Genomic DNA, 216,935 nt, shown 5'->3' on the forward strand with positions numbered 1-216,935 from the left:
CCTAAGCAGTTGGGGATGATTCAGATTCATCTCAATAAGAGACAGAGAGAGTTAGAAAAGGAGAGAGAAGTAGAAAGAGAATAGGAAAAGAGACAGTAGAGATGACAAATAGGGAGAACTCTTTGGGGAGGTTCTGCTCTAAAGAGATTCAGAAAGATGGAGCATGAAGGAAAGGTGGAATCAAGATAAGGCTGTTTTTATAAAGTTGGGTGATATTCTGGAATATTTGTGCCATGTTTTGGAAAAGAGGAAGCATATGAAGATGTAGGGGAAGCGGACACAAATGCAGAAGTGATGTGTTTGAGAAGGTGAGAGATGGGAGGATCCAGCGTATGAGCGGAGGCCTTTGAGCAACCATCCTGGTTTCTTTAAACATCCCAAGTTAAGATAGTTCACCTAAAATGTTCACTGTAGTGCACTTAAAATGTTTACTGCAGTTATATTCAGTTGTCAAACATCATTGCTGTTCCTTTTTCTTTTTTCTTTTTTTTTTTTTTTGATTACACAGATTACACACCATGGGTGATTTTATAACAACATATCCTTCTCCCAGCATGCAAAGAAAGCAAAGTTTGTTAACTAATGAAAGATGATGGATTTGGGTCAAGGAATTGTGACAAAGGTTTTAGAAACTGATAACTCCAATAGCTTTTCTCAAAAGACAAGCACAGCAATAAGGGGAAATGTAAAAGAACTTCTCTGTCCAAATCAGGTTCAAGAGCAGAATTAAGGTTACAGGAGAACAAGTGCTAATCATCCTTTGCTCATTTTGAACAGATTAAAGCTCCAGCTCTTCCATAAATGCTGAACATATTCTTAACTGCCTGTTATTTCTGCAAGCCTCACTGGTTTAGAATTAATATCAATACTCCATTCTCACCACACACAAAACTCTCTCTCTCTCTCTCTCTCTCTCTCTCTCTCTCTCTCTCTCTCTCTCACACACACACACACACACACACACACACACACACACACAGCCTGTGCTCAACATCAACAAATACCCACAGCTTGAGATTAATAGTCAGGAATTAGGAGGGCAGGAACCTTCGATAAAAGCCACATGTAAAGGCCAAAGTGGATTTTTAATATTGGGGACAACAAGCATTAACTAATTTTTCCTACTGGAGTGCACTGTCCTTTAGTCTCTATTTTTGCTCCTAATTGTTCCTGCAGGTAGTAGGTTAACACATAACGTACTTAGAGAAGGAAGCAATTGAATATGGCATAGATACTGAAAGAAAGGGCTCAATAAAAGAGCAGCATGTGCTCTAATCTGGCCTTTTACAACATCCACTATCAAAGAGCTTTGGGGGTTTAAGGGGATTAGACACCATAACCCATCTGTCAGGTCATTATGTAAGGAAACACTCCTGCTGTTTTCAAGGGAAGATGCCCTACTGTATATTATTATCATTAAGCATTTAGAGTACTGTAGACTCGCAAAGCTCTTTCAAGGCATTTTTATTTGTTGCTTCTTCCAAAATGCTGTCAACTCTAAGTCTTATTTACAAAGAAGAAACTGAGGTACCAGATGATGATGGCAAACATCTCAGTCACCCAGGGAATAGGAGGAGCAATGAGGGGAGCCTGGATCCTTGAGAAAAGGGAGTAACCTACTACATCCTTCCACCTAAAACTACGCCAGAGGTTTTGGGGGTTTTGTTTGCTTTTTTTAAGGCCAATATTAATTCTCTCATGTTTTCCTGCAATGTTATACATTATTCCATAACAAATACTTATGGGTTATTTTCTGTAGACACAAGACATATCTTAACAGTTGTACCTCATGATTGACACCATTCCATATGGGAGGAGAAGCAGGATGCATTCAAGCATAAGCACGTGTAAAGATGGAGTGATATATCGTGGTTATCATTTACAAAACTGGAGATCCCAAATCTAAAGCATAATGAGGCAAAAATGAAATACTACATGTCCATTCATCCATGTTGCTTATAATTTGCTAGAAATAATTTAGCATTCTAGTAAACCCTAAGCAAGCAACTTAGCATACAGGGGAAAAAATAAAGATGCTTGCTGGAAAATAGCAAAGCTATCCAATATGCGCTCCCTGGAGAGCTCTAACACATCACAATAACATGGATGCAGTTACCTGATAACATTTATTTTTCTGAGATTTTCCCTCCTATTTAGAACAGAATTATGGGACTCATTTTTGTGAATTGTAACATGAAAGGATGATAGTTTTCCCCGAAAGAGAATTAATCCCCACTTAAAATAAAGGCATGAATAGCATTGATATATTTAGACCTTAAAGTCAGAAGATATATTCCTCAATTGTGCACAATTATACAAATGTACTGATCAAACTTGAAGACTTCATTAAAAGACTACATTTTACATCTTTTAAAGTTGTTGTACCTCCCCCAGTAACAAGGAAAAAAAAACTCATACTATTCTTTAATCATGAGTTGATAAATACTGATATTTGCTTATTTATTACCTGCTGAGGACCTACTATATGCCAGACATAATTCCTTTCCTAAGGGGTCTACAGCCTGATAGAAGAGATAAGATATATCCATTATAACTTTATTACAAGGTAGAAGGCAATGGTCCCATAAGTAAATTATAGGTAAATTATTCTGGAGTTTGAGGAAAAGTCCAGCGCTGGACAGGATTACCATCTCATCCACTGGGGGAGGCAGGGCAGGGTCATGTGAGGAAGGAGGAGAGATACGGGAAAGCTTTACATGACCGATTTCAGTTGAGGTGGTTGGTACTGCAAGGATGTGTAAGGAATTGAACAAGTGGAAAAGGAGGAGACAGATCATTCCAGGAGAAGGTAGTGGCACATGTATAGGGGCAAAAAAGATACTTGTAGGAGAGTACTAATGGTAGTTGGCTGTAATTCATAGTTACTACTACAGCCTAAATGATTACGCTGGATCATAGCTCCATGTAAAAGAAAACAGAAGAGGAGGCAAAGCCAGACCAATTAGTGCTATGGTTCCAAAGTTTGGTTTAATCACCCACAGGCCATTTGGAAACTCAGCCAATAGCTAGGTGAAGCCTTGGCTGCTTTCGATTGCATCATTCAATTGTCTCCTTAATTCCTACCCACTCCCACAGTCCTACTTCAGACCCTGGTTACCTGTCACCTGGAGTATAATAGCATGCTGTCTCACTCCTCATTATTGCTAGAATCATGTTTTTAAAACGTATGTATGCTCCTCACCAGCCTACTTCAAAACTATGTAGGGCTCCACACTGCCTTTAAAAATTTTTTGTAATGTTTATTTATTTTTGAGACAGAGAGAGAGCACAAGTGGGGGAGGGGCAGAGAAAGAGGGATACACAGAATCCGAAGCAAACTCCAGGCTCTGAGCCGTCAGCGCAGAATCTGACGCGGGGCTCGAACTCTGTCAACTGCAAGATCTCAACCTGAGCCGAAGTCAGACGCTCAACCCTCAACCGACTGAGCCACCCAGGCACCCCTCCACACTGCCTTTTAAAGAAGACATGGCACACTAGGTTAGTCAAAAGCTGGTCCAGCCTACCTTTCCTGCTTTATCTGCTTCCAGCACAAATGTGTGTGCATAACACACACACTCCCAATGTCACTAAAGCTCATTCAGCCTCTGTTGGCACGCTCTGTGCTCCCCTTCCTTTCCAGAAAAAAACCCAACAACATTTAGCATTTTGATTCTGGAATTTATTCTAAAGAAATCATCTAAAATATTAAAATGTCTCTTTTCAGCCTCATCTCTTGTCATTTCCCACCTTGCCCCCACCTCCCGGTGCAGGGAACTACTTGCAGTCCTCATCGACTCTCTGCCTTTGTTAGTGGCCTCCCTCTACTTGGTACCTTCTTGCTGGCTGACTTACCCCCACCCTTGCTTTCACTTCTTCGTATCTTATTCTTTTTTGTTGTTGTTTATTTATTTTGAGAGAGAGAGAGAACAAACAGGGGAGGGTCAGAGAAAGACAGAGAGAGAGAATCCCAAGCAGGCTCTGCACTGTCAGCACAGAGCCCGACGCAACACTCAATCTCACAGACCGTGAGATCATGACCTGAGCTGAAATCAAGAGTCAACCTCTTAACTGACTGAGCCACCCAGGTGGTCCTGTATTTTAGTCTTAAAGGACCGATTCAAACGTCCCCCTTGACAAACCGTCTCCATGCTAAGCAGCTAGCTATTCACTTCACCAGACTTCATAAAACTTTGACCATATCTCCACAAGCACACTCAATTACACTGCATTAGAATGGCATCCAACCCATCTAAACCCATCTAAATCCATCTAAACCCATCTAAACCACGAGCGCCCAGAAAACAAGAAGCAAGCGTTGTGCAGCTGTGAGCTTTATCACTTGCACTGAGCCCACCAACATTTGTAAATAAATTAATAAATGGCTCAGTGAGAATCATTTTTGCAGGGAGATGTGTTTGGAGGGCTGTTGCCGAGATAGATTTGTAGTTAGTCCTCCCGTACCCATGGAGGATACATGAAACGACAGATAGTACCAATATATATACTGTGTTTTCTCCTACATATACATATCTATGATAAAGTTAAACTGACAAATTATGCACAGTAAGAGATTAACAGCAAAGACAAATAATAAAATAGAACAATTATAACAATATACTGTAATAAAAGTTATGTGAATGTGGTCTCTGTCTCTCAAAACATCGTATTACACGTACTCACCCTTCTTGTGATGATGTGAGAAGATAAAATGCTTATGTGATGAGAAGTGAGGTGAATGACATAAGCATTATAGTGACGTAGTGGTCGGGTACTATTGACCTTCAGGTGATTCTTCAGAAAGAGGATCATCTGCTTCAAAACCTTGGGTAACTGAAACCAGAAAACGCAAAACCACAGGTAAGGGAGGGCTGCCAGGTAGGTTGGTTGCCTGTTAAACATAAGTGGTAAAGCAAAGAGGAGCGTCAAAGGCGAAGTCAAGCTTAGGTGATGGTGAAGATGATCTTGTCAAAGCAAATCAGAAAACATGGGATGAGAAAGAGGTTAAAAGGAAAATGTTGACAAATGCGGCCCGGGACTTGAGGAGGAGGAGAAAGAGAGTTCTGGGTTCCAGGCCCAGACGCACAGACACACGGACCAGCTCATCCATCCGTCTCCATGGGCTGGGAAATTAGAACCTTTCCATGCTCTGCCTATGACTCTCTGTCTTTTAGCTCTCGTGCTATTGAGATGCAGTGTGGGTTGCTATTAGTCACTGTAGAACTACATAAGGATCAATAGATGTGTAACCAGTTTATTGAAAAGGGCTGAACGTAATGAGTACAAACAGGAAGCAGCTGTATTTTCCTCCTACCACTGCCTTTCAATATGTCAGATTCCCCTTTCCCATACCTTAATGACATCGCAGGCAGTTCCCGAGCTTTTTGGTCATTTTCAGCAACAACAACAAAAATTGGCCTCGTGACGGTAATTATGACTCACTTCAAGGTAGTAGAAGGCTCTGTTAAATTTAAGACTTTCATCTCACACCTCATTCAAAGCTGCTCCCCTCCGCCAACAGACTCAGGCCCAACCTGACGCCAGGCTCCTGTAAAGGAGAAGCTGGGCATGGTCTCTTTTCGTCTCCGTCACCTACCTATTTGTGGCTTTGCTAGAGTTGGAGCAAAACAAGGAATGTCTAGAGAAAGGGACAAAACATTTTCACCTAGGTGGTGCTGATTATAGCTCTGTGTTGACTATTCCTGACTATTTATATACCATCTGGATGTTCACATTATCTTTCTTTCAGAGTCCATTTGTGGCTACTACAAGCCCCTACCGCACTAATGTGGGCCCTCTTCCCCTAACTTTTTACCACCCCACACACACACAAGTCCCCTCAAAGCAGCAGAGCCTGGTACTCTGTGCCTTGCACTACAGAAAATACATATTTGTATGACACCAGATGAATGGGAGCAGAGGCTTCCCTGAATGCTGTCCCCTCTCCCTGCACAGGTGGCTGCATAAGCCCCACAAAATCCTGGTGAACCCATCACTCAATAATGAATAGCCTTCTTTGTCTCTGGGAGATCAGCCTCGTTGTAACAGGAATGAAAAGAGAAAAGAAGCAGTTGATGCTCAGTTTTTAAATTTTAAAGTACATTTGTGAAACCGACAGCAGAGACAAAAGTGTGAAGGCTAAAGTTTTTCCTTGCAAGAACCAGGCTATTTTGCAAAAAAGGAACTATATACTTTTTTTTTTAACTCAGAAAGCATGGTTTGGGGAATTGGGCAAGGAATAAAAAGGCAAAGCACTGAAGAAGCTCAGGACATAAAGTTATGCCATAAACACTAATTAGAAAGACCAAAAGAGAGCCTGGTTACGGCACTCCAGAGGAGATAAGGATTCAGAGGGCCGGAAGAGGAGAATGTGACCAGCAGGAGACACCAGTGAGGCCCAGGATGGGGGCCTGAGCCTGGAGGAAAAACACAGTGCACCCAGAAACTGCCCAGCCTTTTCTAGATCTAAAGCCATATTTTACCAGCATCAGAGAGGCATAGAGAAGCGTGTTATTGCCTATGTCTATTCTAAGAGCATCCAACGGACCACTGCACATCACTTATGCTGAGAAATTCCATCAGCAGGTCTTTCCATTACCATCTGGGAACTTACTATGCACTGCAGTCTATTTATCACCTGGTGATCTTGCCTATATGTTCAGCCCCACACTGAATCATCCTTTGTGCCTAATCCACCCCCTCCCCCTGACCCTTCAGCAGCTCAGGACGCTTGAGAGTCCCAACACAGTGTCCCAGAGTCTTCAAGTGATAGTATCCCAGTAAAAGGAGACGCCACCAGCCCTCAACTTCTTCATATGGATTATGTTGAGCGATTACTTTCACCCAATGCCCCTAGCAGCATCCCATGCCAAAACTCCAAAGCTGTATATTGTTTCTCTCAGGATTAGGTCTAAACACACCTTAAAACAATAAATCACAGTTTACCTAGTAGAAAAGCATAACAACAACAAAAATAAAACCTGCCAATTTGGAAAAAGCAGAATAAGGCAAGATACTCACGTACTACAAGTTATTCACATCAGCTATTACAACCCCTTTCACCAGCTGAACAAGTGGGCAAATGGGCTTCCCTGGGGAGCCAGGCTTCAAGCCAATTTCTCCCTTGGTTTCATATATTAAGAACAGTGTAGCAAGAATACTTCAATTCTTTTCTAGAAGGTATGTCAAATATGTTTCTTGCCTTATCAAAAGAAAACCAAGAAGAAGGAAAATATGTAGAAGTGGTATGGCTACGAGGAATTCTGAAGTCAAGCCCACACAGGTATTTAGACACACTATATACTGAATTTGGTAATACTCCATGTTCAAAATTAAATACCTAAAATTTACCAGGTCCTAGAAAACACTGATAGTGCATTCCACATTTCTCTGGATATTCGCAAGCATGTATGACATTCAGTCTCAGAGAAATTTTCCATAAGGTCTTTTGAAATGAATTGGTACTGACCATTTCAGAACCTATCAATGCTGACCTCAACAATTCCAAGTCAGAACCCCTATCTTCCAATGCTTTCCATATTAACAGGCTGAAGCATAGGTGGAAAACCTTCAACATTCAGTTAATTTCTTATAGTCCCTGGAGAAGTCACTACAGTTATACAATCTATTCATGCCTGTAGTTGCAAGGTGCTTTGTAGGCTATAAGATAAGACGGTACTCAATTACATTGCTTTCTGTTTTTTCAACAATTTAACAAACATTTACAAAACCCTATTTTGGTGTGCTAGAAGCTGAGAATACAAAGATAAATGGGAAACAAGCCTTGCCTTTAGGAAGTTCATAATCTCTTTTATTTGGTGTATTTATATGGTGTTCTCTTCTTTTTTCTATGCAATTTATCCAAATAAAGAGAGCATGCATGTGAAACTTTGCATTCATACTTACATCGTTTTGTTTGAGGAGAAACCTTATTCTCTCTCTCTTTGTCTCTTCCATATGATGTCTGAGGCCTATTTCTTTTTCTGATCCTCTCCCTCTCCACCTCAGACGTCTTCGTATTTATTCTCTCTTCCTGAATGAGTTAAGTGAAGGTGCATCTTATTTTTTAGACTTGTTACATTTTTGTGATCTTAAATTTCAATTTTTATACTTAACTTTTCTTTATTATTTATGTAGCCTTTATATGATTTTCACCCTCTACATGTCAGTAGAACTTGACAGAAAAATACACTCCCTATCTTCTGAACTTACAGATTTGAGGTTTGTGTGTGTGTGTGTGTGTGTGTGTGTGTGTGTGTGTGTATGCATATGTTTAGATTTTATCCCCAACTGGCCCGTATGAAATACAATGATAATAATAAAAACCCATAAATAATAGAGGGATGATTACATTCATTTCTCATTTCTACTTATTGTCTGATAGCAAAAGTCCTAGTCTATGAGTTTCATTAGGCTTGACCCGATTTCTTTTATCTGCATAATATGTGAGCCAGGATAAAGCGATTCAATTTGAGAGCAATAAGAAATACCCTTAAAAAGAAATCAGGAAATGGATGGATTACGAACAAAAAGAAAAATTCTGTAATACCTGGAAAATAGCATATGAACAAACCTGGCTCAATCACCGTTTTATCTACTTCATGCCCCTGTATAATTAACTCTCCCGCACAAAATGAAATCCAAGTTTTACAAGTATATTTGTCACACCCTAGTTTATGAAACCCCAACATTCTAAAATCGGGTTATTCACTTCATTCATTCTTATTTTGGGACTCTTTTTTCTTCTATTTTTTTAAATGTTTGTATTTATTTTTGAGAGAGAGAGAGAGAGCGCGCGCTCGTGAGCGCGGACGGGCGCGCTCGAGCTTGCGCCTGAGAGGGGGAGGGGCAGAGAGACGGAGACAGAGAATCCAAAGCAGGTTCTGCTCTGTGAACACAAAGCCTTGAGGGGGGAAAGGGGGAGGCTTGATCTCACAAATGGTAGATCTTGACCTTGACCTTTGACCTGAACCGAAGTCCAAAGTTCAAATGACTGAGTCACCCAGGCGCCCCTGGGTACTCTTTATTATTAAGTCTTAGCTTTAGCTCAAACCACTGAGTGGATATACCATAACTCGTTTCTCCTGGAAATTTTACCTCCAATCTGCTCGTGAACTCCGGCTTTGGACTGAGGCAGCTCCCCGTTTCTCTTGAGGCCGCACACAAGTCTGAATTCGCTCTGTGGGGACCTTCCATTCTTTGTTCTGAGAGCTGCCTTCTCTCTGGATCGTGTGATGAGAAGTTTTAAGGCTCTTTTGTCCCCTGTCTGCGTTTGGAGTTTAAACTGAAAGTGGATTTGTGCGCTCACACGGCTACCTCCAGCCCTGTGAGCTCCCTTCGCTGCTCTCTCCTTCTCCCCACCCTGGGCGGCGCTGACTTCCGGCTGAACTCACACAGCGTGAGGAGTACATACTCAGTGCACACAATCTGATGGGTGTTTAGAGATACAAAATGCAAAGAGAGGAACCTCGTTTTAATTAATGAGCACACAATTTAATAGGAGGAAAAGTATGTGAATAATCGCAAAAAAAAATCTTTTTTCATGCAACTTTAGAAAGACCTATCAGCCATAACATAAAGGACTGAGGCAGTTATTCAGGAGGGTGTTAGAGGCAGGTAGAGATCTCAACAGGTTTCAGGTAAAGGGAATAAGCATTTTACAAAAGGAAAAGCAAGGAAGTAAACAACAGCTTCTTCCAAGAATTGCATGAAACGAACGTTATGGATTAAAAAAAGAGGCTCAGAGAGGTTATGTAAAAGGCTTAAGATGGCAGAGAATTAATACCCAGGTCTGTCTGGCTCCAGAGTCCATGCTCTCCATACTATTGCCTTAGAACGGAATGCAATTCGCTGTCCACATTACACACCTATGGCAACATGAGATGCCTTCTCAAGGCTGTGCCTGTGCCTGTGTTTCCCAGAGTATGTTCCACCTAATTTCAACAGGCTCCCTTCCCCATCGCTCAGTTGAAACTGTTCTTGTGATGGTCACAAACAGCCCCATGTTTGTTGACCATTCCACTTCTCTCCTCACCTTCCTCCACATCGATGGAGCTTTCTCATCTCCTTGAAATAATCCCTCCTCTGGGCTCCTATGAACCATTATATTCCTGGTTTTCCTCAGACTCCAGTGGCTGCTCTTTTTCAGTCTCCCTTCTTATCTCCTTGGCCACCTCATATGGAAGAGTACACAGGCACGGTGGTCTGTCTTTCTACTCTCCTAACTTCTTTTCCCAAGTGAGCCCATTCCAAAACCAGCGTTTTTTGTTTTTTGTTTTAACGTTTATTTATTTTTGAGAAACAGAGTAAGACAAAGCATGAACGGGGGAGGGGCAGAGAGAGAGGGAGACACAGAATCTGAAGCAGGCTCCAGGCTCTGAGCTGTCAGCACAGAGCCCAACGCGGGGCTCAAACTCACGGACCGCGAGATCATGACCTGAGCCGAAGTCGGCCGCTCAACTGACTGAGCCACCCAGGCGCCCCAACACCAATGTTTTAAGTATCTCCAACCCTGTGTGCCAAAATGACAGAGGAGTGACTAAAAGTGTAGACTCTGGGTCAGCCAGGCTTCCTGGGTTCTGATCCCAGCTACACTGACTAAAAGCTAAGCTGGCGACCTTGAGCTAACTGCTTTACCTTCCTATACCTCACTTCTCCCTGAAAACGGAGATGATAATGGTAGCTGTTTTTATATTCAACCATCTTATCCCTACTTCCACTTTGCATATCACATTTAACATGTCCCAGACTGAATTCTATATTCCCTAGCCCTCACAGAACTGTTCCTCCTCATGTCAATAAATGGCACCATCATACACTCAGATGTTCAAATTAAAAAAAAAAAAAATCTAAAAATATCCAGGGGCATCTAGATGGCTCCGTTGGTTAAGCGTCTGATTTCAGCTCAGGTCATGATTTCACAGTGAGTTCAAGCCCCGCATCAGGCTGTGTGCTGACAGCTCCGAGCCTGGATGCTGCTTCAGATTGTGTGTCTCCCTCTCACTCTCTGTCCGTCCCCCAGTTGTGCTCTCTCTCTCTCCTCTCTCAAAAATAAATAAACTTAAAAAAATTTTTTTAAATCTTAAAACATCCAGTTTCTTTGCCTTTACTAACTCCCAACATGAGCGGGTTTCCTCTGCTCTATGTTCCAAATATATTCCAAAATGTTCCAGTTTTCTTCACCTCTTTCCCACCCTAATCAAAACTACCATCACTTCTTAGTTCATCAACGTTAGTAGCCTTTCAACTGACCTTCTTCTATTCACTCTTGTCACACTACAATCTATTTTCCATATAGGAGTGTGAATTATCGTTCTTTTTTTTTTTTAACGTTTATTTATTTTTGAGACAGAGAGAGACAGAGCATGAAGAGAGAGAGGGAGGCACAGAATCAGAAGTAGGCTCCAGGCTCTGAGCCATCAGCCCAGAGCCCTACGTGGGGCTCGAAGTCATGGACCGTGAGATTGTGACCTGAGCTGAAGATGGCCGCTTAACCGACTGAGCCACCCAGGTGCCCCTGAATGATCTTTCTTAAAAAAGGCATAGCAGCGTATCACTCCTCTGCTTAAAACTTCCAATGGCTTCCCACTGAACTTAAAATCAGAGTCCACACCATGGCCTAGATGGCCCTGTGTGAATAGCCCCTTCCTCTCCATCTTCATCTGTACCACCCTCCTTGACTCATTACAGGCCAGCCACTGGCCTTTCTCTGTTCCTTCAACACACCATCTTGTACCATTCCAGGACCTTTCAATGGAATGTTCTTTCATTGGCAGAGATATTTTACCATTGGGATGTCTCGTTCTTACAAGACTGCCGGGAACATAGTATGTGATCAGTATATACCTGTTTGATGGCTTGATTGATTGAGCCTTTTTTCAAGTCTGTAAGTCAAGATTTCATTCATCTAATCTATTAGGTGAATTGTTCTTTAGATGAAATCTATCATTAAATTCTTTAGGGGAGCATTCTATGTAAAGGAACTGTGAAGTGAAATTTTTTTTGAAGTGAATTTTTTTTAATGTCTAGAACAATTCCTAAATTATAATTATAAAATTACGACTTTGTCAGTTACAGTTATTTTGGTTATCAAATATATATGTATATTGATATATACATGTATTCACTGACTATATATATTTGATATATCAGGATGCTTTAATCTAGGGATCTAGGGATCTTGAAAAGGATCCAGGGATGCTTTAAAAAAAAGTAGGTGGCTCATTGAATATATAAAATTCATTATATTCTGAGGTAACTATGTCAAGTATAGAATTAGACCCAGGGTCTTAGATATAATTACTGTTTTTTCAAAACTAAATATTGAAAGGACAAGAGCAGTATCAGACCTCAAGGGTACAAAGACACAAGGCAACGCCTCCTTGTGGCATTAATATTCCTAACTTATGCCCGTCAATATTCCTGAGAGCAAGCTACAGAAACTAGGCAAATATTTACATGGAATTTTTTAAATCCACAAGCTTCTTCCTATAAAGACTTCTAAAAATAAACCTCTTAAAAATAAATGCCTCAGATGTATTTTAATTTTTAAAAATTTTCTGAATTTAAAATCACATGAAAATAACTTTCCGAAAAGCACAGAATTAATACATTTATTTGTAGCCATGACCTTGTTTTTTTTTCTTTTTCTGCCCTCACCCTGGTAAATGACCCCCCAGAGGTTGACAAGTATCTAAAGATCCATAAAACATGAATGTAATAAGTATAATAAATCATTTGTCACTGGCATTTTTAAGATTTGGCCTTATCGAGTTTTAACTGATATGTTTTGCAGGTACTCCTGCTGTTATATGGAAGCAATATAAGTTAGATATTTAGTTATTGCAATCTAAAGACACTGTGTTTTACTGAAGTATGAAAACCTTGAGAGGAAATAGTGTCCTTAAAATACTTAAGGTAAAACTTTAAGCCACAGAATCTAGCAAAAATTTTAAAGTTAATCACAATTAATGATTTGAAAGTACACACTTTATTGGTGAAATCTTCACACTTTCGGTTTTTTTTATTCAGAGTTGCAAGTACACTTAATAGTACTAACATTTTCCTAAAGAAAATCTCCAGACATACCAGTTCTCTTAAAGTTAGATATGACGCAGCTTGATCATGTTGAAACAATATAAAAATTAAAAATCCACCACTTACACAATCTAAAACTCTCCCAGTTTTACTTAACTTCATTATACCCGTTGGAGAGAATAGATCCTGTCGAAAACCACTTCTGACAGGAAAAACAATGCGATATTCAGAAACTCATAAACATGGATAAGTGAAATCATAAAGAAGAAACATGTCGTGCATAGAAAATACCTGGAGATAAAAATATGATCCTTTACAGAATGCATCATCAACTGCCACACTCCTAACTAATCACTGCACTTGGTCTGTCAAGTTCAGAGGCAGGTAAAGTAATAGGTTCCTAAATAAAGCATGGACACGATGCCACCACTTATGGCCGTGGAAATGTATTTTTGTAAAGTGTGCTTATGTTGCTCTCTCTTGGTGAAAAAGTAGTACTGTTCAAATTGAGTGTCACTGATGTTTTAAACTTTCTTAAAGGTTTTCTTCTTAAGGGGAACAGTCTTGTTTTGATACAGCATTTTCAGTGCCATTTGCACAAATTAAAGTGCTAATTGCTAACCTTAGAACAGTTAGAACCGCTTTAAATAATTCTGAGTTTCTAAATTGACATGAATTAAAAGCCAGTTAGAGCACACACTCAAACGTTTTCATTTATGGACTCACAGGAAATTTCATTTCATAATAAACAAAAGTAGCAAAGGGAATGGATAGGAGGATACTAACTATGAAAGAAACTCAGCACTGAAACCTAATTGACTGGAAGAAGGTAAATATAATTGCAGTCTTGTAAGTGCTCTACCGATTTAACATGTTTGCAGTAACAAACCATAATCCATTTGAAAAGAAAATTTAGTGGAGAGACATAAGTAGTAGCAGAAGGTACAAATGTTTAAAAAACAGAAAAGAAAAAAAAAACTTGGGTGATCACCAATTTTCAAATCAGAACCAGTGATTTAGTGGAGCCGATTGGTACCAGCTTGCAAGAGCTAACTGTGTTCACAACTTCCGAATTGCATGTTTAGTGACATAGCTTTGATAGTTGAAATCTGTCATGGCGGGAGTGTTTACACTGCAGAAATTGGCAAACACTATAAAATAGGGTTTTGTTTCTGTGTGTGTGTGTGTGTGTGTGTGTGTGTGTGTTTGGGGGAGCTTGTAATCAAACAGTTACCAGCATACTACTAGAAATGCCAAAATGTGAAAAAGCATGCCAAAAAAAAAAAAAATAAACAACCTTTCCCTTTGATCAATGATAATTGATACATAATTAGCAACTTTTCTGCATTGCAATGAATGAGAAGACTGAAAAAGGATCTCTCAGAAGAAATCATTACATGTTAACCATTGTATAAGTGAAGATACTACCAAATTTAGTGTAGTATCTGAAACAAAAGGGCATCTTTCCCCCTCTCTTTAAATCACTTATAAATCCAATGATTTATGGCATTTTGTTGTCAGAATAGAAACTATTTACCATGACTATTTCTTCATGTTCTCTCCTCCAAAACAAGATTCTTTTCACAGACGCACTTCCATCATATGTTTTTTCAAGTTTATTTATTTTGAGAGAGAGAGAGAGAGAACACACAAGAGCAGGGGAGGGGCAGAGAGAGAGGGAGAGAGAGTATCCCACTCCGTGGAAGCCAAGCCCCAAGTGGGCGGGCCTCTATCCCATGAACTGTGAGATCTTGACCAGCCTAAATCAGGAGTCAGATGCTTAAAAGACTGAGCCACCTAAGTGCCCCACCAATCATATTTTTAACCAGTTCCCTACAGCAGTCAAATAGAGCTGGGTAAACTTTGGGAATTTTTAATTTCTCAAAATACCACACTCAAGTGTTCTGCACACTTTTGTTATTTTTAATATGAGACTGAATAAAGAGGATGTTCAATGGCATAAATTAAGGCATATACAATGTAAGCCAAAGTTTGTTTGACAAAGACTTGAAAATGATGTTCCATAAGCCAAGCCCTTTTTGTGTGCTCCTTGGGGTACACTCACCTTTGGGAGGCAAGACTCAAGATTCCTCAGTCTTCCTTTCCCTTAAAAGACTTACTCGTACATTTAAAGAAATAAACTCAGGAAACCACTGTTTGCTGTTTAAACTTCACAGCAGAGCATCCTTTGTACAAGACAAGAAAACGCAGCTTCTAAAGTATCACAGTGTTCTGCAGCTCACGTACGTCAAAGGCACTGAAATGAACTCTTCATTCACGGTCCAGCAGCTCGTGTTTGCATTAGGTCCAGTTCACTGTGTGGGAAGATTCTCAAGGGAAGGTTTGATTGATTATTAGGCCAGTTTTGCCTTCCCCTTGGACCCACTTGAAGATGTTATACCTCAAGGTGACTATTTTATTGAAAATAATATAATATTAATTAATTAATGATTACATATAAATAATGGCAAGAGACTAATTGAGGGATGGTTCAGTTAAATGGTTCCAACAATGTCACTAACAGTGACAGCACAGCTGAGCAATTGATAAATAGCACCAGACATCGAGGGCAGATATAGTGCCTTTTAAATTAATCTTTCCATGTATTTCTTCATGATGAAAACCAGTAACAAAAGTGTATTTTAGAGACAAAAAAGATGTTAGAGAAAATATAATCGTTAAAGCAGCAAGACTTGTCTCTTTATCATTAAGCCCTCGGAATGGAAATATATCTAGTGATGTAAGATTGTTTCTAATATTATTGACAGAAGGACAGGAAGATCATCGTGTCAGTAACATAGAAAGAAAGAGCTATCACTGCGGAGAACAATCAATGGGAGTGCAATTTTCAATGTTACAAATCATTAAGTTGAAGATATATGAGAATCAGTTTTAAATGCAACATATAATCAGAATCTATTGTGAAACCATACAATAAAGATAACTTTTTAAAAACTGCACCAAATCACTAAGGTATTTATTTAATAAAATAAAAACCTGACTTCTGGTATAGTTATTCTGAAGGTTCCCTATCATAAAAAATGAACATAAGACTTCATCTCACTGATGTCTTCAGAAATGCACAAATCAATCTTCATAACCACCCTATTTCTACTATCATTATTATCCCCATTTTACAGATTAGGAAAATGAGAAAGAGGGTATTAAGGGACTTACTAAAGAGCAGACTGGTAGGAAGTGAGGGGGCTGAGATTCAAAGGCTGGCGGTTCACTTCCTGAATCCTGCCTCTTAGCTACCACGGTGCATACTTCTCATCATTTGGATTAAAGACAAAATTGTAGAGTGTCCAGAATCCTTTCTGAAGAGAAAGTTTATCTTGAGCTGCTTTCGCCTCCTGAGAGTCTACAACATTAAACATCGATTCTGCTTTCTGCATTACTCATTACCCCTGCTGCTGTAAGGGCCATTCCATGTGGGAACCAGAGCTAGGTCCTCACGTTACCTAGAGGTGTTCCGTGCTAACAGCAATAGAACATTTTAGGCAATTCCTTACAAATAATTACCTTTTGTTGTAATTATTTGTTTAGGTGACTTTTTCCTGTACTAGAATTTGAGCTCATGGAAAGTGAGGGCGTTATCTTATTAATAATAATTTGTTTCTCTGGTATTTAGCATGGTCCCTGACACAGAGCTGATACTCAATACGTGTTTGTCAAAATGAAATTACCTGCCATAGCCAAGGTAAGCAGCCTTGAAGGAAACAACCTTTAGCCTGCATATTAAACACACAATCATTTTTTAGACCAAATAAGATTTTTTTTCACAACAACGAAAACATGTTTAGACAATTCCTTGATTGTTCTCCTTCATTCCTCACACAAAATAGATCAAAAAGTCTGAGGCATTATTCCTCAGAAACCCCTCTTAAATCTGGATCATCTCCACCCCACTGAAGTTTAGTCCCTTGTCCTAACAGGGCCCTGCAGTCACAGTGTCCTACTCCCCTGCTTCCAAGGCCTGTGTTCCTCCCTCTCCACAAGGCCAACATAGGCAACACCATAACATGCAGATCCCATCTCCTCATTACTTGATATAAAAAATGTCCATTCAGCAACATGCAGAAGGTTGAAACTAGACCACTTTCTCACACCATTCACAAAAATAAACTCAAAATGGATAAAGGACCTGAATGTGAGACAGGAAACCATCAAAACCTTAGAGGAGAAAGCAGGAAAAGACCTCTCTGACCTCAGCCGTAGCAATCTCTTACTCGACGCATCCCCAAAGGCAAGGGAATTAAAAGCAAAAGTGAATTACTGGGACCTTATGAAGATAAAAAGCTTCTGCACAGCAAAGGAAACAACCAACAAAACTAAAAGGCAACCAACGGAATGGGAAAAGATATTTGCAAATGACATATCGGACAAAGGGCTAGTATCCAAAATCTATAAAGAGCTCACCAAACTCCACACCCAAAAAACAAATAACCCAGTGAAGAAATGGGCAGAAAACATGAATAGACACTTCTCTAAAGAAGACATCCGGATGGCCAACAGGCACATGAAAAGATGTTCAGCGTCGCTCCTTATCAGGGAAATACAAATCAAAACCACACTCAGGTATCACCTCACGCCAGTCAGAGTGGCCAAAATGAACAAATCAGGAGACTATAGATGCTGGAGAGGATGTGGAGAAACGGGAACCCTCTTGCACTGTTGGTGGGAATGCAAATTGGTGCAGCCACTCTGGAAAGCAGTGTGGAGGTTCCTCAGAAAATTAAAAATAGACCTACCCTATGACCCAGCACTGGCACTGCTAGGAATTTATCTAAGAGATACAGGAGTACTGATGCATAGGGCCACTTGTACCCCAATGTTCATAGCAGCACTCTCAACAATAGCCAAATTATGGAAAGAGCCTAAATGTCCATCAACTGATGAATGGATAAAGAAATTGTGGTTTATATACACAATGGAATACTACGTGGCAATGAGAAAAACATGAAATATGGCCTTTTGTAGCAACGTGGCTGGAACTGGAGAGTGTGATGCTAAGTGAAATAAGCCATACAGAGAAAGACAGATACCATATGGTTTCACTCTTATGTGGATCCTGAGAAACTTAACAGGAACCCATGGGGGAGGGGAAGGAAAAAAAAAAAAAGAGGTTAGAGTGGGAGAGAGCCAAAGCATAAGAGACTGTTAAAAACTGAGAACAAACTGAGGGTTGATGGGGGGTGGGAGGGAGAAGAGGGTGGGTGATGGGTATTGAGGAGGGCACCTTTTGGGATGAGCACTGGGTGTTGTATGGAAACCAATTTGTCAATAAATTTCATATATAAAAAAAAAATAAAAATAAATAAATAAATTAATTAAATTGTATAAAAGTAAAACAAAACAAAACAAAACAAAATAAAAAATAAAAAAAAATTAAAAATGTCCATTGATTCCATTGTATAAAGGGTAAAACCCAAACTCTGAAGAGTGGCATCTAAGGCTTTCGTGATTTGGCCCCAACCTACCTCTCTTCTTCCATCAACACCCCAACATCACACTAAGCTTCTCTGTTGCCTCAGTCAGTCAGGCCGTCTCACCTCTGACATCCCCCTGTGTCTGGAGTCCTTCTTTTTTTTTTTTGGCTCTGTATGTTGAAATCCTGCTCACATATCAAGGCCAACCCAACTCAACCCAACTCAATTGCTCCCTTGTGACACTGACACCAGTTCTCCCACACAGCATACTCATTACTTCTGCTGTACTCCCACATACCCTCTCGTGTCTCCATTGTACTACGTGTCTTCATTAGTATTATATAATAGTGATTATGTATCTCCCCACCAAGAATATGAGTTCTTTTTATCTCAGAGCACAGTTCAGTGGTGTTTGGCAGATAGGAGGCCTAGTTTTGTTTGTGGTGCTCATCAGGCCCTGTTGAACAAAACCAGGAATAGCCAATAAAAATCTTTCATTTATTGTTTTTTCTCTACACCTTGTTTCAGAAGAGGCATGTGTGTGGTAATTCTATAATGTTTATAATTACCATTTCCTAAGAACAAATATGACTAATTCTTTACTGATTGGTCAATTCGCCCTTCAATTCAGTATTTACTCAGAGATCTCAATGGTTAGAGAAACCTTTTGGGAAATGAACAAGTACACTGCCCCTTGCCTGAAACTGGCATACTATAAAAGAAAGAACAAAGCAGAGAGCAAGGCTGGAAAATGTGCAGTGGGAGACCCTGAAGGATGCCCCAGATGCCAGATTGGCTTTAGGAGCCCCTAGTCCTAAAATATATCAACAGAATTGTGTTTCATGTGGAAATAAAAATAACAACAAACATTTATTGGGAGGTCCGTGCCAGGCTCAGAACTCTACATAGAACATTCCAATAATTCCCCACAAAACTTCAGAGAAAGCCCTACTCTACCATGAAGAAACTGAGGCCCAGAATCATTGAAACCCAGGTCGTCTGGCGTCTGAGGTCACTCTTTTACTCAGCATCTTACTTAATTGGGAATAACAAAATCTAAGGGTGTTGGTTTTGTTTTGTCTAAAATTCTTCGCTGTGTAAATACCTTACTTTGTGATTTTGAAAGTGAATTTAGTGGGTCCGCAAAAGGTTTGTATTGAATGAACGAAGAGGATTACCACCCAGTAACAAGTTTCCTTAGTCCCATTCTTGGAGAACCTGAAGCCCAATGATAGCCCTCCGGATTTAGAATCATAGAGTCTTCAGATCATCAGTGAGACATTTTTTTTATATACAATGAGGAATTTACAGTAGTTTGCTACCGACACTAGTGCTTCCTATTTTCCTCACAACGAGACTCTCATGTAGACAAAGTTGCTATTATTTTTAGGAAATGAACTCTCTCCCACCCAGGAAGTTCACAGCAAAACCAGGGTTGAAACTTATGTCATCTGCTTCCTATTCAGTGTGTTTCCTATTATGTAGGAAAAGTAAATTTAAAACGTAGATGAGAAATAATAAACTACGGAAGACAGTAAAGACTCCAGTCTTTGTAAGGTGCTTAATTTCATTTTCCCAAAGCCCCGGGATTACTTGGCAAGGTGTTATGGTGCTATGGAGTCTTTCAGAAATCTGTAACCCCCATTTAATAATTATGCACCTAGGTCAGATCTGCAAACTGCTGTGGAAATTTTTAGCAAATGCAGGGCGAAGCAAGGTCTAGAAGTGGCCTCTCATGGTTTTTCCAGGGCATATAGTCTCAAGAGGTTCCAAGAAGCCACAGAACTTTACAGAGAAGTGGTGACCATTTATTTGCTATCCAGAGAAATAGGACACTAGGACTGTAAGCCAAATTGCTAAAAAAAAATATTAATCCAAAGTACAAATAATAATGCAGAAGTGAGATCTGCCTTTACTCTTCCCATACATGTATGATAAGAATTCAATGTTTTAGTTAAAACAACCAAAGTAGGCAATGATTACCATTCTTCAAGTGAGGGCACCATGGCAATGCATCACGTGGGAAACGTGGAACGGAATGAGATGAAATGGAGAAACGTAGACATGGTCAGAAAAAACAAATTCCAAAGCAAATTATAAGTAATCTTTGGCTGAGAAACCTGAGGCTAAAATATAAAATCAAGCTAATTTCTGAGGAATCTACTTATTCTTTGTTTGTACTAAATGTTTTATGACAAGTCTATTGCTTCAGTTTGGGAAGAATCAAAAAAATGTAGAACATTTACTGAATAAATACCAATTTGAGCTAAAATGATATTAGGTTTTGATGATCTACCTATTTTTAGCCTAAGGACTAAATGATTTTCTGACTTCACATTTTCATCATTTTAATGAAAATGAAGTTATATGCTGAAATGGTATTTTCTTAGATTGTATTAAGGTTTATATATTCTAGATTTTTCACATATGCTGTGCTATACATTTTTCCCCTAAATCAAATATATTACACACATGTAGATATATTTTTACTCCTAACAGAATACTGCAGGCTTGAAAATGAATTTTATTATGTTCCTTGACCTTTTTAAAGTTATTTATTCTAATGCTAGCAACAGTCTGTCTATAATATAACAGAGCTTGGCTAAATTTATATCGCTTTGAATCATCCTTGCAAGTTTTTGTCATAACAGTGTCAATTTAGTACTTAAAAGGTTTATGTCTACTTGCACCTGTTCTTAGGACAAGATTTGGAATTTGCTTTTTCTTACTGTATGTTTTTATTACTATATCAAATACTGAAGACCCGCTTGCTGTAAAGATATGAAAATGGCATCATTTCCTTACAACAGTCAAGACACTACTTTCTAAGTCAAAATTTCAACATTTTTGATAACTACGTAAGACAGTTCAGTTTAGATCAGTCTTAGTACCACTCAATATACAACTCTGTAGACACACGGAATAGTCATAGATTTACTACATTTTTAGGAGGGAGATTAATTTGGCAATATTTCACATGGGACCAAACAGAACTGAATGTGATGAAAATTCTTAAGGCTTCCAAAGTGTCTAACATACTGCTTAAAGAAAACCTAGATATGGGGAAAATTTGGTTCAATAAATCTTGCCTCTCATAAATAATCCAACAAACTTTTAGTCAATTCCAGCTTTGAGGGAAATTTGTTGTAAACCAAGAGGCCTTTTTTGTTTGCATAAGAAGATGCTTTCAAATGGCAAGTGCTTCTAGATAGACTGTGTGTTACGTACAAAGCTCTTATCTGCTGATGGGTGACAAGAGAACCTCATTAGAGACAAACGTTTATCATGTTAGACCCAAGAAATCATTAATATCTTTTTCTAAAAGCTCGGACCTCATTCTGACTACATTCTTAAGCATTTTATATCACTTTGCATATCACAATTGTGTTGCAAATGTCTAATACAGCTCAGGTTTACCATTAAGGTAATTTACCTGTGACCATCATTCTTGGATCAAGCCATCCCTGTTGAAACCCTGCTTCAAAGATTCCTCCGGAAATGACCAATTCTTTCTCAACTGACAGGTTCAAGTAAATTCCTGCACTAGATTTATCAGTGTTCATAATTATACCACCAGTGCATATTTGATAAATGATTAAGTAAATACCTTGATTACTTTATTAATAAATGAATGGTTTAGTTTTTTGTTTTCCAAAGTTTGGTCAACAGAGGATTAGTCCTGGGAAATGAATTTCAGTGAAAGGTACCATAGTAAAATTAGTTTGGAAACTGATGTATGTTCTAATCTCTTGCTGAAAACTCTCAACATATCTTAAGATACTAAGGACTCAGGTCCTGAAAGTAGAGAAACACAACCCAAATTTTACACCCAATGTTTTACAAACCTACAGGATCATGATGATAGGCATTGTTGTCACCATATTCTATACATACATGAATAATCATGAAGGGATAACGCTCTCCAAATTAAAGATCTATTATCTTCCTCTCTGCAAAATAGCTGTGTTATTTTAGTCTTACGGCACTGTATGAAGTTTTCTACACTTGAAATTATTTCAGGATTTATTTTATAATTTAAAAAGATGTCTAGTCATTTAATTGAATTTATACATATATCTTACAAATTATTTGATAAAATAAGGAGATACCAAACTACCCACACTAGCCTCATCTTTACCTGTCACTGAAAAAAAAGTCAAAAAATTAACTTTTAAGGCATTCATGGAATACTTTAACATTATGAAAATAATTTAAAATTTTTAAAACCATTTTTAAGCCAATATTTATACCATGTTATCGTCAATTCCAAAAACGAAGGCATTCATGCATTCAAGTTCCTATCACGTGACAGGATTTTTAACCGAAGTGCTTCCTTTCTTTAAAGGAAAAATATTCTAAACTTCTTTCTGTATAATCACGTTAAAGAACAATGGTATGAATGGCGATGAGACTAGGATATGCTTCTCACTGAGGCTTAGTATGATGTTTTAATGATGACAAAATGATAAAGTCTTAAGAAAAATAAACTTCATAACTAAGATGCTAATATAATTCTATTCAGATTAGTAATACTTTGTTATAAGGAATGATACTAGAGACATATGAAAATATTTCTAAATTTTAGAAAGGTTTGCCTTTCAACTAACTAGGAAAAGAACTGACACCAATTTTGTTTACTCGACCTGACTTTAATAGAAGGTAAAGTTATCCCCATAGTGCTATTGCTGTCTACACAGCAGAAGAAAATTACTGTGAAAATATATTTCATCACCTGAAAGCTTAATTGACCAGTCTCCTCCACTACTAAAAACACAGTGTGTATGTGTAAAACAGAAATAACCATTTGATGACATGTTGTAGCTTTCTTATGTTAAACATTTTTTATTATAGTAATTGAAATAACTTCACCATACAGATATCACATGCTAAAGCATGACAATGCAATAGTAATTGCACATTGTGTTGACATTTCAAGCATATTTTCTGTAACAACATTTGCATTCATACACAGGTAGTAAAGCACATGGGGGATAATTTGAGTCATGATTCATGGTAGCAAAATGTATTGCTTTCAAGCTATTCTTGAAACCCAGAATCTTCAGCAAATCTATTAATATTTGATATTGTAGCGTGTACAGTATTAATTGGATGAACCAACCAGTTCAGGACCAAGAACTGCCATTGTTAGCCTTTGAAAGAAAAATAAGAGCATTATCTGATTACTTTTGTAAAGTAAGCCTTCTTACTTATTTAAAAAATATTAGTCTGTTGAATAATGATTTTACCAACAGTTTTCAAGTTAGTAGGGATGGATAAAATAAAAGTTTTATGTAGCCCTTCTTAGATAATACAGCCCAGTTAATACAAAATGTGTTACCCGAATCATTTTCCTTCAATATACCATACACCCATTTATGACATGGCGAGAAATCACCAAAAAAGGGCAACGATCTCAAAGAGTGCAATAAGTTTTAATATACTACTTTTTGGTTGCAAGGTTATTCTTTGTATCCATACATCTTGGTTCAAATGGTCTAGACAATCCATGCTTTCTAGGTGTAGAAACTCGGTTCTTAAAAATAGCAGATGAATAGAACTTGATCTAAACACATTTTATCTAAGTTTTACTGTTGCTGAGGCAAAAATACACCACCATAAAATACAAGGAAAACCAATATTTAAAAGGCAGCAGATATCTTTTCTTGACCTTCTCCACGCAAAGGTCAAAACTTCAAAAGGAGCTTAAAGTGAAGAAGACGAGGAGAAGCAAAGAAAAAAGGAAGAAATAAAAAGCAGTGTAAGAAATAAAATTTTCATCATGAATATATTTCTAATTTTTTAATTTATTTGTAAGTACTATTAACCCAAAATATTTAGATAACTAATTCAGAACTTGAAAACATAAATTTCTCAATTTAAAGAGCAAAGCCAATTTTCAAAAATTAAGTCACAGCAACACAACTATTTGAAGTTACACTTTTTATTGCTTAGCCCTTAAAACTAGGTAAGCTAAGATTTGAAATGTAAATTAGCATTACAGAAAAGAAAAGGAAGGTATTTTCTGTCACTCTTCTCGAGGTATTTGCTATTATTTTTAAAGAATACCCTTTTAAAAATGAATCAGTGCTTTATAGAAACCTAGAAATAATAGAGTTTATGCAACTATCAATTTTTGTTACACTGAAAAGGTCAAATAATGTGTATGTTTAGATTTAAAAAGAATTTTACATAATGGCTTTGACATGCTAAAGACAAAAGCACTTGGATTAATTTATATTACAATGTGAAATTTCAAGTTAGATAACTTCCAACTTGAAATTCTATAATCATATGCTTTCCAAATTAAAAAGAGAATTAGAATGAAATCCTTGATGTTTACAAGCCACTATCATCTAGTTGTTTGTAAATACTACATGAAAAGAAAATTGAGTGTTTTTTTGTTTGTTTCTGTCTGAGTTTGGCTCATTTTAGTTTTAGGGAGGAGAAATTAGTAGGCAATTTTTGTGTAGTTAGACCTAATTTAGACATATGGAAAAAATATGTATAAGTCTTTGCATCTGGCAGAGGTTATTTCCATATTTGATCCTGTTATAGCTTCATTTTCATACACACAAGGTAAATGAAATGCTAGTAAAATAAAATTTGTTGCTAATAAAAATAAATAAAAATATGAATCACAATAGTTGGATTACATAAAGCAAATGCTAATTAATTACAATGCTTGATAATTAAAGTGAAAACAAATCTGTAATCTCATACCATATTCATAGATGATGATTTAAAATAAAGATTGCTTTTTATATAATTCTGGAAATCATTGCAATCGTATACGGTTCTGGAAAGCATTCTGATCTTAGATTAACAGAATGAGTAGAGATATGTTTTCTCTAACAGAATGAAAATACACTTTCAACTTAAGTAACCCAAATTCCCTATTAAAAACTCCTGTGAATATTGAATAACTTCTGGAGTTTTTCAAATAAAGTTATTTTCTCTCCTGGAAAAGAGAGAGAGAGAGAATCAGACCCGTACTATCACTTATATTAATATGTTTTAACCCTATGAATAAAAAATTTATAATAAAAACTAAGGAATATTTTATACCTCTAAAACATTTCCGTGGCCGCTAGAGACTTTCATGGTTTACTAGTGTATCTTCTCTTCTTAGTTTCTCATTAGGGAATAAGCACTATAGCAACCATAGTCCACAGCATACCAGGTAGCATATATAAATAATGAGCACATGGCTTTTATTCACAACTTTATCACATCAAACTAGATCAGTATAAATATGCAAATGTGAGCAATAAAATTCTGGTGTTCAAAAAAAGCCAGCTCTAAGTAGCTAGAGAAGTGAAATTTGTTCATTGGGTAGTTTCACACATTTTAACTTATTTTTGGTTTTTAAATTGTGTGTGTGTGTGTGTGTGTGTGTGTGTGTGTGTGTGTTTTCTAGGGGGAGAGGGTTCATCCCCATGTTAAACATTCTTCTTTTTTGTTTTAAATAAAAATTTTCGTCTTCTATCACTGAGGACAGAAGTTCCAAAGCACCCACTCTAGCATAAGAAATAACCATTTTGATTTAAATTAATGCAAGTGAGTGACCAACAAACTGGGTTGATATCATATACCAGACACTTGAAATTATGTCTCATTCATGGAGAAATCATGAATTTAAATGAAAGGTCATTTAAAAAAATACTTCATGAAAAGACCCACTTGCTGATCACTCTTAAAATGATTTTGTAATATCCCAATTTTTACATTATTAATTCTAAGAAATCTGCAATGAATTTAGTAATTCACAAAGTGGAGTCACAAATACTCAGAGTTAAAATGTAACTTCCTTTATCCTGACATCCTCATCCTCTTTTTCCACAAAGATAATAATAAATTCTTCTTTGGGATGCATCTAGCAAGGAAAAGTATCTATTGGACTATGGATGTTAGGTAGTCATAAAGAATCAAGTAGCGATAATTTAAGGAAAAACCTATTTTAGCCTATCACAGCCTCAGAATATGGCTCTAAAAGCAAAATGTATCTAACTTACAACTTCAGGTTGCTAATTATCCAATTTGTAAATTAAAACCGGACAGTTTGCCTCTCTTAAGTTCTCCTGCTTTGGGGCCATTTCTTGATTTACTGAAAACAGTTTCTAGGATAGTAAAAGGTAAAACTTTCCTACATTTTGCCAATAACTAGCATCTGTGAGAAAATAAGACCGTTGGGAGAAGTTTAAACAAACTTCTAAAAGATGAATATCACAATTTCTAAGGACTTCCATGTCAATGATACTGCTGTGTTGATATTTTTATGGAAAACTGAATGCTCATCCGTCGTTTTTGAAACTGTAAGCAAGAAAAGGAAGTAAACTGCTAAGAAATTCATGCAGAATAACTTTACACATGAAGAAAACTTCATACTCTATTTTGATTTTTGAAAATTCTCAAGGGTACATCCATGACTAATAATATTTAGTAATTCAAATCTTCCATTTGCAATAATTTAGATTATTTTCTATGGTACAATGTGAAACTCTTTATTAGACTTTGCAATGTTAGTTGGTCTCAACATTGAGAGACTTTTAAGTGTGACACATTACCCTATAACTCCAAAATGAGTTTGAAATGTCAACTCTTCTACTTCTGAAGAACAGAAGAAATTGTATTTAACCATATGTACCCATTGGAGATATACTTTCCAAATAAAAGTGAGTGATATGAGATACAAAAATCAGATGGAAAGATTTTGTTATTACCATCATTTTCTGTTCCTTTATGTGACTCCCAATGAAACATGAAAAATGAAAGCTAGTTTATGTTTTGTTTACTTTAACCCACTGGATTGTCTTCCATTTTAGATCATTATATGATCTCACTAGATCCTAACTGAAAATGTACATCATCACCAGTAGCTAAATTTTCATATGGAGAAATAAAAATGTGGGGAATTTCAGGTTGGAATTTTTATAGTAGTTTGCAGTGTGCTGTAGTAATGATAAACCCGTCTTATATTTAATCCTATCATCAAGCAACACCAGGCTTCTAGCTTTGTTTCTCATTTTAAATGGCTACTATATATAAGAGAATTAATAAGGTATTATACTATTAATGCTTTTTCAAGTCAAAAGATGTGTTGTCTAGAAAATAATTTAACACTGAAATGGGATCTTCAAGATCAATTCTGTTTTATATATTCTGCAGCAAAAATAACATTTCTAGTAGGAACGTATTAATTATAAACCTAGCAAATTCTAGACATTCACATATTTGTGTAAACAATTTTAGCATGGTTTATTACATTTCCAGAAAGGTTAAGTCTTATATCCAGTTTTCTGCTAATTCTTCTTTCATATATTATAATAAATATATATGTATTATTTGAGTGCACATGTGTATATATTTTCACACATATATGTCATATATACATAAAACAGCACTTAATGGTCACTTTCTTTGCATGTTTAAATTGGAGGGAAAAAATGAATTGCTATTATGCATAATCCATGGTGATCTTCCTTTCTGTTTCACAAATGGCCATATCGGGACGTAAACAAAACATTGGAGCGAGTCATTCCAGGTGAACTGTATTTCAAGGTGTAGGTTGGTGTTCTCATGAAGAATTGTGTACTTCCTGGTAACAAATACCTATAAATGACAGTTAAAAAGTTATACTTTCACAAACAAGTTAATATGAACGTGTCTCACTAAAATGTTCTTGGTTAATACTTTATATATCCTACATGAAAAACAATACTATAACAACAATGCATTCAACATAAAAAATGCCCTCTCCCAGACTGAGGTGGGGAGGTGGGAAGGTGCTCATAAAAGCCTTACCTAAAGAGCTGCCTATAGATGCAATATATGACGATCTCAGTGTCCTAAGACATCCCATATAGGGCCATTATACTCACATGCTAGGAAACTATTTGCATGGCTCATGTTAATTTGGAATTCATTGTTAATCTCTATAAATAATGTGTGAAACCAGTCAAATATTTCTTAAAAGTATGTGATATGAGAATTTGGCTAGCCACATTACTAATAATTGTTTGTCTCAAGGATGTTGGAACCACTAGTTATAATTTAAAAACATTTCATCAATATATTAGGACTAAGGTAATCTAAGAGAAAAATTAAAGATTAAAATTCATAACTATAAAATTTATATTCCTAGACCACATAGTTCTTACAGTAACAGAACACCAAAAACAATCATGATTACAGGTTACATGCAATCCTTGCAGCCAAACGTATTTGAAAATACGTGAATTATCCAGATTTTAGAACAATATAGTGTATATACTATATATGATATAATATCTCCATGGGGGCTTGGGACAGCATCCTGAAATCAAATCATTAATATTTCTGTATTTAAATGTATGCATACTTACAATAAACAGGATGAAAACAATAAATAACTTCATGTCAATTCAGGTCAGGTCAGATTTGCCAATAAAAAGGTTACTCTTCCTTTTTAGTTTTCAGAGATTTGAGAATAAGGAATTGTAAACAAGAATGTGCACCTGTATAATTTGTTTCTCTCTGGAAAAACTTTGATTAGCATTAGGCCACTCCAATCTATATATCTAGAGAAAAATGGAAATCCACAAGGAAATCCACATGAGCAAATGCACATAAACATAGCTATTAAAAGTATAAGTCTTGGTAATGATGAGAAGGACATGGTATAAAGTCAGGACAAAGACATCTATGAGGAATTTCCAAAACTATAGTCAGCAATAGAAGGAGGTTTGAAATTTTTGAAAAAATAAACAATGGTAGAGCATCAACTCATTTATTTTTTTCACTTGACTTTAGAACAGCAACGGTATCACACTTCCAGAGATACACAAAGAAACTGACAGCCAAGAGTACAATTAGCTACCTATTCTACATTAAATAATGTTGATAATTACTATACCTCTATGTCAACAGAAAATTACACTTATAGTTGTATTATATGAATTTTATAGAAGAATATGAATTCATTATGATCAAGTTGCATACAGCATTCAAATTAAAATGGAAGAATTCTCTATAATATTCATAAACATCACTTTATCATGAATTATCTAATAATATCCTCTAAATCTATTACCTAGTACCACAAACTATAAATAATTGCTCAAATCATTAAGTTAATAGAGCAGTAAAATAATACAACAAACCAAATTAAATCAAAATTGCACAATGGGTGATGAATAATGAAACAATTGATTTCTCACATCACAGATTATATAAATTATTTTCTTAATATCACTTGGGTAATTTATATGGATTAATTACTATGTCAAGAGCTAGTGGAATCATGATGATTAATCTGATGTCTTCTGTCATGAAAAGACTCCCTTCCTATCTAAGGCAGAGGTGCAAAAGAAAATAAGGTGTTTGACCAAAACCCACTACTTTGTATTGGTTGAGAGTTATTCTTCTACTGAAAATGCATCCTGATTATATTGATAATTTTCAGAGTAAACAATAACTTCTACCAACTTCCTTTTGAAGAATTTCTGAGCAATAGTTACTACTGACATTACAATAACATCCACATATCTGTTTGAGTTAAAGATCTCCATTCCGCAGATGAAAAAAAATAAAATAAAATAAGAACACGAAGTCCAGGGGTAGCTATACTATTTTATTTAACCTATGTAACATTTAGTGTTTTCTGTGTGCTCACCACTATTCCAATTGCTTTGCAAATATTAACTCATTTACTTCTCAGAACAATTCTATACAGTAGATATTATTGTATGCTTCATTTTACACATGAATACACTAAAACATATGGGGGTCAAATGTCTTGCACACAGTTAGACAGCCAGTAAATGGCAGAGCTCAGATTCAAATCCATGTGCACCAACTCCAGAATCAGTGCTCCTAGCTACTGTATTATATGACTATTTTTCTGTGTGAATCTCAATTTTAAAACCAATGGATACAATGATTATACTCAGTTTTTCAAAACTATGAAGTGTAAAATAACCTAGAAAGTAGAAAAAAATTATACATCCACAAACCTAAACTTTTTAATAGAGGCAGAAAAAGCTAAAATGAAAATTTTCTGAGGAAAAAAGTTCAGTATGAACTAAAAAAAGCATATGAAATTGCATTGAAAGAAACACTTTGTTTCCCTAAAGCAAGTGCTGTGGGATATTTTAAAGCATAACAGGGAAACACAATGGATTATATGCCTTAAAATCTCCATTAATATCTCTTGGGAGATTCCACACTAGCTGAACATCAAAGATTATTTTTGAAATGTTCTTTGCAATCATATTAAATAATACAATTTGATCATTTTTAGCAAGAAGAAGATCTCTGGGAAGTACATTTATACCCTATATATATCTATCTAAAGATTTTGTGTTAAAGCACCAAAAAAATGTGAAAAGTTTAGTTCTACCTTTACTCTAGCTTACTCTTGATGTACAAAAATGGCTAATTTGTAGATACCAAGGAAAAATACCTCACACTTATACCCTCACTTCTCATCTCTGAGGCTAGGTGTGCACAACCTCACATATCCATCACATAGACATAAAACATGTATTTGTCTAATTTCTACTTGACGTAGAATTGGTTGGCCTGTCAATGCCAACTTATTGCTGACCACGGAGGATCTCTGGAATGTGAGCATTACAAGACTGGTAGGGAATTAGCCTTGAAAACTTAAGCTACACCCACCTTCCAAGATTGTCCTAAAGTAAGATCAGGGCCCCTCAGACCCCAAAATAAACTCAGCTTCTAGTTTGGGGAACAAAGGTAAATGAAGCTCATCATAATATTTTTCTTGTGTTTAATTTTTTTTCTATTGTGGTAAAAGATATATAACATGGAACTTACTAGTTTTATCATTTTTAAGTGTACAAATCAGTGCATTAAATACATTCACAATGGTTGTGTAACCATCACCGCGATATAGTTCCAAATGTTTTCATCCCAAACAGAAACTCCTTGCCCTTAAACACGAAATCCCCATTTCCTCCTCCTCCCATTCCGTGGTAACCTCTATTCTACTGTCTCTATGAATTTGTCTAGATATTTTCTAGATACCTTATCTAAGTGAAATCATACTATACTTGTCCTTTTGTGTCTGCTTATTTAATTAGCATGCTTTCAAGGTTTGTCCATGTTGTAGCATGAGTCACAATTTTATTCTTTTATATAGACTATTTGAATAATATTCCACTGTATGTATATATCACATGGTGTTATCCATTCATCTGTTGGTGGACACCTAAGTTGTTTCCACCTTTTGGCTATTGTGAATAATGTTGCTGTAAATATTGCTGTACAAGCATCTGTTTGCGTACTTGTTTTCAATTCTTTTGGGTTTATACCGAGGAGTGAAATTGCTGGGTCATACAGCAATTCTATATTTAACTTTTTGGTCAATTACCAAATTGTTTTCCATAGCAGCCACATCATTTCACATTCTGAGATAGCAATGCATGAGGGTTCCAACTTCTAAATATCCTCACCAACACTTATTATTTTGCATTTTGGGGATAACAGCCATCCTAATGAGTGTGGATTGTCCCATTGTTTTAATTTTGATTTGGGGTACGGGGTGGGGGAAGCTCTAGTCCCACTTCTGCCATTGCTAGCAATGTGGATTTAGATAAGCTATTTAACCTCCAAGAGCCTCAGTTTTCAGTTTTCTCTTCTGAAGAGTCCAATAGATTCTGCCATGCCTGTTTAATAGAGTATAGAGCCAAAGAAATAGTGCACAAAGGTGAAATATTATTTATGTGTTATGAAATCAGCCTCACTAGGCAAGGCTACCCCTGTTCTGAGATAGATGTTTAAGCTATCTTGGCCTAGGGCCATAATGGTACCATGTCTTTAACTCAATTGTATAGTACACATCTGAAAATGTATAAAACATAAACGTCTAGCTTAATGAATATTATAAAGTGATTACTTGTAAAATTGATACCCAGGTTAAATAACTGAATATTCCTAACATTCCAGAACCCTATACTATAGCACCCTCCCTCCTTTCCAGTATCTTCCCCATTTTTTTATAGACTGTTCTGATTTTTCTTAGAAGTTTGTAAGATTTTTCTAAAAATCTTACACAGGTTATGCAGGCTGCAAATACCTTCTTCCATTCAGTGGCTTGTTTTTTAACCCTCTTAGGATATATTCTAATGAACACATATTCTTAATTTTAATGTAGCAAAATCCATTTTTTCATTTATGATGTGCACTTTTGGTCCTATTTTTTATAATCTTTGCATACCTCAAAGTCATGAAAATATTTTACTATATTATCTGCGTAATCTTTGGTTTTGCCTTTCACATATGTATAGTCAATTCACTGGAAATGATTTTTGTACATGGTATCAGTAAGTTCAAGTTTCCTTTTTTTATTACTATTTAGAAACCTAATTGCCTCCACACTATTTTTTAAAACAAATTTCTTTTTTCCCATTTGTCATAAATCAAATGTACCTCCCTTTCTCATAAATCAAGTCTCTATATATGCCTGGGTCTACTTATGACTTTCTGAATGCTTCCGGCGGTCTATTTATCTATTTGGCAATATTACACTATTAAATTAAATTACTTTAACTTATTAAAAGTCTTAGTACACTACAGTTAATAAACCTTACCATTTTATTTTTCTATTTCAAGAGTGTCCTAACTATTCTTGGCCCTTTGCTTTTCTATATAAATGTTAGAATAAGCTTTGGTCAAATACTGTGCCCCCCCCAAAAAAATAATTTGTTGGAATTTATACTATGATTACACTGAATTTAGAGATGTTCAGATCTATGTGAGATGTGACATTTGATGATATTGATTCCAATGATGAACAAGGTATATCTTTCTAGAGTTTACATTTTCCTACCTAAAAGTCTTACACATTTTTGTTACATTTATTCCTAAGTATTAACTATTCTTTGATGCTACTGAAAATAATATCGTATCTAAAATTTCATATTTGAGCTGTTTATATAGAAAAAATACAATTGATTTTCTTGACCTTGATTTCATTAAAACTATTAAATTTACTTAATAATTTATCTGTAGATTTATTTTTTTATTTTTATTTTTTTTTTAAATTTTTCAACATTTATTTATTTTTGGGACAGAGAGAGACAGAGCATGAACGGGGGAGGGGCAGAGAGAGAGGGAGACACAGAATCGGAAACAGGCTCCAGGCTCTGAGCCATCAGCCCAGAGTCTGACGCGGGGCTCGAACTCACGGGCCGCGAGATCGTGACCTGGCTGAAGTCGGACGCTTAACCGACTGTGCCACCCAGGCGCCCCATCTGTAGATTTATTTAGATTTCTATGAAATAATCATATCCACTAGCATTGAGTTTTACTTTAGTGCCTTTTATTTCTTTTGCTTGCCTCATTGAACCAGCTAGGACCTCTAGTACAGTAATAAATAGAAGTGGTAATAACAGGCAATCTTGTCTTGTTCCTAATCTCATAAGGAAATCCTTCAACATTTCATCATTAGGCATGTTGGTTGTAGGTTTTTTGTAGTTATTCTTCATTAAATTAAAGAATTTCCTTTTTGTTTCTAGTTTGCATTTTTAAAAAAACATGTACCCTGAATTCTATCAAGTAATGTATATGTATCTTTTAAAATGATCTTTTATCCTATAAAAATTACATTGACCACTTTTTACTGTTATTGCACCCTTAAATTGAAGCAATAAACAGAAGTTGGTCATGATACATTATCCGATTTAAAGTTTCTGGGTTCTTTTTGCTAATATTTCATTTAAGACTTTTGCATCTACTTGGAATAAGATTGAGCTGTTACTATCCTTTGCCATAATGTCCTGGTTAGGTTTTAGTATCAAATGTATGGTGGCCTCATAAAACAAGTTGGAGAATGTTCCCTCCTTGTCTGTTCTCTAGATGGGCTTAATAGAATTGGATAGTGAAAACCTATGAATCTAGAGTTACCTTTGAGAGGGTTTTTAATTACTGATTCAATTTCTTCAATAGTCAAGACTATTTAATAATTTCTATATAAGACTTCCTAACAAGAAGTTGTGTCACTTTTGGTAATACATATGTCTTTTTCCAGGAATTTGTTAACCTAATCTCAATTACCAAATTTATTGGCATGAAATTGTTTCTGTTTTCTTACAAAATTTTCAATGTTTGTAGGATCTGTAGTAATGTCTCCATTTTTGTTCTTGATGTTAACTATTTCTGGCTCTTGTATTCTTGATCAGTCTCACAAGTTGTTCATCAATTTTACTAGTCTTTTCAAAAACACATTTTGGCCAAGTTAATCTTTATTGTTTGTTTCATTATTGTTAATTTCTGCTCTCCTTTCTCTGTATTCTTTGGGTTTATCTTAATGTCATTTTGTCATTTTTCAAAATGGTTACTGATATCATTAAATTTGTGCCTTCTTCTTGCCTAATGCCAATTTATATAAATTGTCTATAAATATGCCTATAATAATGATTTTTTATATACTGCAATTTTTATTATAGTATTTTTGTTATAAATCCATTCAAAATATTTTCTTATGACCATTAAGATCTTTGATCTTCTTTGATGCATCAGTTACTTAGAAGCATAATTTTTTTTATCTTTCCAAAGTATGGATATTCCAATTATAATCTTTGCTATTATTTTCTAGTTTAATGGCATGGGGTCTGAAAAAAAACTCTGTATGAGTTAAGTCTTGTGAAATTTGTTGAAATATGTTTTGTTATTCCACTATATGATTGATTTTTGTAAAAATTCCTGGTGTGCTTGGTATTTTATATTCTGAGATTATTAGATTCACTTCTGTATATGACAGTTAAGTCATATATATGACAGTTAAGTCTGTTATATTGTTAAGATGTTCTATATCTTTAATTTATATATATATATATAGATAGATAGATAGATCTCCATCTATGGTTGTAGATCTATTTTTCCTTGTAATTCTGTTAACTTCTGCTTTGCAAAACATCTGGATGACTGTTACTCCTAGGAATCTAGGAGTATCCCCATCTTTGGCAGACCTTGAACTGCTACTTTTTTCCCTTAGGCCCATGAGTCTATCAAAAGTACTACTCAGTACTGGGGCACCTGGATGGCTCAACTGGTTAAGTGTCTGACTTTGGCTCAGGTCATGATCTCACAGTTTGTGAGTTCGAGCCCTGCATCAAGCTCTCTGCTCTCAGCTCAGAGCCTGTTTCAGATCCTCGGTCCTCCCACCTCTCTGCCCTTCCCTCACTTTCTCTCTCTCTCTCTCTCTCTCAAAAATAAACATTAAAAAAAAAAAAAGTACTACTCAATACTAACAAGCACTCATTATGTACCCAATTAACTCTCCAATGTCTTCAAGCAAAGGTTATCGGTATTTTGTCTAGCTTTTCTAGTTCGTATTAAAAGGAAGATTTGTCCAAAAACCTAGTGCTCATTACTGAAGGCAGAAGTTTGAACTCAAAATGTTTTGAACTAAAAATGTTTTTAGCCATGAAACACCTTGTGAAATGAGCTTATATGGAAGCTCAGTATATGAAATATAGAAACACATTTTAATTCTAGTATCCTGGAGATAGAGAGAGAGAGAGAGAAAATATATACATATATATATATGTGCGTGTGTGTATATATATATACAATAGATATATATATGAAGAAAATAGAGATAACATATATATATGTTATCTCTATTATGTTATCTCTATTTTCTTCTCTTTTAATTTTATAGATAAATGAACTAAACTTATATCTCCTCATAAAGTATTTAGGTATACCCCATACATTATTTATATTAGGTATATATTAAATTATAAATATTAATTTATACTTTACTAGGTAACTTAATAAATGAAATTTATCTATGCATTAATAAGTATAAGTTAAGTGACTTCTACATATAAAGTAAAATGCTATAGGTTCTTAATTGACAAGGGAAAGAAGATACGGCTAGTTGTCACATGTTTTTAAATTAATGTGACACTGACTTGGGTTTTAATAGCTAGATATTAGGAGGACAGGTTCATTTCTCTTCCCTCCTTGTGGTTTCCAAGTAGAAGAATTTCCACCAAATTTCTGACCTTTTCCCAGAAGTGAGTTATCTGATTTTCAGGTTTAAAGTTTATTTATTTATTTTGAGAGAGAGAGAGAGAGGGAGGGGTTGAGAGAGGGAGAGACAGAGAATCCCAAGCAGGCTCTGCACTGTCAGCACAAAGCTCGATGTGGGGCTTAATCTCACAAATTGTGAGATCATGACCTGAGCTGAAATCAAGAGTTGGATGTCTAATTGACTGAGCCACCCAGGGGTCCCTGATTTTCAGGTTTAAAAGAAGGAACCAGGTATGCTTGGCTTGGCCCCCTTCTCTTGTTGGATTAGTCTATCTGCAGAAAGGGTGCATCCTTATTTGTTCTTTAGCCAACACCAACAGAACTAGACTTTATGGGGTAGTGTGGAAGGTTTGGGTTTATCCAGCTCTGCTTATGACTGGATCAGTACATTTAATTCTCAAAGTCAATTTTAGAGAACTCACTTGGATCAAATCTATACCATGCCCTTTAATGTAGCTTTACTCAGTAATGAAGCCACATTCTGATGATCACCTGTCTGATTCCTACGTTTCTCTCTCAAATGGTTCTGAACTTGGGCAGAAATAGAGGGTGTGTGTACTAATATCCATCCCCCAAAATGCTTATAATCACCATACTTGGGTTATAGTGAGCATTTATCAGAAGTCCGGAACTCAAGGTTCCAGAGTCAAGAATATCTCTTCTGACCACCAAAAGAGGGAGAAAATAAAAAGGCCTGAACCAACTGCAAGGTGTAACTTCTTCCTCCAGAATGACCTCATTCTATTTTTGGCTGTCTACAAAAGTTATAAGATCCCTCAACAGAAAATGGGTTACAAAATCTGTAATTGCAAGTGTGACATTAAAGATTTTGAAACCATGCTTCCTAGACTGGAACTTAAGATTTTTCTGATCGTCCTTCCAGAGTATCACTCTTTAAAATGAAGCCTCTTCATTTATATATTGTAATATTTCAATGATGACCATCATTCTTTCAAACCATATGAAAATACCAATGAAAGTAATGTAAGTTGTAGTTCAGTAATTTGCTTCAAACCATTAAACTGTAGAATATTGTTTTGATATTTACATATTTCAAATATTAATGGCTAGCTTTATCTTTACCATTGTTCTAATCAAGCAGCTTCTAAAGGTAATGCAACAGTCAGAATCCAATACAAAGATTAAAAATACATCTTTCAATACTTTTTGTTAAATATATTCCAAGCCATTCTGCTGTTGTAAGTCAGTTTATAGAAAGTTAGCTTTATTATATTCTCTGTGATTTTTATAATAAACAGATTAATTTCTAGGTATTTCAAAAAGAAAATCCAAGCTATGGTGGTTCTATTTTCCTCATTGCCTATTCAACTGTTAGTTGAATACTATCATCTTTTGACTATCATTTAGTTTTTCAAAGTCATGGTTTATTCTCTTTTCTTTCTTTCTTTCTTTCTTTCTTTCTTTCTTTCTTTCTTTTTAACGTTTTATTTATTTTTGAGACAGGGAGAGACAGAGCATGAACAGGGGAGGGTCAGAGAGAGGGAGACACAGAATCTGAAATGCGCTCCAGGTTCTGAGCTGTCAGCACAGAGCCCGACGCGGGGCTTGAACCACGGACCGCGAGATCATGACCTGAGCCGAAGTTGGCCGCTTAACTGACTGAGCCACCCAGGCGCCCCTGGTTTATTCTCTTCCATCTTGAGTAGTACTTCAATGTATATATACTAAAAATGAAGTCGCATATCCATCTTTAATTCTAATGGGAACTATGATTGTACAGAAAAATCCCAAAATGTACTTCTTTTTTACTCTGTGTATTTTTGCTGCTTAAAAACAACATTATTCTTTATGATTTGGAAAACTACCTATTTTAACTGGACAATATTTATTAAAATTCAGTTTTTAAATGGAACTTAACAAAATTCACCTCCCATAGATTTGTTTGGTGATGAAAGGAGTAGTGGAGGCATACTGAACAACAAAAATTAAACTAAAGGCATCTTCCCAACTTATCAGGCTGATGGATAAATCTGAAATATCCTTATTGGAGCAAAAAGTTAATTACCATTTTTTGGATGCTTTTACTTGGCTTTTGAAAGCAAAAGTATATAAACCAAATAATCTCATTTCCATGTAGGTTATTTCTGTCACCTTCAGGTTTGTGGCTGTTGTCCTTGTTTGGTCCTTCAAAGGCAAAGACTGTGCAGATTAAAAGTCTTTTGTAGATAATAGCGGGTATGAATTTTTGGTCTTTAGCTTTTTCTCTAGCTATATAAATGAAAAGAGACTTTCAATTGCAAACTGCATTGTGGCATTACTTTATATAAAACTCACAGGGTGTAGAAATGTAAACAAGTACCTGGAGTTACTCCAATCAGTACCAGGGCCTGACAGTGATCCTCTTGTGTCAGTTGCATACTTGTAAACCACTAGCAGGCACTGTTTACAAAGCTCAACCAGGCGCTGGCAACACTGGAGCTGCAAAGGAGTCACCACCTCCGGGCTTTTACTGAAAATACTCTCCCAAGAGGATCTGTGGGCATGGAAACAGACATGACCTCATGCGGCTGTTAAAAAAGGCAACCAGCTTTATCACTTACCTAGCAACAAACCAATAAGGAAAAGTAGAAGTGGCCTCAGAGAACATGTGAAGTGACTGCAGGTGGTTGAAAGGTATAAAATAAATATATATTTGAAAATTAATCTTTATATTAAAAAACACAACATAGAATTCATATGCTATCTGTCTCTAAAGACTTTACTGATACCAACTGTGGGTAGCTATCAGCATGGCTTCCCAACACCTCCTAAAAATTTCCATTACTCTATATTAAAGTATATGTAAAATATCGAGCTTATTTCTCAAAAGTTAGGTATTCTAAAACTTTAAGCTTTCTAAAGTCCTTGTTATCTTTACCTTTATATTAATAATAATCCCAAGATCTGAGGAGTTAAAATGGTGGAATAGTAAGGGGACCCTATACTTGTCTCTTCCCTTGAACATAGCTAGACCAACATCAAACCATTCTGAACACCTAGGAAGTAGATCTGAGGATTAACAGAACAATCTGCATAATTTGAGATACAGAGGAAGGCAGAGGCAGGTACTTGGTGCAGACAGGTGAACTGGGGGAGAGAAAAGGTGCGGTGCTGCAGAGCGGAGGGAGCTATTTTCATGGAGAGGAGAAAGACAGAGGTGGCTGCAGGGAGAGGGCAGCACTCTTATGTTTGCATAAGAAAACACTCCCCCTGAAAGCAGCTAGAGAGAAAGAGTGAAAACACACACAGGGGACTGCACAAGAAAATGGTTCCCCAAAACCCCTGGAGGTGGGGGGAAGGAGAGGGCTTCAATACCGCCAGTTTTTTTATTAAACAGCTGAGCACAGAGTCTGAAGGTTCAGAGATCAGACTCTGGTGTTGTCCGGGCCCCAGGAGCAGGCAACTGGCCTATCCCCTACGTCCCATAGGGAGAAATGGTTCCTCTGTTTGGAGTACATTTGGTAGAGGTGATACAACCTCTCTCTGGGTAAAAGACAAGGTGGGCACCATCAAGCTGCCACCGATATAGGAAGAAAGATGCCAGTTGAGGCCAGCAAATCCTGGAGCCAGCTGTGTGTTGTGATTTACCATAAACTCTGAGTACTGCACGGTGGCATGACCATTTCCTGGGATAAGCCAGCCACAAGGCAGTGGGATCCTCCCCCAGAAGATCACTGAGGGTCTGAACTGTAAAGGTCTCTGAAGTGTGGGGTTTTGAAACACAACTGTGCCTGAGATAAAACTCTGGAGAGAGGCACTGTTTGATAGGTGGACAGCTCAGACACAGACAGGGGTAAGGCAGGGAGCTGATGGAAGCAGTGGACCAGGAAGGGTGGCTGATCATGCATCTGTGAGGGTGCAAACTTCCCTCCCTGGAGACTAGAGAGTGGGGTGAAGCCATTTATCATTATTAGCCCACCAACACTGATCCACCCCAATGAGCTAAACAGTGCCTCCAAGTGGAGAATAGAGCCATTTACACAAAGGCCCCCTTGTGCCCTCCAGGCACATCTCCATTAGGACAAGTTGGCCTGAGAATCTGAGCAGCAGACCCCTCTCCCAGAAGCCCAGCACAAATCCTTTCCCTGAGTTTAGCCTACCATAGACTACTGCAAAGTTTCAGCTCTAGGGGAAACCTGATCTAGTTTCATTTGGTTTTTTTGTTAGTTGGCTCGTTTTGTTGTTGGTGCCTCTGTTTTTGTTGTGTTTTTCTTCTCTTTTGTTTCTTGGATGCAGAATGGACACTTTATTTATTTTTTTAATTTTTAACTTTTTTCTCTCTTCTTTTTTCTTTTCACTTTTTCCTATCAAGCTTCTCTTAACTAGCAGACCAAAATACACCTAGGATCTAGCTTCCTTTATTTGATTTTTAAAAATTTTTAAACTTTTATTCCATTCTATTATTATTGTTGTTGTTGTTTTCTTCCTCCAAAATGACAAGATGGAGAAAGTCACCTCAAAAGAAAGAACAGAAGGAAATGATGGCCAGGGATTTAATCAGTGCAGATATAAGTAAAATGTCTGAACTAGAATTTAAAACAATGATTATAAGGATACTAGCTGGGCTTGAAAAAAGCATTGAAGACACCAGAGAATCTCTTTCTGCAGAGACAAAAGAACTAAATTCTAGTCAGGCTGAAGTTAAAAATGTTATCACTGAGATGCCAACCCAGTGGAAGACATAAAAACGAGGATGGATAAGGCAGAGAAGCAAATAAGTGATAAAGAAGATAAAAATTATGGAAAATAATGAAGCTGAAAAGAAGAGGGAAACAAAGGCCAGGGATCACAAAGGCAGACTTAGGAAACTCAGCAATTTATTAAAACATAATAACATTTGTATCATAGGAGTCCCAGAAGATGAAGAGAAAGAAAAAGGGAAAGAAGGTTTATTTGAGCAAATTATAGCTGAAAACTTCCCTAATCTGGGAAAGGACACAGACATCAAAATCCAAGAAGCACAGAGAACTCCCATTAAACTGAAAAAAAGTTAGCCATCACCAAGCTATATAGTCAAATTCACAAAATAAACAGACAAGGAAAGAATCCTGAAAGCAGCAAGGGAAAAAAAGTCCTTAACCTACAAGTCCTTAACCTGAAAACAGATCAGGTTAACAGCAGATCTGTCCATAGAAACCTGGCAGGCCAGAAAGGAGTGGCAAGATATATCCAATGTGCCTAATGGAAAAAATATACACTCAAGAATACACTATCCAGCAAGGCTGTCATCCAAAACAGAAGGAGAGATAGAGTTTTCTAGACAAACAAAAACTAAAGGAGTTTGTGACCATTAAACCAGCCATACGAGAAATTTTAAGAGGGACTCTGAGGGGGAGTGAGGGGAAGACCAAAAGCACAGGGATTAGAAAGGACCAGAGAGCGTCACCAGGTAACACAATGGCACTCAATTCATATCTTTCAATTAACACTCTGAATATAAATGAACTAAATGCTCTAATCCAAACACATAAGGTATCAGAATGGATAAAAAATGAGATCCACTTATATGCTGCATACAAGAGCATTTTAGAGCTAAAGACACATGCAGATTGAAAGTGAGGGGATGAAGAACCATCTATCATGCTCCTGGATGTCCAAAGAAAGGCAAAATAGCCATACTTAATCAGACAAGCTCGATTTTAAAACAAAGACTGTAATAAGAAATGAAGAAGGGCATTATATCATAATGGCCCTATCCATCAAGGAGATCTGACAACTGTAAATATTTATGCCCCCGACTTGGAAGAACCAAATATATAAATCAGTTAATGATGAAAATAAGGAAAGTCATTGATAACAATACCATAATTATAAGAGACTTTAATACCCCACTTACAACAATGGACAGATCACCTCACCAAAGCAGAAAATCGACAAGGAAACAATGGCTTTGAATGACACAATGGACCAGATGGACTTACCAGATACATTCAGAACATTTCATCCTAAAGCAGCAGAATACACATTCTTCTCCAGTGCACATGAAACACTGTCCAGAATAGATCACATAGTGGGTCACAAATCAGACCTCAACAGGTACAAAAAGACGGAGATCATACCATGCATATTTTCAGATCACAATGCTATGAAACTTGAAATCAACCACAAGAAAAAATTTGGAAAGCCCTCAAATACATGGAAGTTAAAGAACATTCTATAAAGAATGAATGGGTTAACCAGGAAATTAAAGAATAAAATACACGGAAGCAAATGAAAATGAAGACATACAGTGCAAACATTTTGGGATATAGCAAAGGCAGTCCTAAGAGGAAAATACATTGCAATTGTGGCCATCTTAAGAAGCAAGAAAGGTCCCAAATACACAACCTAACCTTACACCTAAAGGAGCTAGAAAAAGAACAGCAAATAAAGCCTAAAGCCAGCAGAAGAAGGGAAATAATAAAGATTAGAGCAGAAATAAATGATATAGAAACAAACAAACAAAAACAGTAGAACAAATCAATGAAACTAAAAGCTAGTTTTTTAAAAGAATAAACAAAATTGATAACCCCCTAGTCAGACTTATCAAAAACTAAAGAAAGAGGAACCAAATAGATAAAATCATGAATGCAAGAGGAACCAATGCCACAGAAATACAAACAATTGTTAAGAGAATATTATGAAAAATTATATGTAAACAAACTGGGCAGTCTGGAAGAAATGGACAAATTCCTAGAAACACACTACCAAAACTGAAACAGGAAGAAACAGAAAATTTGAACAGGTCCATAACTGGCAAAGAATTTGAATCAGTAAATCAACAAGAGGGGAGCCTGGGTGGCTCAAGTCAGTTGAGCATCCGACTTTGGCTCAGGTCATGATCTCGCACTCCATGAGTTCAGGCCCCGCATCGGGCTCTGTGCTGACAACTCAGAGCCTGAAGCCTGCTTTGAATTCTGGGTCTCCCTCTCTCTATACCCCTCCCCCCACTCATGCTCGCTTGCTCTCTCTCTCTCTCTCTCTCTCTCAAAAATAAATAAACATTAAAAAAAAATTTTTTTTTTTTTTTTTTAAATCTCCCAATGAGAGTCCTGGGCCACATAGCTTCCCAGGGGAATTCTACCAGACATTTAATGAAGAGTAAATACATATTCTTCTCAAACTTTTCCAAAAAATAGAAATGGAAAGAAATCTTCCAAACTCATTCTACAAAGCTAGCATTATCTTGAATGCAAAATCAAAGACCCCACTAAAAAGGGGAATTACCGGCCAATATCCCTGAAGAACATGGATGCAAAAATTCCCAACAAAATATTAGCAAATCAAATTCAATAGTACATTAAAAGAATTATTCACCATGATCAAGGGGGATTTATTTATGGGCTGTATGACTGGTTCAATATTCACAAATCAGTCAACGTGATACACCACATTAATAAAAGAAATGATAAGAACCATACGATCCTGTCAATAGATGCAGAAAAAGCATTTGACAAAATACAGCATCCATTCTTGATAAAAACCCTCAATAAATTAGGGATAGATGGAACATAATTCAACATCATAAAGGCCATATACAAAAGAACCACCGCTAATATCATTGTCAATGGGGAAAAACTGAGAGTCTTTCCCCTATGGTCAGGAACAAGTATGTCCACTATCATCATTACTATTTAACACAGTACTGGCATCACACAACAAAAAGAAATAAAAGCATCCAAATAAGCAAGGAAGAAGTCAAACTTTCACTATTTGCAGACAACATAATACTCTATGCAGAAAACCTGAAAGTTCAACTGCAAAAAAAAGTGCTAGAACGAAAACAAGAATTCAGTAAAGTTGCAGGATATAAAATCAACGTGAATAAATCTGTTACATTTTTATACACCAATAACAAAGCAGCAGAAAAAGAAATCAAGGAATTGATCCCATTTGTAATTGCACCAAAAACAATAGATACCTAGGAATATATCTAACTAAAGAGATAAAAGATCTATACTCTGAAAACCACAGAACACACATAAAAGGAATTGAAGAAGCATTCTTCAAAAAAATGGAAAAGCATTCCATAGTCAAGGATTGGAAGAACAAATATTGTTAAAATGTCTATACTACCCAAAGCAATCTACCCATTAAAAAAAAAAATTTTTTTTTAGTGTTTATTTATCATTGGGAGACAGAGACAGACAGAGCATGAGCATGAAAGGGGCAGAGAGAGGGGGAGACACAGAATCAGAAGCAGGCTCCAGGCTCTGAGCTGTCAGCACAGAGCCCGACATGGAGCTCGAACCCATAAACCCCGAGATCATAACCTGAGCCTAAGTCAGATGCTTAACCGACTGAGCCACCCAGGCACCCATCAATCTACCCATTTAATGCAATCCCTATCAAAATACCACCAGCATTTTTCACTGAGTTGGAACAAACAGTCCTAAAATTTGTATGGAACCAGAAAAGACCCCAAATAACCAAATGTTGAAAACAACCAAAAAACAAAAAACTTGAGGAATCACAATTCCGAATTTCAAGCTATATTACAAAGCTGCAGTCATCAAGACAATATGGTACTGGTACAAAAACAGACACATAGATCAATGGAACAGAACAGAAACTATATGGTCAACTAATCTTTGACAAAGTTGGACAGAATACCCAATGGAAAAAAGACAGTCTTTTCAACAAATGGTGTCGGGAAAACTGGACGACAACATGCAGAAGAATGAAACTGTACCACTTTCTCACACCATACACAAAAATAAATTCAAAATGGAAGAAAGACCTAAATGTGAGTCAGGAAACCATCAAAGTCCTAGAGGAGAAAACAGGCAACGACCTCTTTGACCTCGGCTGCAGCAACTTCTTACTAGACAGGTTGCTGAAGGCAAGGGAAACAACAACAAACACGAACTACTTGAGTCTTCATCAAGGTAAAAAGCTTTTGCACAGTGAAAGAAACAATCAACAAAATTAAAAGACAGCCCAAAGAATGGGGGAAGATATTTGCAAACAAAATATCTGATAAAGGGTTAGTATCCAAAATCTATAAAGAACTTATCAAACTCAACACCCAAAAAACAAATAACCCAGTTAAGAAATGGGCAGAAGACATGAATAGACACTTTCTCAAAGAAGACATCCAGATGACTAACAGACACATGAAAAGATACTCAAGATCACTCATCATCAGGGAAACACAAATCAAAACCACGATGATATACCACCTCACATCTGTTAGAATGGCTAAAATTAACAACACAAGAAACTACAGGTGTGGGAAAGGATGCAGAGAAAGGGAAATCCTCTTGCAGTGCTGGTGGGAATGCAAACTTGTGCAGCCACTCTGGAGAGTAGTATGGAGATTCTTCAAGAAACTAAAAATAGAAGTACCCTAGGATCCAGCAATTGCACTATTAGGTACTTTCCCAGAGAATACAAAAATACATATTTAAAGGGGTACATGCACTCCAATGTTGATAGCAGCATTATCAACAATAGCCAAATGTCCATCAATTGATGAACTGAGGAATGGATAAACAAGATGTGATATATATATATACATACATATATGTATATGGAATATTACATACACATACATATATATAATGGAATATTACTCAGATATCAAAATGAAAGAAATCTTGCTATTGGCAATGACATGGATAGAGCTAGAATGTATTATGTTAAGTGAAATAAGTCAATCAGAGAAAGACAAATTTCATTCATATGTGGAACTTAAGAGACAAAACAGATGAACATATGAGAAGGGGAGGTGGGGAAGGGAAGAGAGGGAAACAAACCACAAGAGATTTTTAATGACAGAGAACAAACTATGTGTTGATGGGGGGAGGTGGGTGGGGCATGGGCCAGAAAGGTGATGGGTACTAAGGAGAGCACTTGTGATGAGCACTGGGTGTTGTATGTAAGTGATGAATCACTGAATTCTACTCCTGAAACCAATATTGCACTGTATGCTAACTAAAATTTATTTTTTTTAAAAAGGGGGAAAAAATAAAAGATGAAAAAATAGAAAAAAATAATGATCCCACAAAAGAATTTAAAATTTGCTGTGATTTCATTTGTGGTCTCTGTGCTAGGAACATGTAAATTAATCCTTTGACTATGACCACTCCTTTCAAAACCCTTTCAGATGTAATTATATATCCATGATATTTCTAGAGCTCAGTTTCTCTATTCTAGAAGTAATGTTATCTCAATGAATACTGCCTGACTGAAATCTTAAACATAGTGTTCTTCCTCCTTTCATGCACTCAACTTATACCAAAGCAGGTAGTAGTACACACTTCTTGGTAAACTTAATGTGTGTGTGTGTGTGTGTGTGTGTGTGTGTGTGTGTGTCTATGCACACGCAGGTACACAAATATATATAAATATACTTACAATTCTAAATTTACCATGATGATCCCAATCAGGAAACACTTCATCACCCACCCCCACCACCACAGAGAGAGAGACCCAGAGAGAGAGAGAGAAAGAGATTTATTTCCTTAGTGTAAATGAAACTCTTTTTAAGTCTCAAGGGGAAAGTTTTATTTGAGACTTGGTAATGGTTCAGGTCTCGTTTTACATAAACCAACTCGCTTAACCCTCAGAGAAAGAAAACAGTAGATTTTCAGAAAGAAAAAAATATTAAGGAAAATATTTTTCTGAAGAAATTTACTTCCCAGTGGGAAATTCAAAGACTCCATTTTCAATTTTCTGTGGATATTTGATATCTTTGGAATTTTTAAAAATGCTTTAAAAACTCAGAAAGGCATTTTTTTAGCAGAAAGGCTACTGTTTATTTTTTCGGGAGAAATGTGGTCCTAAAAAGATAGCATGTCATCAGTGAATGACAGGTTTTCTTAAAAGGAATGAGATTCAAATGAATAGACAGAAAGGAATAAATTTTCTTCCATATTCTGAGATGTTCAGGACTAAATATAATACTGTTTTTATTATTTTAAGAAAGTTATTGCATTCAAGAAGCAGTAATGTGCTAGCTAAATTAACTTTTAAAATAAGTTTTAATTTATTACTAAATATAAGAAAAACTAGATATAACACATACATGTTTGTATATACCCATATATACCTGTGTGTGTGTGTGTGTGTGTGCAATTGACTTAACCTAATTTGATCAAGAAAAATATTGGAGAATACCAATTAATTAGAGAATGTGTTTATAATTAATATGTCTTAATTTCAAAGTCCTACATGTTTAGGCCCAGATAAATAAAAATTTCATATAAATACAAATACATTCAGGAAAACATCCTGTGTTACGACTGTATGCTTAGGACTTTTCTCTCCACTGAAATTGAGTATTGCTACATCCTCTTCTCTTAATTTGGATATATTTTTATTTTGATCCTTTGGAGCCATTTGATTAGATCCACTATCAAGTTACAAACATCATGGCAATTTTTCTTTTCCTGATTTGGAGTATAGAGAGGTAAGAAAAGAACAAATAAAATGGAAGCAAGGTAAAAAGAGCTTTTTCTATAACACTCGAATTTGATGGAACAGTCTGAATATTATATAAGTTATATCACCAGCTCTGCTTCTCAATCTCTCATCCTTCCTTAAATATTTAGAATAAATATGTGGATCAAAGTCTTTTACCAATTTTTGTTGTGTATGTTCACCACTACAGGCCAAAGACCACATTCTACTCTATTAATTCATATTTAAGTGTCAGCGCACCAGTGTTCATAAAGAAAAAAAGAAAATGGATAGGAATTGCTTCATTTGGTACTAGGCTAACTTTCTCTGCACAAAGGAAACCTATCTTTCAAACTGAGTATGTTAGAACTATGTCCCCCACCTCCTATCCACTACACCTGGCATATAGAGGCATATAGAAATAAGAAGGTGAAAGGATGTAAAAATAACTTATAATACCAGTTCCGTTTTAAAGAACCCAAGGTCTTATCTGCCTTTTTTCTGTATCTAACTTCCGAAAAACAGAAGAGCCAAAATCCATAAATTGAAAAAGAAAAATTAACTGGTTAAAAATTTGTTTGGTACTCCCTAATGCTCAGAGATACATAACAGGAAACAACTTTAAACAACCATTTTTAGTAATATAACAATAAGATACAGAATAGTGAATACTTCTGGCAATAAAGGGGAGGTATTAATGAAATCCAGAGACTTGAAAAGCCTCTAATTATCCAGCAATCCAATAGTTTTCACCAACTTTCTCATCAAAATATTTAATAAAGTAGTTATCTAAAAAGTAAAACTGATTCATCTTTTTTCTCCTTCTCTAATAGAAGTCAGAATGGATGACTGAGTGGACCAAAGTTAAGTAGCAGAAAGGAGAAAGGAAAATAAAAACAAAACAAAACAAAACAAAAACTGGCCTATACCAACGGACTAAACAGCAACAATTGAGCTGAAAAGTACTAACAACAACACATCCAATTGAAAGTGATATGAGAACAGGAAGATTCATGTCATTTTTAGTCTATATGTTATGCATATATTTTTAAGTAGGCATATAATTCAGCCTGAAAGCAGACTGCTTAGAATACTCCTTATCATTTCTTCTTGCCTGAAGATTCTAAGAGAAAAAGCTTTTCCATGAAAAACTTCCACTAGAAAATGCCTTTGGCTAACAGGTCCAAACAGATTCTCTTTCTTTGGGGTATACAGATCATAGTTTTGAGTGGAGAAAAGGCTTTTCCAAACAATACATTTCTTCTCCCGTACCTCCCCCTGCCTCCTCTTTTTTGTTTTACCTGGAAAACTATTCTTCCTCTTCCTACAAGTCTCAGCTGAAATGTTACATCCTTTGGCTACCTTTCATGAGCTCTCAGACCTGAGTTTGAGCCCACAGCACCAAGACTTCCTCGATCCCAGCAAAACATGGCAGATAATTTTATTCATGAAAATTCTAAGAGCTATTCCCCTACAGAGAACACATTCAGAATGTGGGGCATCATGTGATAACAAGAGAAGGTTCCATGTAACAACAAGGGTCACTGAGCATGGACTTTAGCAGCCTGGAAAAGTAAGAAAGAGGGATAAGGGTGTTTTCTATTTGGTGCATCAGTAAAACTTCTGGGCCAACTCTAGGGAAACCTGCCACAAAGGTTCCTATGATATTCTTTGATGTGTCTGGATGTGGACAGGGAGTGGTTTATTTATTTTGCTTTGTTATTGGGGTGTTGATGGGCAGAGGAAAGAATCAAGGTGGCCCAGACTTATTTGAATTATATTTTTCCAAGATTTTACACCTAACTGTGAATGACAGTTGTGCTTTTATTAAAATCATTCTCTTAGAACTGAGTTTAGAGTAGATTTTTGCCTTGACTATTGGGCTGTTAGGCCAAACGTTAAAGGAGTATACATTGACTAAACATGACTCAAAGGATTACTAACACTACTCTGGGTCTAACCTGTGAATCAAACACAATGCTGTGTGACTTCATGAAATTGAGGAAGCCTAAGAAACCCATTCGTAAGGCTGCAAAATAAAACCCAGTGTTAAACTCACCTCTACAAACCGCCAAAATTTTAAAGAAATGGATGGAGTATGGAGATCAAATTGGGCTCACAGCTACTCCTGCTCTATTTGCCCAGATGTGGTGGGGCTGGGGATCTGACTAAGGCTATGGGACTTGCAATCAAGCAAGTCTGGCAACCACTGGGAATGCTGCTTTGAAGGGAATCAGTGAAACACACAGCTAAGAGCTTGGGCTCTTGTCTCAGACAACCTGGGTTTAAATCCATGCTCACCTAGTTACTATAAGAACCTGGATAAACTACATGCTCTCTCTATGCGTTAATTTCCTCATCTATACAATGAGAATAACAATAATAATTTACTCAAAACACTAAAGTGGCAACTATAAGACTATTTAATATGTAAAACAACGTCAGGCTTTTAGTAAGTCTTCAATAAATGCTGTTAACTCTCATCATCAGTACCAATAATAATAGATACCTCCAGAGAAATTTAAGGGGAGTATTGTGCAAAACACAAGAGAAAAACATTCTGAATCAATTAATATTTTACCAAACTAGTTCAGGGAAGAGGAGCCCTAGAGGCAAAGAAGAACCACTTGATGGGCATCTTTAGGGTCTGGAGTTGGAGATTATCTCATGAACTCAAAGCTACCAGCACTAGTTTCAGTAGCAGCCTGTCTGACTGTTTTCCCTGGTGAAAAATAGCTGGGATTCATATGTAGCATTCCAACCAATGGATCAACAAACAGAAAAAACAAACAAACAAAAACATTCCAACTGTGAGTCTAGATTGAGAGAACTTCTACAAAGAGGCAACAACTAACAGGCCATAGAGCATAGTTCAAATATTCCACTTAACTCTCTGAGGAAATAATTTATAGCCAAGATTACTCTCAGGTTTTACCCAAACCCAGAGCACCTTAGAAAGTCTTCCTGTTGTGAACGGCTACTGAGGAGATAGTAGTGAGAGTAAGTCTGCAAATGATATGAATGAATCAGTACTAGATGACCAGAATATTTAAATGGAGGACATTCAGACATCATTTCAGACTACAATAGGCTGTTATGATTTTACCAAAAAGGAAGTACAGGCTGGGTCTTTACACTGAATTTAAATAATGCAAAGGGAATTGGAGGGATAGGGTTGTGCAAAGCAGCCCGGTCAGACACTTAAGGACACCAAAAGCTCCGATGAAGAAAAGAAAACATTTTAAAGATATTTGAAAATAACGAGCTTGTTTTTCTGGCACAAGCTTTAAGTAGAAAAGTAATGACAAAGAGGACTAGAGAAATAAGAAAGAATCAGCATATTAGAGAGTGTTGTGTCTCTAGATAAAAACTCTAGACTTTAATGATAAATGAAGGAACTCACTACAGATTTTAGAAATGACCCCTGACAGTAGGATGGATATGGGAAACAAAAAACTGGAGGCAAAAATGTCTAGAAATCGACTAATCTTACCTAGCCTTTCTATAAATGGCTAGAATACTTTATGTCTCTTTTATAATCATTACTTTTTTATATCTCTTCTTTTGTCTACTAGAGGCAACAAAGCTTATTGGTTAAGACCATAAATTCTTGGGCCAGGTTCCTTGAGGCCAAATCCCAGTTGCACTAGGTCCTTAGCACCTATCTGTGCCTCAGTTTCCTTGTCTATAAAATGGTGATAAATCATAAAACCTGTTATGAGGATTAAATCACTCATTATACATAAAGTGTTTAGAACAATGCCTGGCATACAGTAAGTAGTATAGCTTTAGCTATTACCATTTTTAAGAGTCTTGCGGGGATCTGTCGGGAATTCAACTCTGTATCTCCAAAAGTATTCAACACGGTAATACGTACTTAACAATAGCTAAGAACAATGAAAAAGAAAGTAGCCCCATGGGAATGTGACAGAAAAACTAACAGGATTTAGTAAACAATTGAAGATGCAGAAGCCCCTAAAATATGAAACCTGCATAACAAAGGGATTAAGGGAAGGCCAGAAAGGTAGCCCTTTCTAATTGAAAAAGAGGTAGGGAATGTTTGATTTTAAATTATCTTAAGGCTAAAGAAACAATGAATCACAATAGCTTTGGCAGGACTGAAATTGTGGAGAGGGACGGTAGCCATATTTTGGAAGTCTGTTGTACGAAGGAAAGAGCAGAAGAACATTAAGAATATTGATTCGTAATTGAGATTTTTCATTAAGACTACTTTCTCTCCATTGAATTCAATTTAGTTAGGTGTTATGTTCATATTCGTTATCTCATCTAAATCAGTTCAACTGCTATAAACTACAGCTGAGTACAAAAAAATTATATGCAGTAAAAAATATCCATATTTTAAGAGATCATTATGGGAATTCAACCATTTTATTGGCCTTCCTCTAACCAAATAATAAAATGTTAAAAGTAACAATAATAAAAGATAATTTAGAACTTACCCTGAATCGCAGAAACAGTTCCACAGTCCTTGACCATGACTCCAGAGTAAGCGATTAAAAACCCTATTGAAAATCCGATATAAATTTACTTCCTCGACATCAGGTACCTTCCAGATGCGTGGAAGAATTGTACGGATACTTGTTTTTACTATGTCCAAAACCTAGTGGAAAAACCAAAGTTATTTCAAAATCTAAGTGTGTAAGTGTGTGTCTAAAATTCTAAGATGAATATATGTAATTCAAGCATAAATACACATACACACACACACACACACACACACACTAATTCATTAAACAACAGCACAGAGTAAAAATCCCATGCATTTATGTAAGTTTGGTGTATGCCACAGGTGGCAAATCAGACCATTGGAGTAAGAAGAGATTAAGTTTGAAGTTAAAATTTAAGTTAAATGCAAATTAAATCAATAAATGGAGATTGAAAAATAGTAAGCTTTACTTAAAAAATAAAGCTGAATCCTCATTCACTCGATTTAAAAAATCAGCTCTAGAGGGATTAGAGTCTTAAGTTTAAAAAATAAACCATTAAGAAAGAATTAAATCATGTCATCTGTAGCAACATGGCTGGAACTGGAAGGTATTATACCGAGTGAAATAAGTCAGTCAGAGAAGGACAGATATCATATGTTTTCACTCATTTGTGGATCTTGAGAAACTTAACAGAAGACCATGGGGGAAGGGAAGGGGAAAATATAGTTACAAACAGAGAGGGAGGGAGGCAAACCATAACAAACTCTTAAATACAGAGAACAACCTGAGGGTGGAAGGGGGTGGGAGACAGGAGGAAAATGGGTGATGGGCATTGAGGAGGGCACTTTTTGGGATGAGCACTAGGTGTTGTATGTAAGCGATGAACCAGGGAATCTATCCCAAAAAACAAGAGCATACTTTACACACTGTATGTTAGCCAATTTGACAATAAATTATATTAAATATTAAATAAAATAAAATACATTTAAAAAATAAAAATAAAAATAAAATAAAAATAAGCCACTAAATATCTTAGTGAAAAGCATTGGTGAATATCTTTTAGTCCTTAGGTTAAAAAAAGATTACTTTAACTCACAAAAAAGTGTGGGTCATAAAAGAATAATAGATTGATTATATTAAAATTAAGAACTTCTGGCCATCAAAAATACATTCAAGAAAACAAAGGATCAAGTTACAAACTGGGAAAATAGATTTAAAATATATACCTCCAACAAAAGATTAATATCAGAAATACATAATGCCTAACAAATTGTTAACATAAACACCACCAACTTAGAAAAAAATGCACCAAAATACATGGACTGGAATTTCACAAAAGAGGGAATAAATTTGCCCAATAAACATAAGAAACAAAAATTAAAACCATAAGATATCTCTTCATGTCCATTTAACTGACAAAAATTCAAAGTCTGACAATACCAAGTGCTGGAGAGACAGGGACGTGCAGGGTCTCTTAGACAGTTTTGGTGGGAGTAGCAATTGGTGCTGTCACTCAAAAATGGCTTGGCATTATCTCCTAAAGTTAAAAATTCATATACCCTATAACCCAGCTACGTTGGTCCTAAGAGAAATCCTCTCAGAGGTTAAAAACAAGAGGCATGTACAAGAATGTTCTAACAGCTGTTCACAATTGCAAGCAGCTGGGAACATCCTAATTGTCCTTCAATGGGAGACTGAACAAATAAACTGATACCCTCATTCCAGTGAACTATTATACAATAATCAAAATGAATGAAATACAACAACACGCAAAACACAAGCATCCTAGTAATATAATAGTACATTTTTAAAAATGCAAACCTGAGTTATAATATACAGTATGAAATCCCTTTAATAGAAGTAAAAACAACTAAATATTAAAAATACTTATGGGGAATAAAGATAGACAAATAAGAATTTATAAAGAAAGAAAGTAAAGAACTAATAAATCCTGAATTCAAGAAAATGGCTCCCTGAGATATGGGGAGGATGTCCAGGGGAATGGAGTGGAGTCATGTGATTGAATAACAGGTCACTGCCAGGAACAGAAGTTTTGTTTTAGATGTGGGGGTCACAAACAGGACAGTGACCTTACAAACACTAAATAAAAGCAGGTCATATACAGACCATTAATGAGAGAGTATCATGAAATAAGAACAATGATTAATCTAATTCTGGACAACTGAAATCCTAGAGGTTCTAAAAAAATTTGTAAACCCAAAAATTGACTTTGCCCAGTTCACATCTATTTAATAATTATACAATGCAGTATTTCCAATGAAAAGTCTTAAAAAAAAATAGGAAGCGCCAACAAATACAGTTATTCAAACAGTTATTCAAGACTTTTACTTTGTATTTTATTTATCTAATTGAAGGAACTGCCTGGAAGTATGTGAGTGAGTGGTGAGAAGAGAAAGAAGCTTGCAAACATCAAGGCTGAAGGAAGACAGATTTCCCTCAATTGGCACAAATGTAGAGAGAACTGGAGGCAGATAGAGGAAGAATTTAATTTGCCTCTCTTTAAAACAACCATATTTAAAGAAGTGACACTAGTTCTCTCTGAGAAGGCAAATGTAGAATAAATATCTGTTTAAAATCAATTTAGTAAAACACTTTCAAGACACTTTATTTAGAGAAGAAGGTCGACTCCAACTTCTCATGATGAATTGTGTGAGCCTCATGCCTTCCCTTCCTGTTCACCATGAAGTGGAAACAGTATTTGCAACTCCCACTGCAGGTTAAGGGTATGTCAGATGAAGGGGCAGCGAATAAGGAGAGAGAATGCAATCTGTAATAAAGTCGCCTGGGGAAAAAATTGTCCTGGAAAAGCTCGTTATTACAGATAACAAATGCTTACTAATTAAGAAGTATTTAAAAAATTTTTTAATATGAATTATTCACAATAATACTGATATGTGTATTGATTAATACCTTTTATTTTTTACAATTTTCATTTAAGCTATTAGTTTAACTCATATGTATATTTTTTAATGTTATTTATTTTTGAGAGAGCAAGCAGGGGAGGAGCAGAAAGAGGGAGACAGAGAATCTGAAGTGGACTCCACCCTGACAGCAGAGAGACCGTTGTGAGCTCGAACTCACGAACACGAGGTCACGACCGGAGCTGAAGTCAGACACTTAACCAACTGAGCCACCCAGGCACCCCAAACTCTCTATTTTTTAATGTAGAAAGCAGTACTCATGACTGATGTGATGGAAGAATCCACACTAGCAGTAAATGATAAATTTCAGTAAATTTTCCTTTCTACTTTCTATGTATTAGTGAGTAATAACAGGCCAAAAGTCATAACACAGGACAAATTTAAAAAGCAGCCATGCTAACGTTAATTTCATATTCTATTAATAAATAGCTATTCAACTTTAAAGCATTTGAGATTATAAGTTATTTGTTTTTTTCTTTTTGAATACATTTTATGGTAAAATGCACACAACGCATAAGAACCAAAGAGAAGAGCCTGCCTGCTCTATACTAAGCACTATACTAGGTGCATTATTTAGTGGAGACCCTCTTGGCCACTGCTCTGTACATGTTTTAGTCTTAGTTTAGAGGGAATTTTAAAACCATGATCATTTAATATCCTAGCCCACACATGACTGAAGGCAACTTCAGAAAGCGGCTAGGGAATTAGGGGTGGTGAATGCTTGTGCTCTACTCCTAATGTTTCCTCCAAAATGGAGAGATGAATACATTTGCTAGGCCTCTTGCACTACATCAAGTATCTCTGCCTGAATGATTTCCCAGAATCATGAGACTAGCATGGTCTAGGCAACCCAGGAACTTGCTCCTTCTTTTCCTGAGCAGCCCACTGGGAACATACATTCTACTTTGCTTCTCTTTGCCCTATTTTTATTTTATTTTATTTTACTTTTTTATTTTATTTTATTTTATTTTATTTTATTTTATTTTATCTTATTTTATCTTATTTTATTTTAATGTTTATTTACTTATTTTGGGAGAGAGATAAAGGGTGAGTGGGGGAGGGGCAGAGAGAGAGAGAAACAAAGAATCCCAACCAGGCTCTGCGAGGTCAGTGCAGAGCCTGATGCGGGGCTCAAACCCACGACCTGTGGGATCATGACCTGAGCTGAAATCAAGAATGGACTAACCTCCCAGGTGCCCCTGCCCTCAATTTTAAAGGAGGCAAGCTCTCTGCTCCTGGAGAAAGGAGGGGGTTAGAGAGACCTGTAATTTGGAGGGCACGAGGGCATGTAAACCGAGGGGACAAGTACCTGAATCCCTGCATCTTCCCTCTCAGCCTTCATATGCACTCTTTCCTCAGCTTGGAACAGTCTTCCTTATCTATTCACCTGTGAACCTACTCAGGGACAACTTTACCTGCCATTAAACTATGATCCCTTAATCCCCGGTTCCTCCTCTATTAATAACTACCTTCCTTTATTTTAATTTCCTGTTTCACTAATATAGACTGTTAATCCATATAAAGGGAGGCATTATGCCCATCTTGGTAAAAAACGTATCATGTCCTCAAGGCTGAAGATAGGTCTAGCACTCAATAGGTGTTTATCTTATTGAAACTGTTCCTTGCATCAAAGTGAAACCTATGCAGACACGGTAAAAATCAGAGCTCACACTTTTTGAGAGCTTCCTATAGACCTCACTGTGAACCAGGGACTGTTCTAAACACTTTTACATAGAACAATTCACGTAATCCTCAGAACAAAAACATAAGGTAGGTACAAATTGATCCACAATCCTTTTCCAAAAAATCATGAGGCTGGATTCCATAATCATAAATATTTCTATTTCTGCAGGAAAATATATGAATATTCAAACCAAGACATGAGACAAAAATAACACATACCTTCCTGTCAAGTCATTGTCATCAAACGAATTCAAGTAGGTTAGGTTTTGCTGCCTAACGGTTATGAAAATTTTTCATTTATTTTTTTGTTTATTTATTTTGAGAGGGGGTGCCCGTGGGGAAGGGGCAGAGAGAGGGAGAAAGAGAATCCCAAGTGGGCTCCTCTCAGTGTGGAGCCAGATGCGGGGTTCAGTCTCAACGATTGCAAGACCATGACCTGAGCCAGTATCAAAAGTTGGAGCCTAACTGACTGAGCCACCCAGGCACCCTGGATATTTTTTCGTTCTGAGAACACTTCTGGATCTCATTTTATGGATGAGAAAACTCTGGCATGGAGCAGGTAAATAACTTCGCCAAGATTACACAGCTAGTAAATGGACAGTTCTGTAGCCAGAGATTCTGGGGAAGCACTACCCAACACTGCCTCACAACTAATTTGATCTGCCCAGGTGTGAACAGCAAACTCTACAAGAGAATCAAATTGTTACTTCTTAGATTCAGATTTGCCTCTAATCAAGTGATACTTGGGAAAATGGGTTGGGTTACTGTACATAAAGAAGACTGCCCAGGCACGCCCTTTATCAGGGCCATGGTGAAGGGTCTAGTCTGCTTAAGAGGCTCACAGATGGCAAGACAGTGACTGCACCTTTAGCAAAACATCCACTGAATAATCTTAGGAAGGCAGAGGGCAGACAGGCAAGAAATCAGACTGGAAAGAAGTAAATTAGTGCCAGTTCTATCTGCAATGCTATTTTGGATATCTGGGTGCTTTGGTGTTAGAACAAAATGGTAGATGAATGATTTGTGAAACACGAAAACAAATGGTCAGCAAGTTGCCCTTTGTGTTTATCTGTGGACTCAAGTGAGGCTAAGTTATAGAATACAGGTATGCATTTCCTGACATTGTGACTTTTAAAAGCACCCCGATCTAACATTAAGCTCTCCAAGGGAAAAAATAAATAGGAGATTCAGTCAATGAAAACATTAATAAAATGAAAAGATTTGTCTTTTCCATATGAAATATAGCACATTGAAGGCATAGAGCACACAAGTTCATATTTTGCAAGAACATACAGATGTTGAATGACAAACTGCTCCATATGGCTGAACAGTTGGTTCTAAATTAAAATAATGGCATGAGGTGAGGGAGGTTTAGAAATAACATTAAAATCACTACACGCTGTACTAATGATGCATGCAGCAGCCATGGCTATGGGGGAAAGGCACTTTTGCTGATGCAACACGAACAGCTCCGTGCAGCATCTATGTCAGCTCAAATGAAAAAGAGATGGGAAATAATAACATCAAAATGCACAAAGAAGCAGCTACAGTAGGTATTAAAAAGAAATTGCTATGTGGAGAAGAAATACTTGATAAACAAGGATCTCAGAACCCCCAAATAAATGCAAATATGGTCTAACCTTAATATCACTACTTATTTCTCTTCATCCTCCAATCTGAGGTTTATGCCTAGGTATCACGTCAGAGAATAAGCTTCTCAGCAAATCTGGCATTCTTCACAGCCCGCCAGCACTGCAGTATTTTCATACTTCTCATATATTCCTTACAAATTATAGAAAGCAGCTGCATTCTTGGCAGAAAGCTGTATTATGCAAGTGTGGAGTTACCACAACATGATATTAAATAAGATTAGCTGTTTCCATTTTCACCTGGTGAGGATTCTGTTCAGTATTTAATTCCCTCATTCTTGACCTTTAACGCTTACATCCAATAAGGAAAATTTGAAATAAGGCACGTGAAAGAGTTTGTGTATGAGGATTCTAATCTTACAGTTTTATAACATTTTAATGAGCAACCAGCAAATGCTTTGATCCTGGAACAGAAAAAGTGAGATACACATTTCAACAACGGTCTATAAATAGAATTAAGAGCTTTAAATTATGCATTCCACACCGAATATAGTGCTTGGGACATGATAGTCCCTCAATTAATATTGTTGAATGCATGTTAGAATGAGCAAGTAACTAAATGAATGAATGAACAACTCTCAAAATCCCCAGTAGTGCCTAGCACAGTAATCGTACAAAATGGCAACCAATAAATGTTTATCAAATTAAATTGCATGACATGCAGCCTTTGTGGCAGCCATGGAGACGTGCCATTTGGGTCAAGTTGCTTCCAAGAGTGAGTTAGCCTCCCCATTCAGGATCCACTGCATCATTCAAGCTTATGCTCTCTGACTGTCCCCAACCAAATGGTTGGGCATGGCTGGGACACCTGAGAGGCGTCATTTCTGCCTAGCAGGCAGTGCTTGTTCTGCCTCCCCACCAGCGCTACAAGGCTTTCTGAGAACTTCACTAGTCTCAGGTTCTTCCTCCCAACCCTCTTGCCTTCCATTCACAGCTGTCAGACCTATACTGCAGTCTGAAGGCCCGTCCTATCTACTTGAACTCTCTTACCCTTTTATCTTTCTTGTGAGTTTTCTCTTATAAATCTCTTTCACTTCTAAATCTGTCTTATGTCTGCTCCCCAGGAGACTGAAAGGACACAGCCTTCCAATGATCACTATCATCCCAGCCCAAAGAAGCACAGAGCTGATTAATCCACATCTAGATGTAAATTAGTTAAGTGCATGACCTTATGAATAAGTAACGTTTTATAATATCTAAGTCTACGTTCAACAGCTGACCCACATTCTAGGTTTCTTTTTGTTTTCTTGGATGCAGTTTTTGGCTTTAAAAAGCAATAGGACAGGTTTCAAACAGATGGTCAAATAACTGGTTAATATATTACAACCCAACAGCCAATTTTTTATACCTCATTTCCACATACTCTACATAAAATAATTCTACATCTGAAGAACTGAACTCTTAGTAGTCTCGCTGTATCTGCAGTTCCACCTTCCACAGTTTCAGTTACCCGAGGCCAACCACTGTCCGGAAGCAAATGGATACTCCTTCGGACGTAGTCTCAGAAGGTCAATGGTAGCCTAACGTTGCGTCACAATAACTACGGCATTCACCTCACTTTATCTCATCATGTTGGCATTTTATCATCTCACGTCATCACAAGAAGAAGGGTGAGTACAGTATAATAATGATATTTTGAGAGAGAGAGAAACCATATTTATACAACTTTCATTATAACATATTGTTATAATTATTCTATTTCATTATTAGTTATTGCTGTTAATCCCCTATTGTGCCTAGTTTATAAATTCAACTTTACCAGTGGTATGTATATATGTATGAGAAACAACAGAATATCTACAGGATGCAGTACTATCCCCATTTTCAGGCATCCACTAGGGGACTCGGAATCCCCCGCGAATAAGGGGGAAGCGCTGTTAAATAAAACACATTGGAGAAACAGCCTGGTATGACGATCCTTAGTAGGAAAACAAAATCAGCCTGCATTTCATACCTCCTAAGGCAGAACACCCTCTCACATGATGTCTCATTTCTTCACAAAAACCCTCCAAATCTTAAGGTTAAAAATCTCAGAAATTCTGAAAAGTTACCTGCCCCAAGTAAAGGACAGAGGCAGTATTTAACTCAAATCCACATGACTACAAGTCCAGTACCTCTTTCCACTATCTAATATTGCCCCTTATCAACATATAAAGCTTAATTTTTTTTCAATGTACTTTTCAACTCATTATTATACTGGCTCTCTTGTTGCAAGAAAAAAAATATTTCAGTCATTCTCTTATCTCACTTTACCTCTTGATTTCATTTGAAACACAACAAGATTGGGAAGAGGTAGAGAAAAAGTATTTATATATTATAATATATACATATACATATATACAACTAGAGCAGACAAACATATTTAAGTTTGTCCCAATGATTATTTTATAATATATCTCTATACTTATCCTATCTGGGCTAAATTTTAAGTACTTCACTTCATTCATTCTAATGCTATTGATTAAATGAACAAAACATAAAAACAACAACAAAAAAAATCCCAATTAAAAACTCTGTGTTTATGTCTCTTAGAGCTCAAGACCTCCACCGTTGGCTGGCCTTATGATTTGCATTCATGGTATGTGTATTTGTTATGCTTATTTTGTGGGCACGGGTGAAAGAACAAATACATTTGGCAGAGTAAATTTTACAAAAAGGAGAAATTTTACAAAAATTCGTTTCCTTATTATCCCAATAATTCCTCATGGGTGACAGCTCCTCAGTGGCCCTGGCAGTGAGGGGGAGAGTGTCATCACATGACAAATGCTGCTGAGAGCTGCCTTCTGTTTCTTTTCCCAGGAGCACTTCACCTTTCATGATGTATCTGAGAAATTAGAGTTTGTTTTGGAAAAACAGTGTCTTAAAAAAAAGGGTTGAGGGAAGAGAAAGAAACGCAGCGATCATGACGTTACCACGAAAAATTGTTGCAAACAAGTTGTAGATGTGTAAATTCTGGCCTTTTCCTTTCCGTCATAGCCTAGGCCTACTGTTCCTGAGCCATCTTTCAGGGCCTCCTTGAAAGCAGGCAACGTGGCAGGATACACTTGCTCTAGCTAAGATCAGCCCTTTCTGTTCTCTGAGAGTCAATATTCAGCTACAGATTCTTCTGCCAAAAACACAAGTATTAAATTACCTTCTGCAGAACTTCTGTAACTGCCTGGGTAGTGTAAGCTATGGGACTGTAACACGTTGTGCATTGAAGATGGGACGTCTTACTACTTTTTACAAGCATAGAGGACACATAGTACTTTTGGTTTATGCCAGAATGGAAGAAGCCACCAAAGGGCTCAAAGAAAGGATACCTAGGTATGTAAGTTGTATTAAAAAATTCTGCCCCCTCACACTGGCGCTTCCACTCCTGTAACATGACAGTGTATGACAAGCATGGACATGTGGCTACACGTCTGGGAAATGACGGAAAGGGCTACACAAACACAACTCACTCCAAATATTCTTAGAGGACATCAGTACAGGAGAAGTAGATGTACTGGCAAAAGTACTTGCAAGTAAATTTACAAGCAATTGTTTAATTTTACTCAAAATTTATAAACCAAATTGAACATAACAATCCTAAAATGTGAAATAGTTTTCTTCCAGTTCACAAAAGTCATTACTATTCACACACATCCTCTGATCATCCTCTACAATGTTTATCAGACCTGCTCAAATCACACGTGAAAAAACAGAATGGCGTCCTCGTTTGTAGCTGCTGTTCAAATAAACACACATCGGGGCGCTTGGGTGGCTCAGTCGGTTGAGCATCCGACTTCGGCTCAGGTCATGATCTCGCGGTCCGTGGGTTCAAGCCCCGCATCGGGCTCTGTGCTGACAGCTCAGAGCCTGGAGCCTGTTTCGGATTCTGTGTCTCCCTCTCTCTCTGACCCTCCCCCGTTCATGCTCTGTCTCTCTCTGTCTCAAAAATAAATAAATGTTAAAAAATTTTTCAAATAAACACACATCACTAGTGAAGAAAGGAGGAGGCAGAGAGAAGTGAGCTTGCCATTGACAGAGTTCATAAAAGAACCTAGAATTGAATCAACTTACTAAGTGGTTACAGAAAGCTTCCTACAGGTAACTACAAAGTAAGACAAGCACCTGGCTTTTAGAGAAGTGGGGAAAAATTAATAGAAAAATCTCTCAAGGCAGATCATAAATACAACTGAGTACAAAGTGCCATGAAGATTTAGAATAGGGAAACATAACATGTGATTGTAGGGGAATCCAGACAGGCTTCACAGGAATGCCTGTGTCTCCCTGTCATTCTGCCACTTTTGAAAAGATTATTTTAACTTGAAAAAAGTATAGAAATCTACAAAAAAAGGTAAGAATGACAGCAAATGTCACCTCTTTCCTTCCTGTGGCTCAATAAGTCTACCCTCTAGAAATATATCTTCTCAACAATTTGGTACCTAGTTTTTAAAAAATTTTTATGCTAGATATATATATATTTAAAATAGTATACACACATAAGTCACTTAAAATGGGACAACACATATTATTGTACGACATGACACGTTTGTTTAATTTACTATCCTGATATCCTTTTGGATGGCATATAGAAGGGAACAAGTTGACAGAGGTGCTCCTTCTTCGAGATGCCCAAGGCGATCACGACCTTACCGGACACTCTTGCAAACCCTTTAATGGAATTTCTCAGCAGGAAGATAACTGAGAAAGTTCTTATCTAAGAACATATTAGAAGGCTACCCCTGATCTGTCTAGATCCACCCTGTCAACTACAGTAGCCACTAGACACATTTGGCTATTTGAATTTAAATTTAAATTAAAAGTTCAGTTCCTCAGTCACAATAGCCACATTCTAAGTGCTCACTCAATGGCCATACGTGTCTGTGACCACTCCTTTGGACATCACAAATATAGCATATATTACCATCTTTGCAGAAAGTTCTATCAGACAACATTCATAGTAAATCAATCTTTTTATTTCAGCTGACTGGAGAACAGAAGTTAGTCACAAAGACTACATGGGTGACTAACGGAGAAGAAAAGTGAAGGCCACCCACATTTGGAAGTCTCCCTCCGTACGCAGGTGAACCACACATAGTTGGCACTGATCACTCTGAAGCCAGAATGCCTCTGGACGTGTGAAAAGGGATGCCTGATAGCGGATGGACTCATGGCCTTCGGGTGACACCTTATTGATTGTATCCTTTCACTCATGATTAGTTACCATTGGCTGATTTTACTAATGTATGTTTGTTTTGTATGTTACTAGCCATAATCTGATGCTATTTCTCAGGTTAAGATCTATGATTCCAGAATAGTATTCAATTTAATGAAACTGAATAGTGTGGATGCACTATATTTAATCATAAATTTATTGATAAGATATTTAGGCTGCTTCAAACGTTTTGCTTTCACACATACCACTGCAATGAATGCTCACACATGTAAATCTTTCATATACACAGACAATTATTTTGTTGGATAGAATGCTGTAAGTGGTTTTGCTGCATCAAGGTTATGAACATTTGTAATTTTAATAGAGACTGCAAATCACCTGTCTATGGAGTTGTACCAATGTATCCTCCCTCTAATGATACAGTAGGCCCTTTATCCATACTATTTCCATCACTGGATATTATCTGTCTGATTAATTTTTGCTAATACGATGGCTAATACGATGCTTTTCCTTCATCATTAGTGAGGCCAAGGATCTATTTACATGTTAATTGGCTATTTGAAGATCCATAAATTGTCTTTTCATGGCCTTTTTATGTACTTTGCCATTTTATTTATTAATATTTATAGGATAGTTTGTCTTTTGATGGTTGATTTGTAGAAAGTTTTGGTTTATTGGTATTACTTTGTGTTTTATGTGTTACAAATATCTGTCTTCCTCCACACCCCTCCTCCCATGCCCCTCACAGCTTCTGCCTTTTAATTTGGTTTAAATTTTCATGTAATCAAATCTGTCAGTATTTTCCTTAAGATTTCTGGGTCTAAAGTCTTTCTTAAGAAGTGGTTCCCCCATTCTAAGGTTATAAACATATCCTTTTCCTTAAAACTTTTAATATTTTCCTTTTTTTACATATAAACTGCAGTCTATCTGCAATTTATTTTTGCATATGGTGAGAGATAAGACTCTGACTTAATTTTCTTACAAAGAGGTAGCCAATTGCTTCAGTATCATTTTGGGGGGGGGAAATGTCATTTCTTCAAGTCTTTAAAATGTCACATTTATCATGTATTATAAGTATATTGTATAAACACTTTATAAGTATTTATAAATAAGTATTTATTTATAGGTATCTTATAAATACTTTAATCTGCTTCTGGCCTATTTCATTTTAATTATCAACTTACCTACAGTTTTCCATCTTCTAGATTACAAAAAGTACATGGACTGTATACCTCTTCTGCTCAAAATTTTCAGTGGCTTCCCCTTACTTGGAATAAAATCCAAAGTCTTTAAACAGCCCATGAAGTTGTGATCTGACCCTTGCCCATATACCCAACTTTAGCGTTCACCACCCCTCACTCACTCTTGACCAACACAAGCCAATGATCCTATAAATAAGGGAATAAAATGGTCCTTCTATGCTTCAGGGACACCTCAAGCTAACATCCACCTCAGGCCCTCTGTATCTGCTCTTCCCTCTGCCTGATTGATACATTGTAACTGCAGTTATCTGCATAGTAGCATTTCATTAAGGTCTCTGCTCCCATGTTACCTTCTTTCTTTTTTTCACTCTGATTTATTTTTCTTCAGGTACTTACCCTACTTCAGGTACTTACCCAGTAGAATTGCCCTTCATTCTATTATACATTGTTTATTAGCAAACACCTGAACTAAAATATAAGCTCTATGAGACCACGGGGCTTGTTTTAAATTCACTTTTTTTATCCTCAGAACCTAGAACAGTGCCCGAAACACAGTAGGTGTGCAACAAATATTTGTGGAAGAAATGAGTAAACAAATGAAGATGTATATAGCTTGATTATGGATATGGATGAATGATCTTAATACATAATCCCAAAGGGCAAAACTATTTTTGGAATTACTCACTTTTCGTTGTTTTACAGAGTCCAATTTTATGAGCCAATATGAAGCCACTTTTGTTTTATGATACCTCCAGTTATCAATGATCTGTTTTGGGAGAGAAAGATTAAGAAACTTAATCTAAAATTTTCCTTAAAAGTAACAAAAGAGAAATAAATGGGGTGAAACCAATATTATTAATTTGTGAAACGGAAGCACTGTAATATTACTTGCAACAAAGAATGTTTACTTTCATAAAGACATGCCATCTGAATCCAAAGTTTTCTCTTTTTTGCTGTTAAAAGCACACAGTCTCTAATAAATGAAAGTCAAATGTCTTGAGGTACATAAGATTTGGGAAGAAGCCCAAAACACAGATTTTCCATTTTAATTTTAAGAGCTCTATTTACACAGCACCCATAGTAACAGAATATTGAACAACACATTAAAAGATAGCCCATATATAATCTATTATCCCTTTGTTTTGTTTATTGGGTTTTTATTGGTACAAAGCTTCAAAATTTCTGAATATATATTCCAGTAATATATACTGTAGCAAACAGATTAAAATATTTGCTGTGTATGGTGAACATATAGTAAACAGTCTAATGTCTTATAGAATTATTCGTTACATTTTATTTATACTCTCTATTTTTTGTTTTCTTGGTTTGTTGTTTGTTGTTTTGATAGTGCATGTGCACGGGGGAAGGGCAGAGGGAGAGGGAAAGACAGAATCTTAAGCAGACTCCATTCCCAGCATGGAGCTGGATGTGGGGCTCGATCGCACAGCTGCAAGATCATGACCTGAGCCAAAATCAAGAGTTGGATGTTTAAACAACTGAGCCACCCAGGTGTCCCTATAAGCCCATATATATTCTTTATAAAATAATCACATCAGCCACAAATATTAGTTCTACTCTCTATCTAATTTTTCTTCTACCTAATTCAAAAGGGTGGTATGTAGCTAATATCTCTAAGTAAAATTTATGTACAAAAACTTTGTTTTTACCCAGAACTTGATTGAATAAGATTAATATGTAAATAAAAACAAATGTACATAAAGCTTTATAATTAATGTTCACTTTTCCTCCTTTTTCCTCAATGTAACAAATATCTTTGTAAGCAAGATATCATTTTCACTTTTTAAAAGATATATATAACAATACAATGAATAATACTTGGGGGGTTTTGCTTATAACTATGTCATGATTACAAAATAGAAATTGCCACTATTAATTTTTTAGCTAATAAAGTTAAATTTTTATTATTATTTTGTTTGTTTCTAGACAGTTCCTTTAGATAGGTCTAAAGTAATGCTAAAACATGAAAAAGGCCAAGTGCATTGTTGTGGTTCTTATCCTACAACTGGCCACTAGATGGTGTCTTCTTCTCTGGAACAACAACAGCAACAACAGCAACAAAAAACCCAAAAAACAAAAACCCACCAAAACCAAAACCAAACCAAACAGAACAGGGAAACCAGAAAACAGCCTTCTGTTACTGGGGGATTATCTAAGCATGTCAATTTGAAATAGATGTTTAAATGAAATTAATCTGTGACTGAAGAAATGCTCTTTCACCAGAAATATCTAAAAGTTGGACATTCTTTCTAAAATAGAAGTAAGTAAAAGTCCTTGACTTTAATATGAATTTTAGGACTGTGTCATTTTAAAATGTTCCACTGGGTGGTGCAAATGTGTTTATAACAAGAAAAACCCCCAACATAAGCCATTTCAAAATCTGACCAAAACCAAAACCATTCAAGGAGCCACATTCAAATATTCTTGATATTTTATACTGAGGGCCCTACTTTTTTCATTACAATTCCTTCCATGTTAGATCCTTCTAAATCTTTACAGAAGGAGGCTTAACTTGGCATTTTTTTCATCATTACGAACAGTAATTATTTAACACTAATTATTCTCACTTATGAGGCAATTTCATCATTTTAATATTAAAACAGGACTATACGCTAAAAGATATTCTGCTTTATTGATATGGTGATCTCACTGCTCATAAATCATAAAAATTAAAATAACCCCTGTATTTTCTAAAGCTTGTGGAGGTTGAAAAGAACATTAAGTTTACCATGACATTCAGAATGATGCTATCAGGAAATAAATTTTAATATTTTAAGAAGAACAATAAAAAGGTGCAACCACCTTGGAATTTCATACGTTAAATACTCACATCTTCTATCAGAAGTAATGATTCTGCATCTGATTTTCCTGGAAACCGGATCTTCATGTCCTTGAGGACAAATAAGGTCTGACTTGTTAGATGGTCTTCTTGTTCCTTTGTTCTCGGTTGCCGCAAAGACTCACTCTTAAATTTGAAAGAATACAGATATTTGGAGGGGGTCTTATTTCATTGTGCCACTATAATCTGAAAGATATTTCTAGGTAAAAATGATGCACTTTTAATTAAAAAAAAATAACAAAAAGAAAATTTTTTTTTTACATTTATTCTTAGGATTAAATGGATATGATTTTCCAAGAATGTCTTTCACACTTCCACACAGTTGTAGTTTATTTAGCACAAAACACTAAAATAAAATGTAAGTGTTTAAAAAAGACTTCGTGGTCAGTTCCATTTGTTCCATATACCTTATGCAATTCTTGATTAGAAAAAATAATTATTGATAGTTACCAAATGAAATTCATCCATTTATATTTTCTAGACTTTTCTCTTTGGGAACATAATCCACATTAAATAAACAAATAAATTCCTGGCCTATGTGTAGGTGCCTTGAGATATCTATTTGAGCACCTACAACTACGCCTGGTTGCAAAATAAGTTCACTGACCTCCTTAACACTGAATCTCTGGGATTCGTGCTAAGGAGGGAATATGCTGTATGTTAACATGAAGAAAACATTACGAACTATGTTATACTTCAGTAGCCTAAGGATAAGTTATCAATTTTTTTTTTAACCTATTAATCAATCATCCCATTAAGGAAAATTTACTATCCAACAAATTCCCCCAAATTTACATATATACTGCAGAATACACTGCAAGGTGATACATTTACTCAGATGATTTTCAACAAAATTACCCTAGACCATCAGCAAATGGACATAAAACGTTATTCTCAGTGTCCATCCTCAAGTTCTATGATATAGTAGAGTCTGCTTTTGAAGAACTCATACTAAGTTATAGGCTAAGTTGGATGAATAACTCAAATCCCAGAAGACCATGAGTTGAATTATAGAAAGGATCTGAGGTTCAACCTGTCCTCCTCCCCACTGATCCCTTTACCACCTAAATCCTGAGTGTAGTGCTTCCTGTAATCTCGGAGTGAAATAGATGACTTACCATCTGAGAGTTAGTAGAGCTGGCTTCATTAGTGTGAGGCAGATGCCTCATGTAGGAGGAAGCACGGTTTAAGGAATGCGACCGAGACCCTGAAGCCGGCCGGGATGCTGATATCATTTGTTGAGCAGAAAATGGCCGGTTGTCTGCACTGGAAGGTGATTGAGAAGAGATGGACCGAGGGCAACTGACTGAACGCCTAATAGAGCCTATTATGATGGAGAAGAGGGATGATAGTACAGTAGCGAGTTAGAAGTTTCCCACTTCATTGGGTTCATTTAAACTACCAATTAGACCACATGGTAGCAGGATGGCCATAAATGTAAAAAACATAGACATCATCATGAGAATATGAGTTTGAAGTTAATTCTTCAATATAAACAGTAAATTTGGTGCAGAACCCCTGTCATGTATAAAGAATGGCAACCATGAGAACAATTCTTAAACAGTTCTGTTCTTGAAATGTGACATAAAAGAACCAGAAGGAAGGAAAACTAACATTTATGGAGCATCTTCTATAAGCCAGGCATCTTGCCTGGTGATACACTTTTATCTTAATCCTCACAGAAACCCTCTGAAGTAGGAATCTCCATCCCCTGGAGGTTCAGAGGAAGAACTTTCTCAAGGCCACATGATGAGAAAGTGGCAAAGCTCAGGTTTAAGTCCTGACCTACATAACATCAGTGTCCTCCCTCTTTCTAAAGCATTACGCCATCTACTATCTTTGGATTAGACTGACAATTTATTAGAATAATCTGTGTATAGGTTAAAAATAGAATACTTTATAGCAAGATTCATAGGGAGGGATGCAAAGGAGTCTAGAGAGTGGCCAGGATAAATGGATGTTATATTTCAGAAACTATGAAAAAAATAAATAAATAAAACAGAAGAAAAACATAAAGATTATCCTAATGGAGTTTAAGTATATAATTGGTTATTACAAGAGTGGGACTAGACAGATAGTCTTCTTATTCACAGGACAGGAAAAAAAATAGGTTTAAATTCCCATAGTAAAGATTTAAGTCAAGAAAAAAAATGTCTGGATCTAGAGGATTATCAGAACAAACTAGGGAAAACCATAGAATATCTTCCCCAATGCATATTGAGACCATTTATGAAAGAGAACCAACTGTTCCAGGTAAATTTTGATTCCTTGCACAGGGAAATAGAATATCACTCAATAGTATACATTTATATCCTTTTTAGTTCATATATTCTTTATACCCTCTGTTCTATATTTTCTCTCTGCTTGGGGAATATATCAGTCTTCACTAATTAAATAATTTAATAAAACTCACATGAAGGCAGGTTGAATACCCAAATAATTCTCTTCATTAGCTGTTGAAAAAAATTTAAACCTTTATAAAGTCAATGGACATAAACCTTATATTTAGGGATGTATTTCTAATGGATATTTTGAGTACACAATAAGCCTAAAACCATGTGGTTCTGGAAAGTACAAAAAATTATACTCATTACAGCTTATTACAAAAGGTGTTTAAAAAAAAACTTCCATTTTTTCTAACTATTAACTTTCTTCTGAACTTGAAAGTCGTATCTTTTTTTGGAAAGGACTATGCATCTAGAAAAGGGCTGTGTCGGGGCGCCTGGGTGGGGCAGTCGGTTAAGTGTCCGACTTCAGCCAGGTCACGATCTCGCGGTCCCTGAGTTCGAGCCCCGCGTCAGGCTCTGGGCTGATGGCTCACAGCCTGGAGCCTGTTTTCGATTCTGTGTCTCCCTCTCTCTCTGCCCCTCCCCCGTTCATGCTCTGTCTCTCTCTGTCCCAAAGATAAATAAACGTTGAAAAAAAAAAAAAAGAAAAAAAAAAAAAGAAAAGGGCTGTGTGGAAAACACACCACTGCTCAACCTTCTACCAAGAAAACACACAAAAGTGTGTGCTACTCCTACGCCTTGGTCCTGCTCTGTTTGAGGGCTTAAGGTGACAGTTTGGACCTGTATAACCTGATCACAGGTGCAGAAGGAAAAAAATCTTTTCTCCTGAATCACCACAGATTCCCATTTTTCCCCTGCACACACTGGAAATTCAGACAGAATGATTAAATCACTAGACATGCCAATAAGTAGATAAACAAAAAATGGTTATAACTTGCATACACAAATTATGTGAGAAAATATTTCATACCGTTTTTCATTTATGAACATCTTATATCAACCCAAAATATATCTCTGAAACTATAGCAAGTTTGAATTTCCTAAGTTAACAAATGTTACACATAACCTGGATTTTGTCCTCCGTCATTAGCATTACTTTGGAGAGAAGCCTCAAGGAGCGTTTGTGGCTATTCCCTAGTGTAATATTAAAGACAGAATATAAAACAAATTTAAACCTTTGAGGTAATTCCTAATGACTATAAAAATAAAATATAACTAGTAAAGAAAAAGATATGTAACTGAATTAAGCTATGTTTAAAATGTGAATTCACACTTAAAAACATTTTTAATACACTATTTTTCTGATCTCAATTTATTAGCCTGTTGGTCTGAGAACAAAGAACACTCTCAGAGCTATAGAAATCCTAGCAACATATTCTCTACGCTATCCTCTGTCGACTCATGCTCTTAGGAATGCACACCTTAAGCAACTGAAGAGGGCTTTAAAAAAAACTGTTATCTAGGCAGGACAATGTCAGCTTCCAAAAGAGAAACAGAGCCCTCCTTACCTATAGACATATTGAAAGTACTTAAGGCGTCTTTAAGAAAAAAAGGAAGTAATTGATAAAATAGCTTGCAAACTCTAGAACAAGTGCTCAATAAACATCTTAAATGAGTAATTAAATAAATGAAATGGAACATAATGCATTACGTTCCCTCCAAACACATAAACTCTCAAAGACAGGACATATATTAGCATGTATATTTATGGAATAATTCAGTAAAAGAAAGTAAAGGAAAAAGAAAAGAAAGACCATTAAAAATCTTCATGGTAATTTGGTAAAAGAATAATTAAACATTTTCATGTTTGTGCTGTATTCCTTATGTTATGTGCCAAAGTATGGAAGGCCAGGTTTAAAATCCACTCAATACCAGGGAAATAACATATTAAACAAACCATTGCTGGAGATCAACAGAAGCTCACAGTTGTGTTTACTGCATGATTGAACTGGTCCCTTTAGTAGAGCCCTGGGACAACAGAGAACAAGGGAGAGACAGCAGAGATGGGAGTTAAGAAAAGCCCTGCACTGGAGTATCCAATGAGCCTGGGAAAAGAACAATACCACACTGGACATTTGGGGATGAAAGAAGAATTGTGGACACCTCTGAAATCAAGGAAGGAATGAACGACAGAATGGAGGAGAGAGAAAATGTGAAAAGAAATAAAAGAAGAAAGAGAAAAGAGGAAACCAGAAAGAAGACAACACAGCAGCTGGTCGGCTACTCTCCTGAATACTTGCTGCAACCCAAAAGCCCTCACATAAGTGTTTAGCCCTGATGGAAATGAGGGAACAAAACTTTAACTATTTCACAATTCTGTGGGCTCACAGAATTGATGATCAAGTCAAATGCCTAGAGAGATACACATTTTTATAGGTGAGAATATAAACTAAAATGGGTGACCAGGAGGAAGGGAAAATGGAGAATGGAATGAGAGAACATCCTGTCTTAAAAGAGTATGAATTAAAAGAGAATTCTCTCTTAAAAGAGAATGAATTAGCAGATTAGCAGCCATGAGGCACGTTTTATAAAATCCATGCAAAAATCTAGCACTTAACAAAAACTATGAAATATAAGACAATGGACTGTAAGAGATCCTTGACTCAAACCTTTTGTTTTCTATCTACAGAGCCTGAAAGGGATTGTGGGTTGTGCCCAGGTCCGGTTAGGGAAGGAAGCGGGATAGAATCCAGGTCTCCTCACACACGACAAGGGTTCATTTGGCCCAAGGCCTTTTATTGAGTTCAGTAATTTCAGTTCCATAATTCTTCATAGAACAACTAAATTAGAAGAAATTAACTTACTGGATTGTTGAATTAACTTGTAGTGGTTGGACTGTTTCAGGTCATACGTAACTTGTTTTTCTCTTTTCTTATTTTGGTATTCTTCCTTTTCGTTGTCATCTGATTCCGAAGAGCTGCTGCTACTGTCATAACTGCTGTCACTGCTATAGTATTTCTGTCTTCTCATTACCTCAGAGCTCTCAGGCATGGAGGACAGAGGCTAAAATAGAGGGAAATGTGTTATTCTGTTAGAATTCAAAAAATTAACAAACTATTAGCATGATTAGCTACTATTTTTAATTTCCTGTTTATGCCTGCTGCTTTTCACAAAAGCCTGATAATCCCCCAAGTATGACTGCTACAGTGCTATTCACTAATTGTTCGTTTCTGCAAAATATTCCTTCTTAAATGATACAGTTCAGTCATAACGAGGAGAATGCTGTTTCTGCATGATTTGAATAAATGACCAGAGTATTCACACAGAATAACAAAATAAAAGAAAACATTTGATATGAAAATATAAAAATCAGAAACGTAATCATTCTGCATAACCACTTTTCTTCATTCCATACAAAGAGATTAGTTAATACTCATCAAAACACGAAGATGTACTTTTATTGTACCACTGATGTTCAGAGTCACTCAATAATTGTGTGTGTGAATGTATGTTGCTTCTGAGAGACAGAGAAAGAGAGAAGGAGAGAGGCAAGGGGAAGAGAGGCAAAAAAGGGTAAGAAAGCAGCAGCCAGTTAAACCACTATAAGTAACATAAATCACTGTAAGTCGAGTAAGGTCACATCATAAAACAGAGTCTATGAGCCTATCCACTCAGATAACGTATAACAAGAAGCAAGGTATTCCTCACATGTCTAATTTGCTGTGGATATTTTCACAAATAAAAATTTTTAGTTAATTACCTACTTTCCATATTGGTCATGAACAATTCCTATCTTTTCTCATTTCTAACTGTGACATATAGGTCTGGCCATAATGGAGTAACACTGTTTTCATTGCCCATGCTACATAAAAAAAATTAATATAATGTAAAAAGCAATATGGCATGAATTTTTGGAGGACAGGTGCCAAGAAGAAGGGAAAATCTGTAATGATTCAAAATGGTATTATGTTCCAAAATCTCCATTAGAATTACTGGTCTCCCAACCTCCCAATCAATATGTCTCCAATGATGCCAGCCGAAGGAATAAAAGGAAAGTGGGACAGCTTCACTTCAGAAAGAATGTGCACAACCAAGAACAAGACATTTTTCTGACTTAGTCATTTTAGGAGACTATTTATTATACAAACCATATGCCTCTTACTCCTGCTGGGAAAGGTGCCTGTAGTTGTATACTAGATTCTCGTTCTCTGTTAAACAAAAATGCTTTGATGTTAGCATACACCATAATGAAATCCTTGGTTACCGTGGGATTTCACTGAAATATCAAGGTATATCTTCTTGTGCATCAGTGTAGGATGAAAGATAAAGAGAGAAATAGCATTTCATGAAGTGCCTGGAATACACAGTGAGCCAAAGCATGATCCTCTTAAAGTTACTGCCTTTCCACAGGATGAAAAATAACAAAAGCAGGAAAGTAATTTCATACGCTAAGGTACCAACCTGTATTTCAAAGTATGCTTTCCTTTTGATAGTCTAATATTTACTGAGCACTGGCAATGTTCAAAGAGATATATATGCAAACACTGACTAGTACACAATCATCAAACATTCTGACAGTCCTGGGGAATATGGATTCTACAGGAAACATGTTTCTTCAGAAGTCTCACAGAACCAGAAGAAACACTGGCACGACCGGGCTTGCTAGTAATGCCCTCTTTCATGTAGGCAAACAGCTTTAAGGTTTCTTAAAGAGCTGACTACGTAATGAGTTATTTGATCCTATAAAGAATCACAAGGGGAAGCAGACAGCTGAACCTTTGTGTCATATGTGCACTTGGGACTTTCTGACCAACACACTGTTCAAGCAATAATTCATAAGAAGTCATAGCAGCATAAAGTTTGAACAGTGCCTTAATTACAAAATGGAATCTGTAAAGTGGCATTGACTTAGGACGCAAACCATACTACTTATTTTTATGTCCAATTTTATTATGAATTGGGTCAGACATAAAAATATATAAATAGCAGAAAGATTAGTAAAACAAATATTTATGTCCCTACCACTCAGCTGAAAAAAAAAAGAACAATGCTAATAGCTAATACTTTATGTGGTATTTATTATTTATATCGTTAATTAATATTTCTTAGTTTCTCAAATAAGGGAAAATTATTATTTCTCCTAGTACGCATTTCATTTAACCTGCACTATCTTCAATTATTCTTCTACTATAAACACACTGGAAATTAATGTGTAGCATGTGATATCATCCCTTTAAAAAAATTTTTTTAACGTTTTTTTTATTATTGAAAGACAGAGACAGTCAGAGTGTGAGCAAGGGAGGGGCAGAGGGAGACACAGAATCCGAAGCAGGCTCCAGGCTCTGAGCTGTCAGCACAGAGCCCGACGTCGGGCTCAAACTCACAAACCGCGAGATCATGACCTGAGCCCAAGTTGGAGGTTTAACCGACTGAGCCACCCAGGCATCCCTGTGATGTCATCCCTCTAAAAAGGAAAGCCTGCTTTGAAGTTTGGCTCAGCCCAGACCCTCAGTGTACATAAAGTTAAAAGTTATAAAAATGCTTTTACTTCAGACCGATTATGCAGCTTTCAACCACTTGGAAATATTACTGACATTAATAACTACAGAAACCAACCAATACATTTCATTTCAACAAATACAGTTAGTTTCCACCACTTGCCTAGAAATAAGAGGGGTTGAAAAAAATCCATCATATGAATTCTGCCCTCCAGGAGCTTATATTTTTATTTGAGTGAGAAGCCTTATTTGATGAGGCAAAGAAAAACATGACAGTAGAAGGCTGTCTCAGGGCCTTTGCATTTGTCGTTCTAACATAAATATTGTGTCCCCGAGTTGTCTCATAACTGGTTTGCTGAATTGCAATAATTGATACATAAAGTTTAAAAACTATTCACTTTTACAGATAGTCTAAAATATATCTGTTCCAAAGGCATTATCAACAACATCTTCCACAATTCTTCAGTATAAAGTACATATTTCAGAAGAATGGTGCCTAAGATCCAAGGTCTCTGCTGTCCACCAGATACATATTTTTCACCAGATTCATCTTGCACTGTTTTACTCCTCAGGAATCTTCCATTTGAGTCATTCCAAATTCTTTCTTTTCTTTCCAATACTCTATGCAGTGTTACACCTCCATGTCCTTGCCTTAAATATTTCCTCTACCCTGAACATCCTTCTCCTGCTCTTTTTTTTCTTAATGTTTATTTTATTTTTGAGAGAGAGAGCAAGAGAGATAGAGATAGCACGAGCAGGGGAGGGGCAGAGAGAGAGAGGGGGACAGAAGATCCAAAGCAGACTCTGTGCTCATAGCACAGAGCCTGACGTGGGGCTTGAACTCACGAACCGTGAAATCATGACCAGAGCCAGTCAGATGGTTAACCGACGGAGTGAGCCACCCAGGTGCCCCTCCTTCTCCTGCTTGTAAAAGATTAAAGCATTACTCATTTTTCAAGACTCAGTTTAATTGGCATTTCCTTTACAAGGCCATTCATAGTCTACCAATCCTTTGCTTCTCTACATTAGTGTCGCCCTTTCCTCTCCCTTTATTACACCACTTGCCACAATATACGTGGGTTTTGGTGCACCTATTTTTTCTTCCACCAGCCAATAAGGTTTTGGTGGACACATTCAACAAATTTAACTAATGGTTCTTGACAACCTTCTAAGTGCCAGACACTGTACTAGGTGCTAGAGGTATAAAAATGACAACACGCTTCCTACCCTCAAAGAACTTACAAATTCATACTAAAGCAAATATGCACACAACTGTCACAGCTGCTCTACAAAGTGTTACTTGTGGCACAGCAGAAGAAGCAGAAGAAGGAAGTCTAACTAGGGGAGTGAGGGAAGATTACACAGAGGCAGCAAGGGGTCAGCTAGATTAGAAGGGGATCTCTAATCAGTCGAGTAATGAATGATTTTTTTAAATAGGAAGGCATTCCAGAGGCATGAAAAAAGCATGAAAACATGACAGAGCATGCTGATGTGTGTAAGGACAGAGAGATAGCTTTGTATTGCAGAAATATAAACTAAAAACAAACAAAAAACATATTTTAAAAAAACAATAAAAAATGTTTCCAAGATTTTACAAACTCAATATTTTCCTACTCTACTAGCAAGGACTTTGACATATGAAAAAAAAAAATAGCATGTAGCTATCATCACTAAAGAGCAGATGAAGGTAAAGCAACCACCTGCTCATTTCTGCCTGCATGACAGCTTCCTGTTTATTCCTAGAAACCATACCTATTTTAATGAACACAATTTCAATGTTGCCGGGTCAACAATAAGTGGGGTTTCCCATGAGGATCTCCAGAGTCATGATTTGCCTTATCTATAATGCTACACATCTCTGATCATTGTAAGTCTAGGATATGAGAAAAACGTAATACAGAATATAGAATAAAGGTACTAGTTCTAAGTCCCTCTTGGCCCTAACTTATAGGGTTTTCACTAGCATTAGGGAAAGAATAAAAAAATGAGGGAAACTATTAAAAAAAAAATGAGGGAAACAAGAATGTAGAGGTACTGTACCTTTGGTCCTCGAGGCTTGACAGTTTTGCCCATCAGTTTTTCATCGTCAATTTCACATTGTTCCAGAAGATCTAAAATATCTTCCTCCTTAAAAACAAATTAAAATTGTGGTCACTAATGAACTCTAGAATTTTTCCAAGTTCATTAATCTCCATAAAATAGTGTACAACAAAGAGTCCTAGAACTATTAAATGAAGATTGCTCAGATCAAAGGAGAAATAAAGGGTCATGGAAAAAATCTCTTGAAGAAAACTTCACTAAAATCTGGCAATATAAAAAATACATACCTGAAATCTATAATGTATTAATATCATAAATAAATATATCCTTAGGTTCTAGTACACTACTAAAATCTTAGAGTACAATACTTCAATAAATTAGCCTATTGAACATTTTAAAATTTCTAAAAGTACACTCTAGTTTCCAAAGCACAATTTCTTCAATTATTTCTATTTAATTAGTGCAAAATAATATTACAACTTCAGGCAGAAAATTGATGATTGGCCTAATAATTTCATTTAGAACAATCTAATGTTAGTATTTGGTTAATGGGCACAATTTAACGAAAATTCTTTCAAAATTTTAACTATTTTAACTATTTAACTATTTTAACTATTGCTCAAGAGTATCTTTATGAAAGAGTATCTTTATCAAAAGTTTTCATTCTATGGGCATAGTATCTTCTCTTACACTCTTCTAGAGTCATTTTAAAGTCAAAGGGAAAAGTTATAAAACCATATACTGAAGTAGATGTTTGAGCAAACCGGAGAAATATGATATAATACCTACACTGAAAGAGGTATAATTTATGGTTTGAGTTATTTATTCAACATATAAATATATCATATCTTCACTTATGTATTATGACATATTTCAGTGTCCCTTAAAAAAAGGTTTTTGAAAATATAGAAATCTCATGGTACAATGGAAATTTGTAAAATAAGTTACTCTTCATCCCAATCCAATAAAGTTTAGCCATTAAAATACCAAAATACTTTTGTTATAATGTTTTGATTAAATAATAATCCTACAATGAATTCCAATGACAGCAACACAAGATAATGAAAAAGAAACTCAAAGAGTTCTATTTCTGCTTGAGAGAAAAAAGGTCATAATAGCTAATACTTTCATTATAGCAGCTAGAAAAAGACAGATAAATTAAACAATCACATTTTTTTTTTAATTTTTTTTTCAACGTTTATTTATTTTGGGGGCAGAGAGAGACAGAGCATGAACGGGGGAGGGGCAGAGAGAGAGGGAGTCACAAAATCGGAAACAGGCTCCAGGCTCCGAGCCATCAGCCCAGAGCCCGATGCGGGGCTCGAACTCACGGACCGCGAGATCGTGACCTGGCTGAAGTCGGACGCTTAACCGACTGCGCCACCCAGGCGCCCCAACAATCACATTTTTTTAAAGACATCAGAAAGCTGTGGTTTAAAAGGAATGTAAAAGAAACTGAATACCAGAGGGGGGAAAGTTCTTGTAGGTAAGCAGACATGAGTAGCCACTTTCTACTTTGGGATCATTTGTCTATTCTGCACACAGAAGGGCAGAGACCATGTCTACAATAGACAGAGAGATTCTAGTGGGATAAAGAGAATCCAACAGAGTTTTCGATGGTCATGTGGGCTAGTGTAACATCTAGAGGAGCCCCCACAGAGCTGGGTCTCTCTGACAGCAATTTTAGTGAATATGTAGTGGAGTAGGAGGATAGAGGTATGTAAAAGTCAGTGCTACTCCTCTGCAACCTTACAGATTTTAGATACTGATAGAGAATGAGGTCTATAACAATCAATAAGTGACGTCTATCCTTGACGCATTTGAAACAAGAAGCTAATAAAACTACTACAACCCAGCCTGGACCTAGTTCAACTTTTATTTACTTTACTTTACTTTACTTTACTTTACTTTACTTTACTTTACTTTACTTTACTTTACTTCATTTTATAGAAACAAATTTGGCATACAACATTGTGTAAAGACACATTTACATATTTAATATGAGCCTAGAGCCCAATTCACTCTGTGAGCCTAGAGCCCAATTCACTGTGTCTCCCCCTCACTGCCCCTCCCCAACTCACGTGCGCACTCTCTCCCTCCCTCTCCACTTCAAAAATAAACACTAAAAAAATTTTAAAAAAAATTATAAGACATTAAAAATAATAGTAAAAAGTGACACATGGACACATCAAAGTAAAAATGTTGAGTGAGGAAAAAAAAAAAAAAGCAGCTGGGGAAAAAAGACGTATTACATCCAGAAGGAAAACAAGAATAATGATGGTTGATTTCTGAATAGAAACAATAGAAACCAGAAGACATCTATAAAAGTGCTGAAAGAAAAAAAAGCCTGCCAAGATAGAATTCTATACCCAAACAACCATTTAAGAAAGAAGGCAAAATGAAAGACAATTTCAGACCAAAAAAAAAGGAGAAAATTAATCACCACCACACTTATGCTACACATGCGTCCATGTAGTTTTCTTTATATGAATTTTCCTTGTAATTTTCTCAATTTCCTGAAGCTCTGGATTAATGTATCCTATTGGTTTTGGAGAATTTTCCTCCATTATTTCTTCAGATATTTCTGCTTCATTATTTTGTATTTGTCTCTTTATGGGACTCTAATTACATGTATATTAGATCATTGGACAGCATTCCATCTATCTTTGAAACTCTGTTCTGTTTTTCCTTTTTTTATCTTTTTGTGTGCTTCAGTTTGGATAATTTCCAACTGATATATCTTTGCTCTGCCCAGTCTGCGATAAGCCTATCTGGTCGTTTCTTAATTTTTTATTGTATTTTTCAGCTCAGTATTTGATTGTATTTTGAAAAAATATTTTCAATTGTTTTTGAAATTTCATTTCTCTGTTGAAATTCTGCATCTTCCATTCATTTTATTCATTTTTAATCAATTTTATTTATATGTATATTTTCTTTAATATGTGTGTAGTATTTATTTTAAAATCCTTGTATGTTAATTTTAACATGGAGATCATTTATAGACCTGCTTTTTAAAGTGTTTTTTTCCTTTTTATTATGGGTCACTTTTTCCTGTTATTTTTAATGTCTTATAATTTTTTTAAATTTTTTTTAATGTCTATTTTTGAAGGGGAGAGAGAAAGAGCATGTGCACACCCACAAGTGGGGGAGGGGCAGTGAGAGAGGGAGACAGAGTCTGAATTGGGCTCTAGGCTCATATTAAATATGTAAATGTGTCTTTACACAATGCTGTATGCCAAATTTTCTTCTATTAAAAAAATAAAATAAAAGGAATATGAAGGAATATGAAGTACTAAAGTAAGTTTCTTCAAACTGAAGACAGATAACCCTTGTTAGAGGCATGGATCTGCATGAAAAAATGAAGAATACAAGAAAGGGTATAAATGTGAATAAATAGGAAAAGCTAGTTAGAAAACTATTAAAGACCACTAATTGCTTAGACAACACTAACAACAACGTATTTTTAGGTTTATAACATATGTAAAAGTAAAATATATGTTAACAGCACAAAGTCAGAGGGAGTCACTAAATGAAATGAAATTGTTATGGTCCTTAATTCAAGGTTGATTATTATAATGAAAGGATGTATGTTGTAATTTCTTTTATAAACATTATGCTAAAAATATAACAAAAAGCCAAAAGAGAAGACAAAATAACATAACAAAAAATAATTGATTTTTCCAAAAGAATAAAGGGAACATCCAAGGAATAATGAACAGATGGGATACAGAACAAAGGTAAGAGAGAAAACAAGCCCAACGATTCCAGTAAATGTGTGAAATGATCAAGACACAGATAGTGTCAGGCTGAATTTTAAAGCAAATATGACCCAACTACATGCTATTTACCAGAGACATCTTAAATATAAGAACACAGATGAGTTGATAAATAGATGGAAAAGATATGCCATTCCAACAGTAACCATAAGAAAGAAACTAGTGCAGCTACATTAGTCACAGAAAGTAAATTTTAAGACACAGAATATGACAAGAGAAAGATGAGCACTTTATAACAAAGAAATTTTTAAAAATGAATTAATTAGAGAAACACCTTCGTAACTTCAAAGTATATGAACCAAAAACTGACAAAACGAAATCCACAATCACAGTTGGAAGTTTTAACAATCTCTCAGTAACTGCTAGAACAAGTAGGCCCAAAAAATTAGGAAAGATATAGAATATCTGAACAACGCTAATAGCCAAGCTTACTTAAATGACATGTATAAAACTCTATCGCCAATACCTGTAGCAGCACATTATTTTCAAGTACACTTGGAACATTCACTAAAATAAGTAGTCTATGAGTTAAAGCAACTATCAATTCATTTTATAATATTGAAATCAGAATGTTTTCTTACACTAATGAAATCAACTAGAAATTTTTAACAAAAATAAAACTAGAAATGTTTAATGTATGAAAATTAAGCAACGAACTTCCAAATATATAATATATATTCCAAATATATAAATAATAAATATATAAATAAATAACCAAATTAAAACCAGAAATTAATTTGAGGTGGCTGTTAATAAAAATACAATACTAAAAAATTACTAGATATAAGGACAACATACAAAAATAATCATATGTTTACATCCTGGAAGCAAATTTAAAAATGAAAAAAATTGAAAACTGTATTATTGACAATAGTAGCAAAAACATCAAATACTTAAGAATAAATTTAATTAGGGGCAACTGGGTGACTCAGTTGGTTAAGCGTCTGACCCTTGATTTCAGCTCGGTCTTGATCTCAAGGTTTGTGACATCAAGCCCCATGTCAGGTTCTGCACTGACAGCATAGAGCCTGCTTTGGATTCTCTCTCTCCCTCTCTCTCTGCTCCTCCCTTGTTCACACACTCTTTCTCTCTCAAACTAAACATTTAAAAAAATATTTAGTTCAGCATGTGCAAAAATTATATACCAAAAGTTATAAGCACAGATGAGTAATTAAAGACTCAAGTAAATGGAGAAATATACCATGTTAATGGATCAGAAGACTCAGTGATGTTAATTCCCCAGTAATTATTTTATAGATTCCTCATAGTCCCAATTAAAATCCCAGCAACCACTTTGTAATATAAAAATTAATCAAAATCTAGAATCAAGTGGATTCTAAAATTTATATGGAAGCATAAAGGACCTAGAAAAGTCAAAAGCAACAGTACTACAGATAGTATGATATTTGTATAAGAAGAGGTTCACAAATCAATGGAATACGACAGGCAGAGTGGTGACATTTAAACTAGATTTTGAAGAATCCAAAGAATACAGGAATTAAGATTTGAAGCCTATTTATTATGTGCCAAGTACTTTATGCAGACTACTTTAATTAACCTCAATTTTATTTTAACAACTAACCTGTCAAGTATAGTTTTAACAATACTATATTAGTGATGAGGAAACTATTGATCAAATAGTTTAGTCTAAGGTTACAAAATTATTGCATGGGCAACTAGAATTTGAATGTAGGTCTATCTGGTTCCAAAATCCCTAGGCTTTCTAGCAGAAAAAGTGGGGCTGTGGAACAGAATAATGACAAGATGAAACAGACGCTGTGTCCACAGGAGAGACAAACAACAGTGCAGAACAGGTGAAGGAAAATGAACAAAGTCTCCCATGTCTTGATCAAGAAAAGCAAATGGGCCACAGAATATAATTCTAATGGTGGAAACATCTGCGTATGTCAAAAGAAACACTTTTAGAGGAAAAGAACATTGCAGTAGACATTATTCCTTATGCTTCTGTCTTTTAGGTGTAGCCAGATTGAAAGTGGCTTTATATCCTTCTGTCGCAGAATTTGAGTGAAAAGCCCATAGCAAAATCTATCTATAATAAACTTTATCATGACTTTTGAATCACTCAATATAACAGTGTATCCAAGCAATGGAGGTTATCACTGTAATGAAATGACAGTAATATAAAGTACTAACAGTTTTAATAGGTCCACATAAACTTACTTATCCAATGGGACATTAGCAAGCACAATGCAAGCAGTGGCTTGATTAGCACTTGCACACTGGGTTTATCCTCTTGAAATGTTTCCTTTTAGAACTCCAAGCTACCATATTATGGGATCTGGGTACCCTGCTGAGAGACCATGTAGAGAGAAAGAAACACCCAGCCAGCTCCCCAGATGTTCCACCTATCTTAACTGAGGCAGCAGACATAGGAGTGAAACCCTCTGCATTTCCAGCCCAGGTAAGCTTCCAGATAAAAGCAACTATATGATTCACTCCAAGTAAGCCAAAACAAAGAGCCACTCAACTGACACTAGCCAAGAGTACAGAATATGAGCAAATAAATGGTTTATTATGCTACAAAAGAAAACCGATAGACATTTTGGTAAACAGATTACTCTGTGTGTATGCGTGTGTGTGTTTCAATTACTTCCCATATGCCAGGTCTATGCAGTATATCAGGGAAAAATACTGTATAATGTTAGTTACAATCCAAATAACAAGAGCATCACAAACCACTAGGTTAATTAAATGGATTTTTTTTATTCAGTTATATATACACGCCTCTGTGAGAAGGCATGTTACAATAGATTGATATTACAATATAATATCAACATTCTCTGCTACATAATTTGTCCTGTTAGACGTCTAATTTATTAAATCACTTGGTTGGTTATGAAATGCTACCAACGGTTAAAATAGAAGGGAAATGCCTCTTAAAACTAAAATGTTTTTATATGTGGGACTAAGGTGGGTTGTTTTTAAAAACATATTGTTTGGCTTCATTCATTTTTCTCTTTATAAACATTCATTCCTTTACCTTCATCCTTTTCAAAGGATTATTCAGCTCTCGCTGGAATGAAGCTGCTCTTCCTGACAGGAAGGTCTGAAAGGCAACAGCCAACAAATTTTCATACTTTTCAAGCAGAGTTTTATCTTCAGGAGGATAAATTCGTCTACAATAAATCAGACAAACCAACTGGTTTAAAAGAAGCTATCGTAGTACAAGAGTTAAGGTCAGTTACATAGATACTCTTTGACCACTTACTCTGCCAGTCATTTTACTAGGTGCTAGAAATAACGATGAACGCAGGTATAAGAAATTCACAAATTGTCATTGTTTACCTACGCAAATTAAAGTTTATCTAGAGCACGGTCATTAAACAATGAAGCTCCCGAAGGCATAGCATAAGGGTTTTTGTGGGGAAGTGGTTGGATAAAAATTACAACTGGGCATATTGAAGGAATACAGATCTTCATGAGAGTGAGCAGGTAATGAGCAATAATCTGGAAGTTGTGCATGTATAGTGTGGCTACTGACATACAAGAATGCAGGCATTAATCCTGAGGTTCTCTTTTGGGGTGGTGGAATTTGCCTCTCTGACGGAGAGAACAGAGTAAAAGGTAGAATGAGAGGAATGTGTTGTCATTGTTGCTGTTGAGGATGTTAAGGCAGGAAAGAATGTTTTACTAAGAGTGTGAGAAGCTCTGTGGCCCCAAATCCTCCTAATTCTGTTAATGGTTGGGAGGTGGGGCAGTCTTTCCAGGGACACAAGGAATTTAAAAAGGGGGGGGGGGGGGATCCTCTTTTATCCTGTCAAAGGATATTGTGGAAGGGTTCCAGTTCAACACAGTCCACACTCCTCTGGATCGTCTCACACCTGCCTCCTTCAAACATTTTCACTATTTGCCTGGTTGCTGACACATCTAAGTTTAACCAAAGTAGAGCAATCACTCTGAACTGACAGAAAGAAAACTAGGAGACCTGAAACCTGACTTTCTCAAAATACTTCATTATAAGCAAATAAGGCCACAGGATAGTATCAGGTTTAAAAGACCTCATATAAACATCCAGGAAGCTAGCTAGCAAGAATGAAACAAACAGTGCTCAAAATAAGTCTAAAAGGTTAAAAAATGTAGAACAGTTGTTTTGACACTTTACTTCTCCCATCTATAAGAAAATGGAAACACAGTTACCTATAATTCCCCATATGTCGATTTTCATGTTCTTCTTTTAAGATCTGTTTTCGTACTTGAGCAAGTCTCTCTTTCTAAAAATGAAGAAATTTTACAAATAAAATCTGACCAATGAATTATGCAATTCAAATTGTGGGTATGTTGTTAAAATTTTCATACCAACTCTTCTTTCCGCCTCTCTAACTGATGTCTCTGCTGTTCCCAGTCTGAGGAACCTGGTAAGAGCCTTTTTATTGAATTTTGGCCATAAAGCCTTCTTTGAGCCTCAGCTTTTTGTTTGGCCAAGTTTCTCCTTTTATCACTGGTCCTAAAATATAAAACATAGGAATTCAAATAAGCCCTGATCTTATTCCTATGAGGAGAATTAGCAAAAGAAGAGACAACGTGGGAATATGAATCAATGTTTATTATATTCAGGGGCACCTGGGTAGCTCAGTCATTTGAGCATCCAACTCTTGATTTTGGCTCAGGTCATAATCCCAGGGTCATGGGATCAAGCCCTGCATCAGGTTCCATGCTGAGCATGGAGACTGCTTAAGATTCTCTTTCTCTACCCCTCTGTCCCTCTCCCCTGCTTGCATTCTCTGTCTCTCCAAAATTAAAAAAAAATATATATATATATATATTATATATACACACACACATATATATATATATATATATTCATATACATCATATTCATCTAATCATCCATTGAATAATGGTCTCCCTGTAGTTGAGGTTCTGTACTCCCAGGGTTTGTGATAGAATACTCTGAACAATCTACATTCTTCTGGATTTCCTTGAGATTAAAAGAATAGTCTCACAAAATGAACTTTGGGTGTATGTGGAACCATACTGTAAGTAAAACATTGTATTAAGAAGTGCACAGATTTGAAATACAAGTCTAACACATTTATATGTCCATGGAGCACTCCATCTGGATGGAAGAAAAGGCACATGTGCAATGTAAGCTTCAGTAGCACATGCTGTAAATGCTAAGAATTATACTAAATTCTCTTTGTGGAACAAGACAAAGAAAAATAAGGAAAATTAATTCCAACTCTCCTTTATTTTTAAGTCTAGAAATTTCTCACTGCTTGAACTGTATATATCTCACTTTTAAAAAGACCAAAACACCCATAGGTTATGTCCTAAATTGGTAACATCACTGACAATGACATACAAAAAACAAAAACAAAAACCATTAGGCCTACTTATACGATAACAGTAAATGTTAAAACCATGTATGGGCATACTACTTGTGTAAGCTAAATAAACAAAAATTTCACCTTCTACATCTCTTCTATTCATTTCTTTTAGGGTAATTGAAATATCAGTTAAATTTAGGCAAATCATTTTTTATCAAGCAAAAGAAGGGGCCATATGAAAATTTCTAAACAAATTTATGTATCAGTCTCTTCTTTCAATAATGCTTTCCATATAAAGCTACTTCTCATGCAGGCATCTGCTAACTGCTTGAAAACACTTAAAATAAATAAATTGCTTGGAAGCATCCCACAACTCATTTAGAATTCTTTAAATGACAGTGGGAATCAACTGAATTCATAAGATCCCTGGGCTCAAATAACCTCAGAGGTCCTTTAATCCAACACCCTAAACACTGTTTGAACACTTATGAAAGCAGACATGACTCACTACTTCATTAAGCACTTCAACTAAACTTCTAACAAATTTGTTGCATAATGAGCCAAAAGGTTTCCCACAAAATAGCAATTCCAATATTTGAGATCCATGATCATGTACACTGCAACCAGCTAATAATAACACTAATCATAATATTAGTGCAGCAATCCCACTTCTGAGTATATATCCAAAGGAGTTGAAATCAGGATGCAAAGAGATGTCTGCACTCGCACATTCACTGTAGCATGATTCACGATAACCAAGACACGGAAGCAACCCAAATGTTCATCAACAGATGAATGATGAAGATGATGTAGTATACACATACAATGGAATGTTACCCGGCCTTAAAAAACAAATAAATAAATAAACAAATAAATAAATAGGAAATCCTGCCTATGATTTTCAATGGCAAGGTTAACCCTGTCTTAATAACCATCTCATTTCTGTTTACCCAGGCAGCCTGATATAGTGGGAAGACTTCTGAACAGAAAGGTAGGAAATCCATGTGTTTGAGGGTTGTTGTTGTTGTTGTTGTTGTTGTTGTTTACTTCTTGAATGCTGAATGACCTCTGCTTTAGTTTCTTCTTGCAAGGTGAGGAAGATAATCTAGAGATTTTCCTCAGGTAGTCTCCAATTCAACCTTATACTCTATACTGAATAACTATACCAACACTGTAATTTAACCATATTTACTATAGACTCAGAGCATGATACAGGGAGAAGGAAAAGCAGTATGTAGAGGAGAGGAAATGATATTTAAAAAGAAAACACTAAATGGGTTTGAAGAAAGAATCAAGAAATTCAAAACACAAAATATGAAAAAGTTACAAGCCAACCCCATGTACAAGTGATTGTTCCAGGCCAAATGTGCTGGAAACCTTCCAAACAATGAAGGAAAGACTTTACCTGATGTTTAGCAGTTTCAATGCATTTAGCAGCACTCCCCTTTTTACATCATAGTCTATTTTCTGATCTGTTCCAAAGCTTGGAGCTCGATTAATCTGAAATTTACAAAGGGAACAATGAGAATGGCCAAATGTTGGTAGGTTGGTAAATATTCAATTCCTATTTTTTAAATTAATGCAAGATCTCCAACCAGTAGAAAAACTCTACAATAAATCTCAAAGCTCCACATACTAGATGGCCCAGTTACCACTGTCACACCTCCCTTCTCGCCACCCTAAGTCAAGGAACTGACTGCTCTCATGGCCCTCTTCCCCCTGCTGCCTTAGCTCAGGATCTTCAGTCAGCCTATGTGCCCTCCCCCTCCTCCCCGCCCTTTTTCAGCCCAACACCCCATGCTCTAGGTTTTAAGTTCAGGGAAGTTAAAAGTGACTCATTCTGACATGAGATTAGAAGACCAGTATTAACAATAATAATGATGATGTAACAAAAAAGATATGCATGCTACCAATATAGCAATACTCATGCATTTATTTAGCATACAGAAACTATCAGTACCCTCTTTTCACTACTTCAGATCTTCTGGATGAATTCGTCTACTGCTGTCTAAAAAATAAACTATTTTTTTTCTACCTGGATCAAACAATAATTTATCATTTTTCATTTCCAAAAACTGCATAACTCAGAAGATACCATTAAAGGTAGTTGCAGACTAATCTCTATGAGTTTCTCTAACTATATAAGGATTCTGGGCATAAGTGAGTTATTTGTGAGTGTTCTTTCCAACATCATTTCCAGGATTTCATTAAGATAAAAAATAAAGAGAGGCCAGGGTGGCTCAGTCAGTCAAGCGTCCGACTTTGGCTCAGGTCATGATCTCACAGCTCATGAGTTCAAGCTCCGTGTTGGGTTCTTTGCAGACAGCTCAGAACCTGGAGCCTGCTTCTGATTCTTTGTCTCCCTGTCTCTCTCTGCTCCTCTTCTGCTCATGCTCTTTCTCTCTCTCAAAAATAAATAAACATCTAAAAAAAAAAAAAGATGAAAAATAAAAAGTAACATAACAGTAACTATATGCACCCTGAAACCCATGATACAATATGCTACCACCCCAAGAGCTGGAGCTCCTGTCTTTGTCTTTGCTGCTATTGGGTTTGTTGTTGCTGTTGTTATAAAAATGTAACTGGAATAGCAAGTGTTTAAGAAAATTACTTAATTAACTCGGTTGGTTAGAATGCGCTGAGTTCTAAACTACAGCTCAGCTTTCATGACCACCACCTAACACCACAGACGATCTAAAAAAATATGCTACTAGTCCTGAAAGAGGATTGTCTTTTACAAATCCATTCCATTAGAGACAAAAAACTTGATAGTATGCATTTTACAACTCTGGCAATTGTAGGAAGTATAAGTATATAAAGAGAAGCTAAACAAAGAACAGAAAAATCACCTGTAATCCCACCACCTAGCATACTGTCATCTATTTGATAGTGTATTGCTCACCATTTGATAAAGTGTAAGTATCTGCCATGCATGCATATTTATAATTTTCACTTTACTTTCTAAATACATGCCTATACTAACAATACTATTTTATAGTCCAAGTTTTTCCCTTATCAATATATCATGAAAATCTTTCATGCCTTCATTTTGATGCATGGTATTCCATTTATAGAGATATGCCAAACTACATTATGCTTTTGCTGATTTCTGATTTAGAAGGTGACGGACATATTTCTGCCTATGTGATGTGGTCCCAAGGAGAAAGGAATAGCTTAGTAACTACAAGAACCTCCATTTATTCCAGGCAAATTTAAGAAAGGGAGTCTACCGGGGCACCTGGGTGGCTCAGTCGGTCAAGCATCTGACTTCGGCTCAGGTCATGATCTTGCAGTTCGTGGGTTTGTGCCCCATGTCAGGCTCTGTGCTGACAGCTCGGAGCCTGGAGTTTGCTTTGGATTCTAGGTCTCCCGCTCTCTCTGCCCTTCCCCCACTTGCGCTCGGTCTCTCTCTCTCAAAAATAAATAAAATATTTTTTAAAAAAAATTTTTTAAAGAAAGGAAGTTTATTAATCCACGACTTCAAAACTCTTTAAGTATTTCCTCTTACAAGTGCAAAGAAAGGGCAATGTATTTTATGTGAAAAAAACAAGTTAACTATTCCATACTGATTCAAATCTCTGGAATTTGTAATACAATTAATGATAGTTCAGCTGCTACCTGTAACAGGATTATAAAATAAACCAGACACTTATGAAACAATGATTAAGTGGTTCACTGAAATGTAATCTATCTCTATAGAATTCCTTGGGTGTTCCATTCCAAAACTGTCATCTGGAACTCTGCCAGACATACCCCTCCTGCAGGATGGTTGTGACCTCAGGTCCTCTCTTACCTATGTCAGAATCTTCCCTCTACTACCATAAAAAAGAAATTGGTCTACGGACAAATGTACTCACACAAGATCAAGTAATACATGAAAAGGTAGAAAAACTTTTTGCAATTAACATTTTGGATTTCTCAAAAGTTTTATGAGAAAGGTAAAGTAAAAACTAAAGACAGATGAAACTCTGAAAATTAGGGTTTCATCCAGTCAAAATTCTACTCTGTGATGTTGACAGCTTCTTTGGCTCTCATTCCTACCCCAATTCTAGAACAGACAAAACTCTGCAGATGTTAGGGTCTTAACGTTCAGCAACTCGTAAATGCACACAAAAATGAAAACTATTAGAAAGCAGACTAAATTGATAAATACTATTTATTAACCAACCAAATGATAGTTTTACTATCAAAACAAGCACAATAATTCCATGCACATAACAAAGTATACGTAACAGATTTTGTGCTCACAAATTAATGCTATTCCCTCTGCCCAGTAACTTCTCCTCATCCCACCCCCATCTCTCCCAACTTCCAGTCCCCACTGTACTTTCTACAGCCTTAAATACTCTGCTCAGGAGTTCCTCCTCTGCAAAGATTTTTTTTTAACTGTCAAATACACACTTGTACATAGAGAGATTAATTACTCTATTGTTTGTGCTGGTACCCTGTTCCCTACTTATACCTGTAAATATTACCATAAGACACATATCTGAGTCCCCAATAAACCAGGGCAAGTATTCTGTCTTCTTTTATCTCCACCCCCCTGACACAATGACTCGTTGAAATAATTCAAGGGTAATTAAAGTATTAGCAGTATATTCATACCCTGCCCAGTTTTCATACTTTTCCCTAACAATGTTTCTGTGCTTGAAAATTTCTGCAATTTTGTCACTATGAATCATTACCTGCAATTATTCCAGTTAACTAAAAGTTATCATATCCTCAGATGCACCTTCTATCTTATTCCACTTGATGGTGCCAAAAGGTTTTTAACAACATATGTTAGAACCACTACAATTGCAGCTGGGAGAAAACACAAAGAAGCAAGATCTAAATAAGATAACTTTAACTGTTTTAATACAATAAATGTTCATTATCCATAGTGATTGATTACTATAAAGTCTTTGTAATGGTTCTGACTGATCTGGAAATGATGAAGAAATGAACTGAAAATGAAAATATGCTAATGCAAACAGTGCTAGTTAGCTGTTGAGTATTGTGGAGTTTTTTTAATGGTTTTTCATCTGGACATGATAAAGGAGAGAACGAAGTATGAAGAAACACTAATGCCAACAATGGTGTTTTGAGACTTTGAAAAAATATAGAATTCAACCATTCAGTCAATTCTGCTTTACCAAGCTCATACAAAGCTCCAGTTAGACAAATGCTTTTAAAAACAGGTAACTAAATTATCTATAGTCATTACTCCCTACTATACTTTGAGTGTCACTTCATGCATGTGCCTTCACTTTTTCTCCACCCTGTCAAGGATAAAAGACAAGTAGCAGGAGCAGGGGGAAAATACAGTTAAGAACAAGGAAGAATAATTGCAGACAAAGTAAGAAACCTAGAGAAGAAAATGTCAGGCCTAGTAAGGCGCAGAGTCAAATGCTTTCATGTTCAAGTGATGAAGCACACAAAAAGATAGCAAAATCTTATTTCCAGGACCCAAGCAGGAGCAAAATTTGAACATCTGACATCTGTATTTGATTGGAAATATAACATGCTGGAACAGAGCAGATTGAACACACACACACACACACACACACACACACGCACACACCCATTAGCCCTCTAACTGGAAAAGTGCTCCTTCCTAAAAATATATTTTGAATGTCTTGATTATCTATCACTCATTCAATTTGCTTTTGCACGTTACAGGCAGAACTTCCACCTTCGAAATCATTAACAAAAAGAGAGATAATCAGCATAAAATGAAAGGTACTTGTTGATTATACCTTCTATAGCAATATGTTCCAAAATGTAACTAGTCTAGTAAACACTGTTTAGATATGTGCTATTTTCCTGATAAGGTTTCCTAAACACAGTGTTCTGTGCCCATGCACTCTATGACTCCAGATCAAGGGCCTGAGAGGAAACTGCTGAATGGGATAGAAAACTTGTAAGTTTTCTTCTGGATGTAGTATGAAGTATGACTGGAAGGAAAGGTACATAAATCTTAAGAAGAGACTATTTTTATTTCTCCTTTATATCATTTCATATTTTCCTAATATTAAGTGATTTTTTATAATGAGAGAAAAATAATGACGACTCCGACCATACCAGGGACTGGCAGCAAACCCAAAGGCGCACAGTTAACAGACTGGACATGGGGGGAGTCCCAGGCATATAATATGGCCTTCAGGGAGAAGCCATGCCAGCTGGGGTATGAGGTACTGAATACTGATTAATGAACCAATCAGAGTCTCTCTCTTCTTGGAGAGTTTGAATAGGAAACCAATGAAGACAAGGAGGCCATGGTCCTCAAGCCCAGGCACCCACACAGAGGAAAGACAACATCCAGAGGTCATGGAGTAATGAAGTAATGAAGGACATGAGACTGAGGAAATAGTGGAGAAAGTAGATAAATCAGTAGAAGCAGATCCACACATACATTCAAAATTCCTGGCCCAGAAATGCACTCAAATTAACTTGGGAAAAGTAATATCAAACACATACTGGTCCGTTCTTGGAACTGTTCTATTCTCTGAATTTTTGTTCTCTTCCTCCCACATGTTCCATTCAGGCCTCTTTCTGCTCGGTTAATGAGACAACTGTGCCAACTACTCATTTAAAAAACATTTGTTTTAATGCACAAGAACAGTAGTAACTTCTCTTTCTTCTTATAGAAATGCCTTACCTCCAGAAGCCATGGCTTTAGTTTTCTGTCCAACAAAATATCAAATCCCAGAACTTCAAAACAGACGCTTTCACTTCCTGGAGGCTGACCGGGTCTGCACATTCGATATGCATGCAGGACATGAGGTTCTGCTACAATCAAAGTTTTTACAACCAATTCCTACAAATAGAGTGATTAAAAAAAAAATGTGAAAATGCCTTACTTTTTTGTATCTTATTTACATATGTGGAAATAAGGCCTAAACTTACAGAGCAGCACACTGGCCAAGTTCACAAAGCTCTATGACACGTGGCCCCTGCCACTACTCTGATTCCATTTCATGCAACTCTTGTCCTACTCATTACACTCCAGCCACGCTTGCCTGCTTAGGGTCTCTGGCAGTAACTGCTCCCTCTTTCTGGAACACTCTTCCCAATATTCCCATGTCTGGCTCCTTGATATTCAGAAAGGCCTTCCCTGACCCTGGAGTCAAAAGTAGTCATGGCTATCCTTTACTGTACCATCTCACACAGCATAGAATCAGCTGATATTTTTCTTTTTTAATTACAGCCATGTCCTTGTGCCTACACTAGTGCCTGCCATTTAGTAGATGCTCAAAAATATTTGTGAACAATTAAGTAAAATGAAAGTGGATATGGGCCGCCTGGGTGGCTCAGTTAGTTAAGCATCCAACTCTTGATTTCAGCTCAGGTCATGATCTCATGGTCTTGAGTTGGAGCCCCATATTGGGCTCTGCACCGAGCATGGAGCCTGCTTAAGATTCTCTCCCTCTCTCCCTCTGCTCCTTCCCTACTCATGCTGTCTATCTCTCTCTCAAGAAAAACAAAAACAAAAATCAAGTTGACAAATGTGGTTTCTATCTGGTAAATAAATAAGGGTAGGAGCACATGCTAGACTTCTCAGAAACCATACGGGAGGGTTTAGGAGTGGCAGCGAAGAAAAGTTACAGCCAGGGTCAACTACTTCACAAACGACATTATGGAACCTCCACTGAGACAATGGCTGTAAGGATGGGACAGAATCTAGGAAAGGTGGGCTTCTTTGTGTGGTGATGATTTTGCAGTTCATAAGGTTTACTGGAGACAAGAGGACACACAATGCTACTAGAATGAGTTACTAATGCTAATAAAACAAAAGGTTGGTTTACTGAAGTTTAAGAACAAACTATGGATTGTGGAAAAGTGGTTTTGCTGTATTTTTGCCTTAGAATATATTGTCTTTTTAAGTCCCTCTCTACAGGCGTAGGCAATATAACATGGCAGTTAAGAACTTGGCTCTAACATCAGACTTTCTGGATTTATTCCTGGCTTTGCTCCTTGCTAGTGTACAACCTCAGTTATGTTGCTTAAGCTTTCTGAATCTCACTTTCCCAAAGGGAAAGGGGAAATAGTAATAATACCTACTGCAAAAGACTGAAGTAAGTGCAAAATGAGACTCAATGTAAAACTCTTGGCGTAGTGCCTAGAACAGAGTAAACCTTCACTAAGTGTTAACTACTACTATTGTTATAATTATTCTGCCGTTCCTCACTCCTCTTCGTATTTCAGGTCAGAAACAAACATTCCATTACCTGGTGGGAGCAATATTCATTATATTGGAGAAAAAATGGGAGACAGATTAATCTTGCTGTTATCCAGAATCCCAACCCAGATCATATTTGGGGTAAGTATCAGAGATGTTATAAGAGGTTACTCTCAGAAAAATTTTACTCAAAGTAAAAAATTGAACACCAAAAACACTGAAGTATATAAAGATAAAAGACAAAAAAATCACTTAATATAAATCTTTGGATGTATTAGTGAAGATACTGGAAAATAGGGGGAAAAAAAGTTAAAGCCTTGGCTAATAAATGTCTGCATGAAACAACTCAGATGGGGGGGGGGGGAGACTGAATATTAATTGACCCTGAAGAATTACAAATCTGTGCTTTTTATGCATAAAACACCACAATTTTAGGAATGCAAAGGTAAGACTACAGGTATATGTGAAAATCAAGAGTGATATAACGAAACACAAATCAAACTCCACTGATGTTTTTTGAGAATTTCCAACATACTGTCATTGCTCTGAAATATGATTTGTAGATCTGTATCTACAGTGTATAAAAAGAATTCAGAGACAACGGGGTTTATGAGTAACTTCCATGGCTTGATTTTCTATTGATTTCTTACTCATTCTTTTTTTTTTTTAATATTTTTTTGATGTTTATTTTTGAGACAGAGAGAGACACGCATGAACGAGGGAGAGGCAGAGAGAGAGGGAGACACAAAAACCCAAGCAGCTCCAGGCTCTGAGCTGTCAGCACAGAGCCCGATGTGGGCTTGAACTCACAGACCACGAGATCATGACCTGAGCCGAAGTCGGAAGCTCAACCAACTGAGCCACCCAGGAGCCCCGATTTCTCACTCATTCTTGACCAGCACAAAAGCACACATCTCCATGCTACACAGGAGGTACAGAACATCAGTTTTCATATACAGACAGTTACTTTTTAGAGAAATTGCCTCCCAAAAAAGAGGTCATTGAAAAAAAAAGTCCAAAGTTAAATTCATGAAATTTGTAAACTATGACACAAAGACAAAAACTTACTGATTGACTGCCTTCTCTATCTCCTTTTTTAAATAATATATTATTTCATTAACTCATCTTAAACAGATATCTTTAAATGCAATTCTTAATAAAGGTAAATATAATTAAAAGATATACACTTGATGGGCGCCTGGGTGGCTCAGTAGGTTAAGCGTCTGACTTTGGCTCAGGTCATGATCTCGCAGTTTGTGAGTTCAAGCCGCGCATCGGGCTCACAGCCCTGTGCTGACAGCCCAGAGCCTGGAGCCTGCTTCAGATTCTGTGTCTCCCTCTCTCTCTGCCCCTCCCCCACTCTCTCTCTCTCTCTCTCTCTCTCTCTCTCTCTCTCTCTCTCTTTCTCTCTCTCAAAAATAAAGATTAAAAAAAATTTTTTTTTAAGATATCTACTTGGAAAAGTTAGTAATTTACTAATATTAACTAATTGCTTATTTGTAGATTATTACACATTATAACTAATGTAAGCAAGAATGATGCAGAATTTACCCCTTTATAGAAGATATCACAAATGTGTCAGAGCTTAATAGGCACACACTGGCCATGTTCAAGTTATATATGAATGTTATATTTTAGGCTCTCACAGAAAGGTCCGTTTCCATACCCTCTTATTAATATTAGTCTCACTTCTATACCTTCTCCTAATTAATTATGTATGGGAAGTACCACTTAAAACCAATGGATATAAAGCTAATGACACTCGTTTTTCTCTCTGATTCTTTCTACACATTCCTCACCAAGGCAGTCCAAGAATTTCCACCTTTTCACACTCCCTTCTCCAAAGAAGTAAAACCCACATGGAAGTGACAAATTTGGTAAAAACAACAACAAAAAAGGAGCATCACAGGGCATATAAACCTTCTTGGTCTCGCTGAGCTATTCATCAAATGATCCATTCATTAAATTATCCAGGTATCAACATGTATGATCTTCCATTTGTTATTCGTGCAATAACAAATTTCACACCTCTGATGCATCTGACATAATAAACCATCTTTATTAAAATATTTTTTGAATTTCTGCAAAATTGGCCTTGATAGAATAAATAAGTAGATAAATAAACACAGAATTAATTGTCATCAAATTTCTTGTTTGGATGTATTTAGGCCACCAGGAAGATAGGATAGAAAGTTAACAAGTTGGTGGGCCTCCAACAAAATCCAGTTGATACACATTTTTGGTGGAGCCCCTACATTTTCAAAAGTTTTAAATGTGGTGTCAACATTTTAATAAATCAGGAGACTTAGAGCTTCTATTGTCAAATTAGAAGAATGAAACACACTGGGCCCACAATACCATGTGGCAACAAAAGGCTGGTGCTGAGTAGTGTCCACCCCCTTCAGACTTCTCATACACTTCAAGTTACCATAGTTCCCCACATACTCTATTTACTTCTATCCAGACCATTTCACTCCTTTTACTTATCTGACACCAAAGGACCTCTGGATTTACATTCTGTGATATAGAAAATAAGGTATAAAAAATCCAACCAACAAAACAAGAAAAGGATAAGTATAATGACGCTGATTTTTCTAATTATCTCAAGAGAACTAAATTCAACTAGCTATAAACTTTCATGTGCATTTTCCGTGATAGATTTATTTATCTGCTCCCAAAGAAAAGCTAAATCATATTGCATAATCCTATCATATTAAGTACTTTCAAGAGACACAGTCTTCTAACTTTGAATACCATTGTGATACTTCTGCTAGGATTATAAAGGAGCAGTTTCACCCAGGTTATCTTCTCAGATCTGCTTCTTTTCCCTCTTTACCCTTATTTTCAGGGTCATCCACTGCCATGGCTTTAATTATCAATTACGCTTCAAACATGCACTTTTAACTACCTGCTTAATCTTTCTACCTGAGAAAACATTTCAAGTACAATAAATCTCTAGACCTCATTATCATAGCCTCATGAACTTGTACAAACTTAGTTCAGGTGCCAATGCCTCTTGGGAGTCCTTCTCCTACCCCTTCCCACGGAAAGTTACTATATGTGGTCTTCCTCTACATTCCCACAGAATCCAACACATGCCTCTGTTGTACGTGCTATGGTATATTTTATTAACAATTTGTATGTGGGTCTTTCCTACAAAACTCTTACATTTCTTGAGGACTGAAGCTGTATCTTCTAACTCTTCAAATTATCAGTCAGAAACAAGGTTATGGGTTCAATAAATGTTTACTGAGTGACTGAAAGAATGAATGGAATGAATAAATGAATAGAACTCTTTTCCCTCACTTGCAAAACTAAGCTCTACATCTTTTCAAAATTAATTCCTCTCTACTCTACTTCAGATAAAGCCAACCCATGCTCCCTATAACTCCTCCTTAAAACTGCAGAGGAATCTCTGAATACTTCTCCCCGATTTTGGACATTCAGTTAACCTCAATGTTTACTTTGTTGTCACCTCTTCTACTCTGAGCTGGTTCACCTCAGGCCATTCTTTTCACTTAAACTACACCCTGGTGCCCTCCTTTACCTACTCTTAGTCTTTACTATAACCCGTCCCACACCCATCTTCAGATTTATCTTTTAAATTCAGGGTCTTTGGCCTTATTTCTCTTCTCCCTTAAAATCTGGAAAGATTGAATCCTTACTGCCGACCAAGTTAACCATTGGTTTTCAGACCTAAAATTTTGCCTCCACATATCTTTTCAGCCATAAATCCCCACAAAATTCCCACAAATACCATATGTGCTGACCTGGGCCACTTTTCCCTATTCCCCTACATCTATGCTTCTGCTTATACCTAGTACCCCTCTCTCCCATCCCTAGCAGTAGAAACACTGCTCATCAAGGTCTGTCATAATTCCTACCTCCTTCATGACAATACTTCATTTGTCCAACCTAATGTAATCTGTTCTTTATTTAAAATGCTGATGATCCTTTAAATTAATTTGAGGAAAGACACTTATAATTGTGAAATGGTATAATCTTACTGAAATATCACTCCAAAACTTAGCAACATCATGTTGATTTGCTTGTAGGAATTCTGTAAACCACTTGATGGAACGTTTGCTGCCTTTGTTTTCAGTCTCATCCCTTTCAAAACGCTCATTGTGCTTGTTCACAGAGTAGTTTGTTAGATGCATGTATAACTGCGTCTGTAACAAGTAAGAACCAAAGTTATCACCTATGAGACTCTAGAACTGTGAGGTTTCACAGAACATAAAGCATCCAAAGATGAAAGACATTTTTAAAATTTAAAACACACAAATTGACAATTTCACGATGACTTAGATAGGTTTCAAATGAAGTGAAACGGCAAATTTCCAATAAAAGGATTACAAATATAGTCATCTACAAAGTTACTTTATATATTATTCAAAATGTATCTACCATAAAAAGTATTGGCTTAGTTGGCTATGTGTCTGACTCTTGATCTCGGCTCAGGTCATGATCTCATGGTTCATCAGATTGAGCCCATATTGGGCTCTGCTCAGTGAAGAGCCTGCTTGGGATTCTCTCTCTCCCTCTCTGTCTGTCCCTTCCCCACTTGGACACTCTCTCTCTCAAAATAAATAAATAAGCATTTTTTAAAGTATTAAAATGATACGAATATACAAAGTAATTACATGAAAGCATGAAATTCTACATTGCTAAGCAGGAAAAATGCTATTTGTTTTCATATTTATTTTTAACATCTTTAGTCACTTACAGTTTTCACCCAAATTTGTTTGGGGAAGGGCATTTTCTGACAGAGCATTCTATATCTTTTAAAAGAAAAATAAAAAATGAAAGTTCAAGTAAGTAGCATAAACCAAAAGGCAGGACTACCAAACACAACCTCTGTCCTCCCACGCTGACTAGGAGGCCACTTGAACTCATTCTCAAGACAGAGTGCACTTATAGCCAGCAAACAGAGGCACCACACAATGCTGTACAGAGTCCAAATGATTAACAGTATAAACTTATAGTGCTCTTTATTGGAGCTGCCGTGCCTTGGTCTCTTTATAGTCTTACATTTGTTGATACTGTTATCCTCAAATAAACCGGAAAAGTAATCCAAAATTTAAAACCTCTCGTAACTGTCAACTAAGACACATCTAATGGTTCCCTACCAATCTATCATAGACATTCGTCAAATCTATAAATTCTGCCTTCATGATCCTATTCTCAGAAATTACTTTAAATAGCAGGGTGCTTCACAATGAACAAATACTTCATGTACGTGGTTATTATTTAGGCTTGTTAATAGCAAAGTATATTTGCATCATATTTTATTTCCATGGCAGTTACTTCCATCTACAGTATTCACATCTTCGATGCAAATGTGCAGAACTTATCATCTCAGCTACATGCTGTTTACTAACCCATGCGCCATTGCTAATTAAGAATTTATTTTTTCATCATTAAACAATACTTAAGGAGCGCCTACTTACTATCTGCAAGAACTTGTACTGGGCACTGAGGATACAAAGATGAACAAGACAGACACAGTCCCTGCCCTAATGAAACTTGGAAAAAGCTTTAAACTAAGTGATATTTGAAAGAAAGAGCATAAATCTTACACTTGTCTAATTTTAACTGCTTGATTTGAAGAAAAAGGAAATTAATCAAACTACAGCACTTCCTAGTTTCCAAAATAGAAACCACTTTTAGGGGCGCCTGGGTGGCGCAGTCGGTTAAGCGTCCGACTTCAGCCAGGTCACAATCTCGCAGTCCGTGAGTTCGAGCCCCGCGTCGGGCTCTGGGCTGATGGCTCAGAGCCTGGAGCCTGTTTCCGATTCTGTGTCTCCCTCTCTCTCTGCCCCTCCCCCGTTCATGCTCTGTCTCTCTCTGTCCCAAAAATAAATAAACGTTGAAAAAAAAATTAAAAAAAAAAAGAAATCACTTTTAAATTTAAAAAAATTGGAAAATAATTTTTGAGGGGGTTCTCTATTTGGCAAGAATTTTTTAAGATAAATAATATTAGCAGTCATAAAAACTCTAGCTATCCTAATGAAAAAAGTAAGAAATGGAACTTTGTATTTTTCTTAAAACAGTAGCTTTGTAAGTAGGATTAGAAGTTCCAATTTCACATCTACCTTGACAAAAATCCCCTCCTAAGCATTTTATTGCCAGTTGGACATTAGCCATGAGCAGTGAAAACAGCTATAAATCAAATAGCAACCTGCAAGGTATGAATAGGATATAAATATTCTCCACCCTATTTTTTAGCATATAGGCTCAATACAATGAATTGGGATACACAAAACTTTTTAAGAACCTGCCAACTGCTACATTGGTAGCAAAAAATAAATGTTTACTATATTTCAATGTTTGAAATTCTGTCTTATGATCTCCTTATATGTAGTTTACCAATATTTACTTCTTATAAACACACACAGCTCTTTATAAAATATATGCTCACTATTTTAAAAATTGGAAATAGGAAAAAGAAACCAACATGCAGCATTATGCCATCCAAAAACCACCAACGAGAGCATTTTGGTTTATTTTTTCCAGCATTTTTTCTTAAGCTTACCTTTTACATAACTGTGATCTCACTTTAGATAAAATTTTGTACTTCTCTCTTTTTTTTTTTTTTTTTTACTTTTTCATATCTTAATCTAGGAACTTGATCGTGAAGTCGAAAAAGGTGAACTTTTGAATTTTAAAGATATGTAAGGAACATTGACATTTATCTAGAAGATAATTCTTTGTACATGTGACCCAGAGCCACAGAGTACATGATTCAAAAGCACTTGGCAAAGTGAGATACATTTGCTGACTCATGGTCTTTCCTTATGATTTCCTAACTCAGCGTACTTAAGTAAATCATATACATATAATTTAAAATATTAGAATAAATCACTTTGTCACCTAAATGAGCTTCCATATATCACCCTTTCCTATGTCTTCCCTTACTCTTTTCTCTTAAAACATGACTACCTGCCTCACATGTATTATAACCCATTCTTCCCCACACCAATTATTTTAATTATAATCTAAGAGCTGACAAGTCTCAAATTAGGCCTATAGCTCAGTTCTCTTGTCTCAACTCCACACCTATACTATATATCCAAATGCTTATAGCATAGATCCATTTGGAGGCCCTTGCAGGCATGTTGAACCAAACACACCAGCTTGCAAGACCTTTAATAGCCCTATATTACCTATCATGGTGAATAACACCCCATCTACCCAACTGCCCATGCCAAAAATCTTGAGTTTTTATCCTTACTTTCTCTCTCCCCTTCCTTTGTTCTACAAATGCAACCTCGCAGTATATTATTACATCAATGCTATCCATGTTATCATAAATGTATCTTAGATCTCTGTTCTTATTCTTTGGCTAGCCCTACTACTGTTACTTCAAATAAGGCCATCTTTTCTCTCACGTGTGGTTAGTATAAACAACAGCTTTTTCCTTACCCTCACCTCCCCCATCCATCTACACCCCCATCTCACATTCCCCACACTACAGACCAGGTGAACTTTTGAAGACAAAAATCTCATTCCTCCTTTCCTTCTTTAAAATCTTTTAATGTTCCCTTTCTTCTTAGGTTAAATCCCCAAATCCTAGACATGGCCTAAAAAGCTCTGAAAGATCTGTGCTCTAGGACCTTCATACTCATTTCTGAACACCCACCCCTTCATAGTCTGTATAGAGCAGTACTGAACATGTCTGCTTTCTCCAGATATACCGTATCTCTGGGCCATTTTTCTCTCTGGAGTTCCATCCCACCCCGCCCCCAGCCTGGCTGACCCTTCATTGTTTGTATTTCACTTTACAAACTCCTTTTCTAACCTTTATCTCCAACTGGGTTAGATGCTCTTGCTATGCACTGCCATAGCACCCTCAGTTTCTTAGACCATTACACTTACCATTAGGTATTATAACTGCTTATTTTATTTTCTGCCTCCCCACTAGACTGTTGCTTTTGAGAGGTCAAGCACTGTATCTGTCTTGGTCACTGTTTTTCCAAAACCAGCACAATGCCTAGAACGCAGTAGAGTTCAAATATTACTTGGTGACTGGATATATTCACACTTTATGACCTTTAAAGAGACGATTCTTTCTTTTATCTTCCTTTCCAGTGGAAACAGTTCCCTTATTTGACAGTTCCTTTATTCTTCCTTTGCCAGGTTTACATTTCTCAGTTAATTGAACATAGCAACATTTATGATCAGTCATTATGTAATTTTTAAAATATGACCACTCTTAATGCAATTAATTCCGTGTATAACATTGGAAGAGAACAATAACCAGGCCTTTGATAAAATGGGAAACAATACTTAATTACTTGTAACTTTTACTATAATTAGCAGATCCAAAAACAGGGTAGAGGTTAACTGAACTTTTAAGTATAGATAATAAATTACAGTTTACTATAAATTAAAGTTTGTTATTTGCATGAAGAATTGTCATAACGAATTACAGCTTGACCTTCATAAATTATAAAGTTATATATGTTATATATGTTATGACAGCACAAAGGAAATCTTAATGGAAAAATAACTACAGGAAGTTCCATTTAATAGATTTTAAAATGCACCCAGAAACTGCCAATTTATGTCTCTACTTCACATTTGGTGAATGTAAATTTACCATCTTTTCATTTGTGCAAACAAAACTTAACAGCTCTACTTTCTGATAACTTTTGCTTCCTCTGTTTCATACACTTTCTCCCACATCCTACATGTTAAACTGTACCTTTTATGTAAAGCTTTCTCAAAGCTTTCTCCATGAGGAGCTAAACACAAACTATCCCTAAACTCAACCCCATGACACTTTGTCTGTACTTCTCAATGAGATATTATTTCTACATATATCTCTAAATAAGTCATTTCTATCCAAAGTATACACATATGTGCTTTGAAATCCATTTTTATATAGGGTCACTGTATACACATATGTATATGTCATTTCTACACAAGCCCATTACATACACGTGTGTGCTTTGAAATCTATCCTTATGCTCACAGCACCCAGAGGGAGTGCCTTCTCCTAATTAGCCTGCTGGAGGAGACATCATTTTTTCTAATTTTCACAAAGCTGTCTATAAATTAGAAGCAGTCTTGTTTATGCACACAATTCTTGAGTATAAAAACTGGGGAAAAGGGACTTGGATGGGGCGCCTGGGTGGCACAGTCGGTTAAGCGTCCGACTTCAGCCAAGTCACGATCTCGCGGTCCGTGAGTTCGAGCCCCGCGTCGGGCTCTGGGCTGATGGCTCAGACCCTGGAGCCTGTTTCCGATTCTGTGTCTCCCTCTCTCTCTGCCCCTCCCCCGTTCATGCTCTGTCTCTCTCTGTCCCAAAAATAAAAAAATAAAAAAAAAAAAGTACATGTTGAACAAATGAATAAAATCATCGATTCTAGCTGGTGTCACTTACCAAATTAGACTCATTAGGTGGGATGTATTTCTCTGTCCCCATTCGCACAAGTCCATCATGGTAGAGAAATATTTTCAGTGGATCACATGATGTTACCAGAATATAAATTCGTAAATCAAACTTGTAACCTTCCATTAGGAAAGGCTTTTCAATGTATTCTTGAACAATCAAATGATCCTGAGATGGAAGTTTGTCACCATTTCTTATCAAAGAAATCCTAAGTTAAAAAAAAAAAAGAATTAAAAGGATAATTTGATATGGTGTCAAGATGTTTAAAAAGCTACAGATAATACTAAAGAGAAAAATGGTAGAGTAGGGAATTCCAAAGTCTGTCCCCCTACAAAAGCAAAAACAGCCAAAAAATTGTCAGAATCAACTTTTTTTGGAACTCTGGAAACTGACCAAAAGCTTGTGACAACCAGGGAACACTTAAACAAAAAAACAGCTGAATCTATGTAAAACAGCTTTGTGGCATTTTAACTCACTCTGGTCCCATCCCTCAACCTCGGCTCAGCAGTGGCCTTGAAGAATAATTCATGTTCCTAGTACAAGTACTGGTTCTAGAGTGCAGAATTGACTTTATTCTTGTGGTAGTTTTTTGTTTGTTTTGCTTGTTTGTTTGTTTTTCACCTGTGTGGTCATTTCCTGAAGGAACTCAAAGGACTTGATTATATTTTGTCTAAACGGGAACTCTCCCAGTGTTGAGGCAGCTACATGGAGGTGGGGGGAGGGAGTGCATTATTGAAAACCTTTAAAGACAAATGCATTATAGTTCCTGCTGCCTATGGCAACCAATAAAGGTTGGGGAAACCAATATACTAACTAAAAAGATTGGGAAGAAAGAGTAAAGTATGAGAATCTTGGGGGAATAAAAGCTTTGAAAAACTCAGACATTGCTGAGAATTTAGAAGACCTGTGTATGCCCAGGGCTAAGTGCTTGCTCAGGAAAGACTTGAGAGACCCAAAGCTCTCTTGAGAGGTCCATCAGGTTCTGGTTGTTAATGAAGGAGCAGGAAATGAGAATAAGGCAGAGTTGTAGACTGTCTAGTTAAGTGTTGAAGACATGTCCCAATATACATACATACACACACACACACACACACACACACACACACACACCATCTGCAAAGATTGGGAGTGTTTGGCTTGGGGGAGGTTTTCTTGGGTTTTTGTTTCTTTGTTTTTTGGCTGCAAGTGTTTGAAGAAAGCTCTGTTCATTTACTAGGTGAGTACTGACCTAAAAGAACAGGAACTTCAATGTCAGACACAACAAAATATACAGACTTCACAAAATTATTTCAGAAAGATCAAATAAAGAACAACCATAATAAGCATCAAGAAAAGCCTTGTAAAGGAGGAAGAATTTGATCTCCAGAGTTGCTACATTATTAACATTCTAAATGTCCAGTTTTCAATAAAAAAATTTACAAGTCATGCAAAGAAAAAAGAAAGTATGGCTCATAGGCATGAAAATTACCAATTAATAGAAAGCCAGACATTGGGCTTACTAGACCATCAACTATTTAGATCAACTGTTTTAAATCAAATAGTTAAAGGAAACAATGTACAGAGAACTGAAGGAGATCATGAGAATGATATCTCACGAAATAGAGAATGTCCATAGAGATAGAAGTTATTTCAGGATCCAAACTGAAGTTCTGGAGTTAAAAAAAATTCATGGAACAAAAAATTCATTAGGGAGATTAAACAGAAGATTTAAGAAGTAAAAAAAAAAAAATCAGTGAATTTAAAGTTTAGGTCAATTGAGACTAACTAGTCTGAGAAACAGGAAAAAAAAAAAAGAATGAAAAAAATGAACAGAGCTTCAAAAGGGAATCCCAAAAGGAGAGGAGAGAAAAATATTTGATGAAAAATATTAACTTACACATCCAAAGACCTCAATGATCTCCAAGTAGGATAAAACTCAAAGACATCCACACTAGAATATATTATAATAAAACTGTCCAAAGCCAAGACAAAGAAAACCTTGAAAGTAGCAAGACGAAGCTACTTATCAAACCCTAGTGATCCTCAATAGATAAACAGTTGATTTTTCATCAGAAACAATGGAGACCAGAGGCAGTGAGATGACCTATTATTCAAAGTGTTGACAGAAAGGGGTGGGGGGTTGGGGGGGTTGGTGGAACTGCTAACCAACAATTCTTTATCTTGTAGAAATATTCAAAACTGAAGGAGAAATTAAGACATTTCCAGATAAAAACTGGTAAGAGTTTGCTACTAGTATATGTGGCCTATAAGAAATGCTAAAGTGAATCCTTCTGGCTGAAATGAAAGGACACAAGATAGTAACTCAAATCCACACAAAGAAATAAAAAACACCTGGTAAAGGTGACTACATAAGTAAATATAAAAGTCACTATTAATGTAGTTTAGGTTTGAAACTATTTTTTCCTTATATTATTTAAAATACAATTGCCTTAAACTATAATTATAAATCTATGTTGACGGGCACACAATATATGCAAATATAATTCATGACCAAAACAACATAAAGAAGAACAGAGCTATATAGAAGCAAAGCCAAGACTTGGCAGAATGTATTAAAAATAAATAAATAAATAAATAAAAATAAACAAACAAAAAAACATAGTCTAACCACACATTGTCTACAAGAGATTCACTTTAGATTCAAAGAGAATGAACAAATGGAAAAGATGTCCTATGCCAACAGTAACCAAAAGAGAGCTGGAGTAGTTATACTAGTATCAAACAAAATAGACTTTAAGACAAAAATTATTACAAGAGTCAAAGAAGGACAATATATAATTATAAAAAATACAACGTATCAATAAGACATAGTAATTATAAACATATATGCACCTAACAACAGAGCTCCAAAACATATATAGCAAAAACCAATAGAATTGAAAAAAGAAACAGTTCAACAATATCAGTTACAGTCTTCAATACTCTACTTTCAATAATGAATAGAACAACTAAACAGAAGACCAGCAAGGACACCACAGAGAGAGGTGTCCCTTACTATGTACAGCTACATTACATGAGATAAACTCTGGCAGCACAGAATGTATACAGTATGCTTTTTCAGCTATTTTTATACTGTCATCAAACCAAATTGTTACTTATTTATAATGTTTCGACATTAAATATTAGCACATATAAATATAAACATGATTAACATTAAAATTTAGAAAAATGTAAACATCTACTAAGCCCCGCCCAAAAAATTTTCCTTTGATACAAGCATTTAGCAAGCCAACTTTAAACAATTAATATATGGCACAAAAACAGACACATAGACCAATGGAATAGAATAGAAACCCCAGAACTAGACCCACAAACGTATGGCCAACTCATCTTTGACAAAGCAGGAAAGAACATCCAATGGAAAAAAGACAGCCTCTTTAACAAATGGTGCTGGGAGAACTGGACAGCAACATGCAGAAAGTTGAAACTAGACCACTTTCTCAAACCATTCACAAAAATAAACTCCAAATGGATAAAGGACCTAAATGTGAGACAGGAAACCATCAAAACCTTAGAGGAGAAAGCAGGAAAAGACCTCTCTGACCTCAGCCGTAGCAATCTCTTACTCGACACATCCCCAAAGGCAAGGGAATTAAAAGCAAAAGTGAATTACTGGGACCTTATGAAGATAAAAAGCTTCTGCACAGCAAAGGAAACAACCAACAAAACTAAAAGGCAACCAACAGAATGGGAAAAGATATTCGCAAATGACATATCGGACAAAGGGCTAGTATCCAAAATCTATAAAGAGCTCACCAAACTCCACACCCAAAAAACAAATAACCCAGTGAAGAAATGGGCAGAAAACATGAATAGACACTTCTCTAAAGAAGACATCCGGATGGCCAACAGGCACATGAAAAGATGTTCAGCGTCGCTCCTTATCAGGGAAATACAAATCAAAACCACACTCAGGTATCACCTCATGCCAGTCAGAGTGGCCAAAATGAACAAATCAGGAAACTATAGATGCTGGAGAGGATGTGGAGAAACGGGAACCCTCTTGCACTGTTGGTGGGAATGCAAATTGGTGCAGCCGCTCTGGAAAGCAGTGTGGAGGTTCCTCAGAAAATTAAAAATAGACCTACCCTATGACCCAGCAATAGCACTGCTAGGAATTTATCCAAGGGATACAGGAGTACTGATGCACAGGGGCACTTGTACCCCAATGTTTATAGCAGCACTCTCAACAATAGCCAAATTATGGAAAGAGCCTAAATGTCCATCAACTGATGAATGGATAAAGAAATTGTGGTTTATATACACAATGGAATACTACGTGGCAATGAGAAAAAATGAAATATGGCCTTTTGTAGCAACGTGGATGGAACTGGAGAGTGTGATGCTAAGTGAAATAAGCCATACAGAGAAAGACAGATACCATATGGTTTCACTCTTATGTGGATCCTGAGAAACTTAACAGGAACCCATGGGGGAGGGGAAGGAAAAAAAAAAAAAAAAAGAGGTTAAAGTGGGAGAGAGCCAAAGCATAAGAGACTGTTAAAAACTGAGAACAAACTGAGGGTTGATGGGGGGGTGGGAGGGAGGAGAGGGTGGGTGATGAGTACTGAGGAGGGCACCTTTTGGGATGAGCACTGGGTGTTGTATGGAAACCAATTTGTCAATAAATTTCATATATAAAAAAAATTAATATACAATTCCCACTAATACTACATAAGCCATGGTTAAAATAATTTCTGGTTAAATTATTAAATTATGATTAAAAATTACAAGGAAATTTGTTGAACAATAATTTACCTGGTAGTTACATTTCCAAACATCTTTTTTCACCACAGCATTTTAAAAATCAAACAACTGGGGCACTTGGGTGGCTCAGTCGTTAAGCGTCTGACTTTGGCTCAGGTCATGATCTCAAAGTTTGTGAGTTCAAGCCCCACATTGGGCTCTATGCTGGCAGCTCAGAGCCTGGAGCATGCTTCAGATTCTGTGTCTCCCTGTCTCTCTGCCCCTAGCCAGCTTGCTCTCTGTCTCTCTGTCTCTCTCTCAAAAATAAACATTAAAAAAAATTTTTTTAATCAAACAATTAAAATAACTCATGTGTTTTTATTAAAAGCAACCTCAGCCACATTTTCTTTGAAACAAACAAACAAACAAACAAACAAACATTGCAGTAAACTAACATTAGAAAGCAAAAGGAAAATTATTAAGTTGTAAAATCTATGCTCAGCTAACATGTCTAGTTCTTAAACATGTCTTAGCTTAAAATGTGATTTATTCAATTTCAATTCAATTACCATGGTACCTAAAGAAAAAAACTTATTTGTAAAGCAAAGAGGATACATATTTTGCTTTAAAATTTCTAGGTATTGAAAGAGTAAGTCCCTTGCCATTTCTTTCTTTGAGTCAATTTAGGTCTACCGCATCAACTGAATTTTACCCTCCAAGTTTACTCTTAAATTATTATAAATGCAAAATCTATGTTTAAGAAAAAATTAGAAGACATATTTTATTGTCTCCTATTAAAGTCTCACAACCTGTTGATTTAATTTTTATAATGAATTACTGAAGCCTGTGGGACAGAGTAAAATGGCTCGTTAAATATTTATATTTAGTCCCAAGAAAGCAATGAAGACCCATTTTATTATTTTTTTCATATTCAACCATGAATGAATGCTCACATTTATTCTTTTTCCCCAATTTTTCAAAAACTTGTATATGTTCTGGGTGATAAATACCTACCCATGACCCATTGCACCATTAGCTGGTTTTACTATAAAAGTTTTCTGCTTTCTCTTTTTCTTCAATTCTTTCATATAGTTCTGGAATTGTGTATATTCAGCAGGGAAGATCCATGTTCGAGGAACAAAGGTATAATCCAGAGGCCGGGACTTGATCATTCTGTAAATTAGAGATAATATGAAAAGTAATTTCCATTCAAACTTGTCTAAATTTTCTTTCTCTGTGCTACTGACATTTATTACAAGGATTTAAATTCCCTCCATTTCTTTTCATTTATTGATTCATTCAACACATGTCTGTAAAGCACCTACTATGTGCTAGGCATTATTCTAGACCCTGGAAGGATACATCAGTGAAAAAAAAATAGACAAGAACCTCTGTCTTATGTACTAATTTATATATTGGTAGATTATTTAAGTATATACTTTATGCTAGGAACTGGGGATATTAAGATAATTTAATATGGTCTTAACTCTAAAGAATTCACATATAGGCTATTAAATACAATGTGATAGATACAATAAAGACATACATGGCAAGGTACTATGTGGAAATAGTAATTAACTCTGCATCTGGGATGACAGGACAGGTACCAGGAAATGGTGTGCCATTCATATTGCTTCTTTAAAGATGATTTTGAGTCCTCAAGGAGTGGCTTTGATCATCTTTTACTCCAGTGTTTTTGAAGTTTAACTACCTTTCTGAGAAAACCATGTGAAGCCTAAGTATACTAGAAGTTTGTGTTTCTTTGTTCATATGAACTACATATGCCTATACATGTGGTTTTATGGCTGCAATGTATGTCCTGGTATTTTTATATTTGCTAAAAACCAGGCTGCCTATTTGAAACATAAGGATAAAACTAGGCATAAAATGTTTACTTTTGATTAATCTCAATTGTTAACTGTTTTGTACATATTGATTCCCACTAAAAATGAAGATATTTTAAAATATAATCAAAGAAAATCTGATTGCTTCAAGGAAGTTCTTTTTAATAAATGTACATAAGTCTTTTATAGATGAGATGATATTATCTTCAAATGAGATTAGTCAAAACTAAAATGGAAGCACCATATATGGTATGCACAGAGGTAGGGCCTAAATTCTAAAAGGAGGGTGTGGGATGCATGAGCCACTTGGCCTCCACAACTATAGGCTCCTATGGTTATATTTCAAGTGCTCTTTAAAAAGAACTCTGTGAAAAACTTATATTTCCATTATAATAAGGAAAGTAATTAACAACTCCATCTATCAAATCCAGAATAAGCCAACAAGCTAATTAATTTCAGTACAATATAGGCTAACATTGACTGGTTTGGAAAACACACACACACACACACACATATATCTAAAGGAAGCACAGTAACAGTGCTAATGTCCATGTTTTTGTTTCCAATACCTTTAAGTGTATTTATTATATTTTTAACAATGATATGAAATTAGATCAATTTAAAGTTTTCATTAAAATAATCTATTTTAAACTAATCATATAGTATTTATGAGTGATACCATTCTTTCACACATATATTTGGAAAAAATCCAAGCACACATATATTGAAGAGAAACACTTTATTCCATTTAGCAATCTAGCACAAATCATTTGATGTAAAAATGGATAGCTTCAAAAGAGACATGCAGTCTCTTTTGGAAATTTGGAATTTGGAAATACGGAATAATTTCTGCTCATAGCTGTCATGGATTTACTAAATGATATTAAACATGTAATTTAGTTAATTCTCAAATAGGTCATAACTTTCAATCTAATAGAAGATTATTTTTTCCTTAAGGAGAATTCCAAAGATTCTATAAAAATAAGAAATTGCCTATTTTTAATAGCCTACTAATGGGTCTACATTCAACTTCCTTGACTCTCCTGACCATACAGACTTCTGTTCTCTACAAAACAGAGAGAATGATCTTTTCGAAATGCAAATCTCATCATATTACCAATTTCATCTCCCCCTCCTCTCCTGTGGAATTTAGGATAAGGACTATAATCCTAAACATCACGCTTCAACTAATCTCTCCTGGTCCCCATCTATGTCTCTGTGCTCTAGCTACACTTGGCCTTATTTCAGTATCCTGACTATTCCTGCTTTCTTGCACAAACATGACCTTAGCCCATACTATTCTTCCTGCCCAGAAAGCTGTTATATACCATTTTACCAATAAACTCTTTGTCAGGATTCAGATTTAGGCTTCCACATCACTTCCTTGGGGAAAGTCTCCAATGCCTCCCTAAGCCAGAAGTCCTTCACTATGCACTGATTTACAACTGTGTACCTTTATTTCATAGCACTTATCACAGTTGCAACCCAATGTTGTAAAAGCCACAAGTCTGCTTTTGATCACCTCATGAGCCCAGAGGCCAGCACAGTGGCTCACATATAAAAATTATATTTAATAAGTATGTGTTAGATGAAAGTAAATGACTTCAGTGAAACACATGTCCCAAACTTTACAGAGGTAATTCCTGTTCCTCTGATGTCCGTTCTTCCTATAATCCCTATGTTACTAAAGTGTTGTACCTTCATGATCTCCTAAACCAGAAGGCTACCTACCAGTCATCTTGAACATTTCTCTACTCCCCTTGGATTCTCACATCACAGCAGCTTTCCAGTCCTGTCAATTCTATCTCTTGTGTATTTTCCAGATGTATTTTCTCTTCCCTATTACCACTATCTCTCCTTTAGTGTATTAGATGTTGACAATCACCTACTCCAGGGCTTTCTCCTCCTTTCTACATTCTTTGAGTCCATTATCTATAGTCCCACAAAGATTATCTAAAACATATCATTTCTCTGCTTAAATCCATTAAAAAAAGTCTCACTTCTCTCAGGATAAACAGAAATGTCTGCTGAGTAGTTAAATACATTAAAGAATCAATAATTAAATAATTGAACAAAATATAGTTACATGGCATTCGCAGCCTGGCCTTTGCATTTACCTCCAGCATCATCTCAGGCTAAGCCTCCTGACACCCTATAAAACCACAGAAACTGCTTAAAAGTTCCCCAAACACATCATGTTGGTTTAAGCCTCCATAAAGTTTCTACCACTGTTGTTTTTGCCTACAGACTCCTTGACTTCTTTTCAAAGAATAAACTCTTATATACTTTTCAATATCCATTTTGATTTTCATTTCTCCAGAAAGCCTTCCCTGCTCTCCTAGAAATGACCTCTGTCATCATCTTTGTCACCGCCATACACTGACTCTGCCCCTCATGTGGCACCATCAAACTGTATTATATGTATCACTCTTTCTCCCTTATTAAAATTTGAGTTCTAGGCAGAGACTAGGCTTTATTTGTCTTCTTTACCTCAAAGTTAGCAGTCTCTAGTCTACAGTAGATATGCAAAAAATATTTGTTGAGGGAATGGATGTATAAACTGTCACATGATACATATAAATATCTAATTACACACCAAGGTTACTAACCTTTCTCTGAGTTTTCTTTCTAAAAATGTTCTCGAATTATCACTTAACTTCCTTAAACTAAAAACAATGTGATCAATATAAATATACATCACATTAAAAATTCTGCAGTTCATTTGGTATAGCACTTGAGAACTTGTGAACAGTGTTTCCTATAAAAGCAGACTGTTACTCCAAACACTGGTCTCAGACAAATTTATGTATACCCCTGGGCAGGCACATACACATGTGTCTATATGTATGAATGCGTACAAATTCACCTACTACAGTGTCTTGCACATGTTAGATGCTCAACAACCAGTATATGAATACACACACACACACACACACACACACACACACACACACACACACAGTGTATTATGTTGCCAAACTGCAGTCAAAAGAAGCCTAAGATTCTGGAGACTAGGATTCTGCTCCAGGTTTGCTATTAACTATTTGTTTGACTTGTGGAAGATATTCATTTTTGTGACACTCAGTTACCTCCTCTGTAAAGTGAAGGAAGAACCAGGGAACTTCTAACCCCTGCTAACTCTACAGTTCTCTCTTCCATCAAAGTATCATTTCAAATCAATGTAACCTGGTGAAAGATACACTATAATATTGAAAATGCAAATTTCAAAAACTGTAAGAAATTCTCTATTATAAGTAAATGAAGATTACTTGGTCATATTTCTTGCTAAGAAATCCTTTCTACAGATCTCCCCCATTCCTGGAAAATGGTTGATCCTCTGGAAAATAAAAAGGTAAACATTAATGTTCTCATTGACTTAATGAATATATTCATTTATACTATAATAGAGTTACATCCATCTTCTGAGTTAAATATTTTTTTAAAGCTATTAACGTAAAACATTTAAAATCAAATGACCTACAAGGAATCTGTAGAATTCAAGAATCTACAATAAGCAAAGAATGAAATTGCAAATTTTTTCAGAAATCAGAAAAGGGTATTTACACAAGTATCAAAGTTACAATTTTCTGTGTCAAATAACTAGTAATTCTATGTCCAAATTATTTCTATTATCCTCAATTTTCTATATTCATACAGATAAGCATTATATAAATATTGGTGAAAATGGCCTTGTTTGTTCCCTATGGTCAATTTTGTATTTCCCACCACACTAACAAAGAACTATACAAAATGTCAGTTGTCTAAAGTTCTGTGTATTTGGCTTTTTAGTTTGATGTCTATTTTTTTTAATATGCTTGCATTACATTCTAAAAATCAAAGAATGAAGCCAGACTGCACAGAGCAGACATGGTAAGGTACTTCTAGTTCCTGATCTGTCTGTGCAAGCTACTCCACATCACCCATCTTTAAGCATAACACAAAGCAGCAGTGTAGGAAGACTTTTCTCCTATTCATTCTTCCTTAAAGATGGAAAGAGGTTATGAGGCACCTGGGTGGCTCAGTCGGTTAAGCGTCTGACTCTTGGCTTTGGCTCAGGTCATGATCTCATGGTACGTTAAAAGTTCGATTTGAAAGAATTCAGGCCTTATGTGATGAGTCAGTACAACCGGACAGCAACAAAACAGGTTGTTTGGGTAAGTTACAACTGAAATTTAATATGTCAACACATTAAGAACCAACCCTATCTAAGTAAAATTATAATGGAATTCATATAACTTTCCTGATAACCAATAATTGGTTATGATTAATTCCCCACCTGGTAATTTTGCAGCTCGGCAATCTTCTCCTGCTGAACTGCAGAATCACACCATATAAGGTTGCTTGTTTCATCCTCATCTGGAGTTTTCATAAATCCCATTTCATCTATTACTAAACGAACTGCAAGTAAACGGTTACGTTAAATGAAAATTAAAATACTTCTGAAGTATATTCGTTGTGGCAACATTTTCTGATATGCGCACATTTTATCTCACGGTATTTCACTTGCAAAATATCCATTAGTTATAGCATAACCTTGGTTTTAGTTACAACAATTTATCTAGGGCCAAATTATACTCACAGTAACTGAGAACTGTTTTTAGGTTGCACTCAAAATCCCTGGTTTCAGCCCTCCGAGATTTAGCGGATACACAACACTGCTAAAGAGTTCAGGGATTATTCATGGCACAGTGAAAACATACACACAGCTGAGACAACACCTCTACTAAGGAAAATGTACTTCAGGGCTTTTTTGTGACCTTGGGCTAGGTACAAAAGGGAAAAGGTAATAATAGTCCCTGATCATTAGACCTATCCTTTACTTTCCACCTCCTCAGTTCAAATTACTTTTAGCAGTTAAAACCAAGTCAGCTGTGTTGACCCAGGATATGAAATAATGAAGCAGAATTCACAGCAGAGATCTAGAAACTGGCCCTCCTATCTGCTCCTAACCCTTTAATCCTATTGAAAGAATTTATGCTCAGAGGAAAGCTTGTTTTTTAGTACAAACTATTTATATGCCCCTCTCTGACTTGGATATCACAATTAATATCCAACAAATTTCAAGTTCAGAATAAAGACAAGCACAGGTGCCTGGGTGGCTCAGTCGTTTGGGCTCAGGTCATGATCTCGCGGTTTGTGGGTTTGAGCCCCGCTTCAGGCTCTGTGCTGACAGCTCAGAGCCTGGAGCCTGCTTTAGATTCTGTGTCTCCCTCTCTCTGCCCTTCCCCCGCTCGTGTGCTGTCTCTGTCTCAAAAATAAATAAATATTTTTAAAAACTAAATAAAAATTCTGAGTCTTCATAGAATGGTGTAACTGTATAGACGCACTTCAACATTTTATTTTTAAATGTTTTTAAACATACTGGTACCCTTCGTAAAGGGAGAAATGGTAATTGGGGGTCAGTTGTCTGAATCTACCTGGCTCAGGCATAAAACTGATGAACAGACACCTGTTGGTCTCAAGTCCTAGAGACTCTGATTGCTTATTTGGCTGAAGAGAAGGAAAGGGCTTTTTATGCACTGGTTCTGAGAACCCAGACATAAAAGGAGGGAACAGTGATTGGTGGTGGGTGAAGTTGGGGCTGGGGGAGGAATGTGGAGCTGGAGCGGTAGTTTTCCATGAGAGGCTTGGGAACCTTTGGGGCTGTTCTGAAGGCCCAGGTAAAAATGTACAAAGCAAGAGTCTGGAAAAGGGCTGTTCTTCTCTGGTCTGCCCCAGACCACCATGCAGCGTTGGTGAGCTGAGGCCTCAGGACCTGCCGTGCCAAGTGGGGCTCCCAGGAAGGGCAAGGGCAATAGCCACACAGTCTGGGAGACTCCTTTAACTGACTCATAAGCAGAAAAAAATAATGAGGCCAGAGCATCAGCCCAAGAGTAGACCTGCTCCTGAGTATAGGAGAGACACTGTCTGGGGCTGCTCAGAAATCACTGAGAAGACCTTAAAGAGAGGATTGGAGCGGGTGGCAATTAGAGGGAGGAGGTATAATGAGCTACTCAAACGTGGTCATAAATGTATACATGGACCAGTGAGGCTGAGGACATTCAAGTTACATAGCCATAGTGGAAAAGATCTACTCTTTCCTTAGATTCACAAAATCAAATATGTAAGGTCAGTCATATATAAGTCTCTTTTATTATCAAGTTCAAAGCTTGGAGAGCTGACAAAGTCGAACTTCAAAATACAATGTCGGGAGTTAAAATGTCACTTTTTTCTCCAGTAAGTTTTATTTAATCAAATTTTTGTTTGAATTGAAATTTTAGAAATCAGTTGGAATCTTTCAAGGATATCATTCTCCACTACATGGAAAAGAAAACCCTTCAATGTGTCGGTTCAAAATAGAAAGTTGTTGACACCTAAAGCCTAATTCCATGCCTATAAGGCTGATGCGTTAGGAGCTCTCTTTTAAAAAGGAGGTGAAACAGTTGCCTCCATATTGAACTTCTACCAAGCCAAACACCCTACTGGAATAGAGATAACCATATGAACCACTTTCTCATGTTTCCCTTTGTATATCACATACCCGCTTCTCGGATCTTTTTTGTCCCCATTTAATAAAAATCACCAAAAATACATTCCTCACAATTTGTCCCATGATTTTTTTCCCTAGACCCATAGAGCTTTCAGAGGCTAAGCAGAAGTTATAAAAATAGGAATTCATGCAACTATCTAAATTTTAGATACAGAAGATACATTTGTTTCTCATTTTAAATTTCAATTCATACTTTACTTAGGCAGCATGATATAGTAAAAAGAAAACTGAATCTGGAATGAAATGAATTCAGGTTCAAGTTCCACTTTCGCCATCTGTATGAACTTGGGTAAGTTGCTAACTCTCACCGGGCTTGTTTCTTCAACTCTGCTATAAAGGACATATTAAGAAAATCATGTGAAATATCATAATGTATTAATTATAGAACTGTGGGAATGCACTTCACTATTCCACAATGTGTCTTCATAAGGAACTATAAGAAAAATTTCTCTCAAGACACAGGAACACAGAAGTCCTATATCCATTGAATAACCAGTATGATTTTATCTCCTGCTGTGCATTCTAGAGTGGATTGTGTTTTAATATTTGCTTCAGTTGAGGCTCCGAGTCAAATCCATCTCTAACTATAGAGGGTCTCAAGGAATGTATTTTGTATTCTTATCAGCCACAAGATTCATCCTATTTTCCTGTTTTTATTTTTCCATGCATATTTTCTTATGGCTATTAGCCACTTCAAATTCACTATTAGAGTGAGGGAAGACAGGGGGAAAGGGAGCAAGGGAGTAATGCAGCCTATATGCAGGGTTATTTGGAAGATTAAGTGAAATAATACACGTGGAAATGTTTGGCCAATAGTTATAAAAAATTACTATTAGAACTATAGCAAGGTTTTCTGCCTGAGGAAATAGGCAACACCAGGGCAAAAACACAGGTGTACTGACTAACGGCATAAGTGTATTTCCATTATATAAGTCAACTGTCAAGGAAGCAGTAATTAAATTGTAAGAAGTACGCTGTTGCATTCACTAGCTTAAATAAGGGAAAAGCAAGGTAGCATTTTCTCCTAGACACATGGTCCATTCTCTCTTTCCCTCCCCTATACTTAGCACTGTATTCTCTCAACAGTCTTCGATTCAAGGCCCTACAGGAATTTTGTTAAACACAAATGAGCAGGCTCAGCAAGGAGGTAGGAATCATTGCAAAGAATGCTAAGGCAACTTCAGCCCTGGGAAACTTCCTGGGAAAGTGACAGGGAAGTGCACTGAAACACTCTCCTATAGATCAAGGCTCCTTACGAACCCCGCCAGAACCGTAAAAGCAAGAGGGTAAGTTAACACCACCCATCAGTCACTTTAACAACAGTCGCCTTACTCTTGTTCCTAGAAAACATGCTGCAGATAAACCCTGAATCTTTCATATTTCACCCTCCCATGCTAACTTGCTTCAAGTCCCTTCCTCTGAGGACCACTTGTTGGAACAGAGTATCAGGGGACCTCAATTCCATTGAAGTATTCCACTGATTGCTCAAGAACTTTGGTGAATTACTGTAAATGAAATGAGATTCCTAAAGATTAATAAGGGTAAGAATAATTAACATCCTTAAAGTTCACATGATTTTCCTTAACTTTTAGTGCAAAATGGCTGAGAGGAAGATTATTTGAGTACTTACGGTATTTGTTAAGAGTTTTGTTTGCAATGCTGGACAAATGTATCTTAATTTAAAACGATGATTCTTCTTTTCTCTATACTACAGATACTGTTTACACATAAGAACTGCAATTTCATTAATAAAAAGCAACAGCATCATCAAAAGAATTTTTTAAAACACAGAGAGAAATATATTTTTTCTCCTTAAGCCAGGTTCTCATTTTTAATAAAAATCTCAAATTTTGTGTTTTTTTATTTTGTATCTAACATTTTAATTTGTTTCGTGTTGATTTGATACTTGATTTAAAAACTAAGTATTAATCAAAATCACATCTACTGAATACTATCCCATTAATAGCTAAAGCTTTTAGCAATGTTTACATTGATGTTCTTTCTGATTATTAACATGTTAAATGTCTCATAAAATAAAAAAATTTATAGAATACATTTAAAAATAAATTACAGGGCACCTGGGTGCTCAGTTGGTTAAGCATCTGACTCTAGATTTCGGCTCACATCATGATATCATGGTTGGTGGGTTTGAGCCCTGCATCAGTCTCTGAACTGCCAGCACAGAGCTTTCTTGGGATTCTCTCTCGCCCTCTCTCACCGCCCCTCCCCCCACTCATGCTCGCCCTCTCTCTCTCAAAATAAATAAATAAACATTAAAAAAAAAAATCAATTACACAAAAGATTATTATCTCCAGAATGTCTACATTGTTTTCAACATCAAACCAGTTTCCCCAACAATTATGATTCTGAGGAGACCTACCAATTTCAAACTTTGTCCCAGCAACATTTGCTGTAATGATTCCCTTCTTTTTCTTCTTTCTGACTTTCCTTTTCATTGTGCTTTGATAAGGCAATTCTGTATTCAGATCCAGGGGAGAGGGTCCCTGAATAACTTTAAAAGAAATGTAAACCAGCCAAATATCACTGAAATAACAAAAATTCCAGAGCAGAGAACACAAATGCCCCCCCACCAAAAAAAAAAAAAGTAAAATTATAAATTCTACTTAAAAGTCCTCAATTAATTTTTAATTCTTAAAAAAAAAAATTCAGTGATGATCTATAATATATCCACATTTTGTAGTGTGATTAAGTCAATCTGCTTACCTCTTTCTTGAGGCAGAGATGGCATTATTGTCTGTGCCTGTGACAGTGTGTGTTGCTGTACCAAGCTCTCAGGAAATCTGGAAGGCCTGCATGAGTCTAAGTAGGATACAGCTCCAAATCACTGAAAGTTCCTATCATATTATCTCGGTGGAATCCTCAGATTTCAGGACACCGAAGTTATGGGATGAGAAGGTACCTGTAGGGATTTTAAAACAAAGTCATTTTAGAAAACAACTCTGACGAAATTTTTCTATTGTCTTTAAAAGTCAAGTGAAGGTGAAAGTTACTGTACTCGGGGGCGCCTGGGTGGCGCAGTCGGTTAAGCGTCCGACTTCAGCCAGGTCACGATCTCGCGGTCTGTGAGTTCGAGCCCGGCGTCAGGCTCTGAGCTGATGGCTCAGAGCCTGGAGCCTGTTTCCGATTCTGTGTCTCCCTCTCTCTCTGCCCCTCCCCCGTTCATGCTCTGTCTCTCTCTGTCCCAAAAATAAATAAACGTTGAAAAAAAAAATTAAAAAAAAATAATAAAAAAAAAAGAAAGTTACTGTACTCAATCGACAAATGTTTGTTAATTTATAAAACCTTACGCAAAATGCCAAGTGATAGTTCCCTGTCCTAAAAAGTGTAGTCTAGAGGAGGAGGTTTTATTTAAGTTACATATCATATTTACACACAATAAATAGCATGCCATACACAAATAATGACGATAACCACACTCGCTATCATCTACTGAACACTGACTATCGTAGGCCACTTAAGCCATTTAATCTTGCAGCAAAACCATGAGGTGGAAGCTTTTATCCCTAGCTTACAGTTAAGTAAATTGATCTCAGAAAGGGCAAATCTTTACACAAAAGTGACAATGTGGAGATTAAAGTGAACAACTCTCTGGTGTCAAAGTCAGTGCCTTAACTAGGACCCCACACAACCTTCAACCCAACACCTGAAAGTTAGATGCAGCATCACTTTTAATATGACACAGCAAAGTGACTGCCAAGGCAGAGATCACATACAACGAAATACAGAGAAAAGCGATTCCTAGTGAAGGGGTGGCGGGGGTGAGGGGGGGCTTGTTGGTAGGGAGGGAGTTGATGACTTCATAAAGTAGACCACATTTGAATTGTGCCTTAAAAAATGAACACAATTTTGAAAGGCAGAAAATGAGAGGAGTCATCATTATGCTGATCTTATTTGGGCACACAGAGGAATGCAATAAACATTTTTTAATGAGCTCATTTGATTCGGCTACACCTCAGCATGGCCTATATTACAGTCCGCTTATTTTCACTGTGTACGTATGAACCTAGGTATTTATGCCCTGACTATACTATATTGCCCAGTCTATACTGTCAACTTTCTAATTTCTCCCTTCATGTTGTAAGAATCTTTAAGTTCTTGTAAGATGTCTCTAAGCACAATGAAAAACTATAAAGCCTATCATGATAAACAAAGGTATGGTATCGATACCTTTATCAGGAGGTTATCAGGTTTATCAGAAATTCAGCTATATAAAATGTGACTCTTAATACATCACCCTCAATAGTCATTATTAATAATAGGATTCATTATTAAAGAAAATTTAGAACTTAGTTTTTGGGTATCATTTTTACTAGAATAATTATCTAGAATAATTCAATATGAAAACTAGTTAACTATTACTTATTACAGAACAATTGTGGACAGGCAGTGCTAAGAATCTAAAATATCTTACCTAATTAACACACCTGGAATTGAGATACCATTTCTGCAATTTTCTAGACATGGAAATCAAGGCTAAATAAGTTAAATATATCAAGGTAACACAGTTTATAAATAGAAACCTGGGCTTTGAACCCAATTCTGACTGATTGTTCATACTGTTCACAGAGCCCCACTATTTTCAGACCCCGTGCTAATATGCTATATAGATGTAAAAAAAAAAAAAAAACCACAAAAACTTGGTAACCCAGTTGCAGTACAAACTGCCAGATATGGGTGTATTGTGGGAGATCACAATACTTCAAAATCAAACAGTGAAGTCACAGTAAACATCCTCAGCCTGACCTCAGCTCCCAATTCCAAGCTGGAAATAGACTAGATTACTTTTCAGAATAAAAGAAAGGAGTGGTCTAAAGTTCAGTGTGATTTCTTTCTGGAAGCTCTTTGATACCTCAGGGAGGTAACTATTTGGGTTTACAAGTCCTTGTCCAACATCTTGTTACTGGAGTAAACAAAGATTCTCTTATGGTAACAGAGTACGTATTACATCGAAAGTAGGTGACAAAGTCAAGAAGAGTTTGAGACAACATCTGCCAAACTACGTTGACAATAAGTTAGTAATTGTTATCAGCTCTAAAAACAGATTTGTTAATTTCTGACTTAAATAATGAGCCAAACAGCTTTGATTAGTATAGAGCTCAAAACAGGAACTGTTACCCCTTCACTCACCACACAGGAATTTAAAGGCCTTAAAGTTAGTCTATCTTTATATGCTTTACTTAGTTGCATTTATATTTTGGTGAATAACAGTAAGAGTGCTTTAACAAACTCAAGAACTTCATCCTACCATCTCAATTCTAATCATTTCATTGTATCCCTAGTGAAAGATGTGAGACGACAAGATTGATCACATCACTTAAATGAGCCATGGTTACCTACTTTCCAGAAGCACACAGCATGTTTCAGTTACCTCCGAAATACTTCAAGCCAAGGGTTTCTTAAGCTTGGCTGCAAAGTAGAATCACCTGAGAAACTTTTGAAACTCCTAGCGCCAAGGCCACACCCCAGACCCAAGTGGGGCCCAGGCATCAGCATTTTTTTAACTCTCCATATAATTGTGTCATGCAGCCAAATTTGACATTGTCTGCTGCGAGCACATAATGACACTGAAGCCAATAACAGTTAGTTATAACATACACAGACAAGAAAAAAGTAAAACAAAGAAGAAAACTTTGGAACCTGTATTTAAAAAGGCCAAATAGGTAAAAAAAAAAAAAAAGAAAGAAAAAGAAAGAGAAAAGAAAAGAAAAGAAAAGAAAAGAAAAGAAAAGAAAAGAAAGAAAGAAAGAAAAAATCACCCATTAAAATCTTCATCTCTAGTTGAAGTAAACAAATTGGGGAAAAAAAGAATTAGAAGATCAGCAGAAATTGATTTCTAAGACAAATAAGCAATTTTGTTCTGCAAAGAAGCCATTTCCAGAAGGACTCAGTTCTCAAAAATGTCAAGCAAATGGGCACCTTGAATGTAGAAGTTCAAGGGCTACCATGCAAAACAATAGATACGTAAGACTAAAACACAAAAAGCTGTAATTCCAATACATTTGTGTTGGAGTGCTCTTTCTTCCCAGTCCTTTCTGTTGAATTACAACCCATCACTTAAAGTCCAGATACAAATTTCCACTCTTTCCTTAGAGCTTCCTCTGATTATGTTTGAAGAAATTCATTACTCCCTCTTCTGGTCTATCACAGAGACCATTATTTGTACCCCTATCATATCACCAACCACAAACTAAGAAGGTAAGCTCTGTGAAGACAAGTGGTTCTGGTTTTCTTCTCTCTTCTTCAATCCTCCACTTCCAGAGCCTAGAATATTGCCTCACACAATGCCAAGAAAGTACTTGTTCATGATGCCACCTGGCAGGAACCAGAGGTGGTCATGGGGCTCTGAGAAACAAACACATATCATTTACAATATATTACTTTCACATTTTTTAAAAAAATTTTTTTTCAACGTTTTTTATTTATTTTTGGGACAGAGAGAGACAGAGCATGAACAGGGGAGGGGCAGAGAGAGAGGGAGACACAGAATCGGAAACAGGCTCCAGGCTCCGAGCCATCAGCCCAGAGCCTGACGCGGGGCTCGAACCCACGGACCGCGAGATCGTGACCTGGCTGAAGTCGGACGCTTAACCGACTCCACCACCCAGGCGCCCCACTTTCACATTTTTAAGTGAAAAAGGCAAAGTACCTAGAAGTTTACATCTGGGTAAAATAACAGAAGAGCATGTGGGAAATATGCATCGAGTGGTGGCAGCCTGTTGTGGTAGGTGCACAGCTAAAGGAGACACCCTTTCGTGTACACCCATTAGTATCCCGCGCTATTACCTTTTGAAAAAGTAAGATACATGTGATAAAAGTTTGTTTCATCATTACAATGTTAATAACAAACCCACCAAACTTTGCGTGTCATTTAGATCAAAATACAATATGATAGAAAGAGCACTGAACAAGAGGTCAGTTTTGATTCTTATCCTTTATTCTGCCACTTAACAGATACATGACTTAATTTCTTACTGTGCAAAAGGAAGAAATTGACTTTTTCCAGCCTTAGAGTCAAAAATACCAACCAATGAGGATAGCATTGGTTGGTATTTTTGATAATAAGATTGACACCAAACACCTTTTGTGGAAATTATGAGAGAAACTCCGATGTTCCCAACATCCCCAGGAATCTGTGCCCAGTGAATGCTATATAGAATGGGCTCTTCAAACATATTGGCAGAATTTTAATTACCATAGATTACTAAATTTTAGTAATCTTAACCAAAGGTCAGTGGGAACCAAAATTAGGGTTAAGATGAAAATATGTAAAATTATATTAAATAAAAATTTAATAAAAGCTGTTTTTATGATGAGAAGGAAGGAGAAAGAAACGAATATAAACCAGTACCTCCTGTGTACTAAGCATTTTTCACATAACTTCATGTGTATTTAGTCCACCTAATAAATGCCCTGGTATGTTTTATTCCCATTTTAAATATAGGAAAATTTAGATTTCATGGCTAAGTAACTTGCCCAAAGTCACACCTAATAGGTAACAATGAAGTGGCTTGTCTTTAAAGCCCATGACATTTCCCACTTTGTATGCTACCTTCAAAATTCAGTCTTTAAACATGACACATTGAAGATTTCACAAAGAAGCTTAATTCTGCTTGACTGGAGCTGTTTTAAAAGCTAGAGAATGAGAGTAAGAGAATCAAGCTGTGGTTTAAAATGTAGTTGAGATCACAAAGTTGCATCAGATTTAATCTGTCTTCTTAGAACCCCAAGGCAGCTATCCATATCCAGACTGTCTTCCTGTTTTTTTCCTTCATGAAGGTACTACAATTCAACAAATACTCTTGTGTAGCAGCCACTGTTCTTAGTGAACAAAATAGGTAAAAAAAAAGTTTTCTTTGTGGTGCTTACACTCTAGTTGGGGAGAGACTAACAATAACAGCAAACATATTGAATAAGTAAACGTCAGAAAATGCTAAGTACTGGGGAGGTGGGGAACACAACTGATTAGGAGACCAGGAACGTGGGGGGGAAGTAAGGAGAAGAGTTACAATTTCATTTTATTTTTATTTAACGAAGAGCCTTTTACTTTTATTTTTTATTTTTTAAAGTTGATTTATTTAGAGAGAGAGAGAGAGAGCACGAACAAGGGAGGGGCAGAGAGAGAGGGAGAGAGAGAATACCAAGCAGGCTCTGTACTGCCAGCGAAGAGCCTGATGCGGAGCTCAAACCCACAAACCATGAGATCATGACCCGAGCCGAAATCAAGAGTCAGATGCTTAACCGACTGAGCCACTCAGGTACCCCAAGAGTTGCAATTTGAAATTTGAATCCAGATGGATTGAATCCAAATGGAGTTGATAAAAATCTGATGGGTATGTGCACATATGTGCCTGTAAGCATATGAGGATATGAACATGTGCGAAGGGGAAGGAATGGAGAAGACATACCATTTCTGTGGTACTGAACAATGTCTAAGCCCTCCAATATGGTTCTTATTCCTAAATCCTGGTTTTCCTATGTATTTATTTTCTACATTGGTTTTAAAATTACTATTTTCACACTGACAAGGAGAACAAACATGTTTCACAATGTATATAACCAGTTTTATGTACTTTTGATAGGGTATCAATTTTCTGACAGAGAAGGAGAGAAGAGGGGCAGGGAGATCCCAACCCCTCTCTCCACCTTGTGTCCCCAGGACAGACATTAGATTTGCACACACTGCTGATGACCCTCTTGGGTTCTTGTCTCCTAGCATCATAGTTTTTGGCATGTAAGTTACTCCTGTCCCCCTTCCATACTTGCTATCCTACTAATAATATGACTTTTCAGATCTCAAAACAACAATCAGTATTAGGAGAGTCTACATTTTGCTGCAATAATAAATATCCCCCATATCTCAGGAGCTTAAAACAGCTAAGGTCTATCTCTTAATCATGCTACATATCAACCAAAGACTGGCAGGGCTGCTCTGCATTTCACAGTCACACAGGAAGCCAAGCTGTTAGAGCAGCCATCATCCTAAAACCAGTCACTGTACCAGAGGGAAAGAGTTTTGGAGGCTCTTATATAGGCAACTAATGACACACAAAATTTCTACTCACACGTCAATGGCCTGAATAAGTCACATGACCCCAGCCAACAAGAGTTAGGAAGTACAATCTTATCATATGACCAGTAACACTAATAACCATCACAAACTCCCTATTTGAACCTTGCTACCTCTCCCTGGGCACTATTTTCTACTTCTCCATAGCTCCACTTTATAGTATTCTCCTCTGCTGGAGAAAAAAAAAAAAAAAAAAGATAGCGAGACTCTGTACTGGGCCCAGTATACCCCTTAATTTTATACAATGGATAATTAAATTTGTCTATCCTTCACCTGCTCTGGACTGTAACAACACTGATGAGGAAGAGGAAGAACACAAGAAAAGGGAAGGGATCGGGTGATTTCAGTCATTTAATGTTAAGCATACTATGTGCCAGGCACTCGTCTAGGTTTTTACATCTAAAACTCTGATCTTCACAACCTAAAAGGTGCCGTTATTATTATCCCTATAGACAGCTGTTTGAAGAAAAGAGGTACTGGGGTGCCTGGGTGGCTCAGTCGGCTAAGCGTCCGACTGCAGCTCAGGTCATGATCTCACGGTTCCTGAGTTCGAGCCCCGCATCGGGCTCTGTGCTGACAGCTCAGAGCCTGGAGCCTGTTTCAGATTCTGTGTCTCCCTCTCTCTCTGACCCTCCCCCGTTCATGCTCTGTGTCTCTGTGTCTCAAAAGTAAATAAACGTTAAAAAAAATTAAAAAAAAAAAAAAAGAAAAGAGGTACGATGAACAATGATATTGAAACACAAGGTATAAGAACATTTTTAAATGATAATTCTGCAAATTTGCCTCAAAATAATCCCCTCCGGATTTCTAAACTGTAACTATCTCATGAAAGATGTTTCTAGTACTACTTCAAAATAATTGAAAAATAATGTTACAAATCATATCCAATCAGGCTTTTACTTAGGGGAAAAAAACACTCTCCACACACATAATGTATTATTGCAGAGAGGTTACTACAAGTAGCAGTCAGAAATCTATTACTTCATGAAAATTATCAAATGAGACAGCTGATTTTTTTTTTTTTAATGTTTATTTGAGAGGGAGAGAGAGAACGAGAGAGGAAGAAGCAGAGAAAAAAGAGTGAATTCCAAGCAGGCTCCAAACTGTCAGCTCAGAGCCTGACGCGGGCTCAAACCCACGAACCCTGAGATCATAACTTGAGCTAAAATCAAGAGTCAGACGTTTAACCGACTGGGCCACACAGGCACACTGAGGCAGCTGATTTTTTTGTGTGGGAAAAGAAATATTTCCAGACATCAGGTCATGAATACATTCATCTATTTTTGTGCTGTAACACATCACTAAATTTTAGCACTTGGTCCCCAAACCAAATTTGATATATTAGTTTTATTTGCGAGGAGATACTGCTTTTCTTTTTTTATTTTCTGGTTTTTTTTTAATTTTATTTTAGAGAGACAGAGTGTGAGTGGGGGAACGGCAGAGAGAGAGGGAGACACAGAATCCGAAGCAGGCTCCAGGCTCTGAGCCATCAGCCCGGAGCCCGACGCGGGGCTCGAACTCATGAACGGAGAGGCGATGACCCCAGCCAAAGTCGGACGCTTAACCGACTGAGCCTCCCAGGCGCCCTGAGATACTGCTTTTCTTAAGTGACAGTAAGAAAATGAAAGTAAGTGAAATACGCGCCAATTTTTAAACATTAAAATTTGAAATGTTTCTTATTTGTTTTGATATTATCAGGATTGGATTTAATGTGAGCTCTAGACCAGTGGCTTCTTAAACTTTCATGCGCATATCAATCATCTGAGAATACTATATAACTACGATGTTGAAGTCCAGATTCTGATCCATTAGTTCTGGGGTGGGGCCTCAGAGTCTGCATTTCTAACAAGTTCCCAGGTATGCTGCTCCACAGACCACACTTTGAGTAGCAAGGCTCTAGGGGACCACAATGTTTAATACTAAGCTGACACTTTTTTTTTAAGCTTAAAGTCCTTCTTTATAACATGTAAAAATTACAAAATTATATAGTGACTTTAAAATTCACGTAAGTGATATGAAATTACATATTAATGTTAAAGGGCTCCACGAGTCAAGAAAATAAAATAAAGATTAGGAAATGTTGGCCTAGAGCAGTGATTCTCGAAGTGTGGTTCCAGGAACAGTAGTATCAGCATCACCTGCACTTATTAGAAAAGCATTTTCTTGGGTTCAAGCCCAAAATTTTCAAATCACATTCCAGGGGTGAGTGAGGCTCAACAACTGACAAGCTCTCCAGGTGATTCTGATGTAGGCTAAAGTTTGAGAACTACTGGACTACGGGCCAACAGCTGGTGGCAGGGGCAAACTCCAGGAAAGTGGAGGACACCACTGCTGGAGGCTACTCCTTCCCCACTGGTCTTTTTAAGCAGAAACACGTGCATGACTTAGAAAGAAAGCATTTGCCAAGCAGGACTCTGAACAGCTGGAAAGGAAGACACTTACTACAAAGGATCTCTCCTTACTACAAAGGATTTACTACTGGAGACAGCTAAGTGAGGTGAGGTTTTATTAATCTACAAAGGCAACTGATACCCCTGTTTGAGCCCAAATCAGCGACCAATGGTGACCAACCAAGACATTCGTTTTTTGTTTTTTTTTTTTAATTTTTTTTTCAACGTTTTTATTTATTTTTGGGACAGAGAGAGACAGAGCATGAACGGGGGAGGGGCAGAGAGAGAGGGAGACACAGAATCGGAAGCAGGCTCCAGGCTCTGAGCCATCAGCCCAGAGCCTGATGCGGGGCTCGAACTCCCGGACCGCGAGATCGTGACCTGGCTGAAGTCGGACGCTTAACCGACTGCGCCACCCAGGCGCCCCAAGACATTCGTTTTAAAGATAAGCAGTCTACTAAAAATCATTACACATATGAGGATTAACAGTAACCACAAAGATTAATAATATACCCTCTGCTCTCAAGCACCGGGCCAAGAGCATGGTAACTTGATCTGAAACGGTCATGAATAGCTGAGAAATGGGGGAGAGGGGTTGCAGATGAACATCAACATTGTGGTACATTGCTGCACGCATGCCACGAAAGTACTATGCATCAGTAAAAATAAACAAACTAGAATTACATGATGAATCACACAAATAACGCAGATGAAAAAAAGTTGAGGGATACATATAGTAGTATATTATTGATACAAGGTTTAAAAGTACATAAATAACATATATATTGAGAGAGAGAGGGAGAGAGAGAACTTAGGAATGAACATATAATGAAATAAAAGCGTCAAGAACTACATGAGGAAGATAAGAAAGGAGGAGGAGGAGGCAACAACCAGTCCTGTTCTACAGAGGATGAGCATCGAATATGTCATTCTTAACATAAAGAATGAATGCACCCTTATCATGGTTTAGCCTTCTGAAACAATAGGAAAAGTAAAATGGCCAAGATACTTTCATTTGAACCATCACATGTCTCCTTAGAATTATGTTCTAAGTCGGAAATTTAGGTCTGATCCGAACTCATAAGAAATGTGGAGTCACTGAAGGGCTTTAAGAGGAGTAACACAATCTAAATATTTTTTTAATGTTTATTTCTGAGAAAGAGAGACCGCATGAGAGATGGGAGGACAGAGGATCCCAAGCAGGCTCTGTGCTGACAGCAGTGAGCCCAATGTGAGGCTCAAACTCACGAACCATGAGATCATGACCTGCACTGAAATCAAGACTCAAATGCTTAACTGACTGAGCCACCCAGGCATCCCCTAAATTTCTTTTTAATCGATTACACTGGCAGTAATCACAGGAGCTGGATAGGACGGGGCAAGAACGGAGAACTGGTCCTGAGAGGATGTTACAAAGACATCCTTCTCCAGAAGAGAGATGGTACGAGCTTGCTCACAGATAAAAGCAACAGACACAGGGCAAAGGGATACTGCTACTACAGTTGGTGATCAAGAAAGGAAAGGTGATATCAGATGACTTGGAGATTTCTGGTTTAGAGGATCTGGGTAGAAGCGGGCACCAGTCATCAAGAGAATGCCTGCAGAAGGGAGAGTCATTGTGTAGGGTAAGATGATTTCAGTTTTATATTTTCAGAAAAGGACAGATAGAAAAATAATAGAAAATAACACAACAGAATGAGTGATTGACTGTAGATAAGGAAAACCTCTACTTTCATAAATAAAATGATTTTAGTTAAACATAGAAAGGCCCATTCCAAAGCTGACTGCTCCCATTGCTGTGCTCTCTGCCAAGAAATTACAATCGATTTTCAAAACGCCCAGCTGCCTGACTGGTGAACAAATGACATCACCCAAACAACCATCCTAACAATAGTACATTGGCACCCCTCATTGTGTGTATAAATTAAAAAGGTTTTCAGAGAAGCTACTTACTTCCTGAACACAGAAACTTTTGTGTCCGTTTCTCAGACTGGGTATATTCCCAAAAGCTAGCTCTGTAGTGTTTTAGACCTGAAAAAAACATTTGATCAACCACTTCTAAAAACCTGAAAGAAAGCCAAGTGTGACATTATATAAGAATAAACAGAAGAACTATTTATTCATTCTAGTAACAATTAATATTGACTTTGAGCAACAGTAGCTCTCACTAATGTACTGCTTATTTGTTTTCCAAATCGCCTTACCCTGTTTAGTATTGGTTCAATGTTTTTGGTTAAATTACAGCATCCATACAAAATGTCCACTAGGCTCTGTGGAATGTCTTGTCTTTAAATTTAGCCTAGTATGACATGAAAACAATAGAAACTGATAAATAGGAAATGATAACAGCATACCTTGAAGGCATTTCCCCCTTATTAATAGTTGTTTTATTTTCAGTACTTAGAATAATGGAAAAAGGCAAAAAGCCTACTCAGTAAATGTTGAACTAAATAAAGTTCAAAGAAGTAACATCCATAATTCAGTCAACAAAGTGACAAAAGACAAGGTGACTTGATAATGTAACCATCAAAGGCTTAAGCAGAGTCAAAATCCTCTTTGGGTACATTTCCTTTAGAATGTAATACTGCAGTTCTATAAAATCCTCCAGTAGCCTAAAAAAAGTCTCATTTGCTCCTTAGGAATAACATGTGATGTTATCAGTTAGTTTTTGCCTATGTCACTCACTCTTGTGAATCCATTTGCCTCCTCCCATTCCCTCACCCTGCAAAGAACAGTACCAAATCTAAGACAGCTGAACCTCATATCCTCAAAACACCCAACCTATGCTTGACGACACAAAGACTTCTCTTGTTCTAAGCTACGGAGTTGGAACTGTGGTCCTTTGGACCTAGCTCTCCCTAACTTTCAGTAACCTAGATCACAAGGTGAAACAGAGGGACTGGGGGAAATGGAGAATTTCTAAAATATCCAGTTCTCTGTTCTCTGCCAGAAAATGCACAATAGATATCAAAATGTGCAGCTGCTTAGCTGGTGACCAAATGACATCACCCGAATGTCATCTGATACCAACATTTATAGTTTTAAATGTCCAAAACTTAACCCTTTAACTTCCACTGAAAACCTGGCACTCCTCTTATGTTCCTTATCTTGACAGAGGACCTCACTATAGCCAAACAGAGACAGGTAAATTGGAATCATATTTTACTCTTCCTCTGACCTTATTTGATACTGATTCAATGCACACCTTGTTGCCAATTTTAGGGTATGATTATTTTTACTGTTTATATTTTTATCTATTTCTAAAACAAGTTTTAAATCTTAAATATATAAAATTCACTGGGTTTTTAAACAAGCCTCCTATGTCATCCATATCAGTTAATAAGTTAACACATGTTGAAAGACTACCAGCTGCCTGCCTGATAGCCATTCACTCGTTCTTCCTTACTAACAAAATATTTACTGGGTTATTAAGGTGGCATTGTACCAATCTATATAACCACATTTCCCAGACTTCCTTACAAGTGTACATGGCCATATGACCAAGTTCCAGCCAATGAGATATAAGTGGGAGTTATTAAACAGGAACGTAGACAACTGGTGGACACTCATTTTATTTGCCTTTTTTTTTTCTTCCATCCTGGAATGTAAATGCAATTGCAGGAGCTGCAGCAATTCAAAGAAAATTGGTTTTGTCATGGAAATGCTTTATCAGTCTTGGACTGACTATGTCCAGAGAAAATAAACCTCCATCTTGTTAAGCTATTGTTATTTTACGTTTCTGTTACCACCGTCTAAATGAACCCTGTATTGGACATGCTATTCCAATAGAATTATTATTTTGGTTTCTGAACAAGATATAGCAGCCTAAATGCAAAGTCACTAGCACACTGCCCTTGGACATTTATCATTTGCCACAGCCTACACTTACCCATTTTCTGTGAACAGTAATCTGAATTTCCTCTGATAAAGCACTACTCCACCTCGATCATTTATCGTTTATCATTTATCATTTGCCACAGCCTACACTTACCCATTTTCTGTGAACAGTAATCTGAATTTCCTCTGATAAAGCCCGACTCCGCCTTGATCCATGTGCTTTGAATGGGGTGGATGCTGATCTCAGCCCCAACACTGGGCAAATGACTTACATCTAAAATTACTGAGGAATCCCATCTCCTTGACCATGGGATTGGTTCAGAGATGAACACAGGATCCAACTAAGACCAGCAAGACTCAAGCCAAGAACTCATTTTCAGATTCTTAAAGAATATAGGTTCTCTCTTGACCTGGATTTGAATCTGAGAACATACGTACCTGCACTGGTGGTCCCCATCTCACCCCTACACAGAACCTGAGGATGAAGTTATATAAAGGAGGCAGAAAGATAGATAACACATTCCTGAACTTTTCAGTCATATAAACTAACAAATTTCTTTTTTGCTTAAACCAGGTGCCTAACCAATACAAATATTAATGAACTTAGGTTCCATTTTTGTTTTTTAAATAAAGAGAATTACTTCAAAATATCCTTGCATAAAATGCCACAATTCAAGTGAAGTAAGAGGAGGCTACATTGTATGTTTCCTCTGTGAGACAATTGGCTCCCAGGCAGCAGCTTTAAAAATGTCTTTGAATTTACATATTCTTCAATCTCAGACACAGAGCCTGAAGTTACCACATCAGAGGGATACAATTTGTGGGGAGGTTTTGAACTTTAAGTAAGAAATTTTCAATTTTGTTAACTTCTGGTATCATGTATATTTGTCATAGTTTTCAGACCCCTGTAAATTAAATTAAAGCCCAGTAAAATTATGCCATGGTCTGAGACTCATGCAGTCAAAGTTTAGAAAATCAATACAGGAAAAGGAAAATGTACAGGCTGAGTTCATACAATGCGCTGCATACCTCCATCAGCTAAAATAAGATGTGTATAACCATTAGACCCAAGGAGGAAAAGAATAACTAGGCTATTTTGTTTCTAGATCACTAAGCTAGGTGCAAATTGATTTATAAAATCAATCTTTGGAAAGAAATAAAAGACTACTAGCCTTTATGAAGGCCCACTATGAAGAAAAATAATTAAATTTAACTATATTTTAATAAACTTGGCCTATTTTAAAGTAAGAATCTTTCAGGGCACCTGGCTGGCTCAAAAAAGCATGAGACTATTGATCTCAGGGGTGTGAGTTCGAGCCCCAAGTTGGGTGTAGAGAATACTAAAAACAAAACAAAACAAAACAAAACAAAACTTTAAAAAAAAGTAAGACTCTTTACCAAAAGTCATTCCAGGCATTTAAAAACACTGTATCTATCTGGCACCATGATCTTTGATGAGAAACTAGTCCTTTTATGGAAATTCAAAGGAAAAGAACTATTTTGGTCCTTTATTCTAGCAAACACTAATGGAATGCAGAAATCGTGCCTGAAATTAACCAGAACACAGTGACATAATATCCACAGATGCTATGCTCTCAAATAGTACAAACTTGTCTAATTGTTCTTTCTTAGCCTCGACTTCTCCTTCTTACATGGAGTAAGTGAATACTATAAAGGTGTATCACCAATCTGTTTAAAAGTTTACTTATCCCTTCATTATTTCATTACATTTCTAATTAAGGCAATAAACATTTTTTAATACCATCATTTTAGTAGGTGCTCTAGTGAGAAAAAACGTGCCTGGCCTTCAATACATACATTTGCTTTTAGAGAAATTACTTAGCAAATTCCAAACCAATCAAAAGACAAGAAGTCATCGAAAACCTATGACATACAATAATATCAACATAAATACACTCAAGAATGAAAGTTGACCCTAACTAAGTACCGGTAAAATTATGCATGTAACGATACATCCAAAACATTCATCTCAGTGTTATGAGTTAAGGATTATCCTAAATCAACAAAGCTGATTTTCAGTTGTGCCTCATAGGCACATGGGTATACTATTTTTTAATCTTACCTAGTATTCAAAATTATCCATATATAAGCCTGTCTAGAAAAAAATGTGCATTCTCTACAGCAATTTTATAATTATTGTACTGCAGAATTATCATCTATTTCTGTTTTGAACTGGCTTTGATGACTATGTTACATTGTTGGAACTTATGCCAACAGATTATTTTCTTTTAATTTCATTTATATTTTCCCAATCTATTAAACAGTTTTCTTTTCATTAAAAATATAAAAAAAGATGAATTTACAATAGCAATATATACTTGACATGCAATTTTAAATACTATCTCTACCTACATTATTTTCCTCTGCTGTTATTTGATTCACTTGAAGGTCTTCTTTGAACAACTACAATATAAGCCTCTTGTGTAGTGTATACATTCTGCACTCTCAATAGCACTTCACATCTTCAAAATGTGGGTGGGCCTCGTCCAATCGATGGAGGGCCTTCAGAGTAAGCAGACTGAAGTGCCCCAAGAAGGGAAAGTCAGCCTCGGACTGTCTTTGGACTTGAGCTGCAACGTCAACTCTTTCCTAGGTCCACAGCTTGCCAAACTACCCTGCAGAGTTTGAACTTGTCAGCCTCCACAGTCACATACCCCAATTCATACTCATTCATTCTTTCTTTCCCTCTCCTCACTTCCATCCCTCTCAACCTCTCTTCATATATATATTATTGGTTCTGCTTCTCCAGAGAATCCTGACTACTACATTCATTATTCCATAGGATCAGCTACATTTCATGAGACTAAAAATCCATTTGAAGATACTCCTTCAGACAAGAACTTTCTGGAAGAAAATACAGACCAACTTAAAGTTAGCAGATTATCATACAGAGAATGAATGGGACACTGTATAAAGAACAAACTATGGGACCTATGTCTAGAATAGAAGTGAGGAAGTGAGTAGATAACACAGAGTACTCCATAATTACAACCATATTTCTCTGATTCTAAACCATACTGTTTTTTTTTTAACACTTAACAACATCTAAAATTGTGATGATTTACAAGGTGGCAATCCTGACACAATTATCATATGCCTGCACATACACATCAAAATCTGCAGAATCCATGCCAGAAGTGGAGAGAAAACCCCAAACATAATAATGGAACACTCTTTTAAGAAATGTTGCATTGCCCTTTAAAAAAAGGTGGGGTGCCTGGGTGGCTCAGTCAGTTAAGCACCCGACTCTTGATTTTCAGCTCACGTCATGATCCCACGGTTCATCAGTTTGAGCCCTATGTCAGGCTCCATGCTGACATGTGATTCTGCTTGTGATTCTCTCTCCCCCCACCCGACCCTCCCCCACTCCTTCTCCCTCCATCTCTCTCTCTCTCTCTCTTAAAACTAAAAAAAAGAAAAGGAAAAGGAAAAGAAAAAAAAGAAATGTTGCATCGCCAACTCTTCATGACACAGAAGATGAGGTTGTTCAGAAAAACATGGACAGTGAATAAAGAAGAGATTCAAGTGTTTGTCTTTGAAAATGAAGTTTAAGGAATACCTTGATCAATTTATTTTACTCATATTTTCCTTTTTTGTACGCATAAAGTAATGAATGCTATTTTTAAAATTACCTTTCAAAGGCTCTTCCAACATGCATAAAGTTATACTAAGTAAGCATTGTTCCATAATTGAAATTGCAGAGGGTTTTTTTCCCAAGTAAATAAAACAACGTGTCTTGCAACGAACATGGTCTTAACTGTGATGAAAAATAATGGTATATTGGCCAAAAGATTTTGTACTGTATAGAACTAATGACAACTGCAACAACGTTTCAGGCCTTTACTATATGCCAGCAGTTCTCAAAATTAAATATGCACCAGAATCTCCTGGAGAGTCTGAATAAGATTGCTAGGCCCCAATCTGGTTCAAGGCAGCTCAACTCATAGAAGACCTCACTCTCCAGCAGGACTGAGAATCTTCATGTACTCTCTGAACTGGGCACAATTGCCTCAGGGGCAAAGAGTTAAGCCTGCAGAGAAAGGACAACAGTACCTGCTCCTGCACAGGGCAAGGGGAAGTAATGAGTAAGTGATCCATGTCCAAATCCAATTCTGACACCAACAACCTGTGTGGTAACTGCATAAGGCACTGATATTTCCAGTTATTAATCTGAACAAAGAGAAAATGAAATTAAGAGCCCTTAGCTCTAAAATTCTAAAATCTTTGGCCTCAAAAAAATGAAAGAAAAGAAAAGAAGAAAAGAAAAAGAATAAAGAAGGATAATTTAGGGCATTTGTGATCTGGACAGGTTTACTACTCGGGCCTCACTCCCAATAGAACTTCCAACATTCCCATTAAAATTGGACCCTGAATGCGAAACTTCTTATTTTGGGGTGGGGTGAGGAGTTCAGCAATTCTCCTCTCCCACAACAATGATAAAACTGCACAGAATTGTCAGAAAACCTCTTCAGGACCCTGCAAAATGTCCAACGGCATACAAGAAAGTTTTATTCAACAAAAACTACTGATACTGAACTCTGGGTAAGAGCGGTGGAAGTGGCATTTGTGCCTGGAGCCGTCCCCATACACCACCACCCTCCACGCCCATCAGTGCAGCAGTTTCACCAGGGCTGAGAAGAGCATGAAAGGCACCAGTTCTGATGCACAGGGAACTGACCTGATTTGGAGCAAAGTGGGGGAAAGCACAGGTATTGTCAAAAAGAACGGCAAGCTCCATGGCAAATAATCAGAGACGACCAATATTACAGCTGTCGTGGTTGCGAACCTGCCTAACATTACTGGGCCAGAAAAATACTAGAATCATGAGTACCTACCCTCCATCGCACCTAATCCCCAAATAAAGTTGCCTGCCCTTTCTCCTCTGCCCTCCTTACTCATCTCACCCACCCACTAAGAGGATAAGAATTTTAATATGAGATCCAAAGGCAAACAGATTATATCTGAATTCATGTTTTCCATGAAGACATTACTCACTTTGGCTATGTGGAAGCCAATTTTATCTACTAAGAAGTAGAACTAACAACGGGGTTCTAGTTAGGGGAGACTGTGAAGCAGCTGAGTTCCAAGAAGAGGTTTACAAACACTAATAGAAGTCAGCTAGGATACTGGCCTAGAAACTTATCATTTCTTTGGCCTCTTGTGACACTGAGGCTAGGGAACAGAGGTGTTTTTCTCAACTCAGGCTTCCTCATGATTACCCCCCAACCCCCCCAGAAATCCCAGCTGATGCTGTCAAAGAAAAACAAGAACACTGACTCCATAATCTCAATCTGTAACACCGTCAAATGGAAGTTTCCTTCACCCAAAGAGACAGTAAGCTGTAGTGAGAAATATTAATAATGAACTTTAAAGTTATAAAGTTAATTATAATAATTATACTTTATTTTTATATAATTTATCCTTCTTACTGACAAGAATGAGTTAAAGATAAGCAGATGTTTATTTTAATACGAAATCTATATTCTCAGAGCACCTGGGTTGCTCAGTCAGTTAAGTGTCCCACTCTTGATTTCGGCTAAGGTCATGATCTCACAATGGTGAGGTTGAACCCCCCCACCCTGCATTGGGCTCCTTGCTGGGCATGGACCCTGCTTAAGATTCTCTCTCTCTCTCTCCCTCTATGCCTCCTCTACTTGTGCACACGTGTGCTCTCTCTTTCAAAAAAAAATCAACAAAAAGTAAAAAAATCTATATTCTCAAAATAAGAATATTCTTATCCACATAATGCAAAATAAGAAAAACTTACACAAAAGAGTACTTTTCCCTTGAATACAGAAACACCTTCTGAGCATTGTAGACACTCCATAAATAAATACGTCTTGAATTAAATTCATAACTTTAAATAATTATTGCAAAAAATTTCTATTCAATTTTATTGTTTACAATTATGACCTAAAAGTAAACATGGATATTCTTAGAAATTTATCAAAAACATCCATTTAATCATACTCAGTGTCAGTACTTTCCTGGTTACATTACTCAGGTTTACTGTCAGTAAAATGACCATGAGGTAATAAAGTAATCTGGTATATAAAATATTTAGGTTTCTAGCAAGGATGCAAATACACTAGAACAAGCTAGTCATGACAGACACTGGTTAAATTTCACAATTTACTCTCTAGGTAATACTGACTCCAATCAATGTTATTGATTTTTATATCAATAAATTTGAGGTGCTATTTACAAGTAATAGCTCAGATAATACAAAATTAAACATATCACTTTTGAGGACATAAATTATCATGTTAAGAACAACCAACTGACTTTAGTACTGTTAACATTAGAAAACTTAGCAAAATAAATTAAAATCCCAACAACTGAAATCAAACTCAAAACAGTAAGTTTACTTATTTTAAATAGCCTATAATTTTTTTCAGTCACTAAGCAAAGTACTCTAGAAAGCAACTAAAAAGCACAGCAAAAACCTGAAATATGTAATGCATTTATGCTCTTACTAATTCCACGTCTAGGAATCTATCCTAATAAAATCACCCAAAATATTGATGGATTGTTCAGGAATCCATAATTAATATGTTGAGGAATACTAGTGAACAGGGATGTATATCAAGACATTATTTATACCTGTAACTGAAACCAACCTAAATGTATCCAACAGAGAAATTTAGTAAATTATGATTTGGCCAACAATGGGTTATTACATGGTCACTAAAATTGACTATGATAAACTTTTACTCATGTGGCAGGCACATTATTTGAGAAAGAATATGGATGATTCACAATAATTAAATAATGTCATTTACTTTATCATGCATGAATGATACAATTGTAGAAGATCCACTTTAGTTTACTAAACCTAAACAAATAAACCTCAACTGGGATATTATATTCACCATCTATCTACCTTCCATGTCACATCACATAGCAATGTTTTATGAAAGTTCAGGATATTTTAAATTTTTTTTTCAACGTTTATTTATTTTTGGGACAGCGAGAGACAGAGCATAAACGGGGGAGGGTCAGAGAGAGAGGGAGACACAGAATCGGAAACAGGCTCCAGGCTCTGAGCCATCAGCCCAGAGCCTGACGTGGGGCTCGAACTCCCGGACCGCGAGATCGTGACCTGGCTGAAGTCGGACGCTTAACCGACTGCGCCACCCAGGCGCCCCATGAAAGTTCAGGATATTTTATAGCAAAGGTATGGAAATTATCAATCAGGAATCCTATGCCAAGATGAATTTTTCTAAATAATAATAAAAACCTCTTAAAAGAAATCTATAAAATTGACTAATTCCAAAAGAGACTGATTCCTAAGTAGTACACAAGCATTGTGAGCGTGGATTACAATATTTTACATTTATTTTGGTACTTGGAATATTTGCTAAACTACCTCTGAAGTTAACACCTCTGGAGTAAATCAAAATGTAAACTAACTGATCCCAGATCCCAGAAATTCAAGCCAAGACTCAGATCGTCAAGTAAAAATAGCTAGCAGTGAAGTTACAGTACAGGTTATATTTGTTTGAAGTGCTATTCACACCCCAAATCAGAGAAAATTAGGAACACGTAGTACATACTGAATTCATTAAATTTTTTTTTTTCCTTTTAGAGATAAATCAAAAGAAGGTAAAATCCTAGGACTCTTCTCCTAATCAAAGCAGGAGCACTGTGTTTTTTAAGTACTGATTTCAGTTTGGCCATGTCAGGTTTGAGGTCATCAACAGCATGTCCACAACACAGAAACTCCAGGACACAGTCAGAAATTAAAATAATTGCTAATCAAAGTAATAATGATAATAATAATGACATGTAGTTCTTCCCTTTCCTGCCTTTTACGGTGGGTATTATCCAAAAAATCTGTCTCAGTTTTGAGTTCCCCGGAAACAAACTCTGGAATGAGGATTACATAAAAGTAGTTTATTTAGAGAAGTGAAGGAAATACTGATGGAGCAGAGAAATGAGACAGGGAAAGGAAGGCAGCCAATAAAGGTTGTGTTACAAAGCCAGCTACATTGTGGGTGGCTGGAGTGTAATCCCCTAGGGAACTCTGAGAAGCAGGGTAAAATACAACCATTTCAAAGTTGACCCAATCATTTGTTGAGGGCTGCTATAGGGGGTGGAGTGGGTGTTAATTTCTTGGTACTTCCAGTCCTCCCGGGGGAGTGAGAGTGAGAGTTGGGGGAAGGCAGCCTGTACAGGCAAGAGGCCCCTAGTCCCATGGCTTCTAGAAAAGTCCTCAAAAGCCCTAGGAAAAGAAATGTAGATATTGGCAGACAACTGGAAGTAGGAAGAGCATAATGAAGTGGTAAGGTGCCAGGGATATGGGCAAGGCACTGAGAGCTTCTACTCAAACAACTATCCCTAAATTACATTATTTGTGCCCAAGACTTCAATTATCACTTACTTGAGGATGGATCCACACATGCCCTTTCAATTCAACCAATAGATCATCTACTATGGCCCACCTATCATATAAAAACAAGTTAAAATATTAGCACTGGTTCTCGGCGAGATCTGGGATCCAGTTTTATGTGGAGGATTTGAGAATGACAATCTGGTTTTGGTGGATGGTACTAGGAGATTTGGTAGTGCAGAGCAAGTATACTTTAATTGTTTATATTGTTTATTTGCATAGCAGGTATTCTACATTTACTTAGATTGGGTGTCTGTGGGGTGTGTGTGTGTGTGTGTGTGTGCGCGCGCGTGTGCGTGTGTTTGATGGAGTTGATGGAGAATGGTCACATGTGGTTCACACCCACAGGATACCTCTCAGTGGCCCACAGCTGGAACCTTAATTGGCTGTCAACTCTACTGCATTCCCTGGAGAGTGCCACACTCTTGGCTCTGTACCCCATCCCTGAATGCATCTTGTGGACCCTACAGTTTTACAGCCCACTCAGTCCTATCTTCTAGCTCTTCTAGTTTTAAGGTTTTGATGCCTCTGCCCCTCCAGTAAGAAACTTCCCATTCTAGTCCCCTGCAAAACCCATCAACAGTCCTAGACATCCTAAAATTAGAAGGTAAGAGAAAGACAAAAGAAGAGATGGGATGAATGGATTTAGACCAGTTAGACCTCTAGTTCCTAACTCTCCATAGAACTCCAGATCCTATTGTCAAAGCTCTTCCCTCAGACATTTCATACTTACTGTCATTTTCTATCTCAAAATGAAAACAATCCAAACAAGGGCATTTGTCTACCAAAAGACCTAGACGAGAATGTTCACAGCAACTTTAGTAATAATAGCCTAATACCAGAAACAAGCCAAATATCAATGTAAAAGGAATACATAAATCGTGGTATATTTATATGATGGAACTGCACAATACAAAAGAATTAACTACAGCTAATCACAACATGAATTTGACACAGCATAATGATGAGTGAAGAAAGCCAGGTACAACAGAGTGTGTCCATATATTCTGTGTGATTTCATTTACATGAGGTTCAAAAATGGGAAAAACTAAAACTGGACCACTTTCTTATACCATACACAAAAATAAATTCCAAATGGAATAAAGACCTAAATGTGAGACCTGAAACCATAATAATCCTAGAAGAGGGGTGCCTGGGTAGCTCAGTCGGTTGAGTGTCTGACTTCAGCTCAGGTCATGATCTCACAGTCCATGAGTTTGAGCCCCGCATCGGGCTCTGGGCTGACAGCTCAGAGCCTGGAGCCTGCTTCGGATTCTGTGTCTCCCTCTCTCTCTGTCCTTCTCCTGCTCATGCTCTGTCTCAAAAATAAATAAAAACATTTAAAAATTTTCAAAAAAAAATCCTAGAAGAGAACACAGGCAGTAATTTCTCTCACACTAGCCATAGCAATACTTTTCTAGATATGTCTCCTGAGCCAAGGGAAATAAAAGCAAAAATAAACTATTGAGACTACACCAAAATAAAAAGCTTCTGCACAGCAAAGGAAACAATCAACAAAACTAAAAGGCCACTTACAGAATGGGAAAAGATATTTGCAAATGATAAAGGATTAGCATCCAAGGTATATGAAGAACTTATACAAATCAATACCCCAAAAACAAATAATCCAATTTAAAAATGGGCAGAAAACATGGACAGACATTTCTCCACAGAAGACATCCAGATGGTCAACACACACGAAAAGATGTTCAATATCACTTATTATCAGGGAAATGCAAATTAAAACTACAATGAGATATCACCTCATACCTGTCAGAATGGAAAAAACAAAACAAAACAAAACAAGAAACAATAAGTGTCAGTGAGGATGTGGAGAAAAAGGAACTGTTTTGAACTGTTGGTGGGAATGCAAACTGATGCACCCACTGGGGAAAACAGTGTGAAGTTTCCTCAAAAAGTTAAAAATAGGGGCACCTGGGCAGCTCAGCTGGTTAAGCATCAGGCTCTTGATTTCAGCTCAGGTCATGATCTCATGGTTGGTGGGATCAAGCCCCACATTGAGCTCTGCACTGACAGTGCGGAGTTTGCTTGGGATTCTCTCTCTCTGCCCCTCCCCCACTCATGTTCACGCTCTCTCGCTCTCTCTCTCAAACATTTTTTAAAAGTTAAAAATAGAACTACCCTACAATCCAGTAATTGCACTACTGGGTATTTATCCAAAAAACACAAAAACACTAATTCAAAGGAATACATGAACCCCTATGTGTATTGTAGCATTATTTACAATAACCAAGTTATGGAAGCAGCCCAAGTATCCATCAATAGATGAATGGATAAAAAAGATGTGGTGTGTGTGTGTGTGTGTGAGTGTGTGTGTATAATGGGTGGAATGTTATTCAGCCATAAAAAAGAATGAAATATTACCATTTGCAGCAACACAGATGGAGCCAGGCAGTATAACAATACGTGAATAAGCCAGCCAAAGAGACACAAATATCATATGATTTCACCTATATGTGGAATGTAAGAAACAAAATAAATGAGCAAAGGGAAAAAAGAGAAAGAGATAAGCTAAGAAACAGACTCAACTATAGAGAACAAACTGATGGTTACCAAAAGGCAGGGGGCTGGAAGGATGGGTGAAATAGGTAATGGGGATTAAGGAATGCACCTGTCATGATGAGTACTGGGTGATGTACAGAATTGTTAAATCACTGTATTATGCACTTGAGACTAATATAACACTGTATGTTAACATACTGGAATTAAAGGGAAAAAAAGAACAATAAAAACTAAGTCTAAAGTGGTAGAAATCAGAATAAAGGCCAAGTCTAGGCAGGATTCGGGATCACTGATTGAGAATAGTCATGAGGGAACATTCTGGGATGCTAGAAATGTTCCATATCTTGACCTGGGTGATGTTTACTAAATGTATACATGCTTAAAATTCCATCAAGCTGTACCCTTAGGATCTGCGAAGTTTATATATGTTACATACATTTTTGTGTGTCTGTGACCTCAAGTTTTAGAAAGGTAGTAATACATAATCATCAGAAATTGGAGGATGAAGAGATTCCAGGGTCACAGAATTCAAAGGAGAACAAGGCTTGCAAAAAGATACAGTATAGGCAACCATATGAGTACTACAGAAGGAAAGATCCAAAAAGAAAAAGGTCAAGAAGTAGTCATTTATTAGGAAAGTGGAGGTCATGACTATTTTGAGGGTAGCAACAGAAAAAGTCAGATTACCATGGGTTTACTAGACAGGAGGAGGAGATGACCTTCAAAAAGTAGTAACGGGGAAAAAAAGATGGTGTGTAGTTTAACAGAAAGAAGGTCTACAGGTAAGTTTTAGGTTTTCTTGGTTTTTGGTTTTTGTTTTAGTGGGGAGAAAAAAAACTCAAATATGTTTGAGAGCCAGTGAGTTAAAAATAATTTCCTAGACATGAGTTTCAGGTTAGTTCACCAAAAAGGCAATCTGCATGCAGTTTTGAAGGCAGAAGTAAAGCAACAGCCACTATGCTCTAAAAGTCAGCGTAAGGCACCACGCACTGCCGGAGCTTGTGCGTGTCGACACCGACGTGCTTGCTCCCCTTGTGGACGGAGGAAAGCATCTGAGCCTGCAGCTCCTCCAGCTCCTGCCGGATCTTCTTCAGTTTCCTGAATCCTGGCACACCTAGCCTCCTGCGCCAGGCACATGTGAGGCTCCATATCAAAGAACACCAGCTCTTCCTGGAGATCACCCCCACCGTCAAGACTGGAGGGGGCAGGAATCAGCGACAGGCTCTAGTTTGTGCTTATGGGCTCCAATTTATCCTAGTGGGTTCTAGTTCACGTCCAGTTGTTCTTTCTGATTGCCAGCTCTGCTGACCTACCACCAGATACAAGATACAAGCCCTCTGTAAACTTCCTATCTCTATCATAAATGTCTTATTCCATATCCCTTTTAGTGATTCTGCTTCCCTGATGGGAGGAACCCTTAACAGATACAAGTGCCTACCAGCCTGCCTATCTTTCCAGCCTGATTCTCAGCCACTCTCAGTGTCGCAACCACCCACTGCATATTCCCACTACATAGACTTTATACATGCTATTCTTTTTGACAGGACTCCACCCCCATCTGTTCCTGGCCTTTGCCTGGTGACAGCCCAACTTCCCTGACGTTATTCTCACAGCATTAGGTACCTTTCCTTCACAGCACCTATTGTAGTAATTATACATTATTTTTCAAGTTTATTTATTTGAGAGAGACAGAGAAAGCGGGGAAGGGGCAGAGAGAGAGAGAGAATCCCAAACAGGCTCTGCACTGTCAGCGCGGAGCCCAACGCAGGGCTTAACACGGGGCTCGAACTCACAAGCCGTGAGGTCATGACCTGAGCTGACATCAAGAGTCAGACACTTACCCGACTGAGCCACCCAAGCACCCCAATTATACATTATTTTTAATTAATCTAATCAGCCTATAAACTTGCAAAGAACAGGGGTTTTGTTTGACTCTGCTCACAGGTGTATTCCAAGAACCTAAAAAAGCACCTGGGACAAGGTAAACTCTCAGTAAATATTTGTTGAATAAGTGAATGAAGCTCTGTGCCAAGCACTATGCTAAATACATTATGTAGGTCACCCTTGAATAATTACATGATACAAAAACACATTGAGACTAGTACTATTATCATTCCCATTTTGCATATGAATAGATGAAGTTACATTGCCACAAGTGGTAAGACTCCTGTCCTTCCATTTATGTGCAGAGAACAGTTTTACTCAGGCATTCACACTCTTAATCCCTTTGCCCTTCACAACACCATAAGACCGGTTTAATAGGATTGTTTATTTTTTCATTTGACAAATGAAGAAACTGATATTTAAGAAGTTAGTTAACTTGCTTAAGGCCATGCAAAATACCAGTTACAACTAGAACACAGATCCAGCACCAAGTTCATTGCTTTTTTAACATTTTTTTTAATGTTTAATTATTTTTGAGAGAGAGAGAGAGAGAGAGAGAGAGAGAGAGAGAGAGAGAGAGAGAGAGAGAGAGACATAGTGCAAGTGGGGGAAGAGCACAGAGAGAGGGAGACACAGGATGTGAAGCAGTCTCCAGGCTCCAAGCTGTGAGCATAGAGCCAGATATGGGGCTCAAACTCACGAACCTGGATATCACGACCTGAGCCAAAGTCTGACGCCCAACTGAGCCACCAAGGCACCCCTCATTGCTTTTTTAAAACCTTGATCCCTCTACTTCCCTGCAACCAGGCCCCAAATTTATCCCTCTACTGCTATCCACATTCAGATTCACCAAATCTCTCCTTTCATGATGGACTTGCACAGTAAACTCTCAATCAGCACTACCTTCATTTTAGAAATCAATAAAGTTAAGGACAGACACGGCAGAGCACCTTAAACAACACATAGTTGTATACTAATGGCCAACAAAGCCATGGTTTATTTTTTATTAGCATCATTTTAACACATCTCAAGCTTGTAATAAAAGGGAATGGGGGAATATGGATGCAGTTAATTTTTCTGAAAGGGAAATGAAGGAAGGAAGAAGAAAGAGAAAGAGTAAGGGAGGAAAGAGGAAAGAAGAAGGTGGGAGGGAAGGGTGGAAAGTTAAATTTTTCTTCCTAGCAAAATCAAGCCAGCTTTTTCAGCCACATAGGAAATATGATTTCATTACCCTCTACAAAACATGCTTAGTCATTAATCCTAAGTAAATCTCATGGCCTCTGACATAAAACCTATCTGTGTGACACATTCTATATTTCAATTTTCAATCACAAGAGGTTCTTATAGTTCCACAATGTCAGAGGAGATAATTTGAGAATGATGACAGCAGAATAAGACGACAAGGTGGATAATCACATTGACGACACATGCCAGTCTTCATAAAATTCAACTCCATGGTTTAGATACTTCTCACAAACTCTAGAATCCAATCCAAGGGAATTATCCCTAGCTTGGTTCTTATCATATTGGAATGCTCTGGAAGAAAATAATCCTTCATTCAAAACCTACACTCAGAAAATGTTCCTCCATTCTCTAATATTTTACCTCCATACTGTTCTATTGCTTTTGAGTGAATTTAATCTTGTGTCTTACAAAGGCTAACAAAAGCATAGGATTAAACATTTCTTTAGGGCTTAAAATTCTTTAATTTTCTTAATATCCTTAATAGCAAAGTTTTTTAAGCTAAATTATCTGTAAAACCTCAAAAACCTAATTTCTCCTTCTACATACAATCAGACACTTCAACTTTAAATATCCAATTTCAACTTTGAATATACGATGCCTGTTGGTTTTTTAAGCATCTCATTTTTAGGTGCACTAACAAGCAGAAATACAAATGTTTATTCTCAGTCACAAAACTTAAAGTTCTCATTTGGTTGTTTGTTTTTATTTATTTTGAGAGAGAGAGAGACAGCACAAGTTGGAAAGGGTCAGAGAGAGGGAACAGAGAGAGAATCCCAAGCAAGGCTCTGCACTGCCAGCACAGACCCCAAGGGGCTCAAACTCAGGAGCTGTGAGATCATGACCTGAGACAAAGTCAGAGGCTCAATCAACTGAGCCACCCAGACGCTCCAAAACTTAGGTCCTTAACTTCCTTTGCAAATATCTGATTCTACCATAGCACATTTTTGCATTATGCATTTTTGTAAGTCACTAGCACTAGACAATGAGTAACATGTACTAAATGCTTAATAAGCACCAGATACTATTCTAATAACATAACATCTATTAACTCATTTAAATGTAGAACTATAGGTATCTTACAAATGATTTAATAATTAATAGGTTGAAAGAAAATACACAAAGGAAAAGGTAAAATAAGCCTGCATTTCATCTAAGCAAAGCTGATGTAGCAATTTACAAATCTATTTACCGGACAGAGGAAATGGTTTGTTGTTGTTATCTGAAAATATACTAAATGTAAAGAATACATACATCCATGAAAAAAGAATGGTTTCTTTTTTTTCCCCATTGATTTTACAAATACAGTTTTAATTTAAAAGAATGCTTTCTCAGCCACCATTATAGAAGCTGTTATTGAAAACCAGCTGGCTCAGTTGGGGGAGCATGTGACCCTTGATCTCAGGGTTGTGAGTTCGAGCCCCACATTGGGTGTAGAGATTACTTAAAAAATAAAATCTTAGGGGCGCCTGGGTGGCGCAGTCGGTTAAGCGTCCGACTTCAGCCAGGTCACGATCTCGCGGTCTGTGAGTTCGAGCCCCGCGTCAGGCTCTGGGCTGATGGCTCAGAGCCTGGAGCCTGTTTCCGATTCTGTGTCTCCCTCTGTCTCTGCCCCTCCCCCGTTCATGCTCTGTCCCTCTCTGTCCCACAAATAATTAAACGTTGAAAAAAAAAAATTTAAAAAAATAAAATCTTAAAAAAAAAGCAAATTAAAGATTATAATAAGAATGAGTAAATTTTTATTTAGATGCAAAGAAAATGAATAAGTTATATATTTGAAATAAATAATTAACATGTTCTTTTTAAAGCAGTTACTATAGAAAAATAATATTGTAAAATAAATAAGCTTTCTAAGACCAAAATCAAAACAAACAACAGAAAATTACTAAATATACCTACTTCATACAATGGAAAATATAGTTCTTGCTAATAAACACATAAAAAATGTTCTTGTCATCATGACATTAAGCCTAACAGATTTGGGTGTCAAGTGTATAATAACATGGCAGAAGCATTTGTAGGTTGATACTCACTTCTTTGTACAATCTAGAAAATATATACCAGATACAATACACTATGTAATGTCAATATACTTCTGCTAAAATTAGGATTGTTACATATTTGAGGTATTATTTATCTGTAACAAACTGATTTGTTCTATCTGCCCTGTAAATCACTCCGTAAAGTTTAAACTTTAATCTAAAATGATTTTAAAGTATTCAATCTACATTATTGAGGCTGTTCAATGAAAGCTAACTCCATAACTCATTGAAATAATTATGTGGGTAACTAAGCTCCTGATAAAAGTAGCCATTTCCTCTCTAATAAGCAGTGCTCTCCCTTTTTGTGTCAGCCATATGGTAATCTATTATTTGGCAGAACAGTAACAAAAACAAAACACAGTGTTTTCTACATGATACGAAATGTGTTTGTTAGCACATTGCCTAAAACATAGTAGGCACCACAAAAAAAGTTAGCTATTCATAATTGTTGATATTATTCACCAGGAAACCAGACATGATCCAAATGGTTTCTGTGTTCCACACATTGCATTATATAGCCTTCACAGTGAGGCATTTCAACATAGGCTGCACCAGAGGAGTTTTAAAAAATATCAATACCTGTAAAATACTCAGGAATAAACTGAGATGTGAAAGACCGAAAACTACAAAACGTTGAGGAAAGAAATTAAAGAAGACACAAACAAATGGAAAGAATCCCATGTTTATACACTGGAAGAATTAATACAGTTAAAATGTCCATACAACCCAAAATTATTTACAGATTCAGTGCAATCCCTATCAAAATCCCAAAGGCACCTTTTTTTCAGAAATAGAAAAATCAATCCTAAAATGCATATGAAATTATAAAGGACCCCAAAAAACCAAAACAATTTTGAGAAAGAACAAGAAACCTGAAGACACCACACCTCCTGACTTCAAAAGACATTACAAACTTAATAGCAATTAAAACAGTATGATATTGGCATAAAGATGGACATATAGACCAATGGAACAATAGAAAATCCAGAAACAAAGCCATGTAAATACAGCAAACTTATCTTCAACAAGAGTTCCAAGAATAAACGATGGGAAGGGATAGTCTCTTCAACAAATAGTGTTGGGAAAACTAGATAGCCACGTGTCAAAGAATGAAATTGGATGCTTATCTTACACAATACATTAAAAATCAACTCAAGGGGCGCCTGGGTGGCTCAGTCGGTTGGGCGGCCGACTTTGGCTCAGGTCATGATCTCGCGGTCCGTGAATTCGAGCCCCGCGTCGGGCTCTGTGCTGACAGCTCAGAGCCTGGAGCCTGTTTCAGATTCTGTGTCTCCCTCTCTCTGACCCTCCCCCGTTCATGCTCTGTCTCTCTCTCAAAAATAAATAAACGTTAAAAAAAAAATTAAAAAAAAATCAACTCAAGATGGTTTAAAGACTTAAATGTAAGACCTGAAACTGTAAAATTCCTAAAAGAAAACAGAGGGGAAATTCGTCATGACAGCGGTCTTGGCAATAATTTCTTGGATATGACACCAACAGCACAGGCAACCAAAGCAAAGATAGACAAGTGGGACTCTATCAAAGTAAAAAGCTTTTGCACAGCAAATGAAACAATCAAAAAAAAAAAAAAAGTGAAAAGACAACCTACTGGATGAGAGAAAATATTTGCAAACCATGTATCTAATAAGGGTTTATTATCCAAATATATAAGAAACTCCTTCAACTCAAAAGCAACAAACAAACAAACAAACGGTTTAAAAATGAGCAAAGGAGTTGAATAGGCATTTCTCCAAAGAATGTGCAAATGGCCAACAGGTATATGAAAAGTTGCTCAACATCACTAATTATCAGAGAAATGCAAATGAAAGCCACAAAGAAATATCATCTCACACGCATCAGAATGGCTACTATCAAAAAAAGAAAAACCAAAGGACAGCCAATGTTGATGAGGATGAGAAGCTGGAATTCTTGCACGCCGTTAGGGGCATATAAAATGGTATAGCCACTGGGAAAAACAGTAGGCAGGTTCCTCAAAAAGTTAAAAAAAGAACTACCCCATGATCCAGCAATCCCACTTCTGGGTATTTATCTAAAATAATTTAAATCAGAGTTATATAACAGTATACTATACGTTAATTAACTGGAATTAAAATTTTAAAAATTAAAACAAATCAAGGTTACAAAGAGATACATGCACTCCCATGTTCATTGCAGCATGATTCACAATAGCCAAGATGTGGAAACAACCTATATGTCCATCAGTGGATGAGCAGACAAAAAAGAATGTGGTGCATACATACAATGGAATATTATTCAGCTTTAAAAAAGATAAAAATCCTGCCATATATGTCAATACGAATGAACTTTGAGGACATCATGTTACATGAAATAATCCAGTCACAGAAGTAAAAATATTGCACAGTGCCATTTTTATGAAGTATCTAAAAAAGTCAGACAAGTAGAAACACAAAATAAAATGGTAGCTGCCAAGACCCGGAGGGAGGGTATTTGGAAAGCTGCTATTCAAAGAGCATTAAGTTTCAAAAGAGAAAAACAAATACTGATGCCTGGGTCCCAGCCCCAAACGTTCCAATTTAATTGGTTTAGGATGCAACCTGGGCATAGAAATTTGTTAAATCTCCCATGTGATTTAAATGTACAGCCAAATTTGACAACTGCTGTTATTACTGTTTATTTATTTTTGAGAGAGAGAGACACAGACTATGAGCAGGGGAAGGGCAGAGAGAGAGGGAGACACAGAATCCGAAGCAGGCTCCAGGCTCCGAGCTGTCAGCACAGAGCCCAACGCAGGGCTTGAACTCACAAACCGCGAGATTATGACCTGAGCCAAAGTCAAACACTTAACCGATTGAGCCACCCAGGCACTCCAACTGCTGTTTAAAGAGATACGTTATTTCATTTAGTCCTTATGGATTACTTTACTAATTCCATTTTATAGAACAGAAAACTGAGACTCAGAGAGATACAGTCAGTAACTTGCCAGAGACTTGGAGAGAACTGTTCAACTCTCAAAACCTTTCTTTGCACAACACCATGTTGCCTTCTGAACTGCAAATATCCCAAAGCCATCAGTCTGTTTCTTACAATTTTCAAACTCTGCTGAGAAAAAAGTCAAATAGTTCCTTTGCAAATCTGCATACTGGTATTGAAAGGGCCTCCCATGAATTCTGAGCTTTGGTATTTGTTTTTATTTTGCTTTCAAAAATGAACCTTGACCCACAGAGGCTCATGAAATCAATTTAGTGACATTCAGTAAGCAGTTTTTAAAAAATTTTTTTAATGTTTATCTATTTTACAGGGAGAGAGAGAGAGAGACAGAAAACAAAGCATGAGCAGGGGAGGGGCAGAGAGAGATGAAGACACAGAGTCTGAAGCAGGCTCCAGACTCCAAGCTGTCAGCACAGAGCCCATGAGCTGTGAGATCATGACCTGAGCTGAAGTTGGATGCTAAACCGACTGAGCCACGCAGGTGCCCCTCAGTAAGCATTTTTAAATGAAATAACAGAAGAGATAAAAATATAACAGTGCCAGATTGCATTGCATGCAATAGTATTAACTGTAAGTACTGAGTCTAGAAACTTTTATTTCTACCTGTGTGTGTGTGTGTGCGTGTGTGTATGCTATGGCAAGTAGTAAACGGTATTTCTTACCATGAGTTGCAGCCAAATATGTTTGAAAGTTATTGTAGGTAGGGATAAAATTACAGGATAAAAATACAATCCTGAAATAGTTATTCATTTTCTGATTTGCGTCCATTTACTTATGTTGTTCTTTAATCCTAGAACATCTTCCTTCACTACCCAGCATTCAAATACAGCTTAGTTGTCTCTTTGCCTTCTATCTCCTAAATGGAATTAATGGTTCTTTGGCGCATCACCACTGTTACAAGATCTACCACACTATATCATATTTTTAAAGTATTTGATTTAAAGTTCTTTGTTGGAAAGGGCAGTGTCTCTCATTCTCAGAAATATGAACACAGAGCCTGATACATAGTGAAGCTTAATACTTTTTACAGTTAGGGACAGCAGCTATCTATTATTTTACTCGTGAAATTTTGGAGATACAGAACTAAGAATGAATCTTAATTTTCTTTCTGAATAATCACAAATTAGCATCAGAGGTACTTTAATATCTGGTTTATCCACACCTGGTCTAGATGATATTCTTGTCTGCCAAAGCCTACATCAAAAAAGAAGGAGGACAAACTTTGAAACTGACTCTAATGGATTAGCTTACATGGTTTATACCAGTCTACTCTCTTACCTATTTTAATATTAAATCACCTTCTCTAATTCCTGTTTCTATACTTGCAATAAAATGAAATGATATGAAAATAGATTTATTGAACACTCACCAAATAAAATACCCTAAATAAGTTGTGGTTCATTTCCATTTTATGAATGGTAATAGGGAAAAAACATTTTTACTCAAATGCCAATCCAAAGGAAACAAAAAACCATTTACTCTCTCTTGATCTTAACTTCTGAACTCCATCGTAGTCTTTTTATCACCTATGTTCATCTAAATAAAGGCATTTTCTCAGGTCTTTCCCATTTCTTTATTGAAATATTGGAACCATGTAATTATTCAAAAAAGTATTTAAAAATATATATATAACATGTAAAATATGTAAATATATGTATACAAATACACAAAAATATGGTTTTAATATTTTATATTCCTGACCAGCCAAAAGTCGAATATTATCACAGTAATCTGAATAATCAAGACGTTTAACAGATACCATTCGCTAGATCTAGTAAGTACCAGGTAGTATGGAAACAACATATAAATTTAAATAAACTAGAACTAAAGTTTATTTAGCATTAGAAAAAAGTAATTTAAAATGATAAGAAGATAGAAATGAAAATTAAAATTGGAAGAATGCCAGAGAGCATGCTCCATAAAAATCTATTTCAGGAATCCATTTAAAAAATTCTGCCAGTCTTTCTGCAAAGTTAGCCTTCAAATTTTGTAGTTATAAATTTATGCAATCTTAAAATGTGAAAAAGAAAACCACATACCATTTCTTTGTTTCAAATTTTTGGCCCAAATCAAGTGGCTCAGCGATCTTCTACATTATGCATCTTCATGTAACATTATGGGCCCAACTATTAGAGTCAAAAGCCAGCCACGGCTGGAGCTGACTGCCAGACAGCATCGCTGATTCATCTCAGGAAGAAAAGGCTGCAGCATCCACAGTTCTGATGATGTCCAAAGAGGGTAAAGAATTGGTCATAAGCCAAGAATTTCCTCTTGGAGCGTAAACAGAAGGACTGTAAGCAGACATAGCTTACAGCTTGCTACATTTGAATCTTAATTCAAATGTGGTGCTTTGGAGGCCAAAAAAAAAAAAAAAAGGCGTGGGGGGCGGTACAGAGTAATAATTTCCAAAGCCATACTGTGACCCTAAGATTGACAGCTTAGGTATGTTTTTAGGATACAACGATGTTTTCCTTATTCATTTAATTCCACTAACAAGAGTTATGTGACTATTTCACCTATTCTACACTAAATATTTAAGTTTGTACTTTTTAAAAAATTTTTCTTTAATGTTTATTTATTTTTGAGAGAGAGAGAGAAAGAAAGAGAGAGAGAGAGCATGAGCAGAGGAGGGGAAGAGAGAGAGGGAGACACGGAATCTGAAGCAGGCTCCAGGCTCTGAACTGTCAGCACAGAGCCCAATGTGGGGCTTGAACTCATGAACCAAAAGATGATGACCCCAGCCGAAGTCAGACGCTTAACCGACTGGGCCACCCAGGGGCCCCTAGGTTTGTACTTTAAATATAACTCCCTCTAGGAAGCCTATAACAAAATAATTTCTTATTTCTTCATTTTAGTGCATTAGATTTCATATAATATTTATCTCACCCACCAAATATATACTTAAACATCATAGGGTTAAAATAATAACCCTTCATCTATTATGGAATATGAGGCAAACTGCATAAGCAGACCATCAGGATAAAAATGATGTGAACACTAGTCAGAAAGGGAGATTGAGTTACAAATGTGCTGGTGGGAAGAGGGGGGGAGGGTGCTATATGAACCAAAGAAGCTTTCTTTCTCAGCTTCCCAGTCCATTTAGCTGGCTCCTCAGAGAAATTAAAGGATGCAACCTAACAAAGGGACCCTAAACCAGAACCACATCCAAAACTCAAATGAGACACATAAATTATAGTCACAAAGAAAGGGAGGGAGGAAGGAAGGAAGGGACAGAGGGAGTGAGGGAGGGAGGGAAAGAAAGGGAGAGAGAAGAAGGAAGGAAGGAAGGAAGGAAGGAAGGAAGGAAGGAAGGAAGGAAGGAAGGAAGGAAGGAAGGAAGGAGAGAAGGAAGGAAGGTAGGTGTCCCTCTTGGTTGTCCCTCTTAATCACCCTCTAAAATTGTATATTGGAGATTTTACATATTATAGAGAAGAAATGCTCTTTGCCAAAAATCAAGCACTCATCTAGCTTTCCTATGAGACACTACAAATATGATGATGAAAGCAAGATTAATAAATAATTAGCACAAATCTAATCTTTCAATCTTGCAAAACTTCTTTGCAATTGACTTTTGTAATTCATTTTATAACCCATTTTTTGAGGACTTTAAATTTTTCTTTAACATTTATTTATTTTTGAGAGACAGAGAGAGACAGGGCATGGGACGGGCAGAGAGAGACGGAGACACAGAATCTGAAGCAGGCTCCAGGCTCTGAGCTGTCAGCACAGAGCCTGATGCGGAACTCGAACTCATGAAACGTGAGGTCATGACCTGAACCGACGTCGGATGTTTAATCGACTGAGCCACCCAGGCGCCCCTTAAGGATCAGTTTAAATCAAGAGTATACCAGAAGGCATTCCAATAAAGCAAGAGCTGTTTTCATATTTGCAGAAGTAGTGAGAATTAAAATTTATTGTATTATAATATATAACAGTATATATTAGTAATTAGTTGTTAATAATTGATAATTACATAATTAGTAAGACTACATTATATTATTTATATTATAAATAAATGATTATTCATTTAAACCCAGAAATTCTAATCTGGCAATGATGAAAATGGAAATTTCTAATATGAAAGACATTTAGCTGTGTTATTATCAAATTAGTTGCTTATAATTTCAAAACAGTTATGGGGCCTAGGATATAAACTTGATTCTAAATTCATTTGTTAGTTCAACACATATTAAAAGTACCTAATTGGCTCTGAACTTAAGACCATGACTTTCCTACTAAATTAGTTTTGACGAGAAAGATCTGGGCCCTTCATTATCTTGTAAGCCCCAGGAAGCAGAGAGGAGAACGTGCTGTACCCTCAGCAGCCTGCAGACATGGCAGTGAATCTGAGTTAGTCCTCTGTGGGTAGCCCCAAAAGGCTTTTAATGATGTGGAAAATATATACAGATTGTAGGCTTAAGGCATTCTCAGGGGATTACTACTGACAGAAAATTCTACTCTAGCAAAGATTCAGAAGATTTTAAAAAATCAAACACCTATTATGTTGTTCTGAGAGTTGCCTTTAAAAGACCACTAAGGAAGCAAACTAACCTTCTGGAATGCCTGCACACTTACTACAAACTAATTCTACTGCTCTGTTCATAAAGTCTAGGGCCTCTACTAACTGAGAATTTACCAAACCCCAACCATTTGGTTTCAGCCTCCCTCAATAGAGATTTGACTGGTGGTTTAAAAAACACTCTAGACAAAATATTTTGGTCTGAGGAAAAAAAAAATTAACATTTCTCTGTAAGAGAGGTGGAAGTGGTAGTTGAATCTCTTTTATGTGTACAGAAGGCTGTGCTTAGACGGGCATTTGGAGCCAAATTCCATGTCACAAGTTTGCGACTTCCATCACCCACCTGTGTGTGTTGGAACAAATGTCAAATTAACTTTGGAGGAAGTTTTCAAACTAGTCTAGAGTCATTCCTTTCATCTACTTCAGTGCAGGGCTGCATGGCCTTCTGTTTAGGTACCATATATTAGGTAAACTCCCATCACTCAGCCCAGCAGACTCCCAAATCATGGCATTCTTTGGCCAAAAACAAATAATTTAAGGGACTAAAACCTCAAATGCATTACCCCTCAAAATCTCAGCTAAGAAAAATGGTATGTATGAAGGAATTCTGAAAAGATATGAAGAACCTTCATTCTTTGAGCCACTGTAATAATGGCCATTCCCTAGATTAAGCCAGATTGTCAGAGTTGTATGCCTGGCCACACCACACTGCTGGTCACGGCCACCCTAACAGAACTTCTTTAGGAAGTTCATTGAGCACATACAATCTTTACCTACATCACAATGCTCTCAAGGTAGATGTTATTCTCATATTAGAGAAGAAAATAATCAGGTCTGCAAGGTTATTTCTCCCAGAGACACAGAGCCACACCATGGGCCTAGGTGAAGGACATAATAGTCCAAGAATCCTGCTGACTTTCAGTGTAAGGCTGTTGAGGACATTTTGCATTATGCTATACTGAATCCACTTTAAAAAAAATATATATATATATATATATATATATATAAAATATATATATATATATATAAAGTTTCTGCTATATATATATATATATATATATATATATATATATATAGCAGAAACTTTATTCTGGATTCTAGACAGGAAAAACTTTGTTCCTCTTAGGCAATTGGTCTGCTCCTCTCATAAATGAGCTTCTCAATCATTAAATCTTTCATGTTTTCCTCTTTGCCTGGAAGTTAGAAATTTTGGAATTAAATGTGTGCCCAGTTCTAATAAACATACCGGATTTCAGGATTTTGTGAGCTAATGTTTTCCCTAGCTCATTTCATCTCACTTTTTTCTTCACCGATATTCTCAGATTCTTTTTCATCTCATCTTACATGTACATCCTATTACAAACTATGTACCTTCAAATGGCATTTACCAAAAACTTGCAAAAATTCACCAAGTTGTACATTTTACTATATATAAATTATACTTTAAAAAGTAGTGAAGTACAAAAGAAAAGCCGTTTATAATAATCAAAATCAAAGGACAGCAGTTGAAATGTTTCTTATAACATCTTTGAGTCAATTCTTGAGAAAACATTCTAAATTACTTCATCCTTGTATAAGCAATAGCTGAAGTAATATTGTTATTCTATCTTATTATAACTTATAACTTAAAATATAGTTACATAAACATATGTGGATTTATTAACGTTAGAGTGGGGATAATTTTAAAGGATTTCATTTTGTAAAGACTGTATTGGAGGGTTCTCTTGGCCTTTTTACCATATTTATTCTAAGAGAGAGGAGTACATATTGGTGAGAAGGTGTGGAGGAAAAAGCGTCTTTTGTGAAATGGAAGTATTAGTGGAGAAAAAAGGAAAACGCGCACATGGAACAAGTTGGTTAACCCCGAGCCGAGTGTGAGACGCACACGCCCACACTTCTGGCTTCACTTTTCTCCTTGCCTTGGTTGCCTTAGTACTGATCCTCAATTTTTTTTGGTGTTGGAACCCTTTACAGTTTTTAATTTTGTTGACTTTGATTTTGGTTATACCTATTAATATTGACCCTATAAGAAACTAAAATTGATAGATGTTTAAAACCATTATGGGTTAACAAAAACAGATCTTACTTTAAAATAACTATAATTTTTTCAAAAAAAGAAATGAGTGGTGTTTTGTACTTTTTAAAATCTTTGTAATATCCTCTTCACAGAGCTGAGATTCTCATATCTGCTTCTGCATTCATTATGAGAGTCTGTTTTGGTTGAAGTATATGGCCTCATAGAGATATGTAGTAGGAGAAAGAAGTATTTTAATAGTCTCCTCAGGTAATTATGGATATTTGAATTTGATACAACATCCAAACTCAACAAACTGTAGTTTCTTAGTGCCACATGAGGCTAGTAGTATTCTAACAACCAGAACCAAATAAAGAAAGCACAACAAAATGGAAACTATAAACCAACATCTCTCATGAAGTTAAATGCAAAAATCTTTAATAAAATTTTAGCAAATTGTATGCAACAATGTGTGTGTGTGTATGTGTGTGTGTCATGTGTATATATGACCCAACAGGATTTCTTCCATGTATGCAAGGCTCATTCACTATTTAAAAATTAATCAATGTAATCTACCATACCAATAGGCTAAGGAAAAAAATCATATGTGCATATCAATTAATGCAGAAAAAACATTTGATGTAATTCAATATCCAATATCAGGATAAAAAGTTTCAGCACACTAGAAACAGAAGGGAAACTTTCTCAACCTAATAAAGTACATCTACAAAAAACCGATAGCTAGCATCATACTTAATAGTACAAGACTGAATAATTTTCTTTTAATATTGGGAACAAGGCAAGAATGTCTACTCTCAACATTCTTATTTGGCACAATACGAGAAGTTCTAGCTCTTGAAATAAGGCAAAAAAAAAATTAAAGATTTATTTTAACCTTAACATATTGGAAAGAAAGAAAGAAAACTGTGGTTGTTTGCAGATGATGAAATAAACAAATAAATAACTCTCAAAGGACCTACAATCCTAGATCCAAAATGTGAGTTCAGTAAAATTTCAGGATACAAGATCAACCCACAAAAACCAACTACATTTCTAGATATTGATAACAAAGTAATGAGAACACATTTTAAATGAATATCATTTACAGACACTCCAAATAAAATGATGTAATTAGGTATAAGTCTAACAAAACATTGGTAATATCTATATAATGAAAATTATAAATTGCTAATAAACCAATGAAAACCTAAATTGTGAAGACATTCCATGTTTAGACTGGAAAAATCAACACGGTAAAGATGTCAATTCTCCCTAAATTGATACATAAGTTTAAGACAATTCCTATTAACACATGGTAAATTATAGCAAATAAATACTACACTGGATATTTTTAAAAGGGACTCCTATCAAAATTCGGTTTAATTTGTTAAATAATTACACTAGTCATCATCACATAAGGTCTCAAAAATAATCATGTGGACTTTAAAGAATAAGGTGGAAAAGAATTAATAAACAGCAACTTGAAATAATTCTGTCAATATACTTTATTTTAAGTTCATGTATTTATTTTGAGAGATAGAGAATGGGAGAGAGAGTGTGCGCACGCACATGGGGGCAGAGAATCCCAAGCAGCCTCCGCACTATAACCATAGAGCCCTAAGCAGGGCTTGATCCCACAAACTGTAAGATCATGACCGAAATTAAGTCATTTAACTGACTGAACCACCCAGGCGCCCCTGTCAATGCACTTTTAAACTGCTCAAAGTAATCAATGCATATAAAAAACAAAAGCAAAAATAGACAAATGGGACTACATTAAACAAAAATCTTCTGTAAATCAAAGGACACAATTAATATGGTGAAGACAACCTATGGAGTAGGAGAAAATCATATACCCAATAAGGGGTTAATATCCAGAATATGTAAAGAATTCCAACAACTCAAAAACAAAAAAAAAATCACATAACCCATTAAAAAATGGGCCAAGGACCCAAATAGACATTTCTCCAAAGATGATGTACGGACAGACAACAGGCACATGAAAAGACGTCAACAGCACTAACCACCAGAGAAATGCAAATCAAAATCACAGTGAGATATCACTTCATACCTACTGGGATGGCTACAATGGATCAAGTAATCAATCAATCAATAACTGGTGTCGGTGAGGGTGTGGAGAAATTAGAACCCTTACACACTATTGGGAATGTAAAATAGTGCAACTACTATGGAAAACAGATGAAAGTTTCCCTCAAAATTAAAAATAGAACTACCATGTGATCCAGCAATACCACTTCTGGGTACGTATCTAAAATAATTGAAAGCAGGGTCTCAGAGAGATATTTGCACAGCTATGTTATTTTCAGTAGTGAAGAAGTGAAAGCAACCCAAATGTCCATTCACAGGTGAATGGATAAACAAAATGTGGTTTACATATACAATGGAATATTATTAGGCTTTAAAAAGGAGGGTGATCCTCACATATGCTACAAAATGAGTGAAGCTTTAGGACTTTAAGTGAAAGAAATAAATCACAAAAAGACAAATACTCTATGATTCCATTTATCTAAGGTATCTAAAGTAGTAAAATTCATAGAAGTAGAAAATAAAAGGGTGGCTACCTAGGGCTTGGAGAGGGGGGAAAGGGAATTGTTATTTAATTAGTTCAGAATTTCAGATTTGTGAGATGAGAAATTTCTGAAGATCTGTTTCACAACAATGTAAATATATTTAACACTGCCAACTGTATGCTTAAAAATGGTTAACATGGTAAATTTTGTCATGAATTTTTAATCACAATAAAAAATTATATAAAAATAATACCAAATATTAAGTGGAAGGAAAAGTTGCATTTGTGGAATACTTACAAAATGTTAGAAATAACCCAAATAATTATATAAATCACAATATTTTCATACTGCTCTGAAAGAAAAAGTTATTACTTTTTTCTTCTAGAAAACATGATAATCGCTCTCATACCACCATAATATGTACAGTCATATTAAAGACAGGAAAACTCTTGGACCATTAGGTAATTTTATTTGGACATCTAAATATATATATTCATAGATATTGCTAAGTATATTTGCTTAATTTTATTCCCAGTAGAAGCTAACTTTAGGAACCTTACTTCATATTTATAGTTATTCTGGTTCCTTATGTATACTAAAAACAAAATTCACAAACACACTCTCAAGCATGTTATTGAAGTATGCCCTACTATAACTAATGAAGAACATTTAACTTTTAATTCCTTAGTTAAGGGAGAAAATAGCTCTCACATATTCTATACCCAAGATAAATTTTTAAAAGACAAAATGCCTTCTATTCTGAAATGACAGCCCCCTCACATATGGAGCAGTAAACTTTTCTTTCTTCCCAAAATACTCATTTGGCACTGAGTTTTGACAAGTGAAAAAGCTTTTCTACATGCATACAGTTCATTTGATTTTAAGCACTGATCCCCCTCGCCTGCACATCAAGCTTTCCTTAATATTTAAGACATCTAGTATCCTTTTGTAGCAAGTTCCAGAAATAACTTGTTTCAACTTACCAAAAATAATGGGTTGAAATGTGTTTGCTGACCAAAGGGGATGCTGATATGGAGTAAATGTAGATGTCAGAGATTTTAAAAAGTATTCAATGAATTTGACAAGCCATTTTTTTCCCTCAAATACCCTAAAAGTAAAACCATTAAAACTATCCATTAAATGAATAAAGATTATCCTTTTATTTACATATAATAGTAAATGCTAGCATCTATTGTCAAAATCAGTATCTAAAGGGGCAGCTGTAGACCAATTTTAATGAATGTGCATGCAAATATGCCTGGTTTTTTTTCCTCACTTGATTTTTTATATTGTTGAAATGGAAGAAAGAATATTTAATATTCTAGATTGAGACATGCCAAGTACCTAAATACCATATTGTCATCTTGCATGTGATCAAATCTAAAAGCTAAATGAAAATGCCCCCATTTGGTTTCATGTAAACTAAGCTGAATATAGAAAGTGTCCAATTTCTATCGTTCCTCTCCAGAGTAGCTAGCACATATTTGTTGGGTAACTGCAGACTGACTGATTCTAAATATAAACTGAGATGTGTGCTAAAATTATTGTCCTGATTTTTTAGCAATCACTATGAGAATCACACATGGTTACAGATTTTATTTATTAAGTACCTTGAAAAAACAAGCTTAAATAATAACGACAAAATTACACATGAAAATTTTCCCATCAAATGAAATGATGTAAATTAAATCCACGTTTTCCTACCAATACTCCACACATATAACCATTCATAACACAAAATCAGTCAAACCTAGTACTAGGACCACATCAATTAAAGCAGATTTTACACAAATAAGTTTTAAGTGGGTTCACTCCTCTTACAAAAGAAAGATAGTGCTACCTTAAAAGAGAGATATATCTAAGCAGCTCTAAAATTCTAATCCAACAAAAAAACCTCAAAATAATCTTGAACCTGCTGCCTGGATTACTGCTGATCCATCTTCCAAATCTACAAATGCTGAATTTACTTTAAGAAGTCAATTTCACAGAAATACACTAATGGAGGAAAAGGAGAATTCATGTAAAAATAAGCTAATTCCATCTGGCTGAATTAGACCTGACATAGGTCAGGCTTTGCAAAGTAGTGAGTAAAAGAGATGGAAAAATTCAAAAGAATCCTTTGTCAAAAATAATGTTCCATTTCACATGGCTAAGCAGAGGAACAAAAATAACATGGAAGTTTGGAAGCTCAGGAGCCACAACACAATTTTAAAAAACCAAACAATGTGGACAGTTCAGCACACCCAGCGGAACAAGAATATCATCAATTTCAAAGGAAGGAGTTCTCACAGAGCTTTCAGTCAGCCTTAGAGAAGACCCAGTGATCACCTGACCACCTAACTCTAAACTTTCAAAGGAGTCAAAGGAACATAGGCCAACCAGTCACTTGCAAGTACAGAGTGAAGGAAAAAAGAATAAAACAGATTTATCACTCACCTTCTCAGAGCCTAAACAATCTCAACACCTTGGCTTTCTTAACTACTATGTGTACTATGGGCAGGAGTGTGTTAACAAATAAATGTCAAATGGGAATTAACAGAAATAAGGGTAGTGGAGAATAAATAGGCAAGCCTATTTAAATTTAAGTTTTTTAACTTTGAGTTAACCCTACGGAAACGGCTGGCTATGCCCAGTTCAACTTTGACAGATAATGCCTGAGAGGAATGGAAATAAAATACCACTTTCTGAAAGTTTAAGGAAATTGTTTTAAATAATAGTTCTCAACTAAGCACAGGGCAAATTCTTCGCAAAATACTGTGTACCTCAATGCCCGGCTTCCACCAGAAATCATCTGTCAGGTCCTACAAAGGGGAAGAGGGTGCCTATTTTGGATTTGTAAAGTTGATGGTTCGGTTTTCATTGTTTCCTTTCAGATCTCCCAAAACTGATGACATATTACATACTTGTGCAGGTTCCCTACTTGTGCCCTCAAAGCATATTCACATCCCAGTGACTCCCCTTCCATTGGTCCTCAGAGAAACTTAATGACGTCCCCACCTCAATGGCTTCCAGTATTCCAAGTAGGTGGAGGTGGGACTCAGAGGAAGCAAAGGTGAGAGACTGGGGGAATAAGAGATGGCCAAAGCAGAGGAGGTAATGTCACTCCATCCCTACAACTGCTGCAGTTAGGGGTTAGGGGTTAGTCTCTCTCCTTGAGGGAGATTTCCTTCGGTGGAGAGTTACAACAAGGGAAGGGAAGTGTCTGAATCCCAAAGGGAAATGCTGGGAATGTTCTCTGTGTGTCTCATTGGACACTGATCTCAAAGGCCGTCTCTAGCAGTGTACATGGGGAAGGGGCAGAAATCATCAATGTTCACTACACTCTCTTGTACCGTATACCCAGGGCTTCTGCTGAGAACCTGAAGGAGATCTGAAGTTCCCTCCCTCACCTATGTGGATTCTCTAAATTAGAGTACAAGAGTGTGTTCATATGCCTCGCATTACCAGGATACCGAAGTTGGAGACCTGGAAACCTGATACAGGCGGACAGAAGAAGGTGAAGTTTGAAAGAGATAAGGGTGGGGTAGATGCCGGAGGGGAGACTAAAGGGGAGGGAGTCGAGGTCTGCAGACACAGTGCTAAAACCAGAAAGTCATGTTTTCCCTTCTCTGACTATCACCTCCATCTGGCTGGCTCTCACCAAACATGTTCTCCAACCTATTGCCATCTCTCCACAGTGGCCCCCTACGCCTGCCTTTCTCACTACCAAGATTTTTTTTTTTAACTGAAGTATAGTTGACATACAATATTACATTAGTTTCAGGTGTACAACACAGTGATTCAACAACGCTATACATTAGGCAATGCTCACCACTACACCAAATAAGTGTAGTTATCATGTGTCACCATTCAATATTATTATAATATTATTGACTATATTCTCTATGACTACATTCAGTTGTTTCTTCTCATCCCTATGACTTCTTTATTTTATAACTAGAAGCTTATACCTCTTAATCCTCTTCACCTATTTTGCCAAGTACCAATAATTTAAGTAGTTTCTCCAATCAAAAGAAGAGGTTGCCTGAAAAAGTATAATCTGAGGAACCACAGACAGGAGTAACTGTTATTAATTAATAATATGCCAATATCTTATATTTAATTTGTAATGTCCAAAGAGAACATGATGAATCCAATAGAGCTTCAAAACTTGCATAAAGTAGCCAAACTACACATCACAAGAAAAGAAGCTGTGACTGGGTGGTGACAGATATTAACTAGACTTAGTGTGGTGATCAATCGTAATATATGTAAATATCAAATGATATCAAATCATTATGGTGTACACTTGAAACTAATATGTTATATGTCAATTATATCTCAATTTTTAAAAAAAAATTTAAACTAAGAATTCATACTTTTTAACCTAGAATTTCATTTCTGAGACTCTATCCTAAGAAACCAATTTCTAAAATATAGAAAAGAGCTTATGAACAAAGATGTTCATCACAGCATTACTTATTATCGTCAATAATATAGCAACATTGAGGAATGGTTAAGAAATTATGGTACATCTACCTAATGGAATATTATGTAGATATTTTAGAAGTTGGCTGTCTAGTTGTAATTAAGTGAAAATTAATGTTATAAAATGTAAAGTGAAAATATTTTAAAAAGGAATATATATATCATGATTAAAACTATGCACAGAAAAAAGAGGGGGAGGAAACATCAGAATCACATCAAAATATTAATACTGCTTATCTTTGTTAGTACAAGCATGGTGATTTTTTGCCTTTTCATATTCTTATAGCTTCCAAATTGTTCATAAATCTATAATGGAAAGGGAAAGCTTTTTGCAAGGCAAGCTTCTCTGAAAGAGGAAAAATGTTACTTGAATAGAAAACTCCTTCTGGGGGCGCCTGGGTGGCGCAGTCGGTTGAGCGTCCGACTTCAGCCAGGTCACGATCTCGCGGTCCGGGAGTTCGAGCCCCACATCGGGCTCTGGGCTGATGGCTCAGAGCCTGGAGCCTGCTTCCGATTCTGTGTCTCCCCATCTCTCTGCCCCTCCCCCGTTCATGCTCTGTCTCTCTCTGTCCCAAAAATAAATAAACGTTGAAAAAAAAATTAAAAAAAAAAAAAAAAAAAGAAAACTCCTTCTGGGTTGAGTTGACAACTGATCTTTTTAATATCAGAACCCAGGAAATACAGTATTTTCTGGAAGAGCACTTGGAGCAAGGAATATGGAGAATGTGAGCAAGACTAGCCAAAGAGAAACCTAGCGAGCTTAGTAACCTACATTAGTTCCCTATGATTACCAGATGAGGAGTGGATTTCCCTGCCTGATATGTAAGGTTCTTGACAATTTGTCACTGGGTAGCCAAATAGTCTATGAGCACTTAGCTGAACCTCCTTGTCTGGCTTTCTCTTTACCTATCCAAACCCTTCCCATCTTGCAGAGTGACTGAATTCACTTCCATCCATGAAGAGTTTCCTGATCCTCTTATGAACCCCCATCTCTATGATTTCTCCTTATTAAGGTGTTGATATAGCATTCATAGCACCACCTTTTTCTGGTCCTAGACCAGTTCTAATTATTTTGTTAATTACTCCTGTGTAAGTAAATATCTCCCCAATTAGACTTTAAGGTCCTTGAAGTCGAGAATTGGAATGGTTTGCAGACCATAGTCATTGGACAAAACATTCAGACATACAGGAAGAGAGAGAGGAGAGAGAAAAGATGAAGTGCTAAAGCCAGGTTGGTATTATACTCATACTCGGTGATGTTATCTAAATAAAATGTGTTGCCTCGGTTTTAAAAGGTTCCCGCTGACCCTTCACCACTAGGACACGTACTTTCTTTTGCTTTTTTTTAACAGCAGTGGGATTGTAGTTTTGCTTATTTATTCCTACCAAGTCTGCTGTCCTCCTGGGAATTAAACAGATTGGACTGCAAAATGCCTCACCAAGGTTCAGGATATAGTCTACAGCCATATAAAGAACAAAAAGAAATGACTTCCTAGGAATCAAATTTAAGACTAATCACAACATCCTACTTCTCTTAAAGTCTTGGGTGAACAACAAATACAAATTTGTGTCTCCATTTTATGGCCTTATTTAGGCAGTGGGCTTTAGTCTATCAATATCCTCATTAATAATTCTCCAATGTAAGTAGTTCAATACTCTATACATGATGGACTAAGATGATTATGTTCCTATCTGCCATCAAATATTATTCCAGTACTAAGAGAATAATGAGCATTTGCACTATAGCAACCTGCCCCCAGAGACATCAACAAGAGTTTCATATCTTAAGAGAGAATACATAAATCGTAAGTGAAAGCAAACCAAATGGCCAAGCAATAGACAAAGCAAAACCCAGCGTCCATTATTTTTTTCAGAAAGAGCACACAGGTCAATTATAACTGTTCACTCTGAAGGGCAGGGCAAAAATAAATCAATGCAGTTTCCCACTATACAGAACTACATTTTGCTACAACACTCATTTTGCTAAGTCAATGCTTGTCCAGATTCCACCACTCACTAGCTATATGATCTTGAGTCTTCTCTGTATTTCAGTTCCTTAGTCTGTAAAATGGAGTTATCACCTACGATGCCAAATCACAGCTGTAAAGAATCAAATAACATTATCAGTCTGAGTTTATCTGTCACCCTATCATGGGATGACACACCCCACAAAAATAGTTCAGTCACACATCCTATGAACTAAATACCTGTTCTCGTTGCAAATGTTTTCTCTAAAGTTTAAGAAGAAAAAAAATATTTCCCGTTTTTTTTTTAACTTTCCTAATTGGTTTTTCCAACATTTGAGCAACCACCATTTATCACTGCCAACTATGTGTTAAACATCTCCTGCTACGACCTAGCTCTTCTATGCAGTGTTGTCCAGATAATATTTTTTGGCATATGGTTTCTAAGAAAATAGGTTTTTTTCCATGCAATTCAAAGAATGCTCTTTCATACTAAAAGAACAATAATTCCATACACAGTTAGTTTACAGGTTGTTGCTATTGTTTGAGATTACTCACATGAAAATTAATTTTATGTTGAACATCTAATAGACCATATATAGGTACACTTACACTGGGACACACAACTCCTCCTTACGGTGAAAGATCCATGGGATTTGGAGTCACGGAGACTTGCATTCAAATTCCTGTTCTGTGACCTTGAGGAGCTAATTTAACTTCCAGCCTCCTCACTTTCCACCTTTGGTTCTAGGTTGTTGTGATGATTTAATGAAATAATATTATCTAAAAGTAAGTGTCCAGGCTCTGCAAGTATTATTTCCTGCCTCCCTTAAATCTTTTCCTCCTATACCAAGACCAATCAAACCCACTCTGAACCCAAGACAACTTGCACACAGCATCTATTTCATACATTAGCGGGGAAACGCTAGGCGAAGAAAAACTGAGTGGACGAAGGCGTGAATTAGGCATCTAATGGAGCAAGAAGTAAAGAAACTGACAAGGGCCCCCTGCTTCACTCGCAAGTGCGAAAAACACACTAATGTGACACACTTTGAAGACTGCACCGCACACTCACAGAGGTTCGTACCATGCTGTGGGAAAAGGACAAAATACAGAACAAGCCAGCAGGGAGCTTTCTGGTTCACCCCACCCGACCCTGCCCGCCCAGTGGCACCTCTGAAGCCTAGAAACTGAGGTGAGAGCACAGCAACTGACCCCGTCCCCCTGCCCTCCCCCATTCTGCCCAAATCTCTCTCGGGGCACGAATGCTGCTGAATCATTAGCCCTAACAGTACGAGCTCCCGGCTGGGCTGCTCCCACGGGAGCCAGTGTCCCTAGAGCTGTGACCGTCCCCGGTGGGGGGCCGAGACCTCGGGGTGGGGTGGGACAGTGAAAGGGGGTCTGGGAGGATCGGAGCAGCAGGTACTCACCCGGGTGAGGAAAGCCCAGCCCCGGTCCTCGCCTCCGCGCTGCAGGCGGTCCGTCTGCGGCTCCCCCGCGTCCCGGATCCCCGCGGGCGGTCGCCCCCGGACCCCTCAGCCAGAGCTGGTGGTCCGCTGCTCCCCTCCGCGGGCCCGCCACCCTAGGCAGCCACGGCTCGGGGCTGGGGCGCTCCACCCAGAGCAGCTGGAGCAGCTGTCGCTGCCGAAGGGGGTGGTGGCTACCGACGGGCCAGACCATTAGTGGGCTGCGACCGGGGGTGCGCGACGTGCGGAGAGGGGCGGACGCGGAGGGCGCCCAGGCCCGGCGACGGTTGGGAGAAACCAAGGCCGAGAGGACTCTGCCGCCGCCCAGCAGCGCCGGGAGGGCTTGGGGGGTGGGGGGCAGAAGGTACCAACCCAGGAGCCCCTGCTCTCCCTGGCTGTGGACTGAACACAATCCTTTAGATTTTCCGGGCACCCCCCCCCCTCCCGGTTTGCCTTGGTCCCGCTCAGGGCTCCTTTCGAACGCGGCAAACAGTGGACCTAGCGACGGGTGCGCCTGGGCGGTGTCCCCTCCTGGGGGGATGCGAAAGGGCGCTGGCCTGAGCCCTGCCTTCGTGCCGCCCTCTGCTCCGCGGTGGGGCCCGGTGGCGCCAGTTCCTGGTGCATACCTTACTCCAGACGTCTTACCACAAATCAGAGGGGGCATCCGAGTCCTTGAAGGGGTTCCTCAGACCTTTTACCCAAGCATCTTTGTGGAGCAAAGAATTAAAAGGTATCCACGCCCAGCCTGAAAGTTAGAAAATAAAATCAAGTGGGCCCCATCCGATAGGTGATTTGTAGATCCAGGAAAATAAGGGACAGTTTTGAATCGTTTACAGTCGTTCCACAAATGTTGAACCACGGCAGTTGGAAAAAAAATGTGGATTTAGGAAGCCCCTTTAAAAGCTCTATAAAAGATTATTAAAGAAAGTCAAAAATATGTCAGGTTCATTGTTCACCATTTTAAAGATTAGTGTCTTGGGAAAGGGGAGGAGATAGTATCCTAATATGAAATGAACTTCATAGAGCTAGGAAGAGAAGTTCCCACCAGGACATGTCTTAGACTGCTGTGAAAGCCCGTTTGTGGTCCCTTGGTCCCTGCCCAGGTCACAACCAGGCATAAGCAGACTCATTTCAGACCATGGTAAAATTTAAGACAAGTGTATAGTTTTCTTTATCAAAACAAACAAACAAACAAAACAAAACAAAACAAAACAAAAACAGAGTTGGCAACTACCTTTAAAATGTAATTTAATGGAGTAAAAAAAAAAAAAAAAGACCCTCAAAATACATCGCCCCCAATAGAAATTCCACAGTTAAAAGCCATTTTCTCTGGATTAAGATTTGTCCTTTTTTGAGTTAACATAATCTTTTAACATAAACTGAGCACATACTATGGACCAAACACTGTACTGAGACTGTTTCCAGTTTTATTCATTTATTCTTCTTTGTTTTCAATGTTTATTTTATTTTTTAATTTTTAATTTTATTTATTTATTTATTTTACTTTACATCCAAATTAGTTAGCATATAGTGCAACAATGATTTCAAGAGTAGATTCCTTAGTGCCCCTTACCCATTTAGCCCATCCCCCCTCCCACACCCCCTCCTGTAACCCTATGTTTGTTCTCCATATTTATGAGTCTCTTATGTTTTTCTCCCCCTCCCTGTTTTTATATTTTTGTTTCCCTTCCCTTATGTTCATCTGTTTTGTCTCTTAAAGTCCTCATGAGTGAAGTCATATGATATTAGTCTTTCTCTTACCAATTTCACTTAGCATAATACCCTCCAGTTCCATCCATGTAGCTGCAAAATTTCATTCTTTTTGATTGCTGAGTAGTACTCCAGTGTGTGTGTGTGTGTGTGTGTGTGTGTGTGTGTGTGTGTGTATACCACATCTTCTTTATCCATTCATCCATCAATGGACATTTGGGCTCTTTGCATACTTTAGCTATTGTTGATGGTGCTGCTATAAACATTGGGGTGCATGTGCCCCTTGGAAACAGCACACCTGTATCCCTTGGATAAATACCTAGTAGTGCAATTGCTGGGTCGTAGGGTAGTTCTATTTTTAGGTTTTTGAGGAACCTCCATACTGTTTTCCGGTGGCTGCACTAGCTTGCATTCCCACATTTATTCTAAAAACTCCTGTAAAATTGGTGATATTGTTGGTAGGTTTTTTTTTTTTTTAATGTTTACTTATTTTTGAGAGAAAGAGTGCAAGCAGGGGAGGGCAAAGAGAGGGAGACACATAATCTGAAGCAGGCTCCAGACTCTGAGCTGTCAGTACAGAGGTAGACACGGGGCTTTATATCAGGAACCATGAGATCGTGACCTAAGCCGAAGTTGGACACTTAACCGACTGAGCCACACAGATGCCCCAATATCATTGCTAGTTTTTAAACAGACTAGGCTCAGAAAGTTTGTCATGCTGGGTTCACATCTCATAAATAATGAGCAGCAGAGGAAGCATTGCAATCAGACTAGTGCCTTTCCACTAGAATGCCTCAGGGAAACATATACTAAGCTTTATCATAACCATGATTGATCCTTGAATGTGAGTTTACTTATCCTTTCTTTATGAAAACTGCGGATACTTAAGTATCTAAGGTGGATGTCACCCTGAGGTTAGGAGTAGGAATCAGAAAGAAGAGGCTGTACTTCCCCCAGAACTAACGTGGAAACATCAATTTCAAAACAAACAAAAAATGCATGATTTGGGTCATGTGAAGTTGAGGAGAAATTCTCCACTGCCTTTTTGTTAATCATTTTTACATCATCATTTACACTGTGTTGTGCTTTACACTACCCTTAAACTATTGTTCAATATTATACTTTGCATTATTGTTCTTCCCAGAAAAGAACAAGAGTTTTTAAATGGACTTAATGTCATGGGTCCTCATATACTTTAGCAGAATTTAAAGTAATAGGGCATTAGTAACTGTCACATCATGTTAAGGAAGCTTTTTGAAAAATAAGGAATAAAATTAAATCCTTACCTATGTTGTGTCATTGTTCTTATGTTGACTGTTATTGTAAATGTTCACACATCAGTCCCAGCAAAACAGAAATCCCCAGAGCTCCATGTTGCTGAGGAGCCCGTGTCTAGATCCCTAGTGAGGCCAGGCGGCTATGACTCAGAGTGGGGATGGCTTCAGCCTCCGAAATGTGTGACTCTTCTCTCCACATGCAGTTGTTTCACTTTCAAAGGGGACACAAAAGGAGACAAGTAGCCAAGATGCCTTTGGAATTAGTATTCTCTGTCTGATTGACAGGGATATAAGAAAGAAGGATAAGGTCTCAGGTGGTTTACCTGAGACCACGCTGGGATTTAGAACCTGGTTATCAGTGACATCTCCAGCCATCCGTTTGTATAAGTTGAACTTCGTGGAGTGTATATTTCTAAATGAAGAAGGAAGGGGACATGCTGTGCCCGTGACCTTGAGAAACCGGCAAAAGGAAAGGAGGGAATGGTGTGATGCCTGCGTTCCCTACTCTCCCACAGAGTCTGCAAATGCTTTTGAGCATGTTGGGGAAAGAAGTTAGGGCCAGAAAGTGAGGAATTATTTTCACAAATGACTTTGTGGGATTTCGAGTGTAAGATGTATTACTATGGGCCCTAGTGACACAGAGCCAGGGAGAGGGCCATTCTCTCACCCAGTCTGCCACAGACCGTTGTGCAACCTTGCCACCAATAAGGAATGGCTCCACCAGTGAAGGCATATTCTCATAAAGGGCATTGGTGGCCAATATACAGTCAAATGTGTTGACTAGGAACCCCGAGCCGTAGAGCATGAGTGGAATTATTCTGGAGCACCTGGGAGACCCAGCTGAGTATTTCCTGTCCTAAATGAGGGAGCTTGGGGGCGGGAAGGGATGACTATTAAACTTAAGGTGATTATTAAATCTTATTTAGGCAGCATTATTAGGGTGAATTTATTTGTATTCACAAAATCAGCATGCGGACATTCAAATAATATCACTGTTAAAATGATGTTAATAAGAGAGCCAAAGAGAAAGAAAATACTTAGTACCTTTGATAAAACTACAGTGGTGAGCCACACCATGTTGAACTTTTTGATTCAATAATAACTAAGTAACTCCTTTCCAACCGGGCCCTTCAGAATGGCTCCCCCAAGGAAGGGTGACAGAAGGGCCATTCTGCTACCAGCAAAGTAGTGACCAGAGAATACACCATCAACCTCCACAAGTGCAACGACAGAGTGGGTTTCAAGAAATGTACTCCTCGGGCGCTCAAGGAGATCCGGAAACTTACCACAAAAGAAAGGGGAACAACAGATATGTGCATTGACGCCAGGCTCAACAACGCTGTCTGGGCCAAAGGAATAAGGGGTGTTCCATTCCATATCCATGTGCAGTTGTCTAGAAAACATAACAAGGATGAGGATTCACCAAACAAGCTCTATACATGGGCTACCTGTGTACCTGTCACCACTTTCAAAAATCTACAGAAAGTTCAGGTGGATAAGAACTAAACGCTGATTGTCAAATAAAGGAAATGTCTGGGAGTCCTGAGGCATCTTCCCAGTGCTGGTGTCTGCAAAACTTGAGTCCCGCTCCGGAGAAAGAGCTGAAGCCGGCAGCTCCTTCCCACATTTGGGGAAGCGGTTTTCAGAGCTGACACTTCCCTGCCCCACTTCCCAGATCTGCCGCAGCAGAGTGGTTACTGTGCAATGGCCTGATACAAATCATTTTCTTCTGGATCTTCACGGAATATACTGTTCAAAGTTTTACAGACCTGGATAAATTCTCTCTGGAATTAAAAAATACACATATAGCAGCATAACCAGAAAAAAAATATTAATACAAACTATGTGTTGGCCAACACACTAAGGTGTGTGGTGATGTTAACATCCCAAGTTACTCTTATTGAGAATATTTAATAGTGTCATTTCTGTTTGCTTTTAGCTATCACTTTTTTTAATGTTTATTTATTTATTTTTGAAAGAGAGAGCAAGAGCCTGAGCAGGGGAGGGGCAGACAGAATCCCAAGCAGGGTCTGTGCTGTCAGCACAGAGCCCAATGAAGGGTCAGAACTTGTGATCCATGAGATCACAACCGGAACCGAAATCAAGGATTAGACGCTTAACCAACTGAGCCACCCAGGCGCCCCTAGTTATCACCTTTTAAGTCATAGTGTTTTTGAGGTATTATTATTATTATTATGTGAAGTACCATTTTCAGCCTCATTTAATAGATGAAGAAACTGAGAATTACAACAATTAATTCGTCAAAGGTAACACAGCTAGAAAGTGGCAAAGCCGGGTTTCAAACCCAAACCAATGCATGACATCACTCTCCACATACTTTTACTGCCTCCTGCTACATAGAAAGCAAGCTGTACATTGCATTTTCCTCTACAATAGAAAATCTATTTTGTATGTGTTTTAAAATCTATTTTCAACTCTCATTCTTCAAAGGAAATGAGTCATTTCTTAAAGAGGATTTAAATGAGAGTCCTCCCAGTGGAAACATTGGGTACCCTTTTCTAGGTTTCTGTGCTCAGAAAAGAAACGCTGAAACAAGAAACGACCACTGCAGCATAGAGTTAGCCAGTGTTTCCAAATTCTTGCTAAAAATTCTCATTTTAGGAACTCTTGGGTGAGACCTTGGAATCTGTATTCTTATTAAGCACCATAAGTGATTCTAATGCACAATCATTTGACCAGTGTGACCACACCATACAGGACAAGAACAACATGTGGCTCACAAACGTCCAGTCTGCTACACTTAACCCTTTAACCCCACCCACCACTTGTTGAAAAGGAAATGGGAGACCAGTATTTAAAACCCACTATACAGGGAGCATGGGTGGCTGAAGTCAGTTAAACGTTTGACTCTTGATTTTGGCTAAGGTCCTGATCTCACAGTTCATGAGTTCAAGCCCCACATCAAGCTTTGCGCTAACAGTGTGGAGCCTGCTTGGGATTCTCTCTCTCTCTCTCTCTCTCTCTCTCTCTCTCTGCAACCCCCCACCCCCACACCGTTCTCTCTCTCTTTCAAAATAAATAAATAAAAACTTTAAAAAGATAAATGAAACCCACTATACATAATTACACTTATTATAAAAAAATGTATTTATTAAATTGCTACTGCCAGGGTGCCTGGGTGACTCAGCTGGTTAAGCATCCAACTCTTGGTTTCAGCTCAGGTCATGCATGATCTCAGGGTTTTCTGAGTTCGAGCCTTGCTTTGGGCTCTGTACTGACAATGGGGAGCCTGCTTGGGCATTTCTCTCTCTCCCTCTCTCTCTGCCCTTCCCCTATTCGCTCTCTCTCCCTCTCTCTTAAAATAAATAAACTTAAAAATAAAAAAAAATAAATTGTTAACTGCCTTTTTCAGTATTACTTTGATCATTTTGAAAATTCTTCAAAAATTCTCAAGTTAAAGATTATGCTCATTCACAATTACTATTATATGTAGATACCTGGAACTCTTTTCAATTATTACATGGTATTTTACATAAGAGAAAAAAGATACAAATTAAAACAACATTAAATTAACTTACTAAATTTTGGAGAATTAACATGTTTGTAACAGTAAGTTATTCCATCTAACATAAATAGGCTTCTTCATTTGTTTATATTTTATCTTGCATTTCCCAAGAACATTTTTCTACTTTTTAAGATTTTATTTGTAAATAATCTCTGCACCCAATGTGGGGCTCGAATCTGCAACCCCAAACCCACCCACCCAAGAATATTTTTATAGTTTTGTTCATATACGTTCTGCACCTTTCTTACCAAATTATTTTTTTAGCATTTGTCTTCTGAATGAAATATTCTTCCCATTTCCTCTTCTGTGAGATTTTGACCTGAATAGAGAGAGAGATTGGTTATTTCTATAATTTCTTTTTTATTAATCCAACACACCAAAGTCTCTTATTACTTGTTTTCTTCAGGAGAATCTTTGGGTTTTCTAAGAAGACAGGCATATCATCAGTATCTGGAACTTTATCTCTTTTTCCATTACTTACATCCATTATTTTATTTACATTTATTGGAATCACCAATACAAGTGATTATAGCGATGCCTGTCTCATTCCTGATTTTATTTTATTTTTTTCTAAATGTTTATTTATTTTTGAGACAGAGAGAGACAGAGCATGAACGGGGGAGGGTCAGAGAGGGAGACACAGAGTCCGAAGCAGGCTCCAGGCTGTGAGCTGTCAGTACAGAGCCCGACAAAGGGCTTGAACTCACGGACCGTGAGATCATGACTTGAGCTGAAGTCGGACACTTAACCGACGGAGCCACCCAGGCGCTCCTCATACCTGATTTTAAGTGAAAGATTTAATTTTTGCCATTTAAGATGTTATTGGGCTTTTCTTCATTACTTGAAGTAATTTCCTTCTGTTTCTGTTTTGCTTCAAGTTTCCCTTGGCATCAGTTGCTTGACCTTTGTCTGATGTCTTCCCACCACCTATGGATAATGGTTGGGTTTTTCTCCTTTAATTTTTAATGGAATCAATATGGAGATCGACTTCCTGGAATTGAACTGTCTTTTCATTCCTCTTATAAAGACTGTTTTGCCATGGTGGATTAGTCTTTTGATTCACTCCACCATTCTGTTCTCTAATATATTATTTAAACATGTGGCTTTTGTAGCTAGAGCTGAAGCTGGCCTGCACTTTGTCATTGTTGCTATTGTTGCATTCTCCCTTTGGCTTTGGTATTTAAGACAGTCTGGGTTCATAAAATTAACTGGAGAACTTTCAATATTTCTCCAAGTCCCACAATAGTTTAAATAATATAGGAATCATCTATTCTTCGATGGTCAGATTAAAAATTCAGCTGTGAATCCATCTGCCTGCTGCCTTTTTCAATAGGAGACCATTAATCACTTCTTCCATGTCTTCTATAATAATTGGTCTACTTAAGTTTTCACCTCTTTTATGTCATTAGCGATAATGTACATTTTCCTAGGTAAGTATTCTTTTCTAGTTTTTTCTTTTTTTTAAGGTACTGCTCCAGAGTCACCTTTAGTGTTTACCTAAAATTCTTTTCATCTCTTTCCTAATTTCACATTGTTAATCTTGCTTAATTTTTATTTCATTCTCTTTATCATACTCACATGGTATTGATCTATTTTATTAATCTCTTTAATGAGTCCATCTTTGAATTTATTATTCTTTTCTATTTTATTTATTTTAATAATTTCAGCCTTTATCAATATTAATTCCCTCTTCAAAGTTTTTTTGTTTTTGTTTTTGTTGTTTTTGTTCTTACTTGAATTCATTAAGTACTTAAATCCTTCCTTCTTTGTTCACCTTTCTGCTTCCATAATTAAGGGCAACACATTTTCTTCTGAATTCAGTTTTGCTGTTCCCCATTGTTTTAGTATAGTGTTTATTTTTCCAATGCTTTTGAGCATTTCCATATTTCTCCTTGCTGTGATCTAAATGTTACGCACCCATCAAATTTGTATCTTCAAATCCTAACCTCCAAAGACAATGGTATTAGGAGGTGGGGCCTTTGGAAGCTGCGTAAATTATGAGGATGGAGCCTTCATGAATGGGATTAGAGCCTGGATAAAAGAAGCTCCAGAAATATCCCTAGGACCCTCCACCATGTAAGGATACAATGAGAGGTGCCTGCTATGAACCAGGAAGAGGACCCTCACCAGAAGGCAACCATACTGACATCTTGATCTTGAATTTCCAGCCTCCAGAACTATGAGAAATAAATTTTGTTATTTAAATTTACCCAGTCTAGGGGAACTGGGTGGCTCAGTCAGTTGAGCTTCCGACTTCGGTTCAGGTCATGATTTCAAGGTTTGTGAATTAGAGCCCCCCCACGTTGTGGAGGAGCTCCCATCCTTACTGTTCCACTCTACTGCCTTACCAAGAAAGAGAAGCTAGTATATTCCATCCCATTTGTGGATCCAAGTATCCCAGACATATGACATTTTGTCACCAGGCTAATTCCTTAGGAAAACCCGTTCCATTTGCCAAGCAAATAATACAAAATTAAACTTGCAAACCTTTTGGCTCACCCTCACATTCCAAGAAGAGTAATTTCCTTAGAAGTATAAGGAATGAAAATCTGACTCACAACAAATAATTCTATCAAATATAGTTCTGTACTGCCTCTGACTTTGCCTTTCAGCTTAAATCACTGCCAAGACTAATAGATCCCATAATACTTTCAGGATATAGAGAATAATTAGTGAAATTCATCTCATGGTACAAAATTTTAAAAAGTATTTTTGGGGTGCCTGGGTAGCTCAGTCAGTTAAGTGTCCAACTTCAGCTCAGGTCATGATCTCACAGTTCATGAGTTCAAGCCCCGTGTTGGGCTCTGTGCTGACAGCTCAGAGCCTGGAGCCTGCTTCGGATTCTGTTTCTCTCTCTCTCTGCCCCTTCGCTGCTTGTGTTCTGTCTCTCAAAAATGAATAAATGTTAAAAAAAAATTTAAGTATTTTTGAAACTAGGGAACATCTATCTTCCAAGGCTATTCTCTTTTCCTTAAAGTATCATATAATAATCCACATGATAGTTTTGCAATATAGGTTCCCTAATATTGTTGCCGATTCTTCTCTTATAACTCACTGCCAAAACAAAATAGATTAGCATCTCACATTTTCATTATTATCTAAATATTCAAAACTAAAACCAGGAATATGGAAGGACACAAACAAAAACAGAATACATCCAAAAATGGATAATTTGATACATAAGACCTTTCTTATTTTGTGGTCATTTGCCTATAATTCCAATAAGAACATTGTCTTGCATATAACAAATACCCAATAAATATTTGTTGAACAAACAAATGAAATCTTGATTGTAACAGATTAAAATCAGCAAATCAGCAATATTCATAAGCATAGTAGAAAATTATTTTTCTTGCCTGCCTCAAACATATTCATCCTATACCAGTGATATGACACCTGTTTTGGTGTATTTCTATCTACCATTTGTATAAACATGGTGTCTTCTTAAAACCAAAAGATAAACACGAGGACAAAACTAACAAAGCAGAGATTCTCCAGGACTCTGAATCTAGAGGATAGTTGGAATTCATTCCTCCCAGTAAAGGTAACTTAGCAAGATAATTAAGTAGTCCTTGTTGTCTGGACACTTGGAATTATTCTAGTTCTTGTAGTATTCTAGTTCTTGTATAATTTAAGCTTGATTCTTTAACTTACCCATGGATTTTATTGATTCCCCAGTATCAACATGTTAAAGATGTCTTTTCTGCTTAAATTATCCAGAAGCAATTTCTATAACTTAAAAATGAAGAACAGGCGGGGCCTGGGTGGCTCAGTCAGTTAAGTGTCTGACTCTTGGTTTTGGCTCAGGTCATGGTATCACAGTTCATGGATTCAAACCCCACATCAGGCTCTGTGCAGGCAATGCGGGTCCTGCCTGGGATTCTCTCCTTCTCTCTCTGCCCCTTCCTCGCTTCAGTTCTCCCTCTCTTTCTCTCTCTCTCTCTCAAAATAAATAAACTTAAAAAAAAGGAAAAGAACATAACTCAGCTTCCACTTAGGATGTACAAAGTTGTAAGGACTATCACACTAAAGCTAAAAACTAAAAGGAAAAAGTGTAGTTAATCTACAAAAGCATAACTTTCCTTGAGCTTCAAAGAATTGAGATCACAAGGCAACTGAGTAATCTGAGTTGCAATGAGGCACGAGTTCCTTCAAGGAGAGAAGGAACACATGAACCTTTTGACCTTTGGCAGAGTAGGGGAAAAACTGGCTGCCACCAGGCAAGTGAGTAAGAAAAAGAATAGCTATTTTTTTTTTTTTTAATTAAAGACACATGTGGGCTGATGCATCAGTTTGGGATAGCTGAACATCCCAGAAACAAAGGGAGATTGCATTCATCCTCAAGTTTTCCCATAGACTTCTATAGGGTGCTCACAAAAAGACTGGGAGCAGGGAGGGAGATCTGAGAGAGCCATATGCAGGTATGAAGAAGTAATGGGTGACTGTTTGGAAATGAGCACAAGGCCTTATTTGCTTCCCTGTTTTCTTCTCTCCTGTGAACCAAAAACTTTAAATCGCTAGGAGGAGGGGCAGCAAACCCTCTTACCTGCAGGTTTTAGACAAAACCTCATTGCATCTAAGGAAGGAACAGCAGCAAAATTCACCTGCTTCTGGAGGAGAGGCAAAAAACCACCTTGGATCTTGAATGTTACCAAAGTTCCGCTGCCACTGGAGGAGAGACAAGAAACTCCTGCACAAGAGCAACCCCAGATCCAAGGCAGGGTTTGGTTGCCACAGGTAGGATGTGCGGACATACTGAGAAAGCTCAACCTCCAAGGACCAGCTGCCAGAGAATGAGGCTACAACAGGACAACAGAGAATCCCTCCTGCAACAGCATTCTACCATTGGGGGAGGGGCAAAAGTGTGAGTAGAGACTGAAAGTTAAAAGTGGAGCAGAACCAATTAGAGAAACCCTCCTGCACTCTGTCTCCCATCCCAAGCACAAAGGAGTACTAGCTCCATTGCTGAATTTTAAGCCCATGTTACACTGAAGACAAAAAAAGCAAAAACAATACCCAAACCTAATTCAGCTTTTGACCTTCTCAACTCAAACCCACATTAATGGTCTGACAGAAGAAGAGGTATTCCCCTATCCAGGAGTAAATACTATTTACCTTGTCTCTACTGTCTTATGCATAATGTCTCACAGGTCAATAAGAAAATTACACGACTTTTATTTTCATTTTTTTTTATTTTTTTTAATTTAAACAAAATTTTTTAATTTATTTTTTATCTATTTTTGAGAGAGAAAGACAGAATGCAAGCAGGGAAGGGGCAGAGAGAGAGGGAGATACAGATCTGAAGCAGGCTCCGGGCTGTCAGCACAGAGCCCGACGAGGGACTCAAACTCACAAACCATGAGATCATGACCTTAGCCAAAATTGGACGTTTAACCAACTGAGCCACCCAGGAACCCAACAAGACTTTTATTTTTTTTTTAATTTTTTTTTCAACGTTTTTTATTTATTTTTGGGACAGAGAGAGACAGAGCATGAACGGGGTAGGGGCAGAGAGAGAGGGAGACACAGAATCGGAAACAGGCTCCAGGCTCCGAGCCATCAGCCCAGAGCCTGACGCAGGGCTCGAACTCACGGACCGCGAGATCGTGACCTGGCTGAAGTCGGATGTTTAACCGACTGCGCCACCCAGGCGCCCCCCAAGAAGACTTTTAAAAAGCAAGAAAAAACAACCTACTGAGAGGAGATAGAACAATAAACAATAAACACAAATGTCACAACTATCAGACAGAATCTAAAAAATAATCATAGTTAATAAAGGATCAAATGTAGAAGTCAATAGAACACAAAAATCAATGAGGAAATTCAGCAGAGAAATAGATCAAGAGCCTCCTAAATTTCTGGTGAAATTCTATTATCAAAGAGACTATGAATGCTGATTGAAACAACACTTAACTGTTTGAGATTTAAAATAAACTTCAGGTTCCCAAGCTTGCACCAGCAAAAAAAAAAAAAAAAAAAAAAAAAAGCTGTGAAAGCTGGGCAGGTCTGTCCAGAAGGATTTGCTTATGGATTGGATGTGGGATATGAGAGAAAAGGAGGGGTTGAGAAGGTCCTATTCATTCTGACTAATTGGAAATATGGACACACATTAACTGAGGTTTGGTGGTGGGTGGGGCAGGGGTTGGTGGGGAGACAAGAGGGAGTTCCATGTTAGACATGTTAAGTTTGAGACATTTACTAGACATTCAAGTGAAGCACTCAAGTAGAAAGTTGGATGTATGAGTTTGGAATCTGGGAGGGATATCTGGGCTTGAGAAATAAAATTGGGAGTTAAAAACATATAGATGGGGTTTAAAGTCATAAGTCTAGCCAAAAGTACTGAGAAAATGTATATTCATAGAAAAGAAAAGACCCCAAAACTAAGCCCTAAGGCATTCCGAACTTAAAAGATCAAGAAGAAGAGGACCCAACAAAGGAGACTGGTCCATTATCGCAGAGATACCTGATTATATGAGGGGTTGTATAATCCTGACGCTGACAGTTATCACTGAGCCATATTTGACTGGTCACTTTTTTTTTTTTTTAATTTTTTTTTCAACGTTTATTTGTTTTTGGGACAGAGAGAGACAGAGCATGAATGGGGAAGGGGCAGAGAGAGAGGGAGACACAGAATCGGAAACAGGCTCCAGGCTCCGAGCCATCAGCCCAGAGCCCGACGCGGGGCTCGAACTCACGGACCGCGAGATCGTGACCTGGCTGAAGTCGGACGCTTAACCGACTGCGCCACCCAGGCGCCCCGACTGGTCACTTTAAAGGTCTGGAAATATGATTGATTTAAATAAGCAGTCACAATATTCTTACCTGTACTAGATTTTTGAGCTATTTACTTATTTATTTTGCCAAAGTTAAATAATTTAGTATGAAAAAATGGTATTTGCTTTTCTTACAGTATTTTTTTAGAAAGGTACAGAGTGGTTAGTTTTGCAACAATTTGCATTTAGTCAAATGTCATACCATTTATATAAATCTGTGAATGTAACAAATGAGATATGGCTTTTACATATTGATGAGAACTTCAAAATTTTTCAGTTTTCTATATTTTTAATATGAATTGTGGCTGTATTTTTTTCAGAGTCAGTTATGAAGTATGACATATTTCTGTGCAATAATGATGCTGCCTAGCTTCTGTACTGATGCGTTGCCATCTGGGGCCTTGCTGAACCTGGAAGGACTACCACTCATAGGAAAAGCTAAATCCTGGAGAGAGCAAGCTGCTGGCCTGTCTTTCATATGCGAACTACCAATTAAGAACCCACACAATCAACCACTTCTTCTAATGGGCTCTCAAACTCAGGGCCACTTTTACTCTGCCCTAATAACCAGGCAGGGCCAGGTGCCAGAAAACTAGCCCATATCTCCCACAGACTGCTGAAATTATTCACACTAGCAAATCCTAAACCTGCTTACCTTACCTCTCCTGTTCCTTACCTCAGAAACCATAGTAAGGTTCTTGCCCACATTTTCCCCTCCTGCTTTTGCCTCCAGACGGACTGTGATAATTCCCTATGTGGCCCTGCAGAGTGTGCTGGGCCTTCTGGCTCTAGGGATCTGTGACTACAAACTTTCTTCATAACAGCCGTTTCTGTTTGCATCCTACCGTGTGTAATTAAGACAAATCCCAGGTAGACAGGATGCCTGGGTGGCTCAGTTGGTTAAGCGACCAACTCTTGATTTCAGCTCAGGTCATGATCTCACACTTCCTGGGACTAACCCCCAGGTCCAGCTCTGGGCTGACAGCATGGAGCCTGTTTGGGATTCTCTTTCTCTCTCCCTCTCTCTCTCCCCCTCCCCTGCTTGCTCTTTCTCTTTCTCCGCCCCCCTCCTCAAATATATAAATGAACTTAAAAAAAAAAAAAATCCCAGGTTACAAATTAAGACATTCTGCATTTCACCTCACAGTAGGAGCTTTACTTTAACAATACCAATAGCCAAAAAACTAGCTCAGAAAAGGCAAAAATCCTTGCAATTCTAGTTTTTCTTAATGTCTGGCTGGCTTTTTACTTTGAGAAACAAATGATATGTTGTCATCTCTGGTTTACTGCAGGGAGTGTTAAGTAGGAAAATAAAGCTTCCCATTGTCACCATGTAGCATAATTGAAGACTTCAAGGTATAAGGTTTTCCGCTGAAAGAAGCTTCTGTCATTTTTCCCTTTCTCTTTGAGCTATTTTCTTAATTCATCTTTGAAATGATTCAAATCTTACTCCAGTTCTACCTTATTTTCCAGTTTTCTTTTCTGATAATTCTCTGCAGCCACTTTATTTTTACCTCTCTTATATTTATCTCAAATTAATACAAGTTGAGTCTTACTGAATTGCTCCTTTGACATCTTGTATTAAAGTCATTAACGCAGAAATTAATGATATTTTAATATGAAGAAAGGGATGTGGAGAGCTTTTGCCCTTAGGTCATCTCTCGTGAGATTGAATGCTTATCTTTTGTGAGAGGAGATGACCTATGTCCCCAAAAGGTTGGACTAACTGTGTCTAAGAAGCACTTTGGTGTCCTTCCAGGGCCTCTCTCAGTCTTCCGTTTGAGAGTCACTGAAGCCATGTGGTGTCCATAAATGGAGGTTTTCCCTGAATGTTCCTGCCATACCATACCATGTTCTGACTTGAGTTCAAAGAAATGCCAGAAGTCAGAATCATCAAGGTGTGATGGTCTTCAGGGTGGTTTGGGCCAAAAGTTTTATAAAGTGATAGATTAGAAATAGCAATGTTAATAATGATATTAATGTCAGTATCATTTAGAAGTTCAGAAAGAGATTGGCTGAAAATACCCAAGGAGAGGATACCTGATTGTTCATATTGGGCTGAATGCAAAATAAAATTCATCACCTCATTAGTTTTTACTTTATTATTAGTTTGTATAATAAATTCAAATTTATTATTATTTTCTCTGTCAAGTGGTTGGGGTCTCTGTGGGGAGAATTCTACCAAAGAAATCCTCAAAACATTGAGAAAAGTTAAATTACAGTTATCTACTTCTTTGAAGTAAAAAGAAATGAAAAAATTAATGTATATAAATGATAACTATTGTCAATTTCTAATAAATTCAGATTCCGGATTAGGTGCTGAGGTGAGTGTCAACCACCTCAGATTCCGGATTAGGTGCTGAGGTGAGTGTCAACTTGTTATTTTAAATGTTAATATACTAATTCTGGAGTGGACCACAGCTCTCCCCAAACTAACTGTGTTCTTTTGTACAGTATTATCATATCATATTGTATCATATTATCGTGTATCATATTATGCTGTATTAACCATGGCTGATAGAAAGATAGAAGTTTCAGGCAACCGAAGCTGGTTTGGAATACTGAAAACTAAGCTGCCAAGGAAGCTGGAATGGTCCAGTAGAAGGGATGAAAATATATCTGCATACACCTCATTGTCTCACAAACTGGAAAGTCTGCCTGCAGAAACATAGGAGCAGCTAGGAGATATGCTGCTGGTTGACTTGATGGAATACAACCTTCTCTTATGTGGCTACAATTGAGCTAAAAAAAAACTTTCTCTTGCCTCTCATAGCATTGTTTTTGTCATTCTTTTTTATGTTTGTTCTGTTTTGCCAATTCATGTTCTTTTGATCACTATCTGAAATTAAACAGGTCATGACTTACCATAGGTTTATATCTTGCAAACAAAGTCAAATCCACATCTCACTGGGATGGCAATTGGGTCCACTGTGTTGGGCTCTGGGACATATGCTGGGCTCCCTGAGAGGTCTTGCTCCTTGCTCCTTCCCCGTTCCTTTCCTGCTTCCCTTCTCTGCCTCTCATCTTGGGGCAAGGGTGGGGGCAAGAGTCCAGGAAAGTTTTATGAAGCCTTGTCTCACATACACTACAGATTGCTTGCAAATTTGCAACTTAAAAATTTTCTAAAAAAATAAAATTTCTAGTCCAACTATGGACTATGTCACCAATTGTAGGACTCCTGAGGACACCTGAAAGACCAAAATCAATGCTAGATGAGAGCCAAAGACACAATACTATTCATTAACAGCAATTATAACGTTAGCTGGTAGAATTATTGTGTTAGATACAGCACTATTTCATCCAATCCTGCTAAGAATCTTATAAGGTAGGTGCTATTACCATCCCCATTTTATAGTTACAAAAAGTGGTTTAGAGAGGTTACCCAAGATGACAGAGTGGGTAGCAGAGCTGGAATTCAAACGCAGGTCTACACAACCTCTAAACTCGACGTCTGCACAAAGGAAATGCTCATTTATTCCCTAAAAGTCATTCTCCAAACTTACCTCTCTCTCTTTTTGCCAACACTGTCTCCTACACAGACTATCCTAAGTCCCCTAATTTATACAGCCAAAGCTTACTCTACTTCTCATCATGCATGTTGTTATTTCTTTTGACATCTGTCTTCCCTGAGCTCTGCGGGGGACAGAACCAAGTCTGCCTTATACTTAGCAGTTACTTAATACCAGTTTTTTGAATATTTTTTTAAGTCTCATAATTTTGGAATTTCCACTTTAAAATACATTAAAACATATGATGCATACACCCTTGGCAACAAATTCTTTTCTTTTTAAAAAAAACTTTAACATTTATTCATTTTTGAGAGACAGAGACAGAGTGTGAGTGGGGGAGGGGCAGAGAAAGAGGGAGACACAGAATCCGAAACAGGCTCCAGGCTCTGAGCTGTCAGCACAGAGCCTGACGTGGGGCTGGAACTCACAAACCATGAGGTCATGACCTAAACTGAAGTTGGACGCCTAACTGACTGAGCCACCCAGGCACCCCACAAATTCTTTTCCGTATGTAGTATTCATGAAATGAATATGCTAAAACAAAGAATTTGATTCCCTATGGATAAAATTCTTCTTATAACACCCATATTTATAGAATAATAGAATATGGCTATTAGGAAATGATCAATTCTGTCATTTAAAAATTAGGACCCATAGGACACCTGGGTGGCTCAGTTGGTTAAGCATTCAACTTCGGCTCAGGTCATGATCTCGCGGTTTGTGAGTTTGAGCCCCGCATCAGGCTTGTGCTGACAGCTCAGAGCCTGGAGCCTGCTTCAGATTCTGTGTCTCCCTTTCTCTCTCTGCCTCTCTCTCTCTCAGAAATAAATAAACAACAATAACAAAAAAGATTCTGTGTCTCCCTCTTTCTCCACCCCTCCCCTGCTTGCACTATCTCTCTCAAAAATAAATCAACATTAAAAATAAATAAATAAATAAAAATAAAAATTAGGGACCAGACCAAAGTCACATAGTAATGCATAGCAGAACTGGAACCAGGAGCCTGACTTCTAGGTTAGTGATCTTTTGAAGTCCACCTATCATTTAATTCAGTTGGCAGCTTTCTATTTATGGAAATATAAATTCAGGGGTGTAATTGTAGGGGGAAACAATCTGATCAGGGGAGTTTCAGGGGACCTAGTATCATGTGTACATTTAGAGAACCTGGGAGATGAAAAAAGTACCAGAATAACACTGGCTGAATTCTTAGGTGTATTCAATACATTTGAGTGGAAGCTTTGGTCATCAGGCAGCAAAAGAAACATGGCCTCTTTGTGAACATAAAAATGCTTTTTCTCTTTTTGTTTGCATTTATCTTCCCTGCTTCTCTAGCATTGTGACCATCGCTGCATTATGTTATACAGATTGAAACCTTTTGTACACATCCAGTATACTTATTGTGGGAGCAGACTCCCTGCCTTGTCTGGCAGATAAATAGAGCTCTGTTGGTGCTGGTACCAAGACAAGTACTCTGCGGTACAATTTCTGAGGGTCAACTGAGCCATAACACTCATAAGGCATGATGTCTTTAAAAACATACTTGAGAGGGGCGCCTGGGTGGCTCAGTCGGTTGAGCGGCTGACTTCGGCTCAGGTTATGATTTCGCGGTCCGTGGGTTTGAGCCCCGTGTCAAGCACTGTGCTGACAACTCAGAGCCTGGAGCCTGTTTCAGATTCTGTGTCTCCCTCCCTCTCTGACCCTCCCCCGTTCATGTCTGTCTCTCTCTCTCTGTCTCAAAAATAAATAAACGTTAAAAACAAATTTAAAAAAAATAAATAAAAACATACTTGAGAATCCCCTACTTTCACTCACAATGTATTCCTCCAAAAGTCAAATAAATTTGATGTGTGAAATTCAAACAATAGACATGCATGTTATAGCAGTGTGATGATTTCTGTACCAAGGGAATAAAAGCTTAATTACAATCAAATTTTTAGACAGCACGTTTAAATGATACATTTTATCATTTCTATGTCTTTTAAAAATGTGGGAGTTTTTTAGTTGATTGACATTGTACCAGGTATCTTATTTCATGTATTAGGCTTACTTGCTATAAATAATGAAGAGACAAAAATACAATGGCTAAAACAAAATAGAAACTAATGATCTCCATGTAACAGTCTGCTGGTAGATGGGCTCTAAGTGGCTTTGCTCCACAAGGTCATTCAGGTCCTTGGGGGTTCTTCTATCTTTTTTGTCCTTATTTACAGGACTGACACTCACTCCAATTCCCATGAGAAAAGGAACAAGGAAGTGAGGACAAGCAGCTTCCTCTCAAAGATGATCTTGCCTCTTGCCTGCTTAAAAAGCCTCTTTGTTAGCTCTCGATAGCCTCCAAAGTAAGTCCAGATTCTTAGTTTGATATAAAAGATCCTTAGAAATCTTTCCTCTTCTTACCTCTTTCATTTGGATCCAATTCTACCAGCAGCTCCTCTACCCAGCTGTGCAGTCCCCACGTGAACAGGGTCATATAGCCATCATCCAAACAGTTCTGGTCATGGACTTACAGAGAAGTCTCTATCTCTATGATTAGTTATTCAAAATTTTATTTTTAAAAATTTTTAATGTATATTTATTTTTGAGAAAGAGAGAAGAGACAGAGTGTGAGCAGGGGAGGAGCAGAGAGAGAGAGGGAGACACAGAATCTGAAGCAGGCTCCAGGCTCTGAGCTGTCAGCAAACTCACGAACCGTGAGATCATGACCCGAGCCGAAGTCAGATACTCAACCAACTGAGCCACCCAGGCTCCTCTCAAAATTGTATTTTTAAAGCACAAAGGCTTTATTAACTATATTAAGTAGCCATGGATATTTATATTTCTATAAGTTTCTTCACAGACAATGATGAAATGTAAGGAGATGCCTTTTTCCTGCAAATATCCCTGCTCTAGATGTCTGGGAGTTCCATTTTCTCTTTCTGCAGTGCAGTGGGTAGTAGGTGTTTAGGTTACTCTATTTTTTGGTGGGAAAAAACACTTCCAAAATAAATGCTATATATAAAAAAGTTTTTCTTACTCCCTAGAATCATTTATGTCACTGGGGGAATGGTGAAATGTCAAACCATGACTACATGATTTCATGTAGTATGTTGAAGTGTAGTCAAGATATTTCCTCTCTTTCAAGGCCACCCTTCCAGCCATATATGGTAGGCTTAGCCATATATCTTGCTGTGACCAATGAAATGGAGTGGAAATGGTGATACTTAATAAGCAGAAGTATTAAGGGCCTTCATGTGGTTCCATAATTCCAGCAATGTTCCGGTACAGGCTTCTTTTTTCAGTCTGGCCTATAAGATCAGATGATGTGGTCCAGAGTTTACTTCGTCTTCAGCTAACATGTAATGAGAGTAAGAAAGAAACCTTTTTTACAGTAAGCCATCAAGATTTTGGGACTGTTTGTAACTGCCACACCTAGCAAAAATGGACTGGTATAATTGAGGCTTTGATATTTTCCTGCTTCATATTTCACCATGTGGATTATGCAGATTATTTACACATACTCATCCTTAATCATTAAAGCATCTTTGGTTGGCTTCCATATGCACCATAGAGAGCTCTTAGCATATATCTTCAAAATTCAAAGGGGGGGAGGACATTTACTGGCAAAAGTATCAGGCTTGAAAAGGGAACCTAATGTCCTTTGGCTCAATTCCCTATACAGTATTTGAATATTCTATATGGTATCAGTTTAAACAATTCTAGTGATGAGAAATTCACTCTTTCCTGAGGCAACCTACATCATTTGAGAGAGCTTTCTGTGCTAAAAAATTCCTCCTTAAATTTAGTGGAATTTAGTTTGACCTTAACTTCATATAGCCAGTGGTTCTAATTCTACTCTCTTTGGCCATATGTGTCTCTCTTTTCTCTTCATCCAGTCTCCTCTAGGTGAATTATTTCTGGATAATTCCAATGTTCATCATAGATCATAATTCTGGATAATTCCAATGTTCATCATAGGTCATCATAGATCATAACTGCCTGTGTGGCTCAGTCAATTAAGCATCTGACTTTGGATCAGGTCATGATCTCATGGTCTGTGGGTTCGAGCCCCACATTGGGCTCTGTGCTGATGGCCCAGAGCCTGGAGCCTATTTCAGATTCTGTGTCTCCCTCTCTCTCTGCCCCTCCCCTGCTTGCACTTTGTCTCTCTCTCTCTCTCAAAAATAAATAAACATTAAAAGTAATAATAATAAATAAATGTCTATAGCCATCAGTCAGCTTCTTTCCCCACTCACCCCTGCATCATCCAATGGGCTTATGAACAACGTGGCCATGATGACAGAGATGAAGTTTATGAATGGGTTCGGCAACATAGATTTCCACTCACTAAGGCTTACCTGACTGTAACCACTTCTGAGTATACAGTCTACCAGCAGCAGAAACTAACACTGAGCCCTCAAATGACACCATTCCCCAGGGTGATCAGTCAGCTACCTGGTGGCAGATTGATTACCTTGGACTGCTTCCCTCATTTTGTTCTTTCTGGCTTAGACACTAGTCTGGATACAGATTTGCCTTCCTTGTATTTAACACTTCTGATAAAACTACCATCTGTAGACTTACAGAATGCCTTATCCACACATATATCTTATCTTAACTTAACTTATTCAGTTAAGATAACAGCAAAAAGAAGTATGGCAATGGGCCCATCCTCATGGAATTCACTGGTTTTATCATGATCCCCCACCATCAGGAAGCTGCTGCTTTGATAGAACACTGGAATGGCCTTTTCAAAACTTGGTTATGACATCAGCTAGGTGGAAATATCTTGCAGGGCTGGAGCAAGGTTTGGGCTTTGCAACCACTTTGGACTCTTTCATGCTCCTGAATCAAAAAATGAAGAAGGGAATTACTGTGCTGGCTGAGTGATTGATCCTGACTACCAAGGTGGAATTGGACTACTACCCCACAGTGGAGGTAAGGACCAGTATGTCTGAAATCCAAGAAATCCCTCAGGACATCTTTTAGTATTACCACGTTCTGTGACTTATGGTCAATAGAAAACTACAATAATCCAATCCAGATAGGACTACTAATGGCCCAGATCCTTCAGGAATGAAGATTTTGGTCATTCCACCAGGTAAGAACCAAGACCAGCTTAGGTGCTTTCTGAATGGACTACAGAATGTGTAGTGGAAGAAGGTAGTTATAAATACCAGCTACGACCATGTTACCAGTTAAAGAAATGTGCACTTAATTATAATGAGTATTCCTCCTTATTTTGTTATAAACATGTTTGTGTATACATGTGTATGCATATATATATATATATATATATATATATATATATATATATGCAAATATCTCTGATTTCTTCCCTCCCTCATTCTCCTATAATGTAACATGTGATGTATTGACTTATTATAAATGAAGTATTATTAATCTTACACCATAGTATTTATGTTATGGGATATCAAGGAAAAGAGTAAACATGACTTAAGGATATTATCTCCTTTAGGGGAAAGGGTTAGTGCATTTCAGTTGTATACAGAACAGTTGTATGATGTTAGGTGAAATTATGACCCTGTGTTGTCTTCATTTAGAGAGTAAGTATGCTTTAAGAAGATGCATATGGCTGCCAAGTTGACAAAGGGTGGACTTGTAATGGTTAATTTTATGGGTAAATTTCTGGTAGTTAATTTCATGTGTCAACTTGCCTGGACCAAGGGATGTTCAGATAGTTGTTACAACATTATTTCTTGGTAGGCATGTAAGGATGTTTCTAGATGAGATTAACATTTAAATTGGTAGACTGACATATTCCCAGTGTCATGGGATCAAGCCCTTTGTTGGGTTCTGCATAGAGCATGGAGCCTGCTTAACATTCTCTCTCTCTCCCTCTACCCCTCCCCTGTTTGTATGCTCTCTCTCTAAAATAAAATAAAATAAAATAAATAAAATAAAAATTTAAATAAATAGATAGATAGATAGATAGATAGATAGATAGATAGATAGATAGACTGAGTAAAGCAGATTTCCCTCCCCAATGTTGGCAAGGCTCATATAATGTGCTGATGGCCTGAAGAGGAAAAAGACAAGGTAGCAGAGAATTTGCTCTCTATACCAGACTGTGTGAGCTGGAACATTGGTATTTTGAACTGGGATTTACATCATTGTTATCCCGGTTTTCAGGCCTTTGGTCTCAGACACTCATTTTCTTGTGTTTCTAATTTGCAGATAAAGATCATGGAACTTTTCCATAATTGTGTGAGCTAATTCCTTATAATGAATACCTTAATTATTTAAAAGTTATTTTCAAATTCAAACCCCTATCTAGCTTTTCATCCTGAAATTCAAGCATTATCTCATTTTTTTTCCTTCGTAGTATCTGGAAACAAAGGAAATAAAATCCTGAATCTATCAAATTCTAGCAATATAACCTTAAATTTTCTGTATTTCATTGCCTCATCTTTTTTTTTCAAGTTTTTTTATTTTAGAGAGGGATAGAGCATGTGAGAGCAGGAGAGGGGACAGAGGGAGAGAGAGAGAGAATTCCAAACAGGTTGTACACTTAGCGCACAGCCTGACACAGGTCTTGACCCCACAACCCTGGGAACAATGACTTGAGCTGAAATCACAAGTCAGATGCTCAACTGACTGAGCCACACAGGAGCCCCATTGTCTCATCTTTAAAATAGAGATAATAACACTACCAATCTCATAGGTTGTTAGAATTAAATTAGATAAAACGTATGTATGCTTAGAACAAGTACTAGCTCATAGTAAATGCTCAGTAAATGTTAGACATTATCATTATAGTGGAAGAGGAGCTTCTGGTTCCCTTGATGCCCTTTTATCCTTACTTGCCTCTCCTGCTGATGATCTGATGTCTGGGAGTAAGACTAGATAATTACCCCAGGCATCACTGGCTCTCACAGGCTTGCTGATTCTTTGAGACTCAGTTGTATCCTCATCTAGTCTCCCCATTTTGGGTGGTCTACCTGTAACTTTTGATTACAGGGTTCTCTGGCCTCCTGCTATAGTGACTCCCTTATAGATATACTGACTTTTTGCTTGTCAATTATTTTCTGTGCTTCTGAGGAGCTGATGTCTATTCTGCATTTTGCTCTATTCAACATTTATCTTTTATAATATCTATTCTCTAGTCCTACAGGCTTTGGCTTTGATGATCCAAACTAAATCTTTTTAGAAACCAAAACAAACAACTTTCCTCTGAATTCCTAGCCCTTGAGAATCAAAAGCTCTTTGGTTTCAGGCTGTAATGCCTGCTCAGTGTTTTAAAAATTCCCCTTAACATTTCTATAAACTTCTTTGTTGTAGAGCTTTATCTACTTTGCCCTGAAGCAGTGAATATTAAAGCCAGTAGGTGGAGAGTTTAGGAGCAGAGAAAATAATTTCAAGGAAAGAAAAGAAAATCCCAAATGATAGAAATGTGGTAGATATGATGGATTGACCAAACACGGAAGACACACCATGTACCTGTGTTAAACACAACACTGCATAAAATACAAAATATGTTTTCAACTTATTGGTGAACTCAAAATTAAGGAAAGGAAAATCCAAAGTGCCAGAAACGAGCAGAAATTCAAAAGTTAGAAGGATGAGCAATAACTTATAAGGTTATCAGGACTGAATATAGTCCTGAAAAACAGAGAGCTGGGATTTTAACATTTGTATAAGGAGGTAAACCCATGGAATGGGTGCCATGCAGGGGTGACAACAGAGTTGAGGTAGTTACATAAAGCTGGGGATTGGAGTGCCTGGCTGGCTTAGTCATTAGAGCATGCCGCCCTTGATCTCGGGGTTGTCAGTTCAGTCCCCACGTTGGATGTAGAGATTACTTAAAAATAAAATCTTAAAAAAAAAAATAAAGCTAGAAAAGACTTTATGCCACCTTCTCCATGGACTTCCCCAATGGCTCAGGGAACAACAAAACATACATACATATGGAACTAAATGAAAAACTCAGAAATAGATACATGAATATATGGAATCTTGGTATGTGGCAAGAATAGAATAAGAAATGATTGGTGGAAGGATGAAATATTCCATAGATGTTGCTAAAAAATTGCAACTCACATAAAAAAATTATATGAAAAAATTTACTTACCCATGTACAAAAAATATACTCAAAATAGAGTAAATTCAGTAAATAAAGGGGAAAAAATCTTTAAAACTCTTAAAATGAGAAAAAAACACAAGGCGTTTCTTGTATGTAAGGCTACGGATTTTAGATGTTGTCCTATAGGTTGAGGGAGATATTGGAGTGTTTCAAGCATAGACATGACCCATGCAGAAGATAAATGTGCCTTGGAGAAAGAGAATGACAGCAGAATAAGGTATACTTGATAAGATGTTAACATCAGTTGCAGTACCTCTTTCACATGAAGTGTTGTTGCTGGTGAAAATCAACACATCCCTGAGCCTTGTATGTAAGTCGTTGATCCAGCTTATGCTTTTATTCTCTAAACCTATTAGGAAAACTATCATAAACAGTTTATTTTCAGCTATTAGGACCAATATATTTTCATGCTCCTACCTCGTTACAGCAACTCTTCATCCCATACCAACATCTAGTCGTTAGGACATTAATGGCTTCTACATTCCATAGGCCTATACTATGCTATATTTCACTGATGATATCCTGATCATTTACCTGGTCTGCAGAAAGTAGAAACTCTTCTAGACATTTTGGTAAGATGGATGAATGTCAGGTGGTAATAAATAAATTCACAAAAATTCAGAGGCCTGACACCTCAGTGAATTTTAGGGTTCTAATTTCTCATTTCTAGGAACATGTAAGTTATCCCATCCAAAGTGAAAGACAAGTTGCTGTATCTGGCCTCCTTACTACTAAGAAAAGAGCTTAACAATTAGTGTGCTTCTTTGGACTTTGGAGATAATATATAATAATCATTTGGTTGTGCTATTCTGACCTATTTACTATGTAATTAGAAAAGCTGCCAATTTTGAATGGGATTTGGAAGAAATAAAGGTTCTTGAATAGGCCAAGCTGCCATACAAGCTGCTCTTCCACTTGGGTCATATAACCCAGCAATGTAATGGTGCTGAAAGTATATGTAGTAAACAAGGATGCTACATGGAGCCTTTGACAGGTATGAATAAATGAACTACGGTGCAGACATGAAAGATTTTGGAACAAAGTGATGCCACTCTCAAAATATAACTACACCTCTTTCAAGAAATGGCGTCTGGTTTGTTACTGGGCCCTAGTAGAAAGGGAATATTGACTTACCATGGACCATAAAGTAACATGTATCCAGAGCTGTCCATCATGACCTGAGTGTTGTCTAATCCACCAAGTCATAAATGTTGGTGTGCACAATAGCACTCTGTCATAAAAATAAAAGTTATATGTATGAGACTGTGGTCTTGAGAAGGTCCTGAAGATACAAGTAGTTTTCATGAGCAAATAGCCCAGGTACCACGGCTTCTATTCCTGCTAAAATTTTTCCTTCCTCTCATGGGATGTTCCCTATGGCCAGTTGACTTAGGGGAAAAAAATGTTTAATTTTACATATTATTCTGCATGATTTGCTGACACTACACAAAAGTGGAGTGTGGACTACTACAGCACTATAGCCCCACTCTAGAGAGGTCTTAAAAGGAAATCCTTCCAGTGGGTAGAACTTTACCCAGTGTATCTGGTTGCTCATTTTTCTGGCATACCAGAGGTAGAAGTCTACTCTAAGTCATGAACACTGCCTAATGATTTGACTAGATGGTCAGAGAATTGGTAGCAACACAACTGGAAAACTAGTGACAGGAGCTACTATATGTAGATTGATGTTTTTGGAAATGATGATATTTGTGTTGCAGGTAAATGCTCACCAAAGAACAAGCTCATCAGAAAAGGCTTTCAATAATCAGGTGGACATGATGACCAATTCTGTGGCCATCAGTCAAACTCTTTCCCTAGCCACCTCATCCTTGTCTAGTACAATCATGACAAATTGTTCAAGGCAGCAGGAATAAAGGTTATATATTTGCTTAGCAACACAGACTTCTAGTCACCAAGGCTGAGCTGGCTAATTAATCTACCAACCATATGGGGCCATTCCCCAGGGGAATCAAAGAAGCTCCTGACTGATTGTATTGCCTATTTACATCTTGAAAGACAGAGCACTTTGTTCTTACTGTAATAGATACTCAAGATGTGGATTTGTCTTCCCTGCCTACAACATTTCTGCCAAAGCCATCTATGAACTTAGAGAATGCCTTATTCACCATCTGTATATTCCACACATTGCTTCTCATCAAGAGGTTCATTTATAGTGAATGAAGTATGGCAACAAAAACATGGAATTCACTGGTCTGATCAAGTACTCCACTACTCTGAAGTGGAAGAGCCTTTTGAAGTTTCAGTTAAAAGCATCAGCTAGGGGGCGCCTGGGTGGCTCAGTCCATTAAGTGTCTGACTGGATGGTAGCTCAGGTCAGGATCTCATGGTTTCTGAGATAGAGCCCTGCATCTGGCTTTGTGCTGACAGCATGCAGCCTGCTTGGGATTCTCTCTCTGCACCTCTCTCTCTCTTTCTCTCTCTCTTCCAAAATAAATAAATAAACTGTGAAAAAAATTTAAAAAGTAAAACATGTTTTCAAAAGAGCATCGGCTAGAGGACAACACTTTACAAGGCTGGGGTAACGTCGCATAGGATACAGTGTGTGTTCTAAATCAGTGACCAATATATGATGCTCTCCCATTTGCAAAAGTTTACAGGCCTGGGAATCAATTGGCTGAAATGGGAATGTTTCTCCTCAATATTACCTCAGGGCCGAATTAGGATGAAATGAACGAAGCACTCAACTACAGTACAAAATTTGAGTGTCAAAAAACTTAATAATAAATACTAATATTTTAATGCAACATTTTAAAATAAAAACTAACACAAAAATAATGATAAATAATACACAAAAATTTTAAATAATATCTTTGTTTGCCTTATAACTCTATGTTATTGTGCAAAGAGAACAGTCATTTCCTATCAGCTCAGAATTCCTGGGCCCAAATGGATAAAGCACCCCCACCCTTTGTGATCCTCTATGAAAATTTTTGCTTACTGTGTCTATGACTGGGCTGCTGATCTAGACTTTGGGCTTTGCTAATCTAGAGTTTGGGCTTTGCTGGTTAAGAATTCTTAGTTCCCAAGTGTGGCCCATTTCCACCAGGAGACACAGCAACCGTTCCATTAAATTAGAAGTTGAGATGGCTACCTGCCTGCTTGGGGTTTGTTATGCCTGTGAATCACCAAGAAAGAGAGTTAAATATATTACTGGGGTGATTGATTCTGACTATCAAGAAAACATCGTGTTGCTACTATACAATGAAATAAGGAAGAGTATGTCTGGAATGCAAGAGACCACTGGGAGCAACTGAAAATACTTTCATGTTCTGTGATATAACTCAAAAGAAAAAACTACCGACACATACCACAACATGGATGACCCTCAGAAACATTATGCTACTTGAAAGGAGCCAAATGCAAAAGATCACATATTATATGATTTCACTTATATAAAATTTCCAGAAAGGGCAAATCCACAGAGTCAGAAAGTAGGTTTGTTGTTTCCTGGCTCTGAGGGTGGAAATAGGGAATTATTTCCAAAGGGACAGGAGGGATCTTGTTGGGACGATGGAGATGTTCTGAAACCGAATTTTGATGATGGTTACACAACTCAGTAAATTTACCAAAAATCATTGAGCTGTACACAAAAAATAGTAAAATTTATGGCATGTAAATTATACTTCAACAAAGCTGTTTTAAATAAGTCAATGGAAAACTACAACAACCCAATATATGCAGGACTCTTAAAGAACCAGACCCTGCAGAAATGAAAGTTTTAGTCACCCATCAAAGAAGGAACAATGACCTACCAAGGTATGTGCTGAGGGCAAACAGGTAGCACAAGGTAGTGATTATAGATACCAGCTACAACTATATGACAAGTTGCAGAAGTAAACAAATTATCTAACATAGATGTATTAATAATAGTTAGCCAAGTATCTCAGAATTTAAGTTATAGGTTATCAAAAGTGTTTCTGATCCATCTAGAAAAAAAAATGGGCATGATCCAATGTACAAGGAAATTTGTATCTCCTTTAGAGAAAGAGTTTGCATGATTTGGGTTGTATAAGAAACATTGGCAACATGTTAGATGGAAGCTTGATTTTGCTGTCATCTTTACTTGATTGTTAAGTCTAGTTTCAAGAAGTGTGTACAAATGTTAAGTTGACAGGAGGTGAACTGTGGTGGCTTTTTACTGTTTCAGCTTATCCAGGCTGTATCTGTTTCCTGTAATCCCCTTTCCTATGTAGTCTCAGGCTACGGTTGGCCACAAGAAAAATTTCCTCAAATCGGTTCAGTGGAAAAAATTTTAAAGTTGCCATTTTTGTGTTCTAAAGTTTGGTATGGGGCACCATCAGCACGGCTGCTCAGACATGTTATTGCTGATCTTATAGTTAACCTTGTTGGTGTGGGATACAATCAGGGTATACAGCTTTTCCAGCTCTCCTCAGATCTCTTCTAGTGTCCTGGGGCCAGGTATGAGTGAAACTCCATAGTAAAGAACACCAGATTCTCCCAAAGATCCCTTGCACCATGGAGGTTCCAGTTGTCCTCATGGAATCCAGTTTATTCCCATGGGTTCTAGCCATCATTGTAAGCTCTAGATTGTTCTTGCTCTCCCCCCAGTTCTCACACAGCTCCCTTCAACTGCCAGCTCAGCTAACCTATAGTGACGTTAGGCCCACCACCAGGTGCAAAGGCCACACAGTCTGACATAGACTTCTCGATGAGCTTCTACATTTGTGTAAAGTTTACCCCATACCATAAATCCCTTATTCTATATAGCTCAGCATTGTATTTCTTCTCTGAATGAACCTGGCTGATACAGAAGTTGTGGCAACAATGCTGGCAAGAAGTGATCAACGTTTTTATTTAGCATTTAGTTTGTATCATATGCTATGTTAAGAATTTTGCATGACTTATTCCATTTTAATCTTTACAGCAACATCATAAAGTAGACACTAGTTTCTCTCATTTTGTTGATGAGGGAAATAAGGGTTAGAAAGTCGATAGAATAAAAATATAAAGCATCTGATCCCAGCACAAGCACTGATCTCGAAAGCAGTGTTTGTTATCTTTGTCTCCAGAGTTCCAGCTCTGTACCTATGCTCTACTCAATTGCACATTTTTTTCTCCTCATGTTCTCCTTTCAGTAGACTGGAATCACTTCTGAAATTTCCAGAACCAGACATGGCCCATGATTGTGCACTTTTAAAGATCTACTTTTATAGAATACTTAATCTAGCCTTCCAGATACTACCAAGTTTCTCTAGGTCATGGCTCATGTTTTATCCCATGTCCATCTGTCCATTATCCTAGAAATGTAGTTGTAGTAAAATACCCTCTTTTTTTTTAAATTTTTTTTTAACGTTTTATTTATTTTTGAGACAGAGAGAGACAGAGCATGAACGGGGGAGGGTCAGAGAGAGGGAGACACAGAATCTGAAACAGGCTCCAGGCTCTGAGCTGTCAGCACAGCGCCCGATGCGGGGCTCGAACTCACGGACCACGAGATCATGACCTGAGCCAAAGTCGGGCCGCTTAACCGACTGAGCCACCCAGGCGCCCCTAAAATACCCTCTTAAGAGAATACCTGAAGTAAAAATGCATGAATCAGATCTCATTCTCTTTATTTCATAAATATTTTTATACAGTCACTGATTCTGTATTGGAAAATTATGCCTAATGCCCCCTTTTAAAGATGCCCTTTCTAGGGGCGCCTGGGTGGCGCAGTCGGTTAAGCGTCCGACTTCAGCCAGGTCACGATCTCGCGGTCCGTGAGTTCGAGCCCCGCGTCAGGCTCTGGGCTGATGGCTTGGAGCCTGTTTCCGATTCTGTGTCTCCCTCTCTCTCTGCCCCTCCCCCGTTCATGCTCTGTCTCTCTCTGTCCCAAAAATAAATAAAAACATTGAAAAAAAAAATTTAAAAAAAAAAAATAAAAAAAAAAAAGATGCCCTTTCTAAAGGCAGAATGCTTTCCTTTAATTGAATTAGAATATTATAGATATGTTGGTATAGTCACATTTTTTCTTGCTTTGATATTTCAGGAGAAAAATCATGAATTTTAGATTTATTCAGATCCTCTTATTTAAAGCCTAGAAATTATTTTCCTTCCCCCCCCCCCCAATTATTTGGGCCACTTTTATTTTCTAAAGATAAAAATGGAATATTTTGGTATTTTTAGAAGAACAAGATAAATGATATAAGTTACTTGCTCTGTCAATTTATTTTTCTGAAACTGGAAAAAAAATAGCTTAGATTTCAGAAATTAGACCTAGCATCTCAAGGGAATCACAGAACTCTCCCTCTGGATCTTTTTTCTTGTAAATATTGTATGTCTTTAATTGAAGAGCTTGTTAAGCCCAAGGAATATAGAAATTTTATTTCCATTCAGAAACTATATTTCATCATCATATCAAAGGCTTTGAGAATATGCAAGTTGTCAGAAATTAGCCAGTGTAACACTGCAGAGAGATCTTAAACTGCATTTTGTCCTAGTTTTACCTAGTATCTAGGCTAACCAAAGTAAAAAAAAAAAACCCAAACACTTTCTTGAACTTGTAATTGTCTTCAAAATCTAGTAACATACACACACTCTCTCTCTCTCTCTCACACACACACACACACACACACACACACACACACACACACACACCCTGAGGATGAAAAATGGATCTTTATTCTTATTTTTAAGCTTCAAAGGAAATGTTGTTTAAAAAGGGGCATGGGTCCAGGAAAGACATTATATTGATTGTTCACTACCATATTCTGTGTGTTCCTTCACTGAGACTATATACGAGGCTTCTTATTTTCATTGGAACTACAGTATTAATCAGAAGAGATAGATAAATACAATTAAATCAACTACAAATGTTTCTTGTGTTCTGATTTACTTTGCTGTATTGGAAGTCTCAAAAAGATAGTATACTCTCTGGGCCAACCTAACTTGAAAATTACAATATGAGTCATATTCCTAAAGGAAAAATTGTACTATCATATTCTCCTTTTCAGATGCTATAAAATGGTCTCCAAATGCCAGTCCAATCCAATTAAAATTTCTAATGAAAGCCTTATAGGCCCTCTAGAATTTAAACCCACACAACTTAATTTCTTCTATATTCTAGCCCATGTTTTGCACTCCAGTCCCAGATAGGTCTGCTTATGAAGGCTTATGAATGCTTACCCACTGAAAGTACCCTCCTTCTTTTAAGTTGATTTTGCTGAGTGACCTATAAGCTTCATGAGCTTGGATATTCAAATCTCTTCCCACATCTGGGAAGTTCTCAGCCATTATTTCTTTAAATAAGCTTTTTCCCCCTTCTCTTCTCCTTCTGGAACTTCAGTGATTTGCAGATTGGTCCTTTTGATGGTACCCTGAAGATTAGGTAGACTTTCTTCACTCTATCTCATTCTTTTTTCTTTGTTCTCCTCTGGATAATTTCAAACTTCTTGTCTTCAATTTCGCTGATTCTTTCTTCTGCTTGATAAAGTCAGCTATTGGTGCTCTCTATTGCATTTTTCATTTCATTCATTGAATGCTGCAGTTCCAGAATTTCTGTTTTTTCTTATGATTTATAACTACTTGTTAAACTTCTAATTTTGTTCATGTATTGTTTTCCTGATTTCATTGAAGAATTTTTCTGTTTTCTTGTAGCTCATTGAGTTTCCTTTAAAAAGCTAATTTGAATTCTTTATTGGGTAAATCATGGATCTGCATGTCTTTGGGTTTATTTACTGGAAGATTATTGTGATCCTTCAGCGGTGTCATGTTTTCTGAATTTTTTTATGTTCTTTGGATTTTTGTGTTGCTGTCTTCTCATTTTAAGTAGTATCAGTTCCTCCAGTCTATAGTAAATGCCTTGGGGTGAGAAGTACCTTCCATCAGACCCGCTAGAGATTCTGAGTTTTTCTCGGACCTTCCATGAATACATCTGCTCCATGCATCTTACTCCCTCTTGTGGCAGAATTCTTAAGCTACTATGGCTTCTCTCAATCCTGCAACACACCAAGCCCAATGCTGACAGCCTCTTTTGTTTTCCCAAAAGTGGTGCCACAGCTCAAGTTTTGGTCTCTAGCCGGCTGGCAGATTTGGGCCTGCTTTCTGCTTTGCATGCTCACTAGACATCCTCTAAAGCTTGCTGTTGCCCACCATCTTCAAAAGCTTGCACAGGGTGTTGGCCACAGAGTGGGGAGGCTATGTAGGTGATGCACACAGGTGCTAGGGTTGCCCATGGGTCAATTGGGGGTATCCACAGATGAGGCTTTCTCAGCACTTTGTGGACAGACTTCCTGATGGAGTTCATAATGCAGTAAATAGGCCCCACTGTCCCTTAAATGCCCTCTGAGTCATGTGTCACTTCCCCAGACTTTTCCCACCCTCCAGTGATGGAGCTCAGCATTTAGTTCTCTAAATGGGGTGGGAGAGGAATGAGCTTCTTTGGTAGCATCCACACAGCTGTGGAAGCTGGGTGCTCACTCATACCTCTCTCCCTTTGCCCCACAGGAGAAATCATGGGCCCAGGAAGAGCTCTCTTAGCTCTAAACTGTGCCACCTTGGGGGAGGAGTTATTTGGGTAAAATCAAACTGTTCCTCTTACTCCAATGGATCTAAACTCAAATTTTACATTATTTTTCTCTAACAGAGTGCTAGATCTTCTCTTCTGGAAACCTAGACTTCAACAACGGCTCTCTCATACATAGGTGATTGTCTAAATCAGTGTTCTCCAGGGGCTCCTGGACTGGGTTCAAGAGGGGTTGGAGCTAGTTAATGCATCACTTCAATGTCTCTAGCCAAGATCAAGGTCCATCTGCCTATATTACCTGATGCGTGGGTGGGTGAGACTCCTCCTGATGCCCTTGGCCCAGAGCTGTGGTGCTGGATCACACAGCTCCCACAAAGTCCCTTTTATTCATGGATAGGTTCTGCGTATTTGTTTTTGGGGAGGGGGAAATAACACATTAAATTCATAGCCAATAGTACTATAACTCATGCCTGAATGAAGCTTAATTTGTAAGGTACATCACTGCGTCCTTGTACTTAGGAAAACATTTTTCCCCCAAAAGCTGAAGAGACTCCCCCCTCCCTACTTCTTAACAGCATTACAGGGGGAAGGGTATCAGGCTCCCAGAAGATTTCCCTGTCTTCCTTGTATCCCCTACCCCATGGGGTCAAGTATGACCCAAGCAGAGCCTCAGAAGATGTCATCAGCTCTGAAGTCTCATATAATAACAACTTTAAATCTACCAATTTCACTCTCTAATACAACACACTTTCCAAATGCAGGGACTGGAAGATGGAATATCAGGAAACCTCATTAAGAGAGATAAAGGAGAAAATGATTTTAAGTGGTATCAACATTCTGTAAAGCTCAAATTACGCCACCTCCCTCAAACTGACAAATGAAATAACCCAAACAAATGGCAATGATGCAGGTCAAAGGGAACAGATGCTGTTCCCTTCATTGTGAGGAGGACAGAAACAACCATGGTGGTCTTATGTCACTATGATGCTGATGTAACTTCTTTACCTTGGCTTTAAAATATATTGTAACATCTGATAAATAAAGCTAGTTCTCTCTTTGCTTTTTGTTTTTAGAATTTTGCTGGCTATTCTCTCTTTTTTGTGGCAGATTGGGATTGGGATAGGTGAAGGTGAAAAATAAAGATTGGATTACAGGAGAGCTATGGCATTTGGCAAGTATGGGAACAACGGTAATTATAAGAACTGTGGAGTTGCTGTAGGTTTTTGTTAACCCTCTTAGAAGCCTTGAAGACAAAAAAGACAAGCTCAGGTCATCCAGCTATTAATTCATATATTTGTGACTTAATTAGTATTGTTTAAGGTGATCCTTATCTTCTGCAAGCTCTATGAAAATTACACTCAAGATCTGTTTGTAAAGTATCAGTGCTATGACAAATATGGAATGCTCAGCCTTTCCAGGTCTCCAATGTCAAGCCATGGCCCTGATAGGAAAAGGATGGGATCCTAAAGCTCATAGGCAAGCCTGAAACTAATACCCATCAGAATTACTCCAAAGAGCAGAACAGACCCCTGTCCCTTGTTAGAAGAGAGCAATCTCCCCTTAGCTAAAAATCTTGCAAAAACCTCATCTGAGACATATGCCTCAAAGATAACATTTGTCATTATTAAGAGCTACCTTCTCCACTCCTCGTTGCCTTGAACAGATAGATGTAGTTTCTGCTTGAGGAGAAAGTACAATCATGATTATTCATGGACTCTGTGAATTTGCCTACCAATTAAAATTTATTTGTAACCCAAAATCAGTACTCACAGCACTTTCATGGTCATTTGTCATCATGCACATAGCTGCAAAAAATTTGAGCTGCTTGTTGCACACATACAAGCTGAAGTCAAACAAGACCATGCTCTACCTTCTTGTTTCAGTTCTCCTACTATAAACAAGCGTCCTTTTTCTGGTCTGTTTAGTGTCATGTTTTCACATTTTTGTGTTTCTTGATGGTGACTTTTCTGTTTAAAATAGCCCCCAGGGGCGTCTAGGTGGCTTAGTCAGTTAAGCATTCAACTCTTGGTTTCAGCTCAGGTCATGATCTCACGGTTTGTGAGTTCGAGCCACGCGTTGGACTCCGCACTTACAGTACAGAGCCTGCTTAGGATTTTCTCTCTCCCTCTTTCTCTGCCCCTCCTCGCTTGCTCTCTCTGTCTCTCTCTCAAAAATAAATTTAAAAACTTGAAAAAATTAAAGATAAAATAAAATAAAATAGCCCTTAAAGGTAGTTTTGAAATGCTATCTAGTGTTACTAAGTGAAAGGAAGGTGTGATGTCTTACAGAGTAAATGTATATGTTAGATTAGCTTCATTCAGTCATGAGTTATGGTGCTACTGGCTGTGAGTTCAAGGTTAATGAATAAATAATACATATTAAATAAGGTATTTTAAAACAGAAACATACATAAATCAAGGTGTGTATTGATTGGTTGAGGAAAGTGTTGTGATTCCAGACTAGTAGAAATCTAACTATGTATTTATCCTACAAGTAATGGCTCAATGACTTTATAGAAAATAACTACCTCAAACACTGAGAGTTGACTGCACCTTATACACAAAAGGAATTTCGAGTTATGGCTAAGAAGTATGTATAGGAACTAGAGGAACACCTGTGGGAATAGACTGGTGGTAGTGAAGGTATGGAAATGTAAGACTGGATAGGGAAAATTTTATTGACACAGGGAACATCTTCTCATGCCTTGTGATTCAACATTCTGGCAAGGATGCCTGGAGCCAGTCCTAATATGGTTTGAGACAACATTTTGAAGCTTGAACATGATGATGCCTACATAAATGGGGTGGAGATATTAGAAATGCTTTGGAACAGTATTAAAGAAAGACTCAGGAAGCTCCAGATGTTAGAATTTTGGATAGATATTTAATGTGAGACTGGAGAACCCACCATCTGACTTTGTTTTGTAGAAGAGCCCAGAGGACACATTCTTCACTGAGACAATGAGGAATCCACAAATGAGGAAGCTCAATAGCTCAGAGTTGACAGTAGGACATGCTGCCATGGAACAGGTTTTCCTACTTATTACTGGAAGAGTTCTTTTCATGCAGACTGGTAGCATGTAAAAAATTTGACCATTTAACTGGCCATAAAGTAAGTATACACAAATTCAAAGAGTGAAATAATGCAAAGAATGTACTCGGACAACTATGCAACAATATTAGACACTTATAGCAAAATCTAACTAGAAAACCTCTTATAGTTTTAGGTTTTACATTTATGTATATCATATATTTTGAGTTAATTTTTCTTTTAAAAAATTTTTTTAAAAATATTTATTTATTTTTGAGACAGAGAGAGAGAGAGAGAGAGAGAGAGAGCATGAGCAGGGGAGGGGCAGAGAGAGAGAGGACACAGAATCCGAAGCAGGCTCCCGGTTCCAAGCTGTGAGCACAGAGCCCGACACAGGGCTCGAACTCACAAACTGTGAGATCATGACTCGAGCTGAAGTTGGACACTTAACCGACTGAGCCACCCAGGCGCCCCAGAGTTAATTTTTCTACATTGTATGACATATAGATCAAAGCTCTTTTAATATGGATATCTAATTGCTGCAGAGCCTATCTTTCTCCACTGAATATGTAACTTAACCTTATTGCACCTTTGGGAAGGATCAATTGAAAATATATGTATCAGTCTCCTTCTCTATTCTGTTCGGTTGGTCTCTTGTCTATCTTTATACCAATAGTACATTCTGTTGATTTACTGTACATAATATTTATATTTCAACTTTACTAGGGTAAAGGATGCCCAGCTAGCTGGTGAAACGACTTCTGGGTGTGTCTGTGAGGGTGTTGCCAGAATAGAGTAGCATTTGAATCAGTAGACTGAGTAAAGAATATCTACCCTCACCAACGCGGGTGGGCATCAACCAATCTGTTCAGGGCTCAAACAGAACAAAAAGGTAGAGGAAGGTTGACGCCTGTTTTCTTGAGCTGGGGCATCGATTTTCTCCTGCCCACAAGTGACCCGAGCTCCCAGTTCTGGGGCCCTTGTACTCCAGGACTTATAGCAGCTGTGCTGCCTTCTTGCTCTCTCAGACCTTCGGTCTCAAACTGAAGACTGTTACACCATCAGCTCCCCTGGTTCTCAAGCTGTCAGACACTGAATTTATACCTCTGTCTTTCCCTGTTCTCCAGCTTGCAGACAGTTTTTGTGGGACTTCCTGGCCTCCAGCACTGTGTGAGACAATTTCTATATTAAATCTCCTCTTATATATATCTCTATATATCCTATTAGTTCTGTTTCTCTGGAGAACCCTAATACTCTGTAATTTTATAATAAATCTTTAAGTCCAGTAGTGTAAGTTTCCCACCTTGGTTCTTTTTCAGAGTTGTTTTAGGTATTCTACATCTTTTGCGATCCATATGAATTTCAGAATCAGCTTGCCAATTTTATAAAAAAACCTACTGTAATTTTGCTTGGGATTGTATTGCATCTACAGATGAATGTTGGGGGGAACTGACATCTTAAAACAGAGTCTTCTGATCCATGAACATGGTGTATTTCTCCATCCATGAACATGGTGTATTTCTCCATTTATTTAGTTCTTCTTTAAGTTCTTACAGTAATGTTTCACAAGTTTCAGTTTATAGGTCTTGCACATCTTTTGTCAGATTTATTCCTAAGCATTCCATATTATTTGATGCTACTGTAAATTGTATTTTTAAAATTTCAATTTCTAATTGCTTATTACTAAAATGTAAAAACACAATTGATTGTAAAATAATCACCTGGGGGGAGGGGCGCCTGGGTGGTTCAGTCGGTTCAGCGTGCGACTTTGGCTCAGGTCACGACCTCATAGTTCTTGGGTTCGAGCCCCACATCAGGCTGTGTGCTGACAGCTCAGAGCCTGGAGCCTGCTTCGGATTATGTGTCTCCCTCTCTCTCTGCCCAAGAGAGCTTGCTCTCTCTCTCTCTCTCAAAAAAAAAGTAAACATTATTTATTTATTTATTTTTTAAATAACCACCTGGTATCAGGCAACCTTGCCAACTCATTTATTAGTTCTAAAAGTTTTTTTTTATAAATCTCATGGTGTTTTCTACACAATCTTCTTCAAACAAACAAAATATAACTTCTTCCTTTCCAATCTGGATGGATTTTATTATTTTTCTTGCCTAATTGCAATGATTAGAACCTCCAGTAAAATGTTGAATAGAAAGGGTGAAAGCAGCCATCCTCATCATGTTTCTAACCTAAAAAAAATTTTGATCTTTCACCACTGTGTATGACATTAGCTGTAGGATTTTTGTATATGGCATTTATCTGGTTGAAGAAATTCCCTTGTCCCAGTTTGCTGAAAGGTTTTGTTTTTTCTTCCAAATCAGGAATGGAAATTGGATTTTGTCAAATGATTTTCTGCATCAATTGAAATGATTATGTTTTTTTATTTTACTCTGTTAATGTGGTGAATTACATTGATTTTCAAATGTTAAGACAACTTTGCATTTGTAGGATATAGTCCCACTTGACCATGATATATTATCCCTTCTATACACTGTTGTATTTGATTTGCTAAAATTTCACTTAGAATTTTTACATATATGTTCATAATTGATAGTGTTCTGTAGTTTTATTTACTTGCAATATCTTTACGTGATTTTGGTATCAAAGTAATGCTGGCCCCATAGAGTGAGTTGAGAAGTATTCTCTCCTCATTAATTTTCTGGAAGATTTTGTGTGGAAGTGATATTCTTTCTTTCCTAAATGCTTTATAGAATTCAGCAGAATTTGGCATTCATGACTTAAGGTTAGGGCAAACATTTGTTAGATAGGACACAAAAACATGGTAAAAAAGATTGATAAGTTGGACTTCATTAAAATTAAGAACTTCTCTTCTTTGAAAGAGAGCAAAAGGCAAACTACACACTGTTAATAGAGCAAAAAGGCAAACTACAAACTGAAGGAATATATTTGTAAAACCAAATGTGATTAAACACCTGTATTTAAGATATATAAAGAACTTTCAAAAATGTACTAATAAAAAAACCAGTAACACGTAGGTAAAAAGTTTGAACAGACATTTTGCCAAAAAAGACACATAGATGACAATAAGCACACCAAGAGGCATTTGATATCAGTAGTCATTAGGTAAATGTAAATTATAACCACAGTAAGATAATGTATTTTGTTAGAATATCTAAAATTAAAAGTGCTAATGTAGAGCAACTGAAACTCTCATACAATTCTATTGGGAATGTAAAATGGTAGACTATCTTAGGAAAACAATTTAGCAGTTTCTTTAAAAGTTAAACATATATGTCCCATATAATCCAGCCATTCTACTCCTCTGTATTCACCCAAGATAAATTAAAGTATATGTCCACATGAAGACTTATAAGCAAATATTCATAGTAGCCTTATTGAACTAGCCAAAAACTGAAGACAACCTAAAGGTTGATCAATAGGTATAAATACAGCCATATGTAGAATACTACTCAGCAATAAAAAAAACTATTGATCCATGAAACATGTATTAATCTAAAAATTATTATGCCAAGTGAAAGAAGGCAAAAAAAGAGTACAGACTGCATGAGAACATTATATAAAATTTTATAAAATACAAATTAATCTATAATGAGAGAAGGCACATAAGTCATTGTCTGGAAATAGATGGGCAAGGAGAGGTGGGAGAGAAGGATTACAAAGGGGCATGCTGAAACTTTGAAGATAATGGATATGTTCAGTATCATGATTGTGGTGATGGCCTCAGGGGTGTGTGTTTATGTGTATATTATATTTTTAAAAATTCATTGTACATTTAAATATATACAGTTCATTATATGTCAATTTTTCTTCAATAAAGCCGATAAAAATTTAAATACATTAAATATATCATAAGGTAAAAACTCAAATAATAAATGAAGAGAAGATAATTTGCCACAGTATAGATTATAAAGAATTAGGATTCAGTAAATATGCAGATCCCCTAAAAATCAGTAAGAAAATAGCTAAGAACTCAATAGAAAAGTGGGGCGCCTGGGTGGCTCAGTCGGTTGAGCGGCCGACTTCGGCTTAGGTCACGATCTCGCGGTCCATGAGTTTGAGCCCCGCGTCGGGCGCTGTGCTGACAGCTCAGAGCCTGGAGCCTGTTTCAGATTCTGTGTCTCCCTCTCTCTCTCTGACCCTCCCCCGTTCATGCTCTGTCTCTCTCTGTCTCAAAAATAAATAAACGTTAAAAAAAAATTTAAAAAAAAAAAGAAAAGTGGGTTAAAATAATTAATAGAAATTTCATATATAAGGATGCATAAGTGGCTCTCAAATATATGCACTTATATTCAATTTCTTTAGTATGACAATTAAACCACTTTCCAGGTTAGTTAAAATGGAAAAATTAAAGAACAGTAAGTGTATATGAGGATGTGGAGCAATAGGAATTGGTTATAAGTTGGTATAACCACTTTTGGAAACAGTTTGCTACATACAGGAAAATTGAACACACTTAAATTCTACACCCCCACAATTCCACAATTAGCTATATACCTAAATAATTGTCAAATATGTGTGTTTATAAGCAAGAATACTTATTGCCACATTGTTTAAAAATCATAGAAACAGTCTGCAAATCAGTATATCCATATATTAACAGTATAAAAGTATATAAAAGTATATAAGCTATGGTATATTCATATAACAGTATACTCATTTACAAATATGTAAAATGAATGAGTTATAGTATATATATCCACATGATTGTAACTCAAAAACAATGTTAGAGTGAAGGAAGCAAGTTACAGAATAATTCTTACAAATTCTTATAAATTTCAAAACCAGGCAAAACTGAAGAGTGTACTTTAAGAGCTATATATATGCTTAGGTAGCAAAATACAAATAAAAACAAAAGTCCCACAATAAATATAAAAGAAAGCAAGAGAATGACTAATTCAGGGTACTATGTATCTTTAGATAGGGACAATGAATGAGAAGGTCTCATAGCATGCATCTGAGATACCGTAATATTCTGTTTCTGGTCTGGATATGGGTACATTAATTTTGGTTTATTACTATTATTGAATTTGTACATTTATATTTTACACATTCTTTGTTAGATATACTTTATTTAACAATTTTGGAACACTTAGTAGAAAATATGGAGAAAGGTGACAGATGGTGTGGGAGATTGGCTACACGGCTAATGCAGTTGTCTACACAAAAGAAATCTAAAGACCTATAGCTCTGTGTTATCCGTAAGTTGGGGGGTGGGTATGGTGGGTGGCTTGAATAATTATTTGAAGTAAATGAGTTAATGTAAGGGCTTTGCATAGTATATGGCCCAAGGTAAGACTCAATAATTGTTAAGTTTTTCACCTTCAACTCTTTTCTCACTGATTTCCATATTCTATATAAGGAGATAGCAGAGAATGAATATACTAGATAAATTTTCAGTACCAATTCCAGAAGTCCAGGACTATCCTAAGTATTCTCAAAGGTTGCCTGACCAATCTTGTATTGGGACTGTTAGTTTGGCTTTGAAGGCAACACAGTAGGGTAGTGGTTCTCAAACTTAAGTGTGCATAAGGATCACACTTAAGTTAAACATGAGGATTACACACATACATAAGGATCATACTTTGTTAAGAGGAAGATTAATTAGAATTCGCACAGAAGATTCTGATTTAATAAACTTGAATTGGACCCAGGAATCTGCATTTTTAAAATTTATTTATTTTGAGAGAGAGTGAGCATGCATGGGGGGGGAGGGGCAGAGAGAGAGTACGAGAGAGAATCCCAAGCAGGCTCCATGCTATCAGCTCAGAGCCTGACACAGGGCTCGATCTCAGGAACTGTGAAATCCTGACCTGAGCCGAGATTAAGAGTTGGATGCTTAATGGACTGAGCCACCCAGGCACCACCCCCCACCAGGAATCTGCATTTTTAAAACAAACACTCCCCAATCATATCCATGCAGATGGTCTAGACTAGACTTTTGGAAATGCTGGTTTTAATGATTAAATTTCTGGAATGCGACTGATCTGGGTTCAGATGAAGTATATCTAGTTCTTTATTTCCTAGGTATAAAATCTTGGGACAGTTATTTTACCTCTCTATGACTCATGTTCATCTTATGAAATGGGACTGTAACAGTTCCCACTTTATAGGACTGCTGTGTGAGTTACATGAAGTGATATATTTTAAAGGTTAGTGCAGAGCCTGGTATGTAGAGAATCTTCTGTCTCTGTTCAAGAGAACTCCTGACAGTGGTGGTGTTAGTGGTGGTGGTGGTGGTGATTTTGTAGTCAATCCAGCTTCTTAACTCCCTACAAAAAATTGATTCAAATGCCTATTACATGCATTTTAGTATCCAAGGTCCTCCTTATGATTTCAAACAAATTTCTGATGGGTTTATATTTTCATGGACCTTTCTGGGTCTGATTTTGTGCTTCTGAGCAATTTTTGTCCCTTATTGTATAATACCTTATGACTTTTCACTTCTTTGCTATAATTTTAAGGCAAAGGTAAAAATGGCTCTTTATACATTATCATCTCCTTCAGAGCAACCACAAATACAAAGCTGTTGCATGTAGCAAAAATTTAGTTGAAGATTTGGTGCCAAGATTAAATGCCATGTAGGACACAACTTGGAATCACATGTTAGATTTTTTAGCTGCCATTGTCTGTACCACTCTATATAAAAACCTTAGTTTCCTGACATCTTGCTAATTCTTCCCTTCCATCTCCCTTATTCCCTACCTCCTGGATTACTCTGAAATTTTGAATTCCCCCTTAATTAAACTGAGCAATTAAGCTCTCTCTAGCTACTCCTAAACTTGCAGAGCTACTTATTAAAAAGAAAAAAACCCAGTACCTTTTATATAGCAAGATTCCTCACTTCTTAGAGAAAGCCAGAGATAGAAAGACAGAAAAAAAGACAGAAAGACAGACAGACAGACAGAAAGAAAGAAAGAGAGAGAGAGAGAAGGAGTGAGGAAGGGAGGAAGAGTGAAGGAAGCAGAGAGAGAAAGAAAGAAGACAGAAAGAAAAAAGAAAAAAAGAAATTGAAAAGTGACCTTAACTTTCTACCATGGTTCTGCCACATTCCACACATATTATTCAAATAACCCCTTCCTTCAAGTTCCAGATCACAAAAACTAAAAAATCATATTTAACTTCATTCTCTTTAGTTGGATACTCAATAGTTTTTTTAACAGAATAATTTAGAAGAAAATTAAACTACCTTTTCCTCCTTTATCCTGTTTCCAGGAAATCAGTGTTTCCAAATAATGAGTTTTAGTGGAAAGAATTTCTAACACACCTGTGTGAAGTGTAGAGCACTTGGAAGCCTGGGTTTTGGTCCTGGTGTTGCCTCAGAAAATTTAACAAATCACTTAACCTAACTCTCTTCTATTTTTAAAACAGGGCAGGGGCGCCTGGGTGGCGCAGTCGGTTAAGCAGCCAACTTCAGCCAGGTCACGATCTTGTGGTCTGTGAGTTCGAGCCCCATGTCAGGTTCTGGGCTGATGGCTTGAGAGCCTGGAGCCTGTTTCCGATTCTGTGTCTCCCTCTCTCTCTGCCCCTCCCCCGTTCATGCTCTGTCTCTCTCTGTCCCCCAAAAAATAAATAAATGTTGAAAAAAAAATTTTTTTTTAAATAAAACAGGGAAAATGGGGTGAGGTGTATTAGTTTTCTATTGCTGCTGTAACAAGTTACCACATACTTGGTGGCTTTTAAAATGACACAAAATTAGGCACCTGGGTGGCTTAGTCGGTTAAGTGCCCGACTTCAGCTCAGGTCATGATCTCACAGTTTGGGAGATCAAGTCCCACATCAGGCTCTGTCTGTGCTGACAGCTCGGAGCCTGGAGCCTGCTTCAGATTCTGTGTCTCCCTCTCTCTGCCCCTCCCCTGCTCACTTTCTGTCTCTCTCTCAAAAAATAAACACTTAAATACATAAATAATAAGTAAGTAAAATGACACAAAATTATTACCTTATAGTTCAGTAGGTCAGAAATCTGACCTGGGTCTCACTGGGTTAAGATCAAGGTGTCAGCATTGTCGTGTTCCTTTCTGAAGACTCTAGGAGAAAGTCAGTTTCTTTGTCCTTTCTGGCTTCTAGAGGCTGCCCACATTGCTAGGCTCCTGGCTCCATTTCTCCATGTTTAATGTCAGCAATGACGTAGAGTCCTCACATTGCATCACTCTCAACTTCTTTGTTTCCCTCTTCCACTGTTAAGGACCCTTGTGACTACGTTGGACTCACAAAGATAGTGCAGGATAATTTCCCTATTTTAATGTCAGCTAATTAGCAACCTTAATTCCATCTGCAATCTTAACTTCCCTTTGTTAACTTAGGTAACATAGTCACAGATTCTGGTAGTTAAGACTTGGACATCTTTGGGAGGACATTATTCTGTCTACCACATCAGGTAAGAGAATATTTCTCACATATTTAACCAAAAAATTCTATGATTTTATGATAAAGTCCATCACATTTGGGTGGTAGGGAGGAGAAGGAGTAGTTCTTTACAGTACCCCTGAGGAGAAATACTTGTGTTTACTAACACTGTTAAATACATTTTCTTTAGTGGACATTTTTCTTTTACAGAGTGCTTAACTTCTAGTTCATCTAGAAGATGGGAAATTTCTGCTTCTCCACCGATAAGTCCCAGGACTGCTAACTAATTGCCTTCTCCTGGGTAAGAAGCAGAAACTGAACCCAAGATAGGCCAATGGAATTCTCTCATTAGAAACTGAATTGTGGGAAAAGAACAAGACTGAAAACAATCTATATTTTGCTGTTCCATTGGCTGTCATACGGAAAATGTCGATCAGCAACAACTATTTCAACTCTTTGGAGCTGCCTGGCTCTTGAATGTGCCAAGCCTGATTCTTCAGCTTTCTTTTCTTTCCTACAAGCATCTGTATATTCTGCCATATTTTGCTTTTATTGGTTAACTCCTGGCATGCACTCAGTCAAATTAGTACCCTCTCATTCTTTTTGACCTCGGTGACTGCATTTCCTGTTTTTCTCCCAGCTTGTCTGACAGCTCCGGGCTTTTACCACACCAGGCTCCTTCTTGGACCCCCTTTCTTTTCCCTGTTCTATAACTGTCCATTCTCGGCAGCTTTATCGTTCTTTACATTTTCAGTGAGATTTCATTCAGAGCTGTGGCTTTGGCTCTCATCTTTACACAGAATCACAACTTCTGTATTCATCTAACTCGACATTTGCCTGCTATTCATCATCTGCATTTACACTACCAACTCAACCTCACTATGACCCAAGTCATACGCCTCCCATTAATTTAAAAACTAGTTTCTCTCCTTCCTTCCTGACTTCTGTTATCCAGTCACCCAGGATGGAAAATTGATTGAAAGCAGTATTTCTTATTTTCAACGTATGGGGTATCTGTTGCTTTTGTCTACCCTATTTGACAATTTCTTCTAGAAAACTGCACTTCTCTCATTCCATATCAGTCATGGTACCCTGCTTCCTCTCTTCACAGGAATGGTCATGTGGATTATACAGAACCAGTATGTATAATTATTTATAATATTTAGAATTTAATGTTTATTATATTATTATAATTATATAAATGAAACATAAATACCATAATATTTACTTTTTAATGTTTATTTATTTTTGAGAAAGAGAGCAAGGGAGGAGAGGCAGAGAGAAAGGGAGAGGAGAGAACCCCAAGTAGGCTCCACACTGACAGCACAGAGCCTAATGCGGGGCTTGAACCCATGAACCATGAGATCATGACCTGAGCCAAAACCAAGAGCTTGATGCTTAACTGACTAAGCCACCCAGGCACCCCATACTATAATATGTATAATGTATGGATATTGGGAAAGAGAAGGCATTGTTCTTCAGGTTGCTAAGCTGGAAGTATATAAATCTGTCACATGGAGAGAGCCTGTTTGGCAAAACACAATCAATATATAATAACAGATTTAGGACAGATAGCAGAGATAAATACCTTTGAACTCTTGGCTCTACCTAAGCCTAAAGCCATGGACGATCTAAACTCTCCCGTTCTTTGACTCAAAAATTCTGCTAATTTTTTGTAAGCTACTTTGAATTGGGCTTGTATCACTTGCTGCATTATATTAAAGAGCCTTAACAGTTACTAAATCCTATTGATTTTACATTCAAATGTCTCACCTGTATCTTTTCTTCTCTCCCACTGCTGCTACTCTACTCAATGACTTCATGTAGTTCTTCTATTACAACAACTACCTTACAGGTCTGCTTGCTGCCAATCTTATTTATGTTCATCCTGTATGAACCATCACACTATCAAAGTTACCTTATTAATAAAATGTGAGGTTATATTACTCTTTTCCTTAAATATCCTCCACGGTTCTCTATTGCATGGTGAACAAAGCCCACTTTTTTTTTTAATGTTTTATTTATTTTTGAGAGAGACAGAGTGTGAGCGGGAAGGGCAGAGAGAGAGGGAGACACAGAATTGGAAGCAGGCTCCAGACTTTGAGCTGACAGCATAGAGCCCCACGCAGGGCTTGAACCCACAAACCGTGAGATCATGACCTGAGCCGAAGTCGATGCTTAACCGACTGAGCCACCCAGGGCTTCCCCGAAATTAGCATTATCTAGTCTGAAACTGCCATTCATTCATTTATTCACTCATTCAGTAAATATTTATTGCATACTATGTACCCTACATCATTCTGGATACAGTAAATATAGTGATGACAAAATAGCTTACATTTCAGTGGGAAGGTGGCAACTCTTACAACATCCTTTTATAACATCTGATCTAGTATGATCGAGGGATAATTGTCCTGCAAGACTCTGTTTATGCTGTTCTTAGTTCTCAGTAATCTTCCCCCATTTAACAGCAAAATCCAATGCTAAAATCTCCATGTGGTTGAGATTTAACAGCACTTTCCTTTACATTTCCTCAGTGGTTTGTTTATATATATATTATAGTACAAAGTAAACTTGTCTTATTTTACTTACTGACTTACATGTCCATCTCGCCTTACAGAGAAACTGAGGGAGGAGAACAGGTTTTATTAATCTTTGTACCCTTATTATGCTTTGCATACAGTAGGAACTCTCCGAATGATTATTGTAATAATATAAATACAAGAAAACACTGCATGTTATTGCAAGGTGGGCGTAGGGTTACAGTTATATAACAAAAGTTATCCTAAGTACTTTTCACAGATGATTTCATTTAATCCATATAACTTCACACTTTGGGAAACAAAGAACAAGGGAAATTAAATAATTTATGTGAAGGTCACAGATGGTGGCTATAACAGAACATAAATCCAGATTTTTCTGAATACGAAACTCAACCCTTTTCTAACTCATGACACTCCACTCTGGTTTGTTACTGTCAATACTATGAATGTAATTTTAATTTAGTGGGCCAGATGCACGTTGGCCAAAGATGGGCTTAAATTATAAAAGCTGAGATTTCATGAAAGCTCTTGCCCCATCTGTTCCATGATTTCATAAAGAAGCAAATGTTTTATAGATTTGGGTATTCTTTTTGGTCTATAGGTACTGTCAAAAAATGCACAGCACAAAACTGAAAGAGTGGAAATTTAGCCATAGTTTTGATAAAACACACTAGTAAAACCTGAATATCCAAAAACAAACATATCTTTTCTGAGGAAATGTATTGCATATTAAGAGAGGAAAAAAGTTGTTGGTTTTGTTCTCTCCTCCATGCTTTCTCTTTTTTTTCTTAAATCACTTTCAGTTTGTGTTCTAAATTTTACACAAGAGATAAGCTGCAATTCTACTGTTACTAACCCATTTTTGGTAACTTTGAGCAGATTTCTTAACCAGTCAACTATTTTAGTCTCTTCATCTGTAAAGAAATACCCAAAAAGATGAATACTGAACTTCAGATAATAAATTTGTTATCGAACAAAGGGGTTAGAATTATCCCCAAGAAGAAACTTGTACTTGTACAAGTACTTCGTACTGTACTACAATGCTTTGAACAATTATAATATTTGTAACTTAT

At 37.1% G+C, this 216,935-nt stretch overlaps 1 protein-coding gene and 1 long non-coding RNA gene across 9 annotated transcripts; both read right to left on the reverse strand.

Annotated features, from left to right (window-relative positions):
- Nucleotides 1–23,282: 23,282 nt before the first annotated feature.
- Nucleotides 23,283–168,979, reverse strand: TTLL7 (tubulin tyrosine ligase like 7). 8 transcript variants are annotated; one of them, XR_002161008.3, is made up of 22 exons: nucleotides 168,574–168,979; nucleotides 119,984–120,179; nucleotides 119,640–119,771; nucleotides 115,007–115,128; nucleotides 114,000–114,067; nucleotides 109,901–110,059; nucleotides 104,192–104,408; nucleotides 98,811–98,975; nucleotides 93,283–93,441; nucleotides 88,048–88,142; nucleotides 85,672–85,819; nucleotides 85,513–85,586; nucleotides 84,356–84,491; nucleotides 77,579–77,665; nucleotides 72,905–73,103; nucleotides 68,931–69,136; nucleotides 67,804–67,938; nucleotides 65,641–65,721; nucleotides 52,349–52,509; nucleotides 38,827–39,000; nucleotides 38,533–38,735; nucleotides 23,283–28,073 (listed from the first exon to the last, which is right to left on the reverse strand). XR_002161008.3 is itself a non-coding variant. In XM_019837310.3 (21 exons), exons 3-21 carry the CDS (start codon nucleotides 119,713–119,715, stop codon nucleotides 27,953–27,955), a joined length of 2,583 nt encoding a protein of 860 aa, XP_019692869.1. In that variant the 5' UTR covers nucleotides 119,716–119,763; nucleotides 119,984–120,179; nucleotides 168,574–168,979; the 3' UTR covers nucleotides 23,283–27,952. The 8 variants fall into 8 exon arrangements, 5 of the variants coding, with proteins under 5 accessions (XP_019692869.1, XP_011283205.1, XP_044892040.1 ...); XR_002161007.3 differs by lacking the exon at nucleotides 38,533–38,735 and adding an exon at nucleotides 28,826–29,020 and having other exon boundaries at nucleotides 27,866–28,073; XM_019837310.3 differs by lacking the exon at nucleotides 38,533–38,735 and having other exon boundaries at nucleotides 119,640–119,763.
- A 1,663-nt stretch (nucleotides 168,980–170,642) lies between these two features.
- LOC123379673 lies at nucleotides 170,643–175,431 on the reverse strand. Its single transcript, XR_006584448.1, has 3 exons — nucleotides 175,371–175,431; nucleotides 172,883–172,989; nucleotides 170,643–171,807 (listed from the first exon to the last, which is right to left on the reverse strand). It is a non-coding gene; the product is annotated as an uncharacterized LOC123379673 (long non-coding RNA).
- Nucleotides 175,432–216,935: the final 41,504 nt, after the last annotated feature.

The sequence above is a fragment of the Felis catus genome, chromosome C1 (assembly GCF_018350175.1).
Source record: "Felis catus isolate Fca126 chromosome C1, F.catus_Fca126_mat1.0, whole genome shotgun sequence".
Classification (NCBI taxonomy): Eukaryota; Metazoa; Chordata; class Mammalia; order Carnivora; family Felidae; genus Felis; species Felis catus.

Coding starts and splice junctions, on each gene's coding strand:
- TTLL7 (XM_011284903.4), bottom strand. CDS start 120,008: ATGCCATCTCTGCCTCAAGAAAGAG. Junction 119,772..119,983: donor ATCTCTGCCTCAAGAAAGAG/GTAAGCAGATTG, acceptor TTTCTTTTAAAG/TTATTCAGGGACCCTCTCCC. Junction 39,001..52,348: donor AACTGTTTCTGCGATTCAGG/GTAAGTTCTAAA, acceptor CCATGCCCACAG/ATCCTCTTGGGAGAGTATTT.